Raw genomic sequence first — 288358 nt, 5'->3', positions numbered from 1 at the left:
CAGCAACATGCACAGTCCTAACTGGAAACAGACAGTGTAGTCAGGGAAAGCTAGCCACAAGCACAGGTATGGAGGAAAATGGACCTGGGCTAGGGGGACAACAGTGGACAGAGCATGCCATGAACATCCCCACACTATAATCAACTGAACAAGACCCAACCAGAGATGAGGTCTCTGTGACATCATTTTCCAATGGAACCCAGTGTGGTCTGAATGCCTGCCTTCATTTCAAAGTCCATTCATTGAGGAGTAACATTTGCCTACACTCTTCAGCCCCATCCCATCCTCTTGAGATGCCTGAGGGACCATGACTATCCATATGGCAGAGGAAGTCTGCTGGCTAGGCCCAGAACTGCCACTGTCTTATTCCATTACCTTATGCAAATGGCAGGCACTCAGAACCCATTTCTCCATCTGAATGCCCAGACAAAAGCCTTCTGGACAACCTGACTTTCCTCTCAGAGACAGTAAAAGGAGCAATGAGGAAACATTTACAAAGCACCTCCCCCTGCCCACCTGTTTGCTGAGGGAAGAATAGTTGCTATATAAAGTATTAAGGATACAGACCTGAGCCAAATGTAGTCATGGAAACTTCATTAGCATGCATGGCATGTGGCTGTCTTTTGAATACTCTGCTTGCTTGATTTCTAATTTCCTTTTCTTAGGTGAGTCTTTCTCCCTCGTAAATATTTGCATCTCATTGTTTTTTTTTTTTTTTCCTTTGTGTTCTGAATTGGAAGTTCTCATAACCCCTTCATGGTTAATCTACTCTTCCAAACATTTCTGGTTCCAAGCATCATTGTGCAGTTATTGCTCTTGAAGGCAGGTGATACCCTTCTTCCTCCACCCTCTGGAGGGCCTGCTGTCCTAAAGGATGGGTCCTGTTGGGAAGGGTTGCTGAGGAGTGAGGTGAGCGGGAAATTCTCCCATCACTCTCTCCTTCTCTCCTAGCTGGCCATGGAAATACTCTTCAGCTATTCTCTAGAACAAATAAACCAAGCACCCCAACATTTTTGTGAATCTGACAGCTGGCAGATCACAGAAACAAGACTTTCAATCCCTCAAGAAATGGCACTTCTCCCGGAATCAGCAGTAAATGCCCTCTAGTGGCAAGGAGAAGCATTCTCTCTGGGAGGCAAATTCTCACAACCTATCTGAATTGGGTACTCAGAGAGCCTTACATAATGAAAAAAAATGCAGTTGGCATTTTCATCACTAAAAAAGAGAGAGCGAGAGAGAAAGTTTTCTTTTGGTATCAAGAGGAATCCAATGTAAAAGTGTGTGCCACTCTAATTAGGCCACAGTTCCCTGGCAGAGGGGCAAGTAGAAATCTCTGAGTGAGGTGCAAGTTAGTGATTGCCAGGGGGTGGGGGAAGGAGGAATGGAGAATGACTACTAATAAGTATGAGGTTTGTTTAGGGGTAATGAATATGTTCTGGAATTACATAATGGTGACGGTTGCACATCTTTGTGAATAAGTTAAAATCACTTAATTACATATTTTAAAAGAGTGAGTTTTATATGTAAATTATAATTTTTAAAAAAATTCAGGTAGTTTCCAGCTTACAAAGATTTCTCTGACCCTTCTTGTTAGAGTAAACTACCTACTCCTGTATACAACTTAGATCACACATTTATTGTGGACTAACATATTTTTTTGGTAATAGTCCACCTTCCTTTGATAATTATGATTGCTCCTATATAGGACTATGTATCCTCAACTGGCATAGTGCTTGAAACTCAGCACCTATTTGGTATATAGGTTAAACTGAAGAGACTGTCTACTTTCCAAGACTTTATAACAGCAATACTGTGCAATTCAAATTTTGAATATAATAATAAATATTATGTACATACAATGTGTAAGGTTTTGGTGAAATAAAAGTGAAGATGCACAGTGTTTACCTTTGATAAATGTACACACATTTTTGGTGGAAATAAGTATACTTAAATAACCACAATATAAGACAAAAGTGCCATGTGAATGGCATAATGACCCACACCTCACAGTTCAAGTGAAGTAAAAAAATCACTACCTTGGGGATGATAGGGAAGATTTTTGTGGAGGAATAGGCATGCAAATGAGCTTTAGGGATAGTAACAAGGTGTTAAAACAAAAGCTTCAGCCAAGGCACATTTTGGAGGTATATGCTGAACCAAAATGAAAACATTTTCAATGTAGGTAGTAAAAAGAGGAGGGGGAAGAGGCAGGTAACTTTAAGAAATATTTATTTTTATAGACAGAGGGGAAGGGAGGAAGAAAAACAAGAAGAGAAACATCAATATGTGGTTGCCTCTCACACACCCCCTACTGGGGACCTGGCTTGCAACCCAGGCTTGTGCTCTGTTTGGGAATCGAACAGGCAACCCTTTGGTTTGCAGACCCACACTCAATTCACTGAGCTATATCAGCCAGGGCTGAGGCAGGTAACTTTTAATGTCACTCACACTGATGGCATAAAGAGATGCTGAATTGGAGATAGAAAGATTTTTCAAAAGAATTTCTTTGGAGAAAACAATTGGCTGCAAAGAATTCTACCCTTCTCAGGAAGATACCTATTCCTCATTTCAAACCAAAGGACAGGACTTGGATGGAATCATCTGCAGAGCTCAATGTGTATCTCCTACAGTTTGAGCAGCACAGGACTGCCGATTAGCTCACACTTGAAAAATCTAATCTAGAGGGCTGAGGTGTGGGGAGGTAGCTATACTCCCAGAGTTTGCCTGGGCAAATGGTGTTTCCCATGGACCAGGTGAGATCCCTGCAGGAAAGGGAGTTGGTAGGTGTTGCTCAGCCTGTTCAAAATGACTTTTTGCAGGGGTGAGAAACCTCATTAGAAGACAGCCAGATAAACTGCTTCTAGATACCTAGTGCTATGGAAATGTAGGGGAGTGGATTGAGCATGGGCTGTGAACTAAAGGGTCACCAGTTTGACTCCCAGTCAGGGCACATGCCTGGGTTGCGGGCCAGGTCCCCAGTGGGGGCCATGTGAGAGGCAACCACACATTGAAGCCTCTCTCCTTCTCTTTCTCCCTCCCTTCCCCTCTCTCTAAAAATAAATAAATAAAACCTTAAAACAAAAAAGAAATGTGGGGGGAAAGGAAGGTCTCTGAGGAACACATAGAAGTCCCTCAAGGGAGCAACAAGCTTTAAAGTATGCAGGGTCCAGATAGCATTATGCTTGATCACCTACACAGTACCAATCAACTAAGAATTTTGCTACCTCAATTCCTCTCCCTAAACCCCCTGTGCTCATCTCCTTCCCAAAATGCCAGAACCTGCAGCAGTCAGAAACAGGTTTGTAAAATGAAGTAAGAGAAGGAGCATGAGAGGAAGCAAGAGAGAAGCAGCCAAGAATCCTTCTCTTTTAATCCTCATATTTAAGACTTTTAGCTTGTGGCCAGCCCAATCTAGAGGAAAGAAGCAACTTCAACTTTAAATTAATGTTGAACTTCTGGTCAAGATGGACACACAGGCAAACACAGCTTGCCTTATTGCACAACCACATCAAAATTGCAGCTTAACTATAGAACAACCATCACTCAGAACTATCATAAATTGAGTGGAGTGGAAGTTCAACACCACAGAACTAAAGAAACCACATCCATTTAGGTAGGAGACATGGAGACAGAGATCTGGAGTGGGCTGGTCCCACACAAATGTGTGGTGGATAAAAATTTGGGAGGGATATCTCAGGAGCTATATAAAGAAACAAAAAACAATTATCCAGAACAAGAAGAAAAAATAATGCAAAAAATTGATAGGGTAAGGAGCCTCTGGGAAAAGTCAAGCATACCAACATTCGCATCTTTGAGGTACCAGAAGGCTAAGAGAAGGAGCTATGTATTGGAAAACTATTTTAAAAAATAATGAAAGAAAACATCCTTAATTTAGTGAAGGAAATAGACATCAAGTCCAGGAAGCACAGAGTCCCAAATAAGATGGATGCAAAGAAGTCCACACTAAGACACATAATAATTAAAATGCCACAGATTAAAGATAAAGAGAGAATCTTAAAAGCAGCCAGAGTAAAGCAGTTAATTATCTACAGGGGACTCTCCATAAGACTATCAGCTGATTTTTCAAAAGAAACTGTGCAGGCTAGAAGGAATTGGCAAGAAATATTCAAAGTCATGAAAAGCAGGAACCTGCAGCCAAGATTCTCTAACCAGCAAAGATATCATTTAGAATTGAAGGTCAGATAAAGAGCTTCCTAGACAAGAATAAAACTAAAGGAGTTTATCATTACCAAACCATTACTACATGAGATGTTAAAGGGACTTATTTCAGAAAAAGAAGATCAAAACTATGAACAATAAAATGGCAATAAACACATACCTATCAACAGTTGAATTAAAAAAACAAACTAAGCAAACAGGAACAGAGACAGAATCAAGGATATGGAAAGCATTTTGATACTTGTCAGATTGAAGGGGACTTGAGGGAACAGGTGAAGAGGTGATAGAATTAAGAAGTACAAATTGGTAGTCACAGGATAGCCATGGGAATGTAAAGTACAGTTTAGAGAATGGAGTAGCCAAAGAACATATGCACATGACCCATGGACATAAACAAAGATAGGGTTGCCTGAGGGAGTGGGGGTACTGGGTAGGGGGGCAAAAAGGAAAGAATTGGACCAACTGTAATAGCATAATCAATAAAATATAATTAAGAGAGTTCTGGCCAAGATGGAGGCATAGGTAGAAATCCTTCACTTTCTTGCACAACCAAAAGTAGGATAACAACCAATCTAAAAACAATACATAACCAGAAGTGCCAGATTATAAAATGACATGGGACTCCAATAATGACGGAGTAAAGAAACATTCAACCAGACTAGCAGGAAGGAGAAAAGCAGCTGTCAGGTGGAGGAGACTTGAGGCAAGAAGCTAGATCATGCAGGCAGGGCTGCCTGAGAGGTCCTGTGGCAAGGCAGCAGACTGTGCGAGCAAGGCAGGGGTGGCTGTACAGGAAACTAGACTCAATGCTAGCTGTAACCTGCAGTGGGGGTTATCACAGAGCAGAAACCCCCAGTCTCACATGAGAGTTTGTTGGAAAGTGGGGCCAGGAGTTGAGCAAGTAAGCCACATTGTTCCCCCTCTGACCCCTTCTTTACAGACAGTGCTACAATGCAGCAAGAGGGTTGTCCTGTCCTGGAGAATACCTAAGGCCCCACCCTTTTACAACATAACAGGTGCACCAAGACAAAGAAATATGGCCTGAGACAATGAAATATGGCCCAAATGAAAGAACAGATCAAAACTCCAGAAAAATAACTGAGTGATGAGGAGATAGCCAATCTATTTCATGCAGAGTTCAAAACACTGGTAATCAGGATGCTTACAGAACTGATTTAGCTTGGTTGTAAAATGAACAAATGAAGGCTATCCAAACGAGATAAAGCAAAATATTCATGAAAAAAAAAAACATTAAAGGGAAGGAAACCAGGACTCAAATCAAAGATTTGGAACAAAACGAAGAAAGAAACATCCAACTAGAACAGAATGAAGAAATAAGAATTCAAAAAAATGAGGAGAGGCTTAGTGACCTCTGGGACAGCTTTTAATGTTCCACTATCTAAATCATAGGGGTGCCAGAAGGAGAAGAACAAGAGCAAGAAGTTGAAAACTTACTTGAACAAATAATGAAAGAAATAGACTTGTAGGATGTCCAGGAAGCACAGAGAGTTCCCCCAAAAAATTGACCAAGAGGAACACACCAAGGCACGACGTCATCATTAAGTTACCCAAGGTTAAAGATAAAGAATCTTAAAAGCAGCAAAAGGAAAGGAGAGAGTTACCTACAAAAGAGTGCCCATACGACTATCAGCTGATTTCTCAAAAGAAACTTTACAGGCAAGAAGGGACTGGAAAGAAGTATTTTAAGTCATGAAAGGGAAGGACCTATATTTAAGATTACTCTATCCAGCAAAGCTATCATTTAGAATGGATGGGCAGATGAAGTGCTTCCCAGATAAGGTCAAGTTAAGGGAGTTCATCATCACCAAGACCTTATTATATAAAATGTTAAAGGAACTTATCTATGAAATAAAAGAAGATGAAAAACTATGAAAAGTAAAGTGAGAACAAACTCACAGCTATCAACAACTGAACCTAAAAAAAATAATAATAAAAACAAAAACTAAGCAAACAACTAGAACGAGAACAGAATCAGAGAAATGGATATCACATTGAGGGTTCTCAGTGGGGAAGGAAAGGGGGAGAATGGGGGGAAAGGTACAGGGAATAAGAAGCATAATTGGTAGGTATAAAGTAGATGGGGAGAGGTTAAGAATGGTATAGGAAATCAAGAATTCAAAGAACTTATATGTGCAACCCATGGACATGAACTAAGGCGGGGAATGATAGAGGGTTGGGGTGCAGGGCAGAAGGGGGATAAATGGGAAAAATTGGGAAAACTGTTATAGTATAATCAATAAAATATACCTAAAATAAAAATAAATAAAACATAATATAATTAGAAATATAAATAAATAAAGATTGAAGATATCTTTCTTACCTATGAGTGTCATTTTAATTCCCAATTGATATTTTATTCTGCCATTTTATTAAGTCACTTAAAAAATGACTGAGTACTTTTATTACCTTTGAGAAGCAATTTTTGCCTTCCCTGGGGGTAAGGAAGAAATAGCCCTTGGTGCAGATTTAAAGAAATAGTGGGAGTCAAAAATGTATTTGTTTTAAGGATTCCATTCTACCAGTTGTGCTTGTTCAATGTAACCACTACAGAAAGAAACAGAAGGAACCTTGTGCAAAGATATAGAGGTAGCCAGATCTAAGCTCTATTTGTAAAAGGAAACATAGATAAACACACCTTTCCCAGGGATGGAGTAGTGTGAGGGAGGCTGGAAATGTAGACAAGAGGCTGATTGGAAAGATCTCCAGTGCCAAATCAAACAGTCAATTAAATACTATAGTAAAATTTCCATATTTTGGTATTTATTTTACATCATATATTTTAAGGACTTAAGATCAGTAAAATAAACTTTTTATATATTTCAAATAAAAATTCATAAGCATGGCTTCTGAAGATGGTGGCAAGATAGGTGAGAGCAGAGTCCACTTCCCCCTGCACACATAGCCAATCTTCCGAGGAACAGAGCAAACAACCAACAGTACCCCAGCGTATATAAAGATTGGTGACCAAAAATTGTAGAGGACATTGAAAAATCAAAGAGTAAGGGGAATGCTTCAGGACAATAAGATTCCTGGGTCCAGTGGGGACCAGGGTAGCTGCAACACCAGGTCTGGGCCCTGCTGGGTCTGCCCCAGGGTTCTTGGGAGAGAGCTGGGTCAACGGCTCCCTCCCCTGCCAAACAAAGTTTGAGCAGCACCAGGAGAGACCTGGTTGCTTGAAGTTGCAGGAAGGGGAATAAGGACAAAGTGGCAAAAAAACATGGGGGCTGTGTGCACCCACAGAGACTGTGGAGGCTGGCTGCAGCAGCCATCCAGGCTCCTGCACCCCTACCCCTGTACTCATACCGGAAGCCCCAGGGAGAGTGAGCACCAGAGACTGTGAGACCAGCAACTGCCTGGCTGAACGAGTGCTCCTGCAGCCCAAGGACAGTGCACACCCAAACCTGTGGGACCAGTGGTGGCCCATCCCACAGGCCCAGGATAGAGTGCATCTGACCCTGCTGCCCAGAGGCACTTCATACCTAACCCCTGCACAACCAGGGAAGCAGCAGAGGAGGTGTGCACCTGCATCCACAGTGGCAGGCATAGCTTGCTCTGCAGGGCCAACAGGCTCTCTAAGAGGAAGACAGAGACACCCCCACAGAGGACAACTGCAGGGCTAGGAAGTCAGCAATCCCCAGAAAGACTTAACTCGGTGGAGGGGGCTGAACTAGCCTGAAGGGACTCTGAGAATACCTAGCATTTAGGACAGCAAAGAGAGAGAAGGTACTGTGTGAGTTTCCCTTAACTGGTGCACCTCAAGAACAATGCAACTGGTGGACTGTAAGCCTAGGCTGGGCACAGAAGACCTGGCAGTGAACCTGATGAATTGGGATGGAGTCTGGGCAAGTGCTTCTCAGAAAGGGAGAAAAGCAAACCAATTCCCCTTACCCTGCTGCATCCAGGAGCACCAGCAGAACTGGCTTGGCCAGTTTGAAGCCAGCAGGAGGATTTGTTTTTAAGTAATTTTTTTCTTTCAACTCCTATTCCTTTCTTTCCTTCTTTCTTTCTTTATTCATTTTTTCCTTCTTTCTTTCCCTTTATATCTCTTCTCCCTTCCTTTCTACTCCTTCCCTCCCCCTCCCAGTTGTTGTTGTTGTTCTTCTTCTTCTTCTAAATTCCAACAGTGAGACAAATTGTACTTTGCTACTCCAGAGAACTTGAAGGTTATTATATATTATTATTATTATTATTATTATTATTATTATTTTTCATTGTTCTCACATCTTTCATTTTATTAGTATTTTCGTATTTCTCTCCTTTCTGTGTAGTCAACTTCACTTAGCAGGTTAAATTGCATTGTTTGACTGGTTTTCCGTGTTCTCTCTTTCATGGCGTATTTTTAATTTACTGTTTTTCGCTTCACTTGTGTTCCATTAGCACACTACTCTAGGTCCTATACTACCTCTTCTTGTTATCCGGATCATACAGATTCTGTCATATGATTGTTGTTCCATTATTATTGTAAAGAATTGCTGTAAATACTACACAGCACCCCTCCCAGATCTCAGCCCACATCACAGTTTCCTGAACTTTATTACTGTTGTTGTTAACACTATTCTCTCACACAATACATCTATTTTTTATCCTTTACTCTCTGACTTTCCACAACTCACTGCTTTGTAGATCCAAATCATAATCTTTCGCCCCACCCCCACCCCAAACAAGTGCCTTATCTTCTATACACCGTTTCTAAAAAGTGGTTAGTTGGGTGAAACATCATGGATAACACTATACATATCCAAAGGATCTCCTATCTCATCTCTATGGGTTGGTACTTTAAATGTCATTGAATACACTCCCATTGTCTTCAACCATTTTGCTTTTCCCCTCCAACTGATCACACACACACAAAAAAGAGTAGGTAGAAGCTGTGAACACCAGGATCCTTGCTGGAAGAAGAAACCCACCAACAAAGGAACCACCAATAGATAACAACAGAAGAAAGTGAAGGAGGGAGTGGAAGACACACTAACTAAACCAGGACCTATCTGGAAATAAAATTAAATAGTGGAGAAATTACTCAGAACAAAAAAAAAACTGAACAAGAGCAAGAGAGAATCCTTAAAACCTTCTAAACATGGAAGAATCAGCTTCAACATAACCTGTCCACTCCTGCACAACAGAATACAAGAGATGGTGGACAGAGTGACCTTTAGTTAACCAGCTGGAGGGAAGGACCCACAAAGAAAGACCCAAAGACATACACAGAGCCAACATAAATGACAGCCCAAGACCAGTGAGCTCAGGAGATCAAGAAGATGACACCACTTAATCTCACAGGTCTTCAACTACAGAGGTTCACACCACAAACCCAGGGAGTCAGAATAGATCAGTTGAAGAAGCGCAGACTAGGAAGAGGAGTTTAACAAACAATGGGAAAACAAAGAAATAACCCCCAAGTGGAGAAAAGGAGGAAGCCTCAGAAATAATGAAAAATGAAATAGAGGCAACTCAAGTATCAGATATTGAGTCCAAAGCAATGATTATAATGAAACTCAATGACCTCACAAAGAATTATCAAAAACTACAGGCAAGCTATAATGAACTCACTGCAAACTATATCAACATGAAAAAGGAAATAGAAACTATCAACAAGGGCCAAGAGGAAATGAAGAATACAATTTCTGAACTGAAGAACACAGTACAAGGAATCAAAAGCAAGCTAGAGGAGGCAGAGAATTGAATCAGTGAACTGGAGGACAAGATATAAAGAAACACCCAGAAACAGCAAATAAAAGAAAGACTCAGAAAAAATGGAGAGGGGTTAAGGGAAATGCAGGACAATGTGAAATGTAGTAATATTTATATAACAGAGATACCAGAAGGAGAAGATCAAGGGACAGAAATCCTGTTTGAAAAAGTAGTGATGGAAACTTCCCTGTTTTGATAAGAGTAAAAGTCACACAAATAAAGGACACACAGAGAGTCCCAATCAAGAGGAACCCAAAGAGACCCACTTCAAGACACATCATAATTAAAATGGCAACATTCCAATACAAAGACAGAATCTTAAAGGCAGCAAGGGTGAAACAGGAAGTAACATACAAGGGAGCCCCAATAAGACTAGCAGCTGACTTCTCAATGGAAAGCCTGCAAGCCAGAAAAGAATCGCAAGAAATATTCCAAGTGATAAAAACCAAGGGCCTGCAACCAAGACTACTTTATCCAGCAAGGCTCTTAATTTAAATGAAAGGCCAAATAAGGAGCAGCCAGACCAAAAAAAAAAGCATCAAAGAATATATCTCCTTCAAACCAACACTGCAAGAGACGCTAAAGGGTCTGCTTTAAGAATAGGAAGAAAAAAAGAAAAAGAGAGAGGAACATAGGTACAAAAAAATGGCAATGAATAAGTACCTATCAATAAAAACCTTAAATGTAAATACGTTAAATGCCAGGAATCAAAAGAAACAGAATAGCTTAATGGATGAGAAAACATGACCCACACACATGCTGCCTACAGGAGACTCACCTCAGAACAAAACACCTACACAGACTGCAAGTGAAGAGCTGGAAACTAATATTCCAAGCTAATAGACAGAAAAAAAAAAAGGTTGGGTAGCTGTACTCATATCAGACAAAATAGACTTCAAAGAAAGAGCCATAAAAAGATACCCAAAAAGTCTCTTCATAAGACTCAAGGAAAAAAGACATAAACAGTGTAAGTATGTATGCATCCAACATAGGAACATCCAAATACCCAAAGAAAATCTTGGAGGACTTCAAGAAATATAAAGACAGCAACACTGTTATAGAAAAGGATTTTAACACCCCTCCGTCAAAAATGAACAAATCTTCCAAACAAAATATCAACAAAGATATTGTGGCATTGAACAAAGCCATAGATCAAATGGACTTAACACATATAGAGCTTAATATATATGGACTTAATATATAGAGTTTTTCATCCCAAAGAAGCAAAATACACATTCTTTTCCAATGCACATGGAACACTTTCAACGATAGACCACATGATAGGACACAAAGCGAGCCTCAACAAATTCAAGAAAATTGAAATCCATAAAGGCCACATATGAGAGACCTACAGCCAACATCATACTCAATGGGCGAATACTAAAATCTTTTCCACTAAGATCAGGAACAAGACAAGGTTGCCCACTTTCGCCACTTCTACTCAATATACTATTGGAAGTTTTAGCCACAGTGATCAGACAAGAAAAAGAAATAAGCAGCATCCAAGTCAAAAAGGAGGAAACCAAACTGTCACTGTTTGCAGATGACATGATACTGTACATGGAAAATCCTATAGACTCTACCCCAAAACACCTCAACCTAATAAAAGAATTTGGCAAAACAGTAGCTTACAAAGTCAATATCCAGAAATCAAAGGCATTTTGGTATACCAAGGAAGACACAAACAAATGGAAACATATACAGTGTTCATGGATTGGAAGAATTAACATCATCAAAATGTCCATACTACCCAAAGCAATTTACAGATTCAATGCAATTCCTATTAAAGTACCAATGACATATTTCACAGACATAGAACAAACACTTCAAAAACTCATATGGAACCATAAACAACCCCGAATAGCAGCTTCAATTTTGAGAAAGAAGAGTGAAGTAGGAGGATCACAATGCCTAATACCAAACTGTATTACAAGGCCACTGTAATCAAAACAGCATGGTACTGGCATAAAAACAGGCACATGGACCAGTGGAACAGAACAGAGAGCCCAGATAAACCCAAGTCTCTACAGCCAATTAATATTCAACAAAGGGGGAAGTAACATAGAATGGGGTAAAGATAGCCTCGTCAACAAATGGTGTTGGGAGAACTGAACAGCTACATGGAAAAAAATGAAACTTGAGCACCAACTTACACCATACACCAAAATAAATTCAAGGTAGATAAAAGACTTAAATATAAGCTGTGACACCATTAAAGTCCTAGAGGAGAACATAGGCAGGAAAATCTCAGATATTTCATGCAGCAACATTTTTACTGATATGTCCCCTAGAGCAAGGAATATAAAGGAGAGAATAAACAAATGGGAACTCATCAAAATAAAAACCTTCTGCATAGCCAAAGAAAAGAGTATTAAAATAAAAAAGGAACCGACTGTATGAGAGAACATATTTGCCAATGATACCTCAGACAAGGATTTAATCTGCAAGATATATAAAGAACACACACTCCTCCAGTCTAAGAAGACAATCAACCCAATTAAAAAATGGGCAAAGGACTTGAACAGACACTTCTCTAAGGAGGACATACAGAGGATCCAGAGACACATGAAGAGATGCTCAATATTGCTTGCTATCAGAGAGATGCAAATTAAAATAAAAATGTGATACCACTTTATACCAGTCAGAATGGCTATCATAACCAAAGCAATAAACAACAAATGTTGGAGAGCGTGTGGGGAAAAGGGAACTCTGGTCCACTGTTGGTGGGATTGCAGACTGGTACAACCATTATGGAAAACAGTATGAAATTTTCCCAGAAAACTAAAATTGGACCTGCCTTTTGACCCAGTAATTCCACTGCTAGGATTCTATCCTAAGAACCCTCAAACACCAATCTCAAAGAACCTATGAACCCCAATGTTCACAGCAGCACAATTTGCAATAGCCAAGTGCTGGAAGCAACCTAGGTGCCCATCAGTAAATGAATGCATCAAAAAGTATGGTACATATACACAATGGACTTCTATACTGCAGAAAGAAAGGAGTTCCTACCCTTTGCAACAGCATGGATGGAACTGGAAAGCATTATGCTGAGTGAAATAAGCCTGGCATTGAAAGACAAATACCCTATGATCTCACCTTTAACAGGAAGCTAAACAACAAAACAAACAAGCAAGCAAATTATAACCAAAGACACTGAAATAGAGAACAGGCGGACAGTGACCAGAGGGGAGAGGGAAGGGAATTTCAGGGGAAAAGGGGAAGGATTTACAGGAACTAGTATAAAGGACACATGGACAAAACTAAGGGGGTGGAATTGGGAGGGAGGTGGGGAGCCCTGGAATGGAGGCAGTGTGCTTGAATGGGAGTAAAAGATAGAAAACTGTACATGAACAACAATTAAATAAATAAATTAAGAAAAAAGAAAATTGAAATTATATCAAGCATATTCTCTGACAACAAGAGACTGAAACTAGAAACCAATGAAAAAAAACCCCAAACACTCAAACTCATTGAAATTAAATAGCATGCTATTAAACAATGAATGGGTCAAAAAATGAGATTAGGGAAGAAATGAAAAATTTCTGGAAACACATGAAAATGAGCTCAAAACAACACAAAACTTATGGAACCGACTGGAGGCAGTCCTGAGAGAGAAGTTCCTAGCAATATAGGCTTACCTAAAAAAGATAGAAACATTTCAAATAAACAACCTAACCCTACGCCTACAAGACCTGAGGAACAACAACAAAGACAGCTCATAGCAAGTAGAAGGAAGGAAATGACCAAGACAGAGCAGAACTGAATGACACAGAAACCAAAAGCACAATTCTAAGGATCAATAAATCCAGGAAGTGGTTCTTTCAAAAGATAAACAAAGTAGTCAATCCTTTAAGCAGGCTCATTAAGAAAAGTGAGAGAGGACTTAAATAAACACAATCTGAAATGAAAGAGGAGAGATTGCAAACTGATACTACAGAAATACAATGGATTGTAGAAAATTACTATGAAGAAATGTATGCCAAAAAAGTTGAAACCCTTGGTGAATTAAATAAATTTCTAGAAAAATATAATCTTTCAAAACTGAATGAAGAAGAAGCAGAAAGCCTGAACAGACCAATAACAGGTAGTGAAATTGAAAGAGTAATCAAAAAGCTTCCAACACACAAAAGCCCTGGACCAGACACTTTCACAGGAGAATTTTAAAAACAATTTAAGGAAGAGCTAACCTCCACCCTCCACAGATTATTCAAAAAAATTCAAGAAGATTCAAGATTCCCAGACTTTTTTTTATCTCCTCCCACCCTGCCCCCTCTCCCCTCCCTCCCATTTCCACCCTTCTCAGTTGTTGTCCATGTATCCTTTATATATGTTCCTCTAAATCCCTCCTCTATTTCCCCTGAAATTCCCTCCCCTCTTCCCTGTGGTCACTGTCAGCCTGTTCTTTATTTCAGTGTCTTTGGTTATATTTTGCTTGCTTGTTTGTTTTGTTGTTTAGATTCCTGTTAAAAGTGAGATCATATGGTATTTGTCCTTCAACACCTGGCTTATTTCACTCAGCATAATGCTTTCCAGTTCCATCCATGCTGTTGCAAAGGGTAGGAGCTCCTTCTTTCTTTCTGCAGTATAGAAGTCCATTGTGTATATGTTCCATAGTTTTTTGATCCATTCATTAGCTGATGGGCACCTAGGTTGCTTCCAACTCTTGGCTATTGTAAATTATGCTGCTATGAACATTGGGGTTCATAGGTTCTTTGAGATTGGTGTTTGAGGGTTCTTAGGATAGAATCCTAGCAGTGGAATTACTGGGTCAAAAGGCAGGTCCAATTTTAGTTTTCTGGGAAAATTTCATACTGTTTTCCATAATGGTTGTACCAGTCTGCAATCCCACCAACAGTGGACCAGAGTTCCCTTTTCCCCACACGCTCTCCAACATTTGTTGTTTATTGCTTTGGTTATGATAGCCATTCTGACTGGTATAAAGTGGTATCACATTTTTATTTTAATTTGCATCTCTCTGATAGCAAGCAATATTGAGCATCTCTTCATGTGTCTCTGGATCCTCTGTATGTCCTCCTTAGAGAAGTGTCTGTTCAAGTCCTTTGCCCATTTTTTAATTGGGTTGATTGTCTTCTTAGACTGGAGGAGTGTGTGTTCTTTATATATCTTGCAGATTAAATCCTTGTCTGAGGTATCATTGGCAAATATGTTCTCTCATACAGTCGGTTCCTTTTTTATTTTAATACTCTTTTCTTTGGCTATGCAGAAGGTTTTTATTTTGATGAGTTCCCATTTGTTTATTCTCTCCTTTATATTCCTTGCTCTAGGGGACATATCAGTAAAAATGTTGCTGCATGAAATATCTGAGATTTTCCTGCCTATGTTCTCCTCTAGGACTTTAATGGTGTCACAGCTTATATTTAAGTCTTTTATCTACCTTGAATTTATTTTGGTGTATGGTGTAAGTTGGTGCTCAAGTTTCATTTTTTTCCATGTAGCTGTTCAGTTCTCCCAACACCATTTGTTGACGAGGCTATCTTTACCCCATTCTATGTTACTTCCCCCTTTGTTGAATATTAATTGACTCTAGAGAGTTGGGTTTATTTCTGGGTTCTCTGTTCTATTCCATTGGTCTATGTGCCTGTTTTTATGCCAGTACCATGCTGTTTTGATTACAGTGGCCTTGTAATACAGTTTGGTATTAGGCATTGTGATCCTCCTACTTCGCTCTTCTTTCTCAACATTGCAGCTGCTATTTGCGGTCCTTTATGGTTCCATATAAATTTTTGAAGTGTTTGTTCAATGTGTGTGAGATATGCCATTGGTACTTTAATAGGTATTGCATTGAATCTGTAAATTGCTTTGGGTAGTATGGATATTTTGATGATGTTAATTCTTCCAATCCATAAACACAGTGTATGTTTCCATTTCTTTGTGTCTTCCTTGATTTCTTTCTTCAGTGTTGTGTACTTTTCTGCATACAGGTCTTTTAATCTCCTTGGTTAGTTTTATTCCTAAATATTTTATTTTTGTTTTTGCTATATCAAATTGGATTTTTGTCTTGATTTCTGCTTCTGCTGATTCATTGTTAGTATACCAAAATACCTTTGATTTCTAGATATTGACTTTGTATCCCGCTGTTTTGCCAAATTCATTTATTAGTTCAAGCAGTTTTTTGGTAGAGTCTATAGGATTTTCCAGGTACACTATCATGTCATCTGCAAACAAGGACAGTTTTGTTTCCTCCTTTCCAATTTGAATGCCATTTATTTCCTTTTCTTGCCTCATCCCTGAGGCTAATACTTCCAATACTATATTAAATAGAAGTGGTGAAAGTGGACAACCTTGTCTTGTTCCTGATCTTAGTGGAAAAGCTTTTAGTTTTTGCCTATTGAGTATGATGTTGGCTGTAGATCTTTCATATATGGCCTTTATTATATTGAGGAATGCTCCCTCTATTTCCACTCTGCTGAGTACCTTCTTCATAAATGGGTGTTGTACCTTATCAAAAGCTTTTTCCCTATCTATTGATATGACCATATGGTTTTTGTCTTTGCTTTTGTTTATGTGGTGTATTACATTTACTTATTTGCGAATATTGAACCATCCTTGCATCCCTGGGATGAATCCCACTTGGTCGTGGTGTATGATCTTTTTGATGTATTGTTGGATGCGATATGCTAATATTTTATTGAGGATTTTAGCATCTATGTTCATCAGCGATATTGGCCTGAAGTTTTCTTTCTTTGTTGTGTCTTTATCTGGTTTTGGAATTAGGATGATGCTGGCTTCATAAAAAAATTTTGGGAGTCTTCCTTCTTCTTGGATTTTTGAATAGTCTGTGAAGAATATGGGTTAGCTCTTCTCTAAATGCTTTGTAGAATTGTCTTCAACCCAATTTGCCACTTTTAAGAAAGGATAGACCAAAGAGAAATCTCTTGTTGGGGAGGGAAGGCTTGTGAGTTGTATCTAGAAAGTAGAGAGGTTGCGGATCTTCAGATTTTGAGGTAAGGTGAGAGTAAAGAATAGTAAATAGGCATAGCATGTGAGCAAGTAGAGTTAATCACTGCAGTAATAGAGTTCAGGAATGTGTAAAGTCGGCTAAGACCCGAGAGATGTGTTGTGAAGTATTTACAGTGGTATAGAAAGCAGCAAACAAACAAACAAACAAACATAAAAAAAGGGGAGGAGAAGTGAGGAAAAAGCAATAAGTTTGGAATTAAAGAAAGAAGGACTAAAACAGGAAAAAGGAAAGGAGAGGAACAAAGTACTGAAAGATACAGCAACAATAAAATTAAATATATAAAAATATATACGATTACTGAAAAAAAGTTTTTAAAAAAGTACAAAAAAAGTGAAAAAAATAATTTAAAAAAATACAACCCTGTCTTGTTGGTTTCAAACTGTCCAATCCGGTTTTTCTGGTTTTAGCAGGACTTCTCTGTGGGCTGGGTTGTAGGCCCAGGCGCACTCCTGCGCGTGCCAGCCAGGCTACCAGACTGGGGTGTGGGCACCCACCCACCTGACAGGCTGCCCGAGTCCCATGGGATCTGGTACTGGTCCTTACCAGTCCTGTGCCTGGGTGAGAAGCAAGTCAAGCTGCCTTCACAGGAGAACACCTCAGTCCACTTTCCAATAAAAACTTCTCCAGAAAGCCTGCCTCTCAGCCCAGCCCAATCCCCAATTCAATTGGTTAGGACAATGCTCCTCTCAAATTTCCTGGGCTGGTAGGCTGGTGGGCTGGTGATCACAGAGATCGCAACTGAACACGGCCCCCTGTTCTTGCCACCCTCCCTGCACACCTAGGCAGACAGGTCTCTGCCACCCAGGCCTGCCTAAATGGGGAGGGAGGGAGCCAGCTCTCTTCCAAGGACCCCGCAGCTGGCCCAAGGCTCCACTGGGTGCTGGGCTCCTGATGAGTCCTCTGTGGCACTGGTCGCAGACAGAAGCCTCTACGCCCCTAATGCGGCAGCAGTGGCAGCTCTGAGGCATTATGGACTGGCCGAGGGCAGCCAGCCCTGCCGCTGCCGTTTTTGTCTTTACTCACAAGTGCCTTTCACTGGGTGCAGATGAACACCTCTGGGCCCCGAACACTGTGGCAGCTGCGGCTCCGAAGTCTTTATGCGCCAGCCCAGGGCTGCTGCCGGACCAGCAGCCTCCCTCCTTACTTGCGTCCCTGAGACCCCAATGACCTGTAGCTGTCTGGTTCGTCACTATCTCTGGTCTCTTATTTTCATAAATCCTGGGGAATTGTTGGTTGGGGAATTGATTGCACTGTTCCTCAGTAAATCTGCCAGGATTTTCTCCCAGGGATGCGAGAACTGGAGTTGCTCTGTCCTACTCCCCCGCCATTTTCTTCTCCTCTCTCCCAAACTTTTTTTATGAAGCCAACATCATCTTAATCCCAAAACCAGATAAAGACATAACAAAGAAAGAAAAATTGAGGCCAATATAGCTGATTAACATAGATGCTAAAATCCTTAACAATATATTGGCAAACCAAATCCAGCAATACATTAAAAAAAATCACATGCCATGATCAAGTGGGATTCATCCCAGGGGTGCAAGGATGATACAATATTCACAAGTTGATATACATAAAACACCACATAAACAAAACAAAAGAAAAAATCACGTGATCATATCAATAGGTGTAGAAAAAGCATTTTATACAGCACAGCACACATTTATGGTAAAAACACTCAGCAAAGTCGGAATAGAGGGAGTATTCCTCAACATAATAAAAGTGATAAATGAGACACCTGTTACAGCCAACATCATACTCAATGGGCAAAAACTTATACCTTTCGCACCAAGATCAGGAACAAGACAAGAATGCCCACTTTCATCACTCCCATTCAACATAGTGATGGAAGTCCTAGCCACAGCATCAGACAAGAAAAAGAAATAAGACGCATCCCAATTGGAAAGGAGGAAGTAAAACGGTCACTGTTGGCAGATTACATGATAGTGTACACAGAAAATTCTATAGACTCCACCAAAAAACTACTCAACCTAATAAATGAATATGACAAAACTGCAGGATACAATGTCAGTACTCAGAAATCAAAGGCATTTTGGTACACCAAAATATCAGAAACAGAAATCATGAAAAAAATCCCATTTGATAGAGCAAAAAGAAAAGTAAAGTACCTAGGAATAAACCTAAGCAAGGAGGTAAAAGACTTGCACTCAGAAAACTATAAACACTGAAGAAAGAAATTAAGAAAGACACAAACAAATGGAAGCATGTATCATGCTCATGGATTGGAAGAATTAATATAATCAAAATGTCCATACTACCAAAAGTGATTTATAGATTCAATGCAATCCCTATTAAAGTACCAATGACAGAATTTCCTGAGAAAACTAAAAATGGAACTGCCTTTTGACCCAGCAATTCCACTGCAGGGATTATATCCTAAGAGCCCTGAAACACCAATCCAAAAGAACCTATGCACTCCAATGTTCATAGCAGCACAATTTAAAATAGCCAAGTGCTGGAAGAAACCTAGGTGCCCTTCAGCAAATGAGTGGATCAAAAAACTATAGTACATTTACACAATGGAATTCTACCCAGTAGAGAGAAAGAAGGAGCTCCTACCCTTTGCTACGGCATGGATGGAACTGGAGAGCATTATGCTAAGCGAAATAAGCCAGGCAATGAGGGACAAATACCATATGATCTCACCTTTAACTGGAACATGATAAATAAAAGAAAAAAACAAACAAAATATTACCAGACACATTGAAATTAAGGACAATCTAACAACAACCAGAGGGAAGGGGGGATGGGACAATGAGGAGAAGGGTTTTCAGGAACTACCATAAAGGACACATGGACAAAACCAAGGAGGAAAGTGAAAGCAAGGGAGGGAGATGGGTTTGGATGGAGTCGGGGGGAAAAATGCAGACAACTGTAATTGAACAACAATAAAGTAATTTTTAAAAGAAATGAAAAATTAAAATAAATAAATAAACCTACAAATTTCTAAAAATATAATTCATAAGTGTAACTAAAATGTAAATATACTGAGATATATATTAAACATATCAGTCTAATATGAAAATAAAACATTGCTTAAAGTAAGTGCTACATAAACTCTGGCCAGGCAATTCAGTTGCTGAGGGTATCTTCCTGATATGCCACATTGCAGGTGTGATCACCAGTCAGGGCATTTACAAGAATCAACCAATGAATGAATAAATGAGTGAAATGACAAATCAGTGTTTCTCTCTCCTTTTCTCTCCCTCTCTCTCTCCAAAAAATCAATACATAAATTTTAAAAGTAAGCACTACATAAAATAAAGTTTGATTGGGGTTAAAATGAAGTAAAATTTCAGTCTTTTTGGAAATGATCTTAGCATATCAATGATATTATCTTTGATCTGTGAAAAACTCTCCAGTTACTGAAAACTTCTATTTAAATTTATGCTAGTTGAGGAAATGATAAAGCAATAGAAGAGATAGTTTTAAGCTTTAACATTTTTCTACAGCTAATTGTTTTTAAATAATCCTATCTCTTGGTTGATAACTGAGGAAATTTGGGGGGGGGATATTTTGTTTCTTTGCAGGAAACATTTTTTTATTTATAACAAAACTATATTGCTTTTCACTTAAAAAAAAGTAGTTCTCATTTGTCTTCATCTTTCTGTCTCAACTCATATAAATAGAAAGTGTGATACAGACACTATTTTAACACCAATAGTGTTCTATTTGTATTCCACTTGTTTGAAAGTCTTTGTAATAAAGAATTATTCTTGTATTAGTAGTTTGTTTTGGCGGTGATTATTTTCTACTTTTTTGAGGATTATGAAAGTACAGAAGATGGCTTTCTAAACAAGTTCACATATATTTGATACAAAATTTTAATGAAGCATGTATCTGGTATGTCTCTAGACATAAACAATTCAGGGTTTTATTTAAAACTCCAAAATAACTGTATTACACCAACAGGAATACTAGGATTCCAGGATTTTTGAAACAGCGTGGAATACCAGAGTAGTAGACCATTGAACATTGATATTGTAAATATTTTTTGTGGGCAATGAGGAGCCAATAAAAATGTTTAAATAAGAAATAACAAAGATATAAAGTATAGACATACCCTGTTAGAGTTGTAAGAGTTGTAGTGTGTTTAGCCCTCCTCCTTCTGCCAGAAGGTCAGCAATTTTAGCATGAGTCACTGACATTGCTTACTGGAAATTGGTTAAGGAGGGAAAGAAAGATGAGAGAAAGGTAGGGAAGACATCTGTTGTTTTCCCCTATTCCATTTACCTTTTCATTTCAAGTAAAAACAGTTCCCTGAATCTCCTTTGAAGAATTGCCTACACCCCTGTAACTCAAGTGGTTTTGTCACAGGTAGCCACAGGTAACCAGGTTCTTGATGATCGGGACAAAAAATTGAACCAAACACCCAGAGTTTATATCAGAGAACATGGGAGCAGGTCAACTCCAAGCAGAGACTGACCTCGTGGGCTGGAGGGATTCTATTCTTTTTTTTGTTTTTAGATTTTTATTTATTTATCTCTAGAGGGGAAGGGAAGGAGAGAGGGAGAGAAATATCAATGTGTGGTTGCGTCTCATGCGTCCCCTGCTGGGAACTGGCCTGCAACCCAGGCATGTGCCCTGACTGGGAATCGAACCGCAATCCCTTGGTTCAAAGGCCCACACTCAATCCACTGAGCTACACCAGCCAGGGCAAGGGATTCTATTCTTATAGGGTGGATCCTCCTGGGTAGTTTTGGTGGGCTTTTACTGAACATATGCAAGTTGTATTACTTTAAAGCTAGTGCGCATGTGGTCTCCCATGATTTTCCCTGATTGGCCACCAGAGGAGGGGGTCAGACAATGTTAGCGAATGAACCCCCCTTCTCCTGGGGTCCCCCTGTACTAGGATCGTCTTGACTGCTACCAGGTAATTATAGCTCTCCATGCCAGAGACAGGTGAAAAGGAAAGGAATTATTTATTCAAAAGTTATACAGAATTAAGACTATTGATTTAATGTCTTCATTAAAATCCCAACATCCCTTAAGACATCCACAAACACACAGTCCTTACTTCCCCTCTTTGCCTGGTCTAGGGTACTGTATCTCAGGAAAAGAAATGGAAGTCTGTAACTCAGGCAGCCCATAGTTCTTCCCAGTAATACATGCTGGGCTGGTAGGCCTCCCTTGGTTCCCAGCACCACCAGTTGTGTCACCAGGATCTCCAGTTCTTAATCCAAACCCATGTGGCACCTACTCATGACCCACTAGCAAGAGTCCTTTCACCCCTTTTCTTCCCACAGTGTTTCTCCTGCAGTCTTTCAAACTGCTAAGAGAGATCTGCATTGCTGCTACATCTTACTTTCTGGCTTCCTAAGCTATGTGGCAAAGGGAGACCCAAAGCCACGTGGTTCTCCCCTACTAAAGCTGAATGGTTCCTCTCTGCCAAAGCTGTGTGGTGCTTCTCATCATGGCTGCTGCACCTGGGTTTAAATCCCAATGCCAATCTTCCTCTGCAGCCCCATTTCCAACTCCTCCCATGATCGGCTACACTTGCCAGCATTCCTGTATTTTTTCAGCTTTTACGGGGTGCCATGGTAAGTCTGGACAGGCATGGCCCTGTGCTGTGGAGCCAATCATCTCCAAGCTCTTACATGGGCTCTGTAACCAGGGGTAGTTGCCTCCCAGTTACATCCTGGGTGGAAGTCACTCCCATCCCCCTGGCTCAAAGCATGGCCACAGCTATTTAACAGATATATGAGACAAGTTAAAGGTTATAGATATGTTAAATGACCATTTTAGAGGTTATCTGCAAAGCTGTTGCTATGTAAAACAACTCAATGGCCCTGCTCCATGTGTCCCATTCCCCAGTTCAGATACGTGGGGGTGAGGATATCCCATATTTTTAATATTTCCTGGATACCCTGAGTTCTGGATCCCATTACAACTCCTTCTTTTGGGGGCCTCCTGGCTGCACCCTCTTTCAAATCCCTGCTTTCAGATATACAACCCCTTTATACTCATATAAAGGACAATGGGTGAAAGTCTCATCTTCTTGTATCTACTTCTCGCTGGACATGGATGCCGTCCTACCTACCCTTGGGTCAGGGGTTCTCTGAAAGAGTTGGGGGGCAGCATAGAGAATATCCTTCCTGTGAGGGGAAGGACCCTACAGGATCCAGATCATTGGGCTGTCATTAGGAACTTGCAGGTTCGATGTCCAAAGCCTAGCATTACTGGACATTTGGCATCCTCATCGTTTTCTGGAGGTGACAGATTTGGTGAGAGATTTGGAAGGCACAATTAAATCATGGCCACTAAATGATGAAGGCAGGGACTTAGGTAAAGAATGGCTTATCTGGAGAAAGGTGTACAAGGCATACTACACCTATTCAAAGCCCTTTTTGCCCACTATACTTAGCTTGGGCTGAGAGGAATATTTTAGGATTTCCTGCCTTTCAGATTTCTGGGCCCTTTCTGTCCTAGCCATTAGGACAGAAAAGGGAAAATCAGTCCTAAAGTGAAGCCCACAGACCACTCCAACCTTTCATCAACCTAACCACTTAGTTCAGCCAAACTGTTGAGTCTTGGGGGGCGATGATGAAGATGGGCTCCTTAAGTGAGGTCTATACTGCAACCAATTACTTAGGTAATGAGGTCATAGGCATACACCCTATGAAAACAGAAGGAAGACACAAATGTTAATTCACAGAACAATTCCCAAGCCAGTCTCTGTGACTGTGAGACTGTCTTTTGGGAAGATGTACAGTTGCAAGGCCTTTGCTGCAACGATATTTAACAGTGGTAATTTGACAGGTCCTTTGTGCCTGGAAATTGAACATTTTTGGTGATATTACAAACCCAGTTTCAACTTCCAAATGAAAACAAACTTTCAACACAGTTTGTTGTGCCATTCTGATGTACAATACCGAGCATTGTGATTTTCCTTTAACCATAATATTTCTCCTTAAGAAATCACCCTAATTGTCATTGAAGGGACTACATTGAGTCTAGCTTTTAATTCTGCTGGTTTGTTATTTCATAAACACACCAAGAGCAGCCTGTATCACCTATGATCTTTAAGTCCACTTTGCTGTAACTCATACGGGAAACCTTTAGGTTGACTTTTCAGTCCACCACTTGGGACACAGAAGCAGAGCCACACATCTGCCATGTGGCTTCACCTGTACCAGTTGTTTCACTCAAGTCCTTGAGGCTTCCATTGTGCCTGCAGGTTCCTTTTTTAGCCACTTTTCAGGAAAGCAACCTTTGTTCCTTCCCTGGAAAGACTGCCACAAACCATACAACCCACCAAGGTACCAGGCTATTTCTCATGGGCTTTTGCTAGCTTCACAAGTCAACCCCAGTTCCTCAGGGCTTTGTGGTGACAACCAGAACCCAGACATGCCTCCTTCAGGTGTGACATTCCAGTCAAAATCTTGGTTAACAAAACCATCATTAATTACTGGTCTTATTGGATTTATGCAAAGAAATCTTATGTCATCACTCCTTCAGAATGCCAAATTATGGAGGTGTCAGGTAGGGAGAAAATTACAAAACATGACAGAAAATCCTTTTCTTCTGATATCTACAAGTATTGCATCTCCATGCCTTATACCTTCCATTACTAACACAACACATAATTTCTTTCCAAAACTTTCACATCTCCATTTATCTTTACAGCTTCCCACAGACCTTCTGCAACATTCAGAAACCTTCTATAGCCCTTTTTACCCATCTAGATTTAACCATAATTCATTTTTAATCCTTATTCCTTTCCCACACCGGGAAGGACTATACTTAAACTCAGTACTTAAACTTAGTATCTGGCAGCTAAAAGTTCCTAGCACTATAGGGACCTTCTGATAGGGAAAAAGCCCCCTCCCGCTAGTCTAAGAATGCCACAAAGTAATCTAACTTCCGCATCTGCTTCTGTAACCTGCGTCTGCCACGCAGCCACAAGAGAGATCCTGCATTTCAGATATCCCCGAATAAGGAAATAGACATAATTTCCACCTTTGCTTCTGTAACCTGCTTTTGCCACATAGCTTAGAAAGAAAGACAGGAGTATAAAAGTAAGACCGCTGCCACTGTTTGGGGCTCATAATTTGGGAGTCACTCTCCTCTGAGCCCATGCACATAATAAAGATCGTGCTCCTGAACCCCTCGGTGTCTGGTCGCTTCATTTTTCTGTAACATTTTGGTTCCCTGACCGGGAATCGACCTTACATAAATTCGGGCCAATTTGCTGCCAGCTGGACAGGATGGAACGGGTGGCCGGTGGCCCGACTGGGGACCAGGGGAGCACGTGCCCTGAGATTTCTTAGGCCTTGACCAGTCGGGGCACTGGACGCCGACCCGCGACTCCAGACGGGAAGTGAGGGTATCAAACCACGATCTATCAGAAGGCGCCAGATTTGTAAGTGCCCTGGGGACCGGACCCGAGATTAGGAAGGGAGGTTTGAGTCCTCCCAGATCTGCCTGAGGATCGAGACTAGGTAGTCTGATCACCGGACCCTCACCCGGGAAGGGAATGTTTAACTTCTGAGTGTCTGAGAGTGAAAGTGACAGTGCATGTGTTTGTGGCTCCACGGGTGAAAAACCTACGGAGCAAGATTGGGTCCCAACCTGCGGTTCCTGTGTCATGTCATACAGCATAACGGTTGGCAGTTAACCCCGAATTCTGCTGGAGCAGCCTTAGTCAAGACCGACCTTTATCCCGAGAGGGAGTAGGCCAGGCGGAGGAGCAAGTGAACCCCACCCTTTGTGTATCTGCACCGAGTGGGAGGAAGACCATGGGAGGCGGGCCTTCCACAGTCCTACACTATATGCTTCAGAACTTCAGTAAATTCAGAGGGCAGGACCCGTTGCTGAATGCAGAACAACTAGAGACTTTTTGCACATCAGAATGGCCGACCTTCAGAGTCAGATGGCCCCCCGAGGGAACTCTAAACTTGTCCACCATTAGAGCAGTTCACCTCATAGTTTCAGGGAAGCCAGGTCACCCAGATCAATACCCCTATATAGACAAATGGCAGGAATTAGCCCAGGACATGCCCAGATGGCTGAGTCAGTGTGCAGGAACTCAGAGGTGTCCCAAAAGGACCTCGGGTGGGATGCGCTCGGGAACGTGCTGTGCATGGCCCCGGGGACCGAGGACCCCAACTGTATTAGTTGCCAGGGTTAGACCCCCCATCCATCAGGATCAGGCCCAAGAAGATGAATTAGTTGTTCTCCAGCCGCCACCCTATCAGGCCCCACCAGTGCCACCCACGGCCCCACCACAGGAGCCCTTAACTCCACCACCCTCCATTCCGCCTCAAGAGCCACAGCCTAGTCCAGAATCAGCACCTGTCCACTACCCAGCCTTGCCTCAGCCAGGCTCATCGCCCGTGGCCAGTAGGCTCAGAAGCCAACATCAGCCACCTCTCCAGATGCTACTCCGGGAGGTACAGGTGGCTCCTAGAGTCAATAACGATGGGACCATACAGCCAGGTCAGGTCACCTACTATTACGAGCCCTTTAGCACCACTGACCTCCTAAACTCGAAACGTCATACCCCTCCATTTTTGGAGAAGCCACAGGCCATGATTGAGTTAGTAGACTCAATCTTCCAAACCCACCGGCCCACCTGGTTTGACTGTCGCCAACTCCTCCTCACACTTTTTAACACAGAAGAGAGGAGAAAGATTTTGCAGCAGGCCCGACGCTACCTAGAGGCGCATGCCCCGGCTGGGACCCTTGACCCCTCTGACTATGCTCCCATGGCAGCCCCTGAGTAGTAGCCGGCCTGGGACCCAAATACAGAACAGGGACGAGCAGCCCTCAATCAGTATTGCCACTCTCTACTACAGGGGGTAAAAGAGGCAGCCAGAAACCCCACCAACATGGCTAAAGTAGCCACCATAATTCAGAAGGCAGACAAGTGCCCCGGGGACTTTCTACAGCACCTAATGGAGGCCTACTGGGTTTATACACCTTTTGACCCAGAGGCGGGGCTGAGAACCAGTGTATGGTAGCCATGGCTTTTGTCTCTCAGTCGGCCTCAGACATTAGAAAGAAGTTTCAGAAATTAGAAGGCTTCACAGGCATGACTCTGAACCAACTCTTGGCAGTAGCCAACAAAGTATATGAAAACCGAGACGAGGCCACGGTGGCCACCCGCTTAGAAGACCAGAAATTACAAGCCACCCTCTTAGCCACCACACTAGGAAAATCGGCCCCGACAGCGTCAAAAATCAGACCGGGCTAAAAGAAGGGACACTTCAAAGTAGAAAAAGATCAGTGTACTTATTGCAAAGAGCAGGGGCATTGGAAGCGAGATTGTCCAGCCCGAAAGTGGCAGGAGGAGTCATCTAACAGTCGGGAAGTCCCTCTGGCACCAGCCCCCAACGTATTAGCCCTCGCCAGGTTCAGCCAAGACTGAGGGTGACCAGGCTCCATGGCGCTCGGGCCCCAGGAGCCCATGGTCAGAGTAAAAGTCGGGGTCCAAGACATAGACTTTATGGTAGACACCAGGGTGGAACACTCGGTAGTCACCGCCCTGGTAAAACCTCTCATTGGAAAAGAAGTCTTAGTGCAGGGGGCCACTGGCCTCTCGGCCAGCCCACAAAGATTTTGCCAGTCTCAGAAGGTCAAACTGGGAGGCCACCAGATTACCCATGAGTTCCTGCACCTGCCAGACTGCCCAATTCTCCTGTTGGGCAGGGACATTCTAACCAAGCTGGTGGCACGAGTCATTTTCTGACCTGGGGGTGCCTCCCTGGACCTGCCCACACCGCGGACCATCGCCCTGGTAATACTGAGGGAAGAAGAATATAGACTCCACCAGAAAGACGAGGGGCCAGTCCAGGACTCCCTTTGGGCAGCCTACTCCGGAGTCTGGGCAGAGGACAACCCCCAGGACTGGCGAAGGGGCGGGAGCCTGTATTAGTAGAACTCATACCCGGAGTGACCCCAAGGTGCATTAAACAGTACCCGATACCAAGAGATGCCCGGCACGGCATAGCTCCAATAATCAATAAACATCTGGAAGCAGGGATCCTAGTCCCTTGCCAGTCACCATGGAATACCCCATTGTTCCCTGTGAAAAAGCCTGATGGGTCCTGCTATAGGCTGGTACAGGACTTACGGGCCATCAATCAAGCCACAGTTACACTGCACCCTGTAGTCCCAAATCCATATACCTTGTTGGGGCAGTTGCCACTGACAGCCACTCACTTCACCTGCCTAGACCTGAAAGATGCCTTCTTCTGTATCCCTCTGGCCCCACAGTCACAGGCCATTTTTGCCTTCGAGTGGGAGGACCCAGTGTCTGGAGAAAAGTCCCAGTTATTTGGACAAGACTGCCACAGGGGTTCAAGAACTCACCTACCATATTCAGTGAAGCCCTGGCAAAAGACCTGCGCCCATATAGGGACGACTACCCTGAAGTCACTCTACTCCAATACGTAGATGACTTGCTACTGGCCGGGTGAGGGAAGGAAGACTGCCGAGTCCACACAGGCGCCTTACTCCAGTTATTGCAGGACAGGGGATATTGGGTGTCTCAGAAAAAGGCACAACTTTGCCAAGAGACTGTCAAATACCTAGGGTTCCAGATTAGCCAGGGACAGCGGGCCCTCGGGGTAGAAAGAAAGGCAGTCACCAGGCAAATGGTGGTCCCAACAAACCGGAGACAACTCAGAGAGTTCTTAGGAGCTGCTGGTTTCTGCCGCCTTTGGATACCCAGCTACGCCCAGATAGCCAAACCGTTGTACCAGGCCACAAAAGGACCAGACTCTGATCCATTTCTATGGACCCCCGAACAGGAGGAGGCATCCCAGCAGATCAAAAACTGCTTAACTAGCATGCCAGCCCCAGGTCTGCCTCACCCAGAGAAGCCTTTTTGGCTCTATGTGCACAAGAAGGACAAAATAGCCCTAGGCGTGCTAACCCAAGATCACGGACCTTGGAAAAGGCAAGTAGCATACCTGTCTAAGCAATTAGACAATGTTGCAGCAGGGTGGCCGCCATGTTTGGGAGCGGTCATGGCAGCGGCAGTCCTGCTACAAGAGGCGGACAAGTTAACCTTTGGGCAGGAAACACACCTTTACTTGCCCCACGCTGTCCATAGCCTATTAGAAGGGGCAGGGCACCGCTACCTATCCAATCCGAGGTTAGCTCAATACCAGGGGCTGCTCCAAGGGAATCCCTGGGTCCAACTGAAGACTGTGCGGTCTATCAACCCGGCCACATATTTGCCCGCAGAGCACGGGGCCCCAGACCATGACTGTGCAGACATTACAGACCAAGTCTATGCTAGCCGACCCGACCTGAAAGACCAACCTATACCGCATGAGGATTGGACTCTGTACACTGATGGGAGCAGCTACTTGACTGAGGCCGGAGACCGCGAGCGAGTGGGCTATGCAGTCACCACCCAACACAGTCATAGAGGCGAGGACCCTACCCCAGAGGGCCGAATTATATGCCCTCATACAAGCCCTAGAACTAAGTAAAGGCAGAAAGGTCAACATATTTACTGATTCCTAATATGCCTACACCACCCTGCATTTCCACGGGGCAATTGACCGAGAAAGGGGGCTCTTGACCACGGAGGGAAAAGAGATAAAAAATAAACAAGAAATACTCAGGCTACTTGAGGTGGCAAAGGCCCCCAATGAAGTGGCTGTAATCCATTGCCGTGGACACCAGCAGGGCCACACCAGAGAAATAGAAGGAAACAAGTTCTCTGACCAGGCTGCAAAGGAGGTGGCATGCAAATAGCCAGAGCCTATAATTACCCTCAACCCAATACTAGGAGTTATCCCAACCGAGCGTGATTACAGCCCAGAGGAGGACCGGTGGGTGAGTCAAGTCCAAGCCCAGAAGACACCAGAGGGGCTTTGGAAACTAAAAGACGGGAGGATATATATACCTCAGAGTCAAGGCCAGAATATTGTCCAGAACTGCCACAGTCTAACCCACCTAGGAAAGACTAAGCTAAGCCAGCTCCTTGGAAAGTTTCTATATATCCCCACCTTGGACACCCTGTGCACCTCCATCAGAGTCTGTTGCCCTACCTGTGCGCAATATAACGCTAAGGCACCCAAGGTTCCTCACCAGGGCATCCAGTATACCGGCACACAGCCTTTTGAAGATCTCCAACTTGACTTCACTGAGCTCAAACCCAGCCGCGGGTACAAGTACCTCTTAGTTCTAGTGTGCACTTTTTCAGGCTGGATAGAAGCATTCCCCATGTGCACAGAAAAGGCCCAGAAAGTAGCACGAGTACTACTCCAAGAAATCATCCCGCGGCACGGCCTGCCACTCAGCTTACAGAGTGACAATGGACCGACCTTCACCGCTAAAGTCATGCAGCTGCTGACTCAGGCCCTGAATCTGAGGTGGAGACTACATGCTGCCTACCAGCCCCAGAGCTCAGGCAAGGTAGAACGGATGAACCAAACCCTAAAAGAGACTTTGGGAAAACTCTGCCAAGAGACGCACCTCCCCTGGCCAGACATTTTGCCTCTTGCCCTCTTCAGGATAAGGTGCACCCCGAATGCAGCCGGATATATCCCTTATGAAATCATATATGGAAGAGCCACCCCCTTAACCCGAATACCAGCCACCACAAATTTAACTGCTTTAGGAGAGACCCATCAAGCATCCTACCTAGTCGCCCTAGGCCAAGAATTAGAAAGAGTAAGGCAAGCCCACCTTGGGCAAGAACTAGTACCAACAGGGGGGCCAGCCCACTCCTTCAGGCCAGGACAGTATGTCTGGGTAAAAGATTGGAAAAAAGAGGCCCTCCAGCCCAGATGGGTTGGACCCTACTTGGTACTGTTAACTACCCCTACCGCTTTAAAAGTCGCAGGTGTTGCCCCCTGGATCCACCACACCAGAGCGAAGGCTGCTGTCAATCCAGAGGTGCCTGAACAGAGACCTGAGGAGAGACCGGACCAGGTGCCCACCCTGAAACTGCAGAGGACCTGCCATGATGGAGTAGAAGAGTGGACCATTGCAGGACCACTGCCAGACTCCCCATGACCCGTGAGGACCCCAAGCACAGGCTCGTTGCCCCAGGGAGCATATGAGAGTCCCCGCCAAGTGCCTGCCTCGAGACTCCGAAGAACAACCCTAGGGAGGAGAGTGGAATGGACAATTGCTCCTGGGACTATTACACTGTCATTGGATTCCTCACCATGGTAGGGGGACTTGGACTCTGGTATACTGCCCCAGAAGATTGGACCACCAGAGACCGAGTAACCCTAGGGCTACTATACCTAGGTTTGATTTGTATATTCATAGCTATTGCTTGCTTTGTCTAACCCTCCCAACATGAACCCCTGGCAAACGCTCTTAATCCTATTGCCCCTGCTAGCTTATGGGTCAGCCCACTGGGAATATAATGAGACCATCGTAGTTCAAGAATATAGGAAACAGGGGAGGTGGACAACCGTAGCCACCATAGGCAAAAAAGAGTGTCTCGGGCCCTGCAGAGGAAAATTAGTACTCAAGATCTTGGGAAGGTCCTTCCAAAGCCTAAATGGGTAGGTTTGGTTCAGGGACCTGTTTGTCTGTTTCAAAGAAGATCAGACTGATAAGTCATGCAATTGGTGGCCAGAGACCTATGGGGGTTGTGCCTACAAATATTGCGGAGTCCACCGTACAAATGGCAGAGAAATTGTTATAACCCTAGATAAGGCAGAAGACCCTATATGCGAAAAAGGAGTTAAAGGAGAGTCTATGTAGGCATGGCCTTTTCAGGACCAGTAGGAGATATAATAGTTTTTAAAAGGAAAGATCTATACCTTGGCCTCTACATGCTGAAAACAGTTCAGAAAACCATTGAAAGGGCTGAACCCCAGGTCAGCCAAACAGATACTCCTTTCTCTTGGATAACTCTAATCCAGGAGGGAGCAGCTCGCCTTAACCTCAGTGACCCAGGAAACTTCACAGATTGTTTCCTCTGTGCCTCCCTAAGCAAGACCCTGCTAATTGCAGTCCAAGTTAATGCCACTCCTCAGAATACAGACCACGGCAGCCAAGGTAGACTCCTAGGGCCCGTCCAGGCCTCCCTCTATCAGTACCCAGAGAGGAGTTTATACCCAAATAGTACCAGCTGGTGCAAGGGGGACAAGTCACCTCCCCTTGTATCCCCACCGGGGCTATTCTTTTGGACTAATCAGACATTAGTCCCAAGTATCAACTGTTCGGACTCTCGTGTTTACTTCCTAGTAGCACTAGCCCCCCAACTACTAGCCTACCCACCCGGAGAACTAAAAGCCAAGTATATAAACTCCGCTCTCCACTGAAGAGCAGTATTCCTCCCTGTACTAGTAGGACTAAGTTTCGCTGCTTCACTCGCCAGTATCAGTGTAGGAGGAGCAGGATTAGCCACAAGCTTGCAGTCCCAAGAAGCCTTCCGCCAAGAACTCCATGAGGCCTTAGGATCAGTAGCAACCTCTATGGCCTCCCTGCAACGCCCGATCCTATCTCTAGCTACAGTAACCCAGCAGAACCGGCGGGCCTTAGATCTCCTAACGGCAGATAAAGGAGGGACCTGTATATTCCTAGGAGAAGAGTGTTGCTATTTTGTTAATGAAAGTGGCCTAGTTGAAGAGAACATACAACGCATAAATGAACTTAAAGACAGACTATGGTCCGGAGCTGGGACGGGAGCGACCTCTTGGTGGCAGAACACTCTTTTTTCCCTCCTAGCTCCCATCCTAGGACCCCTGATCATCCTCATCCTGGTCATTACCGTAGGACTGTGGGCCATCAGGACAGTAGTCAGCCAGTTAGAAGGAGCACTAGTACGGAAGACCACTAGCCGCATCCTTATGCTCCAGCAACAACAAGAGCAGAGAGTCCCATTATTGGATGCTGAGACAGATGAAAACGTTGTCTAAGCACCTACAGGGGGGAATGATAGGAAAAAAGCCCCCTCCCGCTAGCCTAAGAATGCCACAAAGTAATCTAACTTCCGCATCTGCTTCTGTAACTTGCTTCTGCCACACAGCCACAAGAGAGATCTAGCATTTTATCCCCGAATAAGGAAATAGACATAACTTCCACATTTGCTTCTGTAACCTGCTTTTGCCATGTGGCTTAGAAAGAAAGACAGGAGTATAAAAGTAAGACCGCTGCCACTGTTTGGGGCTCATAATTTGGGGGTCACTCTCCTCTGAGCCCATGAACATAATAAAGATCGTGCTCCTGAACCCCTCGGTGTCTGGTCGCTTCATTTTTCTGTAACACTTCCACTAAAAGTCCCTAGATTCTCAGGGACATCCCGCAGCTTTCTGAAGCTTGACCTTTCAAACCCCCTATAAATCAGATGGTCACCTTTGGACCCTAATTCATGACCTTCAGAACCAGATCCATCCCAACCAGGACCAATTGCACAAAAAACCTGACTGGTGTAGTGCCCACCCAGCAGAAACACAGCCCATAATCTAAAGAGAACCCTTAGCCCACCACCTTGCCCAGTTCCAAGATGGTGGGAGTCTTACATGACCCATTATACCAGATGGCAGTGCCCATGCACACTGGATTGTCCAAGATGGTGACACACATGCTTGACCTATCCTTTACATTGGGGCACTCACGTAGCTCATCATTCATTTTACCCAAAATGACAGCACACCAGTGGTTTGCTGTCCAATCCCCAACACACATGCAGGCTCAGCTTACAGAGCCTAGGGCTTCTGGGTATGCAGCTGGTCTGCACGTTTACAGGCCTCCTCCCAGATCTGCTGTTTCTTATCTGGGAAACAGCAGATGGTCAGAATTATGTACAAATCCCTCCATGAAATACTAAAGGCTAAGTAAGAGCCTGGAAATTATTAGTGAAATGTGAAAGGTTCTCTGAAACCCGCCCCCAGCCTGTCTTTACATTGTTGTAAATCAGTTATAGAGAAGGGCACTTGTACCCTTTTAGTGCCTTCTGTGCCTGCTACCTCCCTCAAGGGAAGGAGTGGTAGAGAGGTAAGAAGCATCACTCCTAGTATGTCCTGCAGGGCTGAGTTTTTCCTCAGCTGGTGACTTTAGGTTGTTCATAGCATAAGGTGGTGGAGAGGTCACTCCCTTTAAGGTAGGGGCAGAGACTGCAGAACTCTGGGGTCCCCTTAATCTCCCTTGAGATACAAGTGGGGAACTAAGGAGGATAACTTCTAATTGATCCACATGTGGGCCTATAGATTCTGTCAGGGTGGAGCCAGAGCAAAATGAGGGATTTTGGTAGAGAGCCATAAATACCTGCACATAAGGAATTTCAGGCCATTTGCCTTCCTTCCGGCAGAATAGATCTAACTGTAGGATAGTATTATAATTCCTGCTCCCATTTCAGGCCATATTTCTCCATCCTCTAATTCATATTGGGGCCAAACGGTGTTGCAAAAGAAAACTAATGTCTTCCTTTTAAGTTTTTAGGGTCAAATTTATCCCAAATGCTAGGAATGCAACCCAATGGTGATTTGGAAGGGATGGAAGGTGTGGTTCTTATCTTGACTGTGGTGGTCCTAAGGAAAAGGAAAAAAAACCACAAAGATATTCCCTTTGCAATCTAGAGGCATCCCTCTTTGCTTGCCTCAGGAGCTTTCCTAGTGGGCCACAAGGCATCCCCTGGGATCCCACCCACCTACCAGATGTCTCTGGTGAAAGAAATTCTAGTGTTGGTAGACAGAAATCTAAAAGACTTGAGAGGATCACCACAGTCTACTTCTGTTTCTTTTTCCTTGTTTAATCCAGAGGTTTTGAGTCCCCTGGACACAATTTGCATAATTCATGGTCCTACTGAGTGTCCAGGCTGCAAAATACTGTTGGAAAGGAACCAGTACAGCATTCTTGAGTAATTGCCTATAATCCTGATAACCCCAGACTCACTTCTCTACCCTGGTGGCTTGAGTACATTACCATTTCTGTGTTTTCCATCTACAGAGACCCTCATCTTTCTGTAAGTCTTCAGGTCTGGGGCAAAGGTAGTGTCTCACTAGCAAAATAGATTCTGGCCTCGTAAACCACCAAGAGGGGCACCAAGATGATCTTATTATAAAATGGCTCTTCCAAATCACAAAGAAGACCCTCAGATATTCTATCTAATTTTCCAGAGCTTTAAGAAATTGCACCTGAGTCTGAAATTTTCCCAGAAGGGACCTCAAGAGATATCTAAAAGCACCCCCCCCTTCATACTGAAGGTGGAGCTCATAGATGGATGGTGGACTGAGGGGGGAAATTAAAATATCCTTTAGGGGTAAGTAAACCACCTTAGAATTCCAAATTCAATTAAGTGGGGAAGAGGGGCTCCACGTGGCCATTCTAATAACAAATGACCAGCAGGTGCCTGTTAAGCAGCTCTGGTCTGCAGTATTGCTGCTTACAGTGACAGTATATACGTGCTGAAGATGGGAGTGATGCATTCCTGCAACTATACTTAGCTATGGGACTATTAGTGATCCCGAAATAGATACTCTCAGTACAAAGACAGCAGGAACCCTTCCTACACAAAAGGTAAGTGGGATACAAGTACAGGTATAAAGGCCAAAGTCAGCTGGGAAGGACAAGTGTGAAAGACTATCTGAGGGCCTGATGAGGAGACTGCAAAAGGAAGTCATAGCTCAGGCGAGGTGGTGACTGATATCCCGTATGGAAGGTCAAACTATGCCTATGAGGGAGTGACCTGGCAGGGGCTAAGGCTAACCCTGTTCCTCATGGAGGTTATCCTGTCATGGGTGTCTTCAAGCAGTGGGCGCCCTTGTGGCTTTTAACTGCCAAACCTATGCCCACAATGTAGCAGCCAACCTTCCATCAGGGAACATCACACTCACCAAAATGGAATATATGGCAATGGAAAGGGGCATCTCTGGGTGTCAGAGCAGCAAAGAAGGCTTACCACTCCAGTGTCTTCTCCTAGCTGGCTTGCCAAAAACTGTCACAGGTAGGCACAGGTAAACAGGTTCTTCATGATTGTGGACAGAGAATTGAATTGAACACACAGAGTTTATATCATAGAGAGAGCAGATTTATTAAGCAATAGTACACTTTACAGAACATGGGAGTGGGCCAACTCTGAGCAGTGATTGACCTCATGGGTGGGAGGGATTCTATTTTTATATGGCAGATCCTTCCTGGCTAGTTTTGCTGGGCTGTTATTGGGTTTAATTTGCATAGGAATACAGGTAAAGCTCATCAATTATTGTCAGGCAGTTTTCTATTGTCAAACAATAGATAACATTTGAAGAACTATGAAGGTTTACTCTGAGTCAGGGTCAGTTAGTTAAAGGGCTATAAAACTTTAGGAAACAAACTTGGACCCTTATCATTTAAATTGAGGGTATTCTTAGCAAAGCAGGTTTCACAAGATTTTATGCATTCTTTCTTAGACCTGATTGCTCCGGGGAACGTGCCTTTTCCATCACAGGGGCAGCACCACACTCTGTCATTGTTTCAGTCTTAAGTCAGGCAGGGGAAGTAAGGCAGTCAAGAGATTAGGAGATATATACATTCCCTACAGTGTTTGTACAGGGTGACTTCAGATTATCATCACAATTCAAAAAATTGTATGTATATATTGCTAGCATGGTTAAATTCCTAGCGGATGTTTCCTGACTCCCCCTTTTTTGTTTATTTAATAATGTTTTAAAGGTTTGGTGAGCTCTTTCAACAATTGCTTGGCCTGTAGGGTTACAGGGGATATCTGTTTTATGTCAAATTTCCTATTTTTCTAAGAAAGCCTGAGTGGCTTGTGTAATATATCCTGAGCCATTACCAGTCTTGATTTCTTTTGAACAGCCCAGGTGGCTGAAGGCCTCTAGCCAATGAGCTCTAACATTCTTTGCTGGTTCCCCAGTGAGGGAAGGGACCTATAGAACAACTGAGTAAGTGTCTGCTTGGAAAGACAGGCCCCCTGCTGTTTCACAAGCTGCAATGAGTTTGAGCAGGGAGTTAATTACCCTATTGTTTTCAGGACCTGGTAGTTCCTAGGTCTAGAATGTGTAGTGTTTCAAACACTTAGATCCTTATTATTCCTCTTATTTCCTTTCTACTTCTACTTTTCATGCCACACATGAATGTGGTACATATCTTTTTCCTTTATTCCTTCTTACCCTCATCCTTCACAATCCTACACTTGCCTTTCCTTCACTTTCTTAATTCTTTCCTTACAGACCATCTACAACTTACTTGAACTTTCTACAACATTCATAATCCACATAACATTCCAAAATAAGCATAACAAGTCTTTTAAAACTTTAAGCCTAAATAGATTGCCAAATGTTTGACTTAAGGAGTATATTATGAAATGAAGAGAGGGATAGTGAGTAACATCCATTTGCCAAATCATTTGAGGTTGCAACCTTCTAGGGTTAATTCCAAGACTAGGGGGCACTTTCAAAAGCACTTGACAATCTGGAAATTTTCTGATAGTCTGTTTTGCTTGGGTCTGTGGAATACTAAATTCTTTATGTAGGTCCTCACCATTTTGGTGAATAAATTGATGATACATTACTACAGATTGAAAGGTATCTGCTAGGCTGACAAGGGCATCAGCACAAGAATTACCCTCTGCCATAGATCTGGGCAAGCCCAAATGACATTGGATATGGGTAACAAATAAGGGGTGCTTCCTTTTATCTAAGAAACTTTTAAGGGTTAGAAATAGACAGTAACTGAGGTTCAATGGACCCTTTTAATAGAGCCTGATCTATATGAAGGAGTGTATATACAGTATAACCAGAGTCACAAACTAAGTTAAGAGGGTATTTGGGCCAATGCTGGAGGGCAAGAATAGCCCCTGAAATTTCTGCCCACTGAGTGGAAGAGTGCCCTCTGGAAAGAAAATATTTCCACTCATACCCTTCCTCCCAGGTGATAGCAGCTTTACCTGTTTTTCCTCAACCACCAATAAAGATGGTTCTAGTTTTATGAATAAGAGTGGCGCTGAATTTTTCCCCTATGTGGATATTAAGAGTGGGGAGGTTTTGGAGAAGTTTATCAAAAGGTAAATGAATATTAAGATCCCCTACAAAATGAGCAACTTCACACTGAAATTCTAAAGATTGACTATAAAGTTGTTATACATACACTTGGGTGAGTGAAACATGTATAACAGCTGGGTCATGGCCAAAAAAGCTTAGTTATTATATCATGGTCTTTGATAATAAGCTGACATAGTATAGGGAACCAATCTGCCTGGCAATGGCAAATGTAGTCCCACCCTGTTGGAAAGCCCATAGGTGTGTGTCAGCATGTAGGGTGCCAAACCCAAGGATCTGCTTTCCCATGGAAATCAGGTATGCATTATAACTAGGCTGCTTTAAGGCTTGCTCTTGCTAAAACTCCCTCATCCTGAGTTGAAGCAGGAAATGCTTTCTGCATATCTTTAAAGTAACTTCCTAACGTCTGTGCTAATTCTCCCAATGATTGAAGTGTAACCAGGCCAATTATGTTTATTGTTCCCTTGCATTTGCAACATTTTTTCCTTGTAAGAAAATCTGTAAGAAGTAATCAGTAACATCCTTTCCTTTATTATCTGTAAAAAGTAATTATGTGAAGCAAGCCTAAGCATAATGAATGAGAACCTTCTTGATGTGTGCTATTAGAAAGCCAATAAAAAAGCCTGTCAAGGCAAGGGTTGAGGTGCTCTCCCCTTGAGAGAGTGGCTGTGCCATCTCTTTTTCTCCACAGGACTTCAGTAATTCGTGTAAATTTGTTTCATCTCATCCACAACACCGCGGACACTGCTGGCCAGAGTCACATCAACATAGCACAGTGATATAGGTAGTAATAGTGTGCTGGGGTTGATGGGATAGAAATAACCATTTAATCACTTCTAAATTAGGTGACAACTGTCCTATTAAGCTAGTAGGAATTCCCAGTGTGGGGAAGCAAAAAAGGTAATTGTTGGTTTACCATAGTGAGCTGCCTGGAAGAAAGTATTGGTTAACTAAATCTAATTCCTCTCTAGCCTGATCACTTAAGGATCTAGGAGAATTTAGGCCAGAATCTGGACAATGGCCACTAAGGAAAAGGTCGCAGGGTGATTTGTATTCCCAATTGAGTGAGGAGGTCCCTGCCCCAGATGTTAAGAGACACAGGAAGGATGTAAGGCTGAATTGGTCCAACTTGCTCACCTGGACCAAAACATTTAAAAGTCCATATACGCCCTGGCTGGTGTAGCTCAGTGGATTGAGCACGGGCCTGTGAAGCAAAGGGTTGCTGGTTCGATTCCCAGTCGGGGCACATGCCTGGGTTGCAGGCCACGTCCCCAGTAGGGGACACATGAGAGGCAACCACACATTGATGTTTCTCTCCCACTCTTTCTCCTTCCCTTCCCCTCTTTCTAAAAATAAATAAATAAAATATTTAAAAAAATAAAAGTCCACATACGTTTTTGGGTCTGAGAAATACCCCCTATCCCATATATAGAAATGCAAACAAAATAGAAATCCCTTTCTGTAAATTAAGCATGACAGCAGCCTCTCAAAGTGCGGGGGTTACTGTCCCTTACCTCAGAGATGACCTGGCTGAAATCCCCTTCCATGATGCACTGTCTGTGTCAATTCTAAGTGTGCTGGGGGAAGCTGGCCAAGACAAGGTGCTGTGCAGAACCACAGCCCCAGGGTCTGACCCAGCAGGTCAGGACCTGCACTAGGTGCTGGGTTAGGGTACAGGTTGCTCCTAAGTGCACAGGGAGGAGGGGAGGTGAGGAGGACCAACATTCCTTCCGCTGCCACTGCCTGTCCCCAGCGGAGAGATCCAGCTCTGCCGTGCTGCGAGCATGCATGAGCCAGCGCTCATCATGTGTAGCTGTGATGCCTGCCACAGCTGGGGTGACCAGTGGGAAGGGCCTGGCTGGTGTCCAGACTTGCCACTACCACCATCCCATAGGTCCCTCCCTTTTTCTTTTAAGCTTTCCTGATTATGAGGGCTTCTCTGCCTTACTTTTTCCCACATTTCCAAATCTAAGGATCCCTTATCTGGGAGATATCTAGCAGCCTTAAAAAGCTACTGAATTAAGCCCTGGCTGGTGTAGCTCAGTGGATTGAGCGCAGGCCTGCGAACCAGACAATCGCGGTTCGATTCCCAATCAGGGCACATGCTTGGGTTGCAGGCCAGTTTCCAGCAGGGGTCAGTTCCCTGCAGGGGGTGCACCGGAAGCAACCATACATTGATGTTTCCTTCCTCTCACCTTCCCTCCCCCTCTAAAGATAAATAAATAAAATATTTTTTTTTTAAAAAAAGCTACTGAATTAGCCCAAAACATTGCTCCTGTTCCTTATAGAGCCTGTTCCCCATGGTTGAGGATTTTTAGAAACGTTTAAATAAATTTCTCAACAAGTGAAAGAACCTCTTCTGAAATTTCTCCCACTGCAAGCACAGCAATTGAGAAACCAGTTTTAATTTCGCTTTCATTCCATCTGCACCCTCAGATCCTGTTTCTTGCTAGTAAAGAGAGCATAGTGGGTCGAAATGTGCTGCTGGTGGAAGGCATTCAGAGAGGGCTGCTGGATACTCTGGGTACCCTAACCCCGCTTATGGGTCTCAGTTTACCTGTGCCTACCTGTTACAGTTTGATGGGTCCCCTTCAGTTCCAGGGATGGTAGAAAGTGATTTGTTCAGGATTTAAGCATATGTCTCAAATTTGTCAAATGATTCTGAGACCAGGTTTTCTGTTTCTAGACGGGGAAAAAATCTCTTTGTTTACAGTTATACTGAGGGATGAAGAGCATAAAACTGCTACAGGCACCATGTGATGCAAGGGCAGGCTAGGAGTCACCAGATAAAGTCTGAGGTTAGAGTTCTGGCCAAGATGGAGACATAGGTAGAAACTCTTTGCTTCCTTTCACAACCAAAAGGATAACAACCAATCTAAAATCAATGAACAACCAGAAGCACTGGGAAATCAAACTGCATGGAACTCGGACAACCAAGGAATTAAAGAATAAATCAACCAGAACAGCCAGACTGGTAAGACAGACCCTGAGGGGTGGGTGACTCAGAAAAACGGGTGAGGCAGCTGAGGGGCAAGGCTGACTGTGGGCTATGGCTGGGGTTACTGCAGTGGGAGATACTGTTACAGACAAATGAAGCGACCAGACACCGATGGTTCAGGAGCACGATCTTTATTACGTACACGGGCCCAGAGGAGGGTGATCTCCAAATTCTGAGCCCCGAACAAAGGGTCCTTGGGATTTATATAGTCTGCAGCTTCCTGCCCACATGGCCAAGCAGGATACAGAAGGGGAATGTGGAAGTTAGGTCTATTTCCTATTTGGGGATATCTGAGGTGCTGTGGCTCTCATTGGCTGCGAGGCAGAAGCTGGTTACAGAAGCGGAATGCGGAAGTTAGACTCTCCTATGAGGCATTCTTAGGCTAGTGGAAAAGGGGCTTTTCTCTATCAATACTTCCAGTCTGATTTAAGAATCTGTTGGAAAGTGCACTAGAGACCAGCAGGAGAGCTGCATTGCTCCCTCTCTGGCCCCACCCCCACAGGCAGTGCAGCCAGGAGGGTTGCCCTGCCTGGGTGAATACCTAACACCCTGCCTCTCACAACTTAGCAGGTGTGCCAAGGCAAAGAAATATGGCCCAAATGAAAGAACACAGCAAACCTCAGAACTAAGTGATGAGGACATTGCCAGCCTAACTGATGGAGAATTTAAATCCCTGGTAATCAAAATGCTCACAGAACTGATTGAGATTGGTCGAAAAATGAAAGATACCCAAAATGAAAGAAAGCAAAATATTCAGCAACCAACAGTGACTAGAAGGAAACCAGGATTCGAAGCAATAACTTGGAACAAAAGGAAGAAATAAACATCCAACTGGATCAGAACAAAGAAACAAGAATCCAAAAAAAAAAAAATAAAGAGAGGCTGAGGACTCTATGGAAGAACCTGAAACATTCCAATATCCAAATTATAGGGGTGTGAGAAGGAGAAGAGCAACAGCAAGAAATTGAAAACTTATTTGAACAAATAATGAAGGAAAACTTCCCCAATCTGGTGAAGGAAATAGACTTCCAGGAAGTCCAGGAAGCCCAGAGAGTCCCAAAGAAGTTGGACCCAAAGAGGAACACCATCCTCTTTGGGTGGTGGACCAAGTTGGACCAAGGCACGTCATCATTAAGTTACCCAAGATAAAGGACAAAGAGAAAATCCTAAGAGCAGCAAGAGAAAAGAACACAGTTACCTAAAAAGGAGTTCCCAAAAGGCTATCAGCTGATTTGTCAAAAGAAACCTTGCAGGCAAGAAAGGGCTGGAAAGAAGTATTCAAAGTCATGAAAGGGAAGTACCTACATCCAAGATTACTCTATCCAGCAAACCTTTCATTTAGAATGGAAGGATAGATAACATGCTTCCCAGATAAGGTCAGGTTAAAGAAGTTCATCATCACCAAGCTCTTACTATATGAAACATTAAAGGGACTTATCTAAGAAAAAAGGAGATAAAAATATGAACAGTAAAATGACAACAAACTCATAACTATCAACAAATTAACCTAAAAAGAAAGAAAAACAATGAAAACAAAAACTAAGCAAACAGCCAGAACAGGAACAAAATCAGAGAAACAGACATCACATAGAGGGAGTTCAATGGGGAGGGGGAGGGAGAAATATGGGAGAAAGGTATAGGGAAGAAGAAGCATAATTTGTAGGCATAAAATAGATGGGGAAAGAGAAAAAATGATATAGGAAACAGAGGACTCTAAGAACATATATGTACAACCCATGGACATGAACTAAGGGGGTGGGGAATGCTGGAGGGTTGGGGGACCAGGGTGGAGGGGGATAAATAGGAAAAAATTGGGGGAAATGTAATAGCATAATCAATAAAAAAATACTTTAAAAAAGAAAGAAAAACAAAAAGTTTGAGACTAAAGGCAACAGAATGAAAGGTGGAGTTGGAGGCTACAAAAGAAACCAGAAACTAATAAATAGTGTTATCTGAGGCTCTACCAGTTAAGCCTCAAGCAGTTCAAAAATTCTTTTGTTTTTTTCTTTTATTTTTATTTTTTAAATTGAATTTGCTGGATGACATTGGTTAATAAAATTATGTAAGTTTCAGGCTTAAAATTTTATAATATGTCATCTGTATATTGTATTGTGAACATCACTACCCCAAGTCACATTTCCTTCCATCACCATTTATCCCAGCTTCACCTTCTGTCTGCTCCCAACCTCCCCGCCCACTTCCCTCTGGTAATTACCATACTGTTGTTTATGTCTGTGAGGGTTTTTTCTTTTGGCTTCATTCCTTGACCTTTTTAACCCAGGGAGCCAAATCCCTTCTCTGAAAGCTGTCACTCTGTTCTCTGCAACTATGAGTCTGTTTCTGTTTGGACTGTCAGTTTATGTCCCCTGAATTCCACATATAAGTGTGAGGTGACAACACATTGTGGTTTTAACTTGCATTTCCCTGATGATTAGTGATGTTGAGCTTCTTCTCACATGTCTATTGGTCATCTGTATGTCCTCTTTGGAGAAGTGTCTATTTAGGTCCTTTGCCCATTTCTTAATTGGGTTTTTTTTTTTGGTGTTGAGTTTTATAAGTTCTATAGAAATTTTGGATATTAATCCCTTATCAGATGTATTATTGGTGAATATGTACTCCTATTCTTTCAATAACTGTTCATTTTATTGGTCGTTTCCTTTCCTGTGCAAAAGCATTTTAGTTTGATGTAGTCCCACTTATTTACTTTTTCTTTTATTTCCCTTGCCAGAGCAGATAGAGCAGAAAAATATATTGCTACAAAAATTTCCGAGATTTTACTGTCTGTGTTTTCTTCAAGGTTTTTATGTTTTTGAGCCTAACATTTAAATCTTTAATCCATTTTAAGTTTATTCTTGTATATGGTTTAAAAAAGTGGTCTAGTTTCATTTTTATATACATATCTGTCCAATTTTCCCAACACCATTTATTGAATACACTGTCTTTACCCTATTGCATGTTCTTGCCTCCTTTGTCAAATATTAATTAACCATAAAAGCACGAGTTATTTCTGGACTCTCTAATCTGCTCTGTTGATCTATATGTCTGTTTTTATGCCAGTACCGTACTGTTTTCATGAAACTGTACCAGAGAGCGTAATTCCTTCAACTTTTTGTTCTTCTTTTTCAAGATTGCTGTGGCTCTTCACAGTCTTTTGTGGCTCCATACAAATTTTTGGAATATTCTTCTAATTCTGAGAAATATGCCACTGGTATCTTGACAGTAATTGCATTAAATTTATAGGTTGCTTTGGGTAGTAGGAACATTTTAATAATGTTAATTCTTCCAATCCATGAACACAGTATATTCTTCCACTTACATGTGTCTTCCTCAATTTCTTTCTTCAATGTCTTATAATTTTCCAAGTACAGGTCTTTTAGACCCTTGGTTAAATTTATTCCTAGGTATTTTTTGAAGCACTTTCCCTTTTGATAGTTCAATATTGGTGTATAAAAGTGCAACTGATTTCTGGGTGTTTTTTTATGTTCAGCTGTATCACTTCCAGCAGTTCTTTGGGGGCATCATTAGGGTTCTCATATACAGTATCATGTCATCTGCAAATGATGACAGTCTTAATTCTTCCTTTCCAATTTGGATGACTTTTATGTCTTCTTGTCTGATTGCTGCAGCTAGGACTTCCAGTACCATGTTGAGTACAAGAGGTAGGGAAATGCCTATAGTTTTTGCCCATTAAGGATAATGGTGGTTGTACGTTTGTAACATATGGTCCTTTTTTGGACTGTGGTATATTCCCTTTATTTCCACTTTACTGAGTGGGTTTTTTTTTTATCATAAGTGGGTGCTAGATTTTATCAAATGCTTACTTTTTTGCATTTATTAATATGTTCATGTGATTTTTATCCTTCATTTTGTTTGTGTGATATCATATTTGTTGATTTTGGAATATTGTACCACCTTTGCATCCCTGAAATAAATTGCTATATCATGGTGTGTGATCTCTTTAATGTATTGCTGGCTCCAGTTCACTAATTTTTGTAGAGGATTTTAGCATCTATGTTTATCAGGGATATTGGTCTATAATTTTCTTTCTTTACCTGGTTTTGGAATTAGGAAAATCCTGACCTCATAAATAGAGCTTGAAAGTGTTTCCTCCTCTTGAATTTTTTGAAATAGTTTGAGAAGGATAGATATTAGTTCTTTTTTGAATGCTTGGTAAAATTCTCCTGTGAAGCCATCTGGTCCAGGACTTTTGTTTGTTGGGAATTTTTTTATTACTTCTTCAATTTTATCTGTGTAATATGTCCATTCATTTTCTCTGCTTCTTCCTGATTCAGTTGTGGAAGATTGTGTGTTTCTAGGAATGTATCTGTTCCATAGAGATTCGTCAATTAATTCACCAGTGATTCAGCATATAGTTGTTCATAATATTTTATTAAAATCCTTAGTATTTCTTTTTTAAGTATGTTGTATTGATTATGCTATTACACTTGTCCCATTTTTCTCTGCCTGTATTTCTCTCGACACTACATCCCCCTCCCACCAGCATTCCCATATTCCCTACCCCCCTTAGTTCAGGCCCATGGTTTGTACGTATATGTTCTTTGGCTTCTCCATTTCCTATACTACTCTCAACCTCCCCCTGTTTATTTTGTACTTACAAATTATGTTTCTTATTCCCTGTTCCTTTTCTCACATTCTCCTCCTGCCTCTCCCTGCTGATATCTTCCTATTTGGTCTTTTTTTCTGTGATTCTGCTCCTGTTCTAGTTCTTTGCTTAGTTTTGCTTTGTTTTTTTAGATTCACTGGTTGATAGTTGTGAGTGTGTTGTCATTTTACTGTTCATAGTTTTATTTGTTTGTTTGTTTTTAGAGAGAGGGGAAGGGAAGGAGAAAGAGAGTGAGAGAAACATCAATATGTGGTTGCCTCCCATGTGCCCCTCCACCACCAGGAACCTGGCCTGCAACCCAGGCATGTGCCCTGGCTGGGAATCAAACTGGTGACCCTTTGGTTTGCAGCCTGCACTCAATCCACTGAGCTACACCAGCCAGGGTACATTCATAGTTTTGATCTTTTTTTTCCCTTAGATAAGTCCCTTTAAATTTTAATATAATAATGGCTTGGTGATGATAAACTCCTTTAACTTTACCTTTCCTGGGAAGCACTTTATCTGTTCTTCTATTCTAAATAATAGCTTTGCTGGACAGAGTAATCTTGGATGTGGGTCCTTTCCTTTCATGGTTTTGAATACTTCTTTCCAGCCCCTTCTTGCCTGCAAGATTTCTTTTGAGAAATGAGCCGATAGACTTACAGGAACTCCTTTGTATGTAACTGTCTCCTTCTTCTTGCCACCTTTAAGCTTCTCTCTTTATCTTGATCTTTGGTAAGGTAATTATGATGTGCCTGGGTGTGTGCTTCCCTGGGTCCAACTTCTTTAGGACTCTCTGAACTTCCTGGACTTCCTTGTGGGGAACTCCAGCCAGGGAAGTTTTCATGGCCTTTGCAGATGAGGAAGAGTTGTCCCAGATAAAATCTTGTTGTTTCAGCTGGAGAAGGGGGTGGTGATTCCCTCTAGTGGAGGATGCCCCAAGCCCTTCTCCAACATAGCTTTTATTAGGGTTGGGAAGTGTAGCGGGGTACAGCACACACGCATAGCTATCAATCAATGTCCAAAAGGCTATACTCATAAAAAAACTGACACTATCTGTAGATAACAATAGAAGAAACACAGAAATTGTTTTAGGTCAGGGTCTTCAAGACATTCAGATGCTAGATGGTTGTAAAGGCATATAGGGAACTGGTCCACCTGGCAATGGCAAATGAAGCCCAGCCTTATTGGAAAACCAGCAAGTGTGAGTCAGCACACAGGAGCCAAACCCAAGGATCGGCTTTCCCATGGGAAATCAGGCCTGCATGATACCTAGGCTGCTTTGAGGCTTCCTTTTGCTAAAACTCCCTCACCCTGAATTGAAGCTGAAAATGTTTACTGCATATCTTCAATGTAATTTTCTAAAGTCTGTGCTAATTCTCCCAAGGATTGAAGTGTAAGCAGACCAATCACTCTTATTGCTCCCTTGCATTTGCAACATTTTTCCTTGTTAATCTGTAAGAATTAATCAGTAACATCCTTTCCTTTGTTATCTATAAAAAGTAATCACCTAAAGCAAACCTGAGCATAATGAATGAGAACCTTCTTTGATGTGTGCTGTTAGAAAGCAATAAAAGCCTATCCAGGCAAGGGTCGAGGCTCTCTCTCTGATAGTGGCTGTGCTCTCACTTTTCTCCACAGGACTTCAGTAGTGTGTGTGAATTTGTTTGTTTCATCCACAACATATGGACCCTGCTGGAAGGAGTCCGCATCAAAGGCATATATCATAAAGTAGGGAGTTTCACTCCTTATGCCTTGAACTCAAACATCTGGGTTATACCAACAGGGTTTATCACTGGGCAGAGTAGGCTTCAAAGACAAAATGTGCATCTCAGGCCTGATTTCCACAAGAACCCTCAGTGTTAGAGTCGAGTCATGACTGCCACCTGCATTTTTTACCTGGTTTTCCAGGGAGACTTACCAGCCCCTTTCAGAGCTTGCTTTCCCTGGGCTACAATCTCCAAAACCACACAGAGCGGTCCCCAACACTTCCTGGAAGTCAATTTCCTTTCCCAGATTGGGGAAGTTCTCCATTATTTGTTCAAATAAGTTTTTAATTTCTTGCTCTTCCTTTTCTCCTTCTGGCACCCCTATGATTCAGATGTTGGAATGTTTGAAGTTGTCCCAGAGGTTCCTAAGGCTCTCCTCTATTTTTTGAACTCTTGTTTCTTCATTCTGTTCCAGTTGAATGTTTATTTCTTCCTTCTGTCCTAATTTTTTTATTTAGTACTCTTTTCCTTCCCTTCACTGTTGGATCCCTGTACATTTTTCTTCATTTCACTTTGCATAGTCTTCAGTTTATCTATTTTGTGATCATACTCAACCAGTTCTGTGAGCATCCTTATTACCAGTGTTTTGAACTCTGTATCTGACAAGTTGGGTATTTCCTCATTGCTTAGTCCTTTTTGGGGTGGTTTTGATCTGTTCTTTCATTAACATGTTCTTCATATTTCTTTGTATCAGAGCACCTGTTATGTTATAAGGGGCAGACCTTAGGTATTTGCCAAGGTGGGACGATTCACTTTGCTGGATTGTGGTGTTGTATGTGGGGGAGGTGTCCAAGAGAGAACAATGCTGCATGCTTGGCTCTCAGCAGGCTTTCAGCCACTTCCCCTGCTACCCGCAAGTAAATTGGACCCTTCTGGTGCCAATTCCCAGATGGGTGGGTTTGTGTACATGTTAGGACCCTGTGGGTCTCTCCAGTGAACTCTCCTGTGAAGCTGGGAATTTCTCCCTCTGCTGTAACCCCCACAGGTGTTTTAAATCAGTGGTTTGAGGCTTTATTTCCAGGTGCTGGGGCCATGGCTTGTGCAGTCTATCTGACTCCCCAGGTGTTTCTCACAGTATACCTGTGAGAATGTGGGACTGCCCAGCCCACAATCCACTGCCTCTATGGTCCTCCAGCTGCTGCCTTGCCAGCCAGCTGCAGCCCTGAGCACCCCACTCCGCTATCTGCTGCCTTACTGGGTCCACTAGCCACCGCCTTGCCATGAGTCCTCTTCACCTAGCTGCCTGTCACTGCCCCTTGTACCACTCTGGATGAATGTGTTTTCTTTAACTCCTTGGTTGTCAGACTTCCATATAGTTCAATTTTCTGTCAGTTCTGGTCGTATGTTTTTTTTTAATTGTTGTTGTTCTCCTTTTAGTTGTGTGAGGAGGCACAATGTGTCTACCTACACCTCCATCTTGGCGGCAAGTCTCAATATACCACAGTTTTTTGATCCACTTATTTACTGATGCCACCTAGGTTTCTTCCAGCACTTGGCTATTGTAAATTGTGCTGCTATAAACATTGGGTGCATAGGTTCTTTTGAATTGGTGTTTCAGGGTTCTTAGGATATAATCCTAAGTGAAATCCTAAATGTAATCCTAGTAGTGAAATTGCTGGGTTGAAAGGCAGTTTCATTTTTAGTTTTTTGAGGAAATTCCATACTGTTTTTCACAGTGGCTGCACCAGACTGCATTCTGACCAACAATGCACAGGGGTTTCCTTTTCTCCACAACCTCAACAGAACTCATCGTTTGTTGATTTGGTTATGATGACCATTCTGACCAGATGAAGTGGTATCTCATTGTGGTTTTAATTTGCATCTCTCTGATAGCTAGTGATGCTAAGTACCCTTATATGTGTCTCTGGGCCATCTGTACATCCTCTTTGGAGAAGTGTCTGTTCAGGACCTTTGCCCATTTTTTAGTTGTGTTGTTTGTCTTTCTGTAGTGGAGTTGTGTGGGTTCTTTATATATTTTAGAGATCAAACGCTTGTGTGATGTATCATTTGGAAATATATTTTCCCATACAGTTGGTTTCCTTCTCATTTGATGATGTTTTCTTTAGCCATGCGGAAGCTTTTTATTTTGATGATGTCCCATTTGTTTATGTGCCTTGTTCCTGGGGACATATCAGTGAAAATAGTGCTGTGTGCAATCTGAGATTTTCTTGCCTATGTTTTCCTCTAGGGTTTTTATGGTGTCACAAGTTATACTTTTGTCCATCTTCAGTTAATTTTTGAATATGGTATAAGTAGGTGGTTGAGTTTCATTCTTTGGCATGTAGCTGTCCAGATCTCCCAACACTATTTGTTGAAGAGGCTTCTTTTACTCCATTTTATGTTTCTGCCCCCTCTGTTGAATATTAATTGACCATAAAGACTTGGGTTTATTTCTAGGCTCTCTATTCTGTTCCACTGATCTATGTGTCTGTTCTTACGCCAGTACCAGACTGTTTTGATTACTGTGCCTCGTAATATAGTTTTATATCAGATATTGTGATCCCTCCTACTTTGTTCTTTTTTCTCAAAATTGCTGTGGCTATTCAGGGTTGTTTTTGGTTTTATATAAATTTTTGAAATGTTTGCTCTATGTCTATGAAATATGTCATTGGTATTTTAATAGGGATTGCATTAAATCTATAAATTGCTTTGAGTTGTATGGACATTTTGATGACATTAATTTTCCCTATCCATGAATGGACACATAGTCCATTTATTTGTTTCTTCCTTAATTTCTTTCTTCAGTGTTGTATAGTTTTCTGAGTACATGTGTTTTACCTCCTTGGTTAGGTTTATTCCTAGGTACTTTATTTTTCTTGTTGTTATTATCAAATGGTTTTCTCCCCTGTTTTCTGTTTCTGCTATTTCATTGTTGTTCAAAAATGTCTTTGATTTCTGAATATTGACTTTGTACCCCCCTGTTTTGCCAAGTTCACCTACTAGGTTGAGTAATTTTTTGGTGGATTTTCTCTGTACGCTAACATGTCATCTCCAAACAATGACAGTTTTTTTCCTCCTTTCCAATTTGGAAGCCTTTTATTTTTGTTGTCTGATTGCTATGGCTAGGACTTGCAATACTATGTTCAATAGAAGTGGTGAAAGTGGATATCCTTATCTTGTTCCTGATCTTGGTAAGAAAGCTGTTAGTTTTTGCCCGTTGAGTATGATGTTGGCTGTAGGTTTCTCATATGTCCTTTATTATGTTGAAGTATGCTCCCTCTATTCCCACTTTGCTGAATGTTTTTATCATAAATGTGTGCTGTACCTTATCAAATGCTTTTTTCCGTGTATTGATAGTATCATGTGATTTTTATGTTCCCTTTTGTTTATATGATATATTACAGTTATAGATTTGTGAATGTTGTACCATCTTGGCAGAGTGGGCTAGAGACACCTGAGAGGAGACTGGGGATGGAAGCTTTGGGGAGAAAACTGAGAGAGCAGCTGCTGGGATCTCAGTACAGAGTCATCTGCCACAGGGCCGAAGCCATGGTGTTCAGGCAAAGCACTCCCCTCTGAGCCACAGCAGCCTGAGGGGAAACAGCAGCCCCAACCCCAGGAGAGGTAGCCAGGGCTCTGTGGTGTTTAAGCCTGACTGCTGAGTCCCTTTGAGATTCTTTTGAAGGCTTCTGATGTACTGTACCTTGAGGCCCTTCTTTTCTATTTTGGGTTTCTATACCAATTGTGGAGGAATTTAATGCAGGAAAAGAGTTAAAAGTTGGCTAGTATTGTGGTTATAATGTCTTTAAAAATATACCTGGTTTGGTCAAGAAAACTATAATTAGTAGAGGAGCCAGGAAGATGGCGGCAGAGTAGGACAAAGGATTTTGCTTCCCTCCACATGCCGGAGAAAAACTGGGCTGATCTTTGGAGGAGCGCAGCGGATAGCCAACAGGAACTCAGCATATAGGAAGTAGGACTCCAGAAAGTGTAGCGAACACTGAATGACCAGAGGTTGAGGAGAGGAGACGACTGCAGGTCAACAAGGTATGAGGGAACAGTGCAGAGGCTGAAGGCCCTCTGTCAGGCTGCACCAGGGCTCTGACGGTGCCCCTTGGTCTCTGGGAGTCGAGGGTGGGCAACAACGACCCTGGGAGAGAGCCAGTCATCAGCACCCTTTCTATCTGGCAGGGCGCAGATTGAAAAACACCAGGAGAGATCGGTTTTCCTGTAGTGGCAGAGAGAGGAGTGGGCGTTAGGAAACAAACCAGAGAGCTCTGATAACCCGTAGAGTCAGGCGTGGCTGTCAGCTTGGGAGAACTGAGAGTCGCCCGTGCATTCCCTGTAGCACAGGGCTTGAGTCGTGTTTGCCACAGACTCTAGGAACCTCGGGCTGCCAGCAAGGCTGCTGGAAGAGAGCCAGTCATCAGCTCCTTCCCTACCCAGCCGGGTGCAGACTGAAAAACACTGGGAGTCAGGCCATGGTTGCCAGCTTGGGAAAATTGTGAATTGCCCTGTGCATTCTGCCATAGCACTGGGAAAGGTCCGCACCCAAGCCTGTGAGACCAGGAAAGCCTGGCTGGGAGTGCGCACCCTCACGCCAGGCCAGGACTGGGAGACCTGGGGAAAAATCTGCTCTCAGTGGGGTGCTGGAGAGCGGCGCCAGTCTGGATCTTGGGAGAACACTGGCGAGACCAGTCGAGTTCACCGAGAAGCCAGGAAGGCCACACTAACAGCCCCTCAGGCTGCTGCAGCTAGTGAGACCAGAAAAAAAGGTTTGACGAGCTGGAAACCAACAAGAGGAGTAGGTGGAAGCAGGGAACACCAAGATACCTGCAGGAGACTGCACCACTGAATTTCACAGGTATCCTACCACAAAAGTTCACACCATAAACCCAGGGAACCAGAACAGATCAATTTAAGAAGCTGAGGCCAACAACAAGAGCATCACAGACAATGGGAAGACAAAGAAACAATCCCCAAATGAAAGAAAAGGAGGAAATCTCAGAAAGAATGTTAGATGAACTAGAGGCAAGTCAACTATCAGATATTGAATTCAAAGCACTGGTTATCAGGAAACTCAAAGAGTTTACAATGAGCTACCAGAAACTACAGGGGAGCTACAATGAACTCTCCGCAAACTATATCAACATGAAAAAGGAAATAGAAACAATCAGCAAAGGCCAAGAAAATGAGGAGTACAATTTCTGAACGGAAGAACACAGTAGAAGGAATGAAAAGTAGGATCGATGAGATGGAAGACCGAATAACTGAGCTAGAAGATGGGGTAGAAAGAATCTCCCAGGCAGAGCAAGTAAAGGAAAAGAGAATCAGAAAGAATGAGGAGGGAAGTTCATAGGCATACAGGCTTACCTAAAGAAGATAGAAACATTTCAAACAAACAACCTAACCCTACGCCTGCAAGAACTCGAAGAACAACAACAAAGACAGCCCAGAGAAAGTAGAAGGAAGGAAATAACCAAGACCAGACCAGAATTAAAGGATATAGAGACTAAAAGCACAATTCTAAGGATCAATGAATCCAAGAGTTGGTTTTTTGAAAAGATAAACAAAATAGACAAACCTTTAAGTAGGTCATTAAGAAAAGAAGACAGAGGACCCAAATAAACACAATAAGAAATGAAAGAGGAGAGATTACAACTGATACCACAGAAAAGGAAGGGATTGTAAGAAATTACTATGCAGAATTGTATACCAATAAATTTGAAAACCTAGGTGAAATGGACAAATTTCTAGAAAAATATAATCTTCCAAAACTCAATGAAAAAGAAGCAGAAAACCCGAACAGGCTAATAACAGAACATGAAATTGAAGAAGTAATAAAAAAACTCTCATCACACAAAAGCCCTGGACCAGATGGTTTCACAGGAGAATTCTACAAAGATTTTAAGGAAGAGCTAACCCCTATTCTTCACAGACTATTCCAAAAAAATCCAAAATGATGGAAAATTCCCAAACCCCTTATATGAAGCCAGCATCATCCTAATTCCAAAACCAGAGAGAGACACAACAAAGAAAGAAAACTTCAGGCCAATATCGCTGATGAACTTAGACGCTAAAACCCTCAATAAAATATTGCCAAATCGCATCCAACAATACATCAAAAAGATCATACACCACGACCAAGTGGGGTTCATCCCAGGGATGCAAGGATGGTTCAATATCTGCAAATCAATAAATGTAATACACCACATAAACAAAAGCAAAGACAAAAACCACATGGTCATATCAATAGACGTGGGAAAAGTGTTTGATAAGGTACAACACCCATTTACGATAAAGGGACTCAGCAAAGTGGGAATAGAGGGAGCATTCCTCAATATAATAAAGGCCATATATGAAAGATCTACAGCCAACATCATACTCAATAGGCAAAAACTAAAAGCTTTTCCACTAAGATCAGGAACAAGACAAGGTTGTCCACTTTCACCACTTCTATTCAATATAGTATTAGAAGTTCTAGCCACAGCGATCAGACAAGAAAAGGAAATAAAAGCCATCCAAATCGGAAAGGGGGAAACAAAACTGTCATATTTTGCAGATAACATGATAGTGTACATGGAAAATCCTATAGCCTCTACCAAAAAAACTGCTTGAACTAATAAATGAATTTGCCAAAACAGCGGGATACAAAGTCAATATCCAGAAATCAAAGGCACTTTTGTATACCAACAATGAAGCAGCAGAAGCAGAAATCAAGACAAAAATCCCATTCGATATAGCGAAAACAAAAATAAAATATCTGGGAATAAACCTAACCACGGAGATTAAAAGACCTGTATGCAGAAAACTACACAGCACTGAAGAAAGAAATCAAGGAAGACACAAACAAATGGAAACATACAGTGTTCATGGATTGGAAGAATTAACATCATCAAAATGTCCATACTACCCAAAGCAATTTACAGATTCAATGCAATCCCTATTAAAGTACCAATGGCATATTTCACAGACATAGAACAAACACTTCAAAAATTTATATGGAACCAGAAAAGACCCCGAATAGCAGCTGCAATGTTGAGAAAGAAGAACAAAGTAGGGGGGATTATAATACCTGACATCAAACTGTATTACAGGGCCACTGTAATCAAAACAGCATGGTACTGGGATAAAAACAGGCACATAGACCAATGGAATAGAACAGAGAGCCCAGAAATAAACCCAAATCTCTACAGTTAATTAATATTCGGCAAAGGGGTCAGTGACATAAAATGGAGTAAAGATAGCCTCTTCAACAAGTGGTGTTGGGAGAACTGGACAGCTACATGCAAAAAAATGAAACTCCAGCACCAACTTACACCATACACCAAAATAAATTCAAGGTGGATAAAAGACTTAAATATAAGCCGTGACACCATTAAAGCCCTAGAGGAGAGCATTGGCAGAAAAATCTCAGATATTCCATGCAGCAACATTTTTACTGATACATCCCCTAGAATAAGGGACCTAAAGGAAAGAATAAACAAATGGGATCTCACCAAACTTAAAAGCTTCTGCATGGCTAAGGAAAACAGTATCAAGATAAAAAGAGAAGCAACTGTTTGGGAAAACATATTTGCCAATGATACCTCAGACAAAGGTTTAATCTCCAAAATATACAAAGAACTCACTCGACTCCACTCAAAGAAGACGAGCAACCCAATTAAAAAATGGGCAAAGGACTTGAACAGACACTTCGCCAAGGAGGACATACAGAGCGCATGAAGAGATGCTCAATATCACTAGCTATCAGAGAGATGCAAATTAAAACCACAATGAGATACCACTTAACACCAGTCAGAATGGCTACCATAAACAAAGAAACAAACAACAAGTGTTGGAGAGGTTGTGGGCAAAAGGGGACTCTAGTTCACTGTTGGTGGGAATTGCAGACTGGTACGACCACTATGGAAAACAGTATGGAATTTTCTAAGAAAACTAAAAATGGACGTGCCTTTTGACCCAGCAATTCCACTATTAGGAGTATATCCTAAGAACCCTGAAGCAATAATCTAAAAGATCCTATGCACCCCGATGTTCATAGCAGCACAATTTAGAATAGCCAATAGTTGAAAGCAACCTAGATGCCCATAAGTCAATGACTGGATCCAAAAAGTATGGTACACTTACACAATGGAATTCTATGCTGCAGAATGAAAGAAGGAGCTTCTACGCTTTGCAACATCATGGTTGGAACTGGAAAACATTATGCTGAGCGAAATAAGCCAGGTGGTGAAAGAGAAGTACCATATGATATCACCGTTAACAGGAATCTAAACAACAAGACAAACAGGCAAGCAAAATATGAGCAAAGACACTGAAATACAGAACAGGCTGACAGGGTCCAGAGGGGATAGGGGAGAGAATCATAGGGGAAAAGGGGATGGACTCACATGAACAAGTATAAGGGACACATGTACAATAACTAAGGTGGGGAGCAGAAATGGGAGGGAGGTGGGGAGCACTTGGGGGGCACGGCTGGGAATATAAGACAGAAAACTGTAACTTGAACAAGAATAAATATAAAAAGAAAACTATAATTAAAGCACAAATAACTAGTTATTAAAATAATTACCTTTTTTTGTATTTATTTCTTGGGGCAGAGACAATAAAGTGTCTGACCCTTCAGTGCAGGTAGGCTTATGACCTAGGAACTGGCTTTCTAGTGAAAATTACCAGTAATAGGCAACCTGAAATCATCAGGTTCCCAGCTGTCACACTTAGCTGCAGAGCGTTTTTACATTATCAGTCCTCCAGTTAATGTTGAAGCAGATTCAACAGCATGTCCAAACCCAGTATTAGGCATACTCTTCTCTATTATAGCTGCTTTCCAGAAATCTTTTAGGGCCTTGTCCTCACATCGTACACCTGAAAACTGAGTTTTCAAAGCTTACCACAGGTTAAATCAAAACTTTAAAGTATTTCCCACATAAATAAATCTTGGGTGACACTTAATTCTATTACCAAATTACTAGTTAGCCTCTCTATATTGCTACACCACCTTCCGGTACTGAACTTTCTTTTCTTCCTTTCTCACTTCCTCCCTTCCTTCTTCCCTCCTGCTCTCCCCTTCTCCTCTCCCTGCTCTCCCTCCCTTACTCTCTCAGTCTCTACTTTTACCTTTTTATATTAGGTCATTACATTTTCCTTATGGTGTTGTACATAGCCCATCTCCTGTACACTCCCCCTTCATTCTTGTTACAGAAAAGCTGAAAAATAACATATAGGAATAGAAGACTCATAGTAGAGGCAAAGTTATCAGTAGTAGCAGAGAATAAAAAAATTGAATGTCTAGGCCTGGACTTAGTATGCATAGTATATGTACTCTCTGGAGAGCCTACAAAAATTAGATTTTTGTTTTAATGGTTTCTTCTGAGCTGGGTGTGGGGTGTGATTTGTATCTTCTCCCTTTATGTTGGAAGGGGCGGTTGTAGCTCAGGTAGAATGCCAGTTTCATTCATCTTCTGTCTTTATAGCTGTGAAATAATGGAACATCTGAGTCCATGTCCTCACTTTGCAATCAGGAAAGGCACATTGCCTCTTCTGCCTGCTTACATCCTCCAGACTTTAGGCAGATGCACTAAACATCTTTGGTTATCTCATATGAAGTCTTGTGCATAAAAGTGGGGGGTGGGTGAAAATAATTCTATTTAAGCTATATGAGCTAGTGTCATTGACCTTCTCTAGCTTGTTTCTGGAGCTCCTCTGGTTTTCTTTTTTTTTCGAGATCCAATTTGATGGAGGTAGTTATTGGGAATTTCTAATCTTCCTGGTTCTGCTATTAATTTTAGTCAGAAGAGATTACTTAGCAACAATTCTAAAACTAAAATTGCCTTAGTTGATGTTTTCAGACTTCTCACTGGTGTCTAGATAAACATGTGGTGAGTCACTTCATTCAGTTATATCAGAAATCCACAGAGAATAGCATTGTACAAAAGTAGATGTTTTACCGAGGTTTTTTTTTTTTTATGGCTTCAATGACTGTTAACTTGTCTTCCTTTAGCTATACTCTGGAACTTGATTGACGATTTTTTCTGATCATTGGATTAGATCCATGTACATTTTCAAAAGATAAATGTGTCCCTGATTTCAAATTTCCCTCAGCTCCCCTCCAGATGGTGGCAAAATGGCCTTCAGTTAGGCAGTTTCCTTTATTTTTTCTAAAATAAAATCCAACCTGTTTCCACTGCTGATTAAGTCGTTTGGTTCTATATTTACTTGATAATGTAATGGGAAGCATAATGCCAGTGTCACTGTTACTTAATATCTATCCAAAGCTCTGCTAAGAGAAGGGTTTTCAGGAAGCATTGCATGAATGATGTGCTGTTCAGTTTATTCACTCCTCTGGAGCAGTGGTCCTTAAATCTTGGTGGGACATTAGACTCAATTGGGGAGCTTAAAAAATACTGATACCTGAGTTTTCCAAGATATTCTTATTTAATTTGCCTAGAGCATTTAGACTTGGTAAAAGCTTCTCTGGTGGGGCTTTAGAAGGATGTGGACTATAGAGCATTTTAAAAGTTGAGGCTCTACCCCTAGGAGATGTGGATGTGATTAACTCAAGATGGGACTCAGGCATTGGTAACTTTTTAAAAATTTCCCAGTGATGCCAGTGTACAGTCAAGGTTAGGACTATTGCTTTTTTCTAAAATCTACACCTGAAAGATTTTTGTTTAATTTTAAGTAGATTTTTCTTTTACTGGGAATGTAGCATATTGATCCCAAAATAGCATTGTCTTCACAGAAATAGACTTTGGTGAGATGCTATCCTTCAGTTTTTGAGGGAATAAAATGAGAAACAGTCCTACACAACTCATTGCTCTGACTACTGGAAAGATGCTCATTATATTACTCTAGCCTCTTTATGAGGACCCTTGGTTGGAATTTAACTGTTCATAGAAATGGTGGGCTTCTCCTGAGCAGTTGGCTTGCTTTTGTCTTTAAGCTTGTCTAACTGATCAACTTTCTTCTTTTACATAAAGACCAGAAAGCTTAGTGTGTTGTGGACTACTCTGCCTGGTTTCAGGAATTGTAACCCTAACCGGCCCCAGCCCCCCACTGTCCCCACCGCCCTGTGGCTAAGGATGAGCGAGTGACCTCCGGAATGTGGGCCACAGGAGACAAAGCTTGTCTCTGGTAGCAAACGCTGCCTCAGTTTCCTCTCCCTGCCCCCAAAGCTTGGTTGGAAGTCAATGACAGGGGCAACCTAAGCCATACTCGATCACTTGGGAGGCCATCATGGAAGGACTTGGGGGGTTGCAATAAAGAGCAAGCAATGTGAAATAGCCCTCCAGCTATGTGACATAGCCCAAGTCCTCATGCCCTCTGGGAGAAGCGCTTCCTGGCTCTAATCCCCTTAAGCCTGAATACCTGATGGGGAGGGGTGCAGCTCCATGCCTTGCCAGAGTGTGGGGTGGGAGGGTGAAATCTGGCATCACAAAGAATTCCTGAAAAACCTGTGAAATCTGCTCTGCCAAAAGTGCTTTCATTCATATGATAAGAGTCTGAGAGGAAATGAGTATGTCTCCCAAAGTTTCTGCAAAACTCTCTTCCTGACAGACACTGACTCAGACTAAGACCTCAGATTTCTTTGAAATGTTATCTACTGTTTCATCCTTGCCACCCTGTATTCCTGTGTATTACAACCCAATAAAATCCCCTGGAGGAGGGGGCTTGACGTCTTTTTCTCCTGAGAAACTGCCCACTGCTCAAGGCCCTTTTCCTTGGAGAAACTGGTCACCTCTCCTCCCCAAGCAGATCATGTCATGTCGTGTTTACTTTCATTCATGGCAGATGGGGGCACTTACAGGAAAAGTCACCCCCGCATTAGTTGTAAATCTTAGTTCACCTACAACAATATATGGATTTTTATGATGTACATTTTTTAGTAACTTTATCACTGTGTACACCTTTTTTTTGGAGAGGGACAGTCCCTTGGCTGCTTTGTGTTTGTCTTTCTTGCTTACTTTCACTTGGTTGTCTAAGGTTTTACTATCATCTGCTTTAAGTTAGTTCTTGAAAATGGGGTATAAATAATTAGGTAAAATTATAAAGCTAGTCTTTGTCAGTAACAGAGGAACAAGAATGAGAGTAGGTATGTGGGGTGGACATTATGTATGGAACTGATGGGTTCTTCATTCTTGAAAACAGGTACTCTAGACTTGTCAAGACCTGAATTTTCACAAGTCACTTAACAGACACATCAAAGATCCTCTGTTGGCAACTATTCCTAACAGGAGGAGATTTTTGTCTTTTCTTTTTTTAAAGATTTTATTTATTTATTTTTAGAGAAAAAGAAGAGAGAGAGAAACAGGGAGAGAAGCATCAATTTGCTAGAGAAACATCAGTTAAGTTGCCTTTCACACACCCCCAACTGGGGACCTTGCCCACAGCCCAGATATGTGCCTTGACCAGGAATTGAACCAGCAGCCTTTTTATTTGTGGCCCAACCACTGAGTCACATCAGTCAGGGCAGGAGATTTCTTACACTGAATAGGCCCTGTGGGGTTGGTATCAGGACCTGTGATAGACACTGGGCTTATAAGGATGGATAATTCAGTCTCAATTGTAAAGGAGATTATAATGAGCTGAAGGAGAAAAGACAATACAGACTCCAGTTATAGGAATATGCTGGGAGTTCTGGGAACAAAAGGAGGTGTATTCAATCTTAAAATGTCTAAAATTAAACTCAGCTTGACAACTATTCTGTCTTGGTCTTGTTTTTAGTCAAGGAGTACCCTTGTCATCTTAGATACCCAGGCTTGTAAACAAAGTAATTTATATCTATTCTTCCTTGTTTACCCACCAACATGACCCCCAAATAAAGCTTTTATTACTTGCTGAGATTAACTCAAATGTCTTGCACCCACCCCTTCTATTCCTACTGCCTTAGATGTGGTTTTAGGCTCTTATCTACTCTGTTGCAGACATCCTCAAATTGGCTTTTCTGCATCTAGTCTCTCCATTTCAATTATGATCTATATCGCTGGTTTTTAGACTATTTTATGGAGCCTATGGACTATGGGGATGCTAAATAGCTAGAGCTCTGGGTTCCCACTCCTACTTAAACTAGAGAAATTACAGTTTTTGCCTTTAAATATACAATTTAAAGTTGAACTCTACTTGGTATTTGCTAATTAAGTTTGAAAACCACTCCCAGGTTGAGGCAAATCAGACAACTTCTTTCCTATAGACATTCTTCACCATTGCTGCTTTGCTCAAGCTTTCTATATATAGGGTGGTACAAAGTAAGTTTACAGTTATGAGTATCTGAAACAGAGTTTATTCTTGTATTATTATTTACTAATTATTGTATTTTTTCCCATATGAACAACTATAACACTACTTTTGCTATAGTTGTTTGCTATACCCTGGATTCTTGAAATTCTCAATACCATTCTCTCTTCTTACCCACTTTGTACTTTCAAGTCCAGATCTTTGTTTCTATGTTAGTACTGCTATCATTTACATTCATAGCTTGCTGTCTCCACTAACCTGAAAACTTCAAAGGCAGGGTCATGTTATCTCAATCTTGGTATCTTCCAAAAGATCTGGAAGATTGCTGGCCCTGGTAATTGTACCTACTGCATGCCAAACCCTTTGTTGGCATTCAAAATGCAGAGGTCAATAGACAACCCCATCTGTGTTCTCAGGAAGTTAAGTCTACTGAGGAGGACAGTCTGGTAAAGGAGCTCTTTGTACAGCTTGGTAAAGGCCACAAAAATTTTACCAGTGTTTCTGAGAGAGTTGGGGCCTTAATCATGGTTTCAGGGAATATTGAAGCTGTCAGGATATGAGCAGAAGTCATTCCAGATGAAAGAGAAAATTCTTGGTAGAAGAAACATGAGGTTGAAAGGGCAAAAGGTGTGAGGATGGTGCTATAAGAAACAAACTGTGTGGCTTGAGAGAAAGTGTGTAGGGCATGGTGAAGGGAGAGAGAGGCAAAGGCCATCATGTGCTGTGAGCCCTTGAAAGGTTTTATGCAGGAAAGTTATGACATTAGAACTTTGAAAGAAGGAGCAGTAATTAAAAGATAGTAGGATGAAGGTGTCTGATCTGAACACCCAATCTTCTGATATCAGTTGCTGCAGCACCAGCAGGGAAGAGGCTCAGATGTTGGAGAATAGTTGCAAGTGGGACTGAGACCATGTCTTTTGAAAGAATGGAGCGCTTCCTCAGCATAAAGAGAACCTGGGACTTCTAGTGGCAGTCTCCTGGGATATTTCTGGAAGGGGGCCTAGATAAATACAATCATATGTGATGTAACAAGTTTTCAAATGTTAATTTTACAACAAAACGCAGTAATGGGAAATTGAGTTCAATATTTTGATTGTAAGTTCCATAGGAGTTTAGACAAAAAGACAATCACTGAAAGCTGGAGTGGTCACTGATAGGAAAGTAAGGCTTGAGTTATGATTGAACCTTGGATAGGCAAATAGGGACAGAAGTCCCTTTGAGCAAGCAAGGGAAGTAAGCTGAGAAAAGATGCTGAGGAGCAGTGCGTGTGATCTAGTCTGGGAGGGGAGGGGAGAGAGACAGTGGTAGTACGGCTGGGAACAGGGCTGGGCCAAGATGCAGAAGCCCTAGAAGACCAAATGCTTTTAAAACATTAGGAAAAGCTACTGATATGATGAAAATGATTTAGCAAAGTGGATATGTATGTATGAATTGTTTCTAGGGTGTGGAGGGGGGGAGTCACAGGTTTGTGCCTAAGGGAGTCACAGTCTTGTGCCTAAGTCACTCCAAGGTAGTAAGGTTTTATACTCAGACAGGAAGATAAAGGAAGGACCATTGGTGTGACTTTTTCTAGATGGTAATCAACAGGGGATGGTTGATCAGTGGGGAGAGTCAGAAATCTCAGTTTGGGGGCCTAGGAGAATTGTAGGAGCATTGAGAGAGAAATAAGTTCAGAAAAGGAGCTGGTGTATGGAATTAGAAGAAAAATTGTTTTTAAAATACCAATCATCAAGTCTAACTCAGTAAGTGTGAGAATTTTATGTGGAGCTATGAGATCTATGGCTACTTGCAATGTTTTGAAAACCATCCCAGTACAGTTGGGGCAGGAGCCAGATTCCAAGGAGTAAATGAAGATGGTGAAGGAGTGAAGGTTTCTTAGAGAGCAATGACTTATTTGAGAAATTGAATGAAAGGAAGGGAAATATACAGTAGTTACAGGGTACATTTAAGTAGAGTCCTTAAGGGAGGGCCATAAAACCTGTAGTTCAATTCTTCAAAAATTTTACAGGTCTATGGTCACTGAGTTTTTTGGCTTCTACATTTCCTATACTATTCTTAACCACCACCACCCCATCTATTTCCTACCTATCATTTATGCTACTTATTCCCTCTATTTTCCCCCAATTTTCCTGCTCCCCACTGATAACCCTCCATGTGATCTCCATTTCTGTGATTCTGTTCCTGTTCTACTTGTTTGCTTAATTTATGGTTGGGTTTTTTTTAGGTTCAGTTTTTGATAGTTTTGAGTCTGTTGTCATTTTAATGTCCATAGTTTTCAATATTCTTTTCCTTAAATAAGTCTCCTTAGCCTTTCATGTAATGTAAGGGCTGGGTGATGATGAACTCCTTTAATGTGCCTTATCTAGGAAGCACTTTATCTGCCCTTCCATTCTAAATGATGGCTTTGCTGGATAGAGTAATCTTGGATGTAGGTCCTCACCTTTCATGACTTTGAATACTTATTTCAGCCACTTCTTGCATATAGGGTTTCTTTTGAGAAATCAGCTGATAGTCTTATGGAAACTCCTTTGTAGGTAACTGTCTCCTCTCCTCTTGCTGCTTTTGAGATTCTCTCCTTTATTTCAATCTTGGGTAATTTATTTATGATGTGCCCTGATTTGCATTTCCTTGGGTCTGGATTCTTTGGGACTCCCTGAGCTTCCTGGACTTATTGGAAATTTATTTCCTTTGCCAGATTATGGAAGTTCCCCTTCATTATTTGTTCAATTAAGTGTTCAATATCTTGCTCTCCCTCTTCTTCTGGCACCTCTATGAGTCCGATGCTGAACAGTTCAAAGTTGTCCCAGAGGTTCCTAAGCCTCTTCTCATTTTTTAAATAATTCTTGTTTCTTCATTCTGTTCTGGTTGAATGTTTATTTCTTCCTTCTGTTTCAAACCATTGATTTGAGTCCCAGTTTCTTTCCCATCACTGTTGGTGCCCTGTACATTTTCCTTTATTTCATTTTCATAGCCTTCCCTTTTTCCTCTATTTTGTGACCATATTCAACCAGTTCTGTAAGCATCCTGATTACCAGTGTTTTGAACTCTGCATCTGATTGATTGGCTATATCTTCATTGCTTAGTTGTATTTTTTCTGGAACTTTGATCTGCTCTTTCACTAGGGCTATATATTTTTTTTGTCTCAGCATGCCTGTTGAGTAGTAAGGGGCAGAGCCTTAGGTATTCACCAGTGCAGGGCAACCCAAGTCTCTGCATTGTGGTGCTGCATGTGAGTGAGGGGTCTGAGAAAGAACAATGCTGCTTTCTCAGCTCTCTGCAGGCTTTCAGTCACTTCCCCTGCTACCCACAATCTAATTGGGTCCTTCTGGTGCTGATTCCCAAGTGGGTGGTTTTGTGTATGTTCTAGGACCCTGTAGGTCTCTCCATCGATCTTTCTTGTGAGGCTGGCAATTTCTCCTGCCACTGCAGCCCCCACAGGTTTTTTCAGTCAGAGGTTTGAGGCTTTATTTCCCCCACACTGGAACCCTGGGTTGTGCAGTCTATCTCGCTCCGCAGTTTTTCCTCCCAGTTTATTGGCAGGCAGATTTGGGACCACCCAGTCCGCCAGCCACTGCCTCAACCCATCTGCCTGCCACCACCTTGCCTGCCCTGGTCCTGCAACTGCTGCCTTGTCTCAAGTCCTCTCCACCTGGCTGCCCAGCTCCACTCTTCCTAGTGGTTTGGATTAATGTTTCTTTTTTAACTCCTTGGTTGTTGGACTTCCATACAGTTTGATTTTATGTCAGTTCTGGTGGTTTTTTAATTTTAAAATTTGGAGGCTTTCCAGGAAGATGGTGGCAGAGTAGGACAAAGGATTTCGCTTCCCTCCACACGCCAGAGAAAGACCAGGCTGATCTGAGGAGGAGCGCAGTGGATGCCCAACAGGGACCCAGCATATAGGAAGGCAGGACTCCAGAGAGTGTAGTGGACACTGAATGACCAGAAGTTGAGGAGAGCAGGCAACCGCAGATCAACAAGGTACGAGGGAGCAACACAGAGGCAGCTAAAGGCCATCTGCTGGGCTGCGCCAGGGCCCTGGCCAGGCCGCCCCAGTATCTGAGAGCCCAGGGTGGGCAACAACAACTCTGGGAGAGAACTACTCACCGGCACACTCCCTATCTGGTAGGGCAAAGATTGGAAAACACCAGGAGAGATTGGTTTGCCTGTAGTAGCAGAGAGAGGAATGGGCATTGGGAAGTAAACCACAGAGCTTGATAACCCATGGAGTCAGACCATGGCTGTCGGCTTGGGGAATTGAGAGTCGCCCGTGCGTTCCTCGTAGCGTGGGGTCTGAGCCAGCTATTGAACAGTCTCAGGGAGCCTCTGGCTGCTGTCAGGGCCCCTGGAAGAGTACCAGTCACCAGCTCCCTCCCTATCCAGCTGGGCTCAGACTGGGAAGCACCAGGAGTAAGGCCGTGGTTGCCGCCTTGGAAGAATTGTCAGTTGCCCTGTGAGTTCAGCCACAGCACTGGGAAAGGTCCGCACCCAAGCCTGTGAGACCAGGAGAGCCTGGCTGGGATCGCGCCCTCACGCCAGGCCAGGACTGGGAGACCTGGGGGAAAATCTGCTCTCAGTGGGGCACAGGAGAGCGGCGCCAGTCTGGATCTTGGGAGAACACTGGCGAGACCAGTCGAGTTCACCGAGAAGCCAGGAAGGCCACACTAACAGCCCCTCAGGCTGCTGCAGCTATTGAGAACAGAAAAAAAGGTTTGACGAGCTGGAAACCAACAAGAGGAGTACGTGGAAGCGGGGAACACCAAGATACCTGCAGGAGACTGCACCACTGAATTTCAAGGCATCCTACCACAGAAGTTCACACCATAAACCCAGGGAACCAGAATAGATCAATTTAAGAAGCTGAGGCCAACAAGAAGAGCAACACAAACAATGGGAAGACAAAGAAACAATCCCCAAATGAAAGAAAAGGAGGAAGTCTCAGAAAGAATGTTAGATGAACTAGAGGCAAGTCAACTATCAGATATTGAATTCAAAGCACTGGTTATCAGGAAATTCAAAGAGCTTACAACGTGCTACCAGAAACTACAGGGGAGCTACAATGAACTCTCTGCAAACTATACCAACATGAAAAAAATAGAAACCATCAACAAAGGCCAAGATGAAATGAAGAATAGAGTTTCTGAACTGAAGAACACAGTAGAAGGTATGAAAAGTAGAATCGATGAGGCAGAAGACCACATAAGCGAGATTGAAGACAGGGTAGAAAGAATATCCCAGACGGACCAAGAAATGGAAAAGAGAATCAGAAACAATGAGGAGAGTTTAAGAGAAATGCAGGACAAAATGAAATGTAATTATATCCGAATAATAAAAATACCAGAAGGAGAAGAAGAAGAAGGGATAGAAAACCTACTTGACAGAGTAATAACAGAAAACTTTCCTAAGTTGAGGAGAGATAAAGTCACATGAATCCAGGAATCGCAGAGTGTCCCAAGAGGGAATAACCCAAAGAGGCCTACTGCAAGACACATCATCATTAAAATGACAAAACTCCAAGACAAAGAGAGAATCCTAAAGGCAGCAAGGGAGAAAAGAGAAGTAACATACAAGGGGTCCCAATAAGGTTGGCTACTGACTTCTCAATGGAAACACTCCAAGCAAGAAGAGAATGGCAAGAAATATTCCAAGTATGAGAAACAGAGGCCTACAACCAAGGCTACTGTACCCAGCAAGGCTCTCAATCAAGATAGAAGGCCAAATAAAGAGATTCCAAGACAAAAGAAGTCTAAAAAAATAGGCCTCCACCAAACCAGCTCTACAAGAATTACTAAAAGGGCTGCTTTAAGGAAAGGAAGGAAAAGAGAGAGATGGAGAGGTACACAGGTACATAAATGGCATTAAATAAGTACCTTTCAATAATAACCAATCTTAAATGTAAATGGATTAAATGCTCCAATCAAAAGACATAGAATAGCTGAATGGATAAAAAAGCATGACCCACACATATGCTGCCTACAGGAGACCCACCTCAGGTCAAAAGACCATCACAGAATAAAAGTGAAAGGATGGAAACAAATGTTCAAAGAAAATGGTCAAGAAAAAAAAAGCCGGGGTAGCAATTCTCATATCAGACAAAAAGACTTCAAAAACAGGGCCATAAAGAGAGACCCAGAAGGTCACTTCATAATATTCAAGGGAAGAATCCACCAAGAAGACATTAACATTGAAAATATATATGCACCCAACATAGCAGCACCCAAATATATAAGAAAAATTCTAGAAGACTTCAAGAAAGATATTGACAGCAACACAATTATAGTAGGGGATTTTAACACCCCACTGTAAAAAATGGACAGATCTTCCAAACAAAATATCAACAAAGACATTGCAGCATTAAACGACACCCTAGATGAAATGGACCTAATTGATATATATATAGAGCCCTCTATCCCAAAGAAGCTAAATACACATTCTTTTCTAATGCACATGGAACATTTTCCAAAATAGACCACATGAGAGGACACAAAAGAAGTCCCAACAAATTCAGGAAAATAGAAATCATACCAAGCATTTTCTCTGATCACAAGAGACTGAAATTGGAAACCAACCCCACAGGAAAAAACCCAAAACACCCCAAAGCATGGAGACTGAATGGTATGCCATTAAACAATGAAGGGGTCAAGATTGAAATTAGAAAAGAAATCAAAAAGCTTCTGGAAACAAATGAAAATGAACTCACAACATACCAAAACTTATGGGACACGGTGAAGGCAGACCTGAGAGGGAAGGTCATAGGAATACAGGTTTACCTAAAGAAAATAGAATCATTTCAAACAAACAACCTAACCCGACACCTCCAAGAACTGGAGGAGGAACAACAGAGACAGCCCAGAGCAAGTAGAAGGAAGGAAATAACCAACACCAGACCAGAATTAAATGACATAGAGACTAAAAGCACAATTCTAAGGATCAATGAATCCAAGAGTTGGTTTTCTTAATAGATAAACAAAATAGACAAACCTTTCAGTAGGCTCATCAAGAAAAGAAGAAAGAAGACCCAAATAAACACAATAAGAAATGAAAGAGGAGAGATTACAACTGATACCACAGAAATAGAAGGGGTTGTAAGAAATTACTTTGAAGAACTGTATGCCAAGAAATTTGAAAACCTAGGTGAAATGGACAAATTTCTAGAAAAATATAATCTTCCAAAACTCAATGAAAAAGAAGCAGAAAACCTGAACAGGCCAATAACAGAAGATGAAATTGAAGAAGTAATAAAAAAACTCCCATCACACAAAAGCCCTGGACCAGATGGTTTCACAGGAGAATTCTACAAAGCTTTTAAGGAAGAGCTAACCCCTATTCTCCACAGACTATTCCAAAAAATCCAAGGGAGGGAAAAGTCCCCAACTCTTTTTATGAAGCCAGCATCATCCTAATTCCAAAACCAGAGAGAGACACAACAAAGAAAGAAAACTTCAGGCCAATATTGCTGATGAACTTAGACGCTAAAATCGTCAATAAAATATTGGCAAATCGCATCTAACAATACATCAAAAAGATCATACACCACGACCAAGTGGGATTCATCCCAGGGATGCAAGGATGGTTCAATATCTGCAAATCAATAAATGTAATACACCACATAAACAAAAGCAAAGACAAAAACCACATGGTCATATCAATAGACGTGGGAAAAGCGTTTGATAAGGTACAACACCCATTTACGATAAAGGGACTCAGCAAAGTGGGAATAGAGGGAGCATTCCTCAATATAATAAAGGCCATATATGAAAGATCTACAGCCAACATCATACTCAATAGGCAAAAACTAAAAGCTTTTCCACTAAGATCAGGAACAAGACAAGGTTGTCCACTTTCACCACTTCTATTCAATATAGTATTAGAAGTTCTAGCCACAGCGATCAGACAAGAAAAGGAAATAAAAGCCATCCAAATCGGAAAGGGGGAAACAAAACTGTCATATTTTGCAGATAACATGATAGTGTACATGGAAAATCCTATAGCCTCTACCAAAAAAACTGCTTGAACTAATAAATGAATTTGCCAAAACAGTGGGATACAAAGTCAATATCCAGAAATCAAAGGCATTTTTGTATACCAACAATGAAGCAGCAGAAGCAGAAATCAAGACAAAAATCCCATTCGATATAGCGAAAACAAAAATAAAATATCTGGGAATAAACCTAACCAAGGAGGTAAAAGACCTGTATGCAGAAAACTACACAGCACTGAAGAAAGAAATCAAGGAAGACACAAACAAATGGAAACATACAGTGTTCATGGATTGGAAGAATTAACATCATCAAAATGTCCATACTACCCAAAGCAATTCACAGATTCAATGCAATCCCTATTAAAGTACCAATGGCATATTTCACAGACATAGAACAAACACTTCAAAAATTTATATGGAACCAGAAAAGACCCCGAATAGCAGCTGCAATGTTGAGAAAGAAGAACAAAGTAGGGGGGATTATAATACCTGACATCAAACTGTATTACAGGGCCACTGTAATCAAAACAGCATGGTACTGGCACAAAAACAGGCACATAGACCAATGGAATAAAACAGAGAGCCCAGAAATAAACCCAAATCTCTACAGTTAATTAATATTTGACAAAGGGGTCAGTGACATAAAATGGAGTAAAGATAGCCTCTTCAACAAGTGGTATTGGGAGAACTGGACAGCCACATGCAAAAAAATGAAACTCGAGCACCATACACCAAAATAAATTCAAAGTGGATAAAAGACTTAAATATAAGCCATGACACCATTAAAGCACTAGAGGAGAACATAGGCAGGAAAAGCTCAGATATTTCACGCAGCAATATTTTTACTGATATGTCCACTAGAGCAAGGGACCTAAAGGAAAGAATAAACAAATGGGATCTCATCAAAATTAAAAGCTCTGCATGGCTAAGGAAATCCGTATCAAGATAAAAAGAGAAGCAACTGTTTGGGAAAACATATTTGCCAATGATACCTCAGACAAAGGTTTAATCTCCAAAATATACAAAGAACTCACTCGACTCCACTCAAAGAAGACGAGCAACCCAATTAAAAAATGGGCTAAGGACTTGAACAGACAGTTCGCCAAGGAGGACATACAGAGGACCCAGAGACACATGAAAAGATGGTCAATATCACTAGCTATCAGAGAGATGCAAATTAAAACCACAATGAGATACCACTTAACACCAGTCAGAATGGCTACCATAAACAAAGAAACAAACAACAAGTGTTGGAGAGGTTGTGGGCAAAAGGGGACTCTAGTTCACTGTTGGTGGGGTTGCAGACTGGTACAACCACTCTGGAAAACAGTATGGAATTTTCTGAGAAAACTAAAAATGAACATGCCTTTTGACCCAGCAATTCCAGTATTGGGAGTATATCCTAAGAACCCTAAAACACCAATCCAAAAGAGCATATGCACCCTGATGTTCATAGCAGCACAATTTATCATAGCCATGAGTTGGAAGCAACCTATATGCCCATCGGTAAATGACTGGATCAAAAAGCTATGGTACATTTACACAATGGAATTCTATGCTGCAGAAAGAAAGAAGGAGCTCCTATCCTTTGCAACACCAAGGATGGAACTAGAAAGCATTATGCTGAGGGAAATAAGCCAGGCAGTGAAAGACAAATACCATATGATATCACCATTAACAGGAATCTAAACAACAAAACAAACAAGCAAGCAAAATACGACCAATGACACTGAAATGCAGAACAGGCTGACAGGGACCAGAGGGGAGAGGGGAGAGAATCATGGGGAAAAGGGATGGACTCACATGAACAAGTATAAACGACACATGGACAATAACTAAGGTAGGGGGCGGAAATGGGAGGGAGGTGGGGAGCACTGGGCAGGGGCAGGCCTGGGAATATAAGACAGAAAACTGTACTTGAACAAGAATTAAATAAAAATACAAATTAAAAAAAATAAAATAAATAAAATTTGTTGTCCTTTTTGTTTTGCTAAGAGGCACAGTGTATTCACCTACACCTCTATCTTGGTGGAAGTCCAAAATACATACTTTCTTTTCAAGTGCATGTGGAACACTTTCTAGGATAGACCATATGTTAAGACACAAAAGAAGTCTCAATAAATTTAAGAAGATTGAAATCACATCAAGCATTTTATCTGACCATAATGTTATTAATGAAACTAGAAATAAATCACAAGAATAAAACTAAAAAACACACAAAGACATGGAGGCTAAATAACATGTTAAACAATAACAATGAGATTAAGGAAGAAATCAAAAGATACATTGAAACCAATGAAAATGAGAGCACAACCCAAAATCTGTGGATCACAGCAAAAACAATCCTAAGAGGGAAATTGGCATTACAGGCCAACCTCAAGAGACAAGAAAAATCTCAATTTAACTTTACATTTAAAATAACTGGAAAAAGAGCAATACAGGAAGCCTAAAATGAATAGAAGGAAGGAAATAATAAAGATCAGAGCTGAAATAAATGAAATAGTTTTTAAAAACCCTAGGAAAGATTAGTGAGACCAAGAGCTGCATCTTTGAAAAGATAAAGATTGACACACCTTTAACCAGGCTCATCCAGAAAAAAAAAAAGAGAGGCTCCAAATCAATAAAATCAGAAATGAAAGCAAAGTAACACCTGACAGAAAAGAAATTCAAAGAATTTTAAGAAAACATTAAGAACAACTATATGCCAAAAAGTGGACAACCTACATGAAATGGATAAATTCCTAGAAACATATAGTCATCTAAAATGAAATCAGGAAGAATCAGAGAATCTGAATAGACAGATGAGAATTAGTGAAACTGAAGCAGTAATTTAACAACAAGAAAAAACTTCCTACAAATAAAGTCCTGAAACAGATGGCTTCGCAGGCAAATTTACCAAAGATTGAAAGAACACCTATCTTTCTCAACCTATTTCAAAAAGCTCAAGAGGAGTTAATACTCCTAATCTCATTTTACAAGGCCACCATTATCCTAATTTCAAACCAGATAAAGACACTAAAGAAAGAAAATTATAGGCCAGTATTCCATATGAGCATAGATGCTAAAATCCTCAACAAAATATTAGTAAATTTGACCTAGCAATACAGTAAAAATATCATGTGCTATCATCAAATGGGATTTATTCCAGGGATGAAAAGTTGGTAAAATATCTGCAAATCAATAAACATGATATACTACATAACAAAATGAAGGATAAAAATCATATGGTCATTTCCATATATGTAGAAAAAACATTTGAATAGACCCAGCACTCATTTATGATAGAAACTCTCAGCAAACTGAGAATAGTACTAAACGTCTTGACCACAGCAATCAGAGAAGAAGAAATAAAGCTGTCATTATGTGCAGATGACGTGAAACTGTATATAGAGAACCCTAAAGATTCCACAGAAAAACTAACAGAACAGATCAATGAATTCAGTAAAGTAGCAGAACACAAATGCCCAGAAATTGGTTGCATTTTTACACCAATAGTGAATTATTAGAATGGGAAACTAAGAATACAGTTTCATTCACAGTTGTTTGAAAAACATAAATACCTGAGAAAAAATTTATCCAAGGATCTAAAAGATATGTACTCAGAAAATTATAACCACATTGAAGAAAGAGCTTGAAGAAGGTGCATATAAGTGGAAGCATATACTGTGTTCATGGATAGGAAAAATTAACATGATTAAAATATCCATACTACCCAAGCAATCTATAGAATCAAGAGAATTCTTATAAAGGTACCAATGGCATATTTCACAGAACTAGAAGAAATATTTCAAAATTTTATATCTAACTAGAAAATGTCCTACATGGCAAGAGCAATCTTGAGAGGAACAAAGTTGGAGAAATCACACTCCCTGGTATGAAGCTATACTACAAGTCCATAGTAATCAAAACAGCATGGTACTGGCATAAAAACAGACATAGATCAGTGGAACAGAATAGAGAGCCCAGAAATAAACCTACAGCTTTATAGTCAATTAATATTTGGTAAAGGAGGCAAAAACATACAACGTGGTAAAGATAGTCAATTCCATGAATGGTGTTGAGGGGATGAGACAGACACGTTTCTAAAAAAATTAAACTAGATTACCTTCTCACACCACATACAAGAATAAACTCAGAATGAATTAAAGATTTAAGTATTAGACTTGAAACCATAAAATTCTAGAAGAAAACATAGGCAGTAAAATCTCAGATGGTTCTCATAGTAATATTTTTTCTAGTGAACCACCTTAGGCAGGGGAAACTAAAGAAAAACATGGGACTACATTAAACTAAAAGATTTTTACACAGCAAAGAAATTCAACAAACTGAAAAGATAATATACTGAATGGGAGAACATATTCACTGATACATCTGACAAGGGCTTAATATTCAAAATTTATCTGGAATTGATAAAAATCAATACCCCAAAAAATCCAATTGGGAAACAGACAAAGGCCCTGAATAGATGCTTCTCTGAAGAGTACATGCAAATGGCCAGTGGGCATATGACAGTATGCTGAACATCACTAATCAAAGAAAAGCAAATTAAATCCATGATGAGATAATCACCTCACACCTATCAGAATGGCTATCATCAGTAAATCAAGTGTTTGTGAGGATGTGGAGAAAAGGGAGCCCTAGTGCACTGATGATGGGAATGTAGATTGGTGCAGCCGCTGTGGAAAGCAATATGAATTTACCTATAAAATCAAATGTAGAACTGCCTCATAAACCAGCAATTCCACTTCTGGAAATAAAGAAACCCTAAATACTAATTCAAAAGAATATATACAGCTCTATGTTCACTACAGTATTATTTAAAATAACCAAGATTTGGTAGCAGTCCAAGTACCCATCAATAAATGAGTGGATAGAATGCCATGGTACAATGGAATACTATTCAGCTGTAAAAAAGAAGGAAATCTTACTTCTTGTAATACCTGGAGAATATTATGCTAAGTGAATCAACACTTCAAGTACCATGTAAGTAGAATCTAATAAAAATAGCAAAGTGGAGACAGACTCTGACAGCCCTTGGTGGAAAGGGCACATTGGTGACTGGGTGAGAAGAGAGAAAGAATTAAGCAAAGAAAAAAACTCATGAACACAGAAAACAGTATGGTGATTGCCAGAAGGAAAGAGTGTGGGGGAGGTTGAAGAAGGTATAGAGGGGATAAATGGTGATGGAAGGAGACTTGCGGTGGTAAACACACTGTACAGTGTATAGATGATGTAGGGTTGTATACCTGAAACTTACATAATTTTATTAACCAATGTCACCCTCAATAAATTAAATAAGAACTTCTAGAGAAATGGCAAGAAGTAAAAAATAAAATACTAAGTTGGTGCCATAAGATAGGGGTTCATGTTATTTCGTGTAGCTTTGGCAGTATCTCAAATAGTTATAACATTTCCATCAGACTTTTAAAAAAATACATAAATGGTAGAAACCTTCAGCCAGAGGAGGTTTTCTTAGCTGTGTTGGGTAGTGTTGCTGATTCTGACTGAAGTTGGCTGTTTACCACAAACAGCACATGTGTAGGTTAATACATAGCAGACAGAATGGGCTGTCCTCCTTTATTTCCCACTAGCCCTTGAGCTTAGGAACAATCCACAATGCCTGGCCTGAAAGCTTCACTTGCTCAGCTTCTAAAAGGAAAATATCCTCTACTCATAAACACCAAAAGCAGGATTGAAGTAGAAAAGATGTTTGTTGGTGGAAGATTGATCTGCAGGCAGGTTTCAGAGTGAGACTTCCCCAGGTTTTCAGCAAGGAGGGAAATGTGTCATCCTCAGCCTCTAGTGTGGCTGCTTGGGTAGCAGGGTCCTGCATGGGACCCAGATGCCATGGAACTCCAATAACTAGTATCAAGGAGCTTGAATAGACCAAAGGACCCCTCAAGGTGTTACAATTAATAGAAGTGGTGCAACTTTAGGATATCACTTCAGGTGTAAAAGTTTAGAGAAATCCCAGAGCGTTATGTGTAGGCTATAGAGAATCAGGCTGTGAGAAAAGCTGGGGGTTGTTGGTCTGTACCATATACTCATTCATTCATTCATTCAACATATATTTGAGTGCCACCTCAGATGTACCTTATTTATCATAAACTGTAGGTCCAATATCCAGATACCGATATCAGACACAAGATAGGGATTATCATTTGTTATATTAAAGGTTTAAGTTACAATTATTGTCATTCTTACATTTAAAGGGCTTACTATGCATCAAACATTAATCTAAGATTTGCATATGTGAACTTGCTTAATTCTTGTAATAACCCTGTGATGTAGGTAACAATTTACAGATAAGAGAACTAAGACAGAGACGCTAAGTGACTTCCCTAGGGACACAAAGCTGGTAAATGGTATAGCTTGGATTCTAACCCAGGCAGTCTGGTTTCAGAATCCATACTCTTCCCCTTCATGCTTCTCAGAGGACATCTACATCTAGAGAGGACACCTCTGATCATTTCACCAACAAAGTGGGTCTGAATTCTGATATTCTAGGGAAGTTACCACAGGCTACTTTAAGGTCCTGAGGGATTTATTATCAATAATTTGGGACTAGTAGCTCTTTGGAGCTAAACACTCCACAGATTGACCTCAGCAAATTCCAAAAAAGTGCTGATGAGCTGTTTCTTTCTTTTCTTTTTCTATTTTTTCTTTTTTTTATTGATGTTTGAATACAGTTGTCTCCATTTTCCCACCACCACTTTCCCCCACCCTTCTCACACCCATCGCCCACCCTCAATCACACCCCCCTTGCCTCTGCCCTTGGGTCCCTCATTCATGTTCACTTACATCCCTTTCCCTTTATTCACTCATTATTTCCCTCTCCCCTCCCAACTGGCTGCTGTCAGTTTGTTGTCGATTTCAATGTCTCTGGCTATATTTTTCTTGCCAGTTTGTTTTGTTAATTAGGTTTCACTTATAGATGAGATCATATAGTATTTGTCTTTCACCACCTGGCTTACTTCACTTAGCATGATGCTTTCCAGTTCCATCCATGTTGTCACAAAGGGTAGGAGCAACTTCATTCTTTCTGCTTAGAAGTATTCCATTGTGTAGATGTACCATAGTTTATCGATCCACACATTTACCAGTGAGCACCTAGGCTGCTTCCAGTACTTGACTATTGTAAATTGTGCTGCTATGAACATTGCGATGCATAGTTTCTTTTGAACTAGTGTTTCAGGATTCTTAGGGTACAAACTCAGCACTGGAATTGCTGGGTTGAAATGCAATTTCATTTTTAGTTTCTTGAGGAAATTCCATACTGTTTTCCACAGAGGTTGCATCAGTTTTGCATTCCCACCAACAGTACACTGGGGTTCCCTTTTCTACACAACCCCACAGATTTATTGAATGTTGATTTGTTTATGATGACAATTCTCACCAGTGTAAACTGGTATCTCATTGAGGTCTTAATTCCCATGTATCTGATGGCTAGTGATGCTGAGCATCCTTCATATGTCTCTGGGCCCTCTGTATGTCCTCCTTGAAGAAGTGTCTATTCACGACCTCTGCCCATTTTTTAATTGTGTTTTTTGTCTTCCTGGAGTGGAGTTGTGTGAGTTCTTTATATGTTTTAGAGATCAAACCCTTCTCCAATATGTCATTGGCTTGTTGAAGGGGCTACTTTTACTCCATTTTATGTTTCTTTCCCCTTTGTCAAATATTAACTGACCATAGAGACTTGGGTTTATTCCTGGGCTCTCTATTCTGTTCCACTGATCTATGTGTCTGTTTTTATGCCAGTACCAGACTGTTTTGATTACCATGGCCTTGTAATATAGTTTGATGTCAGGTATCATGGTTCCACTTAGTTTGTTCTTTCTCAAAATTCCTGCAGCTATCCACGGGTGTTTATAGTTCCATATGAATTTTTGAAGTGTTTGTTTTATATCTGTGAAATATGTCACTGGTACTTTAATAGGGATTGTGTTGAATCTATAAATAGCTTTGGATAATATGGACATTTTGATATTTATTCTACCATTCCATGAACATGATATATGTTTCCATGTATTTGTGTCTTCCTTAATTTCTTTCTTTAGTGTTGTGTTCTGTAGTTTTCTGAGCCCAAGTCTTTAAGTCTTTAACTTAACTTAGTTAAGTTTATTTCTAGGTACTTTATTTTTTCTTGTTGCTATAGCAAATGGAATTTTTCCCCTGATTTCTGTTTCTGATATTTCATTGTTGGCATACAAAAATTCCTTCAATTTCTGGATATTGAATTTGTATCCCGCTGTTTTGCCAAATTCACTTATTAGATTGAGTAGGTTTTTGGTGGAGTCTGTAGGGATTTCTATGTACACTATCATGTCATCTGCAAACAATGACAGTTTTACTTCCTCCTTTCTAATTTTTATGCATTTTATTTCTTTTTATTGTCTGATTGCTGCAGCTAGGACTTCCAGTACTATGTTGCATAAGAGTGGTGGAAGTGGACATCCTTGTTTTCTTCCTTATCTTAGTGGGAAAGATCTAAGTTTTGCTCATTGAGTATGATGTTGGCTGTAGGTCTCTCATATATGGCTTTTATGATGTTGAGGAATGCTCCCTCTATTCCCACTTTGAGTATTTTTACCATAAATGTGTGCTGTACCTTATCAAATGCTTTCTCTGCTTCTATTGATATGATCATGTGAATTTTGTGTTTCCTTTTGTTTATGTGATGTATTACATTTATTGACTTGTGAATATTGTACCATCCTTGCATCTTTGGGATAAATCCCAGTTGATCATGGTGTATGTGATCTTTTTAATGTATTGCTAGATGTGGATTGCCAGTATTTTGTTGAGAATTTTAGCATCTACGTTCATCAGCGATATTGGCCTGTAGTTTTCTTTCTTTGTTGTGTCTTTATCCGGTTTTGTGATTGGGATGATGCTGACTTCGTAAAAATAGTTTGGGAGTCTTCCCTTTCTCTAATGGAATAGTCTGTGAAGGATAGTGGTTAGCTCTTCCTTAAATGTTTTGCAAAATTCTCCTGTGAAACCATCCAGTCCAGGGCTTTTGTATGTTGAGAGTTTTTTGATTGGTGCTTCAATTTTGTCAGCTGTTATTTTTCTGTTCAGGCTTTATACTTCTTTTTAATTCAGTTTTGGAAGATTATATTTTTCTTCCAAAATGGTAATTTGTCCATTTCACCCATGTTGTCAAATTTCTCATTCATAGTAATTTCTTGCAATCCTTTGTATTTCTGTGGTGGCAGTTATAATTTCTCCTGTGTTGTTTCTGATTGTGTTATTTTGGATCCTCTCTCCTTTTTTCTTGATGAGTCTGCTTAAAGGCCTGTGCATTTTGTTTATCTTTCCAAAAACCTGCTCGTGGATTTATTCATCCTTAGAATTGTGTTTTTAGTCTCTATGTTGTTTAATTCTGCTTCGATCTTGGTTATTTCCATCCTTCTACTGGCTCTGGGCTATCTTTATTGTCATTCTTCCGGTTCTTGTAGATTTAGGGTTAGGTTGTTTATTTGAAATGTTTCTGTCTTTTTTAGGTAGGCCTATATCGCTATGAACTTCCCTCTCAGGACTGCCTTTGCTGTGTTCCACAAGCTTTCGACTGCTCTGGGTTTATTTTCATTTGTTTCAGAAACTTTTTGATTTCTTCCTTATATCATTCTTGACCCATTCATTGTTTAATAGCATGCTATTCAATCTCCATGAGTTTGAGTGTTTTTGAGGTTTTTTCCTTGAGGTTGGTTTCAAGTTTCAGGCCCATGTGGTCTGAGAAGATGCTTTCTACAATTTCACTTTTCTTGAATTTGTTGAGGATTGTTTTGTGTCCTATCATATGGTGTATCTTTGAAAAATGTTCCATGTGCAGAGAATGTTCTGTGTGAAAAGAATGTGTATTTTGCTTCTTTGGGATGAAAGACTCTCCCTTTCTCTCTTTATATATATATATATATATATATATATATATATATATATATCAGTTAAGTTCATTTGATCTAGGACATTGTTCAATGCAGCAATATTCTTGGTGATATTTTCTTTGAGAGATCTATCCATTTTTGACAGTAGGGTGTTAAAATTCCCTAGTGTAAGTTGTTACTGTCCATATCTTTCTTGAAGTCTTCCAAAATTTTCCTTATGTATTTGGGTGCTCCTATGTTGGGTGCATATATATTTATAATGTTTATATCTTCTTGATGAAATTTGCCCTCGAGTATTGTGAGGTGACCTTCTGGGTCTCTCTTTATGGCCCTTTTTTGAAGTCTATTTTGTCAGATACAAGTATTCCTACACCAGCTTTTTTTTTCCTGTTTGCATGGAATATTTATTTTCCAACTCTTCACTTTCAGTCTATGTAGGTCTTTTGTTCTGAGGTGGGTCTCTTGTAGGCAGCATAAGCATGGGTCATCTTTTCTTATCCATTCAGCTATTCTATGTCTTTTGATTGGAGCATTTAATTCAGTTACATTTAAGGTTATTATTGATGGGTACTTATTCGTTGCCATTTTATTCCCTTTGTACCTTTGTTCCTTTCTCTCTCACCATTTTCCCCCCTCTTCTTAAAGCAGTCCCTTTAGCACCTGTTGCAGTGCTGGTTTGGTTGGTGGTATATTCATTGAGGCTTCTTCTGTCTGGAAAATTTCTTATTTGGCCTTCCATTTTAATTGAGAGCCTTGCTAAATAAAGTAGTCTTGGTTGTAGGCCTTTGCTTTTCATTACTTGGAATATTTCTTGCCATTCCCTTCTGGCTGGGAGCATTTCCATTGAGAAGTCAGCTGCTAGCTTCATCAGGGCTCCCTTGTATGTTACTTCCTGTTTCTTCCTTGGTGCCCTTAGGATTCTCTCTTTGTCTTGGAATGTTGCCATTTTAATTATGATGTGTCTTGCAGTGCGCCTCTTTGGGTTCCTGTTTATTGGGACCCTCTGTGCTTCCTGGACTTGGGTGGCTTCTTCTCTCATCAAATTAGGGAAGTTTTCTATAATTACTGTTTTAAACAGATTTTCTATCCCTTGCTCCTCCTCTTCTCATTCTGGTATCCCTATTATATGGATATTAATCTGTTTAATGTTATTCTGCATTTCCCAAAACCCTCTTCATTCTTTTTTCATTCTTTTTTCTTTTACTTGCTCTTTTTAGGAGGTTTTTTCTACTTTGTCCTTCAGCTCACTGATTCAATCCTGTGCTTCATCTAGCATTGCTTTTGATTTCTTCTACTGTGTTCTTTAGTTCATACATTGTATTCTTCATTTTTTCTTGGCCCTTGTTGATTGTTTCTATGTCCTTTCTTATGCTGGTATGGTTTGCAGTAAGTTCCTTGTAATTTCCCTGTAGTTTCTAGTAGTTCTCACTGAGCTCATTGAACTTCGTTATAACCATTGCGTTGAACTCATTATCTGATAGTTGACTTTCCTCTATTTCATGTAGCATTCTTTCTGAGGATTTCTCCTTTCCTTTGGATTGAGGGTTGTTTCTTTGTCTTCCCTTTGTTTGTGGGACTCTTCTCTTTGCTTCTGTTTCTTAAATTGGTCTGTTTAGTCTTTCTGACTTTGTGGTGTGAATTTCTATGTTGGGAGGCCTGTGAGATACAGTGTTGCAGTCTCCTTGATCACCTGAACCTGATGTTCTTGGGATGTTCTTTACGCCTTTTATGCTGGTTTTCTGGATATAATTGGTTTTGATGATTGTTTGAGTCATTCTTTTGTGGGTTCTTCTCTGCCGCTGGTTGACTGAGGGTCACTTCACCCACCATGTCTTTTTGCTGTTGTGCGGGCACTGCCTGAAAACCACAGAGCCCAAGAAACAAACCTGCACCTGCAAATATCACCCCCATCCCACTATCAATAGCTCATGAACCAATATTATTAAGGGTGTAACAAGATTAAGATTATTATAAGAGAGTGGATATAAGATGACCTACTGAAGGAGAAATAATTTTGAAAGTGTAGAGGGAGGAGCACTGATAAGAGTTGGTAGTTGGAGCAATGGAAGGAGAGAAGGTAAAGTTTACCTCATGAATAAAGAAAGGGAATAAGGAGTGTGGAATGGATTATGAGAAGGCAAGCATGTAATATTAGGCCTAAACAGAATTTTAAATAGTGTAAAATAAAATATAGTGAGAGAGAGAAAGAAAAAGGAGGAAAAAAGTTAAATAATTAATAAAAATATAGGAGCCAAACTGGAGAGAAATTTCTATTAGAGTACTAGCAACAATAAACTAGCTAAAATTAATATAGGTGGTATGGGAATAAGAGAGAAAAAAGAAACAAAGAAAAGTCTAAGAGATGTTTAGAGGAATGGAAAGTCATTTTGTGATGATAGAGTGAGAGGAAATACTAAGAGTAAGGAACAAATACTATATTAAATAAGGGGAAAATGAAAACTTGGGGTGTAAAGAATTAGAAAAAAGACAATAAAGAAAAATAAAAGGGCAGGGTGAAAGGGAAATAGAAGAAAGACAAAAAACAGGGTAAGATAGCATAATTAAAGTTTGAGTAAAAAAAAAAGGAGTAGGGGGGAGGTCCAGTAAAATTTGTTATTTGAAATACGAAAATTGGTGAAGCTCTAGAGACAACTTTGATAAAACAATGCATCAACAACTACCCTACCCACAATCAACTAGCAAAGTTTGTTAGGTGTAGAGAGAACACAGGTATTTTAATAGCTGGGCAAAAGAAGTGAAATGACCCTTGATAAGAGAATTCATTTTGAGTGTCTGGACAGGAGAGAAATAGAGTGTGGATGGAAACAAGTTGTAGCTAGAGAGAAAGCAAAATTTGAAATGAGAATATTGAAAGGAAAGAGGTAGGTAAGATGGGCAAGAGAAGGGGCAAAATATGTAAATTGACATATGCTATAGTATAAAATCTAGTGACTTATATAGAAATTCGCTGGACAATAAATGAATTATAAAGCTATGCAGAAAAGAATCTATCGCAAATCATGAAGAAAACCACAGTGGCTTTCGTATTAGTAGTCTCTTGTATTTACCACTGGTTTTTTTTCCTTCTGGATCTGCCTCTGATGATGTCAGATGTTGACCCTGTCTGACCTTAGGCAGCCTGTTCAATACTTCCTGTGATCTGCTGTCACAGGCTGTCTCTTTCAATTGTTAATATAGTCTCTCTGCACTCAGCAGTCAGGTTTAAGCCCCATAGGGTGGAGTCAAATCCCTCCTAAGGTGAGGGATATTTTTTCCTCTCAGGCTGCTGCTGCTTGGAGGGGAGTGGTCTGCCTGAGTAGGATGCCTGTGTATGGGGGTTGGCTCAACTCCGGGGTCCTGGTGGTTACTTTCTCAGTTCTCTCCACAAAGCCTCTGTCCCTAGTCTCTCTTCAAGTTTCTCTAGTCCACTTTGCCCCACTTTGCTAGTGATCTACTGTCTCTGGCTGTCTCCTTCGGCTGCTGGTCCTGCCTCTGCTCCTTTGGTTGTTTATCTGGGCACTAGAACTCAGCAGTCAGGCTTAAGCACCAAAGGTCTGAGGCAGAGACTCTCCTGGCTACTGTCACTCAAAGGCAAGTGGTCTGCCTGAGCACAAAGGCTGCTGCTGTCTAGGCTATGACTCAGCACTGGGATCCTGGCTGCTACTCTCTCAGTTCTCTTCCAAAGACCTCTGAGTCCCCAGTCTCTCCTCAGGCATCTGCAACCCACTCTGCCCCTGACTTTGCCTGAGGCCCAGGTAAGTGGCTGCAAATGAAAATTTATGTGTTGGCCCTTTAAGTGGCCCTTGCCTCTGCAACTGTCTGTCTCTGGCAGAGAGTACCTCTGCTGCTCTTTCCACTGGTTGTTATCTGTATACTCTTTGGGCTTTGGTGTTCTAGGCTGGGAATCCTAGCTTAGGGTTTAGACCCCAACCTTTGGGGGATCTAACCTGCTGCTTAATTATTGTGCCATCGCTGCTGCCTGTGGGTGCCAAGTCAGCCCTCTTGTGTCTCCACCGCACCCTTACCAGACTGATTGTGCCGGAGCTGGTTCTGTATGTCTGAAGTTATATGTTTCTCTCTGGCTATTGCTCCATTGTTTGTTCTGAGAGGTTTCTCCACAATTGAGTTGTAATTCCAGATTGGTCCTGGGAGGAGGTCAGTGTGACTTCCATTCACTCCTCTGCCATCTTCCTTCCCTCCGGACCTGTTTTCTTTTACTATCAGAGAAGGTCAGGTTTGAGCTATGTAGATAGGGGAGCTGTCACAGACCCTTGCCATTTCTGGCCCAGAGTCAAGCATGAGCAGGTGTTAGAACACCTTCTTTGAGCATTGATAAGAAGAAACAAAGTTATTTGTGAGCTCTGAGCAATAGGGAGATGCTGCAAGGTATAAAAGAAACATTTATTTGTAGTCTAATCTTTGGTTCCTGGCATTTTGTCTGCAAGGCTGGCTTTCATTTTGGGCAAGGCAATGATGACTGAGAGTATTTGTGGCCTAGTGGTCACCTTTCTTAAATTGTCATGTGATAAGTCACCATATAGGATTGACTGGGAAGCAAGAAAGTCATCTATTCTCGTAAAGTTGGGAATGGCCTGTTTATTAGAAATCACAAGTGCTGGTAGTGCCTGGAGATCAGGTTTTTTGGGATGGGTCAGGAAAGTGGCGGTCTGATTTAGGTCTGTACCTGCTCTAGTCTATATGTGGCCCAATAGGAGGAATTGTGCCAGACAGAACAAGGCAGCTACTTGTTTTCTCCATTGATCAGACCATAGGAGAACTGTTGGCAAGGTGAGGGCGTGTTGAAGGCATACGCCATCCTTAAGGAGTATCCTTGTTGATCTGCCTCCTGGAGCAGCTCCATCTGTAAATTCAATGAGAAGAAGAGGGAGGAGATGCTGTGAAGACCAAACTAAAGCCTCTTCCTGCCTGTGCTTCCCACCTCACTTTCAGGATCCATTGTCATCCACACTGATGAAGCAAGCTCTGAAGTCTTGTACCCCAACTACCAGAACTGCTGAAGCCTGTGGGAAAGAACCAGGTAACTGCCCTGGGTTCTTGCTCACCACTGGGGAACAGACAGCCTTTTACTACTTTTGGTGGCAGGACTCTACCTGAACTGAGGGCCTGCCTGAGTTTACTGTGCTGGTGGATTAGGGATGGGAAGGATGGCATTACACTCAGGTCTGACACCACTGTCCAGGAAGTGAAGAAGCTCTTGCTTACAGTGGTAGACTCATAGTAAAGGGCCAGGAAACCTGGAAAAGGCCACGTGGTGGGCTAGAGAGATGGTACATACAGCCATGAGTGGGGCTTTGCTATTTCCAAAGCCCCACTCATTATTCTTTTGACTATCTTGAGCCCTCCTGAGATGGAGTAGATGAAGAAACTGACAGGTTAAATAAAAGATGATTGAACCAGTCATCAAACTGTAATTCCAGATGGACAAGCAGAAAACACAGATTTCCTTTCTCTCACTGACATGCTGCTATGTAGATAGGTTGGTTTGGGCTGATGGCACTTTTCTTTGTCCAGGAATTTCTGGGCTATACTAAGAGGATAAACTATGTGTTCCACAAAGGAAAATGAATGCTGTTTTCAAGCAAACCTATGCTATGCTTGCATCATTTTTTACATAATAAAAGAAAATGGTAGAGTGAGATTTGGAAAATCCAGGCTTTTATTCCAACTCTGGTACTTGCTAACTTTCACAAGTCATTTTTCATCTCATAGAGCCTTTGTTTACTCATCTGTAAAATGGGAATAATGACAACTAACCCCTATGAGCTGTTATTGAGGATTAATTGAGATTCCAAATGATGAATGTGATATACTTTGTAAACTGTTGGTCACTATACAATATAAGGAGGTACTTTTTTTTTTTTGACAGAGGCAGGAGGCAGGCTGCCTCTTTGCAGCCAGGAATATCAGAGAATTTGAAAAAGGTGGAGGAGGGGATGGGCATTTCCAGCAGTAACGGAGTGGACTTCCTTATTCTCCTTGATAATGTGGCTGCTGAGCAGGTGGAATGACTCCTCCTTGGGCCCTGAGAGTGGAAGAGCCTAGCATCGGTAACTGGATGACCTGGCCCCTGAGAAGAGAGAAGTAGGTGGAGGCCTCCTGGTTTGGAGGCAGCTGTGAGGGATAGGAATCAATCTAGGAGGACTCCTCACTCAGAAACACAGACATTTAACTCTAGATCAGAGTTTCCTGAAGCATGTTCCCCAGAATACCAGTGATGTGAATGCCTGTGTTATGAATAGGCAGAGGTGGGGTGGGTGGTGAGAAAGGAAGAATTGTTGCCCAAAAAATTTTTGGAAAACCTGTACATTGAGTCAGCTTTTGAAGAGTCTATATGCTCATCAGCATGTTAAAGAATCTGAGTAGGCAATAGTGAATGAAACTGGTTAATCTTTATCTGTTTCTCCCAAACTTATTTAGCCATAGACTTTCTAAAAATCTAATAATACTGAAGACTACAGGATAGGAAATGCTTCTTTTTTCCCAATTTTTTTATTTAATTACTTTTCAAGTAAAGTTTTCTATTACTCCCATTGCATCCCACCCCCATACTCCCCCTCCTTCCCATTTCCATCCTTCTCATGTATCCTTTATATATGTTCCTTTAAATCCCTCCCCTATTTCTCCTGAAATTCCCGCCCCCCTCTACCCTCTGGTCACTGTTCCCCTGTGCTCGATTTCAGTATCTTTGGTTATATTTTGCTTGCTTGTTTGTTTTGTTGTTTAGCTTCATGTTAAAGGTGAGATCATATGGTATTTGTCCTTCAACACCTGGCTTATTTCACTCACCATAATGCTTCCCAGTTCCATCCATGATGTTGCAAAAGGTAGGAGCTCCTTCTTTCTTTTTGCAGCATAGAATTCCATTGTGTATATGTACCATAGTTTTTTGGTCCATTCATTTACTGATGGGCACCTAGGTTGCTTCCAACTCTTGGCCATTGTAAATTCTCTTGTTATGAACATTGGGGTGCATATGTTCTTTGGGATTGGTGTTTTAGGGTTCTTAGGATACAATCCTAGCAGTGGAATTGCTGGGTCAAAAGGCAAGTCCAATTTTAGTTTTCTGAGAAAATTCCATACTGTTTTCCATAATGGTTGTACCAGTCTGCAATCCCACCAACAGTGGACCAGAGTCCCCTTTTCCCCACACCCTCTCCAACATTTGTTGTTTATTGCTTCGTTTATGATAGCCATTCTCACTGGTGTGAAGTGGTATCTCATTGTGGTTTTAATTTGCATCTCTCTGATAGCAAGCAATATTGAGCATCTCTTCATGTGTCTCTGGATCCTCTGTATGTCCTCCTTACAGAAGTGTCTCTTCAAGTCCTTTCCCCATTTTTTAATTGGGTTAGTTGTCTTCTTAGACTGAAGTCATGTGAGTTCTTTGTATATTTTGGAGATTAAACCTTTGTCTAAGGTATCATTGGCAAATATGTTTTCCCATACAGTTGGTTGTATTTTTATTTTAATGCTATTTTCTTTAGCTGCGTAGAAGCTTTTTATTTTGATGAGATCCCATTTGTTTGTTCTGTCTTTTATATTCCTTGCTCTAGGGGACATATCAGTAAAAATGTTGCTGCGTGAAATATCTGAGATTTTCCTGCCAATGTTCTCCTCTAGGACTTTAATGGTGTCATGGCTTATATTTAAGTCTTTTATCCACCTTGAATTTATTTCGGTGTATGGTGTAAGTTGGTGCTAGAGTTTCATTTTTTTGCATGTAGCTGTCCAGTTCTCCCAACACCATTTGTTGAAAAGGCTATCTTTACCCCATTTTATGTTACTGCCCCCTTTATCAAATATTAATTGACTGTACAGATTTGGGTTTATTTCTGGGTTCTCTATTCTGTTCCATTGGTCTATGTGCCTGTTTTTATCCCAGTACCAGGCTGTTTTGATTACAGTGGCCTTGTAATACAGTTTGATATCAAGTATTGTGTGATCCCTCCTACTTTCTTCTTTCTTAACATTGCAGCTGCTATTCAGGGTCTTTTATGGTTCCATATAAATTTTTGAATTGTTTGTTCTATGTCTGTGAGATATGCCATTGGTACTTTAATAGGTATTGCATTGAATCTGTAAATTGCTTTGGGTAGTATGGACATTTTGATGATGTTAATTCTTCCAATCCATGAACACAGTATATGTTTCCATTTGTTTGTGTCTTCCTTGATTTCTTTCTTCAGTGTTGTGTAGTTTTCTGCATACAGGTCTTTTACCTCCTTGGTTACATTTACTCCCAGATATTTTATTTTTCTTTTTGCTATATCAAATTGGATTTTTTCTTGATTTCTGCTTCTGCTGATTCATTGTTAGTATACCAAAATGCCTTTGATTTCTGGATATTGATTTTGTATCCCACTGTTTTGCCAAACTCATTTATTAGTTTGAGCAGTTTGGGGGTAGAGTCTATAGGATTTTCCCTGTACACTATCATGCCATCTGCAAACAATGACAGTTTTGTTTCCTCCTTTCCAACTTGAATGCCTATTATTTCCTTTTGTTGCCTAATCACTGAGGCTAAAACTTCCAATACTATATTAAATAGAAGTGGTGAAAGTGGACAACCTTGTCTTGTTCCTGATCTTAGTGGAAAAGCTTTCAGTTTTTGCCCATTCAGTATGATGTTGGCTGTAGGTCTTTCATATATGGCCTTTATTATATTGAGGAATGCTCCCTCTATTCCCACTTTGCTGAGTACCTTTATCATAAATGGGTGTTGTACCTTATCAAAAGCTTTTTCCGCGTCTATTGATATGACCATGTGGTTTTTGTCCTTGCTTTTGTTTATGTGGTGTATTACATTTACTGATTTGCGGATATTGAACCATCCTTGCATCCCTGGGATGAATCCCACTTGGTCATGGTGTATGATCTTTTTGATGTATTGTTGGATGCGATTTGCCAATATTTTGTTGAGGATTTTAGCATCTATGTTCATCAGTGATATTGGCCTAAAGTTTTCTTTCTTTGTTGTGTCTCTATCTGGTTTTGGAATTAGGATAATGCTCGCTTCATAAAAAGAGTTTGGGAGTTTCCCATCATTTTGGATTTTTTGGAATAGTCTGTGAAGAATAGGGGTTAGCTCTTCCTTAAACGCTTTGTAGAATTCTCCTGTGAAACCATCTGGTCCGGGGCTTTTGTGTGATGGGAGTTTTTTGATTACTGCTTCAATTTCATTTGCTGTTATTGGTCTGTTCAGGCTTTCTACTTCTTCTTCATTGAGTTTTGGAAGATTATATTTTTCTAGAAATTTGTCCATTTCACCTAGGTTTTCAAATTTCTTGGCATACAGTTCTTCATAGTAATTCCTTACAATCCCTTCTATTTCTGTGGTATCAGTTGTAATCTCTCCTCTTTCATTTCTGATTGTGTTTATTTGTGTCCTCTCTCTTCTTTTCTTAATGAGCCTACTTAAAGGCTTGTCTATTTTGTTTATCTTTTCAAAAAACCAACTCTTGGATTCATTGATCCTTATAATTGTGCTTTTGGTCTCTATGTCATTTAATTCTGCTCTGATCTTGGTTATTTCCTTCCTTGTACTTGCTCTGGGCTGTCTTTGTTGTTGTTCTTCGAGTTCTTGCAGGCGTCGGGTTAGGTTGTTTGTTTGAAATGTTTCTATTTTCTTTAGGTAAGCCTGTATTGCTATGAACTTCCCTCTCAGGACTGCCTTGGCCGTGTCCCATAAGTTTTGGGTTGTTGTGAGTTCATTTTCATTTGTTTCCAGAAACTTTTTGATTTCTTCCCTAATTTCAATCTTGACCCATTCGTTGTTTAATAGCATACCATTCAGTCTCCATGATTTTGGATGTTTGGGGTTTTTTCCTGTGGGGTTGGTTTCTAATTTCAGTCCCTTGTGGTCAGAGAAAATGCTTGGTATGATTTCAATTTTCTTGAATTTGTTGAGGTTCATTTTGTGTCCTACCATGTGGTCTATCTTTGAAAATGTTCCATGTGCATTTGAAAAGAATGTGTATTTAGCTTCTTTGGGATGAAGCGCTCTATATATATCAGTCAAGTCCATTTCTTCTAGAGTGTCGTTTAATGCTGCTATATCTTTGTTGATATTTTGTTTGGAAGATCTGTCCATTTTTGACAGTGGGGTGTTAAAATCCCCTACTATAATTGTGTTGCTGTCAATATCTTTCTTGAAGTCTTCTAGGATTTTTCTTATATATTTGGGTGCTCCTATGTTGGGTGCATATATATTTATGATGTTAATGTCTTCGTGCTGGATTCTTCCCTTGAGCAATATGAAGTGACCTTCTGGGTCTCTCTTTATGGCCCTTTTTTTGAAGTCTATTTTGTCTGATATTAGAATTGCTACCCCGGCTTTTTTTTCTTGTCCATTTGCTTGGAAAATTTGTTTCCAGCCTTTCACTTTTAGTCTGTGATGGTCTTTTGTCCTGAGGTGGGTCTCCTGTAGGCAGCATATGTGTGGGTCATGCTTTCTTATCCATTCAGCTATTCTATGTCTTTTGATTGGAGCATTTAATCCATTTACATTTAAGGTTATTATTGATAGGGACTTATTCATTGCCATTTTTGTACCACAGTTCCTCTCTGTCTCTCTCTTTTCCTTCCTTTCCTTAAAGCAGCCCTTTTAGTATTTCTTGTAGAGCTGGTTTGGTGGAGGCATATTCTTTTAGACTTCTTTTGTCTTGGAAGCTCTTTATTTGGCCTTCTATCTTGATTGAGAGCCTTGCTGGGTAAAGTAGCCTTGGTTGTAGGCCTCTGGTTCTCATTACTTGAAATATTTCTTGCCATTCTCTTCTTGCTTGGAGTGTTTCCATTGAGAAGTCAGTAGCTAACCTTATTGGGGCTCCCTTGTATGTTACTTCCTTTTTCTCCCTTGCTGCCTTTAAGATTCTCTCTTTGTCTTGGAATTTTGCCATTTTAATGATGATGTGTCTTGAAGTGGGCCTCTTTGGGTTCCTCTTGAATGGGACTCTCTGTGATTCCTGGATTCGTGTAACTTTTTCGCTCATCAAATTAGGAAAATTTTCTATCATTACTCTTTCAAATAGGTTTTCTATCCCTTGTTTTTCTTCTTCTCCTTCTGGTATTCCTATTATTCAGATATTATTACGTTTCATATTATCTTGCATTTCTCTTAGTCCCTCTTCATTCTTTTTGAGCCTCTTTTCCCTTTCTTGCTCTTTCTGGGAGATTCTTTCTACTGTGTCCTCCAACTCACTGATCCGATCTTCTGCCTCATCAATCCTGCTTTTCATTCCTTCTACTTTGTTCTTCAGTTCAGAAATTGTATTCTTCATTTCCTCTTGGCCTTTGCTGATAGTTTCTATTTCCTTTTTCATGTTGATATAGTTTGTGGAGAGCTCATTGTAGCTCCCCTCTAGTTTCCGGTAGCTCCCCTCTAGTTTCTGGTAGCTCATTGTGAGTTCTTTGAATTTCCTGATAACTAGTGCTTTGAATTCAATATCTGATAGCTGATTTGCCTCTCTTTAATCTGACATTATTTGTGATACTTCCACCTTTTCTTTCATTTGAGCATTGTTTCTTTGCCTTCCCATTGCTTATGAGACTCTTCTTGTTAGCTTCAGCTGCTTAAATTGATCTGTTCTGACTCCCTAGGTTTATGGTGTGACCTTCTATGGTAGAATACCTGTGAAATTCAGTGGTACAGTCTCCTGCAGGTGTCTTGATGTTCTCCATTTCCACCTACTCCTTTCTTTGTGTTTGTGTGATCAGCTGGAGGGGGAGGCAAAATGGTTTATGACAGCAGGAGTGTAGTTTATGATATTTACAGTCACAGCCGGTAGAGAAGAGATAGAAGATCTTTAGGCTCTATATAGTGTTAACTGTAATCCTCAACTCAATTTGCCACCTTTAAGAAAGGATAGACCAAAGATAAGTCACTTGTTGGGGAAGGAAGGCTTGTGAGTTTTATCTGGAAAGCAGTGAGGCTGCAGGTAGTCAGATTTTGAGGTAAGGTGAGAGTAAAGAATAGTAAATAAACATAGCATGTGAGCAAGTAGAGTTAATCACTATAGTATTAGAATTCAGGAACCTGTCAAGTGGGCTAAGACCCAAGAGATGTGTTGTGAAGTATTTACAGTGGTATAGAAAGCAACAAACAAACAAACAAACAAACAAACACACCAAAAAGGGCAAGAGAAGTGAGGAAAAAGCAATAAGTTTGGGGTGAAAGGAAGAAGGACTAAAACAGTAAAAAAGAAAGGAGAGGGACAGAGTACTGAAAGATACAGCAACAATAAAATTAAAAATATATATGGCTACTGAAAAAAAGGTTTAAAGAAAAAGTTTAAAAAAAAAACCCTCCCCTTTTGGTTTCAAACTGTCCAATCTGGTTTTTGTGGTTTCGGCAGGACCCCTCTGTGGGCTGGGTTGTAGGCCCAGGCACACTCCCGAGCGCCAACCAGGCTACCAGACTGGGGTGCGGGCACCCACCCACCTGACGGGCTGCCTGAGTCCCATGGGATCTGGTACCGGTCCTTCCCAGTCCTGTGACTGTGTGAGAAGCAAGTCAAGCTGCCTTCACAGGAGAACACCTCAGTCCTCTTTCTAGTAAAAACTTCTCCAGAAAGCGTGCCTCTCAGCCCAGCCCAACCCTCAACCTGACTGGTTAGGACAATGCTCCTCTCAAATTTCCTGGGCTGGCAGGCTGATGGGCTGGTGACCACAGAGATTGCAACTGAACGTGGCCCCCTGTTCTTGCCACCCTCCCTGCACATCTAGGCAGACAGGTCTCTGCCACCCAGCCCCACCTAGATGGTGAGGGAGGGAGCCGGGTTTTCCAAGGACCCCGCAGCTGTCCTAATGCTCCACTAGGTGCTGGGCTCCCTATGAGTCCTCCGTGGCACTGGCCACAAGCAGAAGCCTCTACACTCCTAATGTGGCGGCAGCGGCGGCTCTGAGTCGTTATGGGCTGGCCGAGGGGTGCCGGGCCTGCTGCTGCCGCTTTTGTCTTTACTCACAGGTGCTGGGCTCCCGATGAGTTCTCTGTGGCAGAGGCCCTGATGCTGGCTGTAGACAGAAGCCTCTGGACCCTGAAAGCTGCGGCAGCAGCAGCTCCAAGGTCTTTACACGCTGGCCAATGGCTGCTGGTCCTGCCTCTGCTGCTTTTGACTTTACTCTGGGGTGCCTGGCTCCCGAGGGCAGCCGGCCCTGCTGCTGCCGCTGCCGCTGCCGCTTTTGTCTTTACTCACAGGTTCCAGGGTCCCGATGAGTCCTCTGTGGCAGACGCCCATGTCACTGGGTGCAGGCGGAAGCCTCTGGGCCCCGACTGCTGCAGCAACCGCAGGCTCTGATGTCTTTACGCGCCAGCCAATGGCTGCCGTCCTGCCGCTGCTGCCGCCGTCCTCGACTTTCCTCAGGGCTGCTGGGCTCCCGATGAGTTTTCCGTGGCAGATGCCCCTGTCTCTGGGCACAGACAGAAGCCTCTGGGTCCCGACTGCTGCGGCAGCCACGGCTCAAGGCCATTATACGCCAGCTGAGGGCTGCCGCCGGCCTGGCCACCTCCATCCTTACTCACGTCCCTGAGACCCCAACAACCTATAGCTGTCCGGTTCGTCACTATCTCTGGTCTCTTATTTTTATAAATGCTGGGGAATTGTTGGTTGGGGGATTGATTGCACTGTTCCTCAGTAGATCTGCCAGGATTTTCTCCCAGGGGTACGAGAACTGGAGTCGCTCCATCCTACTCTGCTGCCATTTTCCCCAGATCCTAGGAAATGCTTCTTTAGATTCAAAATTTAAACACCCAAAGGCCATGTAGCCTGGATCCTCCTTCCTTCTCTGGCGAAGATGAAAGTATGTCCTGAAGGTAGGAATGTATCTTGTGCTTATGTAAAATAGGTTTAAGGTTGTAAGACAAGAGTTTATATGACATATTTATATGCCATATTTTCTGGAAGTTATTTTAGTGAAAATGAAGGACATGAACTACTTGAGCTGTATTTTATTCATCTTTTTTCTTTTATAGTTTAAAGAGTTTATTTATTTATTTTTAGAGAGAGGGAACTGGAGGTAGAAAGTGAGGGAGAGAAACATTGATGCGCACAAGAGACATCCATCAGCTGACAAGCATGCCCCCAACTGGGCAGCTGGACCACAACCCAAGCATGTGTTCTGACTGGGAATAGAACTGGCAACCTTTTGGTTCACAGGCCAGTGCTCAATACACTGAGCTACACCAGCCAGGGTCTTTTAAAGTTTAAAAAAACACAAATGTTTTTCATTTTGAAGTAGATGGGGAGCCATCAGAAAGGGAGAGAAAACTTTTTTTCTGGGCCTCAAAGATCTCTAGGAATAGCTTCTGACGGGCCTTGATGAACATAGCTTTTTGAGAAGGCCCTTCCCAGGCTCCTGAAGGCCCTATGAGATCTGATCAGCTGCTAGGCTCAGTGAATGAGAAGCATCTCATTCTAAAACTGTACCTGTGACCCTTTCAGGTGCACTGCCTCCTGAACTGCCCCAGGCTGAAGAGATTTTCACAGATCATCGAATAGAGAGCTGTGGACACAGCCTTGTATGTGCAAAGTGGAGACATGAGGGGCCTTTTCAGCTGCTTTCATGAAGTCAGCTTGGTCAGGCCTTCCAGTGTGTGGGGATAGGGGTTCATTAGGCTCCTCACACCTGTGAGCTGGCATCTCTGTGTACATTGGCAGAAATCATCCCATTCTGCTGGCTTACTGAGCATCCTTAACACTTCTGGAGCTGGAATTGGTGACCTAGTACTTTCTTTCACTGTTACACAGAATCAGGAGCTACTAATTGATTGTCTCTTAAGTACTGAGTTATTCCTATTACTGTCAGTTTCAAAGAATTTGGAGTGGGGGAACTGAAGAATAATTATTGCTTGCTTTATTTATTGCCTCACAATTTATAAATAGTTTTCACATTTTTGCTGTGAGATATGTGTCATTATCCCTGAAAGTGTCCACATCCTGGCTTTATAGTTGAAGAAACTGGGCCCAAGGGATGCACAGGCTACCTTGTCTCAGCTCAGGTAGCAAGTGGCAAAGCCAGGACTTGAATCCAGATCTTCCAAATAGCAATCCTATGTTTTCTCTGTACTACTGATACTTAAAATTTCTATTTTTAGGCCTGTTTCCTGAGTATCAGAATGGACAGTTTCTCTTTTACCAAATTACTAAACGATACCTTTTTCTGATTGGGTAAGAACACTCAGCTTGCACTCAGGTTAGGTGACTTGATAGAGGAGAAGATGGGAAATAAAGAAACAGCCCTAGAAAGATGCATGGGAGGAAAAAGCAGCTAACATTTCAAGAGTTTCCACAGTCTGTTGCATAAGAATAAGAACCTCTGACAGCTTTTCTTCCACTCAGAGTCAGTATGTCCACTTGTACACACACACAGGGTATCCAGAAGGCTCCAGCCTCACCACTCAGCATGCTGCCACTACCTATACTTTCTACCTTCTCTCATCTGTTCCTGAAGTGACCCCACCAGACTTAAATTGTCACTGACTGTCCTCCCCACCACACACATATTTAGTAAATATTTTAGGCATTGGTGTATGCTTTATCTGTTGGAATTACTCATCTATTCTCATGTAGCTTGAAAGCAGCCATAGATAATATGCAAACAAACAGACAGAGCTGTGTTCCAATAAAACTTTATTTACAAAAACAGGCAGGTGGATTGGATTTGACCAATGGCCATAGTTTGCTTTCTCCTGTTATAGAGCATTATAAAGAGGACCTGATTCATTCTCCTTTACATTCCAGTTAGTTCCTGTTTCGTACAATGATGTTTCTTCAAGCACAAATAGTTACAACTTCACAATGCCATCAAACTTGGCTTGGCCTGTGCACATTTTCTGGAAAGTGTATGTTACATATAGTATTGGATGCCTACTCCTCACCCATTGCTTCAACCTCCCTTGATTTATAAAGGTGGCCATTTATTCAGTCATCATGAACAAGGATTGACTGAAGCCAATCACAACTCCATTCCCTTTTGTCAGTGATTGGGTTCTAGGAATTCTGGGAGAAGGGTATTTTTTTCCTCTTTGATAAAAAGTGAGAGGCACCAAAACCAAGTCTTTTGGCCCTTTAGTGGCTCCCATATTACTGCTTTGTTTTCTACTGTGAGATGACATGCTTTGAGATGCAGTAGCCATCCTGTGCTCATGAGGTGACCAGCCTGAGAATGAAAGTGTTGGAGCCACAGTGCCAACCATGCAAGCACTACCACTGAACTTCTTATTAAATCATATCTGTAAATAAAAAGGTCTTTATGGTCTATCTCCTAAGAAGGAGGCTGGCACGTGGGAAGCATAGTTTAGGATGTGGTTTCTTCACATTGCTTTTCTAATTTGGAATTCCTGGAAATCATGACTCCCTGCCCTTCCCAGCTTTGTTCCTTTATTCCTGAAGGCCTAGTTTTGAATGACTTACTCTAGTTAGTCCCATCTCAGCTGTGTTCATGCCAGGCCTATAACCTGGTGCTTTTGTTTTTGGAAATGTTTGTGCGTAGGGAACCCCCAAACTTGACTCAGTGCCATTTTTCTCCTTCCAGCCTGTTACTTGTCCCTCATGCTTGACTTTTTCTCATTGGGCTAGTGAACTCCTCAGAGGCAGAACTAACCTACGTCCCCTGTGTGCTCAGTAAGCTTAGTGTTTAAATGTTGTTTCCTTGCTATAGGGAAAGTCTTCATGTGGCAGAACCATTTCTCCACCTTCTGGAGAGTACCCTGGTGAAAGCCATGGACCTTGCCACTTCACCTGGTGAGAATAGGTCCCTGACATAGCAACTCAGCTTTGTGCAAATGAGAGCAGTAGGGGGCCTTTGTCTGTAGGAGGGAATTCAGGTTTTGATGCCACAAAAATCAGGCTGTCAGTAGTTAAAAGTAGATGTATAAGAGGCCACAAGTCCCAAAGAAGTTCCCAACATTTTTACCTTTCCTCCTGCTACATCTATCCTACCATGTTTTAAAATTTTAATTTTAGCTATAAGAACCCTAAATTTATTTTTCTATTTGTTAATTATTGAACATGTGTCACCCTGGCTAGTGCAGCTCAGTGAATTGAGTTCTGGCCTGCAAACCAAAGGGCCGCTGGTTTGAGTCCCAGTAAAGGCACATGCCTGGGTTGTGGGCCAGGTCCCCAGTAGTGGGTGCTTGAGAGGCAACCACACATTGATGTTTCTCTCCCTCTCTTCCTCCCTTCCCCTCTCTCTAGAAATAAATAATATGCTTTTTAAAAATATTTTTTAAAAAGGGCCCTGGCTGGCATAGCTCAGTGCATTGAGCACGGGCCTGCAAACCACACGATCCCAGTTCGATTCCTAGTCAGGGCAGATGCCTGGGTTGCAGGCCAGTTCCCGGCAGGGAACTCACAAGAGGCAACCATACATTGATACTTCTCTCCTTCCCTTCCCCTTTAAAGATAAATAAAATCTTTTAAAAAATCTTTTTAAAAAAGAAAGAAAATGTCAGAGTAGCTAATTATGTTATAACACTGATTTAATACTGTAATAGCCCCAAAGAAAGATAATTGGTTCATAGATTGTTTAGTTTGAATACCTTCATCAAGTGACGGGTATAACAACACGAGGTATTGTAAAATGTTGGAAGTAGCTCATGAACTTCCACCATCACTTTTGTAGATCCTGGAAACCCAGGTTAGGGACCACAGGTTTGTACGCCTAGACACTTGCTAAGCATAGTGTAGTCTACAGGAAAACACCTTTACCATGACTTGGAAGATTGTTAGCTTCTCGAGCCCCAGCCTGACCTACTGAATCAGACTCTTTAACAATCAGACTCAGCATTTTAACAAGATCACCAAGGGAAAGATAGGGGACAATTAGTTGAAACAGGAACATTCAGAAACTTAGAACAAGATTTATAATAGCAAATTATGGGAATGCCCATTCCTGTCCATCACAGTACTCATGATGACAATACATTTTTTCCTGTTGGCCTTTGCCACTTTGTACCCGTTGGTACAGTTCCCAATGCTAGTATTCTAGTTTGGAGGTCAACAAATAAAAAAATACGGATTAAAATAACAACTTTATTACTGATTAAAGCCATTTGGGGAATGTGCTGAGGACCAAATAAGTTCATTAGTATTTCTTTGAAATGAACTTAATTTCCCCAAAATGCAAGCTTCCCCAACAAGGAGGAGTGCTTGCTCTACTAAACTCATCACACAGCTGAGTAGGAAGAACATTTGCTATAGGCAAGCTAGTTCCATAGAGAGAAAAGAAGGGCACAAGGTACATATGCTCACTTTCTTCTTTGAAACTCACCAGGGGAGGAGTGAGTGGGTGGGTGGGTGAGCCAGTGGGCAGAAGGTGGCCAAGATACCTACTGCAGTGGGGATCCTGCTTCATGAAAACATAGGAGTGGGAATAAGGCTTCTCCCACCATCTACTTCAAAGAAGTTTCATACCAGGCTCAGCTGATTTCTAAATGTCACCTGGTTTCTGAGGCAAGTGTTGTTCCAGGCAATGTCCTGGCCTCCAGAGTCCTGAATAAAGATTTGTGGAGAACCGTTTCTGCACTACAGAAAGCTGTACCTCTTTGCAGCTCTTAATGTGACCATCGTTCTTCTCTAAATGGCCCTGGAGATCTCTGACCACAAGTAGCCACCATTTGCTGTTGATGTGAGCATGGAACTCTACCAGCACCAGGAATCTAAGGAGTGGTCTATGCAGCTCTATTATCATGGGGAGATGAGGCCTCTGAGGTTGGGTTGGGTGATGACTAGTCACCCTTCCCCCAACTTCACCCACCTGCTTTTAAGCACCAAGTCTCCCTTCTCAGGACCAGTGGAACCTCTGTTGATATAATCAGCTCTCTGAATTATCTAGGGTGACTCATAGCTATGGTCCAGGGAGAAGTCAGAACTTGGCATACAGAGGCAGGCTGGGATTTGTGCCTTATCCCAGTTCTTCAATAGACTCCTTCTAGTGATAGAAGAACCCCCCTCTTCTGTTTTTCTGCTAGGTTGTAACATCCTAAAAAGCCTATTTTGAAAATTAGTGATGGTGACAGGACATGATTTGTGGTGTCAGCACTCTTGATACCTTGGCTGCCTCAGCAGCTTGCTGTCCAGGGCAGAAGCTAGAGCAGTCCCAAGGATTAGACCTTTAGCCCTCCCAGCTCTAGGCTTAACTTGACTGTGTCTTCCCAGTCAGTTCAGCAAACAGTTCTTGAGTGATTTTTTACAAGCATACATAGAGGCTGACCGTGTAGTGGTGTCTTCTTGGCTGTAATGTGTGTGCATGCACAGACCATAGGGCACAGTTGAAAACAGTAAGACAGGGTCCTGGCCCTAGTGAGTAATGTCTCTTCCACAAGAGCAAGTGCTGAGAGGTTGCCTTGATCAGCTCTGTTCACTGGACAACTTCTTGAACACCATGTCGGTTTACACCTGAAACCCAGAAAAATACCGCCTGCTCAGCTCTCAAGCACAGGTGATGGAACTTGGAAATGGAGAGTGACTGATTATCCAAGTGGAATGTGTTGATTTTTAAATAGCATGCTTCTATACCATGCCTCTGACTATTGTGTTTGGAAAAGGCAGGAACAAGAGTTAATGTGTTTTAACATAAGGTAAGGGTATTTCCTTCCTACAGTTAATATTAAGGTCTCTTTTTTTAAAAAAAATTGTTTAGAGAGAGGGGAAGGGAGAAAGACAGGAAAAGAAACATCTATGTGAGAGAGAAACATCAACCAGGTTGCCCTTCCTATACGTCCTGAACCTGCAACCGAGAATCAAACACATGACCTTTTGGTTTGTGAGACAATACCCAACCAACTTCTCAAAAGAGTGGTTCATACTTGCCATCTCTGATTGTTCCTTTCCCATTCTTTCTTGAGCCAATTGTGATTAGGTACTCAGCCCTTTCAACTCCATAAAAACAGCTCTTGTCAAAATCATCAGTGACCTCTGAGTGCTCAATCCAGTAGCCAGTTTCGTGTCTCACACAGATTCTCATCAGCAGTCTTGTTATGGTTTTTTTCACTTGGCTACCGTGATAAATACTCTCTTAGTTTTCCTCTGGCTTCTCAACTTCTCAGATTTTTGCTGATTCTACCTTTTTCTGATCTCTAAGTGTTGGAATGTCTGAGGGCTTAGTCCTTTGACTTTTTCTCCTATGCTCATTCCCAGTAATCTCAAGCAGTTCCACAGTATTTATACAGTATCTCCTAAATTTATATTTTAAATCTGCACCTTTCCCCTGAATTCTCATTTCCAATTGTGTACTCAACACCTCTACATGGATATTTAAGATATATATTAGGTATTAAACTTTCCATTGTCCACGACCAACTCTCTATACTTATGAGTATGCCTCCTTAAATGTACTTCTTCCACAGGTTTCCCCATCTAGATAAATGGCACTACTATTCACCCAGTTGCTTGGCCAAGAACTTTGGAATTACCCTTTATTCTTCCCTTTTTATGATTTCTACATCAATTCAATTAGTAAATCCTATTGTGTCTCTCTTCAAACTATATCCATGATTGACCACTTCTCAAGACTTCTACTGCTACTGTCTTAGTGCCAGCACTATCTCTCACCTGGATTTATCACAAAGTCCTGTTTCTGCCCTTCCCCAGTTTATTTTCAACCTAGCCATTGCTTTTAAAACACAAGTAAGCCCTGATTGGTGTGGTTCAGTGGATTGAGTGCCAGCCTGTGAACCAAAGGGATGTTATTTGATTTCCAGTCAGGGCACATGCCTGGGTTGCCAGCCAAGTCCCTAGTAGGGGGCATTTGAGAGGCAACCACACATTGATGTTTCTCTCCCTCCCTCCCTTCTCCTCTCTAAAAACAAATAAATAAAATCTTTAACACACACACACACACATACAAGTCAGATCATGCCACTCTTCTGTTTAAAATTCTCCCCTGGCTTCCCATATCAAAGAGACAGGCATCATAATGGCCCTCAAGGCTTTATGACATCCTCTCCTCTCTCTCTCTCTGTCTCTCTCTGTCTCTCTCTCTCTGTCTTTCTCGCCTTCTTACTATCTTGTATGCCCCATAACCCTAAGTCATGTCCTCACCTGGAATACTTGCATAAGCTGTTTCCTCTCCCTGGAATGTTCTATAGATGGTTGGCTCCCTCTTAGATCTCAGATCTCAACTCAGTGTCATTTGAGAGAGATCCTACCATATTATCCTACATAAACTATTTCAGACCCTTCCCTTTCCTCAATCTCCAGCCTTAGTTACATTCTATCACCTTGTTATGGGCTGAATTATGTCCTCTCAAAATTCTTATGTTGATGTGACTGGAGATAGGGCCTTAAAAGAGGCAATTAAGGTAAAGAAGGAGTCATGTGGGGGCACCCTATCCAGTGATTGGTATCCTTACAAGAAGAGGTTAGGACAACAACACAGAGGGAAGATCATGTGAAGACAGAGATAGAAAGTGGCCATTTACAAGCCAAGGAGAAAGGACTCAGAAGAAACCAACCCTGCTGATATCATGATCTTGCACTTCTGGCCTCCAGAACTGTAAGGAAATATTGTATATTTATGTTGCTTAAGCCACCCAATCTGTGGTATTTTGTTATTGTAGCCCTAGTCAACCAAAACTCCTTGTCCCATCTCCTCCCACCATGGATTTTTATCAGTGCTTATTATACATCTGTATATTTATTTGTTTATCTCTCTGACTAGACTATAAGTTCCATGAAAGTAGACTTTGACTTGTTCATGGATGTGTCTCCAGCATCAAGAATAGTTCCTCCTGACATACAGAGGATCCAGAGACACATGAAGAGATGCTCAATATTGCTTGCTATCAGAGAGATGCAAATTAAAATCACAATGAGATACCACTTCACACCAGTGAGAATGGCTATCATAAATGAAGCAATAAACAACAAATGTTGGAGAGGGTGTGGAGAAAAGGGGACTCTGGTCCACTGTTGGTGGGATTGCAGACTGCTACAACCATTATGGAAAACAGTATGGAATTTTCTCAGAAAACTAAAATTGGACTTGCTTTTTGACCCAGCAATTCCACTGCTAGGATTGAATCCTAAGAACCCTAAAACACCAATCCCAAAGAACATATGCACCCCAATGTTCATAGCAACACAATTTACAATAACCAAGAGTTGGAAGCAACCTAGGTGCCCATCAGTAAATGAATAGATCAAAAAACTATGGTACATATACACAATGGAATTCTATGCAGCTAAAGAAAGAAGGAGCTCCTACCTTTTGCAACATCATGGATGGAACTGGGAAGCATTATGGTGAGTGAAATAAGCCAGGTGTTGAAGGACAAATACCATATGATCTCACCTTTAACAGGAAGCTAAACAACAAAACAAACAAGCAAGCAAAATATAACCAAAGACACTGAAATAGAGAACAGGCTGACAGTGACCAGAGGGGAGAGGGGAGGGAACTTCAGGGGAAATAGGGGAGGGATTTAGAGGAATATATATAAAGGATAAATGGACAACAACTGAGAAGGGTGGAAATGGGAGGGAGGGGGGAGTATGGGGGTGGGATGGGATGGGAGTAATAGACAGAAAACTGTACTTGAAAAATAATTAAATAAAAAAATTGGGGGAAAAAAAGAATAGTTCCTCCTAAGCCCTGGCTGATGTAGCTCAGTGGATTGAGCACAGGCCTGTGAACCAAACAACTGTGGTTCGATTCCCAGTCAGGGCACATGCCTGGGTTGCAGGCCAGATCCCAGCAGGGGACATATGAGAGGCAACCATACATTGATATTTCTCTCCCTCTCTCCTTCCCTTCCCCATTACAGGTAAATAAATAAAATCTTTTTTTTAAAGTATGGTTTTAAAAGAAAGAAAAAGAATAGTTCCTCCTGCATGCAAGTACTCAAACATTTGTTGAATGAGTGAACATATCCATTACTACTTTCCTAGGCCCATAATCATCCTTCCAGGTACTTCATGGCTTCCTAATGGGTTACACCCTTTCTTGCCTTTTGTTACCATTTGAGATCTGGTCCCTGCCTACTTCTCCAGCCTCATCCCTCACATCCCTCACACATTCTCTCTGGCCAGATAAAACTGTTTTAAGAAAAATATGGCCTCCCACCCCTGACACATACTCCCTTTGCCCATCTTAATCCATGCTCATCTTGATGCCTCACATGTTTCTGCTTATTTCTCAGTGGGGACTGTCTGGTCTACTCTTGTGTTTCTAGAGCCAAGTAAAGACTTGGCACAAAGTGGACTTCAAGAAGCATTTATTGAATGGATTCTGAACTCTTCCTACAAAGGTGGCTCTGTACACTCTTCCCCACACACCACCAGGGGAAAATATGGAGTAAAGAAAAATAAGGCCTCTGTTGGGTTCAAATTCTGACACTAGTCTGTATGTTTCTCTGTGACCCCTCAACAGATGTTTCTGAGCCTGTAAAATGGAGCTAATTATACCTACTAGTTAAGGTTGTCATGAGGGCTTACACTGAATAAATGTAAGGGCTTTTAAGTGTTCTTTTTGATCTTTTTGCTATTTTTCCTGACTCGGTTCTTAGCTGTGAGAGGTTTTCTCAACTGATATGGAACTTTGGAAATGCTCTCTGCAAGCAGTGCCTCCTCTCTGCTTGGCCTTACTGTGGGGAGTGTCCCTGCGTAAATGGAAAACCCTGGCTCTGTCACTCGCCAGTTGTGTGACTGTGGGCAAGTCACTTAACTTCTCTGTGCTTATGTTTTCCACCTATAAAACAAGGACATTAATATTTGCCTACCTGACAATTTATCCTGAGGATGGATGTGGAAAGTACTTCATAAACTCCTAACTTGCCCCTGGCTTTGGCTTTTTTCTCTCAGTGCTTTTACAATGAGTGCTGTGAAGATTAAATTTTTCTCATCCATGCTACCCAAAACAATCTATAGATTCAATGCAATTCCTAGAGTCCAGTGACATATTTCACAGAACTAGAACAAATATTTCAAAAATTTATATGGAACCACAAAAGGCCCTGCATAGCAACAGCAACCCTGAGAAAGAAGAACCATGTTGGTAGAATCACACTACCTAATATCAAATTATACCGTAAGTCCATAGTAATAAAATCACCATGGCACTGGTATAAAAAGAAACACATAGATGAATGGAACAGAATAGAGAGCCCAGAAATAAACCCACACCTTTATAATCCATTATTATTTGACAGAGAAGGCAAACACATACAATGGGCTAAAGATAGTTTGTTTGATAAATGGTGTTGGGAAAACTGGACAGACACATACAGAAAAATGAAACTAGACCACCTTCTTACACCACACAAGAATAAATTCAAAATGGATCAAAGACTTAAATATTAGACCTGAAGCCATAAAAATTCTAGAAGAAAATATAGGCAGTAATTCTTGGACATTTCTTATAGCATTTTTTTTCTGATAAATCAGGCAAAGGAAATGAAAAAATAAATTAATGGGACTAGGTCAAACTAAAACATTTTTGCACAGCAAAGGAGATCATTAACAAAATAAAAAGACAACCCACCAAATGGGAGAACATTCACAGATACATTAATAAAGGATAACTCTCCAAAGTGTATAAAGAACTCATAAAACTCAACATCAAAAAAAACCCAAGTCCAATTAAAAAGTGGACAAAGGAGCTGAATTGGCACTTATGCAAAGAGGATATACAGATGGCCAATAGACATGAAAAGATGTTCAATGTCACTAATCATCAGAGGAATGCAAATTAAAGCCACGAAGAGCGATGACCTCACACCTTTCAGAATGGCTGTCATCAATAAATCAAGTAAGTGCTGATGAAGATGTGGAGAAAAGGGAACACACTTTTGCACTGTTGGTGGGAATGTAGGTTCATACAACCACTATGGGAAGCAATATGGAGATAGCTCAAAAAGTTAAAAATAAATCTGCCTTTTATCCCAGCAATCCCAGTTCTGGAAATATATCCAGAATTCTAATTTGAAAGAACATAGCTACCCCTATATTCATTGTAGGGTTATTTACAATCGCCAAGATATGGAAGCATTTCAAGTCTCCATCAATAAATGAGTGGATAAAACAACTATGGGACATTTACATGATGGAATACTACTTGGCCACAAAAAAGAAAAATTAACCCTTTGCAATAGCATGGATGGACTTGGAGAACATTATACTAAGTGAAATAAGCCAGTCAGAGAAAGACAAATACCACACAATTTCACTCATATATGGAATCTAATGAACAAACTGAACTAACAAGGAAAATAAAAACAGACTCATAGGTAGAGAGCAGGATGATAGTTGGTGGGGGATGAGTTTAATGGGTAGAGGGATCAAGCAAAAAGGTAAAAGCACTCATGGACATGGACAACAGTGATGATTGTGGGAAGAGGGGGATATAAGGGGGCTAAAAGGCAATAAAAATACAATAAATAAAAATATATATATACTACAGCATTAAAATATATTTAAAAATTAAAGATTAAATTAATATACAGAGGTCATCCTACCCTTGAAAGTAAAGAGCCTGCCAGGATAGAGTGGTTTCCCCTCTTCTGCTGCATAGCTGGGCTTGCTTTGGTAGGTTGACATTATCAGGAACTCACTTGACAGACCTTCCTTAGAGCATCTTGGGTTATCTTACTCAGAGCTCTTTCCTATGTGCTGATACCCTTTTAATAGTTTCATGTAGCTAGTTTGAAAGGACAGCAAGAGGATCAAAACTGAAGGGCCCACCTGGAGGTGGGTAGTTCCCATCGCATCCCACCGTCAGTCCTCAGAGCACCAGAACTTGGAATGCTGACCTGTTTGTATTTGTTGAAAAAAAACACCCCAAATTCTCAGGTCTTTGCAAATAGTATCTAGTACCCCTTCTCCTCAGCTGGAATCTTCGAGGTCCAGATACTTGCAAAGGAGGTTGGGAGGGGTCAAGAAAACAGCTTTATTTGCTATATGCTGGGGAAGTATCATCCTTCAGATGTGGGGCTAGAGCTGCAATTTGTTGTGTACTCTGGAGCTACTAGGAAAAGAATGTGTCCCTTCAGCTGGCTGGGAATTCTCTGAGGAGACCCCTGAGAACACTGTTCAGACCCTGCCCTCTAGTGGCCAAGGGAACTGGCTGTGCAGTCCAACCCTGCGAGTGCACCCTGTCAGTCCCTAGGAATCTGGACTCTGTCTAAGGGTGGCTGGAGAGAGAGCTGAAAAACACTTAACACCCCCACCCCCAGCCAAAAAGGTGGTCTTTCCAGGTCTCTTTTCTACCTGGGTTTTGAAATGTACACTTTCCTGAAGGTGGGGGGTGGCATGGCCCACAAACTTAATTTTTTTTATCCTCACCTGAGGACATTTTTTTTCACTGCTTTTAGAGCAAGGTAAAGGGAAGGAAAGAGGAAGAAACCTCTACGTGATAGAGAAACATCTATTGGTTGCCTTTCCCCACAACCTAGGCATGTTCCCTGACAGGGAATCAAACCCATTTCCTTTCGGTTTATGGGACAATACTCCAAGCAACTGAGCCATAGTGGCCAGGGCCCACAATCTTAATTTTTGAAGTAAAGATCCAATCTAATGTCTGAGAACTTGTCTCAGAGTCATGAGTCCTACCTCTGTATGTACTATCTGTGTGACTTGGGGCAAGTCCATTCACTTCCTGTTAACAAGTCCTATTTTGTAAAATGGGAATCCCTCACATAATTATCCTGGGATTACCTAAATTAGGTATGTTAGCACTTCATAATAAGTGGTGTTTTACAAACATAAGGCATTTTTTATGTTATTGTCAGAAAAGCCTCTTTGTGGCTACTTTTGAGTGTTTCTTAGGCAGCTGGGGCAGCAGGTGCCCAGCCTGGGTGGTGTGCCATTGGTGATAAGATCCTGGTAATTATTTTAGGGGTGGTGAAAGAAGCACCTACCATGGAATAAGGATCTAGGGATTTGAATTCCAGCTTTTCCACTTTCCTGGGCCCCACGGCCTTGGGCAACTCACTGAACATGCAGGTCTCTTTATCTGTACATTGAGGAGGAGGATGCTCTGTGCCGATGGGAGGGTCTGGAACATGGTAGCTGCTCAAATACAAAGTTTAAATCTGCATAATCATGTATTTGAGACTTAAAGAAACTAGAATTCAGGGCCTCACTATCTTCCCCAGAAGTCAATTGCTCTCCTTGGTTTAGATTTTTACAGAAGGCAAGTATGTGCTTTGAAATCAAAGGTACACCTTAGGTAAACCAGTAAAAGAAGTGTCACAAGGCTGCAGCCAGTGGTGGTAGGGCTGTTTATATTATTTGGAAAACAAGACATTTCTCTCTGAGGCACACTTCTATAGAGGCAAACCTGGAGTCAAGAAAGATTACAAGTCTCAAAGGTAAAGGAAGGATCTGAATAAATAGCCCACTCTGAATCACTGCAAAGGACAATATTAATCAGAGAATTAATTTGGAAGGAAATAGTGTGACGTAGCATCAAGGCTTTCAACTCTGGGCACCATAGCCTTAGAAACTCAGTGTTTCAGAGTCTTGCCAAGGCCCAGCCTAGGAGCTTCCTCCAAAAAAAGCAGGTGGGGGATTCCTGGAGAATTGACAAATTGCTGAGCTCAGGAGGAACTGATTGAATGTATAACTAAGGGGATAGTTGCATAACACTTGGGTAAGTAGAACTTGATGAGGTCAAACCAACAGGGCTTCCGGGAAAAGAAAGCAGTCCTTGGAGCTCTTAGTAACTAAAGCCAAAGTTAGATACAGCTTACCTGGGCCTTGTGGAGAGAAGGAGGGAAGAGATCAGGAAGGGGAAAGGTTGAGAGTGATTGCTCCCTAGATCAAAGTGTCCCAAAATGCTTCATTCCTTAGTGATTTAGTTCTAGGGGTAAGGTAACATTATGAAGCAATAGGAGAAATCACCAGAAACTGAAGATCTGAGAGGCTGTGACTTGGCCAAGGTACTATAGCAAGACAGAGATGTAATGGGTTCTGCATCCTGATTGCGCACACAGAGTGTGTCTTGGTGTTCCACACTGGGAACACCACACACTGCTCCCTCCACACTGGGAGGGAGCTGCTCTGAGTGTAAAGGAGGCATCCATTGATCACATGTAGAGATCAGGAAAGGAAATCATTCATGGTATATTTGTGGACAAGATGGTTATATGTAGGCTGGACACTGAATCAGTTAGGTTTATTTATAACTGATGAATTCTTGTAGACCAAATCCCTACCATTTCCTAGTACACAAGGCCCCTGTGTGCAAGGTCCCTGCCCACTTCTCCAACCTCACCCCTATTACCCTTCTTTTTGCTCTTCCCTCAGATCATGAGATGTTCACTCCTTCATGTCTTTCAAACCTCAACTTAAATGCGACACTGCCTCATATGAGAGTATTTCTGTATTTGTTTGTGTATACATTTAATTTATGTTTATATTTTGCTGAGACACAATAGAAGCCCAATGGTTAAAATGTATGGACTTTGCCCTGGCCATGTGGCTAAGCTGGTTGGAACATCATCTCACACACCAAAAATGTTGCAGGTTCAATACCTTGTTGGGGAGCCTATGGGAAGCAGCCAATCAATGAATGTTTCTCTCTCTCCCTCACTCTCTTTCTAAAATCAATGAACATATCCTCGGGTGAGGATTAAAACAACAAAAAGTCCATGGACTCTGAAGTCAGACTGCCTAGGTCAGTGCTGCTCCTTTAGGATCTATATGTTTTTGAGCAAGTGACTTAGCTCCTATGTGCCTCAGTACACTTAATCTATAAAAAGGGAATAATGATAGTATTTACCTCAAATTTTTGTGAAGAACAAACATGTAGTGTTTAGAATGATGCTTGGCACAAAAAAATGCTCAATAAATGTTAGCTATTAATAGTATTATTTTAGTGTCCTCCATCTCCCCCAATGTAATCAGCAGGAACTTTATCTGTTTTTTTCACTGCTGTGTGTTTCTGCAGCATATGGATCATGACCAGCCACATAGTGGGGCCTCAATACATTTATGGAATGAATTTGCTGAATTAATGAAGTAATTCAGTGGTCATTTGTTCTTCAAGAAGGTGTTTTGCATTATGTGGTAGGCCTCTACCCTTCTGGACCTCTTTTAAAATAGTTTACACAAAAATACAGCTGAATAAACATACAGAGTGTAGACTGGTCACATTTACTAAAGACATAAAACTGGGAGGAATAAGTAAATGAATGAATGAATGGGCGAATAAATGATAGGTGTGTTAGATAGTCCTGGCTGATTTTTTTTTTATCTTGAGCTAATATTACGAAATGAAACTAAATGGGGGATAAATAAGTTCTTGAACTCAAAGTCAATTGCTCACAACAGGATAGAATTTGCAGTAATCAATTTCTTCAGTATGATATATTCCTCAAAATTAAAAATGTGCTGTGGCTGCACTGGTGCATGGAAAAAAGGAGGTAATGGTTCTGTTGCAACCTGCACAACTAGACCACACCCAACACTAGAACTGTGCTCAGAGCTGACAAACAGGCTTGATAGCAGAGATAGGCAAACACATCAACTGGAGCAAGATCATATAGCAGGACGGGACAGGTTAAAGGGGCTATCCCATTTTTTTAAATGTGGGCCCCAAAGACCACACTCAGACCAGGATCAATATAAGTACAAGGACTTCAGGTCAATATAAGGAAAATCTTTTATATAATGATCTGGCGATGGATAAACTGGTCTATTTCGGAGGATTTCCCATCACTGGAGGATTTTGAACTTACACTGGCTTTTAGCCAGAGTATTGTAAAGGGTTTACATACCAGCTATGTGATTGGACTAAATAATAAGTGGTTTTTAAAGTCTCCACTCACCCTGAAAATCAGTGGCTCTATAATTCCACAGCATCCTTCATTTCCTGTGAACAGTGAGTCAGAGACAGGCTTCATTTTGCTTTTCATGTAGTCAGGAATAGGGTTTGGTCCTCTAATTTGATGATTCTGATCTTTACAGAGGGAAGAGGGAAGTGCTTGAGAATCTGGTGACTTCAGTATAATCTTATTGAAGAGGTTGTTGCTACCACCACCTCAGGACACTAGGGCTTTGAGATTCGAAAATACTGGGTTGGCCAAAAATTTTGTTTGATTTTTCCATAAAATGGCTCTAGTAGCACTTAGTTGTCTTTAACTTTATTTGAAACAATCTTGTTAGATTGCCTGTGACAGCTATCACAACAGCATGCATTAAAAAAAAATCAAAATCAGTGAATTTTTGTGTAGCAATTTTAATATTGAAAATGGAAGAAAATAAGCAACATTTACAGCATATTATGCTTTATTATTTCAAGAAAAGTAAAAATGCAACTGAAATGCAAAAAGAAAAAAGATTTGTACAGTGTATAGAGAAGGTGCAGTGATTTATCAAACGTGTCAAAGTGGTTTGCAAAGTTTTGTGCTGGAGATTTCTCAATGGACAATGCTCCACCATTGAGTAGACCAGTTGAAGTTGATAGCAATTAAATTGAGACATTAATTGAGAACAGTCAATGTTATGCCACACAGGAGAGCACTGACATACTCGAAATACCCAAATCAATAAAGTTATTAGTGGAAATGAAAAATGTGTCTTTTATTTTATGGAAAAAACTAAATGGACTTTTGGTTAACCCAATAGTAGCTCTTGAAAAGGCCTCCTTGCTGCTTCTACCACCATCCCATCTTGAGATTTCCACTATAGTGCATCTTTTTCTGAGGCTTTCCTCTGCTACCCTTCAATGCTCAGGAGAGCCTCAAGGAATCAAAAAGACAATTTCCAGCTCCAGCAAGAATCTTCTTACTGCCCAGCCAGCACATCTTGTGAGCTTTTGCATTTACTCACTAGAGCAACGACTTCAGGTCTCTGCATTATGAGCCCTGGGATGAATTTCCAAAATGTTCCAATAACTCAGCTTGTACTAAGCATATGTACAAGTTACCTGATGTCAGTCTCACAAAAACTCTGTGACACTCAAATGTAAAGCAGCTGGCTCAGACAGATCAAAGTCAATGATCCAGAAGAGGCAGAGGCAGGAGTCCAACTTCCACATTTGACCTTGGGGTCAGCTTGGTTTTCTCCCTGTATCCCCACATCTCTCTTCTTGGAATGTGGCTTTCCCTTTTCTTTGACTCCTTCACCTCATGTGGTACCTTCTTCTTTTTACTTCTTTGTATCTTCTTTTCTCCAAAGCTTACCTCCACTGGTGTTATGGTTCCTTTCCTGCTTTTTGTGGTCTTCTTGTCATCCTAGGATGGCAGGAGTTATCTTGTATCCTCAATTCCTCTCACTCAGTTGGTTCCTTCCTTTCTGTCTTAAAATAGTAACATTTCCATTATCTTAAACTTTATTTTTGCTTTCCTTCTAGCTATCATCCTATTTCTTTTGCCTAGTACTGTCAAACTGAGTATGTGTAACTCAGTAGTTCCTTTCTTTCATACCAAACCCTCTTCCCTAATATTTACCCCTGCAATCTGACTTCCATTTCTTCTACTTCACCCAAACTGTATTCTGGGAGACTAAAGCATCAATCAATCAATTTTGGGAACCATTCTTAGTATCCTCACCTTCCTTGATTCCTCAGTAGCACTTGGCCCTATGGACCACTTTCTATTTCTTGAAAGCCACTCTCTCACCTCCCCATCCCTGAATTTATGCAACTCTGTACGTTTGTTGCTACCCCCATGACTGACCCTTTGTTTTTAATCTGGATACCATTTTTTCATCAGTTACATGAAAAAGATGAGCTAGATCATTTCTAAGGTTTCCTCCTGTTCCAAGAATTTCCGTTTCTTTTCTTGGACTATGCCAACCTGCCCTGACTTGGTTCTTGGCTCTCCATTGGCTTTCTTTTCTCACTTCCATGGGGAGATAATCCATACTCATCTAACTCCACATGGAGTAATTCATATCTCCATAGTTTGGCCAAACCACTCATCCTCTTGCCCTTATTTCCAACTGTCCATACATAGATGCCACACCATCACTAAACACTCAGTGCTTCCTCCACCTCCAACAAACACTCTTCCCCAACTTCCCTGATTTTTACCCACAGTACCACATACTTGGGTTAGGCAGGGCAGGAAGGGGAAGCTAAGGGCTTTTAAGTTATATCATGAGGAAATAATGAAGTAAAAAGTAAGCACCATATCTGGGTAAAGGGATTTAATAGAGGAGAGAGACAAAATGAAACCATTCAGATTTTAGTCTCAGAAAGCCAAAATACAAAGACAGGTACAGTCCTAGTTTTTGTAAACCCATGAAATTATAAACTCTGGAATCTGAAGGCCTACAGCTCCTTGGTCCCAGTAGAGTCCAGAATTGACTCTTTCTCTTTTTTTCCCATAAATAACCACTGTTTATACTTTGGTATGGGTTAGTCTTTCACATTTTTTAAAAAACAAACATCTGTTCTTTTGTTTTGTGTATAGGGATGTTGGCTATTATTATTATAAAAGCAAATCAAAGAATGGACATTGTAGAAAGAGTAGATAAAATGAGACAAAGGAATGAGAAGAATTATTGCCACCCTGGCTGGTGTGGCTCAGTGGATTGAGTGTGGGCCTGCGAACCAGAGGATTGCGGTTCGATCCCCAGTCAGGGCACATGCCTGGGTTGAAGCTGGTTCCCAGCAGGGGATGCATGGGAGGCAACCATACATTGATGTTTCTGTCCCTCTTTCCTTTCCTTCCCCTCTAAAGATATATAAAATCATTTTTTAAAAGAGAATTATTGCCTTTAGGCTTATCCAGTGAACACCAGTTTTAACTTTTGGGTACATTTTCCTTGTGGCTTCTTTGCCTTTTCCCTCTCCCATTTAGTTTCTGGTATAAAACAAAACAAAACTCCAAAGTGTTTTTCCTTAATTTTGGATCAAATTAGAAAATGCAAGTAAGGAAATAAATGAATACAAATAAATAGAAAGAAAAATAATGTGTTTAAATGAATAGACCAGTAGATCAAAGGTTCCAAAACAAATTTGATAAAATCTTTCCAATTACTTTATGTTTCTCAATATTACATGTCAGCAGCTCCCTTTTCTTCTTTTATGTCATCTGTGTCTGTGACCAGTTGTTCAGTGTCTGACTTCTTCGACAGACCATGAACTTGTTGAGGGCAGGGTGAGATTATGACCATTTTACTGCCGTAGTCATAGTTCCTAGCTTTATAGGTACTGATTAAAAAGAATAAATACAAGAATTAATTACTTAATGGTAGATGGAAAGTATGACCTGGATTATAATAGATTTATGAGTATAAAAGTACATTTTAAAAATAAATTACTGATTGATGTCAATCTAAAGATTAGCTTTAACTACAAAACAGAAGAAAATATAGGGGTAAAACTTCATGACATTGGATTTGGCAGTGATTTAGATATGACACCAAAAGTATAGGCAAGAAAAGAAAAAAATAGATAATTTGGACTTCAAAATTTTTAAAATTTTGTGCATCAAAGAACACAATGGCAGCCCATGAAATGGGAGAAAATGTTTACAAATCATAAGGAATTGATATCCAGAATATATAAAAAGAAATCCTACAATTCAGTATACACACACAAAACAACCCAATTCAAAAACAGGCAAAGGACCAGAATAAACATTTCTCTAAAGATACACAAATGGGGGGAGTAAAAAAAAAAATAAAGATATACAAATGGGCCATAAGCACATGAAACGATTCTCAATATCACTAGTAATCAGGGAAATACAAACTAAAACAATGAGTACCACTTCACAACCATTAGGATGACTATTATTTTTTAAAAACCTCTAAAATAAATGTTGGCAAGGATGCAGAGAAATTGGAACTCTTTTACATGTAAAATGGTATAGTCACTGTGGAAAAGTGTATAGCAATTCCTCAAAAAATTAAGTTGAGAATCTAGCAATTCCACTTTTGTAATTAAACAAGTTAAAAGAAATGAGGAAGTTAAAGCAAAAAAAAAGATAAATGAAGTTAAAGCAGGAACTCAAACAGATATTTGTATAGCTGTGTTTATAGCACATGATTCAAATAACCAAAAGCTAGAATTAACCCAAGTTTCCCTGGGTAAACAAAACATGGAATATACATACAATGGAATATTATGCAGCATTTAAAAGGAAGGAAATTGTGATACACTCTACAACATGTATGGACCTTAAAGACCTTATGCTAAGTAAAATAAGTTAGTCACAAAAAGACAAAGACTACTTGATTGCATTTGTATGAGATACGTGGAGCAGTCATAGTTATAGATAATAGAATGCTGATTGCCAGGGTGAAGGGTGTGGGGTGGGAATAGGGAGTTATTGTTTATTGGGTACAGAATTTCAGTTTTGCAAGATAAAAAGAATACTAGGGATAGATGGCAGTGATGGTTGCACAACAATGATATACTTCATGCCACAGAGCTATACTGAAAATGCTAAATTTTAAGTTACATATTTTTAAACCACAATAAAAAGAGATGGGCAAAAAGAAAGTACCTCTAATTGTGAGCTTCAGGACTTTATTCTGGGTCCTTTCATCACTTGGATAAAAATCTTACCAGCTTTCCTTCTGATAGAAAAATTAGAACCAGTACAAAGAAGGCTAGAACAAGTTTCTAAGGACTTTAAGATTCTGGAATAATAGATCAAAATTAATACTGAAATTAAAGAGGAATAACTGTAAAATTCTGACTGTAGAATAAACAAGAGTACACAGAATTAGGAGAAATTATTTCTTTTACATGAAAATGACTGTGGGGTTTTTATTTTCTAAAATTCCAAAGTACCCCATAGCAAGAAAAAAAAAGTAAACTTTCACCTATTGGTAGAACTGCCAGATAAAAGGAAGTTAACAGTCTCACTGTGCTGATCAGACAATACTGGGGCACCAAACACTGTCTTCAGTTCTTGGTATCGTACTTTTAAGGAAATTATAAACTGTAATAAAGCAAGATAAAACTATGAGGGCTATTAGAGAATTAGAAACTAGATCTCATGGGTCTTGATTGATAGAACAGGGGACTTAGCCTGGGGGAAAAATTAGGAGGGACATAACTATTTTCAACTATCAGAAAAACTGGCACGTGAAATAAGGACTGTGCTCATTCTGTACTTATTCTAAGGGCAGGGTTGAGATTGACAAAAAGTGAAAAGAAGCCTAATATTCTATGTGCTAGAATTTTCTAAATTAGAAACTGATGACATTAGAACTGATGACATTCAATAGAATGGTCTTCCACTACTGGAAGGCCACCTGTCAGGAATTCTGTAGAGCAGTAGGTCGGTTCTTTCCTACACCAGGGTTCTATCTTTTAGGTTCTCAAAATTCTGACCTTATGTCTGACTTCTCCCTCTTTTTCTCCCCAATATCTTATGACATCTTAGGAGTTCTTCCTTAACAGTTCTTTTGGCTTCATCCTTTACTTTCCATCATCGTTAACAGCCTCACCTTCTCAAAAATGCTGAATGACTTCTGCAAGTGGCCAGTAGGTGCTTCCAGCTTCAGGGCTGTCTGTTGCTTCAGTCCATTCTGCATGTCCCTGCGAGGCCTATTTTATAGAATACTTATTATGTAATTCCCCTGATCAAGATCAAAGAGTGGTTTTCCCTTTTCCCATATCATGAAGAAATTTCTTGGCTTTTGGGGCCATTCTTTCTGTCTTTTCTATTTTTGACTTACATTATTCAAACAACTGTTTTGGATAAGCTGCTCTCCTAGATATTAACTGGCCTGATTGTCTTTACCTGTTCATTGTCACTTCCATTCCCTCATTTCTATTGTCCCTTTCTGTGTGTCCCCCCACCCCCAGCTTTATTGTAGGGACCATCTCATGTATGACAACCACCATGAAATCTTCCCTGGCCACCCAAACTCACATTGATCTTTCCTTTCATTCATTAACAAATATTTATGGATCCCTCTTAGAATGCAGGCACTATGCTAAATGCTGGTAAACAAGGGTAAACAAGAAAATCTAGTTTTTCACTGAGTGGATGACATAGAATAAATCATTGCTATAAAGGACACAAACAGGGTGTTGTGACACAGAATGAGTGTGTGTGTGTGTGTGTGTGTGTGTGTGTGTGTGTGTTTGGGGGCTGGGTGTGTATTTTGATGAGCTAATCAGAAAAGGCCTTTTCTAAGGTGGTAACAAATAAGCTGAGACCTGATAGATGTGAAGGAGTCAGTCACCAGGAAGGGCTGGAGTCAAATGCAAGTCCAAGGAACCAGAGTGAGTGGGCCCTGAGGCAAGAAGAGCTTACCACACTAGAGACACTGGAATGAGAATAGTTTCAATGGAACATAACAAGTGAGGGAAGGGCATAATCTGAAGCTGAAGAGAGGCCTAGGGTCATGTTAGAGGTCCTAGATACACAAATTACATTGAGAAGCCATTAAAGTGTTTTAAGAAAGTGATTTGATTTATATGATCCATACTTTTAAAGATCACTCAGCTACCATGTGGAGAAGAGATTGAAGGAGAGCAAGAGTGGAAGTAGAAATTAAGAAACTAATGTAAAAGGCTAAGTGAAAGTTGGTAACTTGAATAAAGTGATGGAGAAAAGTAGATGGAATTGAGATGGATTTTGGAAATAGATATAAAAGGATTTACTGATGATTATATGGAAGAGTAAATAATTAAGAATGACTCTCATGTTTTCTATATGAGAACTAGGTGGATGTTTATCAGTTACCATGATGGGGAAGTGGGGTATGGAGATTAGACTTGGGGGAAATTCAGAACTTTAGGACTTGTTAAATTTAAGGTGCCTGTAAGTCACTCAAAAGGCAGTGTCAAGGTACCATTTGAGTAGCTGAGTCTAGAACTCCCATGAATAGGCTGAGAGAGGGATAGTAATTCTGGAGTTATCAGCATATAGATGTATTTAGTGATTTGTGACTGGATAAATTAGGAGAGTCAACAGAAGGCCTAGGATCAAGCTTGGGGCATGCTGTATGCTAAGGGGAATGATCTGAAGAAAGAGGAGAGATTAATAATGTAAGAAGTGGGTCAGAGGTCTGATCACAAGACCAATAACTTTATTCTGTATTGCCCTAAGACTATGGTCCTTATTGGCTAATTTAGTAATTATTTCTATATAGAATGTAGTAATATTGAGACTTTATTTATATTATACAGTAATTGCTAGTACATATCTTTGAGTAGATGCAGATTCCTTGTAGGCAGCTATTAAACTTTCCTTATACTCCATTATGCCAGTTCAGTGCAAGATTTAAGGTAGATGCTCAATGTTTAAGTAATGTTTAAGACTTTCTTATAAAGGTCCTTGATAAAACCAACAATTCTGTCACACAAAGCTAAAGATCCTTTTTTTCTTGGGCCAAGTGATGCCTGGCTCATATTTTGAATGGAATGTGATATTTCATTAGTATTATTATCCTTTTAAATAATTATAATTATATTTTAAATGTTTTGCAGGCACTGAGTACAATAGGAAAGAAGAGAATATTGGCAATTCTCCAGCTTCACTGACAAAGAAAAAACAAACTAATATTCACGGCAGTGTGTTGACATTTCAGAACTGGCATTTAATTATTTCCATACCTTAGTATATTAAAGGTATACACACACTTGTGTAAATAAATCTGTATATAACAATTTTTAGTAGCTCAACTCTACTGACAGCTAGAATACAGAACTTTGCAAAGCCTAGACCTTTTGCAGTTTGAATAATAAAATAAATCACAGTAATCAATGATCCCCTGTAATCACATACATTTGACTGAAAGCAGTGATGATGACTCAGTCATCTAGCATGGTGCTGGGCCCAGCCTGACTGCATTTGATGTGGTCAGAGGCCAGTTCTCAAAGCTCCTAAAGCACAGCTGAAAGTGTAGGCTTAGATGGGGCTGATACATGGGAATAGACAGAGTCTCCAGGGAAATCAGCTCCCCAAGGAGCTGTGGGGTTTCTATGTTGGAAGTGGAGCACAGAGGAAATGAAAGCTCCTAGAAGCGTAGTAAAGGTAAGAAATAAAAACAGGCTCCCAGGAGCCTTTAACAGAAAGAACTTAGACTGTGGCAAAGAACAGTGTTAAAGATCTTGAAAACTCAACTCTAATTAATTAGACACCATTGAGATGTGTAAGTTCTTTAAGCCCTCAACCCTAGCTCCAGACACTAGAGAAGTCACTTTGTCTAGCAGAGTTATGGGCAGGTTGTAAGGTAAGAAGAACCAAGCTTCCCAGAGATGCACAGCAATCCAATCCCATCCAGTCCTGTCCCCACTCTCCCCACTTTCCTAGAGCTGGTGTTTTTTAAACCCGCTCTTTGGAAGCACAGGGTCCCACAATTGCTCCAGGCTCTGAAGGCATATTTTGCAAGGGAAGATTGAGTCTCCATGTGTTTAGTGAAATAACTGAATTTTTCCATACTTTAAATATATGTGAGGAAATTATTTCTGAATCTTTTTATCTTCTGTTTCTGTGATCATACACTCACTTTCTCCCTCTGGCAGTACTGGTGCACTGAGCACAACTAAGCACTGAGCCAGAAAGTTAACAGCTGAAGTACTGTCATATATAGGCAACAAACAGATTATGTCTGTTACAGTAACCCAGGTAAGGAGACCTGTTAAAGAGGGAGAGATATTTTTATTTCTATAATCCTCATTGCCTACCATCTTTTTAATCTATCTTAAAAGGTTATTTAATACCCTTCTATAGGAAATGTTTGGCCACAAACTGTCTTTTTGTGCTTTATAAACCATTTGCTTTAAATGTATCATTAAAATTTTACCACCAAATTAAGATTTCACTTTTCTTAAATACAGGGGTTTGTGACTTTGAAAGAAATTACTGGTGTGGGTTAGAGAAAAGTGGTAATAAGGCTCTAGTTACTTAAACAACATGGGATATATAATTTCATGTTTTTTTAAAGCAAAAGATATCAGTCTAAGGATTTTGTAGAATAAGCAAGTGATCTTCCTTTCTTCCAGTAAGCTTTCTGAAGAACCTATCTGATCACCTGATTCCCTTGCTTAAAACTTTGAAGTTCATACTCCTTAGTTGGGCCACATTGGGTTTACAGTGACCTGCCCTCTCACCCTAGACTTGTTTCCTACCTCTACCTCCTTTAAAAACCCATCCAGGCCTTTGTTGCTCCCACTTCCTGTTTAAAGACCCATCAACACCCTCCACACAGGAAACGTTCCCTCCTTTAAAAGTAAATTTAAAAATCACCTTTCCCTTTAGGCTTTACTATATCTTCCTCTCTGGCCTGTTGCACTCTGTCCACACTTTCACTAGAGTAATGATACTGTATTGTAATGATCAGTTTCTGCACATAGTTCCTCCTTGCAAGCCTTAGCACAATTCTTGACACACAGGAGGCACTCTAAACGGTTGCTGAATAAATGAGTCCTTGTGTGAAATACAGCTTTCCTCTGCTCTCAGCACTTTGAAAGTAGTCGGAAAACGTAAAGGAAATTTGACTAAAGTATAGACAGTTTAAATGGAACACAGCAATCACAAAAGGCAAAAGTTTAAGAATATAGAAAGCAGGACCCCAGCACAACTATGCAGCTGCTGTAATTTTGCTTGTTCACAACAGCCCAGAGCAGACAAAAATGTGGGGTTCCCTATTAAAGATGACTAAGAATTTGAAAAGATGACAGCAGGGCATTAAAACAACCTAGGGCCCTGTACAGCAGCATAGCTACCCCAATGACAGCAGGAGAATGGGGAGCCTGGGAAAAAGTTTGTATCACTTTTTTAGAGTAGGTTTAAAGTACAGAGGTGGGCAAAAGTAGGTTTGCAACTATAATACAATAATTAATAAATAATTCGAGAATAGTTTGTTTTGCATACTCATAACTGTAAACCTACTTTTGCCCACCCCGTATATAAAACTGTTCTAAAATTTATTTTCTCACACCCACCTTTCATACGACCCCTACAATTGTTTGTTTTAATTTATAGGTGAAAATTCTTTTAAAAAGCAAACTATTTTATTTTACTGTTTTGGGTAAAATACCACATACTACTCATTTGTTCCTAAGAAGTAATGCTATAATCCACACCCCACCAATTACCCCTGAAATGAAGAAATACATCATTGTTATACCTCCATGCAACACCAAAATTTGAGGGGTGGGGGGTGCTGGCTGGGCTTTCACAAGATTGTGTTAACATGAAACATCTTTATCACCCTTTCACTGACTTTTAAAATCTAGCATCATTCGTTCTCCATGCAAAAGCATCATTTCTCAAATCTGATTTTATTTCATTGCAATCTTAGTAAATTAGAAGTTGTATATTTAAGCCCAAATGAACTTAAGTTTTATCGTGAAGAAATGCTGTAGGTATACACTGATAAATGAAAATTTATAAAGGGTTTTTTAAAAAACACTACTACTTTGAAATAGGGAAGCTGATTTGCACATCTGCAGGTTCTCTAGCAGGGGGGGCTGTGCCAGGAGTGCCCCACCCCCAGGCACTTCCAGAGGTTTACCAGTTACAGGAGCTTGGCTCTCTCCAGGGGACTACACACCATTAGTGACTGACACTATTCCGTGCAGCAAGAAGTGGGGCTTCCCAAGAAGCCAGACCAGTGGACAAGTGCCATGTCCTAAACTTCCTTAGTCAGGGCCCCATCTCATACTCTCCAGTCTTAGGTGTTTCTGTTTTTTCCTATATATCTCAAAGGCAGAGAACCTAGGAATAGAGCAAAAGTCATGAAACAAAATCCTTGTATCACTCTCCTAATTTTCACAGCATAAACTTTTCACCACTTAGAGCCATTTGAATAGATCTGATTGTGTCAGAATTCTTAAACTAGTGAGCTCAGTTTTCTCATCTGCAAATGAGAGGATTATCATCGACTTCATAGGGACCCTGAAAAATGAGCCAGAGAACACAAGTGGTCATCTTGGTATCTTTTTGTCCAGGGCTCATGTGTTACTAAGAGGGCTGCTGAAAGTGGAAAACAGCTTTCAGAGCCACTTTGTGGAGAGAAACAATCACAAGTAGGATAGACTACAGAACACCAGCAGAGATTAATTTGTACGAGTTTGTCTGCAGATGACTGCACCTGCTGCTCCTGACTTGAGATTCTCACCTAAGAACCAATACGTAGAGGTCCACTCACAGAGCTAAAACACCTACAACTCAAAGAAAGGCACACACCAGAACAAATCTAACTGCAAAGAAACACAAACTAGTCCCTTATGTCCCTTGCAGGATACACACCAGTGTGCTGAAGGCATGCACAGTGAGAACTGTGCAGACTGAGCAGGGCTGGCATAGGGTACACTGGGCAGGCAGTGAGACGAAGAAACAGAAAGGATCACAGAAACCCAAACTGCAAACCCATGATTTGCAGGTTGAGTGAGAATATTTTTTCTTAACAATCTCCATGGATATTTCAACTTACCCAAATGTATGTAACTTTGGCCTTATACTACGCAGCATTGAACTGCTGCGTAATAGTAATTTTACGTATTATTATGTAACAGTAATTTTTTTGTTCTCAAAAAAATTCCCACTAAAGACCATTAATAGCATCTAGAGGTAATCAACAGTGGGAACCAGGGTTGATCCTCTGCCTTCAACTACGATTTCATGGCTGAGGTAGGAACAGTACAGGATAAATCTATAAAAAAGTACTCAATAGCAAGAAATCTGCTATCTGTTCACAGAGGTACTTCATATATTGGGTTGTCCAAAAAGTTCATTTGTTTTTTTTCCATTAAGATGGCTCTAGTGGTGCTTAGTTGTCTTTAACTTCAAAACAATTATTAGATTGTATTGTGATAGGTGTCATGATCAGCATACATTAAAAAAATTCAAAATTGGTGAATTTTTGTGCAGCCATTTTAATACTGAAGATGGAAGAAAATAAGCAACATTTTCCGCATATTATGCTTTATTTCAAGAAAGGTAAAAATACAACTGAAAGGCAAAAAAAAAAAGATTTGTACAGTATATGGAGAAGGTGCTGTGACTGTGTCAGAAGTGGTTTGCAAAGTTTTGTGCTGGAGATTTCTCACTGGACGATATTCCACTATTGGGTAGATCAATAGAAGTTGATAGATATCAAATTGAGACATTAATTCAGAACAATCAATGTTATACCACACTGGAGATAGCTGACCTAGTTAAAATATCCACATCAATAAAGTTATTGGTGAAAATGAAAAATGTGTCTTGTATGGAAAAAACGAAACAGACTTTTTAGCCAACCCAATACTTCCCCAAACCTGCACTTTGTCAATCAACTTCACTACACAGATGCTATGCTTCTAAGTCATGTGGCAACAGGTATCCAAAAAAATGAAAAAGGCAGTTCAGTTTTGTAAGAAACAATATATTTTATTTTTCTGACACCACAGCTCTGGTGAGTGGTTTTGTACCAAATTTAATGTAGGTTACACAAAACGTTTTACGCATGGGAGGAAAGAGGGGAAGAACCACAAAATTAAAAAAAAAAACTTGGGTAGCTTTTAGCATCTGTTTCATTCCCACATTCATAAAATTCATTTGGGAATTCCTAATAAAAGGAAAACAAAAAACAAGGTAGGCAGGGAAGGGTATATTGGGGAAGAAAAGACAGAAAAGACCCTCACGCATCCCAAAGACAGGCCTCTCCATCCAGAAGCCACGATGATGCCCAGCATGGAAGGTGAGTTTTTGTCATATTTCCCCAAAATAAAACCATGTATTGCAGCTTCCAAAGGGAAAAAGAGAGGAGGGAAGCAGAGGTCACCCATGGGGACACAAGGGAAGAAAACACATTTAACCAAGGAGGTGGGAAAGGACAGGGGAAGAGAAACCAGAGAAAAATGTGATGGTGGATTTGCAGACTTGGAGAGAGCGCTAAAGAGCACTTGAACTGAAAAACAAAATGTCCTAGACGTTATTTTTAAAAAGAAAAATTTCCCCCTCCCCCCACCCCTTGTTGAACTTAGTTCTTTTTTTTTTTTTTGTGCTTTTCGTTAATACTCTGCTCTGAGGTTGTAGTTTGGTTTTTTCTATACACTGGGGTTGAAAGAAAATAGTCCAAAGGTCTGAAGATGGATTCTCCACCTAAAGTAAACAGCCCAGCATTCCTGTTCTCTTGTCCCAAAGACTAAAGTCTCTGCTAAAATTCCTTTTACAATATAGTACAGTACACAAAATAATAAAGCCCAAAGCAAAAAACAAACCAAAAAAGAATCCTGGGAGAAGCCAGTCCAAAGGACGTAAACATACAGAGAATGGTGCAACACATGACAGATGGCAATTCTAAAGCACAGCTACAGATTCCCAAAAGTAGGTGCCATCATGGGATACCCAAGTCCACAAAAATAATTTTTTAAAAATAAATCTTAAAAAAAAACCACACCTGTTGATTAAATGAATCATTTGTTTTCAGGTAAATCCATACATTCTCGAGTTCCCCCCTCCCCCAAAGGAGCCCTCGGGTCTCTGTTCTCCTACTGCATGATCAACAGTCTCCTGGAACTCCCACAAAGCAGCCCTCAGGACCTGAAATCTCATCTTGATAAGAATCAGCACATCCAATCTTAGCAGCTTAAAACATCATGTTTCCTGGATTGGCAGGTCCTTGGCTAAATCCACCCATGCTCACATCAGTGGCCATGCCCCGGGGCCTCATCTGTGGGGGGATCATGATGTTCTGTTGGGGTCCCATCATGCCCTGCATGGACATCATCATGCCTGGAGAGCCCACAGGCCCAGGGTGGGTGTAGAGCCCAGCAGGTCCCCGATCCTTGCCAGGAATCATGCCCACTGCAGCAGCTGGATTGCTCATCAGGGTGGGCTGACCGGGCATTGTAGATTGTGCTGGTGACATCATCCGATGGTGAGGTCCTATCATGCCTTGCTGGAGAAAGGCTGGTGGTCTCATTGGGTTGTGTCCTGACATGGATGGAGCTGTGCCAAGAGGGATGTCCGGAGTTCCCACAGGCCCTGGACCTCCCATGCCAGGTAATGCTAGTCCCATTCTGGGGGCTTGTTCGCCCATCATCCCCTGCATATGTGAAAACCCAGGACCAGGGCCCTGGGGCTGTTTACGGCCTGGGACTTCCCCTCGAGGGAAATATTGCAGAGTCTGGCTAGGCTTCTCAGATGGAATAATGCGAGACAGATCAAATTCAGGGATTCCGGTGGCTCCAGGTCGAATGACCTCCTGCAGATCTGGGTCTGTAAACACTGAAGGCATGCTATTCCCCAGGACAGCAAAGGAGTCAGGACCCCCTGGGCCTCCAGGCTTACAAAGTGCTGCATCTGCTGAACTCTGGGGCAGATTGCTGGGGCGGCCAAGGGGACCTTCTCCTGGGAAACCCATACTTCCTGGGAAGTTGCCCTGCCCCCCACTGGCGCCATTGTGAGGGAATGGAACCTGCTGTGGAGGAGACTGTACTGGAGGGAAGCCCTGGGGAAAGCCCATTCGTCCTTGAGGTACCATTGGAGACTCCTGGGACCCATGCCCCATGATAGGATTGTGTGACATCAAGCCTGGCCCCATTGGGACCCCATGAGGAGGTATGTTGGGTCCCATGGCATTCGGAGAGGGCATCTGATTGGAGTGAGAAAGTGGCTGGGTCATTCCCATTGGGCTCAGGGTTGGCATCGGGACCACGGGGTTTGGACCTGAAATTCGAGGATTCTGTGTATTAATGCCCATTCCTAGAAAAATAAAAATATCAAAGGAATCAACTTAACGAAAAGCAACTCAGAAGAACTGTAATAAATCAAATTAACAAACAAATTATTGTGCATAAGATGTGCACGGTACTATACTAGGAATATATACAACACACTACCCCTGCCCTCGGTAAGATTATAACACATTTAGGGGCAAACAAAGCAATAGCTCAGCAAAACAATATATTATTGTCTTAAATTATATGACATAAAGTATGTGGAAGACAGCTAGGAAGAAAGTCTCCTGTGTGAAAAGTTACAAATAAATATACAAATGAGTATACAATATTCTTCATTTAAAGACATTTAATACATAAGCAAACAATTTGTCTAAATGATTTAAGTATGGTCCTTTTTTGAGAAGGAGAATTAAATAGTCCTGTAAATCCAAGAATCAGAAATAATAACAAGGAAACCAAACAGGCCTTCATCAATTGACATTTGGCATTATCATTTTATACTGCCTTACACAGAAAGCATTGAAATGTTAAAGAAATGGTAACTTTTAATGAAAAAGGAAAGCATGTAGGTTCTACCATATAGTCTGGGACATTTAAATATTTGGTCTTTCTATGCAGTTACCACTCAGTATATAAGGATGGTGTTTATGCTGTCTACACAGCATATCTAACCTGATTAATTAGGATTGCTGATAAATAAAGTGAGTTCCTAGCAATCACAATGGCTGAAAAGTCATGGTCCCTCTGCAGATCACCTTCACCACCTCAGATGATTTTCTTTAGTGTTTAGTGAGATTTGGAGGGCAGAAGGTAGAGAGGAGTGAAGGAGTACAGGAATACAGAATGAAGGAATTTTCTCTCTCTAGTTCTAAAGAAAGTGCTTCTCTAGGAAATAGGAGCTTTCTACTGTCTGTAATCCTGTGGCTGCTTGTGGTTTGAAGCTGCCCTTTCAGGAAAATAGAATTGAGAATTAAAGATATTTCAATCAACATGTTAAAATTAAACTGCTTTCAATATTGCTCCAGAAGGACCCCCCCCCAAAAAAAAACCCAGGTAACAGAAGTATCAGAACTTCTATAAGGAACTATAAGGAACCTGCTTTCTTATAAACACATATTGAATCAAGCAAATATAAAATTGTTATCTTCCTCTACTCAAGGCACTTTAATTCTATTGAAACTTAAATTCTTTTTCAACTTGTTGAACCTCCACCTATTGGGTCTACAGTCGTCAAGAAAAACATGCAATAGCCCTGGCTGGCATAGCTCAGTGGATTGAGCGTGGGCCTGCGAACCAGAGGATCGTGGTTCGATTCCCAGTCAGGGCACATGCCTGGGTTGCAGGCCAGTTCCCAGAAGGGGACACACCAGAGGCAACGGTACATTGATGTTTCTCTCCCTCTCTCCTTCCCTTCCCCTCTGAATATAAATAAATAAATATTTTTAAAAAAACATGCAGTAAGTTTCTCTTGTCTACCACATCCTGTCTTCCTGATTTCTTACCTGGCATGCTATTCATTGATGGCAAGTTGGGAGAACGAGCTGGAGGGGAGTCGTCATCTGAGCTGGCCACAGTCTTGATAGCATCATGATATAATGGGGTAGAACTGGGCATTGCAAACTTGGACATTCGAGACATCATAATGGACAGTGGGTTCTGGGACAGAGTTGGCTCTGGAGGCATAGTGTATGGTGTGCTAGAAGACAGACTTCCCGGGATATTCACAGAGGTGGACTGGCTGGCTGTAGGAGGTGGGGGGCCTCCTATAAGCAAAAGAAAACAAAAATGGGGAGGGAATTAGATTAGATTCCTCTTGAAGGCTAGTGGTTCTATAATTATGAACTAGCAAGGCCAGGAATGAGACAGAGAAACAGGACAGTGTTAATAGACCCAGGACACAAATCATCAATCTTCTAGTCAAGCTCAGTATGTGTGTTGAGGGAGACAGTGGTGTGGAGGTGACAGATCTGCAGAGGGGAAGACACACACACCAAGAGTGTGTTAAAAGTATTAGTTCAAGCTTGGGAACACATGGTTTACACACAACTATTTCACTGAAAAGAATGCAGAGTAAGTGGATTGTTCCCTTGTGAGCTGTAGTTTAGAATTCAACTTGGGGGTTAGCATGCTGTGAGGCCAGACCAGGGCTCTGACCTGAGGTACTAACCCATCACCCTACACATGTTCTTGATTAATTTATACAAGATATCTGAACTAAAAAGGTCCAAGGGGCTATTCCACTGTATGGATTTTGTGAAATGCAACACAAGAAACACTTTAGCTTGTAGGACAAATCTTCTATCTTATCCTGATTTTAGTCTTTCTCAAATGGAGATAGCTCAGACCTAGGATTTACAATTTACACCTCGGTACTCACATTCCACTGACGACCTCTGGTTCCATTCACAACCATTATCAGTGGTTCTCCGAGCAGGAAAACACCAATAAACTGTAGCTGATCTGTGAGAACAGCAGTCTAAGGAGGTTTGGTAATTGTTTCTGTGGTCAACATGCATTTATGAGAACCACTGAAGTCTCTCAGAAGCCTCCCTTCTTTTCTTGGGATTATATTCAGAATTTCTTGACACAAGGGCAGCCCTTTGAAGTGGGTGGGTCTAATATTTAAAGGCGACATATTTATCCAGTGCTGACATTTTACTTTGCCAAAATGTGTTCACTGTGCAAATGCAACATGCTTTGTGAAATTACACAGATTTCCCATTTCCCTTCTCCTGTAACAGTCCTATCTGGCAAATATATTCAGCACTAAGAGCCTGTTTTCTTTGCCACAATCAGGAACTTGTGCACAACCCCATGGAAGTACTGGTCATGCACCCTGCCAACAAGTATGTCCATCTCAGCGAAGGCCGCCTACCATGGTTGCCACAATCATGTGAGGACAACAGCTTTCTTAAAAGTAAATAAAGCAGGCTTTTACAATCTCTAGCTACAAGGTACAACTGTGAGGATGTGAGCATACTGACCTGACTCTACACTTCCCAGCATGGCTGGGGAGGCCATGGTTAGGGGTACTTTATGGTTTGGAGGGATCCCAGGACTCTGAAGGGGAGGTTTTGGAGAGGAGGTCCATCCAGGTGACGGGGCAGGAAGTGATGGAGACTTGAGGTGAACAGGTGAAGCAGCAGCAGACCCCAAGACAGGTGGGGACTTAATGGAAGCAGCAGCAGCTGGTCCCGCCAGCATGCCTGCCAGCTGTGATGGAGTTTGGGGGGACTTGAGGTTCCCAGAGGGTGAGCCCAACATTGGTGACTGAACTTGGCGCATTGTGGGCGATTTCAAAGGGTTAATGCCTGGGGAATGCACCTGGCTGCCCGCCACAGATATATCCAAAGGCTTCCGCCCCAGGCCACGCTGAACTGGAGCAGCTGCATTGAGGCTAGTGGGGTTACTGGAAGGGTTGAGAGGTAGTGGTGGCATATGACTGAGCCGGCTGTTAGTCCTTTGGTCAGGCCCAACTGATTCTCTGAGATTCCGCAAGCCACTGTTGCTGCCTGGACCCTGAGACATAGGGAGGAATGGCCTGGGGCCCATGCCATACTCTTGCTGAGGGTGCTCACCAAATGGCAGGGGTACCATCTTCTGCTGAGCAGGCAGCATGTCTGTGCCACCAGGGCGTAATTTCATCATCTCCTCAGGGCTCGCCCCAGCCTCTCTCATCTTCTGAGGTATCATCTGAGAGTTGGATCCCATGTTGATGTTTAGACTGACCTCTCCCTTCATCCCACTAGGAACCACCCCAAATTCAAGTTCCCGACCAGGGCCCATCTGTGGAGGCATTCCTTTTGGAAAATCACCCCTGGAAGGACTCAGAGGGCCCTCAACTGGTATTCGAGGAAAAATGGTATTATTCCCAGAATCAGTATGTCGCTGGGAGCCTGGGATCATCCTATTCATTTCCATGCTGGGCCTGATACCATCAATGTTCATCCCTGGAGGGAGACCCAGCTGTTTCTCTGCCAGCTGCTGTTGAAAGATCTCTTCAGACAATCCCTGGGGGTTTGGGAAGCGCTCCCCTCGGCCGGGACCACTGAAGATGCCCTGGCCAGGTGGGAAGTTTCGACCATCTGGGATTTTTGGCACATCATCTGGCCAGCTAACTCCAGAAAGACCTGGTCTAGATGCCGGGTTGGGGATATTTGGCCCCTCCATTTCAGAGTTCATCATTCCTGCAAAGCCAGGGAGGCGCATCTGGCTCCCTGGCATGTTGGGGTGGGGAGCTATGCCCCTCGGGGGCAGAGAATGTGGCATATTGATCCCATCAGCAAATGGTTCTGCACCCCCAGATCCCCAGCCTTCATTAGGGGTCATCTGGTATGGAGGGGGAGGCCCTCGGGCCACTCCTCGAGGCCCATGCTGATGGATCATCATGTCCTGGAGGGAGCACTGCTGCACAACCACTTGTTCCTGCTTTCTTCTCTTCTCTTCATAAAACTCCTGCTGCAATTTCAGCCAAGCTATCTGCTCAGGTGTCATATGATCCAAGTGGTCAGGTCCCATGGGCCCAGACTGAGAGTTCATGGAAGGTGGAACCATTTCATCTGGAGAAAAGGGCACATCTCTATGTCCTTGAGGGCCAAATGGAGCTCCCACATCTGTCTGGGGCCCAGGTCCCTTACCTAGGCTTTGGGATTGAGCCATCATGGCCTGTATTGGGCCTTCTGGTTTTTTCTGAGGTCCATCTAATACCCCAGTATTCTGCTGGGGTCCCCCACTTTGTCCTCCTGTGAATTCTTTCTCATCAGGGAAAAGCATTCGTTGGATATCTCTGAGTGTTTGTAAGGAGCGCTCCCGGTGCTCCAGCTGTTCCTGAGATAGTCCATCAGGGTTCTCTCCCAGTGTTGGGGGCTCTCCACTGGACACTGGTGGAGGCGGGGGGGCTTTGGAATCTGCTGATGAGCTATTGCTCCCCTGAGAGACAGGGGTCACTGCTCGGTTGTTGGGCGTCAAATTGGGCCCGGTACCATCTGTGGGCAGTGGAGTGGAGCTGGCAGGACTGCCTACAGAAGAAATCAGTTTGTTTTCTACCCCAGGACTATCCCGGTCAAGGGGCCGTGGGGGCGCAGCAGGCTTGGGTGCTGGTGCCGGAATGGGTGGAGTTGGCTGTAGTCTGGTATTCTGGGAAGAATTCTGGTCCTGGCTGGCTGGAGCTGAGGGTTGTTGTGTGAGAGGTTTCATGTCATTCCGAAGAGCAGATATCTGTGTGTTCTGAAAATAAACGAGATTTAAAGGGTAAAAATCATTGGTAAATTGAATAGAAAGGCAATTAAAAGAGCAAGACATGCTATAAAGGACTCATACCAGTCACACAAATCTACCCTGACACTTGCTGTAAAATTGCTTGCGTATAATCCCACTTTGGACATGGAGACATTGTTTTTCTTTCTTCCACTTTACTGTTAAATGGCACTGTTTTCCCCTGGCTGAAGATTAGGTTTCAATAACTTTTATGAACATGCCAGGGAGAGCCACTCTGCCAAAGTGAATATATCTGAGTATCTATTTCGAGGAACAGGTTTGATATCACACATCTACTATGTTTCTGATTCAGGGCAAGATTAGTTTCTTGGTATGTGGGTGGCTGTACTTAACACCATTTTCTTTCCCCAAAAGTATAACTTTGTATGCAGACATCACACTGTCAATCAAAAGGCCTGATGTTTTCAACTGAAAGAGAGAGTACTTGTTATAGCCCCATCCTCTAACACCCAGAAGCCACAGGCAAGGCCACCCCATTTCAGTGTCTCTTCTGGCAGAGTGATGACCAACGTACTCCTCTCCTTGACTTTCCAGGAAGCCTGACATCTCTGATTTCTGTTTTCAGTTTGTGATCACTGATTATAAATTTGATAAGAATTTATACATTAACCGTGGTAAGACAATCTGCAGGCAGGAAGTGTCTATGGAGAAATCTGAGGGGCTATTGCATGTTTTTCTTGATGACTGTAGGCTATCTAGCTCATGGTGTCTCTTTATCTGTTCTTTCCAATGGACAGCAGACTGCCCTTTTTAGAGGCTGGATGATTGCCTTTTTATTATTTAAGTAGCAATACATACTGAGTCCTGGGTGAAAGCATACTCACCTACAGTAGGTGACATGAATGCTGTTAATATTTGGAAGAAGGACATGTATGTTCTAGGACTAAACTCTGGCAATGCTTGAGGTACTAAGGAACAGAACTGACCAACCTACAAATACCACCTCAGAGATCTTTCACCAGCCTCCAGGGAGCCACATGATCCCTTTTTGTTCATTTGCTCCCACCTGTTGACTTAATCCAGTCTGTATTTCCAAAACCCAAAGGATCTTTCTTACTTCTCCACCTCCTCTTTGGAATGTTTATCTGTGTATCTCTGCCTAGGAACAGTTTTTGTTGCACAAACACAAAGACACATCTTTTTTAAAAAATTATTTTATTCTTGCTCAAGTAGTTGTCTGTATTTACTCAAAGACACATCTTTGAGTATTCACATTCTGTGACTGTGTATAAGTGTTTTTCACTTGCTGGTATCCACGCACATACATCTGCAGAGACTGGTGTGGGTCAGGATTAGCTCAATCTATAGGACTCTGTATGGTCGAAGGGTTTCCCACATCTCTGATTCTTTAAGGAGACTGTGGGGGTCACCTTCATTTCCTTCCAGTGCCATTTTAAGTTTGGTTTTGTCAGCCAAGTTTTCTTTGCTGGGGGTGGGCACTGATTTCAAATAAGGTGACTATGACACTATGACAGAAGAAATACTTTAGTACCATCCTTTCGTATACTTTTTATTTTGTATCCTCACCAGAGGACTTTTTTTTTCATCGCTTTTAGAAAGAAGGGAGAGAGAAAAGGAAAGAAACTGATGTGAGAGAGAATCATCAACTGGTTGCCTCTCAATCCCCTGACAGGGGATTGAACCTACAACCTGGGCATGTGTGCTGACTGGTAATGGACAATTCCCAACCAACTGAACCACAGTGGCCAGGGACAATACCATCCTTTTTATTTTAGATTTGGAGCAATAGTGATTTCACTATTCCCAATTTCCTGTTTAACTCCTTTTCTGATTTAATTTTATCATCAATGAAGGTGTAGGGAAAAACTGTATTAAAATCTATCATTAAGCCCTGATTGTTGTGGTTCAGTGGTTTGGGTGTCATCCCATAGACCAAAGGGTTGCTGGTTCAATTCCCAGTCAGGGCACATGCCTGGTTTTCAGGCCAGGTCCCTGATTTGGGGCACATGAGAGGCAACCACACAGTGACATTTCTCTCTACTTCTCTTTCTCCTTCACTTTCCCTCTCTCTAAAAATAAATAAATAAATACAATCTTTTTTAGAAAATCTGTCATTAAGTCAATAAAATGTTGAATGAATTACACTGCATCCTGTGCATCCTAAGACAATATAAAATTTTAATTTATACAAGTATAAATTTAAAAACATATATTCAGATAGATGCACACACATTTTAAATATTAGATATGTCCATCCTCTATCCTTGCATAGTAGAGATGCATGCAGAAAATGAAATTTCTTTTTCAACTCCAGGAAAGCCCAAACTCTGTTATGTTAACAGAGAGAAGCTTTGGTGATATACAACATATACAAAATGTCATCTATTTTATTTTGAATTATCACTTCAGTCATTAATTGCCATTTAACTTTTCCCATCTTCAAGAGCAATCCTAGTATTAGATGTTATGCTTCCTGAAAGCAGAGACTGTCTTGAACCTCAGTGTCCCCACAGCATTGAGTGTAATGCCTTCACAATGTCAGACACAAAAAATATCTTTTGGTTTAATTTGGAACACTACCTATATTAAAATAACCACTATATAGTTTTTCTAATGTAGTTGATGTTAAGTGCTTTAAGTTCCAGGCAGAAAACAGACTAACATTTGTTATAATTTTGAAAATATCAAGCAATTAAAAGTATTGAATACTTTTAATTACCCTTATTTTGAAATAAGAATCATTTTGAAAGTCACCAAGACTCTGATTCATTTATGACCTTATGCTTCTATGATTTTATGATTTATTGGCATGTACTCCACTATTGTAGTTTTAGTTGTTGCTTTTTTCTCTCCTTCAACTAACTCGAGTGTTTGTTTTTTTAATCCTGCTTTAATCACAGGGCCTGAATTTAGATTTTCCCAGAGATAGTTACATGAAGGAAATCCTAAGATATCTATCTAACTCCTTTTTTATTTTCTATCTTTTCCTTACTAGTAATTTATCAATATTACCAGCTGGCTAGTAGAAAAGGCCAGTACAGTCTAAAAGGTGTCAAACCACAATGCCAAAATTAGGTTAAATGCTCAGAATATAGTTTATAACATCAAGACTATGGATGACATGGATGACATTCTCCATCTCCCACCTTTAGTCAGAACCTTTAAACCATTATATCAATCCCAAAATGACATACCAGGGGGGCTGTGCTTCTCTCTGCCTTGCTGTTTGAGATGTTCTGGATGTGGAAAGAGACGATTGTTTCAACCTGGCCCTTCAACACCGCTTCCGCAGCTCTGCAAAGACAGAAATGCTTGTTTCTGTCTACAAACATAGGAGCTTGTTTCTAGTTCACTTAGTCTAATTCCAAAGCACTTTCACCCCATACTGAACTTGTATGAGGGAGGAAGGAGAAGTATAAAGAACCACCAGAAATGTTGAAGAAATCAACAGAAATAGGTTGTCATTATACAAGGGGGGACCCAAAAACACCTTGCAATTTATTTATTAAAAAGTATGTATTTATTCTACTTCAGTCACCTTCAAAGTACTCTCCATTTGATGCAATGCACCTCTTGAGACTTTCTTCCACTACTCAAAACAGTTTTTGGATTTGTCGATTTTGATCCCTTTTAGTGCTTCTGCAATTTTTTTTCACCTCAGCAAAATGTTTCCCTTTGAGGACTTTTTCGCTGGGGGAAACAAAAAAGTTGCTCAGGGCAAGGTGAGATCAGGTGAATAGGAAGGGTGGGGCACAGGGATCATGTCATGTTGGTCAAAAACTGCTCAACACTCAGTGCATGTGGGCAGGTTCGGCAGGTGTGCTCGTAAATTTCCCATCATGAAGTGGGCAAAGGTGTTAAAAGAGTCTTCAAAAAAAATTCACTGAAGCCTAATGCAGCCACTCACACCACCACCAGCTGGTGCACTGATACAGATAGGTTCCTAGAACACTCATCTAGTGGGGGGAACCCTGTACTACAAGGGGCATGACCTCTAGAAGATAATTTGTTTTGGGGGAGCCCCCATATGTCTACCATTTACCATTAAACTTCTTGAAATTAAAAGATAGCCATTAGCAAATCTAAAGAGGCATTAAAAAAACCCCAAGATTTTCTCCTTCAAACTAATACACTGTGGTGGGTATTTTATAGAGAATCCTCGTTCAAAATCCCAACCTGAGAAGGGTGAATATGAAATCTCATAACACCTAATGATACTAAGGCTGTCAAATTCACTTTGTACATTAATTTAAAATCTTAATCAAAAAGAAAGTCAGAAAACTGTATGTAGGCTAATTTCACATTTTTAATAAATAAGTAAAAATCCACTGACCCATTCATCCACCAGAAACACATGTGCCAATATGTTCAGAGTAGTTATCCTGATGAATTCGAGATATTTTTTCTTTTAAATATATTTTATTGGTTATACCATTACAGTTGTCCTATCACCCCCTTCATTCCCCTCCACCCTGCACACCCCTCCCCCACCATCCCCCCCACTTTAGTTTATGATCACGTGTCTCAAGTTCTTTAGATTCTATATTTCCCCTACTATTCTTGCACTCCTCCCCTATGTATTTTTTACCGACCGTCTATGCTACTTATTTTCTGTATCTTCTCCCCCCTTCTCCTCCTTCCACTCTCCTGTTGCTAACCCTCCATGTGGTCTTCATTTCTATGGTTCCACTCCCAAATCTAGCTGTCCTCTTGGTTTGCTTTTGTTTTAGGTATGGTTGTTAACAACTCGGAGTTTGCTGTCCTTTCACTGTTCATATTTTTTATCTTCTTTTCTTAGATAAGTCCCTTTAACATTTCATATAATAAGGGCTTGGTGACGATGAACTCCTTGAATTTGATCTTATCTGAGAAGCACTTTATCTGCCCTTCCATTATAAATGAAAGCTTTGCTGAATAGAGCAGTTTTGGATATAGGTCTTTGGATTTCATCACTTGCAATACTTCCTTCCAGCTCTTTCTTGCCTGTAAGGTCTCTTTTGAGAAATCCGCTGACAGTCTGTTGGGAACTCCTTTGTAAGTGACTTTCCCCCTATCTCTTGCTGCTTCTAGGATTCTCTCCTTCATTTTAATCTTGGCTAATGTAATTATGATGTGCCTTGGTGTGTTCCTTCTTGGGTCCAATTTCTTTGGGACTCAGAGATATTTTTCTTTTTAGTTACTTACATTTTTTAATTATTTACTTATGTCATTTAAAAAATAATATGAAAGTATAAAAAAGTATATAGCATAAACAATCCCTTTTGTGTTTAAAAAGGTATATATGTATGTTTGCATAAGCACAAAATATTGCTGGAAGGAAAGCCAAGGAAGTTATTGTGGCTGCCTCTATAGAGAGGGACTAGAGAGGTTTTGTATTTTATTTTACCTTCTTCTATGCTGTTAACTTAAGGGTGTGGGAGGGGGTGGGGACAAAAAGATCACTATGAACTTAGGTGCCCAAACGTGCAAGCCAACAGCAAGACACAACCATCAACTTACTTATTGGCCATCTCAGTAGAAAACACATACACCACTTTGGCTGGAATCTTCGGAGCAGATGTGGGCTCTGGGACAGTAGTCTGGCCATGGGATGGGGTAGAAGACCTGGGGGCCGTAGCATTTGACGGGGTCATAGAGTGTGGTGTGTGTTGTGAATCCTGGGACTTTATATGGTCAGCAGAATTACATTCTGAAAGAATGAAAAGGCTCATGTCATTGAAAGAATAAAACTCTCCTCTGCCAGCATATACAAATTCCTAACACAAACCCACCTTGAGAATTTTAAGGAGGAAGTACCTTGCTAAGAGGAAACCTCTTTTACTCATAAAAAATGGAAATAGGCTTCTCTGTAAATGACAAATTATAAAACATTCTTCCCCCATGTCCTCCTCTACCATACATCCTTCAGATAGTAGCATAAATGTCTCTTCCTCCTGGAAACCTCTTTGGAACCTCTTGGACTGGACCAGATACCCATGCTAGTTGAACCCAGAGCCCCTAATTTCTCTTATTTTAGCATTTTACAAATGTTATCAAGATTGTTTAATTGTCTGTCTAGGTGCACTCAAATCCTTCAGGAGAGCAACTGTATCTGTCTTCCTGGCCATGGCACCACCCTCACCCAGCAGTGCTGGCACTCCTAACAGGCTTCCTACAAACACCTGAGGGAGGAAGGAAAGACAGCAGGATATTCACCCAGGTTTTCATTTCTAATTTGGGTTTGAGAATCACACTTCCACCTCCTGAATACTAACTTCATGTCCTGGCCTGCAGTTAAAGATTTTTGGTCTTATACCAGGAGAAAAAAGGTCTAAAACCACAGCCACTGGTTCCATATTCTTGTTGGATTACTCCATTTTTGTGCTTATCTGATCTCTATCACATGTAGCCACTCACTCCTGTCCCACTGAAATTAGCTGTGACAAACTTAGACTAGTGCCAGGACTTCCCCTTGTGCCTACAACTCTGGCAAAGTGGCAACTAGACAGCACAAAACCCAAGTTTTGGAGGATTAATCTGATGGAAAAGAAAAGGAAAGGCTAGAAAAACTGCTCTAGTGTGAGCCACTTGCATTGACTAACTGGAGCACATCCATCAGAACACGGTTAGGGTCATGGAACATGTGACCATAACTCCCCAAAACCTGCACATCCTTCAGAGCAAGAATTCCTCAATTAGGTGGTTTCCAAACTATTCTTCAGTATAGGAAAATGGGCAGAAATAGTTCCATCTTAAACTACAAACTCCTAAATCTGACACCTACTCTCCTCACTTGGCTATTAAATGGTTCTCCAATATCCATCAATGTCAGAGGCCTTCCCTCAGGAATACCTACATCCCTCTGAGTCTCAAAGATCTTATAGACATACCTTTAATGTCAGAGTCATCGTTTGGAGTCCCAGGATCTCTCTGATCAAAGGAGTCGGCGGAAATACTTCGCTCCCTTTTCCCCTTGCCCTTGGCAACATTTCCAGCCCCATTCTTCAGCCCCATGCTCCCACCTGGGCCAGGGAGCACTTTAGGGGTATGGCCCCCACTCTTGGAGTCACAGGGGGATGGCTGGGATTGGCTGGCTGAGCCCCCCTGTTTACCCTGATTGGAGAATTTGGAATCCAGCTGGGGGTTTCCAGATGGGGACATCACTGTAGGAGGACGAACCATCACCTCCTGCTTTGACTTAGGGCTACTAAAAGAGACAAATAACAGAGGGAGATCAGATACTGAATATAGCTGGTCATCACAAATTAGGGAGAAGCAGAAGCATTGGGGTGTTTACTTGAAGCCTCAGTAACCACTCCATATTTCACCTTGGCAACTTGCTTGTTCTCTCCACCCCTGCTCCCATCTCAGAGAGGAGGACCAAACAGAATGGCCTGCCACATGGGGACCCATCTCTAGGGCTTCTGTCAATAAAGGACAATGGTACACAGAGTCTTACACTAAGACTAGTGCAGAGTAAACAAATAGGCATCATGAAGATTAAAAATACTACCCACCCCTGAACCCCCGGCAGCTGATGACATGGGGCAGCTGTAATGGGAGTCCAGCTTCCCTGCTGGAAAATACAAGCAGGTCCAGAAGAGCGTGGAAACCCTCTGTGACTGGCAGGTTAGGAAAACCCTCCAGATCTAACCCCCATCTCCCCAATAAGCAGCATCACACAGAACAGATACACTAACCTCTAGCCCCAGGGAACTAGGAAAAATTCTTGTAAAATGTCAGTTTAAGTGCTATGGACCAGAGGACAAAGCTTCGCAGTCCACGGGCCACTGTTTTAGTTCTGGGACCTCAGTTCTCCTCACTATTCCAGGCCTTAGTTCCCTCATTTACCAAGGTGAGCACATTGTACTCAGTAGTCTTTAAGGTCCTTTTGTTTGTGCTTTAGTGAAGAGAGAGTGGTAAGGAGAAGAGGTCAAGGGATGATGGACAAAAGAATAGCAAAGAAAAACTCTGAACATAAATGTTGCCTGTTTACTATCCTATTACTATTTACTTATCTATTTTCTCTTCCTTTCCCTATTTGGTTTCGTTTACTTCTAGTTCCATACATTGTTCTACCAGTGAGTGTTCACAATCCCCCTACGACATCCCCAAGTGGACACAGGCGCAGTCCTTGCCCTTCCTTACCTCTGAGTGTTTCCTGACGGAGAGTTCCTCACTTTCGGGTTACTGGAATGCATTGATTGAAATCCTGAGCCTGCAGTCACAAACAGGGACGGGCTCCCCGAGTTCGTCTCGGGCTACAGCAGAAATGGATACTGAGGGCACTGGCAGCGGCCCACTGCTTGCTGGGTGTGTCCCTTAGTGCTGGCCACCTGTATGCCTTTTTCCTCTTTGTTTTCCTCTGCTGTGGAAATGGGTCCTTTTCCCTCGCAGCTCCAGCATTCTCTGGGTGTGTGCCTCCTGCTGCCAAAGGAAAATCTCGCATCTCCAGGGCACACTGCATGAAAAGTCCACCCAAAAAGAATCGGGCAAAAACAGACACATAGAATAACCTTAGAACAGGATCAAGGTTAAAACACTAGCCAACTCAACAATATAGCAGCTAGATCATTCCTCAGCTTCCATCAGGGTTAAAGGACAGGGTGATGTTCATATTCTGGCCAAAAGGCTCTGGTACTAAGGCAGCTGAAGAATGGCTACGACTTTCTACCAAGCATACCAGCCTCCCATCATGTACCAGGCATTTGCAAGCAAATTCGAGAAAAACATTTTTATCTTAAGCCACATATTCTCTATTATACTTCTCTACTTCTGAATGCAAAACCCTCAAAAACTTGAGTTTTTACTTTTTCAAAACAATGCTTTGAAAACCACTGGGTTCTCCAAATTCATAGCAACTATCTGCTGCTTTACCTTTGATGACAAACAATGGCAATGGAAATGGAACAAACCCATCCCAACTTCAAACCATGAAACAAATTAATCTATGCTTATATTCTCAGGGCCTCAGGGTGGGGAGACATTAAAGGAGATACTTCTGAAATCAACTATAGAGCCAATACTAAAGATATCAATTATTCTCTCTGATTTCCATGATCTTTCTATTAAATTATGTCAAGTATGTGTCTTGTGTTCTCATTGCTTAATGACAGGGATTATAGGCATGGGTAAGCATGGGAATGATCCATTATGCTGAAGGTAAAAGAACATCTTTGTAGGCTATGATATTTTAGAGCCAATTTGCAAGGCTACTTTAAAGCATAAAGGTCAAGAAAATATTCCCAAACCTAGGCAGAGTACAAACGAGAAAGCCCTTCATTTAGGGAAAAGATGGTCTCTGTATAACCACTGTTCCTTTACCTACCCCCCACCTTCTGATATTTCACCAATAGCATATAGGACTAAAGAAAAAGGGTATTAAGTACAGGATAATGGCTAAAGAATCAAGGGAGTTAGAAGCAGCTCAGATGTTACAGCTTACATACACTTTGGGAGACTCAAGAACTGGACTAAATAAAATTGGGAAGATTAGTTATAGTTGAGGTTTTAGCACTGCATATGATTACCGTCAAGTGTGAAATGTCTACTTCTTCATTTAGAAATGTGCAGTAGTCCCAGCTATTTTACCTGAGACACTGTGAAAGGAACATATGGAAGTTCTGAGGCACACAATTACATTCTTTTCTTTTTACATGAATAAAATGCTATGAAATATTTCTATGCTGACCTTAGGGAGGAAGTATCTCCCAAAACATTTTGGTCTTAATTATATTTAAGGTTGTATTTTTATCCCCTACAACCTTCCACATTTCCTCCCCCTCAGATTAGATTATAAAACTGATTATGGCTGTCAAATTTGACATACACAATCATAAACCATTTTGTAACCTCTCACTAAATCGTTGATAAAATAGAGGTAGGAAATGCATCTTGAATGGAGAAAACTATCAGAAAACATTTACCTCAAGAAAAGAAAAGCTGTTACCACCTATACAGTCCCTTTCTTTAACTTCTTCTGGTACTTTCTGTCTGCATCATACATTCTAGCACTCAATCATATGTTGCATTGAATAGTTTTATGGGTATACTGTACAAACACTATGTTCTTTGAGGACAAAAGCTTGTTTTAAAGTTCTTTGATTTTTTAAAGTACATTTTATTGATTATGCTATAATTACAGCTATTGAATTTTTTTCTCCTCCCCTTTATTCCTCTCCACCCTGCCACATATTCTCTATTATACTTCACCACCCTGCACCACCCCCTTCCCCACCAGCAATCCCCCAACTAAGTTCATGCCCATGGGTTGTACATGTAAGTTCTTTGGCTTCTACATTTCCTATACTATTCTTAACCTCCCCCTGTCTATTTTGTACATACCACTTATGTTCCTTATTCTCTGTACCTTTACCCCCTTCCTCCCTAACACCCTGCTGATAACCATCCATGTGATCTCCATTTCTGTGTTTCTGTTCCAAAACACTTATTTTCAAAGTGACCTGGCTCTTTGCCCTAAGTCATCTCCCTACCATTACGTTATGGGTGAAGACCCACAGAAGGCTGAAACAAGCATGTGGGTTCACCTAAGTGATGGGAAAACACAGGTGTTTCAACCCCTAATCAATGGGAGTAGTTGAAATGTCACCACAACTTTAGCCTTCCTGACACTTAAAACAATTAAGCAAAAAATCTGCCAAGTATCACACAGTTCTAAAGAATAAAATTAGGCTGTTCAGCTCCTACATTTGCAGGTTGGTGCTCAACTGTTTACTTTTAAGGACTGGAAAAAAACCTTTCAAAAAATGGTTAATAGCCAGAGAAAGATTATTTTTCCCAACATAACTAAATCTCCTAACTCCTTAGATATATATACACGTGTCCCTCTCTTCTTCTTAAAAAATACTTAAAACACTTTGTATGTGTCAGTCATTCTTCCAAGCATTGTCCACATATATATACATATATTCACTCATTCACAATCACCCCAGAAGGCAGGAACCCCTGCTATTCCTAGTTCACAGATGAGAAGGCTCATTCTCTTGGTCTCCAAAACAGCACACTTTCCTAGGCTTCCACCTCCTACTTCAGTCCTTCTTTGCTTCCTTTGCTGGCCCCTTCTCTATGCAATGTCTACCGTTTAGAGTTCCCCAGGACTCTACCCTGGGTTCTCTTCTCTTCTCCTTCTGTCAGCTCTCGCCATGCCAACAACCCCCATTCTTATATCTCAGTCTGCAGACCTACACACACAACTGCAATCTGGCATCACCCTCAACATCTCAAAGTTAACAAGATCAAAGATTGAGTCTTCTTCTGTATCTAGCCTCCCTTCCAAAAACATTTCTCCCTTGATCTTTCACAGTTTAGTAAATGGCACCTTCATCCACCCACCTGTCAGTAATGTGGAGTTCATTCTTGACACCTTTCTCCCTTACTCCAACTAAATACTAAGTTTGAATATTTTTGCTGAATTACATCTCAGCCTCAGTGTTTGCTCTTCAGAGAGAAAGGATATCTGAAAGCCATTGATCTACATAAAATTCCCCATTACACTCTTTTCAGAGCATCCTGTGTTCTTTTACCTCCACAATATTTTCCATGTTTTGTAATTATGTCCTACATTCATGTCTCTCACTAGGCTCCATGAAGGCAAGGACCAAGACTGGTATGTTCATCCCTATAATCCTAGCATGTACCATAGTATCTGGCACATGGTGTTTGCTTAGTAAACATTTGTTAAATAAAAATGGAAAATTTTCCCCAAGATCATTTTTCTAAGCCAGCATGGTTTCTAGTGTTATCATCCATCAGGCTACTCACCAAACCCCCCAGGGTCACGATATTGCTGTGCTCATCCTGGAGAAGAGAAGTTGGAGAAGTCCAGGAACCCCTGGCTCAAAGATGGCCCTCCCCTGGATGAGAATAAAGTAAAGAAGAAAAATTCCTAAGTGGATTTAATTGTTACTGAATACCTAGAGAGAAGGACAAGTTCCCTATTTAATCTAGAATATGAGTTTCAGAGGAAGTTGTCATCACCCATGTAAACAGAGTGAGTACAAAGGATATATTACCCAATCAGTAAATATTTCAAGGCCCTGTGATCTTCCCTCCTTCCCAACTGTACATCGTATTTTCAAAGACTGGAGAAATAGTAAGTACAAGTAAAACTGACTTATACTTTTTAAATTTCTGGGCATTTAGTAGGAAAAAAACTATTTTTGCTTCTGCATATTCCTTAAAGAGAATTGAGAACTAACTGTAAAAGTGAGACTAAATTCCAGGCACGCTTTTGAATTCATAAAGTGAATACATTCACAGCTCCACCCTACTCTCAACTGTAACTCTACATGGTGAACATTCAGCAAGAAAATTTATTTTCATATACTTTTTGGGGAAGATAGAGCCGAACAACCGGGCCACATGATTTCCTTTGCTTGAATGCCTACTGTGTACAAAATGCTACCCTAAGTTGAGCTAGATAAGTCAATAAAAGACTGAAGTTCCAGTCAAGTGGAACAATGTTCAACAAGAGTCCTTGTTAATTAATTATATCACTGAGCCTCCCCCTTTGGCCAGAATTTATAGTTTTAAAATTGCAAGGAAGAAACAAGTTCCAGAGTATTCTCAGGCCAAATTATTTAGGAAACATTAAAAGAAGGTTCTACAAGGTTGCCCCAAAGTTGATAATAAATTTACAAATTAATCTAACCAATGCCAGAATCACCTCTATGATTCTAATTCAACTCTTCCAATGATTGTTTTTCCACTTTCCTGCTCTAAGAAGTCAAGTTTATTACAACTATATCATATTTAACAAATTTTTCTAGGCTATGACCATTGCTCTATAAAAGGCATAGCATCAAACTATAATGTGGAACTTAAAGGCCTCAGGATTCCATTCCTCACTCATTCTTAACTTCTGGCATGCCAACTACTAAAAGGCTTCCTCTCAGAAAAAGTACACAATAGAAAGAACCAATCTTTCCCCAACATGTGGTAAAAAAAAAAACTATACAATTGGCATGTACAGAAAATGTCGGTGCAAACATACTACTTTGTTTATTCTACTTTGTTCTCATACAGGGTAAAAGTGTACCTCTAAAAGTGTACATCTTGCTTAAAGCTAACAAACTTTAAGCAAACATATAAAAAATGGGTATCAAGCTAAAGCACTGACAAAATTTAAGCATTCAAAAATAAATTTCAACAACCATCATTTAGAGTAACAGTTCCTCCGAGTAAAATTTTAGCACAAATGCTCTTTTTAAAAAATAATATTCTCTTTGATGCCCAGCTACCCCCAAGAATGTTCTCCATGGCCCCACAGTCTTATTATATACATAACACTTCATAACACTGATAAAACTGTATCCCTCTGATATGCAGGCAGGGAACCCTGGAAAAAAAGTCCGTCATCTTAGCACCCCACAATCCCCAGTAGAAACTCAGTAAACACAACTAAATAAGTCAGGCTGACCTAAATGCAGGTGGATCCATGTAATGTAATGAGCTGGGGCTTGCACATTGCTACATTGCCTCAAAGTCACACCAACCAATTATGACTTGACAAACACCTCTTTAGCTCCTCACCATCTGCCTCTTCCTATGAGGTGCATTACTGCAGAAGGCCCTGGTCACAGAAAAGTAGAAGGTAACTGCACTGACAGTTCTGCCTGGCATTTCAGATGACCTCTGCCTTGGAAAATGCTATAATAATAAACACATGCACTTTTAACTTACAAGAGACTCTATAGAAAAATACACAAAAATACATCACACTCAGACTAAATCCCAGAAGTAACAGGCTTATCATCAGGCTCTTTACCTTTCGAGATGTCCAATTTGCTCTCTTCTACATTGGGATAAAGGAATGTTTCCAGGAATGATCTCCGCCTCCGACACAGATGAGAAGTTATAGGTCAAAGTGAAGTGACACCAGTTAGTTCCACATTTAGTCCTACAGGGATGAGAAGAATAGAAAATTTCATACCCCAATTCACATCAATTACAAAAAAAAACAAAAAAATACCCATTCCCCAAAGCACTGAGGACAAAACAATATTTGGAATGATTAGGAAGGTCCAGGTCAGGGGTGTCAAACTCATTTCCACTGGGAGCTACATCCTTCAAAGGCAATAATTTTAGGAGTGTAAAAATGTAACTACTCCTTAACTATTAAGGAGTTAAAATTACATTTGGCCCTTTGAAGGCAACCGCAAGGCTGATGTGGCCCCCAGTGAAATGAATTTGACACCCCTGGTCTAGGTCAAAATGGGAAAGGAAAGCAAAACCACTAAAATTCAAAATGCAAGCTGCAGCACTACAGCCCAAATCCAATCCTAATCAAGACCTGGGAAGTTTAGAAACAGCAAAATCCATCAGATACAAAGGCCTCATTCTTGTTGTTTTTGACTTTCTCCACAACCAAAAGCAGTCACCACTGGTTGCAAAGTGGCCTTTTATTTCATATCTTTTCTATGCCCTTTCTTTAGCCTGGAGGAGACACTGAGAAAATTAAAAAGCATAAACGCAGGTGGCCATAAGATATTTCGAAAATCAGTTGATCTAGAGTAGGAATTCTTCACCTGAGATCTACTACCTCAAGGTATCTGTGAAGAGACTTGGGGGTGGAGGGGAGCTGTAAACTTGCTGGGGAAAACTTTCATCTTCATAGTCACTAACCTCTAAGTAAAAATTAGCACTGCCTTTAATTGTGAACATAGGTGACAAATGGTGATGGTAGTATTAGCAATCCTGTGACTGTGACACGAAACCACAAAGACATTTTCACATCACATTACAGTTGTTGCACATATGGCCACACAGTATTTATATTCCTAACTACTTCGAAATTACAGTATCATTAGACCTGCTGCTACTTTTTGCTATTTACTGTTATAAAGAAGCATATAAATGACTGTATCACAACTGTTTCACATTTTAGGAACTGTTTTCATGTCATCTATAATTCTATTTTATGCATTTAAAAAGACATAATTATCAGAAGGGGTCCTTATGATTCATTAGATTGCTGAAGAGGTACAGGGGACATAGATGGTTAAGAACCCCTGGTCTACAGTAAATAAAGTTTCTAGATCCTAATATCATAGTCACCAAGGCAAGCAGACAAGTACATCATTCTGCCAATATTATTTCATGTTTAAAGAAAATTAAGCCACCAAGAGACCAAGTAACATGTCCAAGGTCACACAAATTTAGGGTTGGCATCAATCTCAGATTAGCACTCACAGCATGTATATTCCCACTCTTCTACAGGGACCCTTGCTTACATTCTTAAAATTGTTGTCACTATTTCTGTCTTGCCACTAAATGGGGAACAAACATCACCTCTCAAAACTAATAAAGAAGCAGAACAAGACAGATGTACAAGCTACTCCTTTTTGTCCCTTAATCAAGTGTGGTAATAATTGCTACAAATGCTGAATTTGGTCTGTTCCTGAGACAGGTTTTTGGAAGTGAGAAAAAGGTTGTGCCATGTAATAAACTCTCATTCTCAGAAGTGTTCAAAGCACATTGCCTATAGGCATTAACTTGCTAAACATTGCAATAAGTTACGAGTGATCTGGGCAGAGGTATAACCACATCATAAGTGGGAAAAGACAACTGGAGAATAAATGAGATTTGTTCAAACTGACACCAAAGCAAATGGGAGAACCAACTTCCTGATTATTCTAACTACTATAACAAGTCATCATGATCAAATACTTGGTTGATTATAATGCTTATAAAATCTCTGTACTTTCTTCCCCTACAAGCCAGAGAGTATTTTCTTTTGATTCAGAGGAGCAAACACTTCTGAAGGCTAGAGGGAAAATATCCCTTAAAATAAATTCCAATGTGCATAAGTACTTGTTTTTTTCACTTATACTAGTCATCTAAGAACCCAGGTGAGCAATCCCTACCTCGCTCAAAAGCCAAATTACATACAACTTGCCTTATATAAAAAGAACAGTAGGGAAATTGTTCCTTCATCTTTTAATCAATCACCTTCTTATCTGTCTACTATATCTTATGGAACTATTATCATCTTACATTCAAAACTGTTATTCCAAAGTAATATCCTAATGGTTTAATACCATTAGACCCCAGGTCCTAAAACTATGCAATGCCACCCCCGTTTCAATTTTGCATTAAATTTTCTCTTCTTGTCAAAACCACCAATTAATAGAATCCTCATTCCTCAAAGCATTCTTACACCATAGCTTGAGCCTTTCTCACTCTTAAAAAAGAGATCTTCATTTTTTAAAAAGATTTTAAAAGAGGAAAAAAAGAATAGGAGAGAAACATCGACATGCGATAGATACATCAGTAGGGCTGCCACTCACACCCCCCCCACTGGGACCTGGCAGGCAACCCAGGCAAGTGCCCGCCTGGCTGGTGGGCTACCTTCCAGTTCGAAGGCTGGCACTCAATCCACTGAGTCACATCAGCCAGGGCTAAAAGAGGTCTTTTCTTAAATTTGTACTCAGGACCATAACATTAGTCACACCAACATTAATTTCTTTGCTAAAACTTCCCACATTACTGGTTCCCAGTTGAAAAAGTCAATAGGACTATTACTTACATAATCTCCCTAAAAAATCAAAGGTTCTTAACCAACACATCAATCTTACCCATCAATATCCTTTCCCCCCCACCCTCTCTCAAGTATTTTAACAGTTATCCTTCCCACAAGAGTTCAAATCTCTGGCTCAAGAATGAACACTTAATTTTTGAACATATCAAATGTTAGCAAATACTCCACCACGTGCCATTGATCAAAGGGCAACTCTTCACACAGCCACTCAAGCATTTTCCCACTAAAACACTGGCAGGGCCTTATCCTTGTTTGCCTTAACCAAAGTCTAACCACCTCAGAGTCTCTCTCCACTAAGAGATAGTTATGTCCATTTCTCTACCTTGTCTAGTAACTTCTTAGACCCCAAATAGGCTGCAATTTAGGCTCTAAGTCACTCCTCTCCAACACAGACCAGGGCCCTTGGTCTGTGGACAGATTTCAGGTCTCATTCTTCAGGCTTAGGCGCCTTCACATAAGATCCCCAGAAACACTATTACAGGCCTCTGGCTCTTCCCTCTGAACATCATAACCTGCAGATGTTTCATTTAGGGTATCTCCATTTCACCAGGCTCACCCAACACTAACTAGTGATATGGTGTTAATAGTGTTTGCAACTTTCAAAGGTCACTGACTGGCGCTCCACTCTGGAATCACCCCATAATGACTCGGTGACCATCACTACCTCACCTGCTTGAGTCCTTTTACTACTCATGAAATCTTCTTGGCTTTCACTTTCCCCCACTCTTCAAAAAGTCACTGGCCTGCAAAGTCCCCTTTGCCTCTTTACCCATTTTCGGGGACTCACAGACCCCTCCAAACTCAACCCGAATTCCCATTTTTAGCTATCCATCTCGCCCCTCAAATGCCCCTTCATCCCAGGACTCTAGGACCGTCCCATCTCATTTAGCTTCTCCAAGCACTGCTCGAGACGTAACGTAAAAAAAAATCGAGGTGCCTCCGTCTGCCCCCACTGCTCAGGGCAGAGGACACCCCTCACATAGCCCCACAGGTTTCTCCAGACTCAACTCACTAAATCCGCAACCTCTACCCCCTCCTTTCCTCCCGTCCCCGCCCCCCAGTTCCACGGCTTTCAGCAGCCGTGGCTGCCCCTGCCGCCAAACCGGCTCAAAACACGCGGACGCGGGCCCTTCTCCCCCAACCCACCCATACCGCCCTGGCTCTGGTCCATCCCCTCCCCCTCCCCCCTGAGGTGCTACTTACCCCCAAGGCAGGAGTGGGGGAGGGGAGAGGCGCGAGTAGGGGAGGGGCTTCGGTCCCAGGCGGCTCTCAGCCCCGGGGGGCTGGGGCCTGGGCCAGCGGCAGCAGCAGCGCAGCGTCTCCCCCCGGTGGCGGTGGCGGCGGCGGCGGCGACTCCGTCCCACTCCCGCAGACACACATAGGCTCCATTGTCCGCCGGCACCTCCCCCTTTCCGGCTCCCCTCTCCCCGTACCGCCCCTTCCCCCTCCCTTCTGCCCTCCGCCTAGTCGCAAAGCGCCAAGAACTGTACTGCCAGACTCGCCTCAGATGCAAGCGGAGAAGTGCCCCCTCCCCCCAGCCTCGACGTCCCGCAAGGCAAAGGAAGGGGACTGCCCTTCTCCGCCTCAGCGCCCGGCCTAGCCGCCGGGAAGGGCCCACCCCCATCCAAGGGAATGTCAGTTGACCCCCTCCCAGAACGCGCCCGTTGGTACCAACCCGGCTGCTTCCTCCTCCCACTCCCCCGTCTGCCCAGAGAGGTACCGCCCTCGCCCCGCCTACTCAAATAGCCCCGCCTTCTAGACCCCCGTCCTTCCCTCCCAATATTTTACTATGGGACCGCCCACCGCCGGCACTACCTCCAGCTTCGCGTGGACACTCCCATCTGATTCCCTCCCCAATTAGTCATCAGGCCAGAAGAGACGCCTACTCCCCACCTTAAAGCGGCAGAGCCCTTTTTCTCAACTGAAGCTCCCCAAGGGCCGGCGCGGTGGGACGTACAGCCAGGGAGGGTCTCTTCTTCCCAAGTATACACTCACCCAGACAGTCCTCCCAATGCCTTCTGCAGCACTGGCGAGCAGCCTAAGAGGACTGGAAAAGGTGTGAAGGGGAAAAGGGCAGCGTGGAATTTGGCCATCTTTGAAACAGAAACGATTTGGGAGCACCCTCACACTTGCCTGCCTTCCCTGGTCCCGGCCTAGTCCTCGGTCTTCAAGGTTACCTCCTCACCTCTCCAGGATGCATCCCCATCCCCTCTGTTGTCCCCTGTTTTCCCCTCAATCTCTGCACTGCCTTTGCTTTGGCTGCCTTTTTCCCCTCCCAGGGGAGCAGGCTCCTCTCCAGGTTGCATTCTCTTCCACCCTTTTCAAAGCAGATTCTCTCAAGGGTCCTGCAGAAGCTGCTGCGGGGTCTCTCCCTCCATATTCGGTCCAGCCCAGGCTCGCTCATGCATTACTACCTAGTGCTCATAGGAGACCTTCTGCCCACATATCCTCAATCGCTGCACTACCGCTTTTTCATAGCGGTACCACTCCCCAGATCCTTCGGAATACCTCTGCTTTGGGGAGCTCAAAGCCGGGGCATCCTGGCACTGTCCTCCTGAAGTGAGAAGGTAACCCATTAGAGAGCCCCTTTCCTCAGCAGGAAACATGACAGCATCATGGTGAGCGCATGTTGCTGGATAAAACTGAATCTGTCTACTTCTGTTTTATCTTTGTGGCCCTTGTTGCTGTCTTGACCAGTGGTTATTACACACCTGTCTGCTCCACAGCCCTCCCCAAAACACACTGTTGTCACTCCTGTTTGTAGAGTCTTGATGTTAAGATGTTTCTGCAGCTATGTGCCCTGGCCCCACAGCTTTTCTGAAGCAGCTAAGTCAAGACTGTCTATGTTACAACGTACTACGTATTCTCCCCAAAGATAAATGGAGGCAACTTGGTCAAGAGAAGTAGATAAATTTTCTTCTGCTTTTGTTTCTATTGCCCATGGTTTTAACCAGGCTACTTATTTCCATATCAGTTTCTCTGTCTACAATAGGAAATCTTTCGTGGGGCAACCTTTTAAAAAATGGTGCTGGCTGTAAAGGATGGTAAAGGAGAACCCTGAGTGGTAAAAAGCTTTGGAAACCATTAAAAACTCTTGACTGGTCATGTAAGTATATATAACATGCTTCCCCAGCTTAGCATCCTATGAAAAACTTTTTCACAGCAAGGTGTTTTCTCTGTCTTCTATTATGAGTGAGGATATATATGTAGAAAAAAAAGACAATAGTAGGTAAAACAATATAAATCTAAGATCAATTGAAGGGTTCCAAATGGGAAATAGTTAAAATAAAATGCCTTTTTTGAGACAAATTTTGGCAGTTAAACATTTGATGTAATATAGGTAAAAGAAGGCAAGAAGAAAAAGGTATGGACAGATGAAAAGACAACCTAAGAAACACTTGAGACTGCTAATGTAGGTAGAAATGAGGAATTTCGTAGACTATCTATAAGAAAAAAATTACTACCAAAATAAGGTCTGGGCTGGGGCATTCCAGACCACCTTTATTCAGAAAGCTAAAAAAAAAAAGCTCATTATAACAATACACATGTAAAACATCTTAACCATTTTATTAGGCATTATACCCTCGTTCCACTGTATGTGTCAAAGTTCAAAATTATTTACTGAGACAGAAGAAAAATGTAAATGAATATTAAATGCAAAACTAGAGTAAAATGGCAATAATTTCAAGCATTTAAGCATGCTAAAAGTCATGAAATCTAATGATTAAGACTGCCACAGTAATGGTAATCCAGCTACATTGCACATGGGATTAAAAATGTGTTTTAAAATGATATATTCTATCAAATATTTATTTTACTAGAACTTGTAAAATCTGAATTGTCCAACTTCCGTGCATTTCCATCTCACTTGAGAAAGAATTCTATTTTGCTGTGTAGGGACCAAGCACTCTGGCTACACATAAATACTAATGGAGAATGAGAAAATCATTTTTTAAAGAGTCCCATAAATAAAAGTTTCAAACTGTTTCTGCTACTCTAGAAATTCTAAGATAAATCACTTTTTAATCCAAATGGTAAAGCTGTTTTAAAAAGGAAGATTTTTGACACTAAAGAGACCTGGGTTTGTTTTTGTTTATTTATTTTTTTTCTTTCTGAAATTTGCTTCTCTTAATGATAAGCACTCACTGTCGTGTAAGCATGGATGATACAGGACTGGCTTCTTAGTTCTTAAAACTATTCACAGCATCTGTTGCTTAAGTTTGCCTCCAGTCTTTTTTTTTTTTTTACCTGTAAACTTCACTTTTGAAATGCTTTGTTCCCTTAGCTCTTGATAAATTTACACCTCTCCCCAGCTTCTCTGAAACTGCTGCCCAACCACCACAGCTTTGACCTCACCTCTGTGTTTGGCATCCAGTTTGCTCTCATTGGCCACGTTGCCTTTTTGGAATCCTAGCCAACCCATCTTTCCAGCAATGGAAATTCCTAATGCTGTGCCCATTTCTTTGTTTTTCACTCCTGGGCTCCCAGACATTACTTAGATAAAAACACATGAACCAGCCCTGGCTGGTGTAGCTCAGTGGATTGAGCTCAGGCCTGTGACCCGCGTGATCACGGTTCGATTCCCAGTCAGGGCACATGCCTGAGTTGCAGGCCAGTTCCCAGCAGGGAACCACGAGAGGCAACCATACATTGATGTTTCTCTCCCTCTCTCCTTCCCTTCCCCTCTAAAGATAAATAAATAAAGTCTTTTTAAAAAAAGTTAAAAAAAACAACCATGAACCAAGAAAATTGGACATCAATCAAAATGCAAGCAATGAAACTTCAACTGAGCTTAGTACTTTTTACTTGGCAACCTTTCAGTGTATTTTCATTGCCTCCTATATCGTTTCCCACAACATTTACTCCAAATTTTATCCACTACTTCTACATTGGAAGACCAAACTTGTCATCTCATCCCACCTCTGAAGGGTTTTGCTCAGCTGTATCACTTGCATTAACTTACCCTTCACTTCAGTATGTTCAGTAAAATCTTTCTTATACCAATGCTCTCTTTTCCCCCTTCCTTTTTATTCCCAATTTATCCAGGGGGTAACCTACATTCCTTGCACTGCAATTCATTTTCCTACTCTGTAATAGCCCAACTATTCTACCAAAATTCTCTCTTCAACATGGCCAAACCTAATTGCCAAATCCATCCAATGAATATCCTTTTCTTTCTGAATCTCTTATAGTTTGAATTCCAAGATAATAATATTCTGCTTGTCTTCTTCCTCTCACCAATTTTATTGATATATAACTGACATATAATATTGTATAAACTTAAGGTATATAACATGATATGTATATATTGTAAAATTATTACCACATTGTTTAATTAACATCCATCATCTCATATAGATATAATTTTTTGTGTGTGATAAAAACTCTTAAGATCTACTTCCCTTAGCAACTTTCAGATATACAATACAGTATCATTGACTATAATTACCAAAATATACTTTATATCCCTGGACCCATGTATCTTATAACTGGAACTTTGTACCTTTTAAAAACCTTCATCCATTTACCCCCACACTGTACCTCCTGCCTCTGGTAACCACCAATCTGTTCTCCATTTCTTATGAGTTTGATATGTATACAAGGTCTGTCCAGAAAAAGTCAGCCATTGTTAACATAACCGAGAATGGTTTGCTCAACATCGATGTAACTGGGCAGCCAAGGAGAGTGGACTGGAATGTGCATTTGTGAACAATGACAACTTCACTGTACTAATCTGTGGAGGTGGTAGATGCCATTGAGTGAGGGTGTGTACTTTGTGGCCATTGCATTTAAAATGACTGAGGAAGTAGAGCAATGAATCTGCATCAAATTTTGTGTTAAATTTGAATATTCCTCCATGGAAACTATTTAAATGATTCAGAAGACTGTAGCTATGGGCAACTGGTGATTGGAAGCTTCATCACAACAACACACCCACTCATGCATGCATCACATCTCATGCAGAGTTTTTTGGTGAAACACCAAATCACCCAGGTGACTGATCAGCCCCACTACAGCCCAGATTTGGTACCCTGCAACTTCTGGCTTTTCCCCAAACTAAAATCACCTTAGAAATGAAGAGATTTGAGGCTGCCAATGACATTCAGAATATGATGAGGTAGTTGATAGTGATTGAAACTGTGCAAGTTCTCAAGGTACCTACTTTGAAGGGGACTGAGGCATCATTATCCTATGTACTATGTTTCTTGCACCTTGTATTTTCTTCAATAAATATCTGAAATACTTCATATTACTTGGCTAGATATCTTCTGGACAGACCATATATATATTTCACATTTAAGTGAGATCACACAGTATTTATCTTTCTCCATCTGACTTATTTCACTTAGCATAATGCCCTTAAGTTTCATACATGTTATTGCAAGTGGCAGGATTTCCTTTTTTATGGTGAATAATATTCAACCATATATACCCCACATTTTCTTTATCCACTCAACTGTTGTTGATGGACACTTACGTTGTTTGTATGCCTTGGCTATTGTAAATAATGCTGCAGTGAACAGGGAGTGCAGATATCTCTTTGAGATAGTGATTTCATTTTCTTCAGATAAGATACCTAGAGGTCTATTGTCTATTCATTTAATTCCTTCCTTTTGTCTCATAATTTTTTTTTTCCTTAGAGTCCTTGGTACTTTTATCTTTTCTCTCTTCAATTCTTCCTAGGATGTCTCTCACAAACTACTCATCACAGGTCAAGCTCAGGCCTCTCTTGAGCTTAAATACTGCATTCCTATCTACTCAGCTTACCAATCTAGAAGTCAACTTCACACATCAAAAAACAAAATCAGCCCTGGCTGGTGTAGCTCAGTGGATTGAGCGCGGGCCTGCAAACCAGACGATTGCGGTTCGATTCCCAGTCAGGGCACATGCCTGGGTTGCAGGCTGGTTCCCTGCAGCCCAACTCCCAGCAGGAGACGCACAAAAGGCAACCATACATTGATGTTTCTCTCTCTCTCTCCTTCCCCTCTAAAGATAAATAAATAAATACATTTAAAAAAACCAGAAAACAAAATCAGCATCTTTCAAAATTAAGATTTACGTCTAAATTCATTGTCTTTCACTTAGGCTCAAAACTTTGGAGTAATCCTGACTCAAAATCTCCATCTGTCTATGTATCTTCTCAGTCAACAGCGTCCACGAATTTATCCTTAAATCAATTTCTTATTTTCTACTCCCAAGTTGAGACTGCTCCCATTGAGGCTATTTGGAGTAATGGCCTCCAAATAGACATTCCTGTCTCCAGACTCTCCCCTCCTCAGTCAATTCTCCATGCTCTTTAAAGACAGATCTTCCTTAAAGACCTGCTTCTATATATATATATATATATATATATATATATATATATATATGAACTATATATAATAGTTCATGCAGTGCCAATCCATCTATAATTACTTTAGCCCTATTGACTCTTCTGGGCCCAACTAGGGCCTGTCTACCCTAAGATAGCAACAGTGTATTACAACAGAAAAAAATATTGACTATAGAGAATCACCCGGACTGGGGTTTGAGTAGTGAACTGTCTTTTACCAGACAAATAGCTTTGAACAAAAGAAAAAAGTTATTTGTCTTTTACACTTAGTAGATGTTCATATCTAATAATTTTAGGACATATGAAAACTTTTAATATCAACTACCTTTTATTATAGTTCCTAGTCTTATATAGCTTGAGAGTAGGACCTTATACCTCTTTGTGTTCTGCAGCCATTTAGTCATTGCTATATTTATTGAGCACCTACTATGTGCAGAACATTTGGGGAAGTACAAAACACAAGTCAGATATTCAATTTTGTCCTCAAAGTGTAATTACACCTACATGAAAGATGCATTCATTCATTCAAAAAAAGATTTTAGTTAAGTGCCTTATTTGCGTCAGTTATTGTGAAAAGTACTAACGATTCAAATAAACATAAGACATGTTCCCTGCTATTGGGATGTAGGATCTATCTAGTTAGGAATACTAACAAATAAACATTTATAATCGATTACAATTATAATAAGTGCTATGATATGGATAAATATCATGTGTTTGGACACAAGGAGGAGAGGTATCCATCTGATTCAGGTAGAAAAGTTGGGAATGCAGTAAGATCTGAGCAGAATCTTAGAGAATGCCTAAAAATCAGCCAGGCAAAGGTCTCAGCAATGTACAAAGGCTCACCTGTATGACAATGGATATAAATAACCACACTACAAGATAGAAAGTAATGAATAAGTGGTAGAAGAGAGGCAGAGAGCAAAATGGCAATTAGAGGAGATCTATCATTTAGGGGTTGGGTGAGGTAAGCAGAAACTGCTTCACAGAAGTGGTGGTATTTAAAGCAACCTGAAGGGGCCAATTGTCAGGTTGATTCAAAAGACATGCAGTACGGTCAGATGCCTCTTTGTCTTGAGATATGTCTGCACAGAGTAGCACCACATCTCATCTGCTGTGGTGATGGTAATGATGATTATGATGGTTTTTCTCATTGGAGTTAGCTCTTCCACTTTCCCAGAATGCTTACAAGGGAAGACTCACGATCCAACAGTCTTATCTGGGTGGAGAGGCTGTAAATCAGACTATCTGGCTTTGAATCCCAGCTCTGCCATAAGATGGCTGTGTGACCTTAGAAAAATTACTTAACCTCTCTAGAGTTCAGTTTTTCTTCCATTAAGTGGAGAAAGGATATTTTTCTTAGGTACCATAAGAAATAAATGAAAATGGGAGGGAGGGGGGAGGACGGGGGGTGGGATGGGATGGGAGTAATAGACAAAAAACTGTACTTGAAAAATAATTAAATTTAAAAAAAAGAAATAAATGAGTGACTGCATGTAGGAATAGTGCCTGGTACATAGTAAGTACCCAATAAATGTTGATCATTATTATTATTACATGTGGTGTCTCTAAATTATCTACAATTAAATTGACTTAGGAAGGATTTTAGGAACACTAAAAAGATCATCTCCTCAATACTTCGCTTATTTTCACACCAAATCTCACTTACGGGTATCTCTTCAAGTCTCCTAACATGCAAAGAACTTAAAGAAAAGTTCTGCTATTGCAAATTCATATCTCTGGATTTGTTATGTAAATTCCCCAAGCCCTTGGTAATGGTAGCACAATAAAGGGATGGCCCTCTTTTATTTGAATAATTTATCTGACTGGACCTCTATCCTCCTTAAACTCCTAACTGTACTGAGGAACTCTTGTGGGGAAGAAAGAAAAGGATAATTCTGAAGCTTGGAGAACCTTTCCCAGAAACTCAAGCTGGAAGTAAACACTCAGAGGACTTTCTGAGGGCAATATGTCCTCTGGGATTGAAGGAAGGGATGATTTTGAAGAGAGATGGCAAGAAAGGATGTGGAAAAGAAAAAAGAAAGGTCATTTGTGTCAGTTAACTAACAGTGCTGACCTTGATTTTGGGACTTTATCCACCATTCTTAATTTTGCTCCAGATCAGTCCTGATTTATATTAATGACTTTAAATTTTCATAATGACATTTACTATCTTAGTTATTGTTTATCAATCAAAAATTAATAAGCACCTAGAATATGTCTAGTGCTGAATTAAGTAGAGTGAGAACTTTTTTAGAAGCTGAAGAAATAGCCCTTGTAAAGAATCTTACAGGCCAGTTTATGGGGGAAAAGTTTAATAACAATTAATCCCTAAACGGTATTATAGGCATGATAGATGTGATACATACTCTGAATTTCCAGAATTTTTTTTTAAAAGGCAGTTAGTAGAGACTGGAGTAGCAAGCAATGACTTGGAGGATCAGAAGAATAGATTGGAGCAGTTCCAGAAGGGGAAGATGGCTCAAGAAGGGGAGACATAGAGTCAAGCCAGAGAATGAAAGAAGAACAGCCTATGTGTGGACAGAAAATTGTAATAGTAAAGGTGGTTATAGACAGTCATAATGACAGCTGCCATTTATTTATTATTTATCATGTGCATGTGCCAAGCACTATTCTAAGTACTACCTTAATATTATCTCATTTAATATGCATAATAGCCCGTGAGGTATAAACTGTTATTCCCATTTTACAATTGAGGGGCCAGATGTTTCAAGGAGTAAGTGACTGTCCTAAAGTTATGAAGCTAAATGGGAGTTTAGATTAAAACCCAAGTTAGTCTGAGGGGAAAGCTCTCACAGCCCCATAGAACAGCCTCTCATCAGTGTAGGTATTGGCATACAATGGGGAATTCAGTTGATAAAAGAAGGTAGTAATTCATTACACAGAATATAAGCACACAGAAGGATATACACTGCCACAATTTGTTGAACATCACTTATGAAACAGGCACTTTCCTTACAGTATCACCCTGACTATGATTCATAATTATATCCATTTTGCAGATGAGAAAACCAAAATGAAATTTAATGACTTGCCTAAGCTTCACGACTGTCAAATAGCACAGCTCAGATTTGAATGCTAGGCTGGTGGCAATGACTATGTTCTTGCTGCTATCCTGCTCTGTCTCTCTCTTTGAGCAGGGAAGAACTATAAAAATAACACCACTGCATTTGCATGGTAGTCTTCAAAGCATTTCATATTCACAGCCACATCTGATGTGACACATTTGGAAGATACCTCCATCATAATGAATAACAATAATAGTCATGTTAATCATTAAAACACTGATTTTTTCCCTATATACCTGGCACTGTGCTAAGGATTTTACATGGATTGTATGGTCAGCTTATAACAACTCTATAAGATAGGCTCTGTTGTTATTCTTACCTTGCACATGAGGAAACTGGCTCAGAGAGGTTAAGTAACTCGATGAACGAGGCTGGGTTCCAATAAATTACGCAACTAATTCAAGGTCATGACAATGAGTGTGATTCCTGGACTAGAGCACAGATCCCCTGATTTCACATCCATGCATACCCTTTTCACCTTATTATTCTGACAGTTCATCTACACCTATAGCAAGGAAGATTTAAAGAAAGAACTGCAAGCAGCAGGGGAAGTAGCTGGAGGACAGCAGATTTTTAGGTGTGAGATAATGCAGACCCAGGTGGGGAGCTAAGAGGTGGCAAATCCAGCTACTGAGGTAGGAAGGCTACAGCCACTCACTTTAAGGAAAAATAGCTTATGTTTGATTTCGAGCCATAAAATTGGTGGAAAGGGGGGCATTATAATAAAAATGGGGGTAGTTCAAAAATGACACTGGTCCACAGTGAGACAGCACTACACACCAACCTAGGAATGACTATAATAAAAAAGACAGACAAGATGTAAAGTACAGCATAGGAATATAGTCAATAATATTGTAAGAACTATGTATGGTGACCAGTGAGTACTAGAATTATCAAGAGGATCACTTCCAAAATTAAGTAATTATCTAACCATTAGAGTGTTTATCTGAAACAAATATAAAATTTAAAAGACAGAAAATAGCAAGTGTGACAATGGGCAGAAACTAATTTTCATACATTGTTAGTGAAAATATAGAATGGTGCAGACACTTTTAAAAACAGTTTAGTCATTTCTTAAAAAGTTGAACATAAGTTTACCATATGACCCAGCAATTCCATTTCTAAGTGAAATAAAATCATATGTTCATACAGACTTGTATGTGAACATTTATAGCAGCATTATTCCTAACAGCCAAAATGTAGAAAAATCCAAATGTCCATCAACTAATGAATGAATAAAATGTGGTACATCCATACAATGGAATATATTCCTAAAAAGGAATGATGATACATGCTATAACATGGATGCACCTCAAAATTGCTATGCTGAGTGAAGGAAGCCACATACAAAAGGCTACATGTTGTATAATTTCATTTACATGAAACATCCAGGGAAAGCAAATCTGTAGAGGCAGAAAGCAGAATGATTACTGGATATGGGGAATGGGAATAGATAGCAAATGTCTTTAGTGGGTATGGGGAATGGGAACAGATAGCAAACGTGCATGAGTGATCTTTTTGGGGTGAAGCAAATGTTCTAAAACTGGATTTTGGTGATGGTTGCTCAAGAATGTAAATTTAACCAAAAAAAAATGAATCACACACTCAAAATGGATGAACTTATAGTATGTAAATTATATATCAATAAAGCTATTTTTTTTAGAAAGGTGAAGCTGGTTTGCTAAGGAGGAGAGTTAAGTTTTAGAATGACAATTTGACACTAAAGTGGAGATGCCCAGCCAGGTGAAAGGGCAGGCTGGAGGTACAGAGGTGACAGTTGAAGCAATAAAAGTAATGAGCTCACAAAAGGAAGAAGCACACGAAAAGGAAGATATCAAGGGCAAAGCTTCTCCAGTTACTACCATTGCGGGCAAGAAGGAGGATTTGCCTGAGCTTATTAATCTGGCGTTCACACTGGTAGTGCTAAGTCCCACTAATATTAAAATTTCCTTGCGTACACTAAGCATACAGGCGCTGAGAGCAGAGGTATGTGCCCTACAGCACGGTAAACAGTAGGGTAAATCTATCTGGGGGAAAATTGGCTCTAAGTGACTAAAATACCCAAGGATAACTGGGATGGACTGAATCTGTTCCCTGTACTCTGAGGCTAAAAAGAGAACTGCACAAACACTTTCACCCAAATTAGAAATATTATCAGCATTTAAGGAGTGCGGTGTTTCAAGAGCAATGATATTTCACTTAGTCACTAACCACCAAGAAGGACGGGTATTATGCTGTACCACCCCCTCGAATCAGGCTCTTTGGCCCCAATATTGACTTCTGAATTTAGAGTCAGCAGAAACTCAGGTAAACTCTGCAGCTACTTTTCCATCTCAGAATGCAGCGGTTGCTCTTCCTCTAGATTCCTCTTCCATCCAGTTAGAACCTTGGGGGAGGGGCCCCTCCCAGGCTAGGGACTAAAGATCCCCTCCCTCCCCCAAGGCCTAACAATCCTTTTTATTTCTCTTTGTTTACCATTTCTGTTGTAAATGAAGCAAATTTAGACTACTCTCTTTGGTTGTGAAAATAAAGGATAAGAATATGGGGGCTCAAGATAGAAACAGTGGAGTGTAAAAAGGAGCCCAGGGACTAACAACACTGGCTTCCAGACCGCCCACCACCTACACCATGTGGGGGAGCGGAATGTCAGCTAAGTAGGGTCTCTTAATCCCAGGTCCATGATGGAGTCTAAGGCTAGAATTTGGATGGAGGAAAAAATATACTGTTATTTCACCAACTTCTAACAGGAATTTATCATTTTCTTCAGTTATGAACGAAGGCACTACTAGATTTCGGTATGAGCAGTCCATGACTTTTTCACCAATAGCATCACAGATATTTTCTTTCTTTTTTTTTTTTAGAGAGAGAGAGAGGAAGGGAGGAAGAGAAACATCAATGTGTGGTTGCCTCTCGCGTGGCCCCCACTCAGGACCTGGCCCACAACCCAGGCATGTGCCCTAGACTGGGAATCCAACGAGTGACCCTTTGGTTTGCAGCCCACGCTCAATCCACTGAGCCAGGGCACATCAAAGATATTTTCATATCACCTTACAATTGTGGCAGATGTCCCAAATATCACTTATATTCATCACTACAACAAAATTATAGTAGTTATTAAATCTGCTTTTTATTAATGTTCTAAGAGAGAAGCACATATATTACTGCCATAAATTGGATGCTTTTAATATTTTGATCCTATTTTTGTAATGCTACTTATTTTATTTTGTGGGTTTAAAATTATTATTCTGTCCTTAGGCTTCATCAGACTGCTGAAGGGGGTCCGTGTTACAAAAACGCTGAAGGGCTCCTAGGCTGGAAGAACAACTTTCTCCAGTTCCCATCCAGCACCACACAAAATGAACCTGCCTACAGTCCCGCAATCCCAACTTTGGAGCACGTTTCCTCTGGGTTTTTAAGATTCCCGTTAAAATGCAAATAACCCAAAAGCAGAACTCCGAGTGTTACCAGTTAACCCCTTAAAGGGGGTTGTTTAGCAGCTAGCTGAGCGCAACACCCCGCAATTGAATTAAACATTTATCGAGCTCCTGCCAAGGGTGAGGAATCAGCCTTGGGGGTAGAGAGCGAAATCCTCCCAGGTCTCAACCTTCTAGGGTACTTGAAATCTATCAGGAGAAAATTTTAAAAGTGCAGAAACATAGGGGAAAAGAGAAATGCTACAGAGAGAAGTGCAAAGAGCAAAGATCGTTCTGGGGGCAGGATGGCTGGGGAGGAAAGGGACTCTTTCAGGCGTGTATTTTAGGACTGACTGTGTAGTCTGTGCCAGGTCCTTAGACCGCAACCTTAGCCAAGTTCAGTGTCTAGGGTTAGGTTAAATAGGTAAACCACGAAGTGAGCTACAGCCCTTGAGTTCTCCATTAAGTATAAAGAACCGAGGAAGCACTGAGGGAGTGACTTAGTGCTGGTGGGGGAGGGGAAGAGTCTGGAAAGACTGGGTTATGATGAATGTGGCGCGGAGGAAGTGACATAGGAGCTGAGCCTAGTAGAGTAAGTTAGAGAGGGAGAGGGAGAGGCAAGAGAGAGGGAGGGGGAGGGGGGAAGAGAGAGAGAGAGATGAGGAAGGGAGGAGGGGGAGGGGCACCGCATTCCTGGCAGAGGTGTGTGTGAAGGGCCTGTTCTGAGATTGCATTTCAGCGGGAGCTTGGGGTTAGTGGAGGAATCGGGCAGGAGATAAGACTGGAATTGTAAAGTGGGGGCTGTACTGTGTGAAAGGACCTTGTATTTAATGCTCAGGAGTTTGCATCCTATCCCTTTGGAACAATTGGAAAAGGCTTTATGAAGGAGGAGATACTTAAACTGGGCCTTAAAGCATGAATACATTTCAGCAGGTGGAGATGAGGCAGGGAGGGGAGTATATTGAGGCTCAAGGAACAGCATTGTCAGGCACAGGGGCTGAAAGCAGCTTAGTAAGAACCGCACTGGGGCCGTGCGTGGGTACAGTGTGCGGCTGTGGGCGCACCTGGGGGAGCCAGAGGTCGGGACAACGTCATAACCTCTTAAATTCTGGGCCCTGAAGCAGACCCGCTAAGCAGGTCTGGTACCCTGAGGCACCTCACCTGATTACCAAATTCCCCACGTGATCTTGATGGGAAACAAAGTTGGTTTCTGGCTTATAGAAGGAGAGAAGGCTGAAGAACAAGGTGGGTTTTGAGCTCAGGGTAAGAATTTGCACTTGATTCGAAATGCAGTGGGAGCTCCTGAGAATGACCCCAGATGAAGAGTGATATTTATCAAAGCCCTGCTTAAGAAAGATGGACGGGACAGCAGTTTAAGGTGGGAGGTGTGGCTAGCCCCTAGGTAAGGGCTATTACAGTAGCCCAGGTAAACTTTGTCATGTGGGCATGAATTATGGTAAAGGCAGGGGGAGGTGGAGGGAAGGGACAAATGTAAAGGCATTTGGAGGACAGGATCTACATGGCTCACTGGGCAATTGAAGTGGGTGGGGGTACTGAGTCAAGATGACTCTGGGAAGTGAGGCACCATTGTGAGGCTGGGGATGTGTTTGGATGTAAAATGCACTCAGAGTCAGAGGCCAAGAATAGTGATGATTTCTATTTTGAGGGAGTGCTTATTGTGGTTTGTGGGACACAGAATGAGGCATAGGTGGCACACCAGGATTGGGAGGAGAGAGCAGAGGAAGGCTGTGAGCCTTTGCCTTTATCACCATATTTTTGAGGATATCCTAACAAAGTGATGATGGGAGCTCAGAGCTGCAAACCCAGGCAAATCCGTTCTCTTCTTGAGAGCTCCCATTTCTTCACTGGAAAAGCAGGTGATAATAAAATTTATCACCCATTCATCTCCTTGGAGTGCTGCAGAGAGCATCCAATATACATATACAAATAAGTTTAAGGCATTCGGTGAGGACAAAGTACGCTAGAAATGCTGAAGAGTAATAAATTCAGCCACCTACTTTGCCACAATAGTAAACAAGGTGTCTTTTTTAAAACGGCAGATGTAGTTAACCAGACACTAACTTTGAGGCTCTCTATATAGTCTCTAAAAACAGGTAATTCTAAACTCTTAATTTTCAAGAATACCCTCATTAGAGAGACCTCCATCAAACCAAGGCCTGGACTAAACAGAAGTTAATCAACATGAAAATTACTTAATCATTCACCCTTCATTCTTAGTATCAATGTATGACTAATATCAGATCCAAACTACAGACAGTCCCCCACACCCCCCTATGCCCCACATCCCCCTATGCTGTACTCTTTCGCACCTGTGAATTTCCTCTTTTGGGAGAATGGTTGCATATAAAATACTCCTATCCTAGATGTAGAACCTACACAGGAAAGAAGGCTGTCAGACAGAAAAATGAAGACAAAAAATAGCACTCCTATAATGACAAAGATTGAAATCCATTTAAAGAAACACATCTCTACTTACACATTGCATGCATAGCAAATCTCTTAACAAATCCTACCACAGTTTCTGCTCCCCTAAAGAAAAGATCTGATCGTTAATAACTCCCTTCCTCTGTGACAAAATTCAATTTTCACACCTGGTAAATAACTCCACAGTGAACCAAGTTCGGGTTGGGGTGAGCAGTTAACAGAAGGTCAGGGCTGTGCATCATGTAACAGCTCTTCTGGGAACTCCTTTCAGAGATTTGCTCTTTTTACACCAGTTGATACTATTTTGGCTAGAAATCCTCCAACCTCCTAAGTTATAGCCTCTGAATGTCTCTGAAACCAGGAGTGCTTATGAAAGAGCACACAGTTCACAGCTCACATATATGTGAGACCTGGCCCTCACCCTTTATGTTTTCTTTGGTAGTAAGGTTACCTACTATTTGTGTGCTTTTAGGAGATAAGCTTGTACTGCATTCCTGGCAAACTGACCATGAGAAAAGGCAATGCTACTGAAATTGACAATTACAAAGGAGTAATACACTGAAGGAATAAAAACATATCAATTCAAAAATCCAGCCAGAATCTGTGTACCATACACACCAAATCAGGAACAACAAAGTGGACATCCACAAGGACCCAACAGTGAAACATAAACAGAATTGTGCACACAAGCGCCATTTAAGAGAACTGAAGTGTTGGTCAGGAATGTATCCCAGGACACATAAGAATTTAGTAATGATGATGTCACAGGGAAGTAGAGCATGAAAGAGTTAGTCAAGAAGTTATATGGAACCATAAATGACCCCGAATAGCTGCAGTAAACTTGGGAAAGAAGAGCAGAGTAAGAGGGGTTACAATACCTGATATCAAAATGTATTACAAGGCCACTGTAATCAAAACAGCCTGGTACTGGCATAAGAACAGACACATGGACCAATGGAACAGACTAGAAAGCCCCAAAATAAACTCAAATCTCTATGGTCAATTAATATTCGACAAAGGGGACAGCAGCATAAAATAGAACAAAGATAGCCTCTTCAACAAATGGTGTTGGGAAAGCTGGACAGCTACATGCAAAAAAATGAAACATGAGCACCAACCTACACCATACACAAAAATAAATTCAAGGTGGATAAAAGATTTAAATATAAGTCATGATACCATAGAAGTCCTGCAGGAAGACATAGGCAGGAAAATCTCAAACATTTCACACAGCAATATTTTCACTGATATGTCCCCTAGAGCAAGGAACATAAAGGAAAGAATAAACAAATGAGATCTCATCAAAATAAAAAGCTTCTGCACAGCTAAAGAAAACAGCATTAAAATGAAAAGAGAACCATATATATGGAAAGACATATTTGCCAATGATACCTCAAACAAGGGTTTGAGCTCCAAAGTATATAAAGAAATCAAACGACTCCACTCTAAGACAAGCAACCCAGTTAAAAAATGGGCAAGGACTTGAATAGACACTCTCCAAGGAGGACATACATAGGGTCCAGAGACATATGAAAAGATGCTCAGTATTGCTAGCTATCAGAGAGAGGCAAATTAAAACCATGTTGAGATACCACTTTACACCAGTCAGAATGGCCATCATAAACAAAGCAACAAACAAGTGTTAGAGAGGTTGTAGAGAGAAGGAAACCCTAGTGCACTGTTGGTGGGATTACAGACTGGTACAACCATTATGGAAAACAGTATGAAATTTTCTCAGAAAACTAAAAATGGAACTGCCTTTTGACTTGGCAATTCTACTGCCAGGATTATATACTAGGAACCCTGAAACACCAACCCAAAAAAACCTGTGCACCCCAATGTTCATAGCAGCACAATTTACAATAGCCATGTGCTGGAAGCAACCTGGCTATCAGTAAATGCCCATCAGTAAATGAATGGATTAAAAAACTATGGTACATTTACATGATGGAATTCTATACAGCAGAAAGAAAGAAGGAGTTTCTACCTTCTTTCCTTCCAGTCTACCATGCTACTGCATGGATGGGACTGGAGAAAGTTATGCTAAGTGAAATAAGCCAGGCAGTGAAAGACAAATACCATATGATATCACCATTAACAGGAACCTAATCAACAAAATGAACAAGGAAGCAAAGTATAGCCAAAGACATTGAACTTGAGAACAGGCTGACAGTGATCAGAGGGAAGGTGAGAGGGGATAATGGGAAAAAAGGGTGAAGGGTTCACAGGAACAATTATAAAGGACATATGGACAATAACAAGCAGAGGTGGAAATGGGAGAGAGAGGTGGGAAGGGCTGGGGTGGTGGAAAGGCAGAAAACCGTACTTGAACAGCAATAAAAAAAGAATGTTGGAATTATTGTTCTACAGTTTGGACAAAACTTAAAATCCTCATCTCACATCATATAAGAAAAAAACTGCACAGAGATTAAAGACATAAATATAAAAATCATTTTTAACTTTAGAGGAAAATATAGATGAATATTTATCTGACCTTGGGGACAGGGACACATATTCTTAGATTAAAACCAAAGGATGGGGGGGGGGTTGGGCTGGGATGGGAGTAAGAGACAGAAACCTGTACTTGAACAACAATTAAATAAAAATAATAATAAAACCAAAGGATAAAAATAAATAGTTCAAGAGATTTGACTACAAAAAATTTAAAATTATGTAAAAAAAGTTATAAAACCAAAAGGCCAGCAATCAAATGGAAACAAAATATTTCCAACAAATCTTCTCAACAAATATAACTGAAAGAAGTTCATGTTCTTCATACTTAAGGAGCTCATGCAAAGCAATATGAAAAACATAAATACCTGAGTTGAAATTTAACATTTCACATGCAAAAAATTAATAGGGAAAAATCACTTGAACTTATGGAAACATTTCTTCTAACTAGTCATCAAAGTAATAATAAGTAAACTGTAAATTTTTTATGAAGTCCTGGCACATGGTAAACAATCGGTAAATATTTGTTGACTTGTTCAAATTAACAAAAAATAAGAGAATCCCAATGTTGAATGTGTGGTCAAATGATCACACATATGACTTTTCTTTTTTAAGGATTTTACTTATTTATCTTTAGAGGGGAAGGGAAGGAGAAAGGGAGAGAGATAGCAATGTATGGTTGCCTCTCATGCGTCCCCTGCTGGGAACTGGCCTGCAACCCAGGCATGTGCCCTGACTGGGAATCAAACCACGATCCTTTGGTTCGCAGGCCCACACTCAATCCAATGAGCCACACCAGCCAGGGCCATACATATGACTTATAAGATTACATACTAAAGCAGGGGTCAGCAAACTTTCTGTGAAGGGCAGTAAATATTTCGGAGTCTGTGACCCATGTAGTCTCTATTGCAACTACTCAGCTCTCCCATTGTAGGGTGAGAGCTGCCAGAACTACATTATTTATGGAAACTGAAGTGTGAACTTCGTGTAATTATAGTATGTCATAAAATATTCTTGATTTTTTCCCAACCATTTAAACATGTAAAAACAATTTTTAACTCCTGGGCTGTATAAAAACAAACCACAGAACAGATTTGGCCCCTGTGTTACAATATGCCCTGTCCTAGAGCTACACATTTCTGGAAATTAATTTGTCTCTATATGTCAAGAGGCTTTTAAAAAGTTACACACAGGCTGTCAATATTAAAATAATCAGGTACTAATACTTCTTTAAAAAAATTAAAATTATACAATCTTGCCCTGTTCAGTGTGGCTCCGTCAGTTGAAACTGACTTTTAGTCCCATGAAACTAAAAGTCATTAGTTCAGTTCCTGGTGAGGGCACATGCCTGTGTTGCGGGTTCAGTACCGGGCACCTACGAGAGGCAACTGATCGACGTTTCTCTCCCTCTCTTTCTCCCTTATCCCCGCTCTAAAAATAAATAAAATATTTTTAAAGTGCATACTCTTTTCCTTAATTGTCCTAGTAATTCCCTTTCTAGAAATGATTTATAAAAGGCAATGTGAAAGTCAGAGAAAAATTTATAAAAAGCAATATCTAGATATCCAGCAGAATGGGATACCAATACCCTGGTACATGCATGCAGTGAAATGTCATGTAGCCATAAATCTTTTACAAAATATACTTTGTTATGTGCAAAAAGTGCTGACGATGTTAAGTTATGTGAAAAAAGCAGGATACAAAATGTGTACATCTTAATTTTGCAAACATGCATGTACAGATAGATAATTTATATGGATAGAAACAAACATACATATGTATACAGAAAAGACTGAAGGAAATGTATCAAACTGTGACTAGTGCCCTAGATGATGGGTTCATGCATGATTCAATTTTTATTTTTTGTTTTAATTCTTGACACAGAGTAGTTATTTTTTTTGTAATTAGGAAAATACACTAACATTATATTTAAATAAAAATAAACTGGAAAAAATCCAGAATCTGAAGTTCACACATAATAGAGGAGAAAAAGAAAAGAAAAGAAAAACCTTTCAAATGCAACCTAGATGTAAAATCTTAACAAAATCCACTATGAAAAACAGACCTGGGCAATTGAAAATCGCCAGAGTATAAAATTCATGCAAAATCACCAGAGGAAGAAAAAAAAATCTGATCAAAAGCAGCTGAGACCTGGAATCTATGACTGATCCTATACTGAACATACTCAGAAAAAGAAGCATGAGATTAAAGGGCTGCCTTGGATCCTCGTGTACTGTGTGGCTGGGGGACTCAGATGGCTTCTTATTACTCCCCTCCCAACACTCTCACCGTTCCATAACAATAAACCGAGCAAAAATCTTTGTCTTAGCTTTAAGAGGACAGAATTCTACATGCTTGCTTTTTTTTCTTTTTAAAAGATTTTATTTATTTACCTTTAAGAAAGAGGAAGGGAGGAAGAAAGAGAGAGAAACATCAATGTGTGAGAGACACATCGATAGGTTGCCTCTCACACGCCCGCCACTGGGCACATGGCCTGCAACCCAGGTATATGCCCTGACTGGGAATCGAACCAGCAAGCTTTTCATTCATAGGCCTGCACTCAGTCCACTGAGCCACAATAGGCAACACCTTTTGTTCTCATTTTTGAAGAGTAATGGGTTTTTTTCTTCCAAGTGTAACATAGCCATTTACACCTAGATGTACCTTTTGCTCAAGAGAGATAATTTAGATAGGGCAGTTTAAGGAAATGGAAGGTTCCCTCAGGCAAACTTCATTTTTTTCACAGTTCGGTCTACAATATACACAATTATGTATGACTATTTTGGGGGGAGTTTGTGTGCCAGTTGATATGCTATACTTTTATTTCAGTTGGTTCATTTAATTCTAATAAGAGGCCACTAAGGAGGACTTTTCCCAACATTACCTAAGCAATTGTCATTCGAATCAGGATATAGCAGATAAGGTCTAGAAGGGTCAAATAATATGCCTAGGGTCATTAGGTAGTAATGGGCAGAATGAGGTTTCAAATCTTCCAAGTTTGTGGCATCAGTAGCTGAAATACTTCCAAAGTCAGATTTTAAGAAGAGGCAGGGGAGAGCACAGTGTTACCAGCAAACACACCTGAATGCAAGCTTCAGGATCATATAGTATGAGTTGATTTTTCCTTATTCAGTTTTCTCACCTATAAAAATGGAGATAATACAACTGATATCTCAGAACTTTTGGGAGTTCAGAGATAATATAAGGAAAATACCCAATACATAGTAAGTCCTCAATAAATGGTTGCTATTAGGAAAACACAACTACTAATAATTTTTTTTTTTTTTGCTACATCAAACTTTTGAAGTTCTCTTCCAGGAAAACAAAGAATTAAAGTCGGGAAATTACTTGGGTAACTTGGGAAAAGTCTTTCCCTACCTTCATTTCCCAGAGAGCTTTATTTCTTTGCTTTTTTCATTAAGATAAAAGAGGCATGTTTGTGAAAACAGAATTGGAAATGGGGATATTTTATGGCATGTTTATGCTTTAAAAATCAAGTCTAAATTCTTTAAGACCACAAGCCAGTGTGCACAGCACTTTCCCAGAAGGGGAGGAGCAATAAATATATTCCTATAGGAAGATTCAGTCTCACAGAGCCCATGAGATGAGCCGAAGGAGAATCTTCTACCCACAAAGAGGAAGGTGGTAACGTCCTTCATTTCCTTTGTGGTTTTAACATAAACCACAACTCCTCCCTGTTAGTCATGTCTTTTCTTTACATACATTCAGATGTGTATTAACTTTCTTCCACCTAATGTCACTCCTCCATTCTCTGCCATATGGAAAAATAAATGCTTCTCTTCCTCCAAGGAAAGCTTGTCTAGCACACAGGAGTGGTTTTGAGCTCCTCTCACAACTCACCTATTCTATCCATAGCTGTCTGCATGAGAGTCTGTTTTCAGAGATGTCTGGAATGCTCCAGAACTCTTCCGATGCCTGGGCCTATGGCTTGGGTGCAGAGAAGATGAATAAATATACTGTAGACCACTGGGCAAAAGAGGAAAAGCTTTCTGTCCCAAAATGGATGAGAATATCAGGGTTTCCAGTTGGACATAAATGGAGGAAATATAATGTCTTGTTTTGTTTTCACTTTTTTTTTAAACAGGGGAGAGTGAATGAAAGGAGAAGTAAGTTCAGTGCTCAAGCCAAGGAAAGTCAGAAAATCCTCTCAAAGTGGTAGGTTCAGGAAGGTGGACAGACTGCTATCTCCTAACTGCTGCTGTGGTTCCTGAGTTAATATTTGCTAGACTTAGCATTCCTGTGAGTGCCGTTTGGATAATGAGCCCCACTCATTAGGGGAACAGGAGTTCCCCATCTCAGGCTAGGGACGGTATTTCAACCATATCACACACAGCCCTCATTACTTATAAGGAAATGATCTGACTGAGGAAAGCAGTACAAACCATAAACACACTTACTTACAAAGGCAAAGTTGTTAGGGGTACCCCTCAACTTCACTGATACGGTGTGCTATTCTTAGCTGCTGATGTCCAAGTCTAGAACAGCATTTTCCAGAATGGATCTGAGAGCCCCTTCAGGTGTTCATGGGCTCTGATATCAGAGGAACACTCTCAGATTTAACTTTCTCACTGGAAGAGGTAGAATAGCAATCTTTCTAAGAAAGAATTTGTTAAGCACCATCTATGTCAAGTAGTGTATCTATTCCATATTGTAGAAAAATGAAATCCTTTGCCTTTGAGAAGTTTACAATCTATTAGGGACCCAATATGCCCCAAATCATAATTCTAACTCTAGACTCATTTGATCTATCCTCCCATTATCTTTTAGATTAAATGATAACAACAACAAAAACAATAACATTGAAACCTAGGGAGGATGAATGACTATCCTTTGTCATTCAATTAGTAAATTAGCAGAGAAATAGAAGCCAAGCTTCCTAATTCCAAACCTGGGTACCTTTCCCTTATGCTTTACTTATACTTCAAAAGGAATCACTAGAACAAAAAACTAACTACACAAGATAATATGATAAAACCATGTATAGAAAAATATTATGGAATGCAAATTAAAGGAACAAAAAGTCTGAACTAAATCCATAAAGGTTTCTTTGGAGGAGGATCTGATGGATGTGATGGAAACGAACTGTCAGAAATTTAGCCACCATTTGCGAATGCCTAATATGTACAAAGAACATGGCATAGAGAGGATGAAGCCCAATAAGACTAATGTCACCTGGTGCCTGCCCTAAAACACAGCAGTACTAACTAAATTTATTTATGTCAAAAGGAGAATAACTAAAGTTCACACATACAGTTATTTGCCAGAGAAGGAGACAGGCAGATTCTTGGAAATACTGTAATGGCAAGGAAAAGCTGGCTAGGAGCCATGAGTATATATACCTTGAGATAGAGAACTCAAATTGTATTAAAGTTTCATAGAGGTAGAAGGTTTTCTACAGTTAAGCTGGGTAAAAGGAAAACAATCAATTAACTTATATTTCAAATATATCTGGAGTTTCTCCTTATAGACATAATGTTGATTAATCATATGGATTGGGGCCAGATTCTTTTAGAGATTGATATCATGAAGACATTTTTAAAAAGAAAGAAAGAAAACACACATACAAAATATAATCAGTGAAAAACTTTGGGAGCACTGCTCCAAAGGTCATACTAATTAGTAAAATGCCAAAGAAAAAAAGGGGCATTAGAGATCAAATGGAAAGATTGAGGTGCGAAGAAATGAAGCAAAATTCACTTTCCCACTAAGAAAAGAAAAAGGGTTGAGCCTCAAACTAAACCCACTTTGTTCCAGCCCTAGTGCTTATATTTTCTAGGCCAAAAGTTGGAACACAGACTATAAGTTCATTTATACATGTAATAAAACAGAATATTTAAAATAAGGACAAAAGGTTACTGTGGTTCTAGATGATGCTTCCATAACATTCTACTTCATTGGTCCTATTGTTTGCCAAAGGCACTTTTCAGAAAAGAATCACACTCAGAGTCATGAGAGCCTTCCACAGTCATAAAAGAAGTATCAGAGTCTATTTCCATCAAAGGTGAGACTGTGGTGAAAAGAAAAGCCACAGGCACTCTAGGCAAGTCTTTGATAAACAAAATGAGATGATAAATAACTTAAGACTATCAGTCCCCAGGGCACCAGGTTTTCTACAAAGCCTACCATGTTCAGGGCTCGATAAATTCTAAATATGAATAACAGTAAGCTGATGATGACCTTGGCTAATTCACTCCTTGCATATCATAAGGTACTTACATTGCGACAACTTTAATTTGGTTTATTTGTTACTTATATAAATGTAAACCCAATTACCTTAATATCATGATTATGTTCTTTATGGTTATTTAAGAACTCTCCGCCCCCACCCCACAAAAAAAGAAATCCCAAATATTAGTGTAATAGCACCAGGAAGCTTTGTGGATTTTCTTGCACTAGAATAGTCATCTAAGCTCTGGTTGACGTAGCTCAGTTGGTTGGAACATTGACCCATATACCAAAAGGTTGGGGATTCAATTCTTAGGCACATACCTAATTTGCAGGTTCAATCCCCAGTCAGGGTGCATAAGGGAGGCAACGAATCAATGTTTCTCTTTCACATCAATGTTTCTCTTTCTCCTTTCCTCTCTCCCTAAAAATCAATAAACATACTTTTAGAAATTAAAAAAGTCATCCAAGATATTCAAGTCCTCTCCATGCAAAATAATGTAATGATAAAGTCCTTTATATAAACTTCTCCCTTTTGATGGTACTAAATTTGTGAATTCATCTTCACTTTCTTTTTAAAATATATTTTATTGATTATGCTATTACAGTTGCCCATTCCCCCCCTTCATTCCCTTCCACCCTGCACACTCTCCCACCCACATTCCCCACCTTTAGCTCATGTCCATGTGTCATAAGTTCTATAGCTTCAACATTTCCCATACTATTCTTGCCCTCCCCGTGTCTATTTTCTACCTACCATCTGTGCTACTTATTCTGTGTACCTTTTCCCCCACTCTCCTCCTCCCACTCCCTTGTTGCTAACCCTTCATGTGATCTCCATTTCTGTGGTTCTGTTCCTGTTGTAGTTGTTTAATTTGTTGTTGTTTTTGTTTTAGGTGTGGTTGTTAATATTTGTGAGTTTGCTATCATTTTACTGTTCATATTGTTCATATTTTTTATCTTTTTTTCTTAGATAAGTCCCTTTAACATTTCACACAATAAGGGCTTGGTAATGATGAACTCCTTGAACTTGACCTTATCTGAGAAGCACTTTATCTGCCCTTCTATTCTAAATGAAAGCTTTGCTGGATAGAGCAATCTTGGCTGTAGGTCTTTGGATTTCATGACTTGGAATACTTCTTTCCAGCTCCTTCTTGCCTGTAAGGTCTCTTTTGAGAAATCAGCTGACAGTCTGATGGGAATTCCTTTGTAGGTTACTGTCTCTTTATCTCATGCTGCTTCTAGGATTCTCTCCTTCATTTTAATCTTCATTTTAATGTAATTATGATGTGCCTTGGTGTGTTCTTCCTTGGGTCCAACTTCTTTGGGACTCTCTGAGCTTCCTGGACTTCCTGGAAGTCTATTTCCTTTGCTAAATTGGGGAAGTTCTCCTTTATTATTTGTTCAAATAAGTTTTCCACTTGCTGCTCTTCCTCTTCCCCTTCTGGTACCCCTATAATTCGGATGTTGGAATGTTTAAAGATATCCTGGAGGTTCCTAAGCCTTTCCTCGTTTTTTTTTTTTTTTTGAATTCTTGTTTTTTCATTCTTTTCTGCTTGGTTGTTTCTTCCTTCTGGTCCACTCCATTGATGTGAGTTCCAGTTTTTTTTCCATCACTATTGGTTCCCTGTGCATTTGCTTCATTTCACTTAGTGTAGCCTTCAATTTTTCATCTAATTTGTGACCAAATTCAACCAATTCTGTGAGCATCCTGATCACCAGTGATTTGAACTGTGCATCTGATAGGTTGGCTATCTGTTCATCATTTAGCTGTATTTGCTGTGGAGCTTGGATCTGTTCTTCCATTTGGGCCTTTTCTTTTGTCTTGTCATACCTGTTACATATGAGGGGTGGAGCCTTAGGTGTTCAACAAGGTGGGCCAACCCAGTTGTTGAGTTGTGATGCTGTACACGGGGGCAGTGTCCAAGAGGGAACAATGGCTCTTACTCCACTCTCTGTCAGATCTCAGTTCCCTCTGCTGCTTCCCCCAAGCAAACTGGGCCCTTCTGGTGCTAATTCCCATGTGGGTGAGCTTGTATGTGTTCTGGGTCTCTCCAATGAACTCTTCTGTGAGGCTGGGAGCCTCTCCCTGAGTCTCAACCCCCACAGGTGTTTTCAATCAGTGTTTTTAAAAAATATTGTATTTATTTATCTTTAGAGGGGAAGGGAAGGAGAGAGGAAGAGAAACATCAATGTATGGTTCCTTCTCGTGCATCCCCTGCTGGGAACTGGCCCCTGCCGGGAACTGGCCTGCAACCCAGGCATGTGCCCTGACTGGGAATCGAACCGCGATCGTCTGGTTCGCAGGCCGGCACTCAATCCACTGAGCTACACCAGCCAGGGCTCAATCAGTGTTTTGAGGCTTTATTTCAATGCACTGGAACCCTGGGTTGAGCAGTCTATCTCACTTCCCAATTTTACCTGCTTTATCTGTGCATGAATGTGGGACCACGGGGTAAGCCACCTTGCACGCAGTGCCTCTCTTCACAGTCACCGCCTCACTGGTCTGCCTGTTGCCACCCTGAGCCTGAGGTCTCACAGCTGCTGCCTACACGCCCAGGGTCTGCCCACTGCCTTCTTGCCCGCCCAAGGTTCCTTTTGCACTTGGTCCTACTGTGGCTTTTTGTGCCGCGACCTCTCTCCATCTGGCTGCCTGACTCTGCACCACTTACTGGTCTTGATGAATGTGTCTATTTTATCTCCTTCATTGTCTTTCATACAGCTCAATTTTCTGTCAGTTCTGGTGCTATTTTGTTTCTAAATTGTTGTTGTCCTTATTTTGGTTGTGCAAGGAGGCACAGTGTGTCTACCTATGCCTCCATCTTGGCCGGATTCCATCCTCACTTTCTCACCTAAGTCCTCTAGTGACAGAGACCAGTGGTAAGTTAAGTTGCTCACAGTTACTGGAACCCATCTCCTCTGCCTCATGCTGGTATTAAATAAAGAGCAGTATAGAAACATCATCCTGCGTTAGAACAGAAAAACCCAAGAAGACTCAGGATTCATACTTAGTGATGTCATTATTTTTGTAAGTCAAGCAGCATGTCTCATTCATTAGTAACATATTTTAAATTTCAATCTATCGTCACAATGTTTAGAACTAGTTTTATAGAAAATAGACTTATAGAGCTTTGTACTTTTGGTTTCTGTGTATTGCATTTCTCATTCTCACTTCCTGTCTTTGCCTAGACTAGAAAGTGAACTAATTCACCTTTATGACTCAGTGTGTAGTATGGTGTTTTATCAAGAAATAATACCTTTTAAAATGTACATATTTCCATATGCATAGAATATCTCCAGAAAGATAGACAAAAAATTGGTTATTTCTGAAGTGACTGAAGAATGGGGCAAGGTGGAAGGGAACCTTTTCATTTATATCTGTTTGTGAATTTTATACTTTAAGTTGAAAATTTGTTTTAAGAGTAAACAAATATCCTTGTTGAGCTTCTTAATCCCTAAATATATTACAGCAGTGACCAAGATTAAATAGCAGTTGATTTCTAATATTTTATAGACATTGGATCAATTCTAATCCAGCCTGCCCCTTATTCCTTCACAATGTGCTATGTGCTATATTGTCTTTTTAAATACCCAGCAAAGTTAATTTGAAAAATAAATTCTGGAGAACTTTATGTCACTGTCCAAAATAACTAGCCATTACTGGGGTATAAAAAAACCATAGCTGGGAACCACTAAATTACAGATTCTGAGAATGTACTACTTATACTTTAAAAATTTGCAGGGTCCAATAATACATAAATGAGCATAAATCCTATCTAGTTTACTTAATTCCCTTGGGCTCATTAGATCCAATTACCAGTTATTTTCATATGGGCAAAAGTTGTTAAATTATAACATAAGGTTGCAGCATTACATAGATAAATATGATGAATGGTTAAGGGATCTGTTGCAAAATTTTAATACAGCATTTTGAAATGAGAGGAAAGAAAATCTGTTCCCCTATCCCTTCCCAAAATACATATTTCTTGTACTTGTACTACCTAGAAAGTTAATTTCAGAATTTTAAACACTAAAAAAGAGAAAGCATGATGTAATTGAAAACACAAAGACTGAAGAATCACACAAAGCTGAGTTTGAATCACTCAAGTCAGTTGACTGACAATTCATTTAGCTCTTATTTTTAAACACCTGCTACATGGCTGGCACTTTGCTAGGTGCTGGGCATTGGGCACATTGAGCAGTAAAGGAGGCACATATGAGTTAATCATATGGTGGAGAAGATGGACAATAATTATAATAAAGTATATGTGAGGGAAAATGACAAGGAGCTATATCAGGGAGCTAACTTGGTCAAGAGGTCAGAGGTGGCCTTCTAGAGGAGTGATGTTGAAGGTGAGACCTGAAGGGATGACCTTGAAGTTAGCCTGGTGAAGCCCTTTCCTCATCTTCAGGTTTTTGTCTATAAAACAAGGGTTACAATAGCTATCTCAGAGGTTTCTATAAAGATTTGATGAGTTTTGCTATTTAAAGCATTTAGCACAGCACCTGGCACATAGTAAATACTCAATAAAAGATAGCTATTATTATTTGTTCTTTTTGCACACTCTCCTCTGGGTTATATATGAGGCAGTCCTCAAAAGTATAAAACTTACAAAATGACCCTCTGACCAAATACTTTTGTTTTTTAAATTTAAATTATCCTGCACATGCTGGATAGGGATGGAGGAGTGAAAGGGATGCGTGGACCTAGTACTCATCCTCTTGGCAAGAATGCCCTTAGCTCAGGGCTGCACAGTCACCATGACCATGGAGGCAGATCCCCAAATGTTCTTTTTTATTTTTATTCTTATTTTTTTATTGTTATTCAACTACAGTTGTCTCCATTTTACACCACCCCTGCAGTGATCCCCACCTCCCACCCTTATTCATACCCTCATCTGGCTTTGACCATGTGTCCTTTATACATATTCCTTGACAACCCTTCCCCCTGTCCCCCCATTATCCCCTTCCACCTCCCTCTGGTTACCGTCAGTTCTTAATTTCAATGTCTCTGGTTATATTTTGCTTGCTTGTTTGTTTTGTTCATTAGGTTCCACTTATATCATAGGTTAACATGTTATACAAATCGGATTTAATGTCCTGGCCCCACAAAGGCTGATGGGTCTCCCTGTTTAATCAGATACAAAACAAATGGCATACAGCAGCAGAGGAGTACAAATACGCTTTAATTACAATATTGTAACACCAATTAGAGATATATCTAATCGAGGACTCAGCACTTCCTGCTTGGATATTACTCCCATGTTGGGATAATTACTGCTAATTAAGCTTGGAACTAATTAGGCTAAATTATCTCATTTATACCAACAAAGATGACTTCTAGGAGTTCATAAGAAAAAGAGGGGTAATTTTATCATTCCTGAACTCTTTGGGGTTTCATATTGGAAATAAAACACCATCACCTGCCATTAAGGTGTGCAGATAGTTTGTTCTTCTGTAATTCTGGTCCCAGATGGCAGTAGATTCTTCATTTGTCTACACAGATTCTCCTACACAGTGAAACAAGTAGTGTAAAAACAATGTCCACTCAAATCATAATGTCCTTCCACAAATGACAATCAGTCTCATGAAGAGGCAGCCACTAAGAGCAGTGACAGCAGTAGAAGATAGAAAGTGCTCTACCAACAGCCTTGTCCAGAGTCTCTCTTCCCTTGCACTTAACAGTTACCATATTTTGCCATGTATAACGCACACCCATGTTTTTGGCCCAAAGTTTCAGGAAAAAATTATGTTTAAATTTTTTCATTCCATGTTTAATTTATTTATATGTAAGTACTTGTTTTTTTATATCAAAGGGTATTATTTTACATATGGATATCGTTACTGCTTTCTAAAGTTACCCTTTTAATGCATAAGCATAAATAAAAAATTAACAACATTTATATAGATACAGAATTAGTACTACCCATGTATAATGCTCATCCTTTCTTTTCCCTCAAAAAATTGGGCAAAAAGTGCACATTATCATAGCAAAATGCAGTAATCTACCTCAATATTCTTACCAGTGTTCACAGCATAGAGTAAGGCCTGGGGTAGAGGGTCAGACAGATCTGATTTGGGGTAAATTATTTATTCTACCTAAGCCTCACTTTTCCATATCTAGCTTAGGGATGATAATAATGCCATATAATGTTTCTGTAGGATCGATAGGTTAACACATATGGAATGCTGGTAGTACTTGGCACACAGTTGCCATCATTAAGTTATAGGAATACTCACTCTAAACCTACATCTTACCTGTCCTGCTACTCTTTTCTGGCATAGTGCACTGGTTGCAGAAAAAAAGCACATGACAGGTAGTGAGGAAACCTAGTTATTTTCAGGTTTATCTCTAACTAGCTGTGTAAGCAAGTCACTTTTTCTTCCATGTTGACTTTTTATATGCATTTTCTGACTTAACCTTCACAACAATACTTTCCATTTTAGAAATTAGGTAATTGAGAACTAAATAAATAATTTTTAAAAAACAAAAACAAAAAACCCTCACTGTTATTAAATGACAAGGTCAAGAATTAAACCTGGGTCCACTCCAGAGTCTCCTCACTGTTGTAATCAATATAATCGCTGTCACATGGAAGTACGTTTCCCCCGCCCTGTCCCATTTGTAACAGAAGGAACCGGGGAAGATGTCTCTAAGGTTCCTTCTGTCTCTGAGAACCTGTGGTTCTATTCTACAGGGTGAGCCTCTCAACCTTATTCTTAGCCAGCAATACTCATCTATTAAAAAGTCTTTATTAAGTGTCTAATTCATGCTCCACTCTAAGGAGAATAAGATGCTCCCACACCCCAACACAAGAACCCTGAGGAACTTACATTAATTAGACTATGTGCTTTAGAATTCTCATATTGTGACAAATATTTGCCCCTATCAGAATTATGTATTTTAACTCTTTTCACGACTTCTATCTGTGGAAAATCTTCTCTTACACAATCTTCTCTGGATTCTAACATTTGAGATTTATTTATTTATTTCTGTGAAAAAAGTTCTAGGGATTCTCTGGCTTCCTTTAATTCTCAAAGTCTAAAAAGAGACTCAAATATGTGGATACACACACATAAAACTATTCTTTGCTGGGTATTCCATTGAGGGAAACCAAAACCAGTAAACAAAGCCCAAGCTTCTATTCTTAAATACTACAGAGAATTGAACCTTCAACCTGTGGACATTTTCTTCTAGGGAAATTTTAAAGGGATCAGACTGTAATATTGGCCAGTCACCTATGGTCATCTCAGGTGAAGAGTTGCCTCAGCCACCTGAGCTGCAGCCTATCCCAGAAGTGATTTCTATTGATTACGGAAGAGGCTAGAATAGAAAAACATTGGCCACCTGGCTCTTAGGAAATTTTGCAGCAAAAGTCTAGGCTAAACCTGGCCCATAGTCTATACTCCCCTAGAAGATCAATTCCAGGAGGAACAGAATTGTTTTATATGGCTTTTCATCTCCACTACCCAGAACAGGGTCAGACATGTAGTAGATGTTCAATAAATGTATGTGGAGCAAATGTGCACGAGTTTGGGGCAAAATCAAGGAGCTTATACACATCTTCAGAATCTGGAAGTCTAGGAAAGTACATCTTCCCTGACCTTTAGTAAATGCTTCCTGTACTATCTCATCAGGGGGTTACCCTCAGAAGTTGGGGGCTGTTCTTTGACTTCTCTTTCTGGAGAACTGCCCACAGCTACACTCTGTGGTGAATGCAGTTCCTATCATTCTGGGATTTCTCTGTGGAGGAAAATGGGAGTAGGGTGCAGGGAAGGGGTGTTTTTTCCCTGTTGAAGGAGGATCCAGGGACCTCAATGTCAACCTGGGGAGGGGCTGATAAACCCTGACCAAATGCCCAGATCAGTTAATCTCCTCTCTATCCAAGGGTTTGGCTTTGGTAGAAAAGAGGATCTTTGTCTGCAGCAAACTTGATATAGAATGAAAACACTGAACCACCATTGCCTGTGTCTGAAATAACAGCCCAGGGGCAGTATCAAATTTATCCCTCACCTGCAAGGTGGGAGCATCGGGTGGGAGCATCAGCATCAGCATCTTTCTTACCAAAGATGGTTGGTAAGAAAGCACAAAGAGAAGGAAGGAACAATGAATTTGGAATCAGAAAACGCAGGTCTCAGGCCAGGCAGCCTTACTTTCTTCCTATGTGAAATGGAGTTAGTAAGAGCAATCGTCTGCACCTTAGAGTTATAAGGACCGAAAGATATCATGAATGCCACAACTGATTGCACACTACAAATGTCATAGAACACTGAGCATTGCCCACTAATTAATTGTCTCTAATTGTGATGAGACATGCCTAGGCATGTTTGTGACCCATTGTGTCATCAGGGTCATCTGGATAGTCCCCATGGGGTACAGCCTGGTGCATGGAAGAGTCTGTAACCTGCACAGGCAGGTTACCTGAGACCAAGTTTGAGTCTGTCTTTGCCAGAGATTGGTTCCAGCTGCTCATCAGGCAGGATAGAACAAGAGCTTTAGCCCTCAGCAGTGGTAACACACAGATAGCATTCCTGGCCTCCATCTCTTACTTTGCTTGGAAGGATTTTTATGGGTGAAGACCTTTGGGAGCTACAGGTTCCTTCCTTATTTTCTACTGGTCACAAGGATTGGTTAGTTACCATTGCTAAGAGTATGGGCAACGCTGGCAAGAGGACTCAGGGAAAGTCCCTTGGTAACAGGTAATCCTAGTTTGACTTATTAGAAGAGCACGCTTTTAAGGAATCTTGAATGAGAGCAGGAACCTACCTCTTAGCATAAACCACAAAACATAATTTAATTTAATTAACTTAATTAATGATTAATCAGTGATTAATTTTAAAAGATGAAAAATTAATATATTAATGAATAAATAAATGTTTTGGTAAAATAAAGAAACCTTTTATAAGAGGAAGCCTCATGCCATTCTCCTGATTCTCATTCTGTCTTTTGTGTAAATATAAAGTTTTAATTAATCATTTTTGGTGCTACTAGAGCATGTGAGACAAATAGGGGAGAGCTTCTGTGACTAGCATGGTGAGGAAAGCATTCTGAATTCCCAAATCACAGCATGGTAGGTCTAAGGGAGAATTTGGATAAGGCAGCCACCCACTTCAATTGATAGATGAAAAAACTGTGGCCCAGAAAGGTTACATGATGTGACCCATAAAACTATTCCCCTCTAAAGACAGCCATGTTGGGATATTTGCCTGAGACAACATACAGCTTTTCTAATCTGAGGCAGAATAAAATAAAAAATGTTTGCTTTATAAGTGGAAAAATGTCTACAACACTGAAAAAAAAAAAGGCCTCCCATGTAAAGGTATGAGAAATGGCCTGGTGAATATGGAATTCTGAGCAATCCAAGGCTGGGATCTACAAAGGACAGAAAGGAAGTTGCCTGAGACAGAGGTATCGGGGAGTCTGTGTCCTGTCCATTCCTCTTCCCTCATTTGGCCAAATGGGGCTGATTTTTTAGGACTGTTTACATCCATCCAGTCCCCTTTAGGGAATATGCCTGTCCCTGAAACTATTATCTAAAGTATCATATTCTAAACGAATATGATCACACATGGAGACTGAAGGCCTAGGATCTCCCTAGTAAGCACCTCACCTAAAGGCTCAACTTTAAAATGGGTCAGCCTAAAAAGTCCTTAAAGCTAATCTTCCCTGGTGACGTGAAAGTGGTTCTTCTTTGAAGCCAGGGATCTGACTCATATTCTCCTCTGCATTCAAGCTTTTGCTCATTCATTTATTCATTTGTTCAACTGACACTGGGTTCCTATTCTGAGTCACACATTGGGGAAATCTTAGAGAGAGAGTGCCCCTGCAATGAAGGAGTAATTTATACTTTTGAATAATGACCCATACCTCTACCCTCTCATGACTAGATTATCTATCACTCTATTCATCTGAGAAATGTTTTCCTTTATTAGAGAGGCGAAGGAGAAAATTCATAACTGGTTGGTTTAATGCAGCTGATTTTCTTCATGCAAAAGTCACATGTCACCCAACTAGAGCTAAAGTGTAGAAGGTAAGTTGGCAGGCAGGTAAGAAAATAGGAAGGACAGAACCACAGAGAGAGAAAGGCTTCCATAGCTTCTGTACAGCAAAGCAAATGTTAAATATGAAAAGATCTTGTTCATTCATTCATTCCACATTTATGCATTGAACATCTGCCAACTGCCAGGTACTATACTAGTAGCAGGGTTATAAGGTTACTTAAGGGAACAACAACCTTACTCTCAAGGATTTCAATCTAGAGGAGAAAACATGAACATATACAAAATTACAATAAAATAAAATAAGTCCTCAAACAAGTGTGTACATAGTGCTAGATAGAGAAAGAAAATGCTTAATTTGGAGACATTTTTAAAGTGGATTTAACAGATCTTAATTACTATTTGATGTACAATGTAAGGGAGAAAAAGAATTCAAGGAGTACAAGTTTCTAGCTTAGGGGATTATATAAAAGTCTGGTCTTATTTAACCAGGAAAGGGAAGAGAAGAAGAGATTCTGTCTTTTTAGATGAAAGTGAATCTGTTTTGTCTTGCTCAAGCTGCCCATAAAGATCAAGGTTGAGGAGTCCAATGAGTAGTTGAAAATGTGTCTGGAATTCAGGTAAAAATCAGTCCAGGGATGTTGTACCTGGGAGAGTGGCTGTTGGGTAGGCAAAGGGATAAGGATGAAGAAGAATGAAAGGTAGAGAGCATAAATATATAAAAATGTGAAAACATGCTCTCCCTTAAAAAGATGATAATGTAATGCTCCCATATGCTGCACTTGGTAGAAACTATTTTCACCTCTTCACAAATGGCTTCATATTGTCAAACGCAGAAGGTACTTTCCAGCCTACATCTGTCTGATTCTTTATGGGATTTGTGCAGTTGATTCCTTAGTGGCTCTTGCAGAGCTTTCCCTGACAGGGCTCCTGTGGTAACTAACACCTTTCTACTTCTCATGCTTCTTACTTTTCCTCAGTTTTCTTCTACCTTTTCATTAAATACAGAGGATCCCCTGACTTCTATCCCAAAACTTCCCTTTTCATTCAACACATTGTCCCTGAGTGATTTTCCATATTTTCAACTGCCGCTTACAAACAATAACTCAAGCCAACATCTCTAGCCCAGGCATCCTGTTGAACACAAAAATTGGCATATAGAAAGTAGACAATAAATTTTTGTTGGCTGAACAATACTGAGCTGGATTTTTCCCAATCATAAGCTCTGGTAAGCATTACCATCAAGATGTCCCACAGAGTCTTTAGATTTAACACAAAGAAAACAAATCTCCTGTGGCTGATCCTCTTTTTATAACATCTCACCCCCTTTTCTTAATTCAGAAAATAGCACCTTTATTTAATTTTTATTGTTGTTTAAGTACAGTTGTTTTTATTTTCCCACCACCACTATCCCCCAAACCACCCACCCCCACCTCCCACAGTCAATCCTAACCCCCTTTGGCTTTGTCCATGGGTCGTTTATATATGTTCCTTAACAACCCTTTTCCTTCTTTCTCCTGTTATCCTCCTACCCCATCCCTTCTGGTTACTCTCAGTTCTTTATTTCAATGTCTGTGGTTATATTTTGCTTGCTTGTTTGTTTTGTTGATTAGGTTTCATTTATAGCTGAGAACATATGGTATTTGTCTTTCACTGCCTGGCTTATTTCACTTAGCACAATGCTCTCCAGTTCCATACATGCTATTGCAAAGGGTAGGAGATCCTTCTTTCTTTCTGCTGCATAGTATTCCTTTGGATAAATGTACCATAGCTTTTTGATCCACTCATTTACTGATAGGCACTTAGGTTGCTTCCAGCACCTGGCTACTGTAAATTGTGCTGCTATGAACACTGGGGTGCATGGGTTCTTTTGAGCTGGTGTTTCAGGATTCTTAGGGTATAATGCCCGCAGTGGAATTGCCAGGTCAAATGACAGTTCCATTTTTAGTTTTTCTGAGGGAATTCCATACTGTTTTCCACAGTGGCTGCATCAGTCTGCATTCCCACCAACAGTGTACTAGAGTTCCCCTTTCTCCACAATCTCACTAGCACTCATTGTTTGTTGATTTATGATGGATATTCTGACCAGAGTGAAGTGGTATCTCACTGTGATTTTAATTTGCATCTTTCCAATGGCTAGTGATGCTGAGTATTTTTTCATGTTTCCATGGCCCTCTGTCTGTTCAAGTCCTTTGCCCATTTTTTAACTGGATTGTTTGTCTTACTGGATTGGAGTCATGTGGAGTGTTTATACATTTTGGAGAACAAACCCTTGTCTGAGGAATCATTGGCAAGTATATTTTCCCATATGGTTGGTCCCCTTTTCATTTTGCTGGTGTTTTATTTAGCTGTGCAGAAGCTTTTTAATTTAATGAAGTTTCATTTGTGTATTCTTTCCATTATGTCCCTTGTTTTAGGGTACATAAAGGTGAAAATATTGCTGCATGGAATATCTTATTTTCCTGCCTATGTTCTCTTCTAGGACTTTATGGTATTGCAACATATATTTAAGACTTTTATCCATCTTGAGTTTATTTTTGTGTTTGGTGTAAGTTGGTGGTCAAGTTTAATTTTTTTTTTTTTTGCATGTAGTTGTCAAGATCTCCCAACACTGTTTGTTGAAGAGGCTACTTTTACTCCATTTTATGCTTCTGTCCCCTCTGTCTAATATTAATCAACTGTAGAGACATGGGTTTATTTCTGGGCTCTCTATTCTGTTCCACTGCTATATGTGTCTGTTCTTAGGTCAGTACCAGATTGTTTTGATTACTGTGCCTTGTAACATAGTTTGATGTTAGGTATTGTGATACCTCCTACTTTGTTCTTCCTTCTCAAAATTGCTGCAGCTATTCAGGATCATTTATGGTTCCACATAAATTTTTGAAATGTTTGTCCTATATCTGTGAAATATGTCACTGGTATTTTAAAAGGGATTGTGTCGAATCTATAAATTGCTTTGGGTAGTATGGACATTTTGATGATATTAATTCTTCCAATCCATGAACATGGTATATGATCCTGCTTATTTGTGTCTTCCTTAATTTCTTTCTTCAGTGTTGTATAGTTTTCTAAATATAGGTCTTTTACTTCCTTGGTTATGTTTATTCCTAGGTACTTTATTTTTCTCATTACTATAGCTAATAGGATTTTCTTCCTGATTTATGTTTTTGATACTTCATTATTGTTGTACAAAAATGTCTTTGATATCTGAATATTGACTTTGTATCCCACCACTTTGCCAAATTGACTTATTAGTTCAAGTAGATTTTTGGTGGAGTCTATACAGTTTTGTATGTATACTATCATGTCATCTGCAAACAGTGACAATTTTACTTCATCATTTCCAATTTGGAAGCCTTTCATTTCCCTTTTCTGTCTGATCACTGTGGCTAGGACTTCCAATACTATGTTGAATATAAGTGGTGAGAGTGAACATCCTTGCCTTGTTCCTGATCTTAGTGGGAAAGCTTTTAGTTTTTGCCAGTTGACTATGATGTTGGCTGTAAGTTTTCCATATATGTCCTTTATTATGTTGAGGTATGGTCCCTCTACTCACACTTTGCTGAGTACTATTATCATAAATGGGTAATGTACCTTATCAAATGCTTTTTCTGCACCTATTAATGTCATCATCTGATTTTTGTGTTTCCTTTGGTTTATGTGATATGTTATGTTTATTGTACCATCCTTGCATACCTAGGATGAATCCTACTTGATCACGGTGTGTGATCTTTTTCATATATTGTTGGATGCAATTTGCCAATATTTTGTTGAGGATTTTAGTGTCTATCTTCATCAGTGATATTGGCCTATAGTTTTGTTTCATTGTTGTGTCTTTGTCTTGTTTGGGGATTAGGATGATGCTGACCTCATAAAAAGAGCTTAGGAGTCTTTCCTCTTCTTGTAGTTTTTGGAATAGTCTGAGAAGAATAGGGGTTAGCTCTTTCTTAAATGTTTTGTAAAATTCTCTTGTGAAACAGTGCAGTCCAGGGCTTTTGCATACCAGGAGTTTTTTTATTACTGCTTTGATTTCACCATCTGTTATTTGTCTGTTCAGGCTTTCTGCATCTTCTTCATTGAGTTTCAGAAGATTTCATTTTCTAGAAATTTTCCATTTCTCCCATGTTGTCAAATTTCTTGACTTATAGTTCTTCGCACTAATTTCTTACAATCCTTTTCATTTCTGTGGTATCAGTTGTAATTTCCCCTCTTTCCTTTCTGACTTTATTTATTTGGGTCCTCTTTCTTTTTCTCTGGATGAGTCTGGTTAAAGGCTTGTCTATTTTGTTTATCTTTTCAAAGAACCAGATCCTGAATTTATTGATCCTTAGAACTGTGCTTTTAGTCTCTAGGTCACTTAATTCTGCTCTGATCTTGTTTATTTCTTCCTTCTAATCACTCTAGGCTTTTTTGCTGTGTTACCCCATTTCTTGTAGATGTGCTGTTAAGTTGTTTATTTGAAATGTTTCTAACTTTTTCAGGTAAGTCTGTATTGCTATGAACTTCCCTGTCAGGACTGCCTTTGCTGTGTCCCATAGGTTTTGGGTTGTTGGGTGTTCATTTCCATTTGTTTCCAGATACTTTCTAATTTCTTCATTATTAACCTATTCATTGTTTCATAGCATGCTATACATTCTCCATGAGTTTGACATTTTTTGAATTTTTTCCTTGAGGTTGGTTTCAAGTTTTAAGCCCTTGTGGTTTGAGAAAATGCTTGATATAATTTTAATTTTCTTGAATTTGTTGAGGTTTGTTTTGTGTCTTATCATGTGGTCTATCTTTGAAAATGTTCCATGTGCATTTAAAAAGAATGTATATTTTGTTGCTTTGGGATGAAATATTCTATACCTATCAGTTAAGTCCAGTGGATCTAATGCATCATTCAGTTCCACAGTACCCTTGTTGATAATTTGTTTGGAAGATCTAGACATTGTTGACAGTGGGGTGTTAAAATCCCCTAGTATAAGTGTGTTGCTGTCTATATCTTTCTTGAAATCCTCTAAGATTTTCCTTATATATTTGGGTGCTTCTATGTTAGGTGCATATATATTTACAATGTTTATGTCTTCTTAATGAATTCTTCCCTTGAGTATTAAGAAGTGTCCTTCTGTGTCTCTTTTTACAGTCTTTGTTTTGAAGTCTATTTTGACTTCAAATAAGTCGAAATATAAGTATTGCTAGCCCAGCTTTTTTTTTCTGTCCATTTGCTTGGAATATTTTTTCTAATCCTTCACTTTCAGTCTCTGTGGGTCTTTTGTCCTGAGGTAGGTTGGTCTCTTGTAGGCAGCCATATGTGCAGGTCATGTTTTCTCATCCATTCAGCTATATGATGTCTTTTGATTGGAACATTTAATCCATTTACATTGAAGTTATTATTGATAGGCTCTTATTCATTGAGAGAATGGCACCTTTAAAACCCAGGTCCCAAAGGCAGAAACCAGAGTCACTCTAGATTCTTCCCTCCCTCACTCCCACATTATCCTACAGATTCTATCTCCAAAATGTTTTAAATATACCCCTTCCTCCTCATCCTTATTGCCAATGACCCTCACCACCTCTGTTAATATCTTTGACTGCAGTCTTGCCCTATTTCAAAGTACTGTCAAAATCTTACAAGATAAAGTTCAAATTCCTTATCATGGGACAGTTCCTTTCTTTTCTGTCCTTTGCTCATTTCCTTCTACTCTCTCCAAAAATAATTATTTTCAAGAAAACAATTAGTTACTAAGAAGGCTTACTTTCAAGTGGCTCCCTGACCTTGCACATAATGTTTCCTTTTATTGGGTGTCCTTCCTCCACTTGCTTACCTTTCCCATTTGTTCACCCAGAAGACTCCTAACCTGTAAAAGAGTTTTCTAAGAGTTTTCTTTTTCCACTGATTCCTCCAGCTGCCTCGTGGTCACCTTCCCTCTTCTAGACTTCTATTAATAATTTTACTACTTTATATTGGACTGATTATTCATTGGTATCCTACAAAGTATGCTTCCTGAAAGGAGGACATTTATCTGGGCATTCCTAGCACCTGGCGCAATGGTAAGTACTCAGGGGATGACTGAATAAATAAATCAATGAATGAGAATGGTGGGAGAAACAGGACAGACATATAGAAGAGAAGACATAAGAGACAGACATAAGAGAAGCCATGGGGAAAATGTAAGCAAATATACAATGACACATATAAAGAAAGGCACCTTGTCTTGGCATGTCCTCTGCTAGGACCTAGACAGAAGGTAGCCTTTCTTCAAAGATGTCTAATTATTTCAATTCCTGTGTCTTTTAGGATCTGTGGAAAAGAGGGAATCAAGTAAGAGTTCTCCTGGGTAGGTGCATAGAAATCATAAACTATTAACCTTTGTTCAGATTGGATACAAGTGTTATGACCTAGAAACTGGTTTGCTTTACTTTTTTTTTCACAACAAACTTTCTGGTTCAGCACTGCCCAGGTATGAAATTTAATGAGAGAAGGCACTCAGTTAGTTAGAAGTTGGACCAAATTGTGATCTTTCCAGCTCTGAAGTTTTATAGTTCCATGAAGTCTGGCATTTTAGGTAGTATTGATCAACAAAGTATTTGTTAGGAAGAGTTTGCTCTATTAGGTATTTAAGCCCCTCAAGGCTGTGGAACATGTCTTTTATAAAATAATTTGACCTTGGTTTTTCCCTAAAGCTCTCCAAATCCTATGATAGAACTGTATTAGGAGAAGAGACATGACTAGAGCTTTCTTGGGATGCATAGATAGCTTAAATATCTAAAAAGATAAGGTGCTGGCTACAGAGGTAGGTGAGCAAATCTAAAGCTTGATATGCAAGGGCTTCCCTAAGAAAAGAAATTTCATGCTTGTCAAGGAGAGTTGTATGGGGTTTGTTCATGTTTGTGTACGCCAGTAAGTTGCTGAGCATGGTGCCTGCATTTGAAAGTGCAATTATCCGAGGTCAAAAGGAACATAAAATTTGAAATAGATAGCTACCAGTTGAGTGGAAAAGCAGTCAATCGTACCTGCTAGGTAACTAGCAATGCTACCCTCAAAGTAGATAAGGAGATCTCTGAATTAGAAGGAGGGAGAGATTGGTTCCTGAGGTTGGTGGCAGTCTGAAGACAAGAACAGACTTAGGTTTCATTATGCAGGAACACTATTAGCTTTTACTTCTTAGGGTCTCATTATTTCCTCACATACTTTTTCTCAACAAAGTTAGGCATTATTCCCCATTGAGGATCAGTTACATGCCAACTTGATGCTTTAAATATATATTGAATTTTTAACCATTAATAGTTAAGCATATCTACTCTTTATTTTTTTTAAAGCTTTTATTTATTTCTCTTTAGAGAGAAGGCAAGGGAGGGAGAAAGAGAGAGAGACAGCCCTGGCTGGTGTGGTGCAGTGGACTGAGCATGGGCCTGTGAAGCAGAGGGTCGCTGGTTCCATTCCCAGTCGGGACACATGCCTGGGTTTCAGGCCTGGTCCCTGGTGGGGGACACATGGGAGGCAAACACACATTGATGTTTCTCTCCCACTCTTTCTCTTTCCCTTCCCCTCTCTCTAAAAACAAATAAATAAAATCTTTTTTAAAAAGAATGTTAAAAAGAAAGAGAGAGAGCAAGAAATATCAATGTGTGGTTGCCTCTCATATGCCCCACACTGGGGATCTGGCCCACGACCCAGGCATGTGCCCTGACTGGGAATGGAACCAGCGACCCTTTAGTTCACAGACCAGCACTCAATCCACTGAGCCACACAATCCAGGGCTCTGCTCTTTATGTTTTTAAAGGAAGCATTTACTTCTGGCTTTTACTTGACTCAAAAATAAATAAATGGTTTACATTTTGGTTTTCCCTTCTAAATTTCTCTTAGGTAGGTATAATACCAAGTATGTGTAAAAACCCAATTAGAATAGTTTTGAAATAAGTTATTTGTGATTATGAAAAGCAAGCCAGAGTAAAATTCTCTTTTTAAGCTTACTGATGATATTACTATTATAATAGCATCACAATAAGGAGATTTTAAGAAACCTTTTCTGAAGAACTTAACTTGATTTTCTAGCATGTGTACAGTCCATGAATTCACTCTTACAAGAAATCATTTAAAAAGCCAATGGATCTGTAAAATCCGTGTGTGTGTGTGTGTGTGTGTGTGTGTGTGTGTGTGAATAAGGAATTGCTTTCTTTAGGAAACAAGAGAGGAGAAAAATAATACAATATCATTTCATCAAGTGAAATAAAACTGATAACAGATGATTTAAATATTGTAGAGAACTTCCTGCCTCTCATTAGAAAAGGTTCTTGTCCCCCTTAGACTTCCTATCTATCCAGACTCTATTTCCTACAGGGTCTGACTCAACCTTTTTTCTCTAGCTGCCATACAAGATTAGTTAATAAAAAGTTTCTGATAAAATAACTCTATGGATCTAAAATCATTTCAATGATTAGCTTCCCCTGGCATTCCCCCCTCTGTACCTCCAATGTGTGACATCTTAAACATGAAGAAATATACACAGGAATAACCCCCACCACAAAAGACAAAAGACAGTGAAGATCTAGCTTCACGGCCCTTCCCTTTCATAATCCCCTTCCACAGTCCTGTACCTAAGTAATTTTAAATACCCTTTTCTTCAGGTAAGCCTCCCAAAGTGAATAAGCCTTGGACTCCATGAAACTTGGGCCCACCTCTGCCTGCATACATGTTTTGTTCTCAACTACCCAGCTAACTAACCTGTTTCCCAGTAAGGACCTAAAGGGCATTTTATCTGACACACTTGCTCTATCCACAGACACATGTAGAGGGATAGAGCAACCACTTTCTGGCACACTTCCTGCTTTAAATGTATCCTATTGTCTCTAGAAATGCTTTTATACTACCCAGATCCTTTTTGTCTTGATGATAAATTTTAAAATATATTACCCCATAACTTTACAACTTTAAAAAATAAACTGGACCTTTGATTGTAGGTTCTCAATGAGGATTAATCAAAGAGATAAGAATTTTTTAAAAACAGTAGTTTAAGATCCAGCATCTTGAGAGTTGAAAGTGTTGTCTTGGCTATCTAGGAAAGGGCTGGCAGCTGCTAAGAAAATGAGGTAGAAGGGTATAGAGTGGGAAAGTAGAGAATTACACATTGATTGGGCACCTACTGTGTACCAAGACCTGTTTAGTATTTTACACCTATATTGTATATAACTTTGCAAAACAAAAATACCCATTCTAAATACCCTGGCAGTTTGTTTTAAAAAAAACTGTTTCATGCCCTGGCTTGGTAGCTCAGGTATCTCAGTTGGTTAGAATGTCCCAATATACCAAGGTTGAGAGTTCAATCCCCCATCAAGGTACATACGAGAATCAACCAATGAATGCATTATTTATGCATTCATCATTTATGCATTCAAGAATCAACCAATGAATGCAACAAATCAATGTTTCTATCTTTCTCAAATTAATAAATAAAATATTTTTAAAAATCCAATATTCATGCTTTAAATACATGTAAAGAGGAAATAAGGCCAACCTCATAGAATTTGAGCTGGTCTGGGGAATTAATTCAAATTCTGAATCACAGAATAATCTGGTTCTCAAGTCTTCTAGGGCTCTTGTTACTTAAGAGAAGCAGCCATGGAAGGGTGTGCTCTCCAGCTTCCTGCACATCTTAACTATGACATATAGTGAGGGCTCACTAGCAGCACTGGCCAGGCAGCAAAAGGATGCCAAATAAAACAATAAACAAGCTGTAAGTTCTGCGTCAGGCATATTTTCTTTCTTTTTTCTTAAAATTCTTACTGAATTTATTGAGGTGACATTGGTTCATAAAATTATATACGCATCAGGTGTATAGTTCTATAATACATCTTTTCTATATTGTATTGTGTGCTCATCACCCAAGGTCAAGTCTCCTTTTGTCACCATTTATTCACCTTTTACTCTCTTCTATGTCCCCCACCTCCCTTTCCCTCTGGTAATTACCATACTGTTGTCTGTGTCTATGAGTTTTGTTTTTTTCGTTTTGCTTAATCCCTTCACCTTTTTTTACCCAGCCCTCCCCTCTGGCAGCTGTCAGTCTGTTCTCTATCTATGAGTCTATTTCTATTTTGTTCTGTTGCTTGTTTTATTCATTAGATTCCACATGTAAGTGAAATCATATAGTATTTGTCTTTCTCTAACCGGCTTATTTCACTTAGCATTATGCTCTTCAGGTCCATTCATGCTATGGCAAAAGATAAGATTTACTTCTTTTTATGGCTCAGTAGTATTCCATTGTGTAAATATACCATTGCTTTTTTATCCACTCATCTTAGGCTGCTTCTTAATCTTGACTATTGTAAATAATGCTGCAATCAACATAGGGGAGCGTATATTCTTTTGTATTAGTGTTTCGGGTTTCTTCTGATTAATTCCCAGAAGTGGAATTGCTGAGTCATAAAAGAGTTCCTTTTTTTTTATGAGGTAAATCCATACTGCATTCCCACCAGCAGTGCCCAAGGGTTTCCTTTTCTCCAAATGCTCTTTGCATATACTTGTTTATTGATTTATTGATGATAGCCATTCTGACAGGTATGAGGTGATAGCTCATTGTAGTTTTAATTTGCATTTCTCTGATGATTAGTGACATAGAGCCTATTTTCATACTTCTATTGGTCATTGTATGTCCTCTCTGGAGAAGAGTCTATTCAGGTTCCTTGCCCATTTCTTACTTGAATTGTTTGTTTTGTTGTTGGTGAGTTGTATCAGGCATATTTTCTTCTGAGATGCATGGTGTTAGTAGCCCTGCAAGAGGAATATAAGCCTACTCTATTACTCATGTGTTCACAGTTATACTGTGGAAAGAACAGTGGAAGTCCATTGAAGAGCTGTATGGGCTCAAGTAAATAATCTCATTTCTTTGGGCTTAATTTTCTCATGTATGAAATTACCAAGTTGAAATAGACAATGACTAACAGTCTTTCATTTCTTGATGTTCTATCATATAATCATTGTCAGGTATACTGGATCTTAATTTCTTCCTCTAGTTATTAAAAGAATAACTAGTTTGGTCTTATCATAGCTAAAGGGTTATGAGAAAGCATGGCAATATGGGACTCAAAGAAATCAATGGCACTGCTGTCCTATAGAACTTGAAAAGATGGAAATGTTCTCTATCTGTACTGTCCAATATGGTAGCCATTAGCTACATGTGGCTACTAAGTACCTGAAATGAGGCCAGTGTGAGTGAAGAACTGAATTTTTAATTTTATTTAATTATAATTAACTTAAATGTAAACAACCACATGTGGATATTGGCTACCATCTTAGACGGTACATATTAGGTAGGCCAGATATCAACTTCATTTAAACCAGAACTTTAAGTATAAAAATAAAAGTAAATTAAGGAGTGGTTCAAGAATTGTTTCAATAGAATAATTAAGGGAGGCATATTTTTAATTTTATTAATTAAAAATAGAGCACTATTATTGTCTTAGACTTTCTAAAAAAGATGGATTCTATTGTTGTAATGATGCCTTACAATTATATATAACTTTATGCTTTCCAAAGTTCTTTCATGGCTACAATTTGATCTTCACAACAACCCATGATATAGAAGACAAGTAATAGTACTCATTTTACAGATGGGGAAATTGAGACCCAAATGACCCAAATGCTTGCCTAAAGTTTCAGACTTAAAACAGTAATAAAGTAGTAAATTAATCACTCCAGACTTATTTCTCCAGTTCCTTTCACACACAGTACAACCGCCAATCCTTCCTCTTGCGTAACTTCATCTGGGAATGGTTACAAATCATACAATACTACTAAATACCAGAGGAATATAAAAGATGAGGAAAAGCAAGATATTCAATAATCCACCACCTAGATAAACCCTGGAAGACTCAAAAGTTATATGTGTCTATTATGAAAAAAAGAAAAGAGTGAAAAAAGAAAAAAAGGAGTAAAACTGATTATAATTAAATTAAGTCCCACTACAAACCAGGTATATTACAAATAGTACTTGATGGACCAATGCTATGAGACAGCATTCTCTGCAGCATTTTAATGTTGAGAAATTTACTAGTCTGAGATTACACACCTATCAAGTGACACAGCTAGATTCTGTTCTAGAGCTCCTGGCTGTTTTCAAAAGTCACATTCACAGTTCAAAGTAAGAAAATGGCCCTGGCTGGTGTAACTTAGTGGATTGAGCACGGGCCTGTGAATCAGACGACCACAGTTCGATTCTCAGTCAGGGCATGTGCCTTGGTTGCAGGCCAGTTCCCGGCAGGGGACACACCAGAGGCAACCGTACATTGATATTTCTCTCCCTCTCTCCTTCCCTTCCCCTCTAAAGATAAATAAATAAAATCTTAAAAAAAAAAAGAAAGAAAATGATTCCCACCTACTTCCCACCCTCCCACAAGCACCCCACCCCCTATATACTTCATCACAGAGAATACAGAAAAGTGGTTAAGCATGTAGGCTTTGGAGTTACTCAGACTTTATTGGAACTTTAGATCTGACCTTGTTCAAGGTATTTAATCTTTCTAAGTCTCAGTTTCCTTAACTGCTTTACAAGGTTTTGGAGGTGGATTAAATGAGATAATGTGTGAAAACTCAGTACAGAGCCTGGCACAAGTGCTTAGTGCATGATAGTTATTAATATTTTCTATTTTACTAAGGTAATACAGACTCTGTGGGCCATTCTAAAATAGGAATTCAAAAACTACTTCAGACAAGGTAGCATTTTTGCTAAAGTCTACCAAGTAGACAATCTCTGAAGGACAAAAGACACTTGGACATTTCAGGTAAGTTGAATCAGTGATTGAGGCAAAAGCAGTGAAGTGATGCCTTTCTTGTCCTGCCTTTTCATCTCACATAAGATGGATGTCAAACCTGGCCCTCTCGAATTCTAATCCCACCTATCAAAGTTCTTGTTGCCTATCTCTATGTGAATGTGATACTTGCATAAAAAGCCAACATTCCTCAAAGAGAACCCATTCACTTGTTTATTCGTTCACTCATTCATTCATCATTCAACAACTATTTACAAAGCACTTGGTATCTGCTTGGCTTTGACCTAATAATCAAGATACAGCAATGAACAAGTCACAATCTTTCTTTTAATTTTTTAAAAGATTCTATTTATTTACTTTTTAGAGAGATCAGAAGGGAGGAAGAAAGAGAGGGAAAGATCAGTGTTCAAGAGATACACCAATTGGTTGCCTCTCTCATGCCCCCAACTGGGGAATCTGGCCTGCAACCCAGTCATGTGCCCTATCTGGGAATCGAACAGGCAACCTTTTAGTCCACAGGCTGGTGCTCAATCCACTGAGCCACAACAGGGCTGAAATTTATTTATTGATTAATTTTATAGAGAAAAAGGGACAGAGAGATATATATAGAGAAAAATATTAGTATGTTGTTTGACTTATTTATACATTCATTGGTTGATTCTTCTATGTGCCCTGATAGGGGATTGAACCCCCAGACTTGGCATATTGGGAGGACACTAATCAACTGAGCTACCTGGCCAGGGAATAAGACACACTCTTAAAGCTTACTTTTGGCAGAGGGAGACAGACACAAAGTAAACAAGTACATAGAATTTCAGATTATGATAAGTGCCATAAAGAATAAAAAGTGGGATGATAGATAAAAAGTGGTTTTTGGCTAAAGGTATGGTAATTGATTGGTAGAAAGGGCCTCTCTGAGGGGATGACATATAAACTGCAACCTGACTGACAAGAAAGGGTCAGTTATGTTAGGACAGAGGATACAGCAAATGCAAAGGTCCTGAAGTAGAAATGAAGTTGGTACATTTGAAGAAAAGAAGGCCATTAGGGCTAAAACTGAAGCACTAGAGAGTGCTAAGAGTTGAGGTTAGAGTGGATCAGGGGCCAGATCATGTAGAGTGTGTGCTAGACCATGGTAAAGACTTTGGATTTTATTCTAAATGCAGAGGAATGACATTTAGAGGAAAGCAAGGAAACAATGAAATTTTATTTCTTTTAAAAAGATTATTACTAATCCTGCATCCCCTTGCCCAAACACAGAAGTGTAAGAACACAAGTGCACATACCCAGTCTCTTCAGAGCATCATCATTTTGCCAGTTTTCTGTCATGTGAGTCTCTCCCCATCCCCATTTAATCTGTTGCCAAATACTATCCTATGCCTCATCTAGTGTTTCTGAAGTTCATTCCTTCCTCTGCATTTCCACTACCATCACCCTAATTGAAGTTCTCTGCATTTTCTACAGGAAGTCCTTCCATAGCTCTCTTACTTGCCTGACCCTTCCAACACACATACCACTGCCAAATAAATCTACCAAAAGCAAACTTCTGCTTATGTCACTTTTTTACTCAAAACTTGCAATGGCTCCTCACTGCACAAGAAATTAAATTGTAATTCTCTAACCCAGTGTTTAAGGTTCTTCATGTATCCTGAACTGCCATTCTCTTCATTCTTACCTACATTCATTTTATGCTTTGGCCAAATAGTCTCCTTGCTCTTCTCAGAACATGCATTGTGTTTATTCATGTTGTTTCCTGGGCCTAAATCAATGCTTCCACCAATTACATCTGTTGAGATCCTATACTTTTCAATCCCCAGAGTTGAATGATACCCTCTTCATGATGATTTCTATGTTCTTTCTGATTAGATGTGAAACTCCCACAGGTTTTTGTCTGAACCTGTTTGAAACATTTATTATATTGTTCTTTGTGTTCCAGTTATCTGTGTAAAATGTTGTAGGGTTAATGGAGACAGTCTGGCTTCCTCACCCAGGTGTCTGGGTAAATAAGGAGAGCAGTGTTCCCATAGCTTTGAAACTGGGTCCGATAAACTGTTTCCACAACATAAAGTAGGCTTGCATGTGCAGAATTATGTTATGTTATGTAATGTTCTGTCACTTTCCTTGCTTTGTTCCCCTCCAGTACTTAAACAAGTAGGGGCTTCTCACTAGAGAGACATGCAGATACACAAGGATCCAGGTGCCACAATGGGTGCCACGCTGGGGAGCAAGGGCCATGATGGAGAGACATGCAGCTTGCAGCATGTGTGGCTCACTCACCCATGAATAAAGGTGTGCCAGACATCCCAATGGCTCTGTGAATATTATTCCATCTGTGTAATTACCATGGACCTGCCCAGCCGTGAAGGGTCACAACACAATTGGCATAATTGGCAGGATTCGTTGATGAACACTATGGAACCAGCACCCTGGGAGTGGGGCTTGGAATGGCTGATCACCAGCAGGCAGTATTCGGTGGCTGGGCTCCTGGAAGCTTGGCCTCCCACCCCATGACTGGCCCTATGCCAGTCCTATGCATGGACACAGTGGCAAAAGCCCTGTGAGTGGTGGGGAAGACCCTAGAAAAGCCCAGTTCCCTGGGTAGCTGTGGGGACCATGGGCTGGATATTTCTTTCAGATTTGTGAGCTGAGATGGAGACTAGCTTCATGAGGCAGTGAAGTTCAGAGAGCACAGAGAGTGAGTAGAAGCCCTGAAGGCTGAAGAAGAGGAGACTGCACTTCCCAACCACAGCAAAGTTATGCAAAAACTGAGGTAGAGGAGGAAAAAAAGCCTTGAAGGCTTGAATCTATGCTCTGGTAAAAAGCCTCTGAGTGGCTGAGCCTCGGCAATCCCCTGCACCATTCACAGTAAGCAATTCAGGGGAAAAGAGGTGGGGGGGGGAAGAACTGAATTCCCTGAAGGCAGCAGCCTATGGCTCCCAGAGGAAGTTTGGGTCTGGGAATCCCCCTCCCTCCCTGCCCCACACAGATGTGAAACACAGTTGCTGAGAGTGACCAGCCAGAGGGCTGACCTGGGCAGGGTGCTCTGGCAGTGGCAACACCAGCACCCAGAAAGCTGTGTTTGCAGCACGCTGATCAGAATAGGTGGGGACCCTTATGGGCAAGCAGCATGTGCTACTGTGCCTGTGGGTCAAGGCCAAGTGTTTGGGGCCCAGCTTTTTGCAGTGTTCCGGGAGGCGGGGTGGCCATGCAAGCTGTTAGGGCTGGCGGCACAACCCTTAAGGCTGCAAGAAAACAGGCTGGAGCTGGCACTAGACAGAGAAGCAGGCACTGGCACCTGGAAAGCTCACTAATAGGAAGTGGGCCGGAGAGCCAGGGTGGCGGCAGTAGCAGGCAAGCTTGAAGCCTGTCAGACTCCAGAAGATGACAGTGGTACCTAGAGCCACAAAGACAGCAGTCACCATAGTTTCAGAAACAGCCACCCGGCAACCCAAGGGGATGTAGTGGCAACACCAACAACTGGTGCCGACCTGAGACATGTGCACTGGTGCTGTTTAAATCATCTGTCCAAACCCCAGGGATGTGACCCCAAAAGGCCCATTCTATGCGTCTAAAGGGCCATTGGGTTGTGTGAACCTCCCAAGAAGAGGGAGGAAATATCCTGCTAGACCCTGTGAGCTAGATGGGCATGTGACACAGAAGGTTTTGGGTGGGGTCTGTAGCAGTAATCAACCCTTGGGTTTCTAGACCCAACTGTGGAAGGGAGCAGAGGTATGGTACTCCCTGATTGAAAAGCAGTTGGCTGCAGTATATGCTGCTGTTGGCCACAGAGCAGTTAGGATTGCCCCCATGACAGTTAGGATTGTGTATCCCATTGCAGGGTGGGTTCGGGACTAGATGGACAACCCTCATAATGGGACGACTCAGATGCCCACATTAGCTAAGTGGTGGGCTTATCTGCAACAAAGGAGTACTCTGTCCACTAGCACCTTGTAGGCTGAGCTACAGGAAGCATTAGGTCCAGTTATTTATGTAGATTAGAAATCTATTGCTCTTGTCCCTACAGAAGAGATGGAAGCTAGCTCCCTCCATGAAGGGCAGGAACCAATTCCCTCAGATGCATGGCACACTGATGGGTCCAGCCGGGGCCAGCCTGCTGTGTGGACCACTGTAGCAATTCAACCAGAGACAGACACAATCTGGTTTGACACTGACATGGGGCAGAGCATCCAGTGGGCTGAACTCTGAGCCATATGGCTTATAGCAGTCAATGAAATCCCGCTCCTATTTGCACAGATAGTGGGGTGGTGTATTGGGTGCTAATATTATGGATCTCTACATGACATACAAATAAATGGGTGGTTATGCATAGACCATTGTGGGGACAGGCTTTGTGGCAAGATTTACAGGAGTTAGGCCACCAGAAACAAATCACTGTATATCATGTTACTGGACATGCTCCTCTTGCTTCCCTTGGGAATGGTGAGGGTGATACTCTAGCTAAGGTGCAGTGGGTAGAAACAGTACCTGCCAGTCCCTCAGGAAAGGAAGTAGCCCAGTGGATACACCATCACCTCTTATGTACTGTTCAAAAAACCATGTGGTCCACCATCAAAACCTGGGGGTTACCTGTTACATTGGCAGAGGCACAAGAAGCTTGCGATACCTGTGTTATCTGCCCATGAGTGCATCCCTGAAAGCCTGTGGGAACTTCTGGACAGGTAGTGCAGGGATGGGTACTGCTGACCTGGTGGCAAGTAGATATAATCAGGTCCCTACCTAGTTCCAAGGGATATAAATATGTTATTACAGGTGTGTACATGGCCACAGTCTTCTAGCTGCTTATCCCACATAGCACCCAGATCAGAAAGCAGTGATTGCTGCACTGGAGCAGTTTTGTGCTGCTTATGGATGACCCCTAATCATTGAAAGTGATCAGGGGATGCATTTTACAGGGACCTTGGTAGAACAATATGGAGGTACAACCTCCATATGGGATGGCTTGGGGTGGCTCAGAGATAAGACCGTGGAGCTGGCTGGACCATCTCCCCTTTGCATTGACAACGTGAAAGGACAAGCCCAGGAAGGCTGGACTCCAACAGGTCTGTGTCAGACTCAGATTTTAGAGCATTTATGGGAGGTATGGGATGATGCATGGGCTGCAGTTCCTACTGGAGCCCTCTGAGTGTTTGGCTCACATGGGTGGCCTTACCTGCCTGGAAACTGGACCAGCTGCTATACCCAAGGGGTGGCCTGATTGCCTGTGTTTTGGCTGTGTGCTGTTGAAGCTTGTACTGCTGTTGTGGCAGCACTTGGGTTTTGCTTGCTTGTTGCTGTAGCCTATACTGCTATTGTGGGTTATGGGTACCAAGCTCTGCCCTCCTTGCCAAGGGAACCTTGCAGAAGATATCCTCATGTAAATTATAAGGTGAGGAACCCAGAAGGGGTGGATTGTAGGGTAAGTGGAGGCAGTCTGGCTTCCTCACCCAGGTGTCTAGGTAAATAAGGAAAGCAATGTTCCCATAGCCTTGGAGGGGCCTGATAAGTAGTATTCTCATAGCCTTGAGACTGGGTCCAATAGACTGTTCTCATAACATGAAGTGGGCTGGAATGTGCAGAATTATGTTATGTTATATAATGTTCTGTCATTTTTCTGGCTTTGTTCCTTGTAGTACTTAAACAACTAGGGCCTTCTCACTAGAGAGACATGCAGAGAGATACACAAGGGGACAGGTGCCACATTGGGTGCCATGCTGGGGAGCAAGGGGCTTGATGTGTGACATGCAGGGAGACTTGCAGCTTGCCATGTGTGTGGCTCACCAACCCATGAATAACAATGTGCCAGAAATCCCAATGGCTCTGTGAATATTCCATCTGTGCAATTACCATGGACCTGCCTGGCTATGAAGGGTCACAACACAAATGTCTTACTCTCTACTAAATTATTAGCTCCTTGAGGGTGATGACTGAATCTTATTCATTTTTTATTCTTGTTAGTCCGTAGCAGAGAACACAGCATGCAGAAGGTGATTAATAAATATTTGTTGAATGAATAAATGAACACACAGATAATTAGACCTAAAATTCATCTTTAGGTGGTGTTGCTCAATAAGATGATTTTTGAAAATTGTAAATAATCATAAGAGGGATTACTCTTCCCTCTTAAAAATTGTATAATTTCAAATTATATAATTTTCAATTATATATTTTGAAATTATGTAATTTAAAAATTATAAATAATCATAAGAGGGATTAAAGGGGTCTAGCCCTTTAATCTTCACCATGGCATTTAAGAGCTCCCAGGAAACACAAAGAAGCATGAAAATAGGTTTCTACTGTTTTACATGGAATGAATGTCAGAAAAAGTCACTTGAGAGTTGCTGAAAATCATGTACTGTGTTAACAGTGCCTTAGGACATAGATTCCAAGTCTGTGGCTTCCCACTACTCACAGTCCTTCAATCCCCAAGATAGGTTTATGGGAAATAATGTAGAACCATTTCCCTTAACAATTAATTTTGAGTTGAGCAGTTACTTTTCAGAAAAAAAGAAAAAAGCTCCAGTTAATTTCCTAATTCTTCACTATACTATATTAGCAGTCCAGAAAGACTATAATAATGTGTTGGGGTTTACCTCAATCAATTGGGTTTGTGAGTTCATTTATCTTCAGTGACTTTGCTTTGGAAGAAAGGTACTGAATGAATGTCCTCATGCAGCAAAGTCTTCTATTTATGCAGAAAATGGGTATAACATTTGCTTGGTAGGCAAGGCAACCTTTCCTCACTCACTATCCTTTGCTTCATAAACTCACCTTGACTCTCTTTACTAGATGTCCCTGTTGTTATGTAAATTATCCATATTGTTAGTACATTGTTTAGTTTAAACCACCTGCTGTTAATTTTGTCTGAGAATCATGAAGTGCCCATGAAGTAATGCACCTTGTTTGTATTACATCTTAATAGTTAAAAAGACTCCTCTTGGAAGAATAAGGGATCCTCCAAAGATCAATCCCTTAGCAAGAGAGAAACATGACCATGGATACTTCCTCAGTGTGTGGCTTACCTCACTCTGGTCTGTACCACCCCATGAATCCATCCCATGCCAGCATGCCTCGTTGCCTACCAACAAGCCGCATACCAGTTGTGGTCTAAGTAGCAGAGGTAGTTCCCTGTATCATTTGTGTTTTTCTTATCCTTTCTTTTTTCACCTTACAATGGTAATTTATTCTGAAATATGAAATCCTCATAGCATGACCTGAAGAAAGGATTGAAAGCAAGGTTTTGCACTCTGTTTTCTAGTGCACATGAGAAAGAGAGAGAGAGAGAGAGAGAGCAAGTTTACTACCAAGAGTTTAGGTAACTAGCTTTAACTGGCTTCTAAAAATCTCTCTTTTCTCTGGACTTAGATCCTGGCCTTCAGACCAACTACTGTTTCACTGCCAAGAGGGTCCAGGAAAGACTCTTCTTTTTCACTCTTTTTGTCTGTTTCTAAGAGAGGTGAATGAGAAGGTGGGGGTGTGAGCCTTATCCTTAGTGAGGAGTATGGTATGCATTTTCTTGGTCATGGTTCTCTGGGAGAAAAGGAAGAGAGTTGCACTTCTATTATGACTTGGCTCTTTGAAATCAGCAGTGGTCTCCTATAGCTCTGGAAAATGGAGTAAAAATACCATCTTTGGATTTCATTGAAGTAAATCACAAGGGGTGCAGCCACAGTAGAGGAGAAGGAAAATTAAAACTGTGGTACAAACCTTGGTTCTGCTTCTAACCAACAGGTAATCCTGGGCAAGCTACTTCACCTGCCTGGGGCCCAGTCTGCCTAACTGTGAAATGGGAATAATAATATCTGGTATGTAAAGGTTTTGACCAAGTTAAATGGGACATCATGTTCTGACATTCTTATAAACAAGCTAGAGAAATACAGGGGCATGACAAGAATTTGGTGAATTAGTAACCAAACAAGTATGCTCTGGCCAGTGTGGCTCAGTTGGTTGGAGTGTTATCCCTTAACCAAAGGGTTAACACTCAGGTGTTACCTGAGTCGGGTGACATGCCCAGTGAGGGCACATACCTAGGTTTTGGGTTCAATCCCCAGTCTGGACACAGATGATTCTGGCCCCAGGCATGTATAGGAGGCAACCAATCAATGCTTCCTTTTTGCATCAATGTTTCTCTCTCTCCCTTTCTCTCTATTGAAAAGCAATGAAAAAATGTCCTTGGGCCCTGACTGGTGTGGCTCAGTTGGTCGGACATTATTCTACAAAGTGAAAACTAGGGGGTTCATTGACAGGTCAGGGCACATGTCTCAATTGCAAGATCAGCCCCAGGTTGGAGTGTGTACAAGAAGCAACTGATTGATGTTTCTCTCCTTCTTTTTCTCCCTCCCTTAATCTCTATCTAAAAATAAATAAAAAAATTTAGAAAGTCTTTGGGTGAGGATATTAAATAAATGAATGAATAAACAAATAAAAAAAGATTTCCTCTGAAATCTTTTGGCCCTGTCTTTAGCCCTGTCCTGCTTAATTTGTATAGCAATGATTTAATTAAAGCTATAGAAAACATTTTTTTAAAAATCGCACTTTTGGATGTTACAAAATTGGAAGAGAGGATCATCAAATGGGAAAAAAACAAAGTAAAAAATCCTCAAAGTGTTATTTCTAACAAAATGAATCTTAAATTCCATGTTACCTACAAAATATCACATTTCTAACATAAAAGAAACAGCTGTGGCCTCTTTGGCTAAGTGGATCGAGTGCCAGCCTGTGAACCAAATGGTTGTTGGTTCAATTCCCAGTCAGGGCACATGCCTGGGTGCAGGCCAGGTCCCAAGTGGGATGCATGCAAAAGGCAACCACACACTGACATTTCTCTCCCTCTCTCTCTCCCTTACCCCTGTCTAAAAATAAATAAATAAATAATCTTTAAAAAATAAAGAGAAAAAAAGAAAAAAGAGAGGAGAGTGGGATGGAGTTTATACTTCCGTAATGAGTCACTGCAAAGATAAGTTTTACTCACAGGTTCTGCCAAAAAAAAAAGTATAGGGCCTAAAAAAAGAGAAATAATAGCTGTTTATTTTATATACAGTGAAATTAACAGTTCTGAATGCCTCTCTTTAAAAGGAATACAGACAGATTTCCAGCCAAGATGGAGGCTTGGGTGGAAATACTATACCTCCTCCCACAACCAAATTTAAGGACAACAAAGATTTAGAAACAAAACACAACCAAAACAGACAGAAAACTGAACTGTATGGAAGTCTGACAACAATGAACCATTCATCCAGACTGGTAAGAGGGGAGGAGTCGGTGGCTGGTGAAGAGGGGTCGTGGCAGGGAAAAGCAGTGGCTGCCAGACCAACCCAGGTGCACATGCAGCAGTTGGCAGATCCCAGGCATGGGGTGGCAACGGGCAGACCTAGTGGGGGCTCAAGGCGGCTGGCTGACCAGTCCCACATTCACACACAGATAATCCAGGTGAAAAAAAGGACAGTGAGACAGACCGAACAACACAGGGCCCCAGCATGGGGAAATAAAGCCTAAAAGCACTGATTGGAAAACCTCTCAGGGGTTGAGGTGCCGGGAGAGGCTCCCAGCCTCACAAGAGAGTTTGTTGGAGAGACCCACAGGGTCCTAGAATGTGCACAAGCCCAACCACCTGAGAACCAGCACCAGAAGGGCCCAATTTGCTTGTGGGAAGCGGCAGAGGGGACTGAAATCCAAGAGAGAGTGGAACAAATGCCATTTCTCCTCTGAGCCAACCCCCAGTCACAACCCAGCGACTGGGTTGACTCGCCCCAGTGAACACCTAAGCCTCCGCCCCTCATATGTAATGGGTGTGAACAGACCAAAACATTATGGCTCAAGCAGAAGAACAACTCAAAGCCCCAGAGCCAATACTTCTAAGTGACAAAGAGATAGCCAATCTATCGAATGCACAGTTCAAAACACTGGTTGATGACCAGGATGCTCAGAGAACTGGTTGATTTTGGCCACAAATTAGATGGAAAATTGAAGGCTACACCAAGTGAAATGAAGCAAAATGCACAGGGAACCAATAATGATGGAAAGGAAACTGGGACTCAAATCAATGGAGTGGACCAGGAGGAAGAAAGAAACATCCAACCAGAAAAGAATGAAGAAATAAGAACTTAAAAAAATGAGAAGAGGCTTAGGAACTTCCAGGACATCTTTAAACGTTCCAACATCCGAATTATAGGGGTACCAGAAGGGGGAAAGAAACAGCAACAAGTGGAAAACTTATTTGAACAAATAATAAAGGAGAACTTCCCCAGTCTGGCAAAGGAAATAGACTTCCAGGAAATCCAGGAAGCTCAGAGTCTGCCAAAGAAGGTGGACCCAAGGAGGAACACACCAAGGCACATCATAATTACATTAGCCGAGATTAAAATGAAGGAGAGAACTCTAGAAGCAGCAAGAGATAAGGAGACAGTCGCCTACAAAGGAGTGCCCATCAGACTGTCAGCTGATTTCTCAACAGAGACCTTACAGGCAAGAAGGGGCTGGAAAGAAGTATTCCAAGTCATGAAATCCAAAGACCTACAGCCAAGATTGCTCTATCCAGCAAAGCTTTCATTTAGAATGGAAGGACAGATAAAGTGCTTGTCAGATGAGGTCAAGTTCGAGGAGTTCATCGTCACCAAGCCCTTATTGTGTGAAATGTTAAAGGGACTTATCTAAGAAAAAGAAGATAAAAAATATGAAGAGTGAAAGGAGAGCAAACTCACAGTTATTAACAACCACACCTAAAACAAGAACAAACTAAGCAGACAGCTAGATCAGAAGCAGAACCATACAAATGGAGATCACATGGAGGGTAAGCAACAGGAGAGTAGGAGGAGGAGAAGGGGGAAGAAGGTACAGAGAATAAGTAGCATAGACGGTAGGTAGAAAATAGACAGGGGGAGGGCAAGAATAGTATGGGAAATGTAGAAACTAAAGAGCTTGTGACACATGGACATGAACTAAAGGGGGGCAGTGGCGGGAGGGTGTGTGTAGAGTGGAGGGGAATGAAGAGGGGAAATGGGGCAACTGTAATGGTATAATCAGTAAAATATATTTTAAAAAATAAATTAATTTTTACAAAAGGTGCATACTACAGTTACTCTCATCTTCCAAATTCAGACACTGAGATACAGACAGTTCACTTAAGGATACGCAGTAATGACAGAATAAAGAGTTAAACCTATGTTGTCTTGATTTACAAAGTCTACAAAACTGACTTTATGTGACTATACTGACCCCTTCCTCAGGGAATGACTGGCTTTTGCTTATTTCCCCAGGAATTCTTATTCTCTCTGGCATACAATTCACCATGCTGCCTGTCCTAAGCCTTCTCTTCCCCTGGAAGAAGTCATTTTGTCTGCCATAACACCATATATTGTAGCCTTTAAAACATTATTATGCTAACAACTGGAGAAACCCTTATACTCTATTCAATTAATAGTTGGTGATTTAGCTGACCAAGTTAGTTAAAGCAAGAATCATACAAAATGATGGAATCATTCCTTAATCCATTATTTCTTTTTTTCCCAATTTTTTTAATTTAATTATTTCTCAAGTACATTTTTCTGTCTATTACTTCCATTCCATCCAAACCCCTGTGCTTCCACCCTCCCTCCCATTTCCACCCTTCTCAGTTGTTGTCCATGTATTCTTTATATATGTTCCTTTAAAATCCCTCCCCTTTCTCCTGAAATCCCCTCCCCTCTCCTCTCTGGTCACTGTCAGCCTGTTCTCTGTTTCAGTGTGTTGGTTATATTTTGCTTGCTTGTTTGTTTTGTTGTTTAGATTCCTGTTAAAGGTGAGATCATATGGGATTTGTCCTTCAACACCTGGCTTATTTCACTCAGCATAATGCTTTCCAGTTCAATCCATGATGTTGCAAAGGGTAGGAGCTCCTTCTTTCTTTAGCTGCATAGAATTCCATTGTGTATATGTACTATACTTTTTTGATCCATTCATTTACTGATAGGCACCTAGGTTGCTTCCAATTCTTGGCTATTGTAAATTGTGCTGCTATGAACATTGGGGTGCATAGGTTCTTTGGGATTGGTGTTTTAGGGTTCTTAGGATGCAATCCTAGCACTGGAATTGCTGGGTCAAAAGGCAAGTCCAATTTTAGTTTTCTGAGAAAATTCCATACTGTTTTCCATAATGGTTGTACCAGTCTGCAATCCCACCAACAGTGGGCCACACTGTTTCCCCACACCCTCTCCAACATTTTTGTTTATTGCTTTGTTTATGATAGCCATTCTCACCAGGGTAAAGTGGTATCTCATTGTGGTTTTAATTTGCATCTCTCAGATAGCAAGCGATATTGAGCATCTCTTCATGTGTCTCTGGATCCTCTGTATGTCCTCCTTACAGAAGTGTCTGTTCAAGTCCTTTCGCCATTTTTTAATTGGTTTAGTTCTCTTCTTAGAGTGAAGTCGTGTGAGTTCTTTGTATATTTTGGAGATTAAAACTTTGTTTGAGGTATCATTGGCAAATATGTTTTCCCATACACTTGGTTATCTTTTTATTTTAATGCTGTTTTTTTTTTTAGCTGAGCAGAAGCTTTTTATTTTGATGAGATCCCATTTGTTTATTCTTTCCTTTATATTCCTTGCTCCAGGGGACATATCAGTAAAAATGTTGCTGCGTGAATTATCTGATATTTTCCTGCCAATGTTCTCCTCTAGGACTTTAATGGTTTCCGGGCTTATATTTAAGTCTTTTATCCACCTTGAGTTTATTTTGGTGTATGGTGTAAGTTGGTGCTCGAGTTTCATTTTTTTGCATGTGGCTGTCCAGTTCTCCCAACACCATTTGTTGAAGAGGCTATCTTTACTCCATTTTATGTTACTGCCTCCTTTGTTGAATATTAATTGACTGTAGAGATTTGGGTTTATTTCTGGGTTCTCTATTCTGTTCCATTGGTCTGTGTGCCTGTTTTTATGCCACTACCAGGCTGTTTTGATTACAGTGGCCTTCTAATACAGTTTGATATCAGGTATTGTGATCCCTCCTACTTTGCTCTTCTTTCTTAACATTGCAGCTGCTATTCTGGGTCTTTTGTGGTTCCATATAAATTTTTGAAGTGTTTGTTCTATGTCTGTGAGATATGCCATAGGTACTTTAATAGGGATTGCATTGAATCTGTAAATTGCTTTGGGTAGTATGGACATTTTGACGATGTTAATTCTTCCAATCCATGAACATGGTATATGTTTCCATTTGTTTGTGTCTTCCTTGATTTCTGTGTTGTGTAGTTTTCTGCATACAGGTCTTTTACCTCCTTGGTTAGATTTATTCCCAGATATTTTATTTTTCTTTTTGCTATATCGAATGGGATTTTTTTTCTTGATTTCTGCTTCTGCTGATTCATTGTTAGCATACAAAAATGCCTTTGACTACGGGATATTGACTTTGTAGCCCCCTGTTTTGCCAAATTCATTTATTAGTTAGAGCAGTTGTGGGGTAGAGTCTATAGGATATTCTATGTACACTATCATGTCATCTGCAAAATATAAGTTTTGTTTCCTCCTTTCCAATTTGAATGCCTTTTATTTCCTTTTCTTGCCTCATCGATGAGGCTAAAACTTCCAATACTATATTAAATAGAAGGGGTGAAAGTGGACAACCTTGTCTTGTTCCCGATCTTAGTGGAAAAGCTTTTAGTTTTTGCCCATTGAGTATGATGTTGGCTGTAGGTCTTTCATATATGGCCTTTATTATATTGAGGAATGCTCCCTCTATTCCCACTTTGCTGAGTGTTTTTATCATAAATGAGTGTTGTAGCTTCTCAAAAGCTTTTTCCCCATCTATTGATATGACCATGTGGTTTTTCTCTTTGCTTTTGTTTATGTGGTGTATTACATTTATTGATTTGTGGATATTTTTCCCCCAGATATTTATTTATTTATTTAATTTATTTTTATTTAACTTTTGTTCAATTACAGTTTTCTTTCTTGTATTCCCAGCCCTGCCCCCCCAGTGCTCCCCACCCCCCTCCCATCTCCGCCCCCCATCTTAGTTATTGTCCGTGTGTCCTTCATACTTATTCATGTGAGTCCATTCCCTTTTACTCTGTGCTTCTCTCCCCTCTACCCTCTGGACTCTGTCAGCACGTTCTGTATTTCAGTGTCTTTGGTTACACTTTGCTTGCGTGTTTGTTTTGTTCTTTAGATGCCTGCTAAAGGTGATATCATATGGTATTTGTCTTTCACTGCCTGGCTTATTTCCCTCAGCATAATGCTTTCCAGTTCCATCCATGATGTTGCAAAGGGTAGGAGCTCCTTCTTCCTTTCTGCAGCATAGAATTGCATTGTGTAAATGTACCATCGTTTTTTGATCCAGTCATCGACCGATGGGCATTTAGGTTGCTTCCAACTCTTGGCTATTGTAAATTGTGCTGCTATGAACATCGGGGTGCATAGGTTCTTTTGGATTGGTGCTTCAGGGTTCTTAGGATATACTCCTAGCAGTGGAATTGCTGGGTCAAAAGGCACGTCCATTTTTAGTTTTCTTAGAAAATTCCATACTGCTTTCCATAGTGGTTGTACCAGTCTGCAATCCCACCAACAGTGAACTAGGGTCCCCTTTTCCCCACAACCTCTCCAGCACTTGTTGTTTGTTTCTTTGTTTATGATAGCCATTCTGACTGGTGTTAAGTGGTATCTCATTGTGGTTTTGATTTGCATCTCTCTGATAGCTAGTGATATTGAGCATCTTTTCATGTGTCTCTGGATCCTCTGTATGTCCTCCTTGGAGAAGTGTCTGTTCAAGTCCTTTGCCCATTTTTTAATTGGGTTGCTTGTCTTCTTTGAGTGGAGTCGTGTGAGTTCTTTGTATATTTTGGAGATTAAACCTTTGTCTGAGGTATCATTGGCAAATATGTTTTCCCAAGCTGTTGCTTCTCTTTTTATCTTGATACTGTTTTCCTTAGCCATGCAGAAGCTTTTAATTTTGATGAGATCCCATTTGTTTATTCTTTCCTTTATGTCCCTTGCTCTAGGGGACGTATCAGTAAAAATATTGCTGCGTGGAATATCTGAGATTTTCTTGCCAATGCTCTCCTCTAGGGTTTTAATGGTTTCACGGCTTATATTTAAGTCTTTTATCCACCTTGAATTTATTTTGGTGTATGGTGTAAGTTGGTGCTCGAGTTTCATTTTTTTGCATGTGGCTGTCCAGTTCTCCCAACACCATTTGTTGAAGAGGCTATCTTTACTCCATTTTATGTTATTGCCCCCTTTGCTGAATATTAATTGACTGTAGAGAGTTGGGTTTATTTCTGGGCTCTCTGTTCTATTCCATTGGTCTATGTGCCTGCTTTTATGCCAGTACCAGGCTGTTCTGATTACAGTGGCCTTGTAATACAGTGTGATATCAGGTACTGTAATCCCTTCTACTTTGTTCTTCTTTCTCAAAATTGCAGCTGCTATTCGGGGTCTTTTGTGGTTCCATATAAATTTTTGAATTGTTTGCTCTATGTCTGTGAAATATGCCATTGGCAGTTTAATAGTTATTGCATTAAATCTGTAAATTGCTTTGGGTAGTATGGACATCTTGATGATGTTAATTCTTCCAATCCATGAACACGGTATATGTTTCCATTTGTTTGTGTCTTCCTTGATTTCTGTCTTTAGTGTTGTGTAGTTTTCTGCATACAAGTCTTTAACCTCCTTGGTTAGGTTTATTCCCAGATATTTTATTTTTCTTTTTGCTATATCGAATGGGATTTTTTTCTTGATTTCTGCTTCTGCTGTTTCATTGTTAGCATACAAAAATGCCTTTGACTTCGGGATATTGACTTTGTAACCCCCTGTTTTGCCAAATTCATTTATTAGTTCCAGCAGTTTTTTGGTAGAGTCTATAGGATTTTCCATGTACACTATCATGTCATCGGCAAACAATGACAGTTTTCTTGCCTCCTTTCCAATTTGGATGCCTTTTATTTCCTTTTCTTGTCTGATTGCTGTGGCTAGAACTTCCAATACTATATTCAATAGAAGTGGTGAAAGTGGACAACCTTGTCTTGTTCCCGATCTTAGTGGAAAAGCTTTTAGTTTTTGCCCATTGAGTATGATGTTGGCTGTAGGTCTTTCATATATGGCCTTTATTATATTGAGGAATGCTCTCTTTATTCCCACTTTGCTGAGTACCTTTATCATAAATGGGTGTTGTACCTTATCAAAAGCTTTTTCTGCATCTATGGATATGATCATGTGGTTTTTGTGTTTGCTTTTGTTTATGTGGTGTATTACACTTACTGATTTGCGGATATTGAACCATCCTTGCATCCCTGGGATGAATCCCACTTGGTCATGGTGTATGATCTTTTTGACATATTGTTGGATGCGATTTGCCAATATTTTATTGAGGATTTTAGCGTCTATGTTCATCAGCAATATTGGCCTGAAGTTTTCTTTCTTTGTTGTGTCTCTCTCTGGTTTTGGAATTAGGATGATGCTGGCTTCATAAAAAGAGTTTGGGAGTTTCCCGTCATTTTCGATTTTCTGGAATAGTCTGTGAAGAATAGGGGTTAGCTCTTCCTTAAAAGCTTTGTAGAATTCTCCTGTGAAACCATCTGGTCCAGGGCTTTTGTGTGATGGGAGTTTTTTGATTACTACTTCAGTTTCATCTGCTGTTATTGGTCTGTTCAGGCTTTCTACTTCTTCTTCATTGAGTTTTGGAATATTATATTTGTCTAGAAATTTGTCCATTTCACCTAGGTTTTCAAATTTATTGGCATGCAGTTCTTCATAGTAATTCCTTACAATCCCTTCTATTTCTGTGTATCAGTTGTAATCTCTCCTCTTTCATTTCTGATTGTGTTTATTTGGGTCCTCTCTCTTCTTTTATTAATGAGCCTACTTAAAGGCTTGTCTATTTTGTTTATCTTTTCAAAAAACCAACTCTTGGATTCATTGATCCTTAGAATTGTGCTTTTAGTCTCTATGTCATTTAATTCTGCTCTGATATTGGTTATTTCCTTCCTTGTACTTGCTCTGGGCTGTCTTTGTTGTTGTTCTTCGAGTTCTTGCAGGCATCGGGTTAGGTTGTTTCTTTGAAATGTTTCTATCTTCTTTAGGTAAGCCTGTATTGCTATGAACTTCCCTCTCAGGACTGCCTTGGCCATGTCCCATTCGTTTTGGGTTGTTGTGAGTTCATTTTCATTTTTTTCCAGAAACTTTTTGATTTCTTCCCTAATTTCAATCTTGACCCATTCGTTGTTTAATAGCATACCATTCAGTCTCCATGATTTTGGATGTTTTGGGTGTTTTCCTGTGGGGTTGGTTTCTAATTTCAGTCCCTTGTGGTCAGAGAAAATGCTTGGTATGATTTTTATTTTCTTGAATTTGTTGAGGCTCGTTTTGTGTCCTATCATGTGGTCTATCTTCAAAAATGTTCTATGTGTATTTGAAAAGAATGTGTATTTAGCTTCTTTGGGATGAAGGGCTCTATATATATCAGTGAAGTCCATTTCATTAGGGTGTTGTTTAGTGCAGCTATATCTTTGTTGATATATTGTTTGGAAGATCTGTCCATTTTTGACAGTGGGGTGTTAAAATCCCCTACTATAATTGTGTTGCTGTCAATATCTTTCTTGAAGTCTTCTAGAATTTTTCTTATATATTTGGGTGCTGCTATGTTGGGTGCATATATATTTATGATGTTAATGTCTTCTTGGTGGATTCTTCCCTTGAATCTTAATCCATTATTTCAACTTAAAACATCCCTCAACTTTTTTTATATAGGGCCAAGGCCTTGTTATTTGAATCAGCCTCCATTAGAGTTCTGCGTCCTATTTGTTGCATGAGCCATACCTCTGAGGTTTTCATAGAGATTTTGTTTTAGTTTATTTAGAGTAAAACAATATCTTAAAAACATTTTGTGAGGCAGATTTTTATAGGTTTAACAATGTTTTATAGTTGGCTCTCCCATGTCTCAGTTGATAGCACATTTTTTACTAACTCACCTTTAATGTGCCTTTTCCAAATATTCAACTTAGATCTTGTAGATGCAGCTTATCTCTTTTGTACTCACATTTCATTACTGTAAATTTAATTAAATTGGGTAAGTACAGTGATAGGAAGAACTAACACAAATAGGTTCGGGAACACATTGACTTTTGATGAGCAGACAACTCTACTGGTGAGAGTAGTAGAGGGCAGGCATCCTAGAATAGCGTAATACTAGCTGTGATCACTCAGCATGTCACAGGCCTTATGTCTTCACATTTACTGAAGGAATGGAGACTACCAATTAATCAGTAAGTATTGGTCACTTAAGAGAGACCCTGCTCAGTATAGCTTCTGTTCCATGTCTGGCCTAGAAGATAAATGCCTTAAAGCTTTTATTACTCTAGTTAGTCCCAGACCTAGCATAGTGTTCTATATGTAGTGGGCCCTCAGTAAACATTGACTAACTAGCTAACTGACCATATCAACAAAAACAAAATTCAGGTTCACTACTGCATGACTTCTGGTGGGGGGGCGGGTGGAGGGTTCTTAGCAACAATCCTCTGTCTAGAAGAGTTGGATTAGGAAGAGTGAAAAAGAACTAGCAAATGAATTTCTAATATTGCTGCAAAGTAAAGTATTTATATTTTTAGTCAAATGTAAGGCAGCCATAAAGAAGTGCATTTTGTGTTATATGTAATTAACCTGAGTAATTCACTAACACAAAATAACAGTGAGACAATATGCTTGATACAATTTTATAAAAGATTAGACATATTCTTACATGGGGAAAAATCCACAATTACAACCACAATATCTGACGATAAAAAGTCTTTGTAATGATTATGTTTAAGGCCAGCCAGGTCAAGAAAGAGTTTCCCTTACTGATAATAACCTTGCAGCATTGAGTTTATTATATGCTTCTTGTGAGAAAGTAAGGCATCTTCAATTGAGCATCTGAAGAAGAAAGAATTCAGATCTGAAGGATATTAAATTTCACAATGATATTCTGTGGTGGGTGACTGGTTTGGGAGATGGGGGTAAAGTCTTGGTGATGGCATAAATATCCTCTTTGCTAAAATAAAGCAAGCAAAAACATTTAAGTGTTTGTAAATGTTTGAACTAAATATACTGAGTGAGCAGAGATGGAAAATTACAGAAAGTTTACATGACCATAGGAAATCGTCATGTAAATGGTCATATATAGAGAGAGAAAGAGAGAGAGAGAGAAGAATAGAGCTAACTCTCCATGGGATCTGGTGTGAACCTTCTCATTAATTTTTAATATTGAGTGTCTGGAAGCCAGTTCTGATGAATAATTCTAAAGGACTCCCCTATTCCTCAAGAGGTTATGAAGTCTTTGTCTAGAAAAGGAAGAATGAAATTAGCATTGTATTGAGTATTTATTGTGTGTAGTTATTATGCTGTGTGTTTAATATATGTTAGTGTATTACTTTTCATATAAGTTGCAATTGATTTAAAATATTTTATTTATTTATCTTTAGAGGGGAAGAGAAGGAGAGAGGGAGAGAAATATCAGTGTATGGTTGCCTCTCATGCATCCGCTGCTGGGAACTGGCCTGCAACCCAGGCATGTGCCCTGACTGGGAATCAAACTGCCATCGTTTGGTTTGCAGGCCCATGCTCAATCCACTGAGCTATACCAGCCAGGGCTGCAATTGATTTTTGTAAGACCCATGTTACTTTATGTACCATTATGAAAGAAATAAACCACCCCCAATTAAATTAAATTAACTATAGCATACCATCAATGTTAAAATTCACTTTGATTTCAGAGCTATGAAAGTGGGAAAAATAAGCATCTTGGAATCAATGAAATATGCTATCTCATTTAATCCTTCCAACAACCTTAAACTAATACAGTATTAATATCAACAGATGAGTAAAATGAGACTCAGAGAAATCAAGTCATTTGCCTCAAATCAAATATCAGGTCAAGTGTCTAAGCTAGAGTTTGACCCAAATTAGTCTGTCTCCAAATTCACTGCCCTTTTCATAATATTATGCTGCTGATTAAAATCAGTGCTTGCCCAGGACACAGAAATGTAAAAATATTAATAATAATAATTTGTATTATACTAAAAGTATTAGTACAGTATTAGTAGATAAGTCCATAACCTTTGGACTTATCTCCCAAAGACCTTCCCTCTGTTGTGGTATGGGGCTGGGGTGTGTGTGTCTGTAAACAACACCAGAGTAAATGATAGCTATGGATTACTTAGGACAGAAGTAAAACTTGAGTTTCTCTGGTGCTTGAACCCCTGATGATAATTCTTACCCAAACAGTCATGTGACCTCTGAGAAGTACCAGTATAATAAGGCCACTTGGGCAGCTCTGGGCACCTGTTGTGAGCTTTGCTCACTGGTCCTACTTCTTTCTGTGAAGACATGTAAACCTGGTCACACTGTCTTACCACCACGTGGCCCTTCCCATATTTTAAACAACTATTAGGGTCCCTCTAAGATTCCTTTCCTCCAAGTTGAACATTCTGATTTCCTTATAGAACACAGTATAGAAACACCTCTCTTTGCCTGCTGTAGTGAATACACTTCAGTTTGTCTGTATTCCTTTTATTTTTTATTTGTTTAATGTATTTTATTGATTATGCCACTACAGTTGTCCCATTTCCCGCCTTCATTCCCCTCCACCCATTGCCCTCCTTAGTTCATGTCCATGTGTCACAAGCTCTTTAGTTTCTACATTTCCCATACTATTCTTGCCCTCCCCCTGTCTATTTTCTACCTACTGTCTATGCTACTTATTCTCTGTACCTTCTTCCCCCTTCTCCTCCTCCCACTCTCCTGTTGCTTACCCTCCATGTGATCTCCATTTGTATGGTTCTGCTTCTGATCTAGCTGTCTGCTTAGTTTGTTCTTGTTTTAGGTGTGGTTGTTAATAACTGTGAGTTTGCTGTCCTTTCACTCTTCATATTTTTTATCTTCTTTTTCTTAGATAAGTCCCTTTAACATTTCACACAATAAGGTCTTGGTGATGATGAACTCCTCGAACTTGACCTCATCTGACAAGCACTTTATCTGTCCTTCCATTCTAAATGAAAGCTTTGCTGGATAAAGCAATCTTGGCTGTAGGTCTTTGGATTTCATGACTTGGAATACTTCTTTCCAGGCCCTTCTTGCCTGTAAGGTCTCTGTTGAGAAATCAGCTGACAGTCTGATGGGAAGTTATTTGTAGGTGACTGTCCCCTTATCCCTTGCTGCTTCTAGGATTCTCTCCCTCATTTTAGTCTTGGCTAATGTAATTATGATGTGCCTTGGTGTGTTCCTTCTTGGGTCCACCTTCTTTGGGACTCTCTGAGCTTCCTGGATTTCCTGGAAATCTATTTCCTTTGCCAGACTGGGGAAGTTCTCCTTTATTATTTGTTCAAATACGTTTTCCACTCGTGGCTGTTTCTTTCCCCCTTCTGGTACCCCTATAATTCGGATGTTGGAACGTTTAAAGATGTCCTGGGGGTTCCTAAGCCTCTCCTCATTTTTTTGAATTCTTATTTCTTCATTCCTTTCTGGTCGGATGTTTCGTTCTTCCTTCTGCTCCATTCCATTGAGTCCCAGTTTCCTTTCCATCCCTATTGGTTTCCTGTACATCTCCCTTCATTTCAATTAGTTTAGCCTTCATAAGTTTCTCTAATTTGTGACTGTAGTCTACCAATTCTGTGAGCATCCTGATAAATAGTGTCTTAAATTGGGCTTCTGAGAGGCTGGCAATTTCCCGGTCGCTTAGGGTTATTGGCTCTGGGACTTTGAGTTCCTCTTGCGCCATCTTTTGGGCTGTTCGTGCCTGTTAAGTAGCAGGATCGGAGCCCTAGGTTTTCACCGGAGCAGGGCAACTCAGTCGCTGGGTTGTGACATTGTATGTGGGGGCGGGGTCAAAGAGGGACAATGGCTTCCCTCCGCCGCCTGCTGCCTCAACCCCCACTGGCACCGCAGCCACCACCGTCACCGGGCCCACGTGTTTCGTTCCACTGCACTCGAGTGTGCCACCGCTGTTGGCCCTCCACCACTGGGTTCGTCCCCTAGGGCCTGTGTGGTCCATCTCACTGCACGCGAATGTGCGACCTTGGTCAGTCTGCCCTGCACCCCGACTGGCTTTGGGCTGCCTGCACGCCTAGCGCCTAGGTCGGGGGATCTGTCCTGCCCGACCCAGCTCCGCTGCTGGTTCTGCCTCTCTTACCGTCCCTGTTGAACGGTTCGTAGCTGTCGGACTTCCGTATAATTCCGTGTTCTGGTCTCTGGGTGTGTTCTAGTTCTCCAAAACTTTTGTTGTAGTCAAACTTGGTTGTAGGAGAAGTCACAGTGTTTCCACCTATGCCTCCATCTTGGCGGAAGTCCTGGATGCTGGAACATTTCAAGTCCCAGAGGTTCCTAGGCCCCCTCCTCATTTTTTTGAATTCTTGTTTCTTCAATAATTGTGTTCTGCTTGAATGTTTATTTCTTCCTTCTGCTTTAAATTGTTGATTTGAGTCCCAGTTTCCTTCCTTTCACTGTTGGTTCCCTGTATATTTTTCTTTATTTCAATTTTCATGGCCTTCACTTTTCCCTTTTTTTTGGTAACCATACTCAACCATTTCTGTGAGCATCCTGATTACCAGTGTTTTGAACTCTGCAACTGATAGGTTAGGTATCTCCTCATTGCCTAGTTCTATTTGTGGAGCTTTGATGTTCTTTCATTTGAGCTATATTTTTTCATCTTGGCCCACCTGTCAGTAGTAAGGGGCAGAGCCTTAGGTGTTCTCCAAAGCAGGTCTGCCCACATTGATGCATTGTGGTACTGTTTGTGGGGGAGGGGTCCGAGAGGTAACAATGCTGCTTGCTTGGCTCTCACCCCACTTTCAGACACTTCCTTCACCACTGACAAGCAAATCAGGCCTTTCTGTTGCTGATTTGGTGGGTTTGTGTACATTCTAGGATCCTGTGGGCCTCTCCAATAAACTCTCCTGTGAGACTGGGACTTTCTCCCACTGCTGCAACTCCCACAGGTTTTGAGGCTTTATTGCCCCAAGATGGAACCCCAGATTGCACAGTCTGTCTTACTCACCAGTTGTTCCTTCCAGTTTATCCTATCCACATGCAAAAGTGGGATCTCCTGGTCCACCAGCCACTGCCTTGTTTCATGTTCTCTCTTCTCTGGCCGCCTGTCTATACCCCTCCTACCAGTGTGGATGAATGTTCCTTCTTTAATTCCTTGGTTATCATACTTCCATACAGTTCAATTTTCCAACAGTTCTAGTTGTTTTTTTTAAAATTTGTTGTTGTCCTTCTTTTAGTTGTGTGAGGAGGCAAAGTATATCTACCTATACCTACATCTTTGCTGGAAGTCAATTTTTTTAGAAAACACACCATGTGCCTTGGTGTGTTCCTTCTTGGGTCCACCTTCTTTGGGACTCTCTGAGCTTCCTGGATTTCCTGGAAGTCGATTTCCTTTGCCAGACTGGGGAAGTTCTCCTTTATTATTTGTTCAAATAAGTTTTCCACTCAGGCTGTTCCTCTTCCCCTTCTGGTACCCCTATAATTTGGATGTTGAAACGTTTAGAGATGTCCTGGAGGTTCCTAAGCCTCTCCTCATTTTTTTGAATTCTTATTTCTTCATTCTTTTCTGGTTGGATGTTTCTTTCTTCCTTCTGGTCCACTCCATTGATTTGAGTCCCAGTTTTCTTTCCATCACTATTAATTTCCTGTGCACTTCCCTTCATTTCAATTAGTTCAGCCTTCATTTGTTCCTTTAATTTGTGACTAAAATCGACCAGTTCTGCGAGCATTCTGATCACCAGTGTTTTTAAAATGTGCATCTGAAAGGTTGGCTATTTCTTGGTCGCTTAGAGTTATTGGCTCTGGGGCTTTGAGTTCTTCTTGAGTCATAATGTTTTGGTCTGTCTGTGCCTATTACGTATGCGGGGCAGAGCCCTAGGTGTTCACCACGGCAGGGCAACTCAGTTGCTGGGTTGTGATGATATATGTGGGGGCGGGGTCAAAGAGGGGCAATGCGGTCCCTCTGCTGCTTCTGGCTGCTGGGGCCTGCGAAGTCCATCTCACTGCTCGCTCCCTTGCCTGGTTTATCTGCGTGAGAATGTGTGACTGTGCTCAGCCTGCTGCCTTGCGCCCTCACTGGGTCTGTCTGTAGCAACCCCACACCTAGGATCTGCCAACCACAGCCCACGCACCTGGGTTGGTCTGGTGGAGTTTTCCTGCGCAACCCCACTCCACCAGCCATTGGCTCTGCCCCTCTTACCAGTCTGGCTGAATGGCTCATTGTTGTCAGACTTCCACACAGTTCAATTTTCTGTGTTTTGGCTGCATTTTTGTTACTAAAACTTTGTTGTCTTTAAACTTGGTTGTGCAAGGAGGCACAGTGTGTCCACCCATGCTTCCATCTTGGCCCCCCTGTTACTTTCTAATATATGTATGATATGATGTCACTCGTCTAAGAACTAACTCTAATATACTTCCCTCTCCCGATTTCTTTCCTGCTTATAAATTTGCTATTTGTTCCCAGGTTCTTATTTTTTTAAATATATTTTATTGATTTTGCAATCACAGTTGTCCATTTTATTCCTTCCCTTTATTCCACTCTACCCTATACCCCTCCCCCACCATCATTCCACCACCTTATTAATGTCCATGGATCATACATATAAGTTCTTTGTCTTCTACATTTCTTTTACTAGTCTAACCTACCTGTCTATTTTGTACCGACCATTAATGCTTCTATTCCCTGTACCTTCCCCCTATTCTCCCCACTCCTTCCCCCTATTGATAACCCTTCATGTGATCTCCATTTCTGTGAATCTGTTCCTGTTCTAGTTTTTGCTTATTTTGTTTTTGTTTTTTCAAGTCTGGTTGTTGATAGTCATGAGTTTGTTGTCATTGCACTGTTTGTATTTTTGGTCTCATTCTTTTTCTTAGAGAAGTCCCTTTAATATTTCATATAATAAGTTCTTGGTGATGATGAACTCCTTTAACTTGACCTTACCTGGGAAGCAGTTTATCTGCCTTTTCTTTCTAAATGATAGCTTTGCTGGAGAGACTAATCTGGGATGTCGGTCCTTGCCCTTCATGACTTGGAATACTTCTTTCCAGCCCCTCCTTGCCTGCAAGATTTCTTTTAAGAAATCAGCTGATAGACTTGTGGGAACTCCTTTGTAGATGACAAACACACAGTGAGAGAACAAGGTTGATATAAGAGAAGAGATTGTTCCTAGAGCTGCCTCAGTATCTGAAACATTTCCAATTCTGATTTCGGTTCCCTCTGTGAACATCCTCACAATCAATGCCCCTTTTTCTAGAAGGTTCAGCACATGAAACCTTTTTTTAGAAGATGAAAGTTAAATTGCTTTGCCCTTGTTTCAGATGAATCACAATTGCAGATTCCTGGTAGTCAATCATTTACCTGACTTCGGTAATTTTAAGTTCTAATTTTCCATACTTCCTCAAAGATCTCTTTATTTTCCCAGTTTCCAAGATAGAAGAAACTCCTCATCTTTAGCTACACCGTAAATATCAAAACAACCTTTACCTTAGGTAGGGAAGCACAAGGTCCAAGAAAGGAAGACAAACTTCAGAGTAGAAAAGCTGGACATAGGAAAAGCGAGGATTCAGGGATATAAAAAGTACTTTGTTATGAATTGTAATTTGTTTTGCAAAGGAGGAGAAAAGTAAGCCCTCTAATATAAAAGAAAATGTCTTTTTTTCTTTATTAAAAATTGTATTTATTTATTTTTAGAGAAGGAGAGGGAGAGAGAAAGAGAGGCAGAGAAACATCAATGTGTGGTTGGTCCCTCACACTCCCCCTCACTGGGGAACTGGTCCACAACCCAGGCATGTGTCCTGACTGGGAATTGAACCAGTAACCCTTTGGTTTGCAGGCTGATGCTCAATCCACTGAGCCACACCAGCCAGGGAAAAAGAGTATTTCTTTTTTTCTGATGTGGTACATAAGGTTGTATAATTTAATATTTTTAACTGTTATTCTTTTTGTATTCAGTTAACTAATTAATAAGCTATATTTCCATGTGAACTGTTTATTCATTCAACAACATTTATTGATCTATTTTGCCCTGTGCTAAGCACTAGGGGTACAAAAACTAAAAACAGTCCCAACCCTTGAGGTAGCCACAGCCAAGAGCAGTAGGCAGATGAGTTAAGGAAAGTATAATAGGGCCACATAAGTGCAGGCCCAGCCCAGGAGCAGTGAAGAAGAGATAGGGTGGTTTAGGTCTGAGAAGCATCCCAGAAGAAATGCCCAGGATGAGTCTTGAAAGAACACTAAAAATTGGCTTGTAAAGAGAATGATGTGCCAGGCAAAGGTAGCAGCCTCAGCAGTGGCATAGGAGCTAAAATCCTGCATTCTTCTAAGTATTGTTTCCTTAAACACCCCAGTATGTTATAGATTTCTACACAATAAATCACCAATTCAGGCATCCTTACAGCAAGTATGCCTTTGACCCTTAGTAAATTTTTTCTCAAATCTATACTTACTACACAAGCCCCAAGGAAAATAGAAAATCCAATATATCTAGAATTAGATTTTTTTAAGCTACCTCATGGTTCTCAAGTTTCTCTTCTGAACAAATGATGGCTTGGCTTTTTTTCAACTGCCACTACTGTTAATTTTGAGTTTGTGCATTTATTTGCCAGGGAAAAGAGTGGTTTTTGTGAAAATCACCAATGCTCTTCAAAGCTTTAGATTAGAGGCATTTTGAATCTTTAGGTAAATAGCATTAAAATACTTTTGGTAATTACAACATATAGAATAAGCTTTTGTTTTCCTTTATACTTTAGCGTTCATCAATAATCAAACATGTCACATATTTCTAGAGGATATATTCTTACATTCTAAAAAGTTTGCTGGTATACCTCTTCATAAATTTATTACCTGTCTTTATGGTTAATAATATATTTCTCTTATGTAACTACTTCCTAAGATTGCTATGAAGTTAAATAACACATCCAATGTTAGGAATAGTAAACAAGCAAGAATAAAGGAACAAAGTAAGTCAAAAAGTATTACATATAGTCTTCAAAATTTCCTTCCCCTATTAGAAAGTAATTATATCTTGAAAAAGAAGATAAAAAATATGAGCAGTAAAATGACAACAAACTTATAACTATCAACAACTGAGCCTAAAAACAAACTAAGCAAATAACTAGAACAGGAACAGAATCACAGAAATGCAGATCACATGGAGAGCTGTCAGTAGGGACAGGGAGGGGAGAGAATGGGGAAAAAGGTACAGGAAATAAAAAGCATAAATGGAGACTTCCACCAAGATGGAGGCGTAGGTGGAAACACTGTGCCTTCTCCCACAACCAAGTTTGATTACAACAAAGGTTTAGTAAACAAAGTCGCAGCCAAAGAACAGAAAATTGAACTGTACAGAAGTCTGACAACAACTGCACCGGCAAGAGGGGCGGAGCCAGCAGGGGAGCAGGGTCAGGTAGGAAAGATGCCCCGACCCAGGCGTGTAGGCAGCTGGGGTAGCTTCGCGGACCCAGTGAGGGCGCAGGGCAGCGGGCTGGCTACAGTCACACACTGTCACACAGTGGGACAGACTGCGTGGCCCTGGTGTTGGGAGGCAGCAGAGGGGACCGCCATTGCTTTCCTTTGACCCCACCCCCACATAGAGTCACAACCCAGGAACTGAGTTGCCCCGCCCTGGTGAACACCTAGGGCTCCGCTCCTCAACCGTAACAGTCACGAACAATCCAAAATATGGCTCAAGGAGAACTCAAAGCCCCAGAACCAATAACTCTAAGCGAAAAAGAAATAGCGAACCTCTCAGATGCACAGTTCAAAACACTGGTGATCAGGATGCTCACAGAACTGGTTGATTATAGTCACAAATTAGAGGAACATATGAAGGCTAAGGAAGAACTTCCCCAGTCTGGCAAAGGAAATAGATTTCCAGGAAATCCAGGAAGCTCAGAGAGTCCCAAAGAAGGTGGACCCAAGAAGGAACACACCAAGGCACATTATAATTACATTAGCCGAGATTAAAATGAAGGAGAGAACTCTAGAAGCAGCAAGAGATAAGGGGACAGTCACCTACAAAGGAGTGCCCATCGGACTGTCAGCTGATTTCTCAAAAGAGACCTTACAGGCAAGAAGGGGCTGGAAAGAAGTTTTCCAAGTCATGAAATCCAAAGACCTACAACCAAGAGTGCTCTATCCAGCAAAGCTTTCATTTAGAATGGAAGGACAGATAAAGTGCTTCTCAGATGAGGTCAAGTTTGAGGAGTTCATCATCACCAAGCACTTAATGTATGAAATGTTAAAGGGACTTATCTAAGAAAAAGAAGATAAAAAATATGAAGAGTGAAAGGACAGCAAACTCACAGTTATTAACAACCACACCTAAAACAAAAGCAAACTAAGAGGACAGCTAGATCAGAAGCAGAACCATACAAATGGAGATCACATGGAGGGTTAGCAACAGGGGAGTGGGAGGAGGAGAAGGGGCGAGAAGGTACAGAGAATAAGTAGCATAGACGGTAGGTAGAAAATAGACAGGGGGAGGGCAAGAATAATAGGGGAAATATAGAATCTAAAGAACTTGAGACACGTGGACATAAACTAAAGACGGGGAATGGTGGGGGAGGGGGTGTGCAGGGTGGAGGGGAATGAAGGGGGGAATAGAACAACAGTAATGGTATAATCAATAAAATATGTTTTAAAAAAAAGCATAAATAGTAGGTCCAAAGTAGACATGGACAGGTTAAGAATAGTATGAGAAATGGAGAAGCCAAAGAACTTATATATATGACCCATGGACATGAGCTAAGGTGGGAGGTGGGGTAAAGAGAAGAGGGAAATAAAGGGGAGAAAAAATGGAAAAACTGTAACAGCATAATCAATAAAATATATTTAAAAATAAAGTAAAAAAGAAAGTAATTATATCTTACATATTTTGGAGGGGTAGAAATAAGACCAGTTCAAAGACTCATTGATTTACTAATTGTCAAAGCAGCCTAGAACTGGTGGTCTCCCTTGCCATAAGCAAGATATTTCTAAAACATAGTAGAGGAACTTACTTTGGGGATCTAAAAATTGCATTAAGAGTTACCACATGAAATTTTAAAATTATATCTTTTCAAAGGTTTAACTAATTTCAAATAAATAGTGTTTGGAATTATTAAAAGGAAACATGATAAATGAAAACATCATGAATTCTCTACCCTTTCTGTCCTACTCTTGGCCACATTTCAGAAGCAGTTTATTACACGCCTCCTATAGGTACATGCAATAGATATACCATCATATCAGCAAGTCTTCAAGAACATTCTTTAGGAGTTTATCATAAAGATTGTTAAAAGTCCTGTCATCCCCAAAAGCATAGTGTTAAACACATAGCATGAATCATCAGCACTAGAGTTGCTTAAACTGTTTCTTGCATCCTCAAAACAATATGTAAGCATAATACAAAAAAAGAACAGCAAGATTTCCAAGAAGAATCAATGAGAACAGTGAAGCTAAGACATGTACCCAGTGCCCATCCATTTTCAATTCATATTTATTATTCAGGAAGACATGCATTCACAACAGCCTATTCTTTTGAAAATTATCCTTAAGTCCCGTTGCCCTTGTGCCTGCATGCTGACTGGAAAATTTTCTAAAATCCCACTTTGTCCCAGGCTGGTGTGGCTCAGTAGACTGAGTGCCAGCCTGCAATCCAGAGGTTGCCAGTTCAATTCCTAGTCAGGGCACACGCCTGGGTTGTGGGCCAGTTCCATAGTAGGGAGAGTGTGAGAGGCAACCATACATTGATGTTTCACTCCCTCTCTTTCTCCCTCCCTTCCTCTCTGTCTAAAAATACATAAATAAAATCTTTTTAAAAATAAAAATAAATAAAACACAATCCTACTTTTTCCTATTGCACTTTACACTTAAAATGTCAACATAGTTTGAATGTATAGGAATGAATTCCATGTTTCCACAAAGCTCACAACATTTCCCCTTTGACAACCATAATTCTTGAATTGAGCTTTGTAGAAGGTGACCAAAAGACCATATACCTGAAAGATCCTATTCATAAAATCAGAGAAATACTGAATAACAGAGCCAGAAGGAAACTTAGAGATGATTTAGTTCAATCCTTTCATTCTGAAAGAGGTCCAGAGAAATAGAATGGGAAGTCCTGGGTCATACACTGGCAAAACCCAAACCAGAAACTGCTTCAATGTACTTCATAAAAACCATGTAACTATTAAATAAGTATTGGGGAAATCTGCCACCACCACCCCCTTTTGGAAGGGGGGGATCAACACTCTAAATCTTAGTCTTTAAATGAAGGGGGAAAATCAAGCCAATCATTTTAATGCCATGTCAACACAATACCTTTGACCTGAATATCATGGTGATTTTCTCACTTCTTTGTTTCTCATCTCTTGAAGACATTTGGCTGAACAAAGAAATTTAACCAGCTAGCCATCTCACCCTTCATTTTTTTGTGAGTTCTTGAGTAAATCCCATAACGTTACTCAAATATAACACAATAATAATAATATTACTTAATTCACAGGGCTATTATAAAAGAGGACTAAGCAGATATAAAAAGTAGAAAATTTCCATTTTACATCTTATGTTTATGTCTCTTAAAGAGAAAAAAACACAAAATTACTCTCAATAAAACTACATGCAAAAGCAGTATTTGTAACCAAGGAACTTTGGGGATGTCCTGCACATTGTGTTGATTTTACCTTCTGAAGGACTAGCGGCTCTAACACTTTTATTTATACACAGTAGCCACACATTGCAACTTTTTAAATAGCATCGAGGTCTTCATTTTTATTCCTCCAGGGTTAAGGATGACCTGTATCATTGCTGTCTGGCTCTGAGGGTTCTGTTAAATCTTTTCCCCAACCACATTCTTGTTTTATGCACTTTGTAACTAACTCCTCACTCAGATTACTCTATGAATTACTGTTTCAAGGAGACTCAGATGCTTCCCCCACAGGCAGCTCCCAAGTCTGTAACACATTGGGGGCCCAGGATAGGGGCCGTAGTGATCCAAGTTTTGCAAATGAAGTCATACAGCTCATGAGAGAAGGCAATGGCTACAGGTGCCAAATGCAGATGGACGGCAAGCTCTGGGTGAAGTTGTCGCTACAACATGGACCAATTACTTCACTGTCTAACAACATCGGGTGAGCAGAAATGATTTTGCTCACCACAGGACTTAAATCATACAACCTGTGTGAGTTCCCAAAGTATAGGCACCAAACCTATGATTTATGTGTGTGTGGGCATGATCGTCTTCCTTTCAAACTGCTAAGTTAATCTAAAATAAGTGAGGTCTTGACAACAATGAAAATAACACCTCCAAGTACTAGAGAAAGAAATGTTGAAAACAGTGGTACAAGCATTATTAACACAAATCTGCCTCCAAGGAGACATTTCAACCTTATATTCTCTCTAGACCACAATGGGGGGAAGGAGTCAGGAGGGGGAGGTACTCCTACATTTTACTTCATGAAACTAGTAAGATTTTAATAACACAGCCGAAAGGAGACCCATTGAAGAGGTTTTTAATTTTTTTCTTTTATAGATATGTGTCCTTGTTGGGAGGAATGAGAAATGCCATTTTATTACACTATTGTCTTTGGAATTCCAAGATGACGGTTATAATGGTAGAGTTTCCTGCAGTTAAGCATTCAGTATCAAGTGGAAGAACTATGAACTAAGTAAAATGAAGAGAGCCTCATTGACCACACGTCCCCTCCAATGTCCATTAGGGTTTAACAGCACACAGCAGCTATAACCAACATGAATCATCCAGACAATGACTGCTTTATAGGCCAGTTCATGAGTGTGAAGTTCTTTAATGGTACAAATGTAAAGGGTTGGCAAATATTATTTGTGTCTCCGTTAAATGGTGTAGGGGGTGAGAGATGTCGGGAAGGAGGAGAGGGAATTTTCTAGTGTCTTTGCAAACACTGGACTGCGTGAGCATAAGTTGGCTAGGGAAAGAAGAACTCAACCACAAAAGGAAAAGGACAGTTACCTTATGTCTAGTTACAAACTTTAGGTCAATTATTTATACAACTTTATGCCCTGCATTATAGTATCTGCATGCCATTCAGTGTATATTATCAATATTATTACAATTTGTTTAACTATGTGGATAATGTTGATTATATCACCAAGACAGCAAGCTCCCTGGGGACAAAAGCACATTGGCCTTGATCTCTCCTACATCCTTAGTGCCCAGCAAGGTGCCTGGCTCATAGTAAGTGCCCCTAAAATATTACTTGAATAAACAAATAAATATAGGGCTTAATTAATGAAAATTCACATTGTGACATATTTGCCATGCTTGTGTCCTGGCCATGAGCAGGGCTAAGTATGATGCTATAATCCAGCATAGCAGGCAGAACTCCAAAAGGTGCCCATCTTTGGCTGACCCAAGGGCTATGTGTGCAAAATCAAGTATTGAGGCCAGGACAAGAGTAGCTGGAATGAGGACCCTCAGGGTACTCTGAACCCCAGGGTATGCAGCTTCATTGAGCCCTCTCAGGTCATTGCTGATCTTTTCTAGGCTTTAGTGTCCTCATTTAAAACTCAATGAATAACCTTCCTTGCAGTTCTGAAATTCTAACATTTTTGGAAGATATCTGGTCCCCAAAATCTTGCCAGAGACAAGACCTTCTGCTTAATAAAGTAGAAAACAATTAAGTTTTAAAACATGAACTTCAGTTCTATTCCAATGAGGAAACGCTATATGGAGGCCAGAGCGGGAAAGGAGCTTCTTGCCAGATCCAAGCTGATTAATAATTTTGCCTTCTTCCTTTCTCATACCCAGAAGTCAGGCTGTGCAGTCCTCTATGGGAAGAACATCAGTGTTCTTAACCAGGGCTGGCTCTTTGCTTCAATCTCTGCTATCACGGGGAGTTTGTGATTTACAGTCAGAGTGGAAGAAGGCATGACTTCCCTGACTTTTACAGATTTTTTTTGGACTAGTAGCAGAGTCACAGAAAACCTAGAATTAGGTCAAAAGCAAAATTCCCCCAGAGAATTCAAAGAGAGCTACAGAGAACCTTGAAGCAATCACTGTGTAAGAACAGAAGAAAGGAAAGCCACAATTCAAGAAAATAAGAAGATATTTTTCCTTAAAAAATGTAAAGATGACTATTAGGAGCTGATTTTAGCCCTCTACTTCCATCTCTCCAGATGTCACTTTAAAAAGCAAAAGGTTTTATCCACAAAGCCACCAGTGAGTAGACAGCCTTCACTTTCTTACCCTCATACACAAAGTAAGATATTTACTTTCTAATAAACAGCAATTGTTAAAAAATCTCATTTAAGCCACAATAAAAATGTTTAACCTCCAAGGCAGAGTTTACAGATGTGTCTCTATTCCCTGCCAACACCAGAAAACACAAGATCTTGAATAAACTACTAAAACTGGAGGCACATTTTCTTTCCCAAGCATCTCACATTGACCTTCTTAAAAAAATGTATATATATATATATATATATATATATGTATATATGTATATGTATACATATACACATACACACACACAGGAGGAAAAGGGAAAACTCAACCCCTCCCATCCCATTCTCTGAACAAATCGGCCAATAAATCTAATGAAAATACACAAGAGAAAAGGGCAGAAGCCAACAGGTGGGAAAAGGCTTTTTGTTTCCTTATAAATGCTCTGACACTTGATCTGTGTTCCCAGTCTATTTATCTCAGGATATCTTTAATAATGGTTTGATCATCATGGTGGTACTGATCAAGAATAATGATAATCCTTCCACTTTATGATGTCCAGAATTTCTAGCTGGAAGATTTCTCCTCGCATTGTAGACAAAATAATCTGTCCTCTTTTGCCGGATCCCAGGGAGGTAGACATGATCCTAGTCAGCTTTCTGGATTTTACAGTCGGGGAAACTGAGGCACGGGGCACCCATCAACTCCTTTACAGTATCCACCCCCAAAGAAACACCCGAGACCAGAAAGTTTCTGGATTGTCTAGAGGCAGAGTTCTCTTGCTCTTCCTTCTTGCCTGCTATGCCACTCTACCTCGAAGTGTCTGGGCTCAGGATAAGGATTGGGGTACCTCCCCTTCACAATGAGGCACGCCAGGGCAGCGTGTGGGAAGTCCAACACACGCACTCACACAGACCCACGGAACGCTCGCATACACAAAGCTCCATGCATCCTCTGCAGGTACTCAGAGGAGCCCTGCCGGCCCTTGCTCTGCTTGAGGGAGCACGGCTCCTGACTCCTAAGGCCTCCTCTGGCTCCGACTGGGGCTGCTCTGAAGAAGGGCTCTGTCCTCTCCCTCTCTTTTAGGCTTCTTTTTTCCCCCTCACAGCGTCTCCCACCCCTCTCCATCCACTCCTCTCCCCCACCAACCCAGAGGCACAGATCGTGTTACTGGGGTTCCCTAGAAAGAGGGGCCATCCCTAGCCCTGAGCTCCTTCCAAGTCTTCAGGGGCAAGGCGGGAGCTCGCATCCAGGACCCCAGCACTCCTGAGCAATGCAGGAATGAGACCCCCACTACCAGGCACCGGGCGGACAAGCCTGCCACAGAAGAAGGAATTGTTAGGGCTCTTACCTTTTTTATGAGGAGAAATTCTGGAGAATCATTTCGGAAACTGGGGGGAGAAAGTGAATGAAGACCAAAAAAATAACCTTTTCCTTCAATCCCTAGGCTCCTGGTATCAAGACACCAGGACAACATCAAAGCAACTTAGGGGGAACACTTTAGGGGCCTATTGTCTGCTCTGGTCTGATCTGTTTTTCTTCTGACTCCCCCTCTTGCTGTGGTGACACTTGGTACGGCCCAGGCATTCATGCCAAGTAGCTTTCACACATGGAAGCTTGTCTCAAGCAATTGCTGACAAGCCACAAACAAGACATTCTCTCTCCCTTCTCTGCGCCCCCCTTTTCTCCTCCCCCCTCCACCTTTTCCTCCTCCTCCTCCCTTGTCTCCCCTCCTCCTTTCTTCTGAAAGCAAACTAAAACTCTCCAGCGACCGGCCGGCTTGGCCTAGCCGCACATGTAGTCTCTCTCTCTGTCTCTCTCTCTCTGTCTCTCTGTCTCTCTCTCTCTGTCTCTCTCTCTCTCTCTCCCCTCCCCCACCTCGCCCTCTCTCCCCCGACCCCTCCACCTCAGAGTAACTCAGCTAGATGCTGCTGCACTGGCTGAGTTAAGAAACGGGGAAAAGCCTAAACTGGGTTGGGGGCAGGGAGCAGGGAGAGAGGCAGAGGGAGAGCGGGAGAGCCACCTCCTAGGTTCTGGTAAGATGGCAGAAGAAAGGTGAGCCCTTTGGAAAAACAGCAGTGGCAACGCACGTATGTTCACATGCACAAATTGAGAGACAGTCTGAGCTCCAGGAAAAGCAGAAAATTACTCCCGTCAGCTTGAGATTGGGGGAGTAGGAAGATAAAGGAGAGTGTGGACCCCGTACTGGGGTTTCTGCTGAATGTTTATATGGTTTTCTTCATTGTAGTGAGAAAAAATGTGTTCCCCAAGGATCTAGCCTTTCTTCACTGTATAATTGAGCAAAGACCTGAGCTACTTGTTAAAATAAATCTACAAAATGTGTAAATGTGCGAGTAAATGTAGCAGAAGGTTCAACTTGTACTGAGGATATTTTTTAAGTGGATGTTTAAAAAAAATTAAAGCTGAAATCCTAGAGAGCAGTCGCAAGGAGAGTAGTAACAAGTAGTGTAAATTCTGAGAGCTGTGAAGTGTGATGCTAAAGTTACTGATTGCAGGGGTGCTGGAATTTATGGAGGGTGGGCATTTCGAGTTGGAGTGGGATTGGTGAGTCTCTGAGCTGTTTTCTAGGAATGGGGTGGGGGGATGGGAATGAGGTAATATAATGAACATGGCAAGAAGCAAGCAGGAAATTGATTGATGTAGAGGAGGAGGAAGGTGGGGATGTAAAGGGGAGCAGAAAGAGAAAAAAAAGTACTGCATTAAAAAGGAGAAAGAAAAATGGGAACCTAGAGATTGAAATACACAGAGTGAATGAGATGGCAAAGGCAGGCATAAAATGTGAGCAAAATAAGCACAAAGGATGTGCAAATTTGCAGATGGCATGAAATCAAGAGGGCCAATTGAGATAAAAAAAGAATGACAGGATGATTATGTGACATTCATAATTTTAGCATGTCATGGAATCATCAGCGTCACAAGTTCTCTGCCCAGACCAGGATGGTTACCCTTCTAGGAGTAGGATCTGAATGGAAGCCAGCAACTAAGTAGAGCACTAAACCAGTTTTGTATTTTTGCATGATGGTGGCTTATAATAAATTCTTCAGAATCTTCCTCTTACTAAATTCAAATGATGTGCACACACATCACTCACTCCTTGGTAGGGGTACAATAGAATAATATTGTGACTTTTTACATTTAATACTAACTAAATTACTTGTCACTTCCTAAAACTCACCACATGCAAGGCATTCTTGTTCCTGCTTCCTCTTCTCCTTAATGAGCTTCTTCATTTGGGCTGATCCCTAGAACTGTCTGTCTGTCCTGATGATTCCCATTCATGATGATGGTGGTGGTGATAATGATAACAAAAACTTTTGATTGAGTACTCATTTGATTCTAAACATTTCCCCAAACATCTATACATGAAGTCATTTCTATTAGACTATCTCCACTTATAGGTGATAAAAATGAAGTATCAATAACGTGCCTGAGGTCACTCAGCAAGGTAGAAGTGGAGCTGAAATCAGAATCAGGTTTATGTGATTCCAAAGCCCTAGCTCAATTCATCACTTTATGCCCTCTGATCTGAGTAGCCCAGCTTCATAGCACCCCAAGTCCTGTTAACCATAAAAGCACACTGTATCTTTCTGCACCCCAGGGCTGGGCTTGGATCCTCTCATTGAGCCAGTGGAACTTCTGACCTCCACCCAACAGGCTATGGATTTACTGTCCTCTTGTAAGTGGTGGCGACTCACTGTGCACATACGGAGGCCTCCTAGGCAAGAAAGTACAGAAGGTCAACTTAACCTCAATAATTCCACACTTTACAGATTGCAAGGCAGTAGATTGCATAGCCCAAGAAGGCTTCCCTTCTTTGAGAAAACTTTAAAAACACTAAAAGCACTCACAAGGTATTAATGATGATGGTGATGATGACAACAGCTAACATTCATGAAGCACATAGATATATTAAACAAACCCATAAGGTATAAACTATTATTGCTTCCATTTTCTAGATGAATAAACTGAGGTACAGAGGCTCAGTAATGGTCTAAGTTCACTCAGTCAGGAAGTGCTGGCTGAGGTATGGCTCCAAACAGCCTGCCTTTTCCCAGACCACGATCACCACCACTATGCTGTCCTGCTTAGGGAGTAAAAGGAATGGTTCCAGTTATTTGACTGTAAATCTTAATGCTCAGTAAGAGAAGAAGAAGAGAGGCAATAATAGTCCTAATATTTTTACTTATCTTGTTTAATTATATGCTATCTCCCATGAGTAGAAAATTAAAAAGAAAGCATATGCCAAGGCTCCCAAACAACCTCAATTTTCCAATTCCTCCACCGTTGCAGAGGACAGAGATTCCCCACTCTGAATCAGAACATGCTGGTAGGAACAACAGGTCAGACTATCTTGCCTCCAGCACTGATGGCTTCTTCCGGCCAACTCCAAAGAGAAAAAAGAAAATCCAAGTGGATAAATGAGCAAGGTCAATAGGTGAGTGTTTCTAAGTTTATTTTTACAAGATGTCTCTGAATGTTAAACTTGGAGTGTAGAAAACAGTGCTATGGATTCTTGGGCAGAAACCTGGATTCTAGTGATAGTTCTAGCACTCAATAGTGTGTGAACCAAGCCCTGCTGTCTGAGCCTTATTTGCTTGGTTATAAAATGAGCTAATGACATTAGCTCTTGAACCCTCTCCAGCAAAGAAATGCTATCATTCTAATAATTGTCCAGTCGTTGAGGAAAAAATTAAAAGCCAAGGTAGAAGATGAAGTGTGTGTTTGGGTGCATGTGTGCTGGAAAGGGTGGTAGCATAAAGAGAAAGGGCAAAAAAAGATCCCCATTGAGCTGATCTACCCATATTATGGCACATCTCTTCCAAATAATTCTAAATAACAGCTATTTTTCACTTTATTTAGTTTCACTGTTAGAATTCTCATCAATAACAAATTTACTTGCATTAGTAATAATCTTTTTTAAAATGCAAACACCTCTAGAAGGTATAAAGAAAATTGCTCCTCATTTATTAGTGTGAGTTATTTCATTAGGCTACTTTCCTCCAAATACCTAGTTTATAAAAATAACCATTTAGATTTCAGAGTAAAGTGGAAAGATTAGGGGAAGCAGGTAGATGGTTTTAGAACTTTGAATATTCTTTACTGTAACATAGGCCTGATTTGGAGATTGATTAAAGCAAGAGAAAGATAAGGGACACTAGGAGATGGCATAAAGTATGAGAGAGTGAGGAAATACTAGAGGCAAATAGTCTGCCTCAAAATCTTATCTGGGGCAAACCTGGATTTAAAGAAAGAAGGACCTTGGCTTCATATTCCTCAGTACTCTTTGCCTGGTCCCTGCACCTAGCACATGCTCTTGAGAGGTTCCTGTGGGTCTTTGGAGCTTAAGTTTCATTTAAAGTGTTTTCTTAACTAGGGGGAAAATGCTCAGCTTTCCAAACATCCTGCTTAAAATTAAAGTTAAAAAACATAGCCCATTCACAATTTGATATTTATCTACCCATATATTTTTAAGTGTGGGAAAACAAATGTAGGAGTCAGACAAAAAGAGGCTTTTTTCTTCTCCACATTTCCGGAAGGTGAATTATCTGATGCAAAGGAGAGAATCAAACAGAAAATCAAGAAACAGCAAGCTAATTTAGAGGCAGGCAAGGTTAGAACTCACCAAACTGAAAACAGCTCCATCTTCTAATAATAAATTATATAAAAATAAAGCCACCCTTCCATGATTAAAAGGCATGGTGAAGTTACTGGGTTTTGGAATTAAAAGATCTGAGTTTCCAATATCAGTGTGCTTATAAGCTAAATGACCCTAGCCAAGTCTTTTAACTTTTTTGAGCCACAACTTTCTGATATTTCCCATGATATCATTAATTATTGAGTTACTACGTTAAGAAGCTTTATAAATAGTAAAGTGCTATACAAATTTTAGCTGATAGTATGTGATAACATGTCATAAGAATTAAGAACACTAAATATTACCAGGTATGTCCAGCACATGAAAAGTAATCAACAAATGTAAGATGTCACACTTTTTCTCACACTTTTAGACTTGGGGAGATTAAGTACTTTGCCCAAGGTCACACAGCTTATAGATATAAAGGTTCTAAACCTGGTTCTGTCTGATGCCGAACTCCTGCTTTTTTACTGCTTTCATATTATTTATCTTGCCTTTGATTTTTCTGAACCACAGATAATTGAAAAGACATTCTAATTGCATTATCATTTGTTTTACCTTAATTAGGTTCCACTTGAACTGTTAGTCTGTAAACATAACTACTCAAGGAAAATATTTTCCACACAGAGCATCTTAGGAGAAATAATGTTATTTAAAAAATACTATTTGAAAGAATGCCTCAAAGTAATCCAGAGTAGAGTTCGAGAATCTCAGAACAGCATGTGATGAACTCATGTTTAATTTTTATTTGTGAGAAACAATGATTAGCTGCCTCCTGTATTGTGTCCCTACTGGGGACTAAACCTGCATCTCAGGTGTGTGCCCTGACTGGAATCGTGACCTTTCAACAGTTTGTGGGACAATGCCCAACCAACTAAACAACACAGGCCAGGCACAAACTTATGTTTTAGAATTTAAAAATTATTAGCCTTTGCTAGCATGGCCTAGTGGATTGAGTGCTGGCCTGAGAACCAAAGGGTTGCTAGTTTGATTCCCAGTCAGGGCACATGCCTTGTGGCCAGGTTCCCAGTTGGGGGCACATGAGAGGCAATGACACATTGATGTTTCTCTCCTTCTCTGCCTCCTTCCCTTCTCCCTCTCTCTAAAAATAAATAAAATCTTTTTTAGACATGCAAACAAAACATTTTTAAAACTAAATTAAAAAATATTAGTTTAAATTTCATTTTCTTCTCTTCCCAGATAAGCTTCAAGTCACTAAATTAAGTGGCCAAAACCTACAGTATAAGAGAAAGAAGACAAAGGCATCTAGGTGATCCACAAATTGTAATACGCTTCCCCCCAAAGCCTTAAGAGATGGGTAAAAATTAAGAACTAAAATTTGTATAGCCTTCTCCCTAAAAAAAGTTTAAAATGCATTTAAACTTTTAAAAAATGTATTTAAACTTTTTAAAAACCTGACTTTTAAAAAATGTATTAATAAGTGATTCATATAACTGAACTCTGGTGAGAGATGGCAGGTAAAAATAGGCCATTATTGTAATGAAAAATAGAAATCTCCCTCCTTCAGAATCAATGAATACAGCTTTTTCATTGTTCTTATACTACAATAAATCAGAAGAATGGGCTCACAGCGGGTAGGCTGAGGAAATAACCTTCCTGGAAGTGGCCAACAAACTAAATGCCCCAAGATCTTAACACACCATTTTTTAAGCACATTTATTTCATATTTTCTTTTTTTAAATAGATTTTATTGATTATACCATTACAGTTGTTCTATTCCCCCCCTTCATTCCCCTCCACCCGCACACTCCCTACCCCACCATTCTCCCCTCCTTAGTTTATAACCACGTGTCTTAAGTTCTTTAGATTCTATATTTCCCCTACTATTCTTGCCCTCCCCCTATTTTCTACCTACTGTCTATGCTATTTTCTGTACCTTCTCCCCCCTTATCCTCCTCCCACTCTCCTGTTGCTAACCCTCCATGTGATCTTCATTTCTATGGTTCCACTCCTGATCTAGCTGTCCTCCTAGTTTGCTTTTGTTTTAGGTGTGGTTGTTAATAACTGTGAGTTTGCTGTCCTTTCACTGTTAACATTTTTCATCTTTTTCTTATATAAGTCCCTTTAGCATTTCATATAATAAGGGTTTGGTGATGATGAACTCCTTGAATTTGATCTTATCTGAGGAGCACTTTATCTGTCCTTCCATTCTAAATGAAAGCTTTGCTGGATAAAGCAATTTTGGCTGTAGGTCTTTGGATTTCATGACTTGGAATATTTCTTTCCAGCCCCTTCTTGCCTGTAAGGTCTCTTTTGAGAAATCCACTGACAGTCTGATGGGTACTCCTTTGTAGGTGACTGTCCCCTTATCTCTTGCTGCTTCTAGGATTCTCTCCTTCATTTTGGTCTTGGCTAATGTAATTATGATGTGCCTTGGTGTGTTCCTTCTTGGGTCCAACTTCTTTGGCACTCTCTGAGCTTCCTGGATTTCCTGGAAGTCTATTTCCTTTGCCAGACTGGGGAAGTTCTCCTTTATTATTTGTTCAAATACGTTTTCCACTCGTGGCTGTTTCTTTCCCCCTTCTGGTACCCCTATAATTCGGATGTTGGAATGTTTAAAGATGTCCTGGAGGTTCCTAAGCCTCTCCTCATTTTTTTGAATTCTCATTTCTTCATTCCTTTCTGGTTGGATGTTTCGTTCTTCCTTCTGCTCCATTCCATTGATTTGAGTCCCAGTTTCCTTTCCATCCCTATTGGTTTCCTGTACATCTCCCTTCATTTCAATTAGTTTAGCCTTCATATGTTCCTCTAAATTGTGACTATCACCAACCAGTTCTGTGAGCATCCTGATAAACAGTGTCTTGAACTGTGCTTCTGAGAGGCTGGCAATCTCTTGGTCACTTAGAGTTATCGGCTGTGGGACTTTGAGTTCTTCTTGGGCCATCTTTTGGGCTCTTCATGCCTGTTACATAGCAGGATCAGAGCCCTAGGTGTTCACCAGAGCAGGGCAAGTCAGTCACTGTGTTGTGACGCGTCCCAGTTGAACGGTTTGTTGTTGTTGGACTTCCGTATAATTCCATTTTCTGTTCTTTGGCTGTGCCTTTTTTCTCCAAACCTTTGTTGTATTCAAACTTGGTTGTGGGAGAAGGCACAGTGTTTCCACCTATGCCTCCATCTTGGTGGAAGTCCTTATTTCATATTTTTCTTTTCCTGGCAACTTTCTGAAAAAGCTGTAATTGTTGTGAAAGACCTATGAAGGCTTTTAAAAGAGACTGCTAATCAGAAATTTGCTTCAGTTCGTATGTATTTGATTCATATTTATAGTAGTTTTTTAAGTGGGTTAACTAATGATAAATTGGAGTTCTATGCATTTCCTGAGGAGATGTAGCACATCTGTATTGCACACTCACACACAGTCCTCTTGGGAACAAGATCAGGCTTGATCCACATTATTAAGTATCCCAACTATGAAAGTCTTAGGGTGCCTATTATGAACAAAGTGTATGTGTAACAATACAACCGGTGTTTTAATGGGACATAAAAGCCACTTTGTCCTGTCTCCTCTCTCTTCCAATCAGAATGTGGAAGGGAATTTAGAAGACCCAAGAAAGACTTTAGACTCAATGTTAGCCAAGGCTGGGAATACACAAACTATAACACTACAATGCTATAACACTATCATGTTTGCTGTGGGCTGTATCTATCTGTATCTCCTCCTGAAAATCAAGTCTGTTTCTGCTTGGTGAAGTTTACAGTTCATCAGAGCAGAAAGAGGCAGCAGAGCCACTGGTGGGAGCAACCGGTTTTGGTAAACAATGAGCCAACATCTCCCCCAAGAGAACAGATCAAAGAAGATGTAATCAACAATGGGGAGACAGTCTGCAGCAGTTACTGAGCCAGCTAGGAGAGGACTGCCTTTCCTGACTGACCTTGGTATCTGTAGTGGCTGAGCTACCCTAACCTTGGTTAATGGACAGAGGGTATGATCCAGAGCACTCAGCTGCTTACAAGTCTGCTTAGAAACCAATATAGGCAGCAACTACCTAGGCCACTAGCCACAGCTAAGTAATTCTCTGTTCAAACAGGCCTTGAGTTCACTTTGGGCTGACTCAAAGATGTACATATAAAAGGATTTCTCACTAACCTCGCTCCAAAGTTTGAGTTGTTCTGCCTTATAAAACTGGAAAGAGATAATTGATCTGAAATAATTAATATTGCATCTGGACTTGAGGTTGCTTGACCTCTGAAAACCTGGAATGAAAATAATGCAATTATCTGAACTAAAGACAATTGAATTTTTTAAAAAATACTGAAGCCAGAAAAAGGAAATGTATCTTTTATGCCACATAACTTTGCCTAGCAATGGAAGATATACCTTTTATAAAGATGAAAGATGCATTAAAGACTGAATAGAAGGTGGTGTTTTCAATTCAATTTAATAAGCATCTGTGATTACCTGGCGTGTGCAAAACACTGATAGGCCTGGGGACACCAAAATGAATAAGACTGTTTCTGTTCTAAAGGAGCATACTGTCTAGACAGTGGAAAAGAGGGAGCTGCCCACAAGTAACCACAGTACAAGCCATCATGAGATAATCGAGACCAGCAAGTATTGCAGGCATTTTGAGTTGTACGCCCAATACATTCCCTTTATTTTTGGAGAATAACCCCTGGACTCCCACTCAGATAAACTTTAGCACTCATGTTTATACATGCAGCCAGTTCCCCTGGCCATTAAGACTATCACAGAAACTTAAAATTAGGATTCACAGAAGCTAGTTGATTTCTATTAATTCTTGAACTGAGTCAACTACTAAGGAAAAAAAAACACAATGAAATCAGCTTACTCAGAGAAGTAGAGATGTGACTCCATTTAGTCTGAGAGAGAGAAAAAGAGAAAGAAGAGAGACAGAGGAAGAGAAAGAGAGAGATTGAGAAAGACAGAGAGAGAGAAAAGATTCTTGTCACCTTTCTAAACCATGGCTCTAGCCTTGGTAGAGGCTTCCTGAATTTAGGTCTCTTAAGATCTTACTGATTCTAAATATTCCCCTAGACTTGTTCTAATGGGTTTCTTTTTCTGGCAGGTGATAGGAAAACTAAGACGCAAAGTACATGAATAAATTGAACTCCAAATATTGAGGCCTATTAGGGATTCTGGTAGGCAAAAGTAATACAATATATAGTCCTGTAAAAGAGGTGCTATGAGAATCTGAAGAAGGAACAGCATTTATTTCTTCAGCAGAATTTTGGGAAGGCTTCACTAAGGATGTGGCATGTGTTCTAGACCTAGAGTAAGATTTAAACAGATTTGGTGGGATAATGCATTTCAAGCAAATGAGGAGGTACTTCTGACTGAGTAGGCATGAAGTTTGTATTAAGATATGACCTCTACATTTCACCGCATCTCTAATTTTAGCCAGGCTCCAGAATGGCAATCCAGTTTGCTCCCTAAGACCTGAAGGCCAAATTGAGCTGCCTGTTGCTGTCTTGTACACTACAGCCTAAAGTCCAAGAATGGTTTTTACAATTTTAAATAATGGCTGGGGGAAAAAATTGAAAGAAGACTCATATTTCATGATATGTGAAAATTATATAAAATTCACATTTTTATCTTTATTAATAAAGTTTTATTGAAACACAGCCACCATCATTCCTTCACATATTGTCTATAGTTGCTTTTATACTGCAACTGCAGAGTTAACTAGTTTTAACAGAAACATAAAGGTTGCAAAGCTTAGACTATTTGTACCTGGCCCTCTGCAGAAAAAATTTGCTGACCTATGCTCTATACTTCAGCCTCCAGAAGTTTCCTTTGAACATTTTGGATGTGAAGATTGAATGTTTATTTATAGATAAAATAGTGTATTAATATGTACTTTTTACTTTGTAGTGCTGTTTCAAGAATCATCCATAATATTTGTAAAGTGATCAAAGAGATGTGAAACAGTATGACATACCTTGGATCCCATATTACATATAGATAGAGATAGAGAGATGTAAATATAGATAGAATAAAACCTGAAAAAATATGCAAAGAACAGTCAATATATATTACCTCTAAGATGTGAATTGTGGAGAACTTTATTTCTAAAATAGCAACACTAATAATATCCATAATAACCACCTTATATTAACTACTTACTATGTGCCAACCATTCTGCCCAATGCTTTATGTACTTATCATATTTAAATTTCCCAAGAACCGTATGATATAAGAACTATTATTGCCCTTATTTACCAAATGAGAAAAATGAGGCACAGAGGAGTTAAGTAACATGTTCAAGATCAGAGTTAGTATCAGTAGAGCCATAATGCAAACACAAGCAGTCTTTATCCAGAGATTTTCCTCTTGCCAGCACACCACATGCACAATTCTTTTTTTTTCTTTTTTTTATCAGGCTTAATTCACTTTATTCTTCATGTATAAAATTATGTGGTGGCCACAGCTGGAGCCTGGGTCCTCTGCACAGAAACCCTGCGGTGGGTCTTTATAAGATTGTCAGTGAATTCCTGATAGGCAGATTTGGTGAACACAGTCTCTTTCCAAAGGTTGGGATGAGATACTGTAGGACTTAGAAATGGCATTGAAGTAGGCCTTAGCCAAGTTGCCCAGGGTGGCAGTGCAGCTCCTGGCTGAAGCATAGCAGTCACAGTACCAGCCATCAGCAGCAGCATCTTGGGCACATGCCAGCGCCCCTGGGGGTGGGAATGAGGGGCACCAGCACAGAGCCACAGCACCCAGTCACCTTGGATGGAGGGTGTTGGGCTTGCTGATTTTATTCCTCCAGGAGCCTCACTGCACAAGAACAACAGAGAACGTGGCCAGGATGGTGGTCTCATGGATGGCAGTGGCTGCTTCCTCTGAGTACTCAACATCCAGATCAACACATCCATTGTAGTCCCCAGTGGCAACAAATGCCTTAAACCAGATCCTCCGACCAGTGCAAAGCTGCTTTTGTATGGGCATAGTCTTCAAATCCTCATCCTTGTGGGATGCCTCCAAGAAGAAGTCAGTGATTTCAGATTCCTTGATGGTCAGAGAAAAGAGATAGATCTCCGGGGACTTGATCTTCATGTCCTTGATCAAGGAGCCCAGCTTGGTGCCAGGGATCCATTCCTTGTTTTCAGGCTCAACCCCAACCCTAACACTAACCGGGGCATGACCTCAGCCCTGGATGTGGCTGCCAAATTCTTCATGGAAGCTGCCAGCAGCTTACCATTCCAGGCCACCCAGGCCCTCCCACAGCACCAGGGTCATCTGTCATTTGGTGTTTCCTTGGGGGGGGGGGGGGGAAAGCCATACTTATCACCTTTATAGTATATTTTTCCTGTTTGAATTTTTTAACATTAACCATCTATTGCTTTGGAAATTAGAAGAAACATGTACTCTAAAAGTAAATAAATGTGGCCCTGGCTGGTGTGGCTCAGTGGACTGAGCATTGGCCTATGAACCAAAGAGTCACCAGTTTGATTCACAGTCTGGGCACATGCCTGGGTTGTTGGTCAGGTCCCAGGTGGGGGGTGCACAAGTGGCAACCACACATTGCTATTTTCTTCCCTGTCTTTCTCCCTCTCTTCCTCTCTCTGAAAAAAAAATAAAATCTTTATAAATAGATAAATAAATAAATAACGCGGTGCCTGGGCACATAGTGATGATGGTGATGATGGTGATGATGAAGAGGAGAGGATGATGATGACAACTTAACATTTGTTGACCCTTTCCTATGATTTTGCTTGTTAACTTAATCAAAAGGGCATTTGATATGTTGGTTATTTTGCTGTTATTATTTCTATTGCCCTCATGTGTTTCTCAGAGCCCTGGAGATGGGCTGACGCTGTGAAGATCTGAAATGTACACAGCACCCCAAGTCTCCATTCCAAGGGCTAGGAAAAAGCTGTTCCTTCTTCTTTCCTTTCTTTTTTCTTTCCTTTCCTTTCTTTTTTTTATTAAGAAAAAGTCTATTTAGAAAGTTACAGAGGTAGAAGAAGTGAGTGAAAGAAGAAAGGGCTCAGGAAACAAGTTATAGAGGCAAAAGATGGGGCCCTTAGAGATCAGGAGAGAGAAGGGTAAAGGTAAGGTAAAGGTAAGTGCCTAGGGGGAAGTAGAGGGAGATGGGGAGGTACAGGCAAGCTCCTGGAGGGAGGGCACCAAAGAAGCTATTCTTAATACTTCCCCCACTTCCTTGCAATTTTAGGTGGTCAGAGAATAAATTAGATAGGTGGACCAGCTGGGGTGAAGTGAAGAATGGTTCTAAATCTGGTTCTGGTACTTATTAGCTCTGTGACCTTGCTCTAGACCCTACATTGTTACAGTTGAACACATTATCCTCTTTTTCCAATTCTACCTTGTACAGAAAGATGGTAGGTGTTCAAAGTCACTGCAAAGGCCCTGCTGCCCCACTAAGAGGCCTCCTATGGCCTGAGAGTCTCTCATGATAGATTTATTTCTTTGGGTTAAAGCTTTACAAGGAGAAGTGACATATTAAGCCTCTGACACTGTGGCAATTTAATGTCATGGATTCATAAGATGTTACAGCTAGGAGTCACCTAGAGTCTAAAGCCTTCTTGTTTCTGCATCTAAACCAATTCTTTCCCATTTCCATTTACAGTGGGAGTGGTGTCCCTGCTCCTGTCTCGGCTAATTCTTCTCTCTGTACTCTGAATTCTGCCCATCCACCTTCTCAAATACCTCTTCTATCTATTATACCTTCTCATTCCATACTATCACCTCTCCCCCTTGGCTGGTTTCTTTCCATCAGTATTTAAATAAGCTCAACTCTTGTTCATTTTGAAAAATAAAACAGAAAGCCTCCTGGACCTCATACTCTTTTCTAGTTACTGCCTTGTTTCACTTCTTTCCTTTTGAGTTTAACTTCTTTTGAGAATTGCCTATCAACTCTGAAGGGCAGATGGCAGGATTTTAGGGCAGGCATATGTTTTGGGGGAGCCTGGTTTAGCCTGGAGGAGGAAGAGTGAGTGGCACAAAAATTGGTGGAGGAAAGAAGAAGAAAGTGGGAGGTTCCTGTAAGCAAACTCCCTAATTCATAATTTAACCTAAAATCAATACTAACTCTTCACATTAATTAATAAATTATATTGGGATTGAGTACCTGCTCTAAGTCTGCCAGGAGGTACTGTGAAGGATACAGTCAAGTACTTTCCACATCACTGCCTTTGAACTGTTCACAGTTTCATATGGGAGGCAGGATATACACACTCAATTAAGGTATCAATATAGGACAGTATGTAATTAAGGCAAAACAAATGACCATGTAATATCAGCATCACTTAGCAATGTGTTAGCAATGTAAATTCTCAATCCCCACCCCAGGCCTACTGAAACTGAAACTGGGAGTCCTAGCAATCTGTGTTTAAAATGCTCTCCAGGTGGTCCTGGTGCAGGCTAGAGTTTAAGAACCACTGGAATAAGCAATACAGGCCTCTGGGGCTGGAAGCTTAGATCAAACTCCAGGGGCAAGGAGATAGAAAGAACACTGGAGGGAGATACAGAAAGTGTGATGGCAAATGAATCTTTAGGGGTTGCAATGCACAAACTCTAGAAATGGTGGAGGAAGAAGGTCCTATAGGGGAGCAAGGAAGAGAAGGGTGGGAGACCTGAAGGGTAGCTTTGTTGAAGTGGAGATCCCTGCAGAGGATGAGGGTGGGGCAAGGGACCCTGAATCCCAGCAATCCAGTGAGAAAATAGAAACTTCAGTTTCTCTTTATTGACAGGGCTCCACCTACCACACCTTATTTTTTCTCTCTTTTATCTTTACAGGAATTTTCAACGAGCCTCTCATCTCCAGAAACAAGGATCATGCCTCTCCTTTGAACTTCACTGCTCAAATCCTGGATTCCCTGCCTCCCCATCAGTACTTCCTTTCTCCTCTAAATCCATCCTCTCACTCCTGATTACAAAGGAGAAATTATAAACCATTTTTTTTTATTTATTTATCTTTAGAAGGGAAGGAGAGAGGGAGAGAAACATCAATGTATGGTTGCCTTTTGTGCGTCCCCTGCTGGGAGTTGGCCTGCAAGGAACTGGACTACAACCCAGGCATGTGCTCTGACTGGGAATCGAACCGCGATCCTCTGGTTTATAAACCATTTTTTTTTTTTAAACTGTTCCTAGAAAGGCTACATGATTTGAACAAGTTCCTAACTCAAAGTGTCCTCCGAGGAGTTATATCTGCAGGTTAGAATCTGAAAGTGTGTATAGGGGATTCATCAGTGAGAATTACAAGGTAGTTGTCGCAGCTGACTTTACACAGCAGCGATCAGCAGCAGTTAAATTCCAGGGGCCTTCAGAAGTTGACTTGGGGCATTGGAAGCACCTCTCAGTTGGAAGTCCCTTACAAAGCCCAGGGGAATGCTTTGAGGAATATGGCCTTGTTTCCCAGTGGGATCTTCTCTCAAGATACAGCCTCCAAAGGCACCTTTAGGCTCTGATGTTTAGAACACCTTATTCCTGAGGAGGCAACTTGATGTTGTGGGATGTAAGGAGGGTGGAGAATACGCAAGGGATTCTTTTTCTCTTAAAGATTTTCATCAGAAGACCTAGGTTTTAAGGCTGAGCTCTTCTATTTGCTGTCTAGGTGATTTTCGTCTAATTTGTTAACTTCTCCCAATGCCCTTATCTGTAAAATTCAGGTAATAAGTACCAACTGACAGACCAGAGTCACTGTGAGGGTCAAATGAGAGGGGTAAGTGCATTATCAAAAACACAGTCCTGTCCTGGCTCGTGTGGCTCAGTGGATTGAGCTCTGACCTGCAAATCAAAAGGTCACCAATTCAATTCCCAGTTGGGACACATGCCTAGGTTGCAGGCCAGGTCCCCAGCTGGGGGTTTGCAAAATCCGATCAATGTTTTGCTCCTTCCCTTTCTCTCTCCCTTCCCTTCTCTCTAAAAAATACATGAAATCTTAAAAAAAAAAAAAAACAAAACAGTCCTGTTCAACCCATGTGAGGGTGGTGGTCTCTCTTAATTTGTCTCTCTGCTCCTCTGTCCTCTCCTCACTACATTAGACCCTATCCAATGTTGGGAATTGGTTCCCCCAAAATATGATTTGTATTATGTGGCAGGATAATATTTTAAGAAATTTATTAATATTTCCCCCTCCATTTCATCCTCTAACATTTTTTCATCCTTTACCTTTGAGTTATGAAGTGCTATGAGAAAAAAGAAAAACAAAGACACAAGCTGGGACCCCTCTGCCCTTTCACCATATCCAGACCAGGAGAGACCTTGAAGTCCTGACAAGGAGAGTACAGTGGGAACTCTCAGGGAGCAAGCCTACAGCACTCAGAAATTAAAATGTCTTGGGATCCCTGGCATGAAAGGTGACAACAGTCAAGGACCAACTGTCTTCTCCAATGCTTACTAAGCCCCACAGCCCCTGAGCATGGGGTTGCTGGCTGATCCTTGCCGAGGTGTTATTTTCACCACAGAGTAAAATGAGGGCTAGAAATAAAGTTCCATTTTAGTTCTTGGATATTTTAGTTTAAGGCTTGACATTTCAAAAGCTGTCACTGACCATGCTGCTTTCCTAATGAAAGGGGCTTAGTGACTCCTCATTGTCTTCCAACTTAATTCCATATGTCGTCTATGCGCTCTACAGTGTAATCATCTCAACCCATCCTAGCCAACCTGTCAGATGTCCCAGTCTCTGCCTCCAGCCCAGACCTGGCTCCTGAGCTCCTGCTGGGTATACTCCACTACTGGTGGCTAAGGTTTCCACCATGATGTCCCATAGCTACCTCAATTTATTGTCTCCACATCCACTTCCTTCACTTCTTGTGGTTCTCACTGCTGATGGCCCCACAAGAAACACAGTCATAGGAGCGGAAATCTTGGAGTCATTCTTGTCCTCCATCTCTTTTAATAATACACATCTCATCAATCACAACACCCAGCACAGCCTATTTTCTAAATATTTTTGGACTCTCTTTTCTACATTCCTACTCCTACCACTTTAGTTCTGGCCTCATTATTTTTTAGTCTGACTACAGACTAAAAAAGTCTGCCTGCTCTTTTGCCATCCCTCCACCCCACCCCTGCCACACACACACACATGCACACACACGCACACAGCAGTCAGAGAGAGGTAGCAGAGTGTAGGGGTTAAGAGTTTGGCCTTGAAAACAGGAAATCTTTCTGCTCCTTACTACTTGAGTGACCTTGGGCAAATTTGGTACATCTTTCTGGATACGATAAAGGTTATTGTGAGGTTGAGCTTTATAAACCACAGCTGGCCCTAAATCAGGTAAGAAAACATTGTTATCATTATCTTTCCCAAATGCAAATGTGTTTTGTCACATCCCCCGAAACCTTTAGGTGATTGCCCAGTCCTCTGAATAAAGCTCAAAGTTCACACACTGCCCTCTCAGCACCTTCATAATCTAATCCCTCTCTGTCTAACTACCTTATTTCCCATCACTCTTCATTTAGCCTTATACACTGGCATCCAGTGTTCTTCCTATAGAGCCTTTGCACAGGCTGTCCCTTGTGCCTGCACTGTCCTGATTCCCTTGTCACTCACTGAGCCCCTATCTCATTATCCTTTTGCATGCTACTTCACACATACCTTCACTATTACACTTATCACAATGTAATATACCTTTTTTATGTGTCTGACACCCTCTTTAGACTGCAAACTACCTGAGGGAAGGAATGTCTTACTCATATTTCAGCCGTATCCCTGACCTTTCATACATTTGGGTTAAAGCCATTTTGCTTTTACAAAAGATCTACAGTAGTACCTGTTTTCACTAACCAAAAAAATACAAAGAGGATTTTCACTTTTACAAAAAATGGTGAAAATAGTGTTCAGCATTAGTTTTGTTGTGAACCATTCTGTTTAGAGGTGGTACATACCCCTAGCCGCAAGAGTGTCTTCCCCAAGCTTTGTTCCTGGGAACTACACTCAGCATCTTAGCATCAAGCTTCCATAGCTTCGAACTGTGTGAGCCTCTGTACTTTATCTCAATTTATTTTGTGTATCCATTAGCAAGATGTGTCCTAAGGTATTAGAAAAGCTTAAGAGAGCTTGTGAGGATGATACACAAATATAAAAGCTGTGTAATTAAGTGTATTTCTATGACTGAGTAGGTTAGTTTTTGGATCCGGAATGCTCACAATTTTTTCATATAAATTAATGGTAATTGCTTCTTTGCTTTAATGCATTCTGGCATACAAATTTTTCATAGGAACACTCTACTTTTGGATAGGAGGAGGTGGGGGGCCTGCAATACATATTTTCAAAAAAGTTTGTTCAATGCCTTCATGAATCAATAAAATAAAAGCCATGTTTATCTCTGCTTTTGTGAGTGTATTTCTGCATGCTAATGTCCCATCTGTTTAGACTATACCAACCCTACAAATCAAATCAAGAATCACCATGATCAGAAAGCAGTACGAGACTACTCCAGGTAGACTCCTCTGGTAATGCTAACATCAAGCAAGCTTCTTAGACAAGATGGCATTCTACCCTGTATCAGGGCTATTCTCATACAGATCACCAACAGTTCCTCATGAAAGTACATGTTCCTTGAGGACAGGCATGTAGCTTACTAAGCTTCCAATCCTTTATGATCTTCAACACAGTGGGTGTTCAGTGTCAACTAAATAATGAATATATGCAAGAATGAACAGGTGAATTGATGTCTCCCTTGTCTTAACTCATGGCAGTGATCTGTTTTGTCCACTTTGGGTCATATTTATACACAATCTTGGGTTTTTGTCTAATGTTATTTTCTCAAGAGATTGTAAACCCAAGAGACAAGGTTGCCTTTTAATGCATTTCTGTTTCCCAAGACCCTGATTGCAATGCTGAAAAAAATAGTCCCAATTTCTACTGGTACTAAATACTTCTTGAGGAATTGAACCAGCCCCTCTGATGAGTAAATAGAAGTAACAAACTGTACAGAAGAAGAAATTGGTCTGGTATATTACAAGTTTTACCCAGTGTCTGTGCTTCTTCACATCCCTCTTTTTCTCCTGTTTTTCTCTTGTTCAAAGCTGTGTCTGTAGCCTCAGGCTAAACATTTCAACCAGCTGGGTTCCCACTACTTCCACCTTATTCAATGCCAATAGCAGTTTTCCTGAGGATCCCTCCTCCTTAAGCCTGCTCCTTTCCCAAGTTAACCCTGAAGATGAACCTATTGCCTTATTAACAGTCAGCAGGCCTGGGGACATCAGATTGGTTTTCTTATAACAAAAACAGCAATATCAACAATAAGAATAGCTAACATTCATGGAGAGCTTGCAATATGGAAGGTGATGAGCTGAGTGCTTATTTTTATTTTTAAAAATATTTAATAACAATATCTGTTACATTTCATTATATGAGAGTTGAATAGTGTAGGGGTATATAGAATCAAACCTGAAATGCTGAGTATTTTTTTCTGGATTTTATCAATTAATCCTCATACTAATAATATCCAACAAATATATAGTCAGGAACTATTTTATACATTTCACACCTATTAACTTGTTATTTTATAAAGATTTTATTTATTTACTTTTAGAGAGAGAGGAAGGGAAGGAGAAAGAGAGGGAGAGAAATATCAATGTGCAAGAGAAATATCAATTGGTTGCCTCTTGTAGTCCCCCAACTGGGAACCTGGCCTGAAACTCAGGCAAGTGCCCTGACCAGACTCGACTGACAACTTTTTGATCAGCAGGCTGGTACTCAATCCACTGAACCACACCAACCAGGGCTATTAACTGGTTTTCAGCTGCACCACAACCTATTGAGGTAGATGTCCTATTGTCTCTATTTTACAAATGAGGAAACTGAGGTATAGAGAGGCATAGAGAGATTCACTTACCTGCCAAAGTGACAGTGGTAGAAGTGGCTGAGCCTGAGTTCAGATTAAAGGAGTCTGGCTCCATTGTCCATGTTTTTTATTACTATGTTTTATTGCCTCTGCAGTAATGCTAACATTATCCCATTTTACAGGTCAATTTATTCATTCAGCAAATATGTATTGCCAGGTGCTCTATGAGGCTTTAGGGACATTATAGTGAATAAGGCTAAGTCCTTGTCCTCATGGGGCTTCCATTCTAGAGAGAACACTGAGACTGGAAAGTACTTGTCAAGTGAGGGTTGTTCAGCCCATATACAAACAGTCCTGGGACCAGTGGGTCTGACTGCAAAACCAATGTTTATAACCCTAAGCCACACTGCTTTCCTGAACAGAGTTCATATCAAAGACCCTGGAAGACCTAAGTGTTACTGGAAGTGGGCAATTTGTGTACCCATAGTCATTACTGTCACCTTTCCCATTGTCCTTTCTCCCTCCCCATTTTCCTTATCATTTCCCTGGCCCTTCAAGTGCAACAGGGTAGAATAAGCCTTGATAGGCGTACTCAGGGCCAGAGAGATTACTGAGAATAAGCCCACCACCACCCTGACTCAGCATAACTTTACTCATCCTTAAACTATCTTAACTTTTAAAAATACTAGCATTAACACTATTTAGCAATCCTTCTCTCTTCAGTCTTCCTGACAATCTTCCACCCCTTCCTCTTCAAGACCTTCACAGTCCTTACAAGGGGAAATTCTGTCTAACTTTAACCTGTCATACAATGTCTACTCCTCTGGTTTGAGTAGTCTGCCTAAGTCATCAGGACAGTAGGCATCCCTGTACATCTTTCCTTTTCACTAAATTACCTCTGCTCTCTAGGAATTCAACCTAGATATGTTTCTTAAACTCATATCCCTGTGAGATCCTCTCCAAGTTCTTATTATCATGCTTCACTTGTGAGGCACAAACTCAGCACTGTGTTCAGAAAAATTCAGGTTTACTGCCAAAATCAGAGTAAGATGATCTGATGGCCCTTCTGAGCACTCTTTCTCTTTTTTTCACATTTTAATTTATTTATATATATTTAAATATAGTTTATTTATTATGCTATTACAGTTGCCCCATTTTCCCCCCTTCACTCCCCTCCACCCTGCACACCCTCTCCCACTGACATTCCTCCACTTTAGCGGGGGATTGTCCATGTCCATGTGTCATACTTACCAGGTCTTTAGCTTCTACATTTCCCATACTATTCTTACCCTCCCCCTGTCTATGCTCTACCCACCACCTATGCTACTTATTCTCTGTACCTTTTTCCCCTCTCTCCTCCTCTCACTCCCCTGTTGCTAACCCTCCATATGATCTCCATTTCTGTGCTTCTGTTCCTGTTCTAGTTATTTGCTTAACTTGTTTTTGTTTTTGTTTTAGTTATGGTTGTTAATAATTGTGAGTTTGCTGTCATTTTACTGTACATGTTCTTTATCTTCTTTTTCTTAGAAAAGTCTCTTTAACATTTCATATAATAAGGGCTTTGTGATGATGAACTCCTTGAATTTGATCTTATCTGAGAAGCACTTTATCTGTCCTTCCATTCTAAATGAAAGCTTTGCTGGATAGAGCAATCTTGGATGTAGGTCTTTGGATTTCATGACTTGGAATACTTCTTTCCAGCCCCTTCTTTCCTGTAAGGTCTCTTTTGAGAAATCAGCTGACAGTCTGATGGGAACTCCTTTGTAAGTAACCATCTCCTTATCTCTTGCTGCTTCTAGGATTCTCTCCTTCATTTTAATCTTGGGTAATGTAATTATGCTGTGCCTTGGTGTGTTCCTCTTTGGGTCCACCTTCTTTGGGACTCTCTGAGCTTCCTCGACTTCCTGGAAATCTATTTCCTTTGCCAGATTGGGAAAGTTCTCCTTTGTTATTTGTTCAAAGAAGTTTTCCGCTTGTTGCTGTTCCTCTTCCCCTTCTGGTACCCCTATAATTCAGATGTTGGAATGTTTAAAGATGTTCTGGAGGTTCCTAAGCCTCTCCTCACTTTTTAAAATTTTTATTTCTTTTTTTAAAGATTTTATTTATTTATATTTATAGGGAAAGGGAAGGAGAGGGGGAGGTTAATATCAGTGTATAGTTGCCTCTCTTGTGTCCCCTGCTGGGAACTGGCCTGCCATCCAGGCATGTGCCCTGACAGGGAATGGAACTGCGATCTTTTGATTTACAGGCCCGCATTCAATCCACTGAACTATGCCAGCCAGGGCTGAATTCTTATTTCTTCATTATTTTCTGGTTGGATGTTTCTTTCTTCCTTCTGATTCACTCCATTGATTTAAGTCCCGGTTTCCTTCCCATCATTATTGGTTCCCTGTGCATTTCCATTTATTTCACTTAGTGTAGCCTTCATTTTTTCATCTAATTTGTGACCATAATAAACCAATTCTGTGATCATCCTGATTTGAACTGTGCACCTGATAGGTTGGCTATCTCTTTGTCGCTTAGTTGTATTTTTTCTGGGGCTTTGATCTGTTCTTTCCTTTGGGCCATTTTTTCTGTCTTGACACATTTGTTATCAGTAAGGAGCAGAGCCTTAGGTGTTCACCAGGGGAGGGCAACCCAGTTTCTGGGCTGTGACACTGTATGTGGGAGTGGAAGAGGGAACAATGGTGCTTGTTCAGCTCTCTGCCAGATTTCAGTCACTTCCTCTGCTTCCCACAAGCAAATTGGGCCCTCCTGGTGCTGATTCCCATGTGGGTGGGTTTGTATATGTTCTAGGTCTCTCCAATGAACTCCTTTGAGGCTGAGAGTTTCACCTGGCACCTCAACCCCCACAAGTATTTTCAGTCAATGTTTTGAGGCTTTTTTCCCCTGAGCCAGGACCCTGGGTTGCACGGTCTGTCTTGCTCCCCAGTTTTGCCTGGTTTATCTGTGTGTGAATGTGGGACCACCCAGTCCACCAGCCACCTTATGTGCTGCACTCCTCTGCAATCGCCATCTCCATTGGTCCTCCTGCTGCCCCCTTGTGGCCTGGGGTCTGCCAGCTGCCACCTTGCCGTGAGCACTCTCCTCCTGGCCACCCGACTCCACCCCTTTTACCAGTCTGGATGAATGTTTCTTCTTTAACTCCTTGGTTTTTAGACTTCCATATAGTTCAATTTTCTGTCAGTACTGGTTGTTTTTTTGTTTCTAAATTGTTGTCCTTATTTTGGTTGTGTGAGGAGGCACAGTGTGTCTACCTACGCCCCCATCTTGGCAGGAAGTCCCCTGAACACTCTTTCTGATAGAGACACCATGGGCCTCAGTGATCTAGGGAGCCTGAGCAAGTGTCCATCTAGGGATAGGCTGGGGATCCTGGGAAGATCTTAGCCTTTTCTTCTGAGCGCTAAGATCTGGGGACTTAGAAAGGATGGTATGTACAGGAGTTCCACAGAGGGTATAGTAGGCAAACCAAGGTACAGCTTTCTCCCTCCCCACAGTCCTGGGCCTGGGAATATAAGAACCCCTTTCAGATTTCAAAGACCTCTGGGAGGAGAAGAGGGCACAGGATTGGGATGCTTTTTCCCTCAGTGTCTTGTACCACACAGATGTGGGACTCTCCATCATTCAGGCCTCAGGGAGCTCTTTGAAGACATCTGGTGGCTCTAAGTGAAGTCCCCATAGGACCACCTCAAAAAGAGTTGATCAGAAGACTTAGAAGTGTGGTATCTGTACCCCCATCTCTATCTCACATTGCATGACTTCTTCCTATCTCTGGAACAGCTACTTTTCATGGACATTGACATTAAACGAGAAGCTCATTCTTTTTTTTTAATTCTTTTTATCTATTTATCTTTAGAGGGGAAGGAGAGAGGGAGAGAAACATCAATGTATGGTTGCCTTTTGTGCATCCCCTGCTGGTAGTTAGCCTGCAAGGAACCAGCCTGCAACCCAGGCATGTGCCCTGACTGGTAATCGAACCGCAATTGTCTGGTTCGCAGGCCTGCACTCAATCCACTGAGCTACGCCAGCCAGGGCCTAGAAGCTCATTCTTAACCTTAGTTCAGATTCCCTCCAAGATGAAGTCTTATATGTAGGAGGTCCATTCAGGAAAGTAATGCTAAGAAATAGATTTGGGGATTTTGAGTCTGTGAAGATTAAAACAGGGCAGAAAGAGAAGCCAATTCATGATTAATTTCTTTATCTGATCATCACTGTGGGCAACCAGAGCTCAACCTTACTTAGAGCCCACTGAAGAGTCCTTATGTAATACACTCAGACCTGGCAGCCCACAAGGTGGAAGACATATCAGTAAGTATTAGTACACCAATTTCCGCTCCCATTGATTAAGTATTGTCTGTTGGGTGTTAACTTTCAGGTTTATGTGGGTATCAGAGTGGCTGAATAGGTTCCTACGGCGGCAGGGCAGACAAGCCAAGATGAGTAAGTGGGTGTGGCTTAATGTACAGAAAGCTACAGTGCTGCCAGACTGCACTTGCCCTAGGCTAGTTGCCTACAGCAATGGCTGCAGTAGTAAGGTGGGTCCAGAGAATGTAAGTGGGGCACTGGATTTAGAAGAGCACATCTCTTTCCATTCCCCTCTGCCCTCAGATTCAGATCCCAGCATCCCTTCAAATTCATTTCAGTCCTCTCCCATAAAGCTTTTCCAGAGGAATCTGGTCATAGCCAACTTTCCCTCTTACTCTCCTAGAATGCATTCACTAATCAGCACTCATTTTTGCTTGCTTTGAATTATATATCACAATGTTTTCACTCCTATCATGATAACTTCAAGGGAGAACTTCATGCACCCTACTGATAGAAACTTGTAGAGTGATGGATGTAAAACAGGCTATGGGGCCTGTCAATCAGTGATCATTGAATTGAGTGGTATAAACATTATTAGCAATAATAGCTCTGCAGTTTTCAAGCATTCGGTTGAAAACATTTGCTCTTTGCTTATTCACTTCTTAGAGATGAGAGAGGTGAACTTGAATGAAAGTTTTGTTTGGTGCTCTGGATTTAAAATTTAGCCCCTGGAACATGGTACTTTTATACTCCTCACAATCAAGTTATCTCTAGTAGAAAATGTACCCTGTGACCATCTTTTTGAAGACCTGACATGTGCTAGAGTGGATATCCCAGCTAGTCATTTTTTCTTTTGCCCTTGCTATCACTTCAGCTTGGCTCACCCAGCTTTGGGGCTAGATCCCCTCAAGTCGCTGAATATTGACCCAGAACCTTCTATGGGTACCTCCAATGATTATCTATCTCTTCTCCTGGGACAAAAATTAAAATAATAATATTTTCTTTCACATATTGCTTCGAATTAGAATTAGTGATGGATATGCTCTACTGCATTCAAATTCTCTTGCCCATTTCTTTCCAATTAGGGGAGTGGCCTGTATTACTGGTACTGAGATCAATACTTTTGAGACAAAGATAACTAGTCTTTTGAGAATTGAACCAATGACCCTGACTTTAATGGCACAATGCTTTAGCTGACACAGACCAGGCCATCACACACTCTTTGTTATCCGTACTAAATAAGGGAGCACTGAACATAAATAATAGAAGCCGTAGGTAATTCAACTCAACAAACAGCTCATGAGGGCATATGTTACACAGGAGGGTGATCTGAAAATCCCATCTTAGTTGGCATAAGAAATCTTGGGTTTGAATCGTGGCTCTGCCACTTAATAGCTGTATGACCTTTGGTGAGTCACTTGACATTTAGAGGGCTTCTTCCCCCATGGATAAAAGGGTCCTTGCTCACTGGGATTTTGTGATGATCAAACAAGATATTATATGTGAAAGTACTTTATTTAAGATTTTATTTATTTATTTTTAGAGGGGAAGGGAAAGAGAGAGAGAGAGAGAAATATCAATGTATGGTTGCTTCTAGTGGGTCCCCTGCTGGGAACTGGCCTGCAACCTAGGCATGTGCCCTGACTGGGAATCAAACCACGGTTATTTGGTCTACAGGCCTGCGCTCAATCCACTGAACTAAACCAGCCAGAGCTATGTGAAAGTACTTTTAAACAGGTGAGTGTGAAGTATTACTAGTTTTCATGTAAGAGTGAAAAAGACTGTACCTTTAAGGCCATTAACTTTTGGCTGAGTCTTATTGAGCTGAATTTCTTCCAGAAAGAAAATGTCCTTGAGGAACAAAAATCAGGGCTCCATCCACTTGAAGAAAGAAACATTCTTGTGGGAATAATTCTCCTTCCTTTCATAGGACTTTCTGTAGCTTCCCAGCCAAAGAGGGGACTGCTGATATGATACCATCTGAAAATGTTAACTGCTAAGTAAAGGTCCCAAGCCTGGAAAACATGTACAAGTTGTGCAGTATTGACAGATATATTCGGGTAGACCCCCAAACAGGTATTATACAGATATTCTGGAGAAAATCATTCTTGGCTAATGATTTAAACATAAAATTTGACCATAATTTTCAGAATGTCAGAAAACTTCTCCCCATAAGTTCTATTTAATTTTAGAAGATGTATACATTCTCTGACTGGAGAATGTATACAGTCAGACCTTTTACAACTAATTAAGTTGCAGAAATGTTAAGTCATGCACATTTTGGCTCAGATTTAATAAAAACATAAAGTGAGAACCAAAAGTTACCTAAGTTTGGGAAAACTGTAGTTAGATTTCAGAGAAGGTTGAAAAAATTTGGAGAGCTTAAAAAATCAAACTGGGAAGATTACAGAATTTAATTCACTAGAAAAATCATTCAGCTATGAATACATCTGAAGTAGATGAGTGAAAACATTATGTCCTTTATTCTTTTGACATTTATTGCATGTGATGTGGCAGGACATGTTCTAGTGGCTGGAGTGTGGAGTAGATCCTCATTACCTTCAGGGTGTACTCATCTGCTAGCTATTAAGGATTCACAGCTGCACCCTTTTCTGGAGCCCCACAGGTGAGAAATACTGCCCCCAGTGATGCCTGGAAGGTAGTAGCCCTTCCCCACATAGACTATGGGGGCAGCCTGCCATCAATGATCAGTTGTTGGGTGTTGGGGGTGATAAAAGCTCAGCCCTCTAGTCTCAAGATGGAACAATTCTGTGGCATCATCAACATTCAGAGCTCTCCTGGAGGCTAGCTTGAGGCTAGACTTCAGCTGAACCTACAGTTGATCTCCCTTTTCCCTTTTCTGTTTCTCATTTCTGCCGGTTTCACTTGAAACTACTCCTTCAATAAAACACTTGCTTAGGAATCTTTGTTTTGGACTTTGTGTCTAAGGAAACCTCCTTACGGCAAAATGCAACACTGGACAAATCAGAATCAATCTCTATCCTCTGGGAGCTTGTTTTGGTGAATAAATAAATAAAATACCAACAAATAAACAGGTACTTCCAGTGCAGAGTGGCAGTGGCAAGGTCAGAAATCACACAGTGCTCTGGGCACAGAGATCTTTTTAGACTGAAAGTTTCTGAGCTGAGAACTCAAGTGTGACCAGGGGCTGGCTAGGTAAAGGGGGTGGGAGGCAGAATTTTCCAAGCAGAAAAAATAGGAGATATAGAGGTAGAATGAGACACACTGCAAATGATTCAGTATGACTGAAGAGAAGGATGCCAGTGGCCGGAAAAGAGACTAGAGAGACTATGAGAGGCCCTTCATAATCTGGAAGTGATCCAGATTATGAAGGGCCTGGTAAGCTATGAACAAATTTGTACTGTATCCAGGGCAAAGAAAAAACAATAACATTTCAAGAGGAGGATTCATGATAAGACTTTTATTAAAAAAAAATCCTGGGCTGTAGAATGGAAAAATGACTTAAAAGGTCAAGGCTGATGGTAGGGACATAACACCAGTCACTATTTCAGTTTTAATGTAATACTTAAGGACTAGAACATTAGTATTAGAGAGAGGTTTAAGTTCTGCTTGCACTCTCAGGGAACTCACATTTTGGTGGGGAAAACAAATAATTAAACAGATTATTAGAATAGATACGTTTTAGCCCTGGCTAGTGTGGCTCAGTGGATTGAGTGCTGGCTTGTGAATCAAAGGGTCACGGGTCCAATTCCCAGTCTAGGGCACATGCCTGGGTTGCAGGCCAGGTCCCCAGTAGGGGGTGCTCGAGAGGTTACCACACATTGATGTTTCTTTCCCTTTCTTTCTCCATCTCTTCCCCTCTCTAAAAATAAATAAATAAAATCTTTAAAAAAAAGAATAGATAGGTTTTGAAGTGAAGCTATAGGGTGGATCCTAGGGGTTGATGGAACTGAGAGTGGGACAAAGACTACAAAGGTCAGAACTGAAATTGCAAATAGTCACGGGGATGAGGGTGGGGCAAGGAAGGGAAGGGTAGAATAGCCTGGAAAGGATTTTTTTAATACCCTTAACTCAGACAAAATAATTAACTGTAACATCATATCACTAGGAAGAGTTTTAGTGCTCTTTAGTTCCATGTCTCTAAGACTGTGATATCATGGCATCCTTAGAGTTCTGAGGGGTTCTTACAAGTAGAGGACACCATAGTGTGGGTAGCTCACACCAAGCAGACAAACTTGAACAGAGTGTTGTTGTTTTGGTAAATTGGGACTTCATTCAAGCTTTTTTTGGAAAAAAAAAAGGAATGGAAGGAAGGAAAGAAAAGAGGAAGGAAGGAAGGAAGCTACTAACTTAGGTCAATGTAGAGAGGAATCTGGGGCCCAGAGAGGTTAGGTAACTTGCTTAAGACCATACAGCTAATCAGGGGTCAAGCTGGGCCTAGGATATAGATCTTTGATTCTCAGTCCAGTGTTTTTTCTTGCTATATCTGAGACCTTAAACTTCTGAATCACCTAGTCCACATTCAATTGTATCTTCAGATCATTCTAAATTGTAGTAAAAGAGATGTGTATAGAAAGTCTTGAAGTAACATTTGTTCTTTATAATGTTGATGAAATGCCATAGGAACTTACCTCTTGTTTATATTAATTAGCCTGTGGTAAAATTGGTTTTATTATACATAGTTTAGCTTAATTGCAGAACCTATTAACCACAGTGAGTAAGAACTAACTGTACTTTAAAATATCATGAAAATAAGGCATGGGGGGGATATTATAGAGCAGCATCAAAATCATTGCCAGCATGTGACCTTTCACAATTGAAATCCCCTTAAATTTGCATCATAGCAGCCATAAAAAGTTAACCCAGGAGGAAGCCCCTTTCTTGCTGGGGACCCAGGCTTTGATTCCCTTTCACCAGAGTTGACCTTAAGTTTAAACAAACATCACAACTTTGATGGCTTGAAAACTCTACCGTGACCTCTATTACAATTCTCAAGAAAGGATAGAATCATGACTCTTGTACATTCAGAATGAACACTCATTCGATATCTTATTTAATTTTTTCTTAAATTGGTTTTAGAGAGAGAGAGAGAGAGAGGAAGGGAGAGAAAGAGAGGGAGAAATATTGGTTAGTTTGTTTCACTTATTTATGTATTCATTGGTCACATCTTATATGTCCCCTGACTGGCGATTGAATCTGCAACTTTGGCACCTATCAGGACAATGCTCTAACCAACTAAGCTACCTGGCCAGGGGCAGGGATCTTATGTAAGTCAATCAATGAGAGAATTAGCTATTATAATAAGTTCTAAAGCAAATCCAAAAGGCAGTAGACCCCTTTCTACATCAGGAATACTTAAATAAGTGTGCAGAAAAAGGCAAAACTGGCTTCTTTGACAATGGGTATGGAAATGAATTAAAACTCTACTAGAAGGGACAAAATTTGCATGTCTACAGACAAGAAGTATTTTGCAATGCTGTCAGTTACCTAAAATTTACAGAGTAGTAAAGTAACTCCCACAGAATCAAAATCAGATAACACAAAAATGTGTGCTATGGGCAACATGTAGTTTTCCAGTTATGCACAATATTTTTCCTTATCCATGAGAAAAGCAGAGGCACATTTTACAAACATGGGGATCTCAGGTTCATTTTCCTGTGTTTTTATTTTTATTTTTCCTTTTCCTGTGTTGTACATACATACAAAACTATACAAGTGTATGTATATATGTGTTTACACATACTTTTTAAAATAAAACCTTCACACAATAATACTAATCCTTACTATATGCAATGCACCTTGATATTTCCTTTTTTATTTCTTTGTTACTGCTGATAACCACACAAATTAATTTCACAACTAAGTAGTAGGTTACCATTCACTTATGGATCAAGGCTTCAGTTTGAAAACAGGGTACTCAAACTGTTTTGGAGGACCAATTTTTAAATATTTTATCATATCAATCCTTCATATACTGATACCTTTATAGAACATAATAAAAATAAATTAGTACCAAAATAAAGTGAAAAAAAACCTACAGACTTATAAAGTGCAAACTCAAATTTTTTATTATTAGATGCAACAGACATAAAATTGGACGTTGAGGCAAGGCCAAATTTCTGTTAAGGTTTTCAAATGCTTACTCTCTTAGTTTCTACACTCTGGAACAGTGGTGGGTTGGGTACCTTACACCACACCATCGGTACCAAACTATCATCTATTAGTGGCACTGACACCAGCTTTGACAGTACCTAGATTTTTTGTTTTCCAGGAACTGACAATCCCTCAGGCTATCTCAGTCAATGGGAGTTTACTGAGACACACCAGTGGCAATAGGAGAGAGGCACATCATAGGAACATCTGGCAGCAGTGGCCTCACAGTGAAATGTCATATGGGCACTGGGCAGATCTGCCCCCAAAAGTGGGTCTTCATCTTTATACTGTTCATTACAAGCATGAATAAGCTATTCTCTGAAGGTGCTATTCTGTGTTCATCTTTAAAAAAGATTTTATTTATTTATTTTAAGAGAGAGAGAAACATCAATGTGAGAGAAACATCAGTTGGTTGCCTCCTGTACATGCCCCAACTGGGTACCAAACCCACGACCTAGGCACATACCCTGACAAGGAATCAAACCTGTGACCCTTTGATCTGTGGGAGGATCTTCCAACTGAGCCACACTGGCCAGGGTCCAAAGCATATTTTACATTTCTTTACTCCAAAACTCTCAATAATACTGAGATGTTACTCCCCAGGAGACTTAAGAAGGGGAAAGCTGTCCACCACAGCAGTAGCTGTATATAACTTCAGATACAGACCCTTCTGACTCCAAACTAGCCTTCCCTAGAACTAGATTAAAGAGAAACACTGCAGAATTTACTCATACCCAAAGGTATGTTTCAATATCTCCCTCAATTCAGGAAAACTTTTGCCTTTGTGAAGATTTTTGTAAGTCTTCAATCTCTGAGTACAAACCATAGTTTATACTATCCTCCATAGCAGGCAGTAAAGCATCATTTCAAAAGAATAATGACAAACTCAATGAAACATATTGAACAATGAAATTATATTAAGAAATAGCCCTGGCTGGTGTGGCTCGGTGGATTGAGCGTGGGCCTGTGAGCCAGAGGATCGCGGTTCTATTCCCGGTCGGGGCGCATGCCTGGGTTGCGGGCCAGTTCCCGGCAGGGGACTCACGAGAGGCAACCATGCATTGATGTTTCTCTCCTTCTCTCCTTCCCTTCCCCTCTAAAGATAAATAAATAAAATGTTTAAAAAAAAAAGAAATAGACAGTGGACAGTGAGCAGTTTCTCCCTAAAACTAAGAGAGAGTCATTGCCCACTATCAGTCATTCTTGTATTTGAGAAAATTACAAATTAATCCATGTCCTATACTTTAAGGGCTGCTCATGAATAGTCACAACTAGTTATGCTGAATCCTTGAATTCTAAAGTCTGTTCTTATACCTCTACTCCATATCCTCTCATTCATTTCATTTAATACCCAATGAATAGACATATTATTTGATGTTTAGATTTCTTAGTCTTGTTTATATTTTCCATATGTAAGATATAGTGTGTGAAGTGCTTAATATCATATCTGCTGCATAGTAAGCACTCAATAAATGTTAACTCTGACATACATATGTATTAAACATATACTATCTATATTGCTTGAGTCATTTTTTGTGCATGGGGTTGTATTGCTTCCTACTTAGGTTATAGTTATGTTTATTATTCAATAATATTCTGCTTTCTCCTAAGTTATCACAGGTGGTTTATTTTAAAATTTATTGATTGATTTAGAGAGACAAGAAAAGAGAAAGAAAGAACCATCAATGTGAGAGAGAAACATTGATTGGTTGCCTTCTGTATGCATCCCATCCGGGGATCGAATTTACAACCTGGCTTATGCCCTGACCAGGAATCAAACCGGCAACCTTTCAGTTCATGGAATGACACTCCAACCAACTTAGCCACATGGCCAAGGTGAGGTATTGTTTTTCTGTGGTAGTCCCCTCCACTAGCTTTCAAGCTTATCTCGGAAGTCTCTTACAGGCTGGCTAACTCCCTGAAGTTATTAGAACCAAGAATGATCTGTGCCCAGTGAGCACCCAGCAAATGCTGCTCACTGGCTGGCTGGCTGACTGATTGATTTACTACCACCTCCTCTCTATCCTTTTATAAGCATTCAACCCTGCGAATATAAGAACCCTTTTCTACATTTTCTACCATCCAGAACAGTGTCCCTAGATCTCCCTGCCTCATTGGCTCACCATTTCATTTAATCTTTTCTCCCTTTTCCTGGACTTTCTAACTTGGTTTTTCTCCCCTAGACTATCATTTTATTTTTTTAAGTTTATTCAATTGTGTTTCAAGTACAGTTTTCTGTCACTTACTCCTATTCCAGCCCACCCCCCCCAGTGCTCCCCACCTCCCTCCCATTTCCACCCCCCTTAGTTTTTGTCCACGTATCCTTTGTACTAGTTCCTATAAATCATTCTCCTTTTCCCCTGAAATTCTCTCCCCTCTGGTCACTGTCAGCCTAGACTATCATTTTAACTTAGTGCACATGTTATTTAGTTTTGGAAAATGTTTCTTATTTTCTCCTATATCTTAATTTGGCTGTACCCATTTCTATGGAGCCTATGAGTATAAATGAGACATGGCTCAAAGAGTTTCTTGTAAAAAATGAAAAGCTCCATGCAGACTGTCAGAGAAATTAAACACATACTTTAGACTAGTAGCTGAATCTATGGGGAAGAAAGCTCCTTTAGCTCATCTTCTCTATGAAGCTGTATTGAGTGAATGTTTTTAAAAGAATGCTCTGAATATTGAGGGAGGTTGGATTGGGATGAAGACTTGGCCATCTGGATGAGAAGGACTGAGATGCTGAAACAGATCTCTGGAGTTAATACATTTCACAGTCCTCTGCCTTTATTTTGCTTCTGTCTCAGTTTAGGAATAGACACCTGCTTTGAGCTTGTTAAATGGCAGGCAGAAGTAAGGAAGTGAAAAAGTGGTAAAGCAAACTTCTCTGTAAACCATTCTCCCTATAAAACTAAGCAGGTAGTGAAAAAGTGGTAAAGCAAACCTATGCAAACTGTTCTCCCTGTAAAACTAAGCAAGTAGTTCCCAGAGTGAAGGTAACTCATGCAATCTCTTGGCTCAGTGCTGAGTGTAGTACCAAGATTCATGCATATTTACATACCTGCAGATTTTTTCTTTTTTTAAATCAAGTCTTTTTTGAAATCAATACAATTCCATTGTATTTTCATACATATAATTATCTAGTTTACCCTATAAACGATTCATTTACAATTCAATTAAACAGCCAAGGAGAAAAAAATGTTAAAATAAACAAGTTTAAATAAGATATAATATGTATAATGAGACATAACACATACTCATATCTCAGTGTTTGATTTGAACAATTATACAAAACAGGTCATTTGAGGCTATGCCAAATATCAGGGATCAGATGACCTTTAATTTCCTGCCAAGCTGGAAAGTCTATGATTTTGTGATCTGAATGAAAAATGAAAAATGCAGTGCATCATCCAAATGTTTCTAAGAATCCAGCTGTTTGATGTAAGGTAGACAAAACACCCAGACAACTGACAGATGTATTTCATTTTTATCCAGATGTTTTTGCATTGTTTTTTAGCCTGACACATAGCAAAGTTAAATGACTTATTCAGACTTGTGACAAGATCTTCTGAATATATGGGCAACAGAATTGTTTAGATGCTTGCCGTTTAGTATGAGTAGCACCAATGTTTTGCTACTGCTGCACTGATAGATTCTGGATCCACAAAATGAGAATAGTCAATTCAGTTCTCTCCATTCTCTACCTCTTTGTTCTCACTCCTCTCCCCCACAACACACCCCAACTAAGGTCTCTGTTAACCTGGGCTCTGACACGTGACAAAATGGTCTCCATCATAGGGCTGTGCATCATGGCCTTTGTCTTTGAAGTAGCTCTTTCTACGGTGATCACTGTGTCATCAAGGCTACAGGCTGGTCAGATAAAAATGTCTAGCCATTTTAAATATTGATTGCAAGATAGGCAATCATAGCCACCATTCATTCTCTCATTATCATGGTCAATAACATAATTCATTTAGAGTTGGCTATGACCTACAGGCCTACCTGAGGTGACTGATGCTGACCAAAAGTCCTATCTACATTCCATAAATCTTAATGCTGCCCTTGAGTTTGCAGCTGAAGCTTCTGTGTACAGAGCTCTGTACTATTTGCAAATCAGGCTCTTTGACTTTTAGCCTCTTCCAGTTGCCTTGACTGCCAGTGAGTTAATTTCCCAGGACCTGATTACTGCCCATTCCAGGTCCATCTGGTACTTCTCATGCCCAAATGTCTCTAGCTTGGCCATTCAGTTTGAAATTGTGCTTCTAATTCATCTTCTTCTGCAACCCTTTCTGGCTTCTTTGCTTCCAGCACCCTGTGCCCTCACTTCCTTTACCATTGCCCATTGTTACTCAGGCCCTGCCTGAGTCTGGATAGTGTGGCCTTGGCTGCCCAGAAGGCTGGTTCTAGACCAAACTCCCTATGTGATTTTGAGCAAGTCACAATAGCTCCCTGGGCCTCCTTGTCTTTATCTTAACATGAGAGTGTTGGACTGAATCAGGTCTGAGGCTCCCTCCAATTCTAAAATTATACTATCTCTCTAATACTGTTAGACTTGCTGTCTTCCAAGGGGTCACTGCTCAACATTCTGCCTTGTTGTTGTGGAGGGATTTAGGGAGAGGTTTGAAAAAAATGAGGTTCTAGGACTAACATTCTGAAAAGTTACAAATTGTGTTTGCTAGTCTTCTCATCTTCATGATCCCACTCCTTTTCTTCTCTGATGAATTGAAAATTCAGAGACCTAAATGTACATATTATGACAGTTTTGTCACTTCCTCAAATTACACAATTTGAGGAAGTGACAAAGGAAGTTACAAAGGAAGGTACAAGTAAGTTTAGCACCCTGAGTATTATGCAAGCATTGCTGCTTCTGGGCCCAGGATGGGGGTACATGGTGGAAAGAGGTTCTGAACAAGGAAGAGGAAAGGGAGTAGAGCAGATCTGGGAGAGATCTAAAGAGACTGAGGGAAGTTGCCTGCACTCAGGAGAACATAGCAGGAGTGTACACCTAAGCACCTACTCAGTACTTTGTTTGGAGTTTCAATGTGCTAATTTCAAATGAACATAACACTTCTGAAAAAAGTAAATTAGCATATACACAGTGTTTGGATGTCTCTAGTGTTTAGACTTCTAAATAAATAATCATCAGTGATATTAAAATTTTGCTCAATCCTGGTATAGATGGTCCATGCAGATCAGGTCAAGTGCTTTTCCCCTATGTGTTTATACAGGTAATATCAGGATTTTGAACAGGTTTTTAGAAGTCACAATGGGTGTTAGTCTAAGAATAGGGTATTGAAGTAGAGATGAGGCATTTCCATACCTTCTCATGAGAATGAACCAGTGGAGTCTTTCCTGTTGTGATCAGGATTGTTTTTATAATTTAAAAACACCAGCTGATATAGTGATTGACTTTCCCACAACGTAATTCTAGTGGTGATGAAAAAAGATCACTTAAGATTATCATTGATTTTGCCTTGGCTGCTGTAGTTCAGTGGATTGAGCACCGGACTGCAAAACAAAGGGTCACCAGTTTGATTTCCAGTCAGGGTACATGCTTGAGTTGTGGGCCAGTTCCCCAATAGGGGACGCGTGAGATACAACCACACATTGATGTTTCTCTCCCTCTCTTTCTCCCTCCCTTTTCCTCTCCAAAAATAAATAAAAAATTTTTTAAAGATTATCTCTGATTTTGGTCTCTAAGTTCAGGAATATTTCTGAATAAGCAACTATTTCCAAATTAAATCATAAGAGATCAAGTGTATGTCTTGTGTAGGGTTAACACAAGATGAGAAGGGACACACACCTCTGCTTGGGGCTGGCCAGAAACATTATCCTCCTTTGGTGAGATGGGCTGTTGTCAGTGGAACAGAGGATGACCAGGGAAAATTGATTCACTCTCCTGCTCACCCAATAACTCTTTTGTCCTCACGTATACTCCTTGTTTCCCCCCTCTCCCTTTTCTGATATCCCTTTAAATGTTTCTCCCCTATAATCCATTGGTTGAGAGTTTGCTTTAAAACTCATTGAGCATTTTGTTCTTTTGCAAATGACTTTCTCATTGGCCAGGAGAACCTTAGGTCAGGATATCCCTGCTCCCAAAGTTTCTGGAGTAAGTGAAAGCAAGAGGGATTATCTGAGTGTTGGGGAACTTACATGTTAATACTAAAATTCCTTAGGGTGTGGAGAATTAGCCTAAAGGACTGAATTATATTGGATCTGAGTTGAGCTGTATGTATGAGAATGTGAGTATAAGGCTTTCACGGCAGCTGCTGGCTGAGCCAAGTTGAAGATAGAATGACAGAGATGATTTGGAAGACAACCTGAGCAGCTCCTGGATCAGAAAGGCTCCAATGAGAGAATATGGGGCAAGTCTCAGCTGGAGTCACCTGAGGGTAGCTAGATACATCATGATTTCTTAACTGTTGAAAAGACTGTGGGTCCAGAAAGAAAATGAGGAATCTGGAAAAGTAGGAGAAGTCAACTATGCATAATATTTTTATTGGGAGTTTTAAAAATATTTTATTATTTATGTGTCTTTAGAGGGGAAGGGAAGGAGAGAGGAAGAGAAACATCAATGTATGGTTGCTTCTTGTGCATCCCCTGCTGGGAACTGGCCCCTGCCAGGAACTGGCCTGCAACCCAGGCATGTGCCCTGACTGGGAATTGAACTGCGATCATCTGGTTCGCAGGCCCGCGCTCAATCCACTGAGCTACACCAGCCAGGGCTTATTGGGATTTGTTCTACAAATTTTACAGCTTGCAAAGTACAATCACAAATACTGTCTCATGTGATTTCCACAATTACCCAATATAATTGGAGAGTTTTAACTATATTTTGCATTTTATTCATTCATTCAATATATTTTGAGAGTCTTTTACTCACAAGGCACTGTGCTACATGCTCAAGATACTACAACAGAGAAGACTACATCAATAGTGGAAAAGCAATTGCAATGAAGTGTGATAATTATGTTTTGGAGAAATAAGGGTGCCACGAGGAAGATGTAATCTGGTCTATAAAAGTATTTCCAAAAGGAATGACATATGAATGAGAACTGAATAGTACATAAATGAGATTGAGCTAAGTGAGGGACAAGGGTTGGAAAACATTAGAGGTAGAGATACAATTGATAGAAGACCCAGAGACAGGAGAGACAGGGAAAGCAAGTGCACTTAGCTCACTGTAGGAACTGCAATGGGGTGATCACAGCTAGGTAAAGAATGTCAGGTGATGAATCAGAAGAAATAAGGCTGGAAGAGAGGCAGGAATCAAGCTTTGAAGGGCCTTGGAAGCCATGTTAAGGAGGATGAATGAGATATAAAAAGATAGCACAGTTTTCTGACGTGGGCAATTGGTGGATAGTTGTGTGATTTCACTGAGTGAGGGAGTCTGAGAGGAAGAATAGGTTTTGAGGAAAGATAACACAACATGCTTGTGACATTATGTGCTGCTGTCTGGTAGGCAGTTGGTTAAAAAGTCTGGATCTCAGGAGAGTAACATGGGCTGAAGATAACAGTGTGGTAGTTTTTCCACATGTCTTCAATAGTTATTGAAGACAAAGAAATGGATGAGATTGTCCAGGGAGGATAGACAGAGAAAAGAGGAACAGACCCAGGATAGAACTCTAAGAAATTCCAAAAGTAAAGGGAAGAGTGGAGGAAGAAAGCATATAAAAGTGATTGAGAAGTATGTTATTTCTGTTGAGAAAATATGCTTTGGAATCAGACAACTCTGGCTATATGTCTCTGAGCAAGTTATGACTGCTCTCTGAGCCTTCATTTCTTCCCTTTCAATGGGGCTATACTAGTACTTACCATATAGAACAGTACCTAGAAAGTTTAGCATATCCTGGCACATAGTAGGCATCAATTAGTTCTAGTTATTATGTTAATTATTTTAAGGAAAATAACAATGATAACAATAAAAGGAAGCTGTGAGAGAAATCAGAATATCAGATGAAGGTGATGTCATGAAAGCTGAAAGAAGAGTGTTTAGGAAAAACTTGTTGATAAAGACAAATGTGTTGGGAGGTCAAAATAAAAAGGCTGAAAAGGGTCTATTGAATTTAGCTGTAGGTAGGATATTGGTGACCTTTGCAAGATATATTTTAATAGCATAGTTCAAGAGGTGAATATAGTAATTGTGGGTGAAATGGATACTCTGAAGAGTCTGGTGGCTTAGCCAAGGTTAAGTGGTCATCAAACTCTGTCATCATATAGTGACCAAAACTTAGGTTGTGAGTCTCTAAATTTGGTTTTTCTTTCTACCTGTAGGTCACAAAGAAGGAGATTTAGCAAGTAAATATGACTTCATGACTCATGCTGAGTTAACTGAGAAGAGGAAGGAATAAAAACAAAAGAAAGGATGGAGGAGGGGGAGATGGAAATATCCAGCAAGGGACAGAATGTGTCAACAGAGGGGTAATTAGGTAGACCCATTCCCAAAAAAGGGAGGAAATTGGATATAAAAACAACAAACATTTATTAAACACCTATCATGTGTCAAGAGTGTTGAAACTGAGGAGGTTTCAAGATGGCAACAGAGTAGCACGGAGGGAATCCAGCTCCTGTACACCTGGTAGAAAATCCAGGCAGATCTACTGAGGAACAGCATAATCAACCAACAATTCCCCAGCATTTATGAAAATAAGAGTATGACAGAGGGACCAGACAGCTCCCAGACACGAGTGAGGACAAAAGCAGCTATGCCAGCAGCCTGGTTCATGAGTACAGACAATAAGCAGCGGCAGGTGACCTCAACCGGCCGACACCCAACAGCCTCAGTGCTGCCACCGTAGCCGGGAAATAGAGGTATAGGTCTGGGACCAGCGCTGGGGAGCCTGCTGTGGAGGGAACTCCAGAAGCCCAACACCCGGCGGGTCTACAACAGACTCTGTGGGAGCTGTGGGCCTGCTACAGGGTCCATGGGAGAGAACTGACTCTCTCCCTCCCTGTCTAAACAAGGCTGGGCAATACCGGGCAGAGACCTGTATGCTTAAGTTCACATAAAGGGTAACAAGGGCAGGGGGCCATGTTCAACTGCAGACTCTGTGGTTACCAGCCTGCCAGCCAACAAGCCCCACCAGCCTGGAGGAATTGAGAAGGGCACTGTCATTGCTGGTATTTTGGGGATTGGGCTGGGCTGAGAGGCAGGCTTTGCGGAGAAGTTTTTATTGAAAAGTGAACTGAGGTATTCTGCGACAGCAACTTACCTCATGGCCCAACCAGCCCAGCAGTCATCCAAGGGAGGGACGGGAGCACTTGGGTCCCGCTACAGGACTGGGAAGGACAGTGCCAGATCCCACGGAACCCAGGCAGCCTGCTGGGGATGTGGGCGCCCGCATCCCAGTCTGGTAGCTTGGCTGGCGTGAGTACATGAGCCTGCGCACCTGCATCCTAGCCCACAGAGAGGTCTTGCTACAACCAGAAAAACCAGTTTGGACAGTTTGAAACCGACAAGGGAAGAATTATTTTTAGCAACTTCTTTTCCAAGTAATCTTAATTTTTTAAATTGTATTATTGCTCTATCTTTAAATATTTTGTTCCTCTCCTTCTTGTCCTGTTTTTGTCCTTCTTCCTTTCTCCCCAAACTTTTCACTCATTCCTCCTTTCTCCTGACTTTTTTTGTGTGTGTGTTGGATTGTGTGTTTGCTTGTTGCTTAGTTTTCTTTTACCCACAAGAGACACAAATAACTGGGAACTGCGAAAGGACCATAGTGGGACCTAAAAAAGGGGCATCTCAACAATAGTAACACAGAGACAAATTTCACTTTGCTATAGCAGAGAAGTGCAAAGTTGCTACATAGGTGTATTATTATTGTTTTTCATTATTCTCACTTTTTTTTTAAATTTTAATAGTATCTTTTTATTCCTCCTCTTTCTGTATAGGTTTCTTAGTCCTGGCTGGTTATATTGTACTATTTGACAGGTTTCCCCTATTCTTTCCTCCACAGTATATTGCTAATTTTCTATACTTCACACCACTTGCTTTCCCTTGGCATACTACCCAAGCTCTATAACCCCCATTCAGACAGATCACATAGAGTCTGTCATGTGAATGTTGCTCTAATATTATTGTAAATAATAACTGTTTTATACAATGGAAAATACTTCACAACACATCTCCTGGATCTTAGACACCCTTACAGGTTCCTGAATTCTATTACTGTAGAGATTAACTCTATTTGCTCACACACTACACCTAGTTACTATTCTTTACTCTCACCTTACCTCAAAATCTGACCACCCATAACCTAACTGATTTCTAGATCTAACTCACAAGCCTTCCCTTCACAACATAAGACTTATGTTCGGTCCATCGTTTCTTAAAAGTGGCAAGTTAGGTCGAAGAGTACGGTTAACACTCTACATAGCCTAAAGATTATCTATTTTTCTCTACTGAATGTGACTAAATAACATAAAATACTTTTCTGCTGTAATAAATCATTTTGCCGCTCCCTTTACTGATCACACACACACACACACAAAAAGGAGTAGGTGGAAGCAGAGAACACCAAGATACCTGCAGGAGACTGCACCACTGAATTTCACAGATATTCTAACACAGAAGTTCACACCATAAACCCAGAGAATCAGAACAGATCAATTTAAGAAGCTGAGGCCAACAAGAAGAGTATCAAAAACAATGGGAAGACAAAGAAACAATCCCCAAATGAAAGAAAAGGTGGAAGTCTCAGAAATAATGTCAGATGAAAGAGAGGCAAGTCAACTATCAGATATTGAATTCAAAGCACTGGTTATGAGGACATTCAAAGAGCTTACAGCGAGCTACCACAAACTACAGGGGAGCTACAATGAACACACCACAAACTATATAAACATAAAAAAGGAAATAGAAACCATCAGCAAAGGCCAAGAGGAAATGAAGAATACAATTTCTGAACTGAAGAACATAGTAGAAGGTATGAAAAGCAGGATTGATAAGGCAGAAGGTCACATCAGTGAGTTACAGGACAGAGTAGAAAGGATCTCCCAGAAAGAGCAAGAAAAGGAAAAGAGGCACAGATACAATGAAGAGAGATTAAGAGAAATGCAAGACAATATGAAACATAATAATATCCGAACAATAGGAATACCAAAAGAAGAAGAGGAAAAACAATGGATAGAAAACCTATTTGAAAGAGTAATAATGGAAAATTTTCCTAATTTGATGAGAGAAAAAGTCACACAAATCTACGAATCACAAAGAGTCCCAATCAGGTGGAACCCAAAGAGGCCCACTTCAAGACACATCATCATTAAAACGGCAAAACTCCAAGACAAAGAGAGAATCTTAAAGGCAGCAAGGGAGAAAAAGGAAGTAACATATAAGGGAGCCCCAATAAGATTGGCTACTGACTTCTCAATGGAAACACTCCAAGCAAGAAGAGAATGGCAAGAAATATTCCAAGTAATGAGAATCAGAGGCCTACAACCAAAGCTACTTTACCCAGCAAAGCTCTCAATCAAGATAGAAGGCCAAATAAAGAGCTTCCAAGACAAAAGAAGTCTAAAAGAATGTGCCTGCAGCAAACCAGCTCTAAAAGAATTACTGAAAGGGCTGCTTTAAGGAAAGGAAGAAAAAGAGAGAGACAAAGAGAAACTGTGCTATAAAAATGGCAATGAATAAGTACCTATCAATAATAACCTTAAACATAAATGGATTAAATGCTCCAATCAAAACACATAGAATAGCTGAATGGATAAGAAAGCATGACCCACATATATGCTGCCTACAAGAGACCCACCTTAGGACAAAAGACAATCACAGACTAAAAGTGAAAGGCTGGAAACAAATTTTCCAAGCAAATGGACAAGAAAAAAAAGCCAAGGTAGCAATTCTCATATCAGACAAAATAGACTTCAGAAACAGGGCCTTAAAGAGAGACCCAGAAGGTCACTTCATAATACTCAAGGGAAGAATCCACCAAGAAGACATTAACATCATAAATATATATGCACCCAACATAGCAGCACCCAAATATATAAGAAAAATTCTAGAAGACTTCAAGAAAGATATTGACAGCAACACAATTATAGTAGGGGATTTTAACACCCCATTGTCAAAAATGGACAGATCTTCCAAACAAAATATCAACAAAGATATAACTGCACTAAACAACACCCTAGATGAAATGGACCTAACTGATATATATAGAGCCCTTCATACCAAAGAAGCTAAATACACATTCTTTTCGAAGGCACATGGAACATTTCAAAGATAGACCACATGATAGGACACAAAACGTCCCTCAACAAATTCAAGAATATTGAAATCATACCAAGCATTTTCTCTGACCACAAGGGACTGAAATTGAAAACCAACCCCTAAGAAAAAAAAACCCAAAACACTCAAAATCATGGAGATTGAATGGTATGGTATTAAACAATGAATGGGTCAAGATTGAAATTAGGGAAGAAATCAAAAAGTTTCTGGAAAAAAATGAAAATGAACTCACAACAACCCAAAACGAATGGGATACAGCCAAGGCAGTCCTGAGAGGGAGGTTCATAGCAATACAGGCTCAACTAAAGAAGATAGAAACATTTGAAACAAACAACCTAACCCAATGCCTGCAAGAACTCGAAGAACAATGACAAAGACAGCCCAGAGCCAGTAGAAGGAAGGAAACAACCAAGATCAGAGCAGAATTAAATGACATAGAGACGAAAAGCACAATTCTAAGGATCAATGAATCCATGAGTTGGTCTTTTGAAAAGATAAACAAAATAGACAAGCCTTTAAGTAGGCTCATTAAGAAAAGAAGAGAGAAGAACCAAATAAACACAATAAAAAATGAAAGAGGAGAGATTACAACTGATACCACAGAAATAGAAGGGATTGTAAGAAATTACCATGAAGAACTGTATGCCAATGAATTTGAAAACCTAGATGAAATGGACAAATTTCTAGAAAAATATAGTCTTCCAAAACTCAATGAAAAAGAAACAGAAAACCTGAACAGGCCAATAACAGCAGATGAAACTGAAGTAGTAATCAAAAAACTCCCATCACACAAAAGCCCTGGACCAGATGGTTTCACAGGAGAATTCTACAAAGCTTTTAAGGAAGAGCTAACCCCCATTCTTCACAGACTATTCCAAAAAATCCAAAAGGAGGGAAAACTCCTAAACTCTTTTTATGAAGCCAGCATCATCCTAATTCCAAAGCCAGATAGAGACACAACAAAGAAAGAAAACTACAGGCGAATATCGCTGATGAACATAGATGTTAAAATCCTCAATAAAATATTGGCAAATCGCATCCAACAATACATGAAAAAGATCATACACCATGACCAAGTGGGATTCATCCCAGGGATGCAAGGATGGTTCAATATTTGCAAATCAGTAAATGTAATACACCACATAAACAAAAGCAAAAACAAAACCCACATGATCATATCCATAGATGCAGAAAAAGCTTTTGATAAGGTACAACACCCATTTGTGATAAAAACACTCAGCAAAGTGGGAACAGAGGGATCATTCCTCAATATAATAAAGGCCATATATGAAAGACCTACAGCCAACATCATACTCAATGGGCAAAAACTAAAAGCTTTTCTACTGATATCAGGAACAAGACAATGTTGTCCACTTTCACCACTTCTATTTAATATAGTGTTGGAAGTTCTAGCCACCACTATCAGACAAGAAAAGGAAATAAAAGGCATCCAAATCCGAAAGGAGGAAACAAAACTGTCATTGTTTGCAGATGACATGATAGTGTATGACATGTCATCATCTCTTCTTTCTCAATTTTGAGAAAGAAGAACGAAGTAAGAGGGATCACACAATACTTGATATCAAACTGTATTACAAGGCCACTGTAATCAAAACAGCCTGGTACTGGCATAAAAACAGGCACATAGACCAATGGAACAGAATAGAGAACCCAGAAATAAACCCATCTCTCTAAAGTCAATTAATATTCGACAAAGGGGGCAGTAACATAAAATGGAGTAAAGACAGCCTCTTCAACAAGTGGTGTTGGGAGAACTGGACAGCTACATGCAAAAAAATGAAACTCGAGCACCAACTTACACCATACACCAAAATAAATTCAAGGTGGATTAAAGACTTAAATATAAGCGTGACACCATTAAAGTCCTAGAGGAGAACATTGGCAGGAAAATATCAGATAATTCACGCAGCAACATTTTTACTGATATGTCCCCTGGAGCAAGGAATATAAAGGAAAGAATAAACAAATGGGATCTCATCAAAATTAAAAGCTTCTGCATGTCTAAGGAAAACAGTATCAAGATAAAAAGAGAAGCAACTGTTTGGGAAAACATATTTGCCAATGAGACCTCAGACAAAGGTTTAGTCTCCAAAATATACAAAGAACTCACACTACTCCACTCAAAGAAGACAAGCAACCCAATTAAAAAATGGGGAAAGGACTTGAACAGACACTTCTCCAAGGAGGACATACAGAGGATCCAGAGACACACGAAAAGATGCTCAATATTGCTAGCTATCAGAGAGATGCAAATTAAAACCACAATGAGATACCACTTTACACCAGTCAATGAGATAGTCACTTTACATCATAAACAAAGCAACAAACAACAAGTGCCAGAGAGGTTGTGGGGAAAGGGGGACCCTACTTGACTTTTGGTGGGATTGCAGATTGGTACAACCGCTATGGAAAATAGTATGGAATTTTCTCAGAAAACTAAAAGTGAACATGCCTTTTGACCCAGCAATTCCACTGTTGGGAGTATATCCTACAAACCCTGAAACACCAATTGAAAAGTACTATGCACCCCAATGTTCACAGCAGCACAATTTATGATAGCCAAGAGTTGAACGCAACCTAGATGCCCATCAGTAAATGAATGGATCAAAAAACTATGGTACATTTACACAATGGAATTCTATGCAGCAGAAAGAAAGAAGGAGCTCCTACCCTTTGCAACATCATGGATGGAACTGGAAAGCATTATGCTGAGTGAAATAAGCCAGGTGGTGAAAGACAAATACCATATAATCTCACCTTTAACCGGAACCTAAACAACAAAACAAACAACCAAGCACTATATGACCAAAGACACTGAAATACAGAACAGGCTGACAGGGACCAAAGGGGAGAGTGGAGAGAATCACAGGAGAAAAGGGGAAGGATTCACACAAACAACTATAAAGGACACATGGACAATAACTACGAAGGGGGGTGTAAATTGGAGGGAGGTGGAGAGCACTTGGGAGGGGCAGGGCTTGGAATATAAGACAGAGAACTGTACTTGAACAAGAATTAAATTTAAAAAAAATTCTCACTAAAAAAAAAGAGTGTGGAAACTGTTGATGAAACAGAGACATAAGACGTGATTCCTGGGACTTCCAGCCAAGATGGAGGTGTAGGTAGATTCACTTTGCCTCCTTGCACAGCCAAAAGAAGGACAACAAAAATTTTAAGAACAAAAAATAACCAGAGCTCACAGAAAATAGAACTTTATTTTCTCCTTGGTCCGACAACCAAGGAGTTAAAGAAAAAAACATTCATCCAGACCAGTAGGAAGGGCAGAGAGGGGCCCCTGGGGTGGAGAGGACTTGCAGCAAGGCAGTGGCTGGTGGAGCGGGTGGTCCCCCATTTGTGCGCATCCAGATTAACTGGAAAGAACTGGAAATTAACTGGGGAGTGAGACAGACCATGCACCTAGGGTTCCAGCTCAAGGAAACAAAGCCCCAAAACCTCTCACTGAAAAAAACTGTGGGGGTTGAGTCAGCAGGAGAAACTCCAAGCCTCACAGGAGAGTTTGTTGGAAAGACCCACAGGGTCCTAGAATATACACAAAACCACCCAATGGGGAATCAATACCAGAAGGGTCCAATTTGCTTGTGGGTAGCAGAGGAAGTGACTAAAAGCTGGCCAAGAGCTGAGCAGGTGGCATGGATCCCTCTTAGATCTCTCCCCCACATATAGCATCACAACACAGTAATGTGGGTTGCCCCATCCTAATGAATACCTAAGTCTCTGCCCCTTACTATGTAACAGGCATGCTGAGACAAAAAAAAAAAATGCTCAAATGAAAGAACAGATCAAAGCTCCAGGAAAACTATAACTAAGTGATGAGGAGATAGCCAACCTATCAGATGCAGAGTTCAAAACACTGGCCATCAGGATGCTCACAGATATGGTTGAGTATGGTCACAAAGTAGAGGAAAAAGTGAAGGCTCTGCAAAGTGAAATTAAGGAAAATGCACGGGGAACCAACAGTGATGAGAAGGAAACTGGGACTCAAATCAATGGTTTGGAGCAGAAGAAAGAAATAAACATCCAACCAGAACAGAATGAAGAAATAAGAATACAAAAAAAGGAGGGGCTGAGAAACCTTCAGGACAACTTTAAATATTCCAACATCCAAATCATATGGGTGCCAGAAGGAGAAGAACAAGAGCAAGAAGTTGAAAACTTATTTGAAAAAATAATGAAGGAGAACCTCCCCCCTCTGGCAAAGGAAATAGACTTCCAGGAAGTCCAGGAAGCTCAGAGAGTCCCAAAGAAGTTGGATCCAAGGAAGCATACACCAAGGCACATCATAATTGCATTATCCAAGATTAAAGATAAGGAGAAATCTTAAAAGCAGCAAGAGAAAAGGAGCCAGTTAACTACTGAGGAGTTCCCATAAGACTACCAGCTGATTTCTAAAAAGAAAACTTGCAAGCAAGAAGGTGCTGGAAAGAAGTATTTGAAGTCATGAAAGGCAAGGACCTACATCCAAGATTACTCTATGCAGAAAAGCTGTCATTTAGATTGGAAGGGCAGATAAAGTGCTTCCCAAATAAGGTCAAGTTAAAAGAGTTCATCATCATCCAGCTTTTATTCTATGAAATGTTAAAGAAACTTATGTAAAAAAAGAAGACAAAAAATGTAAACAGTAAAATGAGAATAAACTCACAACTATCAACAACTGAACCAAAAAAAAACAAAAACAAAAACAAAAAAATGAACTAAGCAAACAACTAGAACAGGAACAGATTCACGGAAACGGAGATCTCGTGGAGGGTTATCAGTGGGGAGGGGCAGGGGCAAGAATGGGGAAAAAGGTACAGGGAATAAGGAGCATAAATGGTAGTACAAAATAGACAGGGGGGAGGGTTAAGAAAGTATGGGAAATGGAGAAGCCAAAGAACTTATATGTACAACCCATGGACATGAACTAAGGTGGGGAAATGAGGGTAGGAGGAAGAGTACAGGGTGGAGGGGAATAAAAGGGAGAAAAATGGGACAACTGTAATTGTATAATCAATAAAGCATATTAAAATTAAAAGAGACATGATTCCTGTTTCTGAGAACAAGACATAAACATGTGAAAGATTTAAGTGCTAAATAATTGTTAAAGGCAACAATAAAGATCTGTCACAATGCAGTATCTGCTTTACTGTCAAAAGAATTGTAGCATACAATAAATGGACAAACATTCAGACCTTGCCAAGAAAGGCTCATCAGTGGAGGTACAATTCGAACTGCTGGTTTCATGTAGATGAACGGGACCTGTTAGTAGGAGACAGGTACTGAGTTCTCTGGGAATTGTGTAATGCGAATGGGGTTGGGGCAGGGAAACAATCCTGTAGGGTAGGGCTTAGAACTACTGGCTGCCCCATACCTGGACTGTAGGGATGAGAGTGCTATCCTCCACCTGGCTCAGTATGTGTGTGTGTGTGTGTATCAGAGTGAGACCAAGAGAGAGAGAAGACAGAAAAACAGACACAAAGACACAGATATAGAGAATGAGACAAAAAACGAAGCAAAACAAAACAATAAACCCCAAGACTACATGGCCCATAGTAGATACTCATTGTATAAAGGAACATAAATTCCAGGTAGACACAATCCAGAGTATGTGGGAAAAGCTGAGTAATGTATTGGGAAAATGTCAGTCAATGCTGACATTTTTTACCTGTATAACATTTAGACAAGTTTACTTAATTAACTTTTCTAGTCTTCATTTTCTTTTTCAGCAACATATTTTTAGGCTGTTATGAGATACTATATGTAATATCCAGTGCGCAGTCTGTTTCAAAGTTCATGTTCCATAAATATCAGTTGTCAATGACAGTTCAAGGTGCTTACAGATGGTCACCCTTTGCTGAAGAAGTCCAAGATGCTTTATAAATATTAGACTGTAAAGCCTGAGAAGAGGTTGGAAAAGCAGATAATGAATGTTATCAATCCTCTTTTATGCAGGGACAACCTTGGCGCTGAGATCATGGGTTTTCCCAGAAGAATAAGCAATTCTCAGGGAGGATAGTGATAGGAAGAGGAAGGAGCAAAGCCTCAGCAAAGATTCTTGAACACTGGCCTTCCTTCCTTCCCTACTGCCTGCCAGCCAGCCTTCAAGCCAGCTAACAGGTGGTGGGATCAGATTGCACTCTTCTTCCCTGCCCAACGTCTAGCCCTGACTAGGGCCAGCTGCCTGAAAACTTTGCAAGGGGGTAGTGCAACCCTAGGCTTTTATTTACTTCTCAAAAATCAAGCAGTATTAGGAGCATGAGCTCTGATCAGACCCAGCATTTGCTCTTTCTGAGAGCACTCTTTTTGGCAGTCTTTTCCCACCTCCTCCATGACAGCTTGATAATAGCCCATCCTGGTAAAATTTTCTCCCCTAGGACATTTCAGCAACTGAGTTGTTTGTCCTTTCAAAACACGAGCTGAGCAAAGCCCAGAAACTGAAGAATCCTTCTGGTATCATTAATGCTGTGTGTTTGTCCCTGTTGTTTGGATTTACTTTTGTGGTTCCTATGTGTAACTATGATCACTTGTTAAGGTGGCCTATTTATATGATTCTTCTCATTAATTTATTCCCATTACTCAGCACCTGAGCAATGGCAAGAAATCAGTGCCTTGCACTAATAATTTCTGGTGTTCTGGTTGCTAGGAATATTTGGGGACCGAGACCCTGAGGGGCTCTTGGCACTGAACCAGCATCACGCTACCCAGTCTGTCCTTGGATGCAGCCACCAGGCAAGCACTCATTATTATGGCTGATTTTTGAGTAGTGTCTGTGTGTCAGAAATAAGCTCCTGGAGAATGCATGAGGATTGAGGTTACTGGGAATTGCATACACATGTGCATGTTTGTGATGCATAAGAAAGGCCCCTACTACACTGTGGGAAGCTGAAGGCATAGCCTAGTCCTGCTCATCTAGGACTAGATGCTCATCTTTTATTGTCAATTGTAAGTGCCCAGTAACTGCACACAGTAGGTATTCAGCACAGATTTGTTGTTGGCTAATTGAACGAATGTATCATCTATGTATTTGTATTTTCCCTTTTCTTTCCCACCCCTCTACCATCATCCCCAGCTTCTGTTTTTCTGGCCTGACTTTTAATTCTTTTTCTAATTTACCACTGAATTTAAAACAAAAATATAAACTGTTGAGTACAACCAGATAGGTGGTTTACATAGAGACCATAAAAGGTACATGTAAGCAAAAGTCAGAAGTCTCCAGTGCTACAGAGGGGAGAAGTTTGTTTGAGTAGAGACAGATAATGCCAGCTCTTTAGCTCTAAACCTATAGAGACAGGACAGAGCAGGTGGTTAAGAGTAGTCAACTTTGTGATTGGACACACCTGAACTTGAATGAGTGCACTGACTTCCAAGCTTCTGCTTTATGACAAGTAAAATGGGAATGGTAGCTGGTGCTGTTCTCCTAGGGCTCTTGTAAAGACTGGATAACTCCTGTCCTGACCTGACACATTGAGGGGCCTTGATAAGTATTAGCTGTAGAAGAAAGGCTGGCCCTGCATAGTCCCCAACACCACCCCAGGCCAGTAGAATGCTTCCTTGAGAACATCCAGTGTCTTTTATGGCAAATCTGTGATCAAAAAGCATTTCTTCTCTTTGCAATTAATTTGGAGGATTGGTGAGGAACTGTTCCTTTTCTATGCTATTATGTTTGCACTCTGGTTTATCAATCACTTCTAAAAGAAATTTCTCACTTGAGGCTTGAACCCAAACTTGCAAAAGTTCAGGCATAGACCCTGGACCTGCGGTAGCTTTCCCTGTTGTCTCCCCTCACATACGTGACACAGTCACCTGGAGAGATTCTTTCAGAAACAGTCAGGTATATCTCCCCACGTAAACAGCAATAGCAGTCATTTTCATTGTGACTGTCACCATCATCATCATCATAAGTTAATAGGGCACATGTGCTTTAAGGACAAATGTGAATAATAACCATAAGAATACTAATTTAAAGAAAATAAGATTGCTTATTTTAACTCCACTCTCCTGAGCTTCCCTGAAATTACAGAACCAAACAAGCAGCAAACAAACACTGGTTGAATATGGTTCTCAAAAAAAAAAAAAAACTCCCTGTTTTTGCTTTGTGATTGGCTGAGCATCTCCTGAGAGTGGAAAGTTTTTTAAGCAGCTGGTGCAAATGGAACCCTTTCTGAAATTAACCAATTGATGAATTGTCACAGGCAATTCAGGCTCCATTCCAGGGCTAGGCCAAACTGTGCCCAAACTACTTGTCTTCCTCACAGTCTCCAGGGTCTGTGACTAACAAGGAGATAAATGGTCCAAGTTGGTGGAGTGAGATGGGCATGGGGGTGCAGTTAGAAGGGAACTCACTTAGGGCTGTAAGATGCTCAGCCCTAAATGTCTGGTGCTTCTCTCCCTGGTATATCCTTGGATCCATGTGCAGTCCCTGCCATGTCCACAATTTTTGGACAATTTTTGCATAAGACTTCAGTCCAGGAGGAGGAATCCATGTGGTTTGTGTATGTGGTACAAAGACCCAGTCTTTTGAGAAGACTTGATCCCAACTTGGGTGCTTATTAACTGTGTGAACTTGTGCAAGTTATTACTCACTCTGAGTTTGAGTTTTCTCATTTGTTTACCTAGAAAATAATACCTGGAATATACTGGGTGCTCAGTACATGGTAGGTTGATGATTATTATTATTATTGAAGTAGCCAAGAAGGTCAGCAAAATTCAGATAATACAGACCAAAATTGCTGGTATCAGAGACATTTCTTTTGATTCTTCTTCTGGTGGGTCCTCTTTTAAAAAGTGGATATGGGGTTTGCATATATTGAAGTGCTGTTAATGTATATTAATTGCATTTCTAAGTACTTCTAAGATCTTCTTGACCTGAAAGAAGTGAATGGTTATAAGACTGACTTACATTGTGATTTTGCCCAAAGTTGGACCCAAGCCCAAGGAACAGTAAAATGAGTCTGGTATAATACTGTCTTTAAAAAATGAAACTTCTGGCCAAGATGGAGGCACAAGTAAACACATTATGCCTTCTGGAACAACCAAAAGAAGGACAACAACAAATTTAAAAACAAAAAACAACTGGACTTCTGGCCAAGATGGAGGCATAGATAGACATACTGTGCCTCCTCACACAACCAAAATAAGAACAATTTAAAAACAAAAAACAACCAGTACTGACAGAAAATTGAACTGTATGGAAGTCCAACAACCAAGAAGTTAAAGTAGACACATTCATCCAGACCAGTAAGAGGGGCAGAGTCAGGGAGCTGGGACAGAGAGGGCACACAGCAAGGCAGCTGGCAGACCTGGGTGTGAAAGACAGCAGCAGGCAGACTTTAGGCATGCGAAGCAGCAGCTGGAGGACCCAGTGAGGCGGCAGATTGTAGAGGAGCATCACACACGTCGAGTCCCACATTCGTGCACAGATAAGCCAGGTGAAACTGGAGAGTGAGACAGACCACACAAGCCAAGGTCCCAGCATGGGGAAATAAAGCCTCAAAACACCGATTAAAAACACCTATGGAGGTTGAGCTGACAGGTGAAACTCCCAGGCTCACAGGAGAGTTCGTTGGAGAGACCCACAGGGTCCTAGAATGTATATAAACCCACCCACATGGGAATCAGCACCAGGAGGGCCCAATTTGCTTGTGGGAAGCAGAGAAAGTGACTGAAATCTGACAGACAGCCAAGCAAGCACCATTGTTCCCTCTTGGACACTAGCCCCACATATAGTGTCACAAACCAGCAACTGGGTTGCCCCGCCCTGGTGAACACCTAAGGCTCCGCCCCTCACTGCATAACAAGTGTGTCAAGACAGAAAAAATGGCCAAACGAAAGAACAGTTCAAAGCTCCAGAAAAAATACAACTAAGTGATGAAGAGATGGCTAACCTATCAGATGCACAGTTTAAAACACTGGTTATCAACATGCTCCAGGAACTCACTGGGTTACTTCAACAGCATTACAAAGACCCAGGCAGCAATGAAGGTTGCATTATGTGAAATAAAGAAAAATCTACAGGGAACCAACAGTGATGGGAAGAAAACTGGGACTCAAATCAATGGAGTGGACCAGGAGGAAAAAAAAAAACATTCAACCAGAACAGAGTGAAGAAACAAGAATTCAAAAAATGAGGAGAGGATTAGGAACCTCCAGGACATCTTTAAATGTTCCAACATCTGAATCACAGGGGTGCCTGAAGAAGAGGAAGAGCAAGAAACTGAAACCTTATTTGAAAAAATAATGAAGGAGAACATCCCCAGTCTGACAAAGGAAATAAACTTCTAGAAAGTCCAGAAATCTCAGAGAGTCCCCAAAAGATTGGAGCAAAAGAAGCACACACCAAGACACATCATAATTACATTATCCAAGATTAAAGATAAGGACAGAATTTTAAAAGCAGCAAAAGAGATCTTCTGCCAAGATGGAGGCATAGGTGGAAACACTGTGCCTTCTCCCACAACCAAGTTTGAATACAACAAAGGTTTAGTAAACAAAGACTCAGCCAAAGAACAGAAAATTGAACTACATGGAAGTCCAACAACAACCAATCGTTCAACGGGACTGGTAAAAGGGGCAGAGCCAGCAGCAGAGCAGGGACAGGCAAGAAAGATCCTCCCACCCCAGGCAGCCCTGCTTCGGTAGGACCCAGTGAGGGCACAGGGCAGTGGGATGGCTTCGGTCACACATTCACGTGCAGATAAACCAGCAGAGGAGTGAGCAGTGAGAGAGACCGCGCAGGTCCCAGCGGCGAACCCATAGGTAGTCACAGAATAGCCATGGGGATGTAAAGTACACTGTAGGAAATAGAGTAGCCAAAGAACTTACATGAATGACCCATGGACATGAACACTGATTGGAAGATTGCCTCAGGGAGTGGGGGTGCTGGGTTGAGGGGAGCAAAGAGGGAAAAATNAAGGCTCCGCCCCTCACTGCATAACAAGTGTGTCAAGACAGAAAAAATGGCCAAATGAAAGAACAGTTCAAAGCTCCAGAAAAATACAACTAAGTGATGAAGAGATGGCTAACCTATCAGATGCACAGTTTAAAACACTGGTTATCAACACGCTCCAGGAACTCACTGGGTTACTTCAACAGCATTACAAAGACCCAGGCAGCAATGAAGGTTGCATTATGTGAAATAAAGAAAGATCTACAGGGAACCAACAGTGATGGGAAGGAAACTGGGACTCAAATCAATGGAGTGGACCAGGAGGAAGAAAAAAACATTCAACCAGAACAGAGTGAAGAAATAAGAATTCAAAAAATGAGAGGATTAGGAACCTCCAGGACATCTTTAAATGTTCCAACATCTGAATCACAGGGGTGCCTGAAGAAGAGGAAGAGCAAGAAACTGAAACCTTATTTGAAAAAATAATGAAGGAGAACATCCCCAGTCTGACAAAGGAAATAAACTTCTAGAAAGTCCAGAAATCTCAGAGAGTCCCCAAAAGATTGGAGCAAAAGAAGCACACACCAAGACACATCATAATTACATTATCCAAGATTAAAGATAAGGACAGAATTTTAAAAGCAGCAAAAGAGATCTTCTGCCAAGATGGAGGCATAGGTGGAAACACTGTGCCTTCTCCCACAACCAAGTTTGAATACAACAAAGGTTTAGTAAACAAAGACTCAGCCAAAGAACAGAAAATTGAACTACATGGAAGTCCGACAACAACCAATCGTTCAATGGGACTGGTAAAAGGGGCGGAGCCAGCAGCAGAGCAGGGACAGGCAAGAAAGATCCTCCCACCCCAGGCAGCCCTGCTTCGGGCGGACCCAGTGAGGGCACAGGGCAGCGGGATGGCTTCGGTCACACATTCACGTGCAGATAAACCAGCAGAGGAGTGAGCAGTGAGAGAGACCGCGCAGGCCCCAGCGGCGAACCCAGCGGCTGTGGCCTAACCATGGTCACACATTCACACACAGTGAGAGGGACCATACAAGCCCCGGAGGCGGTGGTGGTGGCAGGATGCAGCAGAGGAAGTTGCCTTTGCTTTCCTTTGACCCCACTCCCACATAGAGCATCACAACCCAGCTTCTGAGTGGCCTGGCCCTGGTGAACACCTAGGGCTCTGCTCCTCATATGTAACAGGCATGAACAGTCCAAAATATGGCTCAGGAGAACTCAAAGCCCCAGAGCTGATAACTCTAAGTGAAAAAGAAACAGCGAACCTCTCAGATGCACAGTTCAAAATACTGGTGATCAGGATGCTCAGAGAACTGGTTGATTTTATCCACAAATTAGAGGAACATATGAAGGCTAAAATAATTGAAATGAAGGGAAATGCACAGAGAAACAATAGTGATGGAAAGAAAACTGGGACTCAAATCACGGGGGTGGACCAGAAGGAAGGAAGAAATAGCCAAACAGAAAAAAGTGAAGTTCCAAGAATTCAAAAAAATAAGGAGAGGCTTAGGAACCTCCAGGACATCTTTAAACATTCCAACATCCGAATTATAGGGGTACCAGAAGGGGAAGAGGAAGAGCAACAAGTGGAAAACTTATTTGAACAAATAATAAAAGAGAACTTCCCCAGTCTGGCAAAGGAAATAGACATCCAGGAAATCCAGGAAGCTCAGAGAGTCCCAAAGAAGGTGGACCCAAGAAGGAACACACCAAGACACATCATAATTACCTTACCCAAGATTAAAATGAAGGAGAGAATCCTTGAAGCAGCAGGAGATAAGGGGACAGTTACCTACAAAGGAGTTTCCATCAGACTGTCAGCTGATTTCTCAACAGAGACCTTACAGGCAAGAAGAGGCTGGAAAGAAGTATTCCAAGTCATGAAATCCAAAGACCTATAGCCAAGATTGCTCTATCCAGCAAAGCTTTCATTTAGAATGGAAGGGCAGATAAAGTGCTTCTCAGATAAGGTCAAATTCAAGGAGTTCATCATCACCAAGCCCTTATCATATAAAATGTTAAAGGGACTTATCTAAGAAAAAGAAAATAGAAAATATGAACAGTGAAAGGACAGCAAACTCACAGTTATTAACAACCACACCTAAAACAAAAGCAAACCAAGAGGACAGCTAGATCAGAAGTGGAGCCATAGAAATGAAGACCACATGGAGGGTTAGCAACATGGGAGTGGGAGGAGGAGAAGGGGGCAGAAGGCACAGAAAATAGCATAGACAGTAGGTAGAAAATAGATAGGGGGGAGGACAAGAATAGTAGGGGAAATATAGAATCTAATGAACTTGAGACACATGGTCATAAACTAAAGGGAGGAATGGTGGGGGAGGGGGTGTGCAGGGTGGAGGGGAATGAAGGAAGGAATAGAACAACTATAATGGTATAATCAATAAAATATATTTTTAAAAAAGAGAAAAAAGAAGTACAAATAGGTAGTCACAGAATAGCCATGGGGATGTAAAGTACACTGTAGGAAATAGAGTAGCCAAAGAACTTACATGAATGACCCATGGACATGAACACTGATTGGAAGATTGCCTCAGGGAGTGGGGGTGCTGGGTTGAGGGGAGCAAAGAGGGAAAAATCAGGACAACTGTAATAGTATAATCAATAAAATGTATTTTTTTTAAAAAGCAGCAAAAGAAAAGGAAAGTTTTACCTACAAAGGAGTGCCCATAAAGTGTCAGCTGATTTGCCAAAAGAAACCTTGCAAGCAAGAAGGGGCTGAAAAGAAGTATTTGAAATCGTGAAAGGCAAGGACCTACATCCAAGATTACTCTATCCAGTAAAGCTATCATTTAGAATGGGAGGGCAGGTAAAGTGCTTCCCAGGTAAGGTCAAGTTAAAGGAGTTCATTATCACCAAGCCCTTATTATATGAAATGTTAAAGGGACTTATGTAAGAAAGAGAAGATAAAAATATGAGTAGTAAAATGACAACAAACTCACAACTATTAACAACTGAACCTAAAACAACAACAGCAACAAACAACTAAGCAAATAAGTAGAACAGGAACAGAATCACAGAAATGGAGATCACATGGAGGATTACCACTGGGGAGTGGAAGGGGAGGGGGGAAGTACAGAAAATAAATAGCATAAATGGTAGGTAGAAAAGAGACAGGGGGAGGTTAAGAATAGTATAGGAAATATAGAAGCCAAAGAACTTATATGTATGACTCATGGACATGAACTAAAGGGAGGAAAGGCAGGTGGGGGGTGTGCAGGGATGAAGGGAATAAAGAGGGGAGAATGGGACAACTGTAATAGCATAATCAATAAAATATATTTTTAAAAAATGACTCTAGTAACTTGGAATTGCTCTAGTCAGCCTGAGGAATGAGATCTACTTGTGCAGGTGCTTTACTGTCTTGGCTGTTTTTATTCTAACAGAGCACTGGGGTGGAGCCAGGAGTCTGGGCTGGTCCTAGCTCTACTTGGCTCTGACCAGGTCTGTCTTTGGATCTCACTCTCCTCATTGAAAAATGAGAGGTTTGCATTTTATTGGTTACAGACACCAGGAGTGAGAAAGAGGAATGGTTGGGAAAGTAGACAGAGATGAATCCAACTCAAAGTTGCTGAAGGGAGGACACAGGGCTAGTAAATTTGGTTAAGAGTAATTTCTATTTCCCAAAGGATCTGCACTTGGGAAAATAGATTCTATCTCTGAGGCCAGCTAGGGAATCTTATAGCCAAGTGGTCCCCAAACTTTTTGGCACCAGAAGTTTCACAGAAGACAAATTTTCCACGGATTAGGGTGGAAAGGATGGTTTCGGGATGACTCAGGCACATTACATTCAAACTCACCTCCTGCTGTGCAGCCCATTTACTAAAAGGCCTGGACTGGTACTGGTCCATAGCCCAGAGGTTGGAGACCCCTGATATAGCCCACTGCTGAGAAGGCAAAACCGTGTATGTCACCTAAAGAGGCAAAAGCTTTATAAGGCCAAACAGCCACCCAGAAAGGGAATTAGACTTCAAAGCCTCTGAGTTTGGCTCACTATGTAGTCAAAGGCAACATCTGTCTCCCTCTGTCTTTCTATTAACATAGGATGCCCCTCAAACACCTACTGACCACTAATTAATGGCCTGAAAATCAGCTGACCTGCTGGTACTAACTACTATTCACAGCCTAAAAATGTATGCAATAAATTGTATTCCTCCCCTCCTTTTTTAGCCTGGATAACTTCCTTTATTTTTAAAAATTATATTAGTATATATATGGTCTGTCCAGAAAATGTCTAGTCATCATTAATATAACAAGAACAGTCTGCATGACATTGATGTGACTGGGAAACCAAGGAGAGTGGACCGGAATGTGCATGTGTGAACAAAGATGATTTCACTGTACTTGGCAGTGGGGTGGTAGATATTGTTGAGTGAGCATGTGTACTGTGTGGTGTTGCATTCAAAATGCCTGAGCAAGTAGAACAATGAATCTGCATAAGATTTTGCACTAAGCTTGAACATTCCTCCATGTAAACTATTTAAATGATTCAGAAGGCTGCAGTTATGGGCAACTGGTGATTGGTAGCTTCATCATGACAAGGTGCCCACTCATGCATCACATCTCATGCAGAGTTTTTTGGTGAAATATCAAATCACCCAAGTGACTGAGCCCTGCTACAGCTCAGATTTGGTGCCCTGTGACTTATGACTTTCCCCAAAACTAAAATCACTTTTGAAAAGGAAGAGATTTCAGACTATTGAAGAGATCCAAGAAAATATGACAGGGCAGCTGATGGTGACTGGAAGAACTGTGTGAGGTCCGAAGGTGCTTACTCTGAAGGGGACTGAGGTGTCATTGTCGTATGTACAATGTTGAATGTATTTTATATCTTCTTCAATAAATGTCTCTATTTTTCACTTCAGCTGGTATGGCTCAGTGGACTGAGTGCCAGCCTGGGAACCAAAGGGTCACCAGTTCAATTCCCACTCTAGGGCACAAGCCTGGGTTGTGGGCCAGGTCCCCTGTAGGGAGCATGTGAGGGAAAACCACACATTGATGTTCCTCTCCCTCTCTTTCTCCTTGTCTTCTCCTCTCTAAAAAATAAATAAATGAAACCTTTAAAAATTATCTTTAAAAAAGTCTCTATGTTTTATGTTATATGGCTGGATACCTTCTGGACAGACTATATATGTGTGTGCGTGTCTACACACATATGTATATATATTCATGCACATAAAAACATTTATTTATTTATTTTTACAGAGAGGGAAAGGGAGGGAGAAAAAGGGAGAGATACACTGACGTGTGAGAGAGACATCAGTTGGTTGCCTCTCACATGTCCCCAACTGGGAATCTGCCCCACAGTCCATGCATGTGTTCTGAATAGGAATCAAACTAGCAAACTTTTGTTTTGCAGGAAAATGCACTATCAACTGAGCCACACTAGTCAAGGCTTAAATTATATTTTATTGTTTATGCTATTACAGTTGTACAGATTGTCTCCCTTTGACCACCCCACCACTCCCTCAGGCAATCCCCACACGATTGTCCATGTACATGGATCATGCATATATGCTCTTTGGGTACTCTATTCCCTTTGCTGTACTTTACATCCTCATGACTATTCTGCAACAACCAATTTGTACATCTTAATTCCTTCACCTTTTTAGCTCACCCCCTTGATCCTTCTCCCATTTGGTGACCATCAAAATGTTCTCTGTATTTGCAATTCTGTTTCTCTTTTGCTTGTTCATTTGCATTCTTTTTTAGATTCAGTTATTGATAAGCATGCATTTATTGCCATTATATTGTTCACATTTTTTATCTTCTTCTTGAAATAAACCCTTTAGCATTTTATATAATACTGGTTTGGTGCTGATGAACTCGTTTAGCTTTTTCTTCTCTGGGAAGTTCTTTATCTGTCCTGTCCTTTGATTCCTTTGACTGGTTCTTTTTTATGGTCTCATGTCCTTTTATATGCTGTTGATGTTCTCTCTGAATTCATATACCCTTCCCCTAAGTTCATTGAACATTTTTATAACCAGTGTTTTGAAGTCTGCATCTAGTAGATTGCTTGTCTTCATTTTATTTAGTTCTTTTTCTGGAGCTTTGTTCTATTTTTTCATTTGGGACATGTTTCTTTGTGTCCTCACTTTAGAAGCTTCTCTGTGTTTCTTTCTATGTATTAGGTGGGGCTACTATATTTCCTGGGCTTGGTAAAGGGCCTGACATAGTAGGTGTCCCATACAAACCAGTGGTACAGCTTCCCTTATCACCCAAACAGGGTACTCAAGGTGCACCCACCATGTGGGCTGCATACACCTGACACTTATAGTTGAGCCTTGATTGCTGTTGGCAGGTCAGTAGGTGGGATTTAACCAAGCTGATCAGCTGTGAGGACTGGCTGTTACCTCTAACCACTGTGGAGGATCAGCTGTGCAGGGGCCCACTCCACAGAGCAGGACTTACTTCATCATGGCTCTGGTGCCTGCTGATTTTGCCCCTTGAGTGTGTTGCTTGTGGAGGTGGTTGGGTGGTGGTAGTCCAATGTGGTCTGTAGCTGTCAGCTAGGTGTGCAGGTTTAGGGGCCTCCTGGGAGTGCAGGCCACTGCCTGTGTTCTGTATGGGACCACTTGGCATAAACTACAAAGTGATTTATAGATGGCTGCTATTTGTGCTGGGGTCTGAGTTGCCCAAATGATGCCAAGCTGTGAACCAAAACCAACTATGGCTTGTGCCAGGCCTGGGGACACTTACCAAGCTGAAGCCAGATGCTGTTTTTTGAGAAAATTTAGAAAAATCTGAAACATGAGCCAAGACAAGCAATTAGTATAAGAAAGCCACTGTTAACAGCTTGAGTGCACCTGAAAGTTGGGTGGGCAGAGCCTTAGGGATTCACCATGGTGGGGCAAACAAATGTGAACCAGGATGATGGAGTCTCAGATGTGACACCTGCTATGTAGCTCTGTAGGTAGAGGGCTCAGAAAATGAACAATGGCCTCTGCTAGCACCTCTCTTTGGGAGAGGGCTGTCTCCCATCTCATGCCCTGATGTCAGACTCTTCAGTTCCTCCCAGTATGCCTCTGGTGCCCTTCAATTTGCTACCCTGGTGCTGAAGCTCAGTGGGAGTGAGGCTGGGTAAGTCTGTGCATGGGTCCTTTAAGAGGAATTGGTTAGGACAACAGAAGTTTCTGTCTTCTACAGCCTTAATCCCTATTGGTTCTTACAGCCAGAGTTATGAGGACTTATCTCCCTGGCACTGGAATCCTGAGCTGGGAGGGACTGCTGTGGGGCTGAGACGGCACTCTCCTCCTGAGATACGTCTCTCAATTTTTATCCATCACATGTATGTGTGGGACCAGCCCATTCTGCGTCTCCACCCCTCCTACCTGTCTCAATGTGATTTCTTCTTTAATTCCATAGCTGTAGGACTTCCATTTAACTTGATTTCTGATGGTTCTGAATAATAGTTGTTCCATAGTTTAGTTTTAATTTTGATGTGGTTGTGTAAGGAGGTGAGCCATGTTTACCTATACAACCATATTGACTGGAAGTCTAAATTGTATTCTTCTTAAAAGTTGTTAGCATATCCCAAGGCTATCTAGCAGTTGAGCTTGGCAAGGTGATCTTTTAAGTATCCATTTACTATTCTGACTATGATGCCTTGTTGCCTAGAAAAGTCCTTAATGAAAACAGTTAAATAAACAAGCAGTTAATCAACATAGACACAATTTTAGAAACACTGATGGACATCAGCTGGTTGTAGGACACTAGTTATGACAAGGAGATCCATCTATGACTCTTCCTCTTTTCATTCTTTGGCTTTTGACACTTGTCATGGTGCAGTTATGATGTGTGCTGAGCTTCTTCTTTATTGAAATTCCTGTGTGATGAGAGAGCAGGAGCCCTGGAATCAGAAAGCTTTGTTTCTGTACTTGCTCTGCTGTTTTCCTGCTGTGTGACATTGGGCAGCCATACACTCCCTCTGAGCCTCAGCTGTGTAATCTGCAAAATAGGCAATAACAATGCCTTCTAGGCTAGTTGTAAAGAGTAACCAAGGTCACCTGCAGGAGGATTACACTATGATGGTAGAGCTCTGTAGAGCTATGAGGTCCTTGAGGCCTGGTTGGTGATTCTGTTTTTATATAGCATATCTAATGCAGCAGCTCTCAACCACATAAGAACCACCCAGAGAGCTTTTAAAGAATATCAAGGCCCGGGCTCCACTCCCAGATATTCTTCTTTAATTGGTTTTGGGTGGAACTCTGAATTTTTTAAAAGTTTCCAGGTGATTCTAATGTGTAGCCAGGGTTGAGAACAACATTTGCCTCATAGCTGGGAACTCAGTCTATTGGATGAATGAATGATTCTGATTCTGACTTCCTCTCCTCACCCCCTGGAAGAGTGTGCTTTGTAGTTAGAAGGATGTTTCCTATGTTGGATTATGCTCAGGTGCCTGGTTATTTGTAGAATCACTTTGCAAGAGTACCTGGACAGTCATGTTCAGAAGATGCTCACAATGGCTCACATGCCAGTGGACAGCACCACTGAAGACCAGGCTCGGGCTGGCCGTTGCAGCTGCCCCATGTGTCTACCAGGCTAGTTAAGTGGCAGTTGACCAGGCTGGGGTAGTGGAGAGGGAGTTGGGATTCCCTGGCCTCTGATCTGCTCCTACCAATTAGATCAGGTCAGCCTTTGGCTGTGTTAAATGCTTTAGTAAGTTCCTGGAGCCTCTCCCATTGTTGTTTACCTTGTGGAGCCTCTCTAATCAGGGGTTTTTAATAGAACTCCACATGAAATGAATTTCCCAGGCTGGTGGTGAGGCACAATGGGGTTACAACTCCAAGTTCAGATTTTTCACTTCGGCTTTTGATTCCACTTCCTTTCAGGAAAATTATTTTATAAAATTGAATCAGCTAGCCCTGGCTAGGTAGTTCAATTTGTTAGAGCATTGTCTTGACTCACCAAGGTTGTGGGTTTGATCCCTGGTCAGTGCATATACAAGCATCAACTGATATGTGAGATAAGTAGAA

General features: G+C 40.8%; 2 protein-coding genes and 1 pseudogene across 7 annotated transcripts; 1 reads left to right on the top strand and 2 right to left on the bottom strand.

Annotated features, from left to right (window-relative positions):
• Positions 1 to 82608: 82608 nt before the first annotated feature.
• ACP6 (acid phosphatase 6, lysophosphatidic) lies at positions 82609 to 97835 on the top strand. Its single transcript, XM_037039054.1, is given in 7 exon segments — positions 82609 to 82618; positions 83183 to 83270; positions 84120 to 84252; positions 92689 to 92785; positions 94903 to 94999; positions 96778 to 96962; positions 97572 to 97835. Coding segments are annotated over 7 exon segments (753 nt in total). The 3' UTR covers positions 97715 to 97835.
• A 22621-nt stretch (positions 97836 to 120456) lies between these two features.
• Positions 120457 to 227021, bottom strand: BCL9 (BCL9 transcription coactivator). 6 transcript variants are annotated; one of them, XM_037039042.1, is made up of 11 exons: positions 226735 to 227021; positions 148911 to 149048; positions 141783 to 141914; positions 139778 to 139869; positions 136145 to 136457; positions 134887 to 135203; positions 133517 to 133706; positions 131212 to 131311; positions 125764 to 128005; positions 124282 to 124542; positions 120457 to 122801 (listed from the first exon to the last, which is right to left on the bottom strand). In XM_037039042.1, the coding sequence occupies exons 5-11, from the start codon at positions 136195 to 136197 to the stop codon at positions 121684 to 121686; spliced, it is 4281 nt and encodes a 1426-aa protein (XP_036894937.1). In that variant the 5' UTR covers positions 136198 to 136457; positions 139778 to 139869; positions 141783 to 141914; positions 148911 to 149048; positions 226735 to 227021; the 3' UTR covers positions 120457 to 121683. The 6 variants fall into 6 exon arrangements, with proteins under 6 accessions (XP_036894937.1, XP_036894939.1, XP_036894941.1 ...); XM_037039044.1 differs by lacking the exon at positions 148911 to 149048; XM_037039046.1 differs by lacking the exons at positions 148911 to 149048; positions 226735 to 227021 and adding an exon at positions 145758 to 145991 and having other exon boundaries at positions 120457 to 122765.
• A 10374-nt stretch (positions 227022 to 237395) lies between these two features.
• On the bottom strand, positions 237396 to 238090 carry LOC118982131 (40S ribosomal protein S2-like; annotated as a pseudogene).
• Between the last annotated feature and the right edge of the window lie 50268 nt (positions 238091 to 288358).

The sequence above is a fragment of the Sturnira hondurensis genome, unplaced genomic scaffold (assembly GCF_014824575.4).
Source record: "Sturnira hondurensis isolate 20B ecotype Veracruz unplaced genomic scaffold, ASM1482457v3 Scaffold0024990, whole genome shotgun sequence".
NCBI lineage: Eukaryota > Metazoa > Chordata > Mammalia > Chiroptera > Phyllostomidae > Sturnira > Sturnira hondurensis.
The sequence above is the reverse complement of the archived record's forward strand: the minus strand, read 5'-3'. Positions and strand labels throughout refer to the sequence as shown.

What these genes read in the sequence shown, in the direction of transcription:
- BCL9 (XM_037039042.1), bottom strand. Translation starts at nt 136,197, where the DNA reads ATGCATTCCAGTAACCCGAAAGTGAGGAACTCTCCGTCAGGAAACACT. An exon ending in TCTACTGAGATGGCCAATAA is followed by an intron (nt 131,312 to 133,516) that starts GTAAGTTGATGG and finishes CTGTCTTTGCAG; the next exon opens with AGCTGCGGAAGCGGTGTTGA. An exon ending in AGAGAAGCACAGCCCCCCTG is followed by an intron (nt 128,006 to 131,211) that starts GTATGTCATTTT and finishes GTTTATTTTCAG; the next exon opens with AACACACAGATATCTGCTCT.